Below are 288358 nucleotides of genomic sequence, written 5' to 3' on the forward strand. Positions count from 1 at the left end.
AAGATAGATAAACCCTTAGCCAGACTAACTAGAGGGCACAGGGAAAGTATTCTAATTAACAAAATCAGAAATGAAAAAGGAGACATAACAACAGATCCTGAAGACATCCAAAACACCATCAGATCCTTCTACCAAAGGCTATACTCAACAAAACTGGAGAACCTGGATGAAATGGAGAAGTTCCTAGACAGATACCAGGTACCAAAGTTGAACCAAGATCAGGTTAATGATCTAAACAACCCTATATCCCCCAAAGAAATAGAAGCAGTCATTAATAGTCTCCCAACCAAAAAAAGCCCAGGACCAGATGGGTTTAGTGCAGAGTTCTATCAGACCTTCAAAGAAGATCTAATCCCAGTTCTTCACAAACTATTCCACAAAATAGAAACAGAAGGTACTCTACCCAACTCATTCTATGAAGCCACAATTACTCTGATACCTAAACCACAAAAAGACCCAACAAAGATAGAAAACTTCAGACCAATATCCCTTATGAATATTGATGCAAAAATCCTCAATAAAGTTCTTGCTAACCGAATCCAAGAACACATCAAAACAATCATCCATCCTGACCAAGTAGGTTTCATCCCAGGGATGCAGGGATGGTTCAATATATGGAAATCCATCAACGTAATCCAGTATATAAACAAACTCAAAGACAAAAACCACATGGTCATCTCGTTAGATGCAGAAAAAGCATTTGACAAGATCCAACACCCATTCATGATAAAAGTCTTGGAAAGATCAGGAATTCAAGGTCCATACCTAAACATGATAAAAGCAATCTACAGCAAACCAGTAGCCAACATCAAAGTAAATGGTGAGAAGCTTGAAGCAATCCCTCTAAAATCAGGGACTAGACAAGGCTGTCCACTTTCTCCATACCTATTCAACATTGTACTTGAAGTCCTAGCCAGAGCAATTCGACAACAAAAGGAGATCAAAGGGATACAAATTGGAAAAGATGAATTCAAAATATCACTCTTTGCAGATGATATGATAGTATATATAAGTGACCCTAAAAATTCCACCAGAGAACTCCTAAGCCTGATAAACAGCTTCGGTGAAGTAGCTGGATATAAAATTAACTCAAACAAATCAATGGCCTTTCTCTACACAAAGAATAAACAGGCTGAGAAAGAAATTATGGAAACAACACCCTTCTCAATAGTCACAAATAATATTAAATATCTTGGCGTGACTCTAACTAAGGAAGTGAAAGATCTGTATAATAAAAACTTCAAGTCTCTGAAGAAAGAAATTATAGAAGATCTCAGAAGATGGAAAGATCTCCCATGCTCATGGATTGGCAGGATCAACATTGTAAAAATGGCTATCTTGCCAAAAGCAATCTACAGATTCAATGCAATCCCCATCAAATTCCAAATCAGTTCTTCAACGAATTAGAAAGTGCAATCTGCAAATTCATCTGGAATAACAAAAAACCTAGGATAGCAAAAACTCTTCTCAAGGATAAAAGAACCTCTGGTGGAATCACCATGCCGGACCTAAAGCTCTACTACAGAGCAATTGTGATAAAAAAAAACTGCATGGTACTGGTATAGTGACAGACAAATAGACCAATGGAATAGAATTGAAGACCCAGAAATGAACCCACACACCTACGGTCACTTGATCTTCGACAAGGGAGCTAAAAACATCCAGTGGAAGAAAGACAGCATTTTCAACAAATGGTGCTGGCACAACTGGTTGTTAACATGTAGAAGAATGCGAATCGATCCATTCCTATCTCCTTGTACTAAGGTCAAGTCTAAGTGGATCAAGGAACTTCACATAAAACCAGAGACACTGAAACTTATAGAGGAGAAAGTGGGGAAAAGCCTTGAAGATATGGGCACAGGGGAAAAATTCCTGAATAGAACAGTAATGGCTTGTGCTGTAAGATCGAGAATTGACAAGTGGGACCTCATGAAACTGCAAAGCTTCTGCAAGGCTAAAGACACCATCAATAAGACAAAAAACCACCAACAGATTGGGAAAGGATCTTCACCTATCCTAAATCAGACAAGGGACTAATATCCAATATATATAAAGAACTCAAGAAGGTGGACTCCAGAAAGTCAAATAACCCCATTAAAAAATGGGGCTCAGAACTGAACAAAGAATTCTCACCTGAGGAATACCGAATGGCAGAGAAGCACCTGAAAAAATGTTCAACATCCTTAATCATCAGGGAAATGCAAATCAAAACAACCCTGAGATTCCACCTCACACCAGTCAGAATGGCTAAGATCAAAAATTCAGGTGACAGCAGATGCTGGCGGGGATGTGGAGAAAGAGGAACACTCCTCCATTGTTGGTGGGATTGCAAGCTTGTACAACCCTCTGGAAATCAGTCTGGCGGTTCCTCAGAAAATTGGACATAGTACTACCGGAGGATCCAGCAATACCTCTTCTGGGCATATATCCAGAAGATGTCCCAACCGGTAAGAAGGACACATGCTCCACTATGTTCATAGCAGCCCTATTTATAATAGCCAGAAGCTGGAAAGAACCCAGATGTCCCTCAACAGAGGAATGGATACAGAAAATGTGGTACATTTACACAATGGAGTACTACTCAGCTATTAAAAAGAATGAATTTATGAAATTCCTAGCCAAATGGATGGACCTGGAGGGCATCATCTTGAGTGAGGTAACACAATCACAAAGGAACTCACACAATATGTATTCACTGATAAGTGGATATTAGCCCAAAACTTAGGATACCCAAGATATAAGATACAATTTGCTAAACGCATGAAACTCAAGAAGAATGAAGACCAAAATGTGGACACTGTGCCCCTTCTTAGAATTGGGAACAAAACACCCAGGGAAGGAGTTACAGAGACAAAGTTCGGAGCTGTGATGAAAGGATGGACCATCTAGAGACTGCCGTATCCAGGGATCCATCCCATAATCAGCTTCTAAACGCTGACACCATTGCATACACTAGCAAGATTTTGCTGAAAGGACCCAAAGATAGCTGTCTCTTGTGAGACTATGCAGGGGCCTAGCAAACACATAAGTGGATGCTCATAGTCAGCTATTGGATGGATCACAGGGCTCCCAATGGAGAAGCTAGAGAAAGTACCCAAGGAGCTAAAGGGATCTGCAACCCTATAGTTGGAACAACATGATGAACTAACCAGTACCCCGGAGCTCTTGTCTCTAGCTGCATATGTATCGAAAGATGGCCTAGTCGGCCATCAATGGAAAGAGAGGCCCATTGGACTTGCAAACTTTATATGCCCCAATATAGGGGAATGCCAGGGCCAAAAGAATGGGAATGGGTGGGTAGGGAAGTGGGGGGCGCTATGGGGGACTTTTGGGATAGCATTGGAAATGTAATTGAGGAAAATATGTAATAAAAAAAAACAGTGAAAAAAAAAAAGAAATAAAAAGCATTTTTTGCACAGTCTGAAGTAGTCTACTGTAGGTATATATGTGGCAAGAACTTGAGGTACCAGGCACACTGCATTCACAGGGAGCTGTCTGCTTGTTCTCTCCCTTTTATTTAGTCTAGGACCCTGGGGGGTTCGGTCCGCACTCTCATGGAGTGTCCTTTCTCCTCAGTCAAACATCTCTGAAAATGCTTTCACAGACACTCCCAGAGGTGTCTCCTAGGTGATTCTAAAACCCAGGTAAGATGAAATGAAGATCAACCATCATGCTATCGATGTTATATCACTTTTGCTTTGGTGAATAACACAATTACAAAGCTGGGAAATCCAAAGGCTCTCATTAACTGTCCTCAAACACTGTCTCACTATTTGGTATTCTCCAATATAAAATGTTAATCACTTTTATTTTTTATTTTGTGTGATAAGAAATCAACATGACAGATGGAAATAACTAAGGTGCCCGCTCTCCAGAGTTTAACTGAAAAAAAAAAAAAATGAAGCAGTCAAAGAACACGGAATTTTTGTGATTGGTAAACTGAAACTCTGAGCGAAATTTTAGGGAAATATTATTTTAAAAAAAACTTAGGGAAAAAATTAAGCAACAAAATAAATGAAACCTAGTGAGAGGGAGAAAGGTGTTGGAAAAAAGAAGAAAGGGGGTGCCCAGACAACTGAAGGAGGAATTCCTGGGAAAAGTCCTTGAAATGAAAGCGCTATTGGCACAGTCCTGGGAAAGCAAATGCTATGCAACAGATTCTCCTGCTAAAATTATCTTGTAGCATAAAGTATCCTAACTTGAGATGAGTGAGAATTTTCCAGGTTCCATCCACACCACCACAGGAAAGAGGCTAGGTGGTATATCATAGGCTCCATGAAATCCTGTCTCAGATAGATAGGTAGATAGATAGATAGATAGATAGATAGATAGATAGATAGATAGATAGATACATACATACATACATACATACATACATACATACATAGATACATAGATAGATACATAGATAGATACATAGATAGATACATAGATAGATACATAGATACATAGATAGATAGATAGATAGATAGATAGATAGATAGATAGATAGATAATAGATAGACACACAGACAGATAGATAAAACAATAATAGAACCTATTGATGATACTTTGCTATGCCTGCAGACAGGAGCCTAGCCTAACTGTCTCCTGAGAGGCTTCATCCATCCAAGGATAGAGGCAGGTGCAGGGACTCAGTCAAACATCAGGCTGAGCTCAGAGAATCTTGTGGAAGAATAGGGGATAGTACTGAGCAAGCTGGAGGAACCAAGAACACCACAAGAAGACCTGCAGGGTCAGAGTCAACTAACCTGGGCCTGTGGGGGCTCATAACATTGGACCACTAACCAGGGAGCAAGCAGGGCTGAACCTAGGCCCCCCTACACATATTTAGCAAATATGCAGCTAGGTCTCCATGTGAATCACCTAACAAGAGGAGCAGAAGCTATCTTGGTCTTCGTTCTCTACCACTGGATCCCCTTTCACTACCACCCCCACCACCCCCACTTGGACTGCCTGGTTGGGCATCAGTAGGAGAGAATGTGGTAGACCTACTGGGACTAAATGCCACAGGGTAGGATGGTACTCAAGGGGGTTTTCCCTTCTTCTCAGAGAAGGGGAGGTGGTAATAGGGAGAGGGATTTCTAAAGGTAGGACTGGAAGAGAAGAGGGAGGGAGGCTGTGATCAGGATATAAAGTGAATAAAAAAAAAAAAACTATTAAAAAAATGGAACCAGAGAGATATCTCAGTGGTTAGGAGTGCTTGCTGCTCCTCCAGAGGACCAGAGGTCAGTTCCAGCACCTACATCTAGCAGCTTACAATCACTTGTAACTCCAGCTCCATGGAATTTTGACATCTGTCTCTTCTGGCTTACACATGCACTGAGAGAGAGAGAGAGAGAGAGAGAGACAGAGACAGAGACAGAGACAGAGACAGAGACAGAGACAGAGACAGAGACAGAGACAGAGACAGAGACAGACAGAGACAGAGACACAGAGACAGACAGAGACAGACAGAGACAGAGATCATTTCTAAAACTGAAGAGATTATAAAGTGCTAAGTCTTTCCTACAGAAATTAAAATAACTAAAGTCTACTAACACACACACATATGTCTAGAAGGTTAACAGCTGTAATGAATTCCTAAGAATAAAAAGATTTCTCTTGAATTTGTTATTCACTCTTAAAGGTTCCACTTTAAGACAGCCTCTCTGATTTGCAAGAGCTTAGTATTAAGGGAGTTCCACTAACGACAGATGCTCTGATCTCTCATTCTTATCCTAATAAGTATTACCAACAATAGTACAAATCTTTCCTTGAGGGAGGGAGAAACAAGCTTTGTTTGTAGTGCAGGCCTTAAGGATGTATAGGCTGAAACGTTAAATACGGCACTCATATGTACTGGTAGCCACCTACCTTCAAAAGATGGCTGCTATTCTCGTTCTTTTCTGTCCAATTTGAAGAATGCTGGAGGAAACCATCCTGTGTGGTCTTGAGCAATTTGCTGCACCTCTGAGGCTTGTTTTCTCAACTATAAAATGTGAATTAAATACCTACATCATTAAATGGTTGTGAGAAATTAATGAGATGTTTACAACACACTTAACAAAATGCCTACAACCGAGACCTGGCTTCAGCAAATGGGTAATAATAGCAATAACAACTGAGTTCTGTTTTGTGGAAGCTGTTGCCTGAGAACCCTTTTGGGGTGGAGGCATGATATAAGCTAGGAAGAGAATTTCAGAAAGCAGAGCCAAGGTGGCTGAGGATGATCTGAGTGGAGGAAGGGATCAGAAAGCTTCTGACAGAGCAATAAAAAAAAGGGAGGAAAGCGGCAAGAATAATCTCAGAGCTCAGAGCTACTTTCTGCTAAGGGTGGCTAGGAATGTCTTTAGGGACCTATCCAGCCTCACTTTATACACAGCAAACAAAGGTCTGTAGATATTACATTTATTTCCCTTAGTTACATGAATTCTTCATGCCAAGAAAGAACAGAATGGCTCTTTCTTTTCTCCTTCCTTCCTTCCTTCCTTCCTTCCTTCCTTCCTTCCTTCCTTCCTTCCTTCCTTCCTTTTTTTTTTTAATTGATTTTTCAAGACAGGGTTTCTCTGTGTAGCCCTGGCTGTCCTGGAACTTGCTCTGTAGACCAGGCTGGCCTTGAACTCAGAGATCCACCTGCCTTGGCCTCAGCAGTGTTGGGATTAGAGGTGTGCGCCACCACTGCCCAGCTCAGAATTGCTCTTTTGATGGTTATCTTTTAGGTTTTTTTTTTTCTATGAATTCACAGCCCTTTTCTACCTTTGTCAGGTAGAAAAACTCTACCTGAAATGTTTAGAAATGTCCAAAGGAAGGTTTTTGGTAGGGGGAAGGATTGTGAGCCCTGAAGGGGATAATAGACACTCCACAGGAAGACCAACAGAGTCAACTAACCTGGACCCTTGAGGCTCTCAGAGTCTGAAACACCAACTAGAGAACATACATGAGCTGGATCTAGGCTTCCTTGCTCAATTGTAGCAGATGTTCAGTTTGATCTTCAAGTGTGACCTAAACAACTGGAGCAGGGGTTATCCCAAAAGCTGTTGCCTATAAGTGAGATTTGTTCCTCTAGCCTTGTCTGGCCTCAGTGGGAGAGGAAGTGCCTAGCCTAGCTGAGTTGTGCTAAGGTTGGGGGCGGAGGGGGGGGCGGTAACACCAGCTCAGAGGAGAAGAGGAGATGAGGAGAGGGGAGGAAAGAAGGACTGTGGTTGTGGGAAGGAGTGGTTGGGAGCGGGGCAATGAGTAGGATGTAAAGTGAATAAGAAAAAAAAGAAAATAGAAACAGGAGGGGCTGAAAAGGACTCAAGGTTAAGAGTGCTACTCCTGCAGGGCTCAGCACTCAGACCCTCCTGATACATGCATCTGCCTCTAACTCCAGCTCCATTGCATTTGCCACCTTTTCCTGATCGCTCCATGTACCCACACTCACTTCTACATATCTATACACAGACAGGCATAATTGTAAAATAAGACTTTCTTATAAAAAGAACAAGGAAGGCTGAGCAGAAGAGTCCGTGTTGCTCTCAGTTCATTTCTTTAGTTTTCTCTTATGTTTACTGAAAGTCAAGACCATGGCAAAAATATTTCCAGGGACTCAGAGTACTATCAGATTTATAGAGAGTGCATAATTGGTATATGTGGTGGAATTAAAGGGATAATAGTGGTAATCTTAATGAATTTCCATTGGGCATAAATTATGATAATCTGAGAAAGCTTTTGGTACACAGAATACTTCAGGAAAGCTAGATTCAGCCCTTGACTTGCTAGATAAACCGGGGTAGCTTAGAAAATACTAAACAAGAAGTACTTTGTCATAATTTAAAAATTGTTAAATAAGCAATTTCAAGGGGAAAAAACTAATAAATCTACAATTCTCTGATCCTTGAAGTAAACTTTGTTAATACACAGCATTCATTTACAATTCTTATCTTAGTACAATATTTAATGATTTTTTGCTTAGTCTTTTCCATGTGTTGATTTTCATGAATCAGTCTTAGTGATTGTAGTAGCCATTATATTATCAGATCTTTTTTTAATTAATTTATTTATTTTTTAATTAGGTACTTTCCTCATTCACATCTCCAGTGCTATCCCAAAAGTCCCCCCACCCTCCCCCCACCACATACTCCCCCACCCACCCACTCCCACTTCCCGGTCCAGGCGTTCCCCTGCACTGAGGACCTGCACGACCAATGGGCCTCTCTTTCCACTGATGGCCGACCAGGCCATCCTCAGATACATATGCAGCTAGAGACACGAGGGGGGGGGGGCACTGGTTAGTTCATATTGTTGTTCCACCTATAGGGTTGCAGATCCCCTCAGCTCCTTGGGTACTCTCTCTAGCTCCTCTATTGGGGGCCCTGTGATCCATCCAATAACTGACTGTGAGCATCCACTTCTGTGTTTGCCAGGCCCCAGCATAGTCTCACAAGAGACAGCTATATCAGGGTCCTTTCAGCAAAATCCCGCTAGTGTATGCAATGGTGTCAGCGTTTAGAGGTTGATTATGGGATGGGTCCCCGGATATGGCAGTCTCTAGAGGGTTCACCCCTTCTTCTCAGCTCCAAACTTCGTCTCTGCATCTCCCTCCATGGGCATTCCGCTCCCAATTCTAAGAAGGGGCAAAGCGTCCACACCCTGGTCTTCCTTCCTCCTGAGTCTCATGTGCTTCGCAAATTGTATCCTATATCTTGGGTATTCTAAGTTTCTGGGCTAATATCCACTTATCAGTGAGTACCCGAGATGCCCCTCAACAGAGGAATAGATACAGAAAATGTGGTACATTTACACAATGAAGTACTACTCAGCTATTAAAAAGAATGAATTTATGAAATTCCTAGGCAAATGGATGGACCTGGAGGGCATCATTCTGAGTGAGGTAACCCAATCACATATTATCATATCTTAATTAATATATTTATCTTATCTCTTGTTTTCTGTCTTCTACTACCACTTGGAAAACAAATACAAACACTTTATTTTAAATGTCTCTTACCACAGGGACAATTTTGAAGGTTTTCTAAAGTCTGTTCTCCACTATAGAGTTTCTAGGTCAAATAATATTAAAAACAGTAGTTTTGTTTTGCTAATTATGTCACAATGTGAAGAATGATAATTTTTACTAATGCGTTTCCTCTATATGCTTGATGATGTATTGACTGCCCCAGATAATATCACTGTTGTCTCAATGAGGTAGTTATTACTTCAACCTATTTTTCTATAGGCAGACTAGAACTAGGAGATGTTGAATGATGATGTCAAAAACAGCTGTTATAACTAGCCTCAAAAGCTAGTTCTGCCTGATTCAAATGTCTGTGCTCATCAGAAATGCTAGTAGTTCTTAAATACTGAAATCCCATTACTTCTTTCATATTTAAAAATTATTGAAAGGGGGATTGGAGAGATGCCTCAGTGGTTTAAGGCACATACTGCTCTTGCAGCAGACCTGAATTCAATTTCCCAGGAGCCCGTTGGGAGCTCAGAACTGTCTGTAACTCGAGCCCCTGGGAATTAGGTTACATCTTTCCTCTAGGAGCAGCTGTATTCATTTTCTCATACACCCACATACATGTAATTAAATATATATATATATATATATATGTATTTATATATATATACACACACACACATATATATATATATATGTAGAGAGAGAGAGAAGGGGGAAAGAATGAAAAGTTAAACATAAAAACATTCAATTACTAGTAACAAACAATTAGAATTTGAACAAAAGCCGGGCGTGGTGGCGCACGCCTTTAATCCCAGCACTCGGGAGGCAGAGGCAGGCGGATTTCTGAGTTCGAGGCCAGCCTGGTTTACAAAGTGAGTTCCAGGACAGCCAGGGCTATACAGAGAAACCCTGTCTCGAAAAAAAAAAAAAAAAAAAAAAAAAAAAAAAGAATTTGAACAAATAATGAAACAGCTTTGTATAAATGTGACACAATATGTACAAAATTTATATGGGGAAAATTATAAAATCTTAACAAGACATCCAAGAGGAGCCAAACAAATAGATGGATGATCTCCATACATGAATAGGAAGATTCAGTATTGCCACAATACCAATCCTTCTAACGTGCTCAGTAGCTTTAGTAGGAAAGCTCATAAAAGTTGTGGACATGCCAACAGCTAATTCCTGCTTGATACGAGAAGACAAGACGGTGTTAAAGAACAGAGTTGGAGAACTGATGCTATCAATTCAGGATGTACTGCAAAGCTATACTAGTTAAGACAGTGGAGTTGGTCAAAGATGAGATGGACTATGGAACAGAATAGAGAGCCTTGAAATAGACCCATATAAAATAGACAAAAAAAAAAAAAAAAAGCTGTGGAGAAAAGATAGCTTTTTCAACAAACAATTCTAGCACTGTTCATCCACATGCAAAAATATGAATCTAACCTGAATTTTATATAATTCACAAAGATGAGCATAGATCTGGTATAAATGCATAACTATAAAGCTCCTAGAAGCCACAAGGGAGAAAACATCAGTGACCTTCAGTAGTGACTTTTTAGATACAATGCCAATAACATGATACATGATATATAAAAGAAGAGTTGGTAAGCTGATTTCATTATAATTCAAAACTATTCTGTATTCACAGAGACCGCGGCAACATGCACAGGGCCTACACAGGTCCAAGTCAGGTAGTGGTTCCAGCACCGAGAGGGGATGTAGACATGCTGTAGAAGCTACCTCTAATCGACAACTGCTCACAGCAAATAAATAAATAAATAAACAAATAAATAAAGTTTTCTCCAAGGGAGTGTCACTGGATATGTAAATTATACCCACATGTAAGGGCAATAGATATGGCCAGCACAAAACTAAGCAAATGGAATTTTTGGAGGATTTTTGTCCCATAATACTTTGGCTACTATTTTTGATGGACAGTCAGCAGTTCTCTTGGGGAAATGGAGCTTATGCAGAGATATTCAGGTCACTGAGACATGCTTTTGAAGGACATTGTGGGAAATTTCCCTAGGTCTGTCTTTGTCTCTGTCTGTCTCTCTACCTGTCTCTGTCTGTCTGTCTCCTCTCTCTCTCTCTCTCTCTCTCTCTCTCTCTCTCTCTCTCTCTCTCTCTCTCTCTCTCTCTCTTGCCCTGAGGTAAACATTTTGCTCTCCTAACTTTACTTTTGCTCTCTATTGCTGGTGCAGCATACTAGAATGGCTAGTTTTTCTCATTCTCCTGTTGGCTAATCTAGACCTGCCCTCCACTCATTTGCTCATCTGGACATGGTCTTGACCTTCACTTCACACTGTCCCTGCAACTTAGCTCTGACCCTGCAGCCTATAGCAGCAGCTCCAGACCTCTCCAGAGACATCCAGCTGGATTAATTAGTGATTAAGATGGGCTTGATGGTTGGCTCAAGGAAACTCTATGTCATTATTTGCACTGAGAACTGATGAAACTGTGCTCTGCATGAAATGCCACCTTCCTGGAAAGAATGACTAGCATTAAGACAATAGTTATTAGGTCTTCAGTATTTGATAGATTTTGTTCAGAATAAACTCAATGAGCCTGTCGCTTTAAGGTAATCACATGACAATATTTGTTGTCTGCCACACTCAACTTTAAATTAGACTTTTGAAAAATGAGATCTGCCACCATAAGCTTAATCTTTATGGATGACTGATAGAGCAGAGGAATTAATTATCCCACTGTGGACACACTGTAAGAATCAAACTGTCCTCTATTGTCAAATATTAGAGATTTGCAAATGTGTAAAACAATACGAATTTCCACCACTTTGATGAAATGTCACCTGTTTAACCTGTCAGACTTACTATAATTATTTTAAAGTATTTTTAAAATACCAGTTTCTTATATCACAGGAACAAAAATATCTTAGAGGTTCACATTAACTTTTATTATTTAATAAAATCTATCTTTCTAAAACTAACAGGCATTTTACCCTAATAATTTTATGTGTGCAATTTAATTGAGGAAAGCCTTGGCAGTGCCTCATGCCCGTAGTCCTAGCACTGTGGAGGTTAAGGGAAGGGGAATGGGTTGAGATAAACAGCAAAACCCTATCTCAGAAATAAGCAAAAAGGACAGTACAGAGCATTCTCACAGTTCTGCTCTCCTTTCCTCACCAGCACAAACAACCCAATAGGAACCCTCCAGAGTCCACAGCCCAGTGTGAGCCAGCCAGAGCACACAGCCCAGTGTGAGCCCACCAAAGCCCACAGCCCAGTGTGAGCCAGCCAGAGCACACAGCCCAGTGTAAGTCTGCCAGAGCACACAGCCCAGTGTGAGCCCGCACAGTGAGCACACAACACAATGTGAGCACTATCACAGCTTTCTGGGCATCATCCTGTTGCCTCACTACAGTGCATTTGTTACAGTGAACCAGAAAGGACACAGTATGATAACCACAGCTCTTGATGGCCTGGTTAACTCTGTGGTTACACATTTTAGTTTGGGTTTTGGTTTGAGACAGAGCTTACTTTTATGTATGTGAATATTTGCCTGCATGTATGGATATATACTACGTGTATGCCTGGTGCTGACACAAGCCAGAGGAGGTCATTGAATCCCTTAGAAGTGGAGTCAACAGATGACTGTGAGACACCATGTGGTTGCTGGGAATCAAACTCTGAACCTCTGCAAGAGCAGCAAATAATCTTAACCACTAAGTTATTTCTCCTCTAGCCCCTGTTTTGATTTTTTTTTTAAGGAAAGCTTTCTATAGCCCCAATGATTTCAAATATCTTTCCTCATGCTTCAGACTCCTGGGATTTCCAGGAGGAAAATAGAGATGTGCTCCCACACCTGACTTTAAGTTCTCATCTTGTTTCAGGAAACACCATGAGCAGCATTGGTGGATTATATGCTAAGAGTACACTTAATTTTGTCAGAAATGGCTGTGTTCATTAATGCTCCTGTTGCTATGATCAAACACCAGACAAGAGCAATCAAATGGAATAAGGGTTTATTTTCAGTTTACAGTTTGTGGATACAATCCATCACTGAAAGAAAAGCATTGTGGCAGGTGGCTCCACGGTAGCAGGAGTACAGCTGGGACACCCAGGTCCATATCTTGGTAGAAGAGGAAGCCAAGAACAGGCAGGAAGCGCTGATGCAGTGGATATACTTTGCATTATAGATGGACATGAACCTCCAGGTGCCAAGAATGGAATTCTGTAGCTTGGCTAGTGACTACCCCTCTGTGGGCCACGTGTTAAGTCTTTGTTCTCAACATTGTGCTAAGGAGGGGTAGGGGTGGGAGTGAAACTTTTCATAGGCTGGACCTAGACATTGAGATGTGTCCTTGAAGAGGTATACAGGACCTTGGTCCCTTTCTCCTTCTTTGTTTCTTGACCATGAAGTCAACAGATTCTGTTTCTCTGCCATTCACTCCTGCTAGGATGTGATGGTTCACAATAGGCCCAAACCAACAGGGCCAAGCAATCATGTACTATAACCCTCAACACTTTGAGTCTAACCCTTTCCTCTTTAAATGTTGATTTACTTCAGGGATGCTATGATAGCAACAAAGCTGACTGATACGCAAGCATAAGATATTGTGGCTTCTTGGCTTCAAAAAGATGTTATCTATTCTCTTCTTTCATAACTAATTATGAAACACAAAAAGAATATACCAGGCTTTTAAAAACTCTGAACAATTTGAGGTAGGGTGGAATAGTTTAAACTAGAAACTTTCAAACAAGGTAGATATGATGACATAATTTAATAAGAGCTCTCTCTCAATTATGAGAAATACAAAGTGCTGTCTAGGAACTGCCATGAAAACAAGAATGAGTCAAAGACAAGTTCAGCTCCATGGAACTTAAGAGTGTCAGAGGCCCTGAGACATGGCTGGCTAGTACACAAGTCTTCTTGTACATGATATCCCATTGAGGATTTCTGGAGAGTCAGATTCTTATCATGCACTGTGAAAGTGAAGAGTCAAACAGTCCATGTCCTTGAGCCTGTCACTCTGACTCTAGGCTAACCTAGGCTTAGGCAAATATACTCATTTTTGAACCCTAAACAAGTGACTACAAAGGAAGGATGGTGAGATACTGTGCCATCTGTATTACACATATGTAATGCACATGAATCAATCCATAGACATATTCCTGAACATATTCATAAATATACAAGCCCACATATACACACAGAAAAGTATGTGAGGTTGCAATGTGGAGCCATCTTTGGGTCATACCTGTTTGCTACTTTGAAACCCCAAGTCCCTGTATTTCATTCATTAGAAGTCACAGTGTTACCACGCTGTCCCGCCACCATATCCTGTGGCCCAGAAGAGCATCACTGAAGCACACTCACTGACAGGTATAGGAAGTGTAGTTGGATGCGAGACAGGGGAAAGCGCCCTCTCTTTTCCTGGTAGGTTTTGCAGCTGAAGACAGTTAAGGAGATGGAGTAAGCCCTTCTAATGGTGTGCAAGAACTGAGTCTCAGAGGCCAGACGATTCTGCCTATGATTAAAATCATAAGACTACCTTTCCATCCAGTAGAGCTTGTTGCCCCACCCTTCACATGAGCACCAAGGGGCATGTAAAACCCAAATGTGTATCAGAGCCCAGTGGCAGTCTTGCTCTGGAGAAAGTGGAACTAAACTGGCTAGAAAACTGTCAGAGGAGGCATTTTTGAATTCATGATACTTTGTACTAGTGAACAGAGAAACTGAAAACAATCACAACCAGACTTGAACCTAAGTCACTCCCATTGACCAGCTGGTTCATAACAAACAACAGAAGAGAAGTGCTAGGGTGGCACAGGCCTTTAATCTCACTCAGGGCTCAGAGGAAGGCAAAACTTTGTGAGTTCCAGACATGCCTGATCTACACAGTTCCAGAGCAAGGATAGCTACATAGTGAGAACATGTCTCAAAACAACACAAAGCCAGACAGAGGTACCTGAGTATCTTCCAGCCTTTGCTGTTCCTGTGGGGCACACACAGAGATTGCCTATGGACAGAGGCAGGGAATGTGCACTTTTGTCTGCACAGTCTCCCTGGTGAAGAAAACCAATTTTGTTTTTAATTAAGACAAATCCTTCTCTCTCCCTTTCCCTTCCTTCTCTTCTTTCCTCCTCCTTCCCTTCTTCCTCCTCCTCCTCTTCCTCTTCCTCCCCTTCCTCCTCCTTTTAACCTTGCTGATTGGCTGGCTATTTGAGCATATGCACTTTAAAAATTCTTCTTATGTATGTGCATTCTTTTTTTAATGTACTACATTTTATTTATTTGTGTGAGTGCATGCATGCCTTAGTGCTTATGTGGAGGTCAGAGAACAGCATCCAGGAATCAGTTCTTTCCTTCTATCATTTGAGTCCCAGAAATCAAACTCAGGTCCTAAAGCTTTGGCTGTTGCCTTTGCCTGCAGAGCCTTCTCACTGGCCCTTGTGGTCCATATATTATTAACACATTATTTGGAGGTTCTAGTAGGGAATCATGGATACTCTGAACACATGACTGAAGAATAGTCTTCCCTTCTCCGTGAAGGGCCATTCTCTTCCACCAAGTGAACAACTTGGGAAGGGATTGCGTGGAGCAGCTAGGAAGGAAGTGGATACCCTAGTCAGGCATCTCAATGGAATCAACCATGGTGGCCAATAGGATGGCATGAGCCACACCCTGCTTGCCGTCACATCTAGATACACTCTCCACTGTCCATTTGGTCTTCTCCTTCTGTGAGAACCATTACTTTGCTCCTTTTCTACCTTTCTCCTTCTTTGTCCCTTTTTATGTTTATTTTTCATTTCTTATTTTTCTTCTTTATTGGTTTTCCCCTTTTTTATCGTGTTTTAAACTTTTTTCAAATTGTATTATCTCTGCACCCACCATTCTTATTGTTTTTGTCAGTAGAATTGTATGTCTTGGTGAAAATTTGGTTTTTATTTCTATCCATGGTTCACTGTTCTGTGTTATTGTTAGTGTTTCTCCATTGCTCACAGAACTAGCGATCAAGGATGACATTTCAAGTATACTCTATAGCTGCTCTGCTTCTGGGCTGCATTCCCAGGCCAGGTAAGAGTCAGGATATGGTACTGGACACACGGTCCAATCCCACTCAAAAACTTAAGCAAATTCTTTCATACACACACACACACACACACACACACGGAGAGAGAGAGAGACAGAGAGAGAGAGAGGGAGGAATAAAAGCCCTGAAGCCAACACTAGGTAACAAGTAAGAGCTATGAGGAGATCCTGAAGACCCCCACCTAGACATCCATCCCTACAGAGTGGAACAGCAAAGACTGTGAACACTGTTCTGGCAATGAACTGCAGCATAACTTACACACCCCTTGCACACTTTTGACATGTCTAGAGCAGTAACTACAGAAAGTACAGCCCTATACTTTGTTGTCAACAACACATCTAGCCAATCTGTTATAAGGACCACACATTGCTGAAACCTAAAGCAATGCAGGGCACTCAGGCTCTAATACATTTCACACAACATCTAGACATACTAATCACGTCAAAGAAATAATAGGAAAAGTATACTATAAAATGCAGTTGGAAATAGACTCAAAACTTCCAAAACCAATATCCCTATATTGTCAAGAAAATGGTATTCCCTAAAATGTTTACAGGTCAAAGTAGTGGAGATGTAGTGAAACAGATAAGCTAATATGAAAACACTGATAGAAACATATGATAAGCAGGCAATATGACTATTTCAGCCAGTGTTCTTTTGCTGTGAAGAGACACCATGACCAAAGCAACTCATATAAAGGAATGCATTTAATTGGGGGTTATGTGCAGATTCAGAGGTCAGTCCATTGTCGTCATGGTGGGGAGCATAGAAGCATACAGGTAGATATGGTGCTGGAGAAATAGCTGAGAGTTCTTCATTTGGATCTACAGGCAGCCAGAGCAACATGGGCCTGACTCGGGCTTTGGAAACCTCAAAGCTCATACCCAATACAAGACTACAAGACCACACCTACTCCAACAAGGCCACACCTCCTAATCCTTTAGTAGTGCCACTCCATGGTGACTAAGCATTCAAATATAAGAGCCTATAAGGACCATTCCACTCAAACCACTACAATGACTCCACTAAACGTTCATATTTCCTTAGTTAGAAACTGCAAAGATGCCAGGCAGTGGTGGTACATGCCTTTAATCCCAGCACTTGGAAGGCAGAGGCAGGCAGATTTCTGAGTTTGAGGCCAGCCTGGTCTACAGAGTGAGTTCCAGGACAGCCAGGGCTACACAAAGAAACCCTGTCTGGAAAAAAAAAAAAACTATATATATATATGTATATATATAAATATATACACACACATTCCAAAGATACTGAGATATTTGACGAATTCAAACAAGTAATTTTTATTTTTTAATTTAATTTTATTTGTAATTCATTTTTTTACACTCAACACTCCATTTCCCACCTCTCCCCATCCATCCTCCAACTGCTCCACATCCCACACCTCCTTCCCACCCCACCCCATCTTCATGTGGATGCCTCCACCCCTTACCCCACCTGACCTCTAAACTCCCTGGAGCCTCCAGTCTCTTGAGGGTTAGGTGCATCATCTCTGAATGAACACAGACCTGGAAGTCCTCTACTGTATGTGTAGCTGGTGTATGCTGACTGTTTGGTGGTCCAGTGTTTAAAAGATCTCAGGGGTCCAGACTAATGAAGACTGCTGGTCCTCCTACAGAATGGCCCTTCTTCTCAGCTTCTTTCAGCCTTCCCTAATTCAACGACAGGGGTCATGTGCTTCTGTCCATTGGTTGGGTGCAAATAACTGCATCTGACTCTTTCAGCTGCTTCAAACAAATGATTTTTAAATGGTTGTTTTATTCCTAAAGAATACAGGAAAGCGGCTGGAGAGATGGCTCAGCAGTTAAGAGCATTGACTGCTTTTTCCTGAGTTCAATTTCTGACAACCACATGGTGGCTCACAAGCATCTGTAATGGGCATCTGATACTGTCTTCTGCTGTGTCTGAAGACAGTGACAGTGTACCCACATATATAAAATAAATACGGCTGGAGCGGGGGCCAGAGAGAGCAGAGTGGAGCAGAATAACAACATGAAATAAACAAAAGAAACAAAACAAAACAGAAAGAAAAACAACAACAAAACACAAAGGATAGTGAGCTGGAGAGTAGCTCAGTGGTTAAAAACACTTGTTGCTCTTGCAGAGACTAACTAGGGTTCAGTTTCCAGCACCTATATGGTAGCCTATAACTCCAGCTAGAGGGAGATTCCAGGCCTTCTTCTGGCCTCCTTGGGCATGTATGTACATGATACATGTACAGGCAAACACACACATACACAAAGACACAAAAAATGGACAAAAGGGGATTATAGAATGTGTTTTCCTCTTCCAGAGGCTCCTTCATTCTGGTCCTAGCATCCACAGGATGGTTCACAACTGCCTGTAGCCCCAGTTCTGAGAGATACAATGCCCTCTTTGGTCTCTTTGACCAAATACAAGTCATATACACACATGCAAAACCCTCATATACATAAAAAAATACAGGAAAGCAAAACCTCTGAATAAATTAAGGAAGATTGAGACAAGATATGAATGGAAAACTCAATAAAATACAGACAATTTTAGAAGATTTACAGAACCAGAAATCTTTGAGATACAAAGCCCAGAAAGTTAAATAGCTCAGTTTAAATTCATAACAATAGACAAATTAAGTGGAACGCCAAACTTTAGGGCTTAGATCCAAGATTGATTGATGAACATTCAGCCAGTAGTAAAGAAAAAAATATGAACAAAAAATGCAAGCCCTCTGCAATACAATTAAATCAAATCCAAGTATTTGTGGTGTAGAAGAAGGTCTTGGAATTGTTTCAAGCTCTGAAATAAAATATCCACAATCCTGGATTACTCTATTGAGGAAAGCTATTGAAGAATAAATAAAGAACTTACAAGATAAGCATTAAACCCAAGAATTCACGATCATGAAGCCAGGATTGCTAACAATATCTAAAAGACTCCTACACAAAAGAAGAACACAGCCATAGAGCACAAGAAAAAATAAATTCTAGTAAAAGAGTATATAAGAAATGAGAAACAGGAAAAAAACTGGACAAACAACAAAATGTCAGGAATTAGTATATACCTTCATGTTATAAACAGGAATGTAAATAACTTTAATGTGCTAATTAAAATATATTAGCTGGCTAACTGGGTAAAAGTAAGAATAAACTGTTTGCTACCTGTAAGAAATACACATTTATGTACTTATACAGAGAAATTGAAAGTGAAAGGAAGGAAATGATATTCTAACTAGAGTTTAGAAGCAAGCACAGGGAGCTATAGACATACCTGACAAAGCAGATGCCATTCCAAAATAGGGAGAAAAAAATGAAGGTCACCATATATTGGTAAGGAAAAATCAAGTAGCTATAGTGAATCATAAGTGCAAGTATATATATACTGATTATCAATGTACCAGATGCCATAAAACAAGCATTAGTGAACACAGGTTGATTGATATTTCTAGTACTCAATAAAAATGGTGATTCCAGTCTACATTCTCAAAATACAGTTACAAAAGTCAACCAAGGAACTTCAGAATTTCAATTAAACTAATCTAAACCAGAAATCAAATGGACTTTATACACACAGACACACAAACATATTTATCGGGCAGTATGTATATATATATATATATATATATATATATATATATATATATACACATACATATACATATATATATATAGAGAGAGAGAGAGAAAGAGAGAATAATCTGTTTAACAACTGCAAAATATAGCTTTTTTCCCAGCATGTAACATTCTCCAAAGCACATTATATTTTTAAGGCATAAAGAAAGTCTTTTTTAAAAATGATTAATTTATTATTATATCTAAGTACACTGTAGCTGTCTTCAGATACTCCAAAAGAAGAAGTCAGCTCTCGTGTTGGATGCTTGTGAGCCACCATGTGGCTATTAGGATTTGAACTCAGGACCTTGGGAAGAACAGTTGATACTCTTAACCAATGAGCCATCTCTCCAGCCTATACAGGAAGTCTTAATGAACTTAAAATATTGAAATGATTTCTTGCAACTTTCTAGATCATAATGAAATAAAACTAGAAATTAGAAGCAAGATAAACAGTAAATGTAATATGAATACATAGAGAGTGTACAACACAGTTGAAAGTGGTTGATATGTCATGAAGTGATTGGGAGGAAATTTAAAAATTCTTAGAATCAGATGAAATAGAAGAACAACATATTAGAATTTGTATACACATAAAGAACAATTCTATGAGGAAAATGTATGGCCATGAGTAGCTACATTAAAAAAACAAGAGAGGTCTCAATAAATTACCTAATGATTCATCTCAAGGTGTTAGAAAACAATAAACCAAACCAAACTCAAATCTAACAGAAGAAAAGAAGTAATGAGAATTAAGGAAAAAGTTAATGAAATAGAGGCTAAAAGAATAAGATAAAAAATCATTGAAACAAAGAGTTCGTTCCTTGAACAAGTTAATAAGATTGAGAATCCCATAGGCAAACTAAGCCAAAGGGAAGGGGGGAACCCAACGTAATAGAATCAGAGACAGAAAATGAGCTTTCCCAATCGGTACCATCTGAATCTTAAAAAAAAATTTTTTTTACATTTTTATTTATTTATATCTGAGTGCACACCAGAAGAGACCATCAGATCCCATTACGATGGTTGTGAGCCACCATGTAGTTGCAGAGAATTGAACTCAGGACCTCTGGAAGAATACCCACTGCTCTTAACCGCTGAGCTATCTCTCCAGCCCCCACCATCTGAATCTTCTTATTCAGAGGATCATAGGCAATTATTTTGAAAATATATGTTCCAATAAATAGATAACTTAGAAGTGAATACATTGCTAGCCACATATGATGTACCAAAACTGAACCAAGAGACTCATAAGCAACTTAGACAGATACATAATGAGCAATGAGATTAAAAGAGTAATGGTTCCCCAAAAAGGGAAAGGTGTAGAACCAAGGACTCACTGTTGAAATTCATAAGATGTTTAAAAAGAACTAAGGTCAGAGTTCCTCAGATTAGTCTATAAAATGTAAAGGGAAGAAATGCTTCCATTTTTACCTTGAAACCAAAACCAGAGAACACAAACAAAAATCATACACAAATATCTTTGATGAACATAAATCCTCAACAAAACACTTGCAAACAGAAGTCAGTAATACATTAAGAAGATAATCTCAGCTGACCGTGGTGGCGCACGCCTTTAATCCCAGCACTTGGGAGGCAGAGGCAGTCGGATTTCTGAGTTCAAAGCCAGCCTGGTCTACAAAAAAAAGAAAGAAAGAAAAGAAAGAAAGGATGGGGCTTCTGACCATTCTGAAGAAGATGAAGCAGAAAGAGCGAGAGCTGCGGCTGCTCATGCTTGGCTTGGACAACGCTGGCAAAACAACCATCCTCAAGAAGTTCAATGGAGAAGACGTGGACACCATCTCCCCGACACTGGGCTTCAACATCAAGACCCTGGAGCACCGCGGATTCAAGCTGAACATCTGGGATGTGGGTGGCCAGAAGTCTCTGCGCTCCTACTGGAGGAACTACTTTGAGAGCACAGATGCCCTCATCTGGGTGGTGGACAGCGCCGACCTCCAGCGCATGCAGGACTGTCAGCGAGAGCTGCAGAGCCTACTGGTGGAGGAGCGCCTGGCTGGAGCAACCCTCCTCATCTTTGCCAACAAGCAGGACCTGCCTGGAGCACTGTCCTGTAATGCTATTCAGGAGGCCCTGGAGCTGGACTCCATCCGCAGCCACCACTGGCGCATCCAGGGCTGCAGTGCCGTCACAGGGGAAGACCTGCTGCCTGGCATCGACTGGCTCCTTGATGACATTTCCAGTCGTGTCTTTACTGCCGACTGAGCTTCTTCAGTGTCCCCAGGTCCCTGTCCTCATCAGACACCAGCCAGAGGGATGAGCACTAGCTGGCCAGACTAACACTCCCAACCCCACCATAACCTGCTGCTGCTACTACTGCCCATTGCTGCTCCCCCGGGTGAGGGCTGTCACCCTGTCTCCCAAAGTGGCCTGCAGCTGCCATGCCAAAAGGAAAGGCTGGGCTGGGAGGGACTATCTGCTGCTGCCAGGGTCCTGGGTGTCACCTCGCCTCGGTCCAGCAGTGAAAATAAAGCACTCTTCACCCAGTTTTTAAAAAAAAGAAAAAAGAAAAGAAAGAAAGAAAAGAAAAGAAAAGAAGAGAAGAGAAGAGAAGAGAAGAGAAGAGAAGAGAAGAGAAGAGAAGAGAAGAGAAGAGAAGAGAAGAGAAGAGAAGAGAAGAGAAGAGAAGAGAAAAGAAAAAAGATAATCTCACACACCAAGCATCCTGGCTATTGTGTGTTGGCTTTTGTTCTCTTGATGATGATAGCTATGCTGACTAGGGTGAACTAGAATCTTAATGTAATTTTTTTATTTGTAGCTCTTGTATAGCTAAAAGTGTATGTGCTTATTCAACATTTATATGTCTTATTTTGAAAATCATTCAGGCCAGGCAGTGGTGGCACACGCCTTCAGTCCCAGCACTCCAGAGGCAGAGGCAGGCAGATTTCTTAATTCAAAGCCAGCCTGGTCTACAGAGTGAGTTCCAGGACAGCCAGGGTTATACAGAGAAACCCTGTCTGAAAAAAAAAAAAAAAAAGAGGAAACTCATTCAGTTCATTTGCCCATATTTTGGTTGGATTACTTGTTCTTTTGGTGACTTTCTTGTTTTCAGTTTTTCATATTCTAGATATTATCCCTGTAAGGTGAATAACTAGCACAGATTTCCTTTTGTTCTGTAGACTGTCTCTTAACTCTGATTTTCCCTTTGTTATACAGAAGTCTTTCAATTTTATACAATTCCATTTGTCATTTCCTTCTCTTATTTCTTGAGCTATTGTACTACTACACAGAGCATCATTGCCTATGTCTCTATCTTGAAGTATTTTTACTATGCTTTCCTGTATAGTTTGAAGTTGCAGGTAGTCTAACTACTATGAAAATCAGTATGAAAGCTCTTCAAAGACTAGAAATATGATCAAAGACTAGTACCATATGATCCTACTATCCAACCTCTGAATATATATACCTAAAGAAATAAAAGGCAGCCAAAACAAATATCCTTGCACACCCTAGGTTATTGAGAAATTGTTCATTATAGGTAATTTATAGAATCAGCCTTAACGTCAATCAACAGGTGAATGGGTTAAGAACATGTGGTGTTTAGCCAACAAAATTAATGAAATTATGTCATTTGCAACAAAATGGATAGAAGTGGAGATGATTTTATTAAGTAAAATAATTCTACTCAGAAAGACAGCTCTTGGATGTTTCTCTCATATGTAAGATGAGAGAGTAGAGGTTGGCTATTAGGAAAAAGGATGTGAACAATGGAATTATTTTGAATAGTTAATAAACACTAATAAGAATTTTAAGTGCCAAAGTTGGCTAATGTAGCTTGCAGCAAGAACCCAGACTGTTTGAGAAATATGCAATTTGCCCTCACAGGTGCAGAGAGAGCATATTCCGACTGTACCTCAGTAAACAGTGCAAATGAACAGGTGGCACAGGAGCAAGAATAAGAAGGAGTAAGACAAGTGGTAGTACAGTACATCGGCTGGGAAATTCATTCATGTTCTCATCCACTCTTGGTCTTTACTTCTGGGGTTTTCTCACTGTAAACACAGTACCATTTTTGCTATAGTGGATATATATGGACAAGATACAATAGCAGTTAAAAGTTTGGGTTGGATTGGAAGAAGGTTAGAAGCAAGGTTTGAAAGTGTAATAATTTAGAAATAAAATCAGCAAGCGTTGTAACAGGTGTGGGCAGTGAGACGGTTGAGATTTATAGTCACTGATCACAAGGGCAGTGGTGTCAAGAAATACAAGAAAAGTTGGGTAGGGAAGAGCATCATTTCCATTGTAGACTTAAGTACTAGTTTTAAAGAAGCCACACATAGCAGAATCTAAACCACAGTCAGAAACAAGGGAGGACCAGGGAAAAACAGGAGCGAATTGGGAGTCATTTTCATAGAGATAGGAGGTTGTGAAGCAGTGGGGAGTGGTCTAGTGGTGTGTGCAGAAAAAGGATGTAATGGAGACCAGGAAAAGAAGCGAAACCATGGCCAGCTGGTGGGAAATATGTATTCAGAGTCCATAAAGACCATGAGTGTTAATAAAGGCAAATACTACTATATATGAGTGCATTAAAAACAAACAAACAAAAAACAACACACAATCTTACAAAATATAGTAAGAGAGTGCTTCCTGCTGCAGGAGTCTGAGAGGGGCTCACTGTAAGCCAAGTCATCTGACTAGAGTTGCTCTTGGGGAGTCTCCATGGGTTGTTCCATTTAGAGGAAGCACCAAGAACAAAAACACACAGACAAGAGGAAGGGGCACCTAAAGGACTAGACTCACATGTCAGGTAACTGTGAAGAGCACAGCCTATGGGCTGTGAGGCATTTGAGATTTTTGTTTTGAATATTCTCAGTTTATGCATGCAAACATTCCTAATCTTGTGCTAGTATAAAAGTTAAATAGACATCTTACCAAGCAGGGAATAGCTATTTGGGCAAAAATGCTGCTACTAGGTTGCATAGGAGAATCTTCCCTGGTAAAGATGCTTTGGAAGTCTGCAGGTTTGACCTATGTCCACCGGGAAGTCCTTTAACTGTGGCAGGTAGGGAGGAAGGCACTGACGGAGGTCCAGGAAGTCTTTGCAGGCACAGTCCAGCAGCCACTGCTGACAAGCAGGCATGTGTGAGCCCAGTTGAACTGCAAATGCTTGAAGTACAACAGTTGACTAGGCCAGGGCCGTGCACATCCCCAAGTGCTCTTGTAGATGAGTGTTAGCACAGACGCTAGGAAAGCCCCATCTCCAGAGCACATCAGTGAGAGCCTAGAGATCATTCTGAAAACCCCGACTTTCCTGTCATTTCATCAGATGGTACTTTTGGACTAGCAGGGCTCACACTTGCAGCAGGTTCACTAGCAGACCCACCTGCCACATCATTCATTCGCATATCTAGGAGGCCTACCTCTGATCAGCTCTGCCTATTAGCAAGCACAGCCATCTATCATTCCTAGCCACAGAAAATGGATTTTTACGTTACACAAAATGGTGTCATCTATGTCCCTAGTAGTAACTTACCTGAGTGAGGGAAATGCCTGCCTCTTCCACCGATCATTTATTTTTGCAGAAAGATTGGCATCACTTTTCCCACTGGTAACTTTCCCTGTGTTCAAGGTGTTCCTATTTCTCAGTGAACTGTTATTACAGGAATGAACAGTTCTGGAACTGCACCTAAACAATATGGAGTGAAATATGTTGATCTGGGGATATTTTAGCAAATAAAACTCCACAGGTAACCGGGCATGGTGGCGCACACCTTTAATCCCAGCACTTGGGAGGCAGAGGCAGGTGGATTTTTGAGTTCGAGGCCAGCCTGGTCTACAGAGTGAGTTCCAGGACAGCCAGGGTTATACAGAGAAACCCTGTCTCGAAAAAACAAACAAACAAAACAGAAACAAACAAACAAAAACCTCCACAGGTAATATTTCTTCCAGTTATCTCTTTGATACAATGAAATTTATCAGGTATACAAATTTTTCATGTAGTTTGTTCCATTTTTTTTTTCTTAATGGTATCTGATTGTTTTGTGTTTAAAAGAAAATAACACAAACAAGCAAGCAAACAAATTTTGCTGCTTGGTTTTGTTCTGCTCTTGTAAAAGACTACTACATTTTCCAGAACTTACGTTGGGCAGTTGTCAAGTATCTGTAATACCAGCTCTAGGGGATCCTACACGATCTTTTGACCCCTGTGGTACCTGTACTCGTGTACACACACACACACACACACACACACACACTCATGTGTACACAAACACACACACAGTAATAATTAAAACTCAAATCTAAGAAAGAACCTACCCTGATCTAGCTATAGGTATGCTTTATTAGTATTTTGTTTGCTTCATGGCTCATTTTTTTCTCAGTCCATTCTCATGTGAACTGCAGTTTCAGTGGCTCTTCCCAGTTGAGTCCACATGGCTTATAATGTGTCAGCAAGTCACTGTCAGTTATATCACTTTGCCTGCTCAGACTTGATAAACTGTTCAAACTAAAGAGACATACACAAGAGCTAAGATATTAAGGCATATTGTTTCCAACAACATGTGTGGTGCTGCAAACAAAATCTGTGCCACCTGTCATAGGCCCAGTCTGAAATGGAGAAGCAACAGAAAAAGTATTGAGGGAAATCATACTTGTACGGAGTTCAACACAGCAGACAACTTCACTATTTTTGGTCGATTCAGACTATTTGAAATGAAAGAAAAATTATCACATCACGGATCTTATGGAAAACATTTTCAAAGTTGTCTGGAAAACAGAAAAAGAAAAAGAAAAAACAGAAGCTCTAAGGAGCTATATCACAGAATAATGGCCACTGTAGAGAACTGGAACTATTGTCATGTTCTGAGAAAGCAATTGTGGTGAACATATAAGCATGGTCACCTGCCCCCACCAGTGTCGTTCTAGTACTCCAGAGAGAGTGGCTAAGGAAATGAACTCTTACAGGACATCATCCGGGTGAGAGGACTTTTGTTGGGAGGAGGGAAGCCTAGATTAGAGTGACCATTTCAATGAATCGTAAATGTATAATTTAGTGGTGCTCAGTACAATTGCAATGCTGTACAACTGTGTCTACTATCTGTTCTCAGGTGCTTTTTATGTTGGTCCAAACGGAAACTCTGTGTTCCCAGTGGGTACTAACTCCCCATTCCTCCCTGCCCTGGGTTAGATGTGGTCATTCTCAGAAAAACTCATGTTGAAAGATAACTATTAAGCAACTGTACTAAGAGGTGACAACACCTCCAAGTGGTGATTATGTCTTTATGAGTGATGGCTGCTCTTCTCAGGGGAAGTACTTGTGCTGCTGGGACTGGTTTGACTCTCAAGGGACGGTACACAGCAAGGTCACCTTCATTCCTCTCTGGGTAGATGTAGCTCTCTTCTTTGTACATACTTGCTCCTACATCTTTGTCTGTGATACAGCATGATGGCCCCACCAGAAGTTGAGTGTAAGTTGGCATTTTGTCCTTGGAATTAAGAAGTGGGAGTTAGCCAGGCATGGTGGCGCATGCCTGTAATCCCAGCACTCGGGAGGCAGAGGCAGGTGGATTTCTGAGTTCGAGGCCTGCCTGGTCTACAAAGTGAGTTCCAGGACTGCCAGGGCTATACAGAGAAACCCTGTCTCGAAAAACCAAAAAAAAAAAAAAAAGAAGTGGGAATTAGATAAACTTCTAATCTTTATAAGGCTCCTACACTATTATTTTGTTATAGCAGCAGAAAATGGACTAGACATATTCTCTTTCCCCAACCACTGGTAAACTCCATCTTACTTTTGGTTTCTATGAATTGAACTTTTTTAGTTATATCATATAAATGGAATCATAAATTATTTTTCTTTGTGTCTGTGGCTTGTTTAACTTAGAAAAATGTCCCTATTGGATCATCTACTGTATAGAATACATCAGAATTTCTTTCTAAGGTGGAATAATATTCCATTGTACATAGAGGCAACGTTTGGCTACATTTGTTCATCTGCTGATAATGTTTGGGTTGTATCCACTTTCTGAGCACTGTGAACAATGGCAAACAAGTATCTGATTAAATGCTTGTTTCTGTATCTTTGGGGATTACAGAGTGGAATTACTTCATCATATGTGATCTGTAATATTTTGAAAAACCATTAAACTGTTATCCATTGTAGCAAAACCATTTTAAATGTTTTCCAGCAGTGTCAAAGGTCTCTGGTACTTTCACATCCTTATCAACATCTGTTATTTCCTGTTGTATAGATAATTAGACTTTAAAATATCTGATAACCACCCTACTGTAGAGGAAGTGACACCTCGCTGTGGGCTGTGGTTGGCATTTGCATCAGCCTAACTGCAAACTGCATTCAGCGCCTTCCTATGTACTCAGTGATACCCTCCTGAAATGTTTGCTTAGTTCTTCTTTATGTTGTAATTGTTCACTGACTTGCTTGTTTCTTTGAGAATTCTTGCTATATGTCCCAGGCTGGCTCACTCTCACAATTCTGTTGCCTCTGCTTCCCCAGTGCTAGGATCACAGGTATGCCCTACCACATCCATTCCTTTGCCTGTTTTTAATTAAACTATTGGTCGTGGGAAAATTCATTAAAGCCTTTGTGTATTGTTTTAGACAAGAGAAAGTGTCTTGCTATGTAGCTCTAGGTTGGCCTCAAACTCATGATCACCTGCCTCACTCTACACAGTATTGGACTGTAAGCATGTAGTGCCATACCTGCCTGTTAATAAGCTTTCACCTTCAACATCATTTCATTTTTTGAAAGCAATAACCAGAATTACTAATTCTCACTTATTCTCAAGTGAAAAATTTACCATAAAATTGGCTAAATTTTGTATATCATGTCTATTCTAAGAATTGTAAATATTAGTAATTCTTGCATTAGTTGATTTCTAAATTTTGTAAGAGTTGTTTTAATTGCATTTAACCAAATTCTTATCCTTGTGATTAAGATCAATTTTAATGTATGTTTCAACAGTTAAAAATAAATTTTATTCTGCTAACAAATAATTTATTTCATGGTCTTATAAAATGTTTATATTTAAGTTGTTTCCCTAGAAATAGAATTATTTTGAAATTTTAAAAGAGGTATTTCATTTTTATTCATCAATTTGATTGGTTTTAATTTTTTGAGCTAAGAATAAGATGCTGGAATGGATATAAACAGGTTATTTAGAAACTCTTACAGGTTTCTAACTTGAATAACTCTGGACATTAAAGAACTCTGTGGCAGTTATGATTTAAACTTGAAAGGAGGACGGCATTTGGACGGTTAGATCTTTATCTGTGCATATACACTATATAAATTTGCATAATGCAGCCTGAAAAACTTGGAGGCACCATCATCTCTCCTTCAGGATATTTAAAACTATTAGCATGATATCCTTGCTTCAGATTTCCATTTTGAAACCACTGTCTATAAAGCTATAGCCAGAGACATTTTAAAACATATATAAATTAGATATGAATGCCAGTTTGTTGCAACGCACAGCTATAAATATTGCAGTGGCTTTCCATCATAGTTCAGAAGAAAACGCAAGTCCTCCAACAGGGCAACAAAGGCCTTCAGTGGTCTGAGCTTGCCTGCCTGCCCTGCTTCTGGATACAAGGCTCTCCCTATCTTGGAGCTACTTATGCACTAGACATCTGTACTGGGTCTCTCGTTCAGGAAAGGCCTCTTCCCAACCCTCAGGTCTTGTCCAACTCACTTCCTCATTCATAGAGGTCTGTGATAATGTGTCACCATTTAAGGAAAGCTTCCTTGGCCCCTGGGTCCTGCTTTCTGGTATACTTTTTTCAGTCATGTTACCAGCTGTGGTTTGGATAAGTACCTTCCAAAAGCCAAGAGGGTTTTCAGCCTATGGTGCCATTGAGATGAGGCAGACCACTTAGGAGGTCATTCTGAAACATGCCCTAGGAGGTTGGTCTGTGTCCTTTTCAAATTTTTAACCCAAATGGGGAGAGCAGCTTCATATCATAGGATCTGAACCTCCTTTGCCACTGGCCCAACAATAGTCTAAACAACCATGGAGTGAAAACACCAAAACTGTAATCCAAACAGATCCTTCCATTGTTCTCCTTGTGAGCTTCTTTGTCATAGGCATGTGTTAGTGCCAAAAAGCTGAGTAATAAAGCCCCTAGTAACACCATGTCAAGTTATACGATTCCACACTTACTTACTTACTTACACATGCCCCCATTACTATGTGATGTCATTCAGGCAGGGACCACTCTCTGGCTTATTTTAGATACCTAGGAGAATATCCAAAAACTTGTGGCTATTTGGTAAATATCCATGGAAAATACAAATATATAGAGAATCTGGGTATTGAAAAGGCACTTGAAGGTATTTTCTCCCCTCTCTCGCTGCTGTAATTGTGCTATAATTTTAAAAGGAAATCTCATACCTGCTTGAGAGCAAATATCACAGTACATATGTAGAGGTCAGAGGACAACTTGTGGGAGTAGGTTGTTCTCTCTTCCACCATGTGTGTCCTGGGATTGAAATTAGGTCGTCAGGCTTGCTAGCAAGTGTCTTTACCTCTTGAGACATCTCTTTAGCCCCAAATGTCACCATTTTATATACAAGTGACCATTCAATTCAAAGATACTTATGATGAAAACTGTGTAATAATCAGAGGACGTACTTTCCAGTACCCATGTCATCAGGGGCTTTTGGTCATGTGTATGAACACACACACACACATGTACATATAATTTAAAAATGAAACAGTTGATAAGAACTGCTTAGTAATCAATTTTTAGGTGCACTATAAAAGATCGGTTGTTCCAAGATTCATTCTTTTCAACATTTACATGGCCATTCATGGACAGTGAAGGAAAGGGCCCTCTGCTCTTCATGACTATTCTCCCAGAGATAGCAAGAGAGGAGCCTGTTTTTAGAAACAGAATGTAAATATCACACAGTCGTTTCAATATTTATAACTAGAGAATAAAATTTGTGATCTCTTTCTGTCAAGTCTCCCAAATCCTTTAATTATGCAGATGTGTTTTCTGCAGTGCCCTAAACAACAAAACAAAACAACTTTCCCATTTTAAAATCTTCCTATATTTTTAAAGGTTTTTTGCCTATTCCTTGAGAATTTCATATAAGTCCCCAGTGTAATTTGATCTAATCAACTCCCCACTGTGTAAGCATTGCAGCTCTAACAGGAAAGGCTACTCCTACAGAAGTGTTACAGTTCTCTAGGGCTGCAGGGAAAGAGAAGGTTTCTCCACCTCAAGTGTTATGGCTCTGCTCTGGAAGGGACAGGTTTCCCCAGGAAAAGCTCTGCTCTGGTGAAAAAGTTACAGCTTTGTACAAAGAAGTGTCCTGGCAAGCAAGAGCCAAGGAATGCTACAAAGTCACACTGCACAACCAGAGATCTATTGGAAGGGGAAAACCAAGGAGGGTGCTGTTTCTTGGCCCTAGTCTTGGGGTCAAGTGAGAATCTTTTGGCCCTTTTACCCTACACACCGTCCCCTCTCCAACTTCTTCTAGATCCCCCCATATTTTCCTCCCACCCCTTTTTTCTTTTTTCTCTTTACAAACCTGAGTCCAATTAGTAATGCCCAAATGCACATGAATGTAGGGCCAGGCCACAGAGCATAGATAACCTTTAAGAGGAAAACTGACTCTCCTTCTTCAAGCAGCCATTATCTACCAATAACTATGAGCTAGCAGTGGGGCCTCATGAGCATCCCCTACCTCAGACGCACACAGATGTAGGAATGTGGATTGGCTTGATTATGTGCTGGTCTTGGACAGGTAGCCTCAGATGCTATGGGTTCATGTGTAGCAGTTCTGTCATGAGTAGGGGACAATTTTATATTTGGCACAGAGAAATGAATCTAGAAGAAGCTTAAAACCTGTTCTGACCCAGGAATCAGAACTGAGTATCATTCCTGTATGTTTCCCAGATCTGCTATAACAAATGGCTAGAACCTGGTTGCCAAAATAGCAGGTGTTTAATTCTTCATTGTTATGAAAAGTATAAATCCAAAATTGAGTTGTTGCTCCCTCTTATAGTACGAGTTCAGTTATATTGAAAGCTGAGGCTGCCACTTGGCCATTCTGGACTCCTAGTTAACTCTCAGAGCCAGGAGGAGATGATTATATCATCTACATAGCTACACAACCAAAGGAGAAATGCAGGAGACTTTAGGACTGTGCTTGGTACTTAGTGTTCAGACTCTGTGGGTAAACTATAATACTTCCTATGAATAGACTGCTCAGGAGAGGTTTGGTCAGTTCATAAGGCAAGGAACCTTACCAGCTAAGACATTTCCTGAAGGCAAACTGAGGACAGAAAGGTCATGATCGAGAGAGATGGCATTTATGAATGATAGGTCATCTGAATGCTGGCACATGCAGATATAAGGACAGACGACAAGAGGTATGAGTATTTTGACATAGGTCTGTACATTTTAATCAGGTATTTTCTACTTGTCTCTATCTCATTCTTCCAATACTGGTTAATGCTAGGTAGCCTTATATGTTAGTTTTTAAGTTTCAGAATATTAGGAAGGTTCTGTCATTTGCTACATGTAGGAATGAATGTAACTCAAAGACCTTATAATCTCTTTTGGATAGGGAATGATCTGGCTAGGGTTGTGCAAGAGAAAGCTACATATTCCAGGAAGAAGTATGAAATGCTTAAGTGATTGTGGATGTCAGGGTGACACGTATAGATCTGGAGTAATTCTGCCCTGATAATCAATTTTGCTAACTAGGTCTGCATTTCCCAGACATTGCCTTCTTCCTCATCCCCCATTTTATGGCTCTGGTTTCAGCTACCCATAGCAAAGACTTGCAAGATTTTAAGGGTGGATATGAAGTCATTATATGTGGAAGGTCTATAGAACATTGTAGGCATTGTGCAAATGTCTTATTCTGTCAACTTGCCTCATGTTAAGGAGTAGTATACTGCCCACAGGCCTGAAGCATCTCTATTCTCTGTGTCCAGGGCTAGCTCCTTAGCTAATGGCACGAGCATCTTTTGGGTCACTGGGGTGAGACACAGTGAGGAAAAAACAAGGGTTCTAATTTTCTTCTCATAGATCACAACTTGTCCAAGCCTCTGACTTCTTTGCAGCTGACTAGTGACTTCACACTCACTACCTGACATTGAAGCTGAAGGCTTTCATAAACCTCTTTACTAGGCCCTCCCTGTTGCCACTTTAGTGGCTTTTCTATAAGCCTGTAATCATTCCTTCCTAACCTTACCACACCAGCTTCTCCATCAGAAAGTCTGTTATAGTAACAGATCTCTACAATAAATCCTTTTTGCACCACTTTTAGTGATTCTGCTTCTTTGATCCATATTCATACTTTGCTATTTCATCTCCTAAGAGCATTGTACTAAGAAACCATCTTCTTTGGGCAGTTTTAGAATCATCTTGTTTAAAATACACTGGACTATGTTATGTTCCATGACCATGTTAAAGTGCTGTAAGTCTGCATATTCAGAGGACATTCTTGATAAACATCCAAGTCTTGTGTATTCCACTACATTATAGAGTAGTATAGTATAAAATATACTAGCATATAAAAGTATAAAAGCATCCTTTGTATGGACCTTGATTTTCTTTTTTCTTTTTCTTTCTTTATTTTCTGTTGCTTTAGGTAATGGGCTTTCATTACTTAAGTTTAAAGTTTCTCTCTGTGGTGGTTCATTTTGCGCCATGTTGGTTAGGCTGCAGCATCCAGTTGTTTGGCCCAACATAGGTCAAGATGCTGGCAACACTTAATCTCTAGATGTTATGCAGATTACCCTCTTCAAAGTGGCTGGGCCTTGTCTATTCTGTTAAAGGGTTTAAGAGTGAAGATTTGGACTTTCTTTCTGAAGACTCCAGCATAGAAATCCTGCCTATCTTTTCAGCCTGGCAGTTTTCTCTTACCATTTCAGATCCCAGAATGCAAAGTCCACTATTACTGTCTGTCTGACCATCTAGTCTCTAGACAGTTCCCCCGATGAACCCTAATGTCTTCTCAACAATGCGGAAAACATAATTTTCTCCCCTTGATGTACTGCATGCTATGGTGGAAGACACATGGCTCTGAAGTCAGACCATCGTTTACTATGGAAGTGACTTAGTTTTGGAAAGGGACTGCTCATTTGTATAAATAAGATCAAATTACTATGTGTTGGGTAAAAATACTGTATATAAAATACCTGCCAGGGCTCTTGGCTCAAACAAGGACACTGAAATAGACCTTACTGGAAATGTACTGTTTAGTTGCCTATTTAGTAGTGAGTCTTATTATTTAATTAACCAAATATTTGGATATTATTAAATGTGGCATATTTTACTCAAGAAAACTTTATCAGTATATACTTTGTGTAGAGGTACTCAAATTTGTTGTTGTTGTTTGAGATAGAATCTCACTATGTAGTCTGCCTGGTTTTGAACTCACTATGATACTTGAGCTTATCTTGAACTCTCAACTCCATCCTGTTGCCCTTAGCTTTCCAAAGGCAGCGATTACAGGTTTGTACCATGTCCGTACATATCACTTGAGGTTAGTTCTTGAGATTTATCTGTCCTAGGTGTAGGGCAAGTTTGTTTCTAGGAATCTACCTCCAATTTAGTCAGCTGATAAACGACTTTCTGAAGACTAAGTGGCCCACAGTGCTCGGTGTAATCCCAAGTGAGATGCTTAACACATCTACTACAGGGACTAATTAGGATTTCAAAAGCAGTGAGATCAGTTGCTGCACTAAAAGAATCTCATTAGTGCTTCATCATCCAGTGAAGGCAAATTCCACGACACAGAACGGATCGTAAAACATGATGAAGACCTGGCATGTAGAAAATACACAGGGGCACGAGGTTTAAATAATAAAATAATACACCTTCCACCTTTGTCCGTTTATCTGATCATGCACACTCGGTACTCGATTTATAGCATCATTAAGCCCAGGCTCAACACTGTACTTCTTCTAAAGACCTGCCACCTTGCCAATCTTAAATAACTGGGAGACTAGATGCCCTAAGAAATGATCCAAATCTATTTTGCCGGGGGGTGGGGGTGGGGAGCTCATTCATGCTAAAAGTATCTGATGCTCAAAGCATCAGAAACAGTCGGCTCCTGCAGAAAAGCTTTGGCAGTTTGGGGCAGAAACTTAAAAGAACAAGCAAATTATATCCTCACCTTACCAAAACAGGTGGAAAGCTCTTCCTACATCCTAGCCAGCAAACACTAACAAAGAAGGGCGATGGTTGGCTAGGGGAACTTTTGGTCTCTTTGTCATCCCAATATCGTCATTTCTCATATTCTTGGTTGCAGAATTTCACTTTTCTCCATCCAAAGACCCTCCTTCTCACGCGGGAGTTTTTGGTCTTTTTCTGCTCTACAGGCTGGGGCCTCACTTGCCACGGGAAGCCACTGGAGCCTTGCCTAGGTAGGGCACGGACGGTGACATAGCGGGAGCACTGAGCCCCCGAGATCTGCTGGCGTCACCGCCGCAGCGGTCTCCCGCGACGGCCTAGTACGGGAATTCCAGAGGGGACGCGCGCGGTGCCCCGCCGGGCGGAGCACGGAGAGGGCGCCCGGTGCTCTGGGCATTTTGGATCTGTCGGACGAAACAGCGCCGATCAGGTAGGCCGAACAAACTCCGGGTCGGTGCGCCCGAGGATGCCCCACGTAACTCTCCTGCGCACGCGCCGCGGGTTGCGGGGAGGGAGCTGCGGGGAGGCGGGAGGGGCCGCGCGGGCGCGGGGCTCAGCGCGGCGCCTAGCGCAGCGGTCGCGAGCAGCCCTGTCCGGACAGCCGGCGGGCTCCCGGGCGCGGCGGCGGCGGCGGCGGCGCGGGGCGCGGGGCATGCGGCGCGGCGTCGTGACGTCACGGTGGCGGCGGCCGTGGTTGGCGCAGGGTCCGCTGCTGCAAAGTGTGAATTACGCCGGGCTCGCGCCGGCGGCGGAGCGGAGTGAGGCTCGGGGGAGGGGAGGGGCAGGGCTCCGGCGGCCGAACTGCTCTACGCTCCGCGCCCGTGCTCGCGGCCCGGGCCAGCTCTCGCGCCGCCGAGCGCCTGGGCGGCGGGTTCCCCTTTAACGCCGCCCGCCCGGCTCCCCGAGCCCGCTGCAGCCCTTCCCGCCGCCAGCCGCGCGGAGGGCCGGGAGGCGTCGGCGGCCACTAGCGCCGCCCGCCCCGCGCGCGCCTCGGCCCCGGGTCCCCGCGGCGCGGCGCGGCCCCCTCGTAGCGCAGGGGCGGGCGACCGCGGACTGGCGGGCGCCGCGCGGATCCAAGGCGGACGTGTTCAATGGAAGTATGCTACCAGCTGCCGGTGCTGCCCCTGGACAGGCCGGTCCCCCAGCACGTCCTCAGCCGCCGAGGAGCCATCAGCTTCAGCTCCAGCTCCGCGCTCTTCGGCTGCCCGCATCCCCGGCAGCTCTCGCAGGTAACCGCCGCCCCGGGGCCCGCAGCTCGGTGCTTTTGTCTTCTGGAGGGACTCGGGCCATTGTTCCCGCCTCGGTAGCCTGGTCTCCCCTTCCCGGAGCCTTTCGCCCTCGGCTGTGCTCGGTGCCCCTGGCCTCTGCGACCCTCGCCGCGACTAACCCGTCACGCCCGCTGCTAGCCCCAAGCCATGACTTTGTCCTCCCCTCCTTTCTCCGCGTCTCCTACCAGTTGGGCCTCTTGTCCCTTTGTCATGACCCTGAGCTCACCTTTTCGCCCCCCATCCCCTAGCCCTCCCCCACACCTGTGCAGGTTCTCGAGCCTTGCTGCGCTGCGCTGGTGCTGAGTTTCTCAGAACAATAGGCCTAGTGGTCCCATTGTGGTCCTCACCCGAACTGCGAACTGCTTCTTTGTAGCGAATGGGCCTAGGTGTCAGGAACTAGTGCGCAAAGTTGATGGTTTCCAATCAGTTTTCACGCTTGATAAAGGCGGCTTTAGTTCAGAAACCACTGATGAGCATTCACAAAGGACTTTGTTTCCGATGGCCCAACACCAGTTGCTGTTGAACATTAAAAAAAAAAATTTTTTTCTGTGACGTCCTTGGCTCAGCTCTTTAGTTGGGTTAAATTTGGTTGCCAGATTTAGAATAAAGAGAAAGAATTTTACTTTGTTTACATATGAACCTGGTGCCCTCATTGCCTGCTGCCAGAAAGAAGTTCTGTCTATGAGATTACTTTTGGGATGGGTACTGGAGGAGTGTGCTTACATTTGCTGGTCTAGACTCCAATCAGTGAGCCTCAGCCATTCATCCATCCAGCCATTCATTCGTTTGTTTGTGTGCTTGTTTATGGCAGAGCCTTTCTAAATTGTTCAGTCTTGCCTTTAACTCATGATCTTCCTGCTTCAGACTTTCAAGTACCAGGCCTGAGCCATTGCCCTGGGTCCCATATTCAAATAAAGTATTCTTATTTTTTTCTGTTGCTTAATATTTCTTTACCCTTTATAGCACACTGTTTGTTTCTCCCTTCAATTATATTGTATTGTAAGAAAGGAATTTTTAAAAACAGGAAGAATGGACAGCATCTTTTAGAGATTTTTGCTTATAGTAGATCTCCAGTAAATTCTATTTGTCATTTGCCTTTTTTCCTTTTTCTTTTTTGGCCTGCAAGATAGAGCAGGAGGTTCTATGTGAGTTTCTTTTCAAGAGTTCTTCTTTATTTAAGGTCAGACTCTTCTGATACAAGGTAGTATGCTAAAGAATTCAGTGTAAAATACTAAGTGGAATTTCAAATAATACTTCTGTTACTTTGAAGTGTAGTTTGTGAACTGTATTTTTTATTATTGCTTAACACGTTTTAAAGTTCCAGAATAATATCAAAATATATTAAAGCACTCAGGAGAAGGTTTTCGATAATAGTAATTAAAGGTCTTTAATGGAAGTAACTTTCATTTCTAAATACTGTTTTCTTCCTGAGATCAGCAGACATGACAAACACCCACTTTCACTTACATATAAATAGTAAAGGCACACTTTATCTAAAGTTATGAAATATGTGTTACATGTCCCTGCTTCCTGAGAGGGAAGATCAAGGGATTGAAAACAAAACTGACCCCAAGAGTTTGACCTAGTGTCTTAATTACCACACAAAGACCAATTTAAGCTTCAGTTTTCTTTGCCCATCCCTAGACTAAGATTAAATGGGTAGTGGAATTTTAAAACTGTGACTGTGGCAACAAACCACAAATTCTGTAGAGTTACACCTATTCTACTAGCTTTTAAAACTTATAGACAACTTCCAGATCTCCAAGAGAGTGAGTATGTGGGGACTCCTTAGGCTGAGACTGAACATTCTTAGTGAATACATACCTTTTTCCTGGTGAACCTCACTCGCTGTTACAGGGCTTAGCAGCTCACTCAAGCTGAGATGGGTGGGTTACCATCACTTAGTATCACTGAGCAGTAAATCGTGTATTGGAACTGAATACTTTGGGGATAGATGGCAATATGTCACGTGGAAAACGAGGTAGGTAATCTTAGCATCTTACTCAGCGCTCTTTAAAACAAGCATTTGGTTGACTCACAAGCTGCCATACCCTTGAATCCTTGGTTCCTAAGCTAAAGGTTACAGAATTTGGAAGAAGTTTAGGTGGTTTTGTGATTTTTATTTAAGAGACTTAAAAAAATGTATTTAAGTTTTTTCTTTAGTTTCTAAGTAGAATTTATTTACAAATTTTCTATTTGAAAATATATTCAAAACTAGTTATCATTTCAGTTCTTCATTTTCACTTCAGTATTAGAGTGCAGTTCATAGTAGGAAATTAATAAATATTTAAGTGAATGAATAAATGAGAGTACCTCAGACTAAGTTGAGTATCAATTTTAAACATGAAACAGTGGTACAATATGTACAGTAATGGCTCATTTATCCAAAATTTGGTTTCAAACATGTTATTGTAGACTAAAAATGACCCAGACAATGTGCAGAAAAATACTGCGCAGATAGCAGAGGCACATGATACCAGGTCCCAGAAGCCTGGCCACCCAAGTCCAGTCCTCAGACACCATATAAAAGCAGTACAACTACTTCCGTGGTTCTCCTCCAGCCTCCACATGTTAGCTGTAGAATCAAGTCTCTCTCTCTCTCTCTCTCTCTCTCTCTCTCTCTCTCTCACACACACACACACACACACACACACACACACACACACACACACACATCATAATAAAACTTAAAACAAGACTCTAAGCAACCAACATAGATCTGGGCATCATCTCAGAGCCAACGAGGCTGAGCAAACTTTTCTAAGTAGCAGGTAATCTGAAATGGAATTACAAGCAGCTATAGGTCATTCACCCTGTAGAAGTGCTAGTTGACAGCCGACATACCACAAGGGAGGGATGGGAAACAAATTCTCACAAGCTAGCATGATTTTTAAAGGTACTGTAGTGTAGCTAAGGGACTTGAGTATTGTGTAGCAAAGTGACTATTTGTCCAAAAATGCTGCATAGAGTCAGATTTTCCAAGTTAAAAGATTTATTCTGTTAAAAAAAAAAAATCTGTGTGCCAGTTAATGTTTTTGTTCAAATGGTTAAGCGTACCTGGTGAAAACCTCTGCAACACTTTTTTAGACATTGACATTGGATCTTAAACCAGATTTATGATACTTTTCAAAGAGCTGTTATGAGATTCTGAATTACTTGACCAATGAGGATAATAAATGAAACCTATTTGTTGCCATTTTAGATGCCTGTTGCATAGAGGAGTTTAAACATTAGTCTTTCATTACAAAGTTCATATTTTAAAAAAAAAGGGTATAACTTGTACTGTCTTCACCGTTGTTTCACATATTTATGATCCAGTAAATGTGAAAATTGAGGTAGTGTGTTAGATTTGGAGGAAGTTGGGAGAAGAGAACCTCCTTTGAGAGAGTACCCCCCCTCCCCCTCCCCCGCCCCCCCCCGCCCCCCCCGCCAGATTAACCTGTGGGCAGTCTGTGGTGCACTCTTTTTGATTGGTGATAAGTGAGGAAGGGCCCTGCTCAGTCTAGGTGGTGCCACTCTTGGACTGATGGTTCTGAGTACTGTTAGGAAGCAGGCTGAGCAAGCCATGAGAATAAGCCAGTAAGCAGCACTCCTCCATGGCCTGTGCATGTATTCCCGCCTCCGTGCTCTGGCCCAGCCTCCCTGGATGGAGAACTACAAATCAGGTTGCTCTGATCATGTGTTTTATCATAGCAATAGAAAAGATAGAGGCATAGAAACACATTTCATTTGGGTTAGTAATTTGAGGTTTAATTTTTACATTATAAAAGTTTGTGTTTTTACTGAACAAAACATTATTTTAGTGAATAAAGTATTAGGATAGAGAATATGGATGCAAGCTATTACATATAGTCTCATTTTGTTGTCCCAGCTGGTCTAGAGCTTATAGTGTGCTTGAAACTGTCTTCACACATGTAAGCTTTCTGGCTTTGTTGTGAGAACCCCAGGGTTAATACCACAACTCTTGTGCAGTGTCGTTCCTCCTCCCCACCCCGGGTTTGGTTGTTTGGGACAAGGTCTCAGATAGCCAGCCTAATCTTGAACTTACTGTATAGCTGAGGATTTTGAACTTATGTTTCTCCTACTTTTATTTCTGAAGTTCTGGAATTGCAGTAATGCAACACTGTGTGAGAATGAGTTTTTCAAATATACTATTTCATACAAGGAAAAACCCACATAAACTCTTGTAAATACAGAACCCTAAGACTCCTTGTATGCTAAGGAAATTTTGTAGAAAATTTAAAGGATTCACAATTTAAAAGAAAAAACAAACTACTTTGATCTTGGTGCCCTAACTTTTTTTCTCTCTCTTATTTTACCCTCATACCGATTGAGGGAAGAAAAATATCTGTGGGTTAGTTACTGAACTGGAGTTACTAAGTGTGATGACACACCTAGGATCCTGGAATAAACTGGGGTGACCCAGGGTAGCTGTTGACCTTTAACCCAAGGACTAAAGATTAAGTAGATGTTTCTAGACAAATTAGTAAATGTGGGGGAGAGGGGAGAATGGGTGCATTGTGTAGCGAGATCTGTACTCTGAACTCTCCAGTGTGATCACTGTGATAGCCACTAACTTTGTAGGTAGTGGTGGTCAGTTGAAATGTGGGTATGACTCAAGCCATGAAATTATAGTTGAGTTTGAGTAAAACAACTGCAAAGCAAGTGCAAAGCAAAGCAACAGCAAACCATTGTTTACTGATCGTTAGCGAGAGCCAGGTTGATGGATCAGCAGCGCGTTCTTCACATGTTGCACATTTGCTGTCAAGCTTTTGTTGGTGTACATAAGACTCCATTTAATGGATGCCTTCGCGCCTGATAGATAAAGTCTTTGCAATCAATCACTAGCTCATGTCAAACAGTAAGAACATTGTTTTGGCTTTCTGTCCAATTTCTGTCCTGTCATTGTACCAAGACAAATAGTCTCAGTGCTTTAATCTCTATTCATATGTCACCAGACCTTATAAGTATTTGTTCCTGTAGTAGATGGGCTGCGCCTGGGTTTGTTGATTACAGTAAGCAAGAGTGTGTGCTTTCTCAAGTGGTGTTCAAGCTATTTGCATTTTTATAGTGAAATTTCTTTTGCATATTTTGCAATCCTTTTTAACTACTCCTAATCCTGTATCACTTTGTAAGTGTGCATTATGCAAAATTTTTGTTAACATTCACTCTTCACAAAGCTACCCATGAATTGTGATAGGGACAGTAGGCACTCAGTTTGTAAGGGACTTGTTCTGCCGATTTTGTAGTTGACAAAGGGTTCAGCTGCTCCATGGCCCCACCTACTGGTAGAAATCTACCTTAGTTTTTTAGAAGATAACGGCTAACTTGGTAACTTGAGTTTCAGCAAATTCTCAAAGGTTTGAATGGTTTGAACCATTAAAGGTACTTGGCAAATGGTTTTTAATAAAGAAGCATTGCCCTTGCTTCAATAATAAAAATAATAATTACTGTTCATTTCGGAGTGACACCTACATGTTTGTTTGTTTGTTTTTTTTATTTTAGCTGATGCTTTTAATCTTTATAAATAGTCTCTGTAAAATAAGTGGCATTGCTCCTATTTGTGCCCAGTAGTAATAGAGCTCTGGGCCGTTAAGTACCTTGATGGGGCTTCTTTGTTCCAACTGCCTTTTACTAATTGACCTGCTTCACATGAAGGTAAGGACTGTAGTTGGAAGTTCAGGTTCATGGATTATGTATGAATTTAGATGGCCTATGAGAATGAATAAAGAAAATGAATGTAACACATTGGATCACTCTGGGCTTTTTTGTTTTGTTTTGTTTTTGTTTTTTATTGTTTTTCGAGAGAGGGTTTCTCTGTGTAGCCCCGGCTGTCCTGGAACTCACTTTGTAGACCAGGCTGGCCTCGAACGCTTCCACCTGCTTCTGCCTCCCGAGTGCTGGAGTTGAAGGGGTGCGCCACCACGCCCGGCACTCTGGGCTTTTCAGAGCACATGGGAAATATGTCATTCTTGAGGCTGTATTTTTTGTTTTTTATTTTTTGAGGCCTTAGGGAAAGATCATCAAACAACTTTATTGTAAAACATCCACTATTTATTAGCAGTTCTTTTTTTTCAAAAAACACAAACATGAGAATTGAGCATGGCACCCAGAGTGACTTGTCCCTGCAGGACAGTAGAAGCTGTGGGGCTTTTTGTGCACCCCAAGTAAGTCTCAGCTTCCTCCTCACTCACTCCAGGGCTCCAGCACTACGTCTGACAAGGAAAGAAAACCACTAAGATCCCCAAGCATGAGAAAGTCACAACAACCTTAAGGCCACTGGTGGTAACTGCTACACGTTCCAGTCTGTAACTCTAGCATATCAGAATCCACCGTCAAACAGCTGCTCCTGCTGACCCTCGCTGTCCTGACCAGCTAGCCTCCAGCCCAGCCTCTGCACACCACAGAGCCCCAGCACTAACATCCACACGCAGTGTCTGTGCTCAAGTGTAAAGGTTTGTTCAGGGCAGCCCACATCACTGTAGTGTCTACTGGGAGTCACACCCTTCAACAGGCTGGTCAAAGCTGACACTGTTACTCTTAATATGGCTGGTTTTAACTCCAGATTTACAATTTTCTTTTTTATAAATAGAGGGTTGTATTTATGGAATAGTATCTGAGTTATAATCTATTGTGTGTCTCTTCAGGATGCCACTAAATTAAATCAATGCTTATAAAGTTAATGCCTTTACTTTCGAATTTACTTTCAGGACTCTAACCTGAGTTATTAGAATTAGAAATGTTGATAAAGATAAACTGTTAAGGATAGGTAGCCCATTATTTGTCATTATGAAAAATTAGGAATAACAATTTCTCATGGCTAAGTTCAATTTTATTGTTATAGAATATAAATCATTTTTATTTTATACAGCTATTTAAACACTTTGAAGAACTGAAGGTATAATAGCACACAGCAAAATACATTTAGTATTTTTAGTATATTTAGTATTTTTTCCTAATTTTCTAATGTTGTAGCTACTAAATGCATTAAAGAACATTTAATTGTATGGGTAAAATGCTTAAAACATAATTAAGTGGAAAAAATCTGAGATATCCTAGAATTTTCCAATTAACCTAAAAGTTAAAAAAGAAAACACCTCATGATGTGTAAAACTGTCACTCACACAAACACACGGCTTGCAAAGAGACAAAGCTAGGCTTCGCTCCAGATGTTAGCGCTGTCTCAGGATGATGAACTTTTAAGTAATCTCTATTTTTTATTTAGAAGTTTACATATTCAGTTTATGTTATCAGTTTGCCAGTTCTTCTTTTCACCAGCTGTATTCGGGTGAGATTGCTGGCACTCAGTCAGCTGCATTACGGGATTGTAAATTCTTTGCTACGGTGATGATGGAGACAGTGGCTTGAAAGACCCTGGAGCATCACTGTTGTCGAGGAACTGACCCCTCTGCTTCCTTCTGGAGTCACCATTTAATTATCCTCTGGGTAACTCAAGTCCACCAGGTCAGGTCGCTGTACAGCTGTTTTACCCTGCGAGGGAGAGGCTGGGAAATAGCATGGATATATTGTTGGGAATAAGAGCTATGTCATCAGAGCTGGTGGGATGGCCTTTAAAATGGCACCAGTAGAGGGGGAGGACTGCATGGCTAGGAGTCAGGCTTTGTGAGGCTGCTGCCTCTGGGAGAGTCCAATCGTCCTACTTTTTAAATTTGGGAGAACTTGTAGATCACAAAGCGAGTAACAGATCCTGGTGGGAAGAAGTCGCCTTCCCTTCCCTGTCTTCCTGCCTACTCACTTTGCTGTTCTGGTGCTTGAAGCCAGGGCCTCCCACAGAGCAGACAAGCTCCCTCCACTGAGCTGCATCCCCAGGCCCTCTGCTCCACTGTGCTCTGACATTTGGGAATCGGTCCAGTGTATAGCAGTGAGGAGGCAGGTCAGGCCTCCAGGCCTCGTGTTAGACTGAGACCCTTACAGCTGCAAGACCTTTACACTCCAAGCAGTGTCATCCAGACCTCAGTATTTGTAATTATAAACTGCTTGGTTTGTCACTTATTTCATAACTTAAGATGGGTCTTGTTAAAATTCTCCATCCATTAAAAACACAGGACCAGTTCATGACTGTATCAGCTTTCTGTTTTCTCTTTTGAATTCATACTTTCTTTACATGTTATTATCCCAATATATCCTTTTAGACTTGAAAACATTTTTATTAATCATCTATTATATTTTTTCCTATAAATAAAGTGAGCTTGAAAGTTGAAAGTCTCTTATGAACTGAGTAAATGGTGATGAGAAATGCTTGAGTTTCCCCAGTTACCAAGTTCTGAATTCTAGGACATAATTATAACATCAAAATATGGTGAGACACAACTATAATCCCTGTACTGTGAGGCAGAGGCAGGAGGATCGGAGTTTACGGTCGGTCAGCTGCATGATGAGTCTGAGGCTAGTCTGGGTCAAGACTCTGTCTTGAAGTCAAAAACATGTAAATACAACCTAAACTCCCTGAGTCCACAGGGCTGTGTCAACTTCAGATTTATTTTGGTCTGAGTTATTGCAGCACTCATGACTACTAGTAGAAAGTGAATAGTAGTAGAAAAATTTAAAAACATGAATCATAACATTTTTAATAAATATTAAAATAAAAATTTACCAGAGATGGATTTTCAGTGATATAGATAGGTGACTTCATTCAATTCTTTCTTCTGTCCATTGTATTCAGCACTAGAAAATATGGCATCTTGAGGTCCCAGGGAACGGGGAGGCCTGGCAGGGGTATGGGTGGTGGGACATCCTCTTGGAGAGGGGGGGAGGAGGAATAGAATGAGGAACTGTGGGAGGGTGGACCGAGACGGGGATAAGGACTGGACTGTAAAAAAATTAAAAGTAATAAAAAAGAAAGAGAAAACATGGTGTCTTGCATTGATTTGACACCTTTTTACCATAATGAAAGTTTATTAGCTTTTCACTACTATAACAAAATACCAGAGACAAGCAGCTTACAAAGAGAAAAGACTTATTTTGGTTCACATTTTATACATTTCAGTTCTCAAACAGTTGGTTCTGTTGCCTTTGAGCCTGTGGTGAGGGCAGGTGTTACAATAATCCTCCCCTCTTGGCCAGGAAGTTAGTAGGGAAAGAAGCTAGGGTCCCACTGTCCCCCTTAGAGGGCACACTGCTACTGACCTGAACACCTCCTGTGAACAGAGGTCCTGTTGTCTGCTAAGAGTGCCTTGCTGGGATAGCACCACACTGGGAACTGATCCTGTACTAACTAGAACTTGGAAAACACATCAGATCCCATGGTGGCAGAGTATTTCCTTCCTCGCTCACTTATTTAGAGACAAGGTTTCTGTGTAGTCCTGGCTATCCTGGAATCAGACTGAGAGTTCCAGCTGCCTCTGTCTTTCCCCTTCCCCTTTCCACCTTCCAAGCGCTGGGATTAAAGGCATGTGCCACCATGCCCAGCTCAGAAACCTATTTTTTAAATTTAGTAATTTGGGGCTAGGCAGATGGCTCAGTGGTTAAGAGCACTTGCTGATCTTTCAAGTACCCCAGTTTCAGTTCCCAGCACCCATATGGCAGCCCTCAATTGTCATAACTACAGTTTCAGGAACTCTGATGTCCTCTCTGGCCTTCATGGACACCAGTCATGCACAGTGCACATATAGGGGTGTGCGTATGCATGCATATACTTGTGTCAAAATACTCATGCATCTGTGGTGGTTTGAATAGGTTTGGCCCTCAGAGATTCATGTGTTTGAATGCTTGGCCCAGGAGGAGTAGCAGTATTAACAGGTGTGACCTTGTCAGAGCAAGTTTGTCACTGGGGTGGGGGTGCATTTTGAAGTTGTATATACTCAAGCTATGCCCATTGTGGCACATAGGCCCCTTCTGTTGCCTGCAGATCAGGATGTAGAGCTCTCAGCTCCTCCAGCACCATGCCTGCATGATGCCGTGCTTCCCACCATAATGATTATAGACTAAACCATAAGCCAGCCCCAACTAAATGTTCCCTTTATAAGAGTTGCCTTGATCATGGTACTCTTCACAGCAATGAAACCCTAACTAAGACAACAGTTTTTTTTAATTGGTAGATCATAAAAATGCTGTATTTTAGTAATGCTACTTACTGTTCTGAGTGATATATAGCAGTGTCCCTTATCCAAATTTGAATTCTTTGTCAGCTTGCAACTAGATCTTCATGGAATTAGTGACTTAGAAAAAAGATTTGATGTCTTTTGTTTCGTTCTGTTGTGTTTTTTTCTGCCATGTATATTTTGAAATATTTGAAATAGTCTTCTGACTCCCCAGATGTTGTTAGACAAGCTCCAAACAGTACTTACTCTATAGTGAGTTTCAGAAGCAGTCCGTGCTAAGGTTTCTATCTTTGAAGGAGCTCAGTAGTTAGGAGCAGTTGCTGTGTATAGTCATGAGGCCTGGGGACTGGATCCAAGCACTCAGAGGTCAGAACACCTTTTAACCTCAGCTCCAGGTGACCACAGATCCTCCTCTGACCTGTGGGTACCTGCACACACACATATAAATGACCTTTAAAATAACTGCATGAAGAGCCTAAAAAGAGGAAGCAGCGAAAGGGGACTGGAAGTGCAAGCAAAGGCAAAGCAATGTGCTGAAAATTGTGTAGGTATGACTGGCAAGGTGGTCTGGAGGGTACCGGCACTAGCTACCAAACCTGACAACCTGGGTATGATCCTCAGAATACACATGGTGGAAAGAGAGCAGGTTGGTGCAAGCTATCCCTTTACCTTCACACATGCAAGTATGCATACTCACAAACACACATAAAATAAATGTAAGGATGGACCATCCAGAGACTGCCCCACCCGGGGTCCATCCCATAATCAGCCACCAAACGCAGACACTATTGCACATGCCAGCAAGATTTTGCTGAAAGGACCCTGATACAACTGTCTCGTGTGTTGGTCTTGCAAACTTTATATGCCCCAGTACAGGGGAATTGTGGGACGCCTGACTCGCCAGCAAGAAAGACACCACAATAGGATCCTTCTGCACACGTTTATTAGGAGAGCATTGACTGTGTAGGTGAAAGACCCCAAGCCCTGGGCCTCTCACTCTTATATACTGTCAGTTCCCATCCACTCACAGCAGGCCACATCACCTCACCAGGTATGCAGCTTCAGCTAATCAGGGCAGCAGGGGCATATCTCCACCAAAATGGCTTCGCCAGTAACCTGGTACACCTGCGCAGCTCTCACGATGTTTGTGGCTAGATGTATGAGGAAGTCAGGTGCAAGTCATATGACTTAGCTGCAATCCCTGGCGCCTTCTTGGGACTGCTGCCACACCTGCTCCCCACCATTTCCCCCTTTTTTTTTTGGCAGAGAGAATGTCTGTTTTAGATTGCCCCCTGCAGCAATGTCCCTTACCCGTCCTTGGGAGACAAACAGCATTGGTTTGATCCCTGTCTTAGGTTGGTGACATGCCCAGGGAGTCTTATCCGTCACTGACTACTCTGTCATGCCAAGCCACACTTGGGGAGATTGTCCTCTTTGCATGCGGCAGGTGCATCAAAAGGCCAGGATGTTGATGAATCTATGGCCAGATATTAATTGCTGCAAGCAAGCCTCATGGGTGAAGGTAGAGGTCTGATCCCTAGTGTGCAAGCATAGGGGCCTTACACAAAACCATCCCTTGGGCTCATCACCCAGAGAGGTCTTGGCCAGCTCCCATGTCGTTTTTCCTGGGGGAAGGGAACTAGGACACTGAACCTTCATGCAATCAGACGTGCCTTCCAGAGGATGCCAACAGCAAGCTATCCTCTGTGCAGTGCTTAGCCTCGCACCCCACGGCATAACGCAGCATAATTTCTTTTAGAGCGGCAAACCAAATCTGAGGAGATTGTCCCGCCTCCACTGCAGCAAAAGCCTACGCTACCATGGCGAAAGTGCAGGCCTGCACACGCTGCACCTAACACATGTGCCAAACACACAACACACACACTATTACAAGCATACATCCCAGGGCTCCCATCCCCGCTCATCAGCCCTGAAGCAAGGGATAGACAGTTTGTAAACAAAGTAACTTGAACAGGCAAAGGTACAAAGCAAGGCATCCTAGTCACAACAGCCAAATGATATAACGAATATCACTACTACAATTAACATTATTCTTATAAACAATAAACACAAAAGGAGATCACATACAAACAGGCATAGCCAGAAAAGAAACATTCCTTCCTCCAGCAAATTGAAATACAGAAGTTTCAAACACATTAGAACCATTCCAATAAAATTTGCATTACCCCAGACCCCTCCCGCCACCATGCTTAGGGGGGAAAGATCAGTGCAACTACAATTCACCCCACATAACAACCATACATATAAGGGGCACTGCCCAAGGTGGAAGGGAATCAGGAACACTCCTACAAAAAGGAAAGGGGGGCCCATCTAGGTTGGGAGGGTATAGTGCCATTGCCCTTGGATATTCTGGCAGGCCACACCCCTCAAATCCAGGTAGCATTAGTTTTAGTAGATACAGCTGATCACTCATCTGTGAAATATTTTGAATCATCTGAAAACAACAATCCCTTTAGCTGAAGCAGCATAGAAAAAAGGCAATTGTAGTGAAGCATTAGATGTAAAGAACTGAGGAAACACTTGAATGCGTCAACGGCACGGGTTTCAGGAACACAGCCCCAATGTAGCTCTTCAGTTCTCACTAGCGGGAGCATTCCCAGCCACAGGAACATCCATGTCCTCATAGCTCTGCTTGTTTTGAATTGCTCTGGTCAGCCATTCTGGAACCCACAGCTGTTGTCGATGATCCTGAGGAAACACAAACACACCCTCTCTCCCAAACCAATTGAGAGGCTCCTCTCTTACCTGATTCAGCGCCTCATTAACTCTCTGGAGTTCTACAAGACCTTCAACACCAGTGGGCAATGATTTCCACACCCTTATGGCAATCTGATTTACCTGCTCAAACACCTGCACTGGATATCCTGTCTGTTGTGCAAAGCGACCTTGTCCAAGCAGCATATCCCTATCCCATGCTGGATTTCCTGCAGCAATGTTAGCCACTGCCTGTTCTATTGTAAATTCAATAAGGAAGGCTTTCCAATCTAAATACTGCCCAGGTGAAAGGATGCCTTTACCAAGCCTGCCCAATCGGATGGCGTCATGCAGTGTCTATTCAAGGCCTCTACTTGAGCCACAGTATAGGAGGCAGCTAAGCCATACGTCCGCACAGACTCAGCCAAATTCCTGATTACTTTGAAATCTAGAGGCTCATGATATCTCTACCCTGCTTGGTCGGTGAAAATAGGACATCCCAGTAAGGAGAGTCTAACCTCTCTCCAAACCTCTGAACAGAAGGTCAGCCTATAGGTGGCTGCCGAGGAGGCATAGGGAGGGGGCACAGAAGCCAATTCGCCTTCCTCCTCTGCCTTGGCTCTTTTGTTTTGTCCTTTCTGTCCACCTGATAACACTGTGTCTCCTTTCTTTTTCTTTTTTCTTTTTAAGCCCTTCTCCTCTTCCGACATACTCTCTTGTTGCTCCGTAAGGATTTTCTGACCTGTCTTGACTGCCTGACAATTCAAACAGTAACAGAGTCCATATATCAGAACAAACAAGACCAAAATTATCAGACCTACCCACAAAAGGTCAATGGGAGAAAAAAGCATAACTACACAGCGAGGATCTATTGATCACTACACTGAGGTTATCATAGTTCTTAACTTGTCCCCAAACCATGAATCTTATCGTTACTGCCAGAGAGGAAACAGGACGTCTCCCGTTTTCCTTCTGTCCCTAGGAGAGCTCTGAAATAGCTTATTTTCATTTTTCTCTTCTTATATTTCTTATTTTACTTATATGTCTGCGCATGCCTTCTTTTTCATTTCTCTCTGTTTCTGATATGCTTCCCTGGTGCTCCTGCAAAAGTTGCTACCCTTATCAAGGCAAGCGACAATTACCGGACCTACTGCGTAAGAAAGCATACCTCTCAGAGACTCACATTCTTTTTCTTTTTACTTACCGGTACCACTGTTCCCCAGCTGAAGAGTTCTGAATCCACGCAGTTGAATCCTTCTCAACAGTCTGTGTTGCGGGAACACTTCATTAACCGCTCCTTCCCCGTGATGCAGTTCTGAATCCTCCCTGTAACAGGGGGTCTTCGCTCATTCGCTCATGCCTGAAGATGTTACTTTTCTGTAACATCCCTGTTACTTCTCCCGGGTTTCAGCACCATTTGTGGGACGCCTGACTCGCCAGCAAGAAAGACACCACAATAGGATCCTTCTGCACACGTTTATTGGGCTGCACATTGACTGTGTAGGCGAAAGACCCCGAGCCCTGGGCCTCTCACTCTTATATACTATCAGTTCCCATCCACTCACAGCAGGCCACATCACCTCACCAGGTACGCAGCTTCAGCTAATCAGGGCAGCAGGGGCATATCTCCACCAAAATGGCTTCGCCAGTAACCTGGTACACCTGCGCAGCTCTCACGATGTTTGTGGCTAGATGTATGAGGAAGTCAGGTGCAAGTCATATGACTTAGCTGCAGTCCCTGGTGCCTTCTTGGGACTGCTGCCACACCTGCTCCCCACAGGGAATGCCAGGGTCAAGGAGTGGGAGTGGGTATGTAGGGGAGCAGGGTGGGAGGAGGGTATAGGGGACTTTTGGGATAGCATTTGAAATGTAAATGAAGAAAATATCTAATAAAAAATTGAAGAGAAAACAAAAAATAAAAAAATTAAATAAATGTAAATGTTCAAAAAAAGCAAAAGAAACTTAAAAATGGAAGTTGAGGTCCTGGTGAGTGTCCTGCTTCCTGTGCTGCTCTGTCTCATCTCCTTCCTGTTGTTTTATTCTCTGTAGCCACACAGGCAAGCGTCTTACATTTATCCTGTTTCCCCCTTTCCAGAGGTGTATGAGGACTCATTGCACAGCCTGGGCTGTGAGTTGGGAGTCTTCCTTCCTCCATCTCCCAAATGCTGGGATTACAGCGGTGTGCCACCACGCCTAACCCTTTCCACAGTTTTGATTATTGTTAGTCTCAACTGTTTTCATGAATGTTTGAAAGAACAGTTTGAATAATTCCATTCCCAACATTTTAAAAGCATACAGAGTGTGTCATTTACACAGCTGGAAAGCAGAGACGTTAGGAGTCAAACTCAGTTCAGTCAGTATTTACTGTTCTAAATAGTCTTCCATCTCTTTTTTGTGTCAGTTCATTATAAATTTTCATTTTAAGAAAAACAATAAAAAGATGAAAAGGTCAATTTTAACAAGAGCAGTATCATCTGATTCTTAAAAAACAAGAATACTTGTTACTAATTTTCAGAAGATTTGAGCATTTCTTAGAAGCACATAAAAATATGTGCACAGCTTCTAATAGCAAAGGGAATAAAATGATTGTTGAGGGAGGGCAGGAGAATACTCTTATATTATTGGTAAGAATGTGATAAAATGATTATTCTTTGTAGACTCTGTGTGTGTGTGTGTGTGTGTGTGTGTGTGTGTATGTGTGTGGTGTGTATGTGTGTGTATGTGTGTGTGTGTATGTGTGTGTGTGTATGTGTGTGTGTGTGTGTGTGTAGAGGGGCAAGGGAATAGGAATGGAGCTGGAGATTAGAGATGGTTGTGAGCCATTGCTTGGTTGCTAGGAATCAAACCTGGTTCCTCTGGAAGAGCAGTCTTTGCTCATAATTGCTTAGCCATTTATCTCTGCAGCCTAGCAAATGAAAAATTTTAATGTGAGTCTAATAACTTTTGACTCCTGAAATTTGTCAATGGAGCATTTAATATAGATTAAGATTTATGTCCTTTTTTTTTTTTTTTTTTTTTTTTTTTTTTTTGGTTTTTCGAGACAGGGTTTCTCTGTATATCCCTGGCAGACCTGGAATTTACTTTGTAGACCAGGCTGGCCTCGAACTCAGAAATCCACCTGCCTCTGCCTCCCGAGTGCTGGGATTAAAAGTGTGCGCCTCGTGTGTGTGTGTGTGTGTGTGTGTGTGTGCGCGCGTGTGCGCGCGTGCCTGTGCGCGCGAGTACATGTGCATTTACCTGTGCCAGCAGTACACCCAGCAGTGTGTATGGAAGTCAGAGGATGACATGAGTCGGTTCTTTCCTTCTGTTACATGGGTCCTGAGGAATGGCAAGCACCTTTACCTGCCAAACCATTTTGTCAGCCCTGTATCTAGATTTTTTTTTTAACAACACCTTGTATGAAATGACAGGTATTTCATTGTTTACCAGTAGAGGATTGGTTAAATTCATTGTATTTTTTCTTTCCAGTGGTAAAGATCAAAACCAAGGCTTTAGATGTGCTAGGTAGACACTCAACCAGCTAGCTACATCCCAAATCAATTGATGGCATTTTAACTTAACAGAAAACAATATTCAATTAAGTGATACCATCCAGCCAGAGTTATCATGGGGAAATTATACCATTTGAGTGAGGGAGTAAATTAGTTGAAAATGGTAAATGTTGCCTGCTTGCCCTTTCTCCCTCCTTCCCTTCCTTTCAGGGAGTGAAGGCACATTTGAGATTTCTTAATGTGCAGCCTTAAACTGTCCTCTACCTTCTAAGTGTTGGGATGCTAGGCATGTGTTACCATGCCTAGCTAATTAATGTAGCTTCCTAGGTCGCATCTGTACTTACAGGTAAAAACCATGATGATGTGGTAGATACCAGTGTATCACTATGCAAACATTGTAAGTGCAGTGGAATATTAATGCAGCCGTCCTTGGGCAGTGAAAATTGTGGCAGTTTTTACTATCCTTATACTTTGGTGATTTCTTGGTACATGAGAACTTTTTTTGTAATCTAAAATCAACAAAGATATTCATTGAAACCTTCCCATTTTAAAATGATTTGCATTTATTAGTTCAGTTTGAACACTGTTCAAGCAGAGTTTTAAAATTATGAAAAGACCAGGCTCTAGGGAATTTAGTGAATAGTAATGTATTCACAACTGTGTTCCTGAGCCTGGTGTTAACTGTAAAGATAAATACATTTTTTCCAAGTAGACAAGTGTTGTACAACCTTTTCACATTTAGAAGTCTGTAGTTTTAAGCTACTGCCTTTGCTCTGGGAGATGACCGAGCTCCCAGACCTTTCCCATCTTCCCTGAGTCCACAGATAGAAGACACACACAGTCTGTTCCTTTAAAACTTGCCTTCTTGGTACAATTGCTGGGTGCTGATATCTCCTGCCTGAAAAAGTGTGTCCTTACCAATTTATGATCTCCATCTTTCCACCTGCCCTGGATTTGAGTGGCTAGTCCCACCTGGTCCCTACCAACATCCATGGCCACCCATCTGTAGTGGTGCCACAGGCCACTGCTCTCCTGGACCCCTCACAGGGTTGCTGCATTCTTCTTCCTCCAAAGCATGGCAGAAAAACTCCTTCCTTTCATCTGCCCTCTCCTCCTGAGATCTAGAAATCCCACCTATACCTTCCACCCAGTAATTGGCTCCCAGCTTTCTTTACTGACAAATCAAGAACCAATGGGGGAACAGGACCTTAGCATCAGCACCGCCCTCTTCAGAAGTTTTCCCATAATTAACTTTTCACATGGTTTTTATTCTTAGGGAATTCCGTGTCGTGCCGTGTATCTTGATCATACGTATTCACCTTCACCCCCTGCCGTGTTCTTTGTAGGTTTGGGTGGTGGTGATGGTGGTGGTGGTGGTTGTTGTTGTTTTAAGAGAAAACTACCCGATAGCAAATTTCTTCATCCTCTGACCTATTAAATCTTTCTTCCCCAACTTGTTCCCTAAGCCTTAAGTGTAGGAGTTGTGCTGTAAATGTAGTAATTGGGTCCGCACAGTCAGTAGTTTTCTGCATTGTGACCAGCTGTGGCTTTCTGTAATGATCTCTGTCTTCTCCCAATAGAAATTCTTTGGTGAGGAGTGAGAGCTACACATACCTGTGGGTATATGGGAAAGTTCTTAGAACACAGTTAACTGTTCTAGAGACTCATTATAACAGGTTCTCCTGTGTTTCATGACCTAACCAACCACTGGTAGCTAAATTGACATGCCAGGCATGAATTTCCTCCTGTGGAGCAGGCCTTCAGTCTGGCTGGATTTAAGTGCCTCTACTGCACCTTTTGGAGCCTTCCACACTGGGCGTCCTGGTTTGCTGATACTGCAGGGTAGTGCCATTGATTACTTTTCTCCCTTGTATGTTGTGTGGCTCCTTCAATACTGTGTGAGCTGGTCCTCAGTGTGATCCAGGTGGAGTCCTCCAGATCTAGTGGCCAAAGTGTACAGTGTCTTCAGCAAAAGGCCATTTTCCAGAAAGTACCAAGGGCAGCAGCTAGATCTACATTGTTTTGAGGTTTCTTGGACTCCCTTGAGCAACAACTCCAAAGGTTTCCTGTGCCTGGCACTGGGGTATCTGCTAGTTTATGGAGTTTGGGGGAGCATTGTCAACCTTACTTGGAGTATCTTTAATTAAACAACAAAATGCATAGGAGTACATGTGCGTATGCTTGAGTGAGTGGGGGGTGGGCAGTTTTAAGCAAGCATAAAATAATTCCCTGTGGCCTTTTCAGTCATCTTGTGTTGCTTATCTTTCTCCTTTCCTCTCTCGCAGTCTTGCCATTTCTCTTCCCTCCACAGGTAAGTCTCCCATGTCTTCTTTTCCCATGTCCCTCTTTCCTAGCAACTGCATCCTGTTACCCCCTCTAGTGTTCTTCATGGGCCCTTTTTTTTTAATTAGGTATTTTCCTCATTTACATTTCCAACGCTATCCCAAAAGTCCCCCATACCCTCCTCCCCACTTCCCTACCCACCCACTCCCACTTTTTGGCCCTAGCGTTCCCCTGTACTGGGGCATATAAAGTTTGCATGTCCAATGGGCCTCTCTTTCCAGTGATGGCCAACTAGGCCATCTTTTGATACATATGCAGCTAGAGTCAAGAGCTCCGGGGTACTGGTTAGTTCATATTGTTGTTCCACCTATAGGGTTGCAGATCCCTTTAGCTCCTTGGGTACTTTCTCTAGCTCCTCCATTGGGGGCCATGTGATCCATCCAATAGATGACTGTGAGCATCCACTTCTGTGTTTGCTAGACCCCGGCATAGTCTCACAAGAGACAGCTATATCTGGGTTTCATGGGCCCTTTTAAGTTTCCTGATATCTATGGTTACTCCACGTTGTATATTGGTGTCTAAATAGTCTGAGTTAGCATCCACAAATAAAAGGTCTATATTACTTCACTCAGTATAATAATGTGTAGTTTCAGTTACATGCAAATTCAGATATAAAGAAAACTGATGCCACCAAGCATAGTGTTTAAAGTGTAGTATGCAAGAGAACACTGCAGTCTGTCTTTCTTTTCTTTCTTTCTTTCCTTCCTTCTTTCTTTCTTTCTTTTTTTTTTTAGACAGGGTTTCTCTGTGTAGCCCTGGCTGTCCTGGAACTCACTCTGTAACTCAGGCTGGCCTCGAACTCAGAAATCTGCCTGCCTCTGCCTCCCAAGTGCTGGGATTAAAGGCGTGCGCCACCACTGCCTGGCTGAGAACACTGCAGTCTTAATGGAATACAAAGGAGAGGTATGATGGGGGCTAGCTCACACACACATGAGAAACTTCATTGCCTACCTCAGAGCTTGCACCAGAAGTATTTCAGTAAGGTATGTGGGATACAAAATATAAAAGTAGACCAGAGAGCTCAGTCCACCAGTGCGTGAACTGCAGAACTGCAGGGCACATGAAGATGCTGCAGGAATGTTTCCTGTGGAGCAGACCTGGCTTTGAGTGTTGAGTCTTCACCATTTTTAAGGCAGGGTAACCACTTTAAAGACAGTGAAACTGAGCAGGGAATGGACACAACCAGAAATCATTATGGGGAGCAAAATATGCAAGGTCAGATAAGTAGTGCATGCCTTCTTTCTTGTGGAACCCAGGTTTAAGAGAGAGAGAACATGAGAGAGAGCAAGAGCGAGCTCGTGCATACGTGTTAACATGTATGTTTATGTTTGGAGGAGGGCCACAGGACTTGAGGTAGGAAAGAGAGTAACACATTCCATGTGAAAGGAGAGCATGAGAGCCAGGCAGAGGGGGACAAAGGACAATGTATGAATGAAACACATGAATGAAAAGTATATGAAGCAACCCAAGATGTTGTGTATTAGCTTAAAGGAATAAGTGCAATGAAAGCAGCCCACTGTGGTGTTGATTGATGTACAGTGGCTGAAATCTGTGTATCAAAAATACTGGCAGGAACCTCACAGTGTGACCTGACTTAGAGTAAAAATCTTTATAATTATATTAGAGGAGATTATTTGTTATTGGGAAAGGACCTAAATCAACCGTGGGTGTCTTTATGGATGCATAGAGACCAAGACGCACTTGAAAAAAGCTAAGTGGATCTGCTTGCTGAGAGCTGGCATGAGGCAGCAACACAGCAGCAGCAGAGCCAAGGCTTACTGGATCCAGCAGGAACTGGGAAGGGCAAGCCTCAGATCACACAGCTCTCCGTGCTTTGGGTTTGACCATCATTCTCACACACTCGGAACAGTAAATGTCTCTTGTTTTCGTTTGTCCTAGTTGTAGTACTGCGTTATAGCAGCCATAGGAAATGAACACAAATGGCTTTGTTTCAAGGTTTGTTTGTCTGTTTGTTTTTAATTGTGTGTATATTATGTGTGTGTGTATGGAGACCAGAGGACAGCTGTGTGGTATTTTCTCTTATAGATCTGGGCTTGAACTGAAGTATCCAGATTTTCACATGAACACATAATTGCAATGTATTTTTATGTATGTGTTCATTTGGCTAGTTTATGAACTTAAGTGGTAGCCTTTGGATTTAGGAAGCAGAAAACCTTTTACAGTGTGAGACCCAGGTGCTTGGTTCTGAAGACAGACAGAAATCAGCCTACAAGGTCCCTTCTACACCTCTGGTGTCCATAGCACTTTTCCTGTACTTGAAGTCTGTTTTCATAGGTGGTTGAATTTTTTTTTCTTTTGAGACAGGCTCTCTTAGTAGCTCTGGATATCCTGAAACTTACTATGTAGATTGGTCTCTAACTCACAGAGATCCACCTGCCTTTGCCTCCCGAAGTGCTAGGATTAAAAGTGCGCACCACTATGCCTGGCTAAGGTTGAAACAGTTTTTAAAACGCAGGTTAAATCATGTCAACCGGCTCAAAATGGCATGTTTTTGTGCATGTAAAGTCCAGGTTCCCCTTCTTGGTGTGGCTGACATGATGAGACCCCACTCCTTCCTCTCTGTCTCTCACAGAGGTCGGTCTCTTCTGTTGGAATGTGCCAGCATTAAGCCTCAGGACTCTCAGGGCTCTTGGCCATCAGTCCCAGCCAATGTGGCCTCCTTGTGTTAAGATTACGTGTAAAATAACTTCCGTCGTCTTCTCATCTTTGTTTTGTTTGATGTTTGGCACACGCCTCATACTTGTCTGTCTCTACGTGCTGTTGGCTCCGTTTGCCCTGCCACTTCTGCCACCATAAAACACATGCTTAGCGCATCCACTTTGGTGTCTCTAATGTGTAACAGATTAAGATTCTGGACAGAGAAAAAGGAAAACTTCTCATCTCATTCTTTGATCAGAACTTAGGCCATCGTTAGCTTCCCTTAAGATCAATCCCCAAATTACTTAATAATTTCATATTGTAACACCATCTTCGAAGATATTTGTCCTGTTTCTAACTTGTCTTTAGTTTTATTGGCAGTCCCATATTCTCTAAATATATATAAATCTCACATAAGAATGTCCTGGAAATTAGGGGCTGAAGTGATGGCGCAGTGTTTAAGAGCATCAACTGCTCTTGCAGAGTACCTGAGTTTGATGCCCAGCGCCCATATCATCTAACTCCAGCTTCAGGGGATTCAGCACCTTGTGAAGTCTATGGGTACAGTAGATGGTACACAGATATATAGACAAAACACACATGCATAAAATAAAATACCAGATGTACCAAAATAAGAAATTAAAATTTAAAATTCATTAGACTTAAACCAAAAATAATAAAAAGAGAAAAAATGCAGTATGATTTAGAAGTCCGTTGTCAGTAGTGGCACAACTGTGACTAGAACTTAGGATTTAAACTGAGTTCCTTCCAGCTAAGGCTTCTGCAGTGCTGCTGTGGTGAGGGGCCATGGGGCTGCAGGGAGGGGTTGTGATGGGGGGCACAGGGCTTCAGTGGCTGCGGGGGGAGGGGAGCTGTAGGGGGGAGGCCACAGGACTTTGAGGGTGGGGGCTGGGGACTCTGCTTCTCTGGGTGAGTAGGAGGTGTAAACCTGGAGTTAAGATAGGAAGCTGCCCTCTGAGATGTAAATAGCAAACACTTGGGTTTTGCTTCTATAAGAAGAATTAGGTGATAGATATGTAAATAGAACTTTATAAAGTAACTCAGATTTGGAGGTGGAACTAGAATTAGTATATGCTTGTTATAAAATACAAGGCTATAAAAAAATTTGAAAAAGAAGAAACAACACTCACGGTGCTACCACTCAGATATAACCACTGTTAGGTCCTAAGCTGCTAAAATCATACCCATCTGTTTCCACAAGCAGTGTGTGAGTGCCTTTTTAAGCTTTGCCAATATTCTCAGTTTCTGTTTCTTAGATTTGTTGATATTAAGCTTGTAATATGTGCTTTATATCAATTCCTATGTGTGTTACGTGTTTATTGTCTGCATTTCTTGTCACTGTAGCATGGCCGTTAAACCAAACTTCTGATGCTTTTATGTAACGAAGGACCATTTTGTCATGTTTGTAATAAACTTCAGCCTTAGAATTATAATTTCCTAAAGGGACATTTGGCTTATACAGACAAGATTCCTTACTAAGTCTTAACTCTCTTTACTGATGCAACAGTAGAAGTAAGTTTATTATTAAGACAAATTTCAGGATTGAAGTCTTCCAGATGTAGACTTGGCTTCATCATGTTTGATGATTCTGTTCATTTTAGTAGCTACAGTGAACACTGAACTTATTATCTGTATTTTCAATAATAAAAAAGAAGCTGACATTTTATTTGTTTGACTAAGAATGTGTAATTATAGGGGAAATTTATGCTTGAAAAAAGAGAGCCTTGAATACTAGGTGTCCTGTTAGTGGCTGTCACAGGGCTGCCTGCCAGTAGGCTCTAATATTGTAATATCTTCACTTCTATAGGTCTGAGATATTGAACTTAGGATCCATTTTAGACACTGTTCTAAAATCTCTCAATTCCTAAAGTGAATTTCCATCTCCAGACATTAGAGAGATTTTAGCAGCGTACGATGTTGAAGCGGGACTTGTGTAAAGACAGAGCATGGACCTTCCATGTGAGCAGATGCTTTCCGCTTGCTTCTTTCCCTGTGTGTCCCAATGACAGTATCCCCGTGCCATTTCAGAGAACCTTCTGGGAGAGACTCTTAGGATCTCCAGCCACAGTACACAGCTGGGGAGCGTCTAGGACCGAGTGGTTTTGGATCCTGGGCTTACCTCAGTCCGTCCCTGTCCTTTCATCTGCACGACAGACAGGCCCAGTAACTGCTGTCTCTTGGGGTTTCCATGAGAATTACAGTGGATGCGACCCACCAAGCCTGCAGTGGCTGTACACTGACTACCCAGGTCCTTGTGGGCTAGAGGTGCTGCAGGGAACTTCCACTTCATAGACGAATGCTACAGCTTTGAATTTCCACTTCAGTTTTCAACAGTTCTACTTTGGAATTGCCGATTTGCAGAAAAGACACCAAACCAGCAGAGGGTTTCTACAGTTTCCTGACATTGATATTACTTACCCTAGCATGTTTTATGTTAAGATCCGCATGTGGGTATAGCCACTCATAAACATACACACACCTGCTAAGTGCATGCTCTGCCTAAGAGCTCCATCCCCATCGTAACCTTTTCTTCATAGTCTTTTACAGTTTGGCTGCTTTTATGCGTTTATACCATTTGCTTTGTTTTTTGAGACGGGGTCTCATGTATCCCAGCCTGATCTTGCATTTGCTTTGTAGCCTAAATGACTTTGAACTTTTGATCCTCTTGACTCCACCTGCATGCTGGGATTGCAGGTGTGTCACCATGCCTAGTTTATGTGGTGCTGGGGATCCAACCCAGAGCTTTATGCATATGACACAAACACTACTGCTGAGAGATATTCCCAAGCCATGAGTTATACATTTTAAAGGATTTTTTTTTTTTTGCCATTAGAAAAGCCTACCTACCTACCTTTCTTTCTTTCTTCCTTTTTCTCTTTTCTTTTCTTTTCTTTTCTTTTCTTTTCTTTTCTTTTCTTTTCTTTTCTTTCTTTCTGTTTTGGAGTCAGTGAATTTTTCTTGTTTTGTAGCTCTGGCAGTCCTGGAACTCACTTATATAGAGAGATCTGTCTACCTCTGCCTCCCAAGTGATGGGATTAGAGGTGTGCACTACAATGCCCAGCTAACTCTTGATTTTTATAGATTACTTTTATAAAACAGCTATAAATTAAACATCATTTCTAATAGCTCTCTGTGCTTTTGCTTATTTAGTTAATAATTTCTTACAAATAATTTTAACCCTTTTCTTCACTTCATTAGAAATATTTATCTAGAAATAGATATTTATTTTATCTTAATGTATTTGGGGGCATATGTTGGTGTTCAACATTTTAATTCATATGCAAATAACTTACACTATTTATAAGATTGTTCTCATTAGGTAAGGATGCTGCTATTCCTTTAATGATCCTATGTGCAGATATTTCATTTAGGACTACTGGCGTTGGAACTGGTAGATAGCTTTACTTTCTCTTTCCTCCCTGTGTTTTGGAAGAAACACTGTTGACGTCATCTTTGATTTTGTTGTTGTTGTTTAGGTTAAACCTAAAACAGTAAAGATATTTCACACACATATACACTCACACACACAGATACATACATACACTTTTGATAGGAAGGTCTTGGCAGCAGTGACCAAGTTAGCTTGTTACTAGGGAACTGGTACCCTGCTTCACTGACTATAAAGCTGCCTTGTATCAAAGTGGAACAAAGTACAACTGTTAAAGGTGTCGCTAATAAAGTAGTGGCATATGATGCCATTGCTCACCTCTCAACTGCTTTTTCTCCTTGAGGGAGTGGCATAGTATTCTTGGTATCCATAACAAGTGAGATCAAGGGCGAGAGATTGTTGCCTGCCAGAAATGACGTGACGAAATACTGTGTAGTTTGATTGATAAAGTGAGCCTTTGTCTGAAGCTCCTCTGCTTGAACACGCTGTCTTTAGGAACATATGGCAGCAGGTGAGTAAGTTAGTGTGTGCACGCTTTTAGGTGGAAGAGTAGCAAATTCAGTATTTTTTTTTTCTTGTAAATATTATAGCTCATGTTTCTGCCTACAACACCAAGAGACTGTCAGAGAACAGGTTTATAACTTTATACTAGAGGCAACAATCCAGAACTACCGAGGTAGAGTCCTTCCTGCTAGAAAAGACTACATAAGCCCTTCCTCAACAGATAGAGTGGAAGAACAGTATCATGCTTGAGTAATAAATACTAAATTTATTATTTAAAAAATGGTGGTTTTCTTATTACCAAATTAATGTCACAGTGTGAACTTAAAAGAACAAGTTTTTTTATACACACACACAAACACATTATTTGCAGCCTTATATATAGCCAGACATAACGAGGTAACATTATGAGTGTGCTGGTGTTCATTTCAGTAATCCTAATGTGTCCAACATATACTCTCTTCTCTTAGTGTGCATGTTTTATGCTCAGGGTTTTTATTTAATATAGCACAGCAATTTTGCATTATTATGAAATACTCTGAGCACTGAATACTAAATACCTTTTTTCTAAAGTCACTAGTAACCCATGAACTATTTTATTGGTACAATTTTAATTTTTAATTACCATATTACGAATTTTAAAAGATATTTAAAGAAAATAGAAATCTGAATTAGAGATGTTTGACAGCTGTATTTCTGAAACAAAGTAACCGTGATTTGTACTGACAGGTTTTGTAAGGCACATATTCTTGCTGTAGTTGGTTTAGGTAGTGTTGCAATGTTGCTGAAGAGATTTGGGGAGAGAGGTGCAGAGCTGGTTTCCCTGACCTGGCATGAGCAAGTTCTAGCACACCGTGCTATATCAACAAGAAGGGTATTAGTTACAACTAGCAGAAAACATTCAGTACAAGAAAACATACTCAGTGTTCCTTAGACAATAATATAGAGAGGGCCAATAGGTGACTCAGTGAGTACGAGTGCTAGCTGCCAGTCTTGGGGATCTGAGTTCTATCCCCAGTAACTCCATAGATAGATAGATAGATAGATAGATAGATAGATAGATAGGTAAATAGATAGATAATACATCAATTCCCAGTAACCTCATAGATGGATGGATGGACAGATGGATGGATGATAAATGAATGGATTAATGAATAAACAAACAAACAAAAATAAGCAAAAACCCAAAACAGACTGACTCCATGTTAGGCAATGCGACAGTTAGTTCAGCACCAGTGTTCTTTTCTTTCTGTTTTGCTGTTTTCAGTGTATTAATATTGTCCTCATGCCAGATGCATTATGATTGCAAGAAGGCTTTGGCAATTCTACTACATAAACATGACAACTTGAGAAGAAGGAAAAGTCCCCATCTTGCTTTCTGTAGAGAAACCTGTTCAGGAGATCTGTGGGAAGCCACATACACCATTACAAGATGGCGCTGGCTACCGCTGGCCACCACCCATGAATATGGGTAAACAACCATTGTGCGCATGTGCTAAAGAGTTTTTTGCTGAGTCACTGCCTGGCCCGAGGTATGTTAATGAGGTACTGAAAGCATAACCAATCAGGTGTAGACATGCTTCTCCTAGGCCTATATAAGCAGCACCAGTTCTGGGGCTCGGGGTCTTTCACATTCGCAGTAAGAAGGATCCTGTTGTGGCGTCTTTCTTGCTGGTGAGTCAGGCGTCTACAGAGATCCTGAACATCCTGGCTGTCACAGGCTTTTTCTAAGCTGGTCTTGTGGGAGCCCAGGGTGATTGCAGATGATAAAAGTATTCACATATTCACCCTGACCGCCACCCCCACAAAAAAAAAAAAAAAAAAAAACTGAAACAAAATACCAGCAAATTGAATGCAGGGGCTGAAGAGATGGCTGGCAGTTATTAACCACCAGTTGCTCTACCAGAGAACTTGGGTTTGATTCTAAGCACTGACGTGGTGGCTAACAATTGTCTATAACTTCAGTTTCAGGGGATCTGACACAGTTTTCTGGTCTCTATGGGTACCAGGCATACACAGACATACATTCAGGCAAAACACCCATACACATAAAAGCAAATTAATTGATTAAACTGAATCTAGCAATATAGCATTTTAAAGAGTTTTTATCCCAGGAATATAAGGTTATTCAACATTCAAAAAACCAACCAATGTAATACCCCATGTCAGTAACCAAGAAACTTAAGCCACATGGTCATTTCAATGGCTGCAGAAGAAGCATTTAGCAAAATTCAGCTTTCTTAAAGAAAAATACACAGGTGCCTTAGTTATTTTCATATTGCTGTGATAAGACAACTTACAGAATAGTTTATTTGGAGCTTACAGTTTCAGGGCGTTAATGTCCATGACCATCATAGTGGAGAACATGGTAGCAGGTATTGCCCGCGCTTTTGTGTGTCCCCCTGGTAAGAACACGCTCAGGGCAACCGGAATCTTCTGCAGTACAAACTTTATTGCTTACCCCATCAGGAGCCAGTGGAGAAAGGAGCCAGAGAGAGAGAGAGATGGCGGAGCCCCCTCCCTTTTATGGAGGACTGTCCTCCGCCTCGGACGTGTCACTCCCTGATTGGCTGCAGCCCATCAGCCAGAGTTGTCGTCACGGGAAAGGCAGAGCACATGGCGTGGAAAGCTACCCCGGCACATGCGCAGCTTGCTTGTTTACTACTTAGAACACGGGTGTCAGTGCCATCAGCGCCATCTTGTAATGGCAAATGTGAAGGCGGCTCCTTACATCTCCCCCTTTTCTTTTATATAAGAGCAATAGGCCACCCATATTAATGAGAGTGGAGATAGAGGTCAAATCCCCAGTGTGTAAAATAGGGGCTTTACACAAAACCTCCTCCCAGGCTCATCACCCAAAGGGGTCTTGGTCCGCTCCCGTGTCGTTTTTCCTGGGGGAAGGACACTTGGACACTCAACCTTCTTGAAAGATGACATGTCTCCCTAGAATAGGCTCATATATGCCACAGAGCCCTTCTACTGCAGTGCTTAGCCATGCAACTCTCTCGGGCTGCTGAAGCACACTCACTCTATCCCGTGCAATGAGACTAGCCTCGTGGGGTGCAAGAGCTGAGTGGCCAGCGACCTATTGCTTAAGCATAGATAACCATATATCAGGGGAAGCACCATGTTCTAGTGCTGCAAGCGCCTGGGAAATAACCACCATGTTTGTTTCTCCTAGTTTGGGCCTTAAGCTTACAGACCAATCAAAGAAGCAACACTAATCCACAGCAAAGAACAGCTCCAAATAATTCCACCCCCACCCATTCTTTAAAGAAGGAAAATGTTGAAAAGATAGTCCTTAGGTCAGGGACAGGTCCAAGTGCGTGGGGCAAGTCTCAATTTTCAAAGGGTCTGTTCAAATTTAGCCGTCCAATTCTGTATCTCCCAATGCTGCTTTCCCTTTGTTGTTGTCGCACTGGACATCACCAAGACGAGGGACATCAGTATTCCCTTGGTCAGTCTGGATTTTTCGGGTGAGTCTTTCTGGTATCCAAAATGGGTTGTCTTCATTCTGTGGAAAAACACAAACAGCTCCCCTGGATCTTATCAAAATAGGATCCGGGCCTTTCCATTTGTTATTTAAAACATCTTTCCATTTAACCATCTCTTTGGGCCTATCTGGCTCTGAACAATGTCGTTCAGCCGCGGTATGGCCATGAGAATCAAGATTTAAAAAATTGAGTGTAAAGAGTGCCATAGACACAGACACTCTTGGTACTCGGGGTAGAGCCTCCTCGACTCCCCCTTTCTGTTTTATTAGATGGAAGTCCAGTCAGGTGGGTCACGTCCATCTGACGGCAGAACTGTTGGAATTTTTGAGATGTATAAGCTGGTCCATTATCAGTCTTAAGTAGTTTGGGTTTTCCCCAAGCACTCCATGCCTTAAGGCAATGTTGAATCACATGTGAGGCCTTTTCTCCAGTTAAAGGAGAGGCAAACATGATGCCAGAGTATGTGGCAATGGACACATGGAGATATTGAAGTTTTCCAAAGGAAGAAACATGTGTAACATCCATTTGCCAGACCTGTAGAGGTCGAATACCGCGTGGGTTAATTCCCACCTGAGGAACTGGCAAGAACTCACAGCAGCTTTGACATTGATTAACAATGTCACGGGCTTCTTTTCTCGTCAAGGAGAAACGGCGGCGTAATGTTTCAGCCGTCACATGAAAATTGTTATGAAAATTTCTTGCAGCCTCTTTCGGGGATGTTAGGGCAGCAGCCACCACTTTAGTGGCTTTATCTGCCAAATCATTCCCCAGAGCCATGGGGCCAGGTAGGCCTGAATGGGCTCTAACATGAGTAATATAAACAGGAAATCTTCTAGATAACAAAACTAATTGTATCTGCTGAAAAATATTGGCAACTTTACTGGAAGGCTTAATCACTCCAGCCACTTCTAAAAAATTGAGGGGTTCTAAAAAGGTTTTTAAAACTTCTAAAACCACTAAACATTTTACCACTTGAGGTGAATTTTTATTATATTGTTTGGATACTACTTTACCATTAGCCACATAGACACCTATGCCAGTTTTTGATCCATCAGTATATACCACAACCCCATTTTTAAGTGGGTTTCTTACTGTTATTTGTGGAAACACAACAGATTGATTTTGGGCGAACTGTAAAATTGGATGTTTTGGATAATGGTTATCTATTTGTCCTGAAAAGGAGGTAACTAAAACTGTCCAATCATTAGATGTGGCTGCCAAGGTCTGAACCTGTGCAGCGGTATAAGGTACAATTAAAAGATAGAGATTTCGTCCAAAATGGGTGATCGCTGCTTTTAGGCCTTTAAGGGCGAGCTGTGCAATTGCATCAGGATACCAATTTATTATTTTAGTTGGAGATACATTTGGATGGATCCACAACAATGGCCCATTCTGCCACAAAACTGCGGTTGGCAATTGTGCTGTCTTAAAGACACATAAACTAAAAGGCTGCGAATCCTCAATACGTTGTAATTGTGCATTCTGTAAGGCATCTTCCACCTTTTGTAAGGCCTGGCTAGCAGCTAGAGTAAGAGCCCTAGGGGAGGAGATATGAGAATCTCCTTCTAAAATATCAAACAAAGGCTTTAACTCAGCGGAAGGAATCTTCAAAAAAGGTCTGAGCCAGTTAATATCCCCTAACAGCTTCTGAAAATCATTTAAGGTATGGAGGTGATCTCTTCTTATCTCTACCTTTTGGGGCACAATTTTATTTGGGGACACCACAGAGCCCAAAAATTGTCCTGTATCAGAAATTTGGACCTTTTCTGTGGCTATCTGTAAACCCCACTGACTTAAAGTCTTAAGTAGAAAAGGATATGCCTTTTGTAGTATGGTAAGGTTTTTATGGCATAGAAGGATGTCATCCATGTAAAGAAGCAAAATTAAAGAGGGGAATTGTTCCCTCACTGGCAAAAGAGCTTCTTGCACATAAAGTTGGCACATTGTAGGACTATTGGAGATTCCCTGTGGTAAGACCTTCCATTGATACCTCTTATCAGGTTCCATGTGATTAATAGAGGGGATGGTAAAGGCAAATCTGGGCCTATCCCTTGGACACAAAGGTATAGAAAAGAAACAATCTTTAATATCTATAATAATTAAATTCCAGCCACGTGGTAAGGCGGAAAGTACAGGGAGACCTCTCTGTACGGGGCCAAATAAGTTCATTTGCTCATTAATGGCTCTGAGGTCATGGAGCAGTCTCCACTTTCCTGACTTTTTCTTAATTACAAAAATTGGAGTATTCCAAGGTGAGGTAGATGGTTCAATATGGCCCAGTTTTAATTGTTCATTTCCTAACCCTTTTCCCTCTTTATAACCCATCTTTGCCATGATATTTCTTACTTTAACCGAACACCCTCCCGACGGGGCATTCTCATTGGACAAAACAAGGCCCAAATGCTGCATAATATCCCTCCCCCAGGGGTTAACCGGGAGTGGGAGCACATAAGGTATGAATTTTCCTCGCTGCCCCTCGGAGGATTCCCATGTCAAGGCAACAGAGCTTATAGTGGGACATGATTGATATCCTAGGCCCTGTAATGAATGAGATGACTCTGTGGTGGGCCATGCTTTGGGCCACCAATGTGTAGAGATTATACTTTTATCTGCTCCGGTATCAAGGATGCCTTCAAACTCTTTTCCGCTGATCTTAAGGCGGAGCTTAGGTCTATCATTCAAAGATACAACCAAATAGGCAGAATCATTTCCAGAGGAGCCCATTTTCTTTGTCTCAGGTCCTGCAGATTTCTCCCTGGTATTATCAGGGAGGAGCAGTAGCTGAGCTATCCTATCTCCTTTACTAATAGAAAAAACGCCCTTAGGGCTTGAATACAGGACCTGTATTTCAGGGGAATGTTGACAATCCATAACTCCAGGGTGGACTACTAAGCCCTGCAAGGTGAGTGAACCCCGGCCGAGAATAAGGCCCATGGTTCCAGGGGGCAAAGATGGTATAGGCTCCACCGGCACCGGCTGAATACTCATTTGAGGCATTAGTAGGAAGTCGGAGGTGGCGCGCAGGTCCACCCTTGTGGGTCTTCCTGGGTCGCCTCTCTGACTGCTTCCTGGGTCCTGACAAACCGGTTCCCATATCTTTGAGGGCCCTGGGACCGAGGGCCCGATAGCCCGTTTTTTTGACACATCAGCTGATTGGTTATCAGGTGGGGGAAGGAATCTGCCCTTTATATCCCTCACAGAGCAACACTGGTCGGCTCTATGATAGCCCTTGCCACACTTAGAGCAAAGAGTGAGGGTCCCCCCCTTTTTGTCTGGAGCTCTACAATCTTTCTTAAAATGCCCAGGCCTCCCACAGTTAAAACATGTCCTCCAATCATTTCTGCCTATGAAGCGTTTTTGGGATTGGAGGATGGCAGCCGCTAAGCCTGCATTGGTGAGAGGTCCCCCGAACTCTCGACAAACCCTGAGCCAATCCTGTAAGCCTTTATTCTTTCTTGGGGCTATGGCCGTTCGACACTCCTGTGTGGCTTGCTCATAAATGAGCTGTTCTATCAGAGGTGCGGCTTGCTCTGAATCTCCAAAAATACGCTCTGCTGCCTCTGTCATTCTGGCCACAAAGTCTGAGAAGGACTCCTGGGGTCCCTGGATGATCTTTGTTAATTGTCCAGTGGCTTCACCTGTTCGGGAGAGCGCCTTCCAGGCCTTAATAGCCGCGGAGGAAATTTAGGCATAAGCTCCCCAGTGATAATTTGTTTGATCAGCGGTATAAGCTCCCTGACCCGTTAACAGGTCAAAGGTCCAATCTCTCTGCTCTGGAGTCAAAGCGGCAGCATTTGCTCGGGCCTGAGTTTGTGCAGCCTCTTGCCATAGTGCTCTCCATTCCATATATTTGCCCATACTGGGGAGAGCGGCTTTTGCAATCATTTGCCAGTCGGCAGGAGTTAGTGCCATGCCAGCAAGCCTGTCTAACTGCACCAAGGTAAAATTAGCATTGGTTCCATATTTACGGACCGATTCAGCAAGCTCTTTAATCTGTGTATAATCTACCGGAGCGTGAACACGCCCACCCTCGGCTCCTTCAAAGACCGGAAATGCCTGTTGCATCTTCCTTTGTTCCTCTCTTGGAATGAACGAGTCTGCGCACTGCCTCTCTGCGCAGGGCTGACGCACTACGCAGGGCGGGGGCTCCGCATAGGGCGGAGGTGCACTATGACCCTGAAGCCGACTGCCCTGAGGCCAAGCAGCAAGCTGGCCTTTGCCAGTCGCTTTTGGCTTTTTTCTTGACCTATAAGCTCGCATTTCTCTCTCATAACAAGCTGCTTCCTCCTCCAAGTCTGTTTCCTCAGAAGGGCTAATTTCTTCATCTGATTCACAGCTATTAAGAACTGGCTCCTTAAACTCATCTTTTTTCTCCTCTTTCCTTCCAATCTCTCCCCAGGTATTCTTCCCTGACATTAACTTTTCCTTGGGTTCAAGACCCGTGGAAAGGCCTGTATACTTATTTGGCGCACCATGTTTCCTCTTTTTGTCTGCTCTCTCTCCCCGCTTTACTTCTGATAGACTGTCTTGAATTTCGTTCAGAATTCTCCACCCCATCTTAACTGCTTGTTGACATATGAAAAGAAACAAAAAGGCTTTTAACACTAGAGAAAGTTCAAGACCAGACATACCTTGTAAAGCTGTAACGCGCCGTCCGTTCCCCAGCTGAAGAGTTCTGAATCTACGTCGGATCCTTCTCAACAGTCTGTTTCCGGGAACACTTCATTAACCACAGTTCCCCAGCTGATGAGTTCTGAACCTACACCGGGTCCTTCTCAACAGTCTGTTTCCGGGAACACCTCATTAACCGCTCCTTCTCCGTGATGCAGTAGCTCGCGGGTTCCGGCACCATTTATTGCCCGCGCTTTTGTGTGTCCCCCTGGTAAGAACACGCTCAGGGCAACCGGAATCTTCTGCAGTACAAACTTTATTGCTTACCCCATCAGGAGCCAGTGGAGAAAGGAGCCAGAGAGAGAGAGAGATGGCGGAGCCCCCTCCCTTTTATGGAGGACTGTCCTCCGCCTCGGACGTGTCACTCCCTGATTGGCTGCAGCCCATCAGCCAGAGTTGTCGTCACGGGAAAGGCAGAGCACATGGCGTGGAAAGCTACCCCGGCACATGCGCAGCTTGCTTGTTTACTACTTAGAACACGGGTGTCAGTGCCATCAGCGCCATCTTGTAATGGCAAATGTGAAGGCGGCTCCTTACAAGCAGGCAGGCAGTTACAGTGCTGGATCAGTAGCTGTGAGCTCACATCTAATCAACCAGCACAAAGCAGACAGAGACAGGCAGACACTAGGAATGCCATGGGTGTTAAGCCCTCCCCCAGTGATACACTTCCTCCAACAAGCCCCATCTCTTCATCCTTTGCAAACAGTTCCATCAACTGGGAACCACGTATTCAAATATATGAGCTTGTAAGGGCCATTCTCATCCAAACCATCACATTAGAAAACTAAAAATAGAAGAGAGCTTGCTCCATCTCACAAACCAACCAACCACCTGACTCCGGTTGAATTTAATGATGGAAGACTGGATGCTTTCCTTGTTAGATCAGGAATGGGATAAAGAGGTCTGCTTGTGCTGATTCTGTTCAGTCATGTATTAGAGATTCTACCAAGGTAAATTAGACAAATTAAAAACGAACAGAGATTCCTATACACTGCAAAGGAAGTAGAACTAGCCACAATTAAATGAGAATCTGTGTCAAAAATAGAAAAGAATCTTCTGAAAAGTTGTTAGAACTAATAACAGAGTCCAGCAAAGTCACAGTGTGCAAGATCAGCACACAGAATTGCTGTATGTTGAAACCAACACTGTCAACCAACAACCTGCACATGAAATCCAAACAGGAAACCTGGAATACGTAGTGAGTTCCAGGCCAGCGTGTGCCATTGCAATGAGGAAAACGAAAGTAAGCACAGGAGACACAGAATGATCTCTGATCTGTGTGGATGGAAAGATGCTATTGCTAATGTGCCAGCAGGCCCTCTCCAACGTCTGTAAAGATTCCGTGTAACCCTTTCAGAACTCTAGCTGGTGTCACTGTAGAAATTGACCAGCTAAAATTTAGAAGATAAATGGAAATGTAAGAGCCCACAAATAGGAAATAAACAGAAAACAAAATCCTCATCTTAAAGAGAAGAAAAAAAGAAAAGGACAGCATAGAGCCAATATTTCCTGACTTTAAAATTTAGTGAAATCAGAACATGATAACTTCATTAGGCCTAACCACAGACACAGACTGAGGAGATAGAGTTGAGAATCCAGAAATAAACTGATGTCTATAGCCAGATAATTTTAAACAAGGGTGTCAAGACCTTTCAGTGAGAAAAAGAATGCCCATTGAATAGATTGTTGTAAAGCAACTGGACAGTCATGTGTAATATCTGAATATCCTTCTGGGAAGAAGGCCAATTCAAACCCCAAGCTCTGTTAATCAATAACACATGCATAAAACCTTCAGGACATGTGTAAAGGCACCAAGAGACAGCCTGTTTTAAGGTTTGTATAGGCACGTTAATCTGGCACAATGTTAGTATTTTGGTAGATGTTTTCAGAGTTAAAAAATTTAAATGTTTAAATAAACACATTTAAAGGACATAATTTACATACAGCTAGATTTATCCTTTTAAGCTGTGCAACTAAGTAGTTGTTAGGAAATTTATAAAGTAGTACATTTTTCACTGATGTCTAATCCAGAGTATTTTAATAAGTACAAAAAAATCCCAAATTACTAATTTTTTTTTTTAAGTGATGGACCTGAGAAGGTGACTCAGTGGTTAAATGCTTGCTGGTCTTGTAGAGAACCCTTAGTTCAGTTCCCAACACAACACTGGGTAGCTCACAGCACTGTGTGTAACTCCAACCCCAAGAAATCTCTTAACACTCTATTCTGGCCCTGTCATGTATATGTACATATACTCATATAGACATACACCCATATACATAAATAGAAGCCAACAAGACTCTTTTAAGTGAGAACACTAAAAAACAAAGCCATGCCCAGTGACTGCCACCGCCACTCCTCCTTCCTCTACCAGTGATAATAAGGCAATCTAGTTGTATGTATTTGTACACTGACTGCATCTATTTTTTACTACAACTTTACAGTAGTTTAAATTGCCTCAGGATTAATTTGTTACTTAGGAAGTGGTTTGAACATTTGTTTTATAGTATTAACTGTCGATGATTTTAAGCCTTCCATATTTTCTTCAGTGTATATTTTATACATACACATATGCGTGCTTTTACTGAAGACATCACATGCTCTGGTTACAGGACATAGAGAAGTCAAGCTGGAACTGAGTTAGACATCCCCTCCCCACTGGCTAGGCCTCACAGTGCTTGCCTGACAGTGCTGCTGACAGTGAGTTGTCATCACCTGTCTTACTCAGCCTGAACCTGTGTTCTCTAACAGCAGTAGCAGGCAAGAGCTGCTCACTTGCACTACTGGCTAGTCTGTTATGACGGGTGAAGTGTGGGTAACTACTCTCTGGCTGAAATCCAGGCCTGCTCCACGGGAGGGATTGATTGCATGTCTGATACGGTAAACCTGGTTGGAAGCCCATGACTGAGGCCCTAGTAGGGAAGCTACAGCTGTCTTCCTAAGTGGATGTGCCTGTCAAGTGGTCTTTCAAGCATTATACTTAACCTCATAGATTAGTGTTGCTGTACAAATTGGTCAGAGGCGCTTCTTTGTGGTGGACATTGGTTAGTGATGGATTCATAATTGGTTCAAATGTTGAGAATAAATGATTGTTGAATGTCAAGCTGTAAATTTGACAGCCGTATCACCTCCTCCAAGACTCTAAGGCTCAGTAATACACCACAGAAGAGTGAGCAGAAAGGGTAAGACTGAGTGGATTGTTGTGGGCCATTGTTCTCCAGACTCTGGAGTGATGTGTTCATGACACTCTTGAACTTTTAGCAGCCTGAGATTAGGCCTATCACCCTCCTGTCATGGAGCAAGGAGGGATTCATAAGGACCCACCCTTTCCTGGGGATTTAAGGTGGTTTATGGTTCTTAGGGGAGGTGGACATCTTTAGTGGTGTAGCCATTGGCAAGGTGCTATGTTCCTGTAAATTACCTTTCACCCATGCTCCAGTAAGCCCCTGTGAAACTCATTGGGATTCATGTGCACACACTCACAAAAGCAGGAGTTGAAAAGACGGTGAGAATGAATATAATCATATTTTATACATGTGCACAAACGTGTCATGAAACCCACTATTAAAGGTAATTAATATATGCTAAAAGCAACCCTGGTGGCTTGGGGTCATATTGAGGTCCTCTATTCAGTGCACTAATCAACATGCCCATGCTGGGTAGCATGCCGGTTTGTTCTATGGTTCTATAGTGTGACTTGAAGTCAGGTGACATCTCCATCATTCTGTTTGATCTGGATTGATTTGGGTCTTTGGAGTGTTTTGTCTTTGCATATAAATTTTATGTGGTCCCCCCCGCCCCCCGGGATTTCTGTGAAGACTGGCACTGAGATTTCCATTGGGGTTACATAAACACTGGATTTCTTTGGTAGCATGGCCATTTTCACAGTATTAATTCTCGCAATCCGTGAACATAAGAGGTCTTCCCATCTGACATCTTCCTCTAGTGAGAAAGTTTTCATTGTAAAGGTCTTTCATTTCACTTTCTTAGGTTTATTTCAAGGGGAAATAGGTTAAGGCAATTTTGAATGGGAGTTGGTAGGTAAGAGAGTTTCTATGTTAATTTTATGACCTGCCACTTGCTAAAATGTCTATCAGATCTAACAATTTTCTGGTGGAGCTTTTAGGGTCTTTTGTGTTTAGAGTCAGATCATCAGCAAATTCCTCTCCCATTGTTACCCCTTTGAGTTCCTTCTCTTACTGTACCTTGTCAGATAAGTGTGGAGGGTGTGTGCAACCATGCTCGTTACTTGATTTTATTTCAGTGGAGGTGCTTTGCAGTTTCACCATATCGATTGGTTTGGGTGACAACTTTGCCCTATATGGTCTTTATTATGTTGAGATATGGTTCCCCTATTTCCCTTTTATCAGGCTTTTTGTAATGAAGAATGCTGGATTTTATCACAGTCTGATTTTGTACCTGTTGAGATGTCCTTACGATCATTTGTATGATTTATTACATTTATTGATTTGTATATATTTAACTACCCCTTCATTGAATGATCTTCCCATGTGTTCTTGAACTAGATTTTTGAGTATATTACTGAAAATATTTACTATGTCCATCAGGGAAGATTGGTTTTATGATTTTTTTTCTTTTTTTCTTGTCTTTATCTAGATATGGTATTAGTAATACTGGCTTATTTAAAAGGATATTGAAGAATTCCTTCATTTTCTACTTCATGGAATAGTCTCAGATCCACTGATGTCAATTCTTTAATGCTCTAGTAGAATTCACTATCATCCATCTGGGCCTAGACTTTTCTTAGTTGGAAAATATATTATTATTTCAATCTTGTAGATCTGTATACACTGTTTATCTCAAGTTAATCCTGGTAGGCAATATGTGTCTACAAATTTATCTGTTTTTTTGTAGATTTTAGGTATGTCTTAATTTTCTGAGTTACATTGGTATCTGTTGTGATGTCTCCATTTTCACTCCCTAATTTTATTAATTTGGTCATTCCCATCATTACTTTTTTGGTAGATTAGCTAAAAATCTGTTGATCTTGAAAGAGAAACTTTCTTTCACTGATTCTTAGTGGTTTTTTAGCTTCACTTTTGGAGGGTCTCTGCAAACACCAGAGCTGGCAGTGTCAGTCCATACGAGGCAAGAAGGAAATGTACTTCAGCAGGACTCAGTAACAGGTATTGTTCAGACTTGTAGAGTCTGACCCTGGACAGTTGTTTTAGGCATCTGTAAACACAGCCAAGTCTGCTGATAGTTTCTCAGCTCCACATAACGAAGCTGAAGGCATGATGACTACGTCGGAGCTCTTCATAATACACGGGACCTCTTCCACAAGGATGGGTTTTATACATTGACTACATGTGCGTTTGGAGGAAGATCAAATGTGGTTTGGGTCACACAAGCAGTGCAAAGATCACCAGACTATTAACCGCCTCTGCTCCCATGTGTAAAATACACGTGACATCTCCTGTAAGGATGGTAGATTGACTGAGAAACAGTGTTCAAGAATGACTGAGATAACTGCAAGAACCAGGAGCCAGGTGTGGCCTGGCTCTACAGATAGTGCTATTAACTACATCCATGGCCAGCCTTGTGTGTAGAAAACAGGTTATACATCTATTCCTTTGACCAGATAACCCTGTGTGCTTAATTAACATTTCTGTATCCCTGTGCTTGTCTGTGAGCATAAGGACCCATGCCCTCCATGCTATCTCATCACTCTGCCCCAAGCCCAGGCATGTGCATCTGCTGGCTTTGCTCTGGTTTGTAATTGTTTCTCAAAGCCCTAAGGTGCATTATGAACCTGGTGTGGTTAGTGCAGGTACTTAGGCCCTTCCACTTCCGGACTGCTCTCATCACCCACAGACTTTGCTGTATTGTGTTTTTATTTTCGTTCAACTCTGGGCATTCATAAGTTTGTTTTTATTTCTTCAAGAAGACATTCATCATCGATAGTGCTTGGTCAGTCCCATGAGTCTCTCTGTACCACAGCTTCTCTTGAGGTTGATTTCTGGTTGTTCACCTTTGGTCAGGTAGAATTATTTTATATTCATATTCTGATTTGGACTTACTTTGTGTCCAGTATATGGTCTGTTTCAGAAAGTGATCCATGGGCTGCTGAGAAGCAAGTGTGTTCTGTGGAGTTTGAATGGACTGTCCCACATGTGCTTGTCAGTGCATTTGCTCTAAGATGTCACTTACTCCAGATGTTTTATCCAGATTTTTTTTATTGGGGTGAACTCTTTATATATATGTGTGTGTATGTGTATGTGTTTGTGTGTGTGTGTGTGTGTATGTACTGAATATATAATGGGTTCTTTATTGTCCATAAAATGAATCTAAGCTTTTAGTTTTATCAAACTACCTATTTCAGGTTTTTTTAGTAAGCATCTTTGGTTAAGTTATGAATAGTCTCATAGTCAAAAGTAATAGAATTTTACTTTTTTCATATACATATGTTAGAGTTTTTAAAAATGATAAGCCTTTTAAATAAGGGTACATATCTATTCTAAATTGAAACTAAATTGGAAGAAAGATAGGCAGTAATAATGTTCAGGCTGTGTCCAGCTGTGAGTAATTATTTGGGGGCAGTAGGGTATTCAGGATAAAACAAGACAATAGGGTTACATTTGTGCCACGAGAGACAATTGAAAATTGGTATCCTCTATCTTCTTTGTAATAAGAAGGAGAAGGATATATACTGACGTGTTAACTGTGCAGTCTCGTGGGAGGGCTTGTTATTTAGCTCTCTTTGGGTTCTTTTTTTCCCTCTCTTCTCTGTACAGACTTGTCTCCATCAGATAGGACATCTTTTTATTTAGAGATATTTTGTTGTATTGAATAGGACATATCTCTAGGTGTGTGTCTCATGGTGTACACACACCTAGAGCACACATACAGAGATGCATACGTGCACGATAGAAGGCAAGGACTGACCCCTAGATTCCAAAGATTGCTCTCTGACCTCCACACATTTACTGTCGCATGCGTGTACTCTCACACACAAAAGTACAAACATAGGTACATTGAACATACACTTGATACATACATATGTACAAAAATATTTTAAAGATATTGTTTTAAAGTTATAAGAAGCTAAATGTCTAAGAAGAGTGAGCCTTGCATTGAAATCAGTGATCAGATAGCCTATAAATGATGCTTCTTGCTCCTGCTTTAAGAGCATATTGTTTGCACAAATTTCAGACTTGAAAAGGAAAATTCCAAACTTTTTGTTTTGTTTTGTTTTTTGGCTTTTTGTTTTGTTTTGTTTTTTCGAGACAGGGTTTCTCTGTGTAGCCCTGGCGGTCCTGGAACTCACTCTGTAGACCAGGCTGGCCTCAAACTCAGAAATCTACCTGCCTCTGCCTCCCAAGTGCTGGGATTAAAGGCGTGCACCACCACACCCGGCCTTGAAAATTCCAAACTTTAAAGAACATAAAAGAATACACTACATTTCTTAAACTTTTTTATCATTCCAAACAGAAAGTGTATGCCATAAACAGAGACTTAAATCCCTCTCATCCACTAGAAAAGGCTTCCCATTCTCCTACTTGTCTCTAGGATGAATGGTTTCAGCATAGGCAAACCCACACTCTGTGAGTGCAAGACCTGCGCTCTCACTGAGTCCCCAGCCCAAGACAAGAACTTATTCACTTTTCATCCCGCTCACTGCCCCCTTCCCAGCCACCCCCTCCCACAATCCTTTCCCCATCACCCTCCCCACTTCTCCTCTGAGCCAATGCCCCCCCACCAGGTACCCCCTATCCTAGCTCATCAAGCCTCTGCAAAGCCCAACTAGGAGAACATACCCTATGTACAGGCAACAACTTTTGAGGTGGCCCATGTGATGGTCTGTATATGCTCAGTCCAGGGAGTGGCATTATTAGAAGATGTGGCCCTGTTGGAGTAGGTATGGCCTTGTTGGAATGGGTGTGTCTCTGTGGGTGTGGGCTTTCAGATCCTCATCCTAACTGCCTGAAAGCCAGTAGGCTCATAGCAGCCTTCAGATGAAGATGTAGAACGCTCAGCATCTCCTGTACCAAGCCTGCCTAGATGTTCCCACCTTCATGATAACCTCATGAGAACCTCTGAACCTGTAAGACAGCCCCAATTAAATGCTGTCCTTTATAAGACTTGCCTTGGTCATGGTGTCTGCTCACAGCAGTAAAGCCCTAACTAAGACATCCTGCTCCAGTTGATTGTGCCCCACATGAAGACCAAGCTGCACATCTGTTATATATGTGGAGGGAAGCCTAGGTCTAACGCATGTATGTTTTTTGGTTGGTGGCTCAGACTCTGAGAGCCCCAAGAGTCCAGGTTAGTTGATTCCTTTGGTCTTCCTGTGAAGTTCCTATACCCTTCAGGACCCACAAATCCTTCCTCTTATTTTTCCTTAAGAGTCCACAAGTTCCATCCACTGTTGGATGCTGGTGGCTGCATCTATCTGTCTGAGTCAACTCCTGGGTGAAGCCTCTCAAAAGACAACATGTTCTTGTCTGCAATGCACAGATTGTTATTAACGCTGTCAGGGATTGGTGCTTGCCCATGGGACAGCTCTCAAGTTGGGCCATTTATTAGTTGGTCATTCCCCCAGACTCTGCCCTATCCCTCCTATGTGTATTTCTTGTTGACAGGATAAATTTTGGGTTAGAAGTTTCATGGGTGGATTGGTGTCTCTATTCTGCCACTGGGGTTCCTGCCTAGCTATAGGAGGTGGCCTCTTCAGGTTCTGTATCTCCAATGCTGTGAGTCACAGCTAAGGTTACCCCCATTGATTCATTACCTCCCTTATCCCAGGTCTCTGTCACATCCTGGAGATGCCCCCCTCCTCCTCACCCCATCAATTGCAGATTTCCACTTATATTCATTACCATCTGGCCATCTCTCCTGTCCTTCCCCACACCTGATCCTGACCCCTACCATTCCCCTTCAAGTTCCCCCTTCCTCCCAGTTCCTCTACCTGTCCCTTATCACAGTTTTATTGATAAATGGGACCTCATGAAACTGCAAAGCTTTTTGTAAGGCAAAGGACACTGTTAATAGGACAAAATGGCAGCCTACAGATTGGGAAAGGATCTTCACCAACCCTACATCTGACAGAGGGCTAATATCCAAAATGTACTACAAAGAACTCAAGAAGTTAGACATCAACAACCCAAATAATCCAATTAGAAAATGGGGTACAGGGCTAAACAGAATTTTCAACAAAGAAACCTCGAATGGCCAAGAAGCACTTAAAGAAATGTTCAAAGAAAGTCCTTAGTCATCAGGGAAATGCAAATCAAAATAACTCTGAGGTCCATCTTATACCCATCAGAGTGGCTAAGATCAAAACCTCAAGAGATAGCACATGCTGGTGTGGATGTGGAGAGAAAGGAACACTCCTCCATTGCTGGTGGGAGTGCAAACTTGTACAAACACTTTGGAAATCAGTTTGGTCGCTTCTCAGAAAACTGGAAATAGTTCTACCTCAAGACCCAGCTATACCTCTCCTTGGCATATACCCCCCCCCAAAAAAAATGCTCCAACATCCCACAAAAGCACTTGCTTATATGGGATGTTACTATGTTCATAGCAGCTTTATTCATAGTAGTCAGAAACTGAAAACAACCTAGATGCCTCTCAAGAATAGATAAAGAAAATGCAGAGCATCTATACAATGAAAATATTATTTATTCAGTTATGAAAAACAGACATCATGAGCTTTACAGGCATGAACCTGAGACTATCATCCTGAGTGAGGTAACCTGGTCCCAAAAGGACATGCATGCTATGCACTCACTTATAAGTGGATATTAGCCATAATATACAGGATACCCATGCTGCATTCCACAGACCCAAAGAAGCACAAGCAAGGATGCTTGAATCTCACTTAGAATTTGTTAATGAGAAAATTTTGTTGCTATTAGATAACACAGATTGTCTTACTGTTCTGTTGCTGTGCAGAGACACCATGACCAAGGCACCTTTTTTTTTCTTCTTTTTTTATGTTTTAAGTTGTATTATTCCATGTGTAGTTGTTTTGCCTATGTGCATGTTTGTATACCATTTGCATGTCTGGTGCCTCTAGAGGCCACAAGAGGATATTGGATCCCATCTATAAAAGTTTGTGAGCCACAATGTGGGTGCTGGGAATTGAATTCAGCTCCTCTGAAAGAGCAGCCCTTAACCACTCTCTTAATCACTGAGCTATCTCTCCAAAGCAGCTCTTATAAGAGAAGGAATTTCACTGTGGCTGGCTTATAGTTCAGAGGTTTAGCCCATTATTGTCATGGGGGGGAACATGCTTGAGAAGTAGCTTAGAGTTCTACATATTGATCCACAGGCAGCAGAAAGATAGAGACACTGGGTCTGGTTTGGGCTTCTGAAACCTTAAAGCCCACCCCCAGTGACAAACTTCCTCTAACAAGGCCACACCTACCCTAACAAGGCCACACTCTCTAATCCTTCAGTTGTGCTACTCCCTATGACTAAGCATTCAAACCTATGAGCCTATGGTGGCCATTGTTATTCAAACCACCACATGATTTAACTTTTAAATTTCTTTACAGAATATTAATTATAAGTACCTTTTAAAAAATGCAAAGCACAGTGTACCTCAGTGCAAATCACATTATATTTGCCTTCTAAATTCTTTGTGTATTTCAAATTAAACTATTATAATTATATGCTTCCTGTTCTAATATAAACATATAGTGTTGAGAAAATAGTTCTAGATTTGAATGGGTTTTCATGAATTGTTCTAGTTAGACTTCGTTAACTTGATTTACTGATTGTCTGAATTGCCTTTGAAATCAATTTCTCTAAAGTGTACTGATTTGGTGTTTGTGTGTTTGATTGCCAGTTTTCATGATTTTGTGCCATTTTCCCTACATGATGGTTTTCAAAGTGCACATGATTTAATTGCAGCTCTCTACATGAGTGTGGAGTGTGGTAACAAGTGTTCATTGTCTTCCACAGTACTAGTTACTGGAGTTGATCTGTGGTGACTAGTGTTCACTGTCCTCCATCAGTACTTGTTTTACCAGGTTGCTCTGAGCATTAGCCAGATCCTGGACTTGGTTGGTTTATTATCTGACCTGAGAGATTTGGAAAACAGAAGATGTTGGATCACACTGTGCTAACCTGAGGAAAAGCTGGTGTCTGTGCTCTTCTTGCACTCCAGCCTGCACTTCGCTTTTGTTGAGTGTTCTCAGTTTTCATAGAGTTCATGGAGCCATTTTAGATGTCTCTGCAGCTCCCAGCGATTTGCAGTTCATCTGTGGAGCCAGTTCTTTGAACTTCTTCGGTGTTGGGATATTTTCAGAATTTTTGTTAAGTAGATCCATTCACCCTTCTTAGTAAATAACAAAATGATAAGGACACAAATTTTGTCTTAGTTAGGCAATACGCAAATCAGTGCCCATGTCAGAACTGAAGAGGTTTTAACATTAGCTGGGATGCTTTGCTTTCATCTCCAGAAAGAGAAGCAAAGAGTATTGGAACCAGATTTTTGTCTGTGCTGGATCTAAATGGGGGCTTCAGTTTTCTGGATGGGCATTGTGCTTGTTTTTAGGGATAGGGTCTCATACATTCCAGGCTGTTGTGTAACTCACTGTGGAGCTGAGAATGACTTTAGTTTCATGTCTTGATCCTTCTGCTTCCAGCTCCAGGGAGCTGGGGTTATAGGCTACCTTGCCTGGTTTATGTGGTACTAGCGATCTAGCCAGGTCATGCTCAGTGAGCATTTAGCTCACTGTGCCACATCCCTAGTCCTCAGTTTGATATTTGTTGAACCTTCTTGTCACTTGCTGTGATGACTCTTCTTGTTCGTCAACTTGACTATATCTGAAATGAACTACAGTCCAGAAATGGAGGGCACACCTGTGATCTAGATCTTGAGGCATAGTGGCTATGCTTATAAAGGTCTTGTGAAAAGGAAGTAAAGTTTAGCTCCAAGTGTGTTGGTACACATCTTTAATCCCAGCACTCAAGAGACAGAGGCATGCAGAGCTCTGAGTTCAAAGTCAGTAAAGCAAGCTGGTAAGCAGCATCCTCCATGGCCTCTGCATCAGCTCCTGCTTCCAAGTTCCTGCTCTGCCTGAGTTCCTGTTAACTTCCGCCAGTGATGGATTGTGATCTGGAAGTATAAGCCAAATAAATCTTTTCCTCCCCAACTTGCTTTTGGTAGTAGTGTTTTTGTCGCAGCAGTAGAAGCCCTAACTAAGGCACTTGCCTTGTGAATTGTTTCAAGTTTCTTTTCTGGCCTTAGAACTATTGAGGTATGAGAGTACCAGGAGTATTATCTACAAATATGTCTATGAGAGAAGGTGGGTGATGGAGGGAGCGGGTTGCTGTTTAATTTGAATAATTAACCATTTGTAAGTTTTAGACTGACATCTATCCCCTATCCTCTTCTGTTCCTGAGGCTAAAGGTTTTGATTTGGCCTTCTTTACTGTGATTATCCTAGTCTCCATGCAGCTCTGGGTAGTGTCTTCCTTTCTAGCTCTTCCAAGGCCTTTGGACCTAAGTGACCAGCACAGAATGGATGGATGTTTCCACTTAGCTGTCCTTAGATACACAAGTAAATCAGCTTCTTACTGTCCCACTGTCTGCCCTTAGGGCATCATCTCTTCTTGGTTGGGCTTTCTTACAGACAACTTTGCAGACTGAAGCCTTCTTCCCATATAGTAGATCCTATTTTTTCAAAAATTTAATTTATTCATGACTCTGTCTTTGCAAACAATTCAGATTTCATAACATGATTGACAGAAAAGTTTTACTACTTTTCTAGACTCAGTTTCTTCACCACTTCAGATTTAACTTTACACAGTAATTGTGTTAAACTACCTATGGACATAATGTACACAGAGGTCTGAGGATTTTAACAAGTGTGTCCACCCATACAACCAACCTCCTAGTCAAGACACTATATTCCTCTGTAGATGTCACCTGTTCCCCCAAACCACCCCTGATGAGGTTTGTGTCATTGCTGCTCAGTTGTGATTCCTGGAATCTGGTTGAACTGTTTCCTGCTGACTGTGTTCTTCCTGGCTTTTCATGATGCTTTTGAGACTCCTTCTGCAGGTAAACATGCTCATTTTCATCGGATATTGGGTTACAGTGTGCCAGACAGTGTAACTCAGAGTGCTGAATGGTCTTAATTCGCTGCTGAAGCTCCCACGCTACTACATTTACACATTGCTACTGTTGTCCTGTAGAAGCTTAGCTTTTTATTTCTCAGCTTTGTAGCTTTTTTCAATTAATTAGAAGTCTGTAACTGCATTTTTCTTGTCTGTTTGCTCATCGTATGTATATGGGCTCTGTTGCTTGCATTTGTGCTCTCCTCCATTGTATTTCTGGATAACATGCCTTTGCTGTATACCATAATGTATTTGTTCATTAGTGGAAGGGTAGCCGAGTTGTCACAAGTCTTGATTGTGATGAACAAAACAGTTATGAATATTTGTGTTCAAGCCATCTCTTGCCAACACAAGATATTGTGGATCTTTTTATTTTTATTTTAACCATTTGTGGATATATTATTAGTAGTAATCGCACCTGGTGGTTTCAGGCAGCATTTTTCTGACTGTTAAGTATACTGACTCTATCCTACCTTCTTTTTTTTGCATTTTTGGTTTTGTTTTGCTATTTAATTGGATATTTTATTTATTTACATTTCACATGTTATCCCCTTTCCCAACCCCCCCCCCAGAATCCTACTATCTCACCCCTTCCTCCTGCTTCTATGAGGGTGTTCCCCTTCCCACCCACTCCTGCCTTCCTGCCCTCGAATTCCACTACACTGGAGCATCGAGCCTTCAAAGGACCAAGGGCCTTTCCTCCCATTGATGACCGACAAGGCCATCCTCTGTTACATATATGGCTGGAGCCTTGGGTCCCTGCATGTGAACTCCTTGGTTGGTGGTTTAGACCCTGGGAGCTCTGGTTGGTTGATACTGTTCTTGCTATGGGGTTGCAAATCCCTTCATCTTCTTCAGTCCTTTCTCTACTCCATTGGGGACCCTGTGCTCAGTCCAGTGGTTGACTGCAAGCATCAGCCTCTGTATATGTCAGGCACTGGCAGAGCCTCTCTGGAGAAGCTATATCGGGCTCCTTTCAGTATGCACTTCTTGGCATCCACAGTAGTGTCTGCGTTTGGTGACTGTATGGGATGGATCCCCAGGTGGAACAGTTGCTGATAGCCTTTCCTTCAGTCTCTGCCCCACACTTTGTCTCTGTATTTGCTTCTGTGAGTATTTTCTTCCCCTTTGTATGAAGGACCGAAGCACCCACACTTAGGTCTTCCTTCTTCCTGAGCTTCATGTGGTCTGTGAATTGTATCTTGGGTATTCCGAGCTTCTAGGCTAATATCCACTTACCAGTGAGTGTATACCACGGGTGTTCTTTTTTGATTGGGTTACCTCACTCAGGATGATAGCTTCCAGCTCTATCTATTTGCCTAAGAATTTCATGAAGTTAATTGTTTTTAATAGCTGGGCAGTACTCCATTGTGTAAATGGATACAGAAAACACATTTTCTGTATCAATTCCTCTGTTGAAGGACATCTGGGTTGTTTCTAACTTCTGGCTATTATAAAGAAGGCTGCTATGAACATAGTGGAGCATGTGTCATTGTTATATGTTGGAGCAACTATCCCACCTTCTTTTTTCTTATCCTTTTTACCTGAAAAACTAACAGTGTCACATTATCCTGGTATCTTTCTTCAGGGTACAAAATCTTGAATTAGACATCACATGTGTCATACGGATATCACAGCATCATACTGACATCACATCTGTCATAGTGACATCACATCTGTCTTAGTGACATATCAGTCATACTGACATGGCATCTGTCATATGTTCATTCTCAGTTATACAGTTTGACACATTGTAACCCAATATTCCATGGAAATGAACATGTAAGTCCTCCTCGTATGAAGAGTAAACACGTCAGAATTTTTACAAGTAGCTAAGTCTTCAGTGTAGCAGAAAGAATATTGTTCTATGACACCAAGATAGCCTATAAGTTTGCTTATTGGACTCATGCTTATAATCACTTTAAATTTATGGAAAAGTCAAAAGTTGTCACCCAAAACTGCCAAAATCTTGAAAGGATAAGAATGGTAGTTTACAATTTCAGAGCATGGACACCGAAAGGAACCACACACAGAGCATATGCTGTCAGCCTCAGGCTGTGGTACAGTAGACCAAGAGAATGCCAGTTATTAGTGCACCCGAATTCACTGAGGTGCTTGCTACAGTCTCTGATGGCATCAATAAAAGCAGACTGAGTGCAGTGTGGGTCCTGTACCCCTGTTAGCACGAGTGCTTGCCCAGCAGGTAGGCACTCCCCAAGAGGAAGCACTCCATGTCCATGTGGGAGAGCCTTCTTGTCTTGTTCCATAGTTTGTGTTCAGGAATGGAAATCAGAAAAAAGGTTGCATATTGCTTATTTAGTAAGCTGAATTTAAAATGTTTGAGCATTTATTTGTATTTTGACATAAAGTTGTTAATATATGCAGAACAGCAAGTCTTGACCATCAAAAATCACATATTCCTGATGGTCTTGAGAATTGAGACACTGCTTAGTAGCAAAATTACAGCTGTGAAGTAGCAGTAAAAATAAATTTGTGCTTGGGGTTCCTAAGACCACAGGATGGATGTACACATGGGGAGGGCACATGTGTCATGGAACATCTGTGGAGGCTAGAGGACAATTCTGGGGTTTGTTCCATCTTTATGTGGGTTATAGCAATTGAACTCAGGTGGCAAGCCCCTTAGTACTGCACTATCTCAGTCCACCACCTTTTGTTTTGTTTTGTTTTTGTGAAATTCATACTATTGAAAAATGTTAACTTGTGGCTTTTAGTGAAAGAGGCAGAAAAAGCCTGCTCTTATTTACTTGTTATTGTTCTGGGCTGCAAAGTGGCAAAGCACAACTGGAGTTTCACTCTAATGGTGTCTGCATTTGTCTATCGTAAATTTAGTTGTTGTTTTTTAAAGACACTACACCACATTTATATAAAGAACTCTGATAAGCTATTTCCGTCTTCAAGATTCCAAAATTATAGGCACTGCTGTCAATGCAGATGAGGTTAGCCTAACTTGGTCAAGAGAGGGACATGCAGAGTCTCTTTATGGCTAATGCCTGTTGCCAAGATAGACAGGTGTTGTCAGGGTGACAGGGAGCCCTTGGATACATTCTGCTCTTGGATTACTCTTCTAGGAGAAAGGGATCAAAGTCATACTTTGGTTTTTATTGATCATACTCACAAAAGAATAAGGTCTGCTTGTAACTGAGTTTTTCAGATACCAATCTTATAAACGCCAGAAAGATTTTTAGAAGAGTCACACTTTCTGCTTATATTCTAAGATTGTTTTTTATGGTTTAGCTGTTTTAATGCCCTGATTTTTCTGCAATTATCAACCAGTCTTTTGTTACAATGCTATGTTTCACTAAGGATTTGACATGGCTAAGGGAGGAAGGTACTGTGAAAGAATGTGTCTGGCATTAGTGAAACAGGGAACTAATTTGTCAAGACTTTTGGGTTTTGGTCTTATCAGAAGTAATTTCTTTATGACAGGTAGCCTTGCAGTTTACCAAGATATGTTAGTACTAAGTAAATGTGTCTCAAAATAATAAAGTTAGGATGCCATTGTGTTCCTGACATTGAGATAGTTTAGGATATTTTACAGAGAACTCAGGTAATATAGCCTGAGATTTGGGCAAATTTTTGAAATTGTAAAGATATTATCAGCATTGAAGCCTTTTGATTTTAGTTGTAAAGCCAATAGCTATTGCAGTAGTCACAGAGGCAATTTTTTGAGAGAAAGGATTGTATCTTGAATGTCTCTGCATTCACAGTGTCAGACATACAGTAGACATAAGAAGTCGGTGCTAGAATGGAGGGCCATTGTAGAGAGCCAAACTCTTAGCCTGTTAGAATTGAAAGCCTAGTTCCTGGTCCTGTTTCATGGCAAAGATTTTTGCCACTTGACTAATATAGTTCAGGCTGCCCCTGTGGACACTGGAATTGAGATCCAGAATCAGGTTGGAGCCATTGAGGTTAGGGCATAGCACTGATAACCCACTATGAATTGAATTTTGTTATGGTGGCATAAAACCCATGTGCATGCCAAAAAGGCACCCTACCACCAACCTACTTGTCTCAGGCTCAGGGCTTTGTGGTTGTTTCATGCAGACTCTGGTATCCCATAGGCTAGCCTGGACTCCTCCTGAGAATTAGGATTCCAAGTGTGTGCTACCACATATGGCTAGCTGTTGTATGGGGTGAGGGATGGGGAATTAAGGCTGCTCTCATGTCCAAGCCCAGTAGAGTTTTGCGATGGTAGAAACAATCCCAACAGAAGTTCATTTAAATAAGAGAACTTTGACCTTACTTTTCTTATTGTTCTTTTTTACTGTGTTTCTGAATCCTGGTTCTTTCTCTTCTGTCAGCTCTTCTCTTCTAGTTTGAAAGAAAATGCAAATTGATATGTTCACCATACACAAAGATACATTAATCATTAAATAGTATATGAAGAATAGCAATTTTATATTTGGCTTCTTAAAATAAGCCATATTAGCAGCTGATTGGCAAGAAGTGTAAAGGTGCTAAGAGATGAATTCCTGGGCATCACAGAGGTGCCAGGCTCTGCATGGATAAGTAGGGTACTACGAGTACTAAGATGCTCTCTGCTCAACCTCTGCCCTGTGATCTTGGTTGTTGGAGCCTTACTGGAGCAGAGCATCAGAGACCCTAATAGTCCAGCCTAGTTTCATGACATAATCCTCACACAACTCAAGGTAAGAATTTGCACGTTACATCTTGTTATTGTGTCTTGATATAGCAGGGTGTGTGAAGTTTATGGTTCTGTGTTAGGAATAATTTCAATTTAGGAAAACCATAATTTAGATGAGTGCATTCATGTGTATTTCACTTTCGATAGGTATAGAATTAAGTTCTTTTAAACACTAATGAGATGACTCTGTGTATAGAGGCACTTATGTGAAGGCCTCTAATGTCCTGAGTTTAATCTCAATCTTGTAAGTTAGAAGATACCTGGATACTTGAGTGATGTCCTCTGACCTACATTCATTCATATTCCTTCTTTCCTCTCTTCTCCTCTCTTCTCCTCTCTTCTCCTCTCCTCTCCTCTCCTCTCCTCTCCTCTCCTCTCCTCTCCTCTCCTCTCCTCTCCTCTCCTCTCCTCTCCTCTCCCCTCCCCTCCCCTCCCCTCCCCTCCCCTCCCCTCCCCTCCCCTCCCCTCCCCTCCCTTCTCTCCCCTCCCCTCCCTCCTCCCCTCCCCTCCCCTCTCTCCTCTTCCCCCCCCCCCCCCCGCCCTGCCCTTCTCTAAACCAAATAAGTCCCTTGTACTGAGGAATGAATGGATAACAAACATTACATTAATTACAATTTGAATTCTGTTCAGATATGTTAACTATAATCTGTAAGGTGGGTATATGCAGATGATCTTGTCTCCTTGCGTACTGAAGCCCACGGCACGGTCTGTTACCTCCTGAGTGTTTATTTCTGTCTGTCCAGCTGTCATCAGCTCTTTCTAGAGCCTCTGCAATGATATCCCAACTGCCTGACCAGCCCCTAACCCCTGGGAACTCTACTGGCTAAAGTGTAAACTCTTTAGCACAGGTTCCCAACAGTTCTGCATGGACTGGCCTGTGTTCCTCCTGCAGCCTCGTCTGACCCATCTCTGCACTAGAGTTATTCTGTTTTGTTTTGTTTCTTTTTCCGTTTCTAGCAATTTGGTATTTGTTTGCAGCCATTTGGTTAATATGAACTATAATTGTCTGAAGGGCAGGAGCCAGGTTTTTGGGATCACTATGATTTTTAGACATTCTTGTCATTAACATGGAGCCTGCTATGTAACTTAGAGTTTAATAAATATTTGCTAAATTCTTGATTGAGAGTTTCATGAGAGGCTCTTTATCAGAAGTAACTTGCTGGATGCTATGGGAGGTGGAGAGGTTGGATGAAGAGAGACTTTGTTTCTGGACAGCTCATTCGTTCACAGTCACAAGAACAAGACATGGACCCTAATATTACAGGAACTAGACTTTCTTAGGACTTGAGAACAAATATCTTTTATTTTGTGAAAATATATGACCTTGTCAGTAAACCTAAAATGAATTACCTATGAATTTAAATGGCACAGATCACATTTATAGTGCCACGGTTGTCATAAAGTAATCCCATATTGGAAGAAAACAAAAGTTTAAAGAAATTCAATACTTAGAGGTAAAGTGCAAAATGTTCAAATATTTTCGAGTGCGATGGTATTATGCTTGCAAAACTGGCCTCCATGAGCAGGATGAGGAAATGTTTAGCCTTGCCAAGCATTTTTGAAAATTGCTTTAAAATACTCTGTAGAACAAAGATTATAAGCATGTTTGGGCTAGCCTGAGACCTTTTGTGAGATTATTAGACCAGCTAGATTTCTCTTGTCTTCCAGTACTATTTCTCCTGCTTTGCACTAGTGGTGAGGTCGTGGCATTAAGCATGCGCTGGGCAGAAAGGCTAGCCAGGCAGTGCATTCCCAGAAGAGTCAGGTGATCACTGTCTGAAGGCAGCTGCTTGAGGTTCAAGGCAGTCAGTGTCCCCCTCTCTTCTGCCCTGGGACAGCTGTTATTCACCGGACTCCTTCAGGAGAGAGTATGTGCTGGACCTCTGGTTGATCCAATGGGAATCACATTGATCTGGTGTCTGGCTTTGGTTCTGATCAAGTGGATCACCTCTAAGGTAGAGTATCTTTGCTCTCAGCATTGTGACATTCATATTTGATTGGTGTGGAATATTTACTCTTTTTGTATTGATTTTGATCTTTCTGACTTCAAGGAGCTGTGGGATATAGGTTTTATTTTATTTTTCCTTTACCTCGTGTTATTGCTCTTACAGGCTTTTTATTCTTTAGAAGCAAAGCAGGTTCCCTTTAAAGAAGCTGACTTTGAAGATTTTATAGAATTAAACAAGCCAGACTTTTGAGTATTTGTGTCTTAGATATTTTCTTTTAGAGAAAAAGGGTGACATTTGTATGTGTAAAGTATAATTATTGAGGGTATTCTAAACAGTGCCAAGCTTTATAAAACAAAACCCATCCTGTTGTATGTCCCCTGTTTTTCTCGTGGACTATAGCTAAAATACATTCACAAAAATATACTTATAAGCTGTTGTTTTGAAGTTAAATTCAGTTGAGAAATTCTTGATAGTGTGTGAGCCTGAACCTGAAGCCAAAGACACTTAAGTTGACACTATTTGAAATTATTTTCTATACGTTCATAGAAATGGTTCTATCTTTCATTTACCATGCAGCTCCTTTTGTCTCTCTGTTAAGAAGGCATATAGTAGTTAAGACTTCTAACACTGCTGTTTGCTGAGCAACAGAAAGTGCCTGTAAAGTTAATGTTCTCCTTCAAGCAGCATTGTAAGCCTGCTGTCTAATTGTTCACAATTGAGTGTTTTAGGCAGTCAAAAGCTTGTCTTTTTAGTACATATTAAGAGGCATGTATTCTAAAAAAACTTGTTTTGCTATATATTTGGGAAAAAATAGTTTTGGAATTTTGGCCATGTTCCATCTGTTGCGTATGTGATATAATTTTCCAGTGTTGATTCCAGAAGTTTTACTTAGACCCCTGTAAATTCATTAAATTCATTAGCTGAGTTTACCAGTGTGCACAGTGGGGAATAAAGGTTACCTTACAGAGTTCTTGTGGGTTAAATGAGATTTTGTATGAAGACATCTAGAACATTATCTAGTGTTGCTTTTATCATGCCTGTCTTTAAAAGTTATGTGTTAACTAATATTGGGGACAATGTCTACCTTTTGTTACTTACCTGCAGTGAAGTCTTTATAGAAGAATGACTCAACCTGTTCCAGAGCGCACGGCCCTGAACAGCCATGGTTCTTTGGAGCCTAAGGTTTAACTTGTTTATGCTGTGGCCGCTGGTTGCTGATTAGCTTGGCCTCGCCCATGTTTTGACCTATACTAGTTTGCTTTACAAGCTGTTCCCAGGATGGCTAAATTAGAAGAGTCACGAGTAGGCGCCTTGGTTATTTCTATTCTCTAGAGAAATGTAATGGGAATGTGGACAGCAGCCCACAGGACATCAGGACTGATGTAGACACAGGATTTTGATAAAATTTGTTTCTCTAGTTTTACTAAAGATAAAATTCTACCAGTATGTGGCCTTAAAATTTTTGATCTTTTAAGAAACATTTGTTAAGCTTGTGTCTTGGTGTATAAAGCACATTTTTTTAAGTGACACTCTTAAGTGGAATAAAACTTGATTTTAATTCATAATGTAATTCACTTTTTAAAACTGAGTTACTTTAAATTAACTAGATTGCTTAGAGAACTTCATGATACTAAATGTAAGTTATAAGGAAGTTGATGTGGGATTTTGTATTCATTTGTGGGTTCAGATACTTATTTTAAAAGTTGATTCTTTGTTTAAAAAAATTTAATTTCGTTTGGATTTATTTGGTAGGTATCTTGGGATTCAGGCTAGTTCTTGGGCTATTTATATTAAGTACTTCAACAGAACAAATTGAGTATTTTATTAAGGAATTATCAAAATATACTAAATTCAGCTATATTAAATTTTACCTTTTTTGCCCAAATTTTAACAAATATTTGATGGTAGAGATGACATCTTTACCATCAGGTGATAGCAGTGGCTTTTGAGTCCAGAGTGACTAGCTCACTGTGAGACAGCAGCAGGTGTGCACACTTTGACTGGGGGCCAGGGATGCATTCCTTATGAATCAGTTCCTTGCTATTTGAGATCATACTTTCTTTGCAGATTTTTTAGATGATTTGCACTTCTTATTTACTTAGTGAATTATAATAACTATACATGCTATAAAGTTGAAAAGGCACAAAGTTCCACATTAAAAATCTTCATTCTGCCTCTTTCCTTTGATGTCCTTAGAGACAATGAGTATTGATAAAATTTAGTTTTGGTTGAAAGGTTTGTTCTACACTTCATGAACTTTTTAAAAGATTAAGTCATACAAAGTTTCAGCCTGTTTTTTCTTGGGTGACAAGTAAGCGTTAAGAATATACCTTGGGACTGGAGTAGCAAATGCTGTGCAAGCATTGAGGCCCTGAGTTCATTCAGTCCTCAGGCGTGTTGATGCCTGCTTGGAATTTCAGCTCTGAGGACTCGGGTAGATCCTTAGGGCTCCAGCCAGTCAGGCTAGCCTACTTGGTGAGTTAGTTCTAGGCCAAGTGCAAGACAGTTCACAAAACAAGATGAATGGTGCCTGAGGTGTAGGTCCTGGAGATTGACCCCCAGCCTACACACACACACACACACACACACACACACTGGGTTGCATACCAATTCATTGTAATTTCTTAAAGTAAACTTTTTTCATACTGATTTTTAGGTCAGTGTTCTTCCCTTCCTGGAGATTTGTAGATATATGTATGCTAAGTGCCTATAAATCTCAGCCAGGGTTGTGTGCGGCAGAAGCTCATTAATCTTATGAGTGGAACTTTGATCACATGGCTTCAGTGTGCTCATTTTTGCTGATGAGACTGTGAACCCTCCGTCTATCCTTCCCTTTCTTCCTTCCTTTCTTTTTTTGGTGTATGTATTAAATAGTATTGTCCCAGAAACCCCTGCTCAATTGTCTCCTCGGGTCTTTATGGTGTCATATCACTGTACAGATAAGTACATCGTGGCACTATGCTATAGCATGCCTACAGAGGTCAGAGAACACCTTAAAGGAATCAGTCCTCTCTTCCTACACTGTGAGTCTAGGGGATTGAACTCGGGCCATCAGTCTTGGCAGCAAGCTTTTACCTACTGAACCATTTCACCAGCTTCTCTATTTTTGGTGTGTCAGGTGCTGCTCTGAATGTTGGGATTTGGTCTGGGTCTGGAGTAGCCAGCAATGATTTAGGCATTTGCTGGTGCAGAACTTAGATACCAATCAGAGGATTAGTCAGTTTTATCATCCAGATTTTGAAGTGTATTCATGTGTATCAATTCTGGCAGTAACTGACCATTTATTCCTTAGTTCATACGTTTTATTTGCAACAAGTGCATTTGTTAACAAAATATTTATTTAGAGCTTATTAAGTAATGGGTCATATTTCAGAGGCCTCACCACTGTGGTCAATGAGACAGATAAAGTTCTAGCTCCTGTGGAACTCCTATTTTAATACAAAGCAAATAAGATAATACTAGCCAAGTGCAACAAGGAGACAGAGTGCCTCTGATTCCCAAGTGCTGGGATTAGAGGTGTATGTGGCCGGCCATGCCTGGCTGGTGTTTTGTGTTGTGTTGTATTGGGTTGGGTTTTTTTCTTACACAGTTAGTAAAATTGGTTGCTTTAAAGGCAGTAGCCTGGAGGCACTGCAGTAATGTTCAGGTGGCTAAGGCTTTATTTAGTAATCAGGATATGTCTAACAATGCTTCATTCTGGCCTAAGAGATGGGAGCAGTAACTGAAGGCAGACACTAGGCATGGTGGTAAAGTTAGGAGGTTACATCATGATGGTAAGGGGCGTGGTAGGACACAAGCATCCCATGAGAGGCTGTGGATCTGAGAGCATGGGTTTGGGACTCACTTCCCAGTACAGTGGGGACCACTGGAGGACTTGTGAGTGGGACCTGAAATAGTCCTCTAAGGCCTGGGGCTTGGGGAAGATGCACCTGAACCATCAACAGATTGGCCTTTCCCCTCTCCTTCCCTTTGAGTAACTCTTGTGATTGTTTTAGAAACCAACTTCTGTGGGGCTGGGGATACAGGTCAGTGGCCAAGTGCTTGCCTAGTGTGCCAAAGACTCTAGTTCCATCCTCAGCACCCCACTCCACAGAAGAGATCAGCTTGTGTGTCCATCTCAGACCTTTCACTCCTGTGTCCTTTTCTTAGGAGGTCTTAGCTAGGTTGTATCTGTTTGTCTCATAGCTAGAGATTTCTAGAGCAGATGCATTTTGTATATTCAACATTGTTTGGTGCAATATGCTGTAATTACATGTAATAATTCAAGCGTGTTCACTGAATTAAATTTTAGATCACATTTCATTATCATGTAATAAATATATGCCTTTTTTTTTCAGAGACGTGGAGCTATTTCCTATGACAGTTCTGATCAGACTGCGTTATATATTCGTATGCTAGGTAAGTACAACTTTATTTTTTTTATTAAATTTATTTTATGTATATGAGTACATAGATGGTTGTGAGCCTTCATGTGGTTGTTGGGAATTGAATTTAGGACCTCTGCTCACTCCAGTCAACTCTGCTCGCTCAGTCCTTACTCGCTCAGGCCCAAAGATTTATTTATTATTATAAATAAGTACACTCCTGCTGTCTTCAGACGCTCCAGGGTGTCAGATCTCATTATGGGTGGTTATGAACCACCATGTGGTTGCTAGGATTTGAACTCAGGACCTTCAGAAGAGCAGTCAGTGAGTGCTCTTACCTGCTGAGCCATCTCACCAGCCCCTAAGTAAAACTTTATACCAGTACCAGTTAGTCTTGTTGTTGTGTTATCTGAGATGAGATATCTTGCACTAGGTAACCTTTCATTACTTTTTGAAGCAGAAATTGAAGTTTAGCATCTGAAAACTAATACTGAGTGTGATGAATAAAGAGAGGTATTTTAGAGTTAGGACAATTTAAAAGTCTGGTTTAATAGGACAGTACTTTTAGAGGACAGCTTAGCTGTTTTAGAGAATTCTTTATGGAACATAGGTTAAATAGGTTTCTAACACTGCTAAAGGCCAACCAACTGCTAGTTAGCTGTGCATACCACCGTGTGTAAAATGAATTATTTTTAATATAAATGTAAGTAATAAAATTAATCCAGCAGCTGTATTCCTTTACCTTTGCTAGTCCCCAGTAATCACACAGAGAATCCAAGACTTATTTCAAGCTATACCTCAATAGCTGAGCAGTTAAATAACCTACCTTATTCTCCTCAGCTAATCTGGCTGCTCCCCAACCCCATCCCATGATGCTTGCATAGTATTGATCTGGCTCTTTGGTGGTTTTCTTGTAGTGTCTTCTTGGACCCTCTCCTCCTTGTGTTGCTCTGCATCTCCCTCACTCCACCCCCACACCGCAGTTGGCAGAAGTTTCTGCCCAACCGTTGTGTGATCAGCGTTTATTGACAAGGCAGAGAATAAACGGTTAAAATTGTTTACACAGACGACACAGGAGATTCTTGATATAAGCTTTACTGTGTCAGGCCAGATATGAGGGCAGAGAAATCAGCACTTGAATAGCACAGGGATAGCACAATGGCGAGTCCATGAATACAAGATCATGTTGTCCTCATTTTGTGCTGAGGTAGCTTACTGAGAGAACTTGATACTTATGCACCTTATACATTTCCTAATTCCACAAATCAGTACAACTAGCTATGTATGGATGGATATATGTATATATATGTTTTTCTTCTCCCTGACTTTGTTGGTATTATTTTTCATTCAAACACATCTCTTGCTCTTTACTTCATAGTATTAAACATGCAATTAGATCTCACTAGGCATATTTGCTCCTAACTTTTCTCTTTGTGGTTAGAATTCTTCCTTCAGCTCTGAGAACCTGAGCGAGTCCTTACAGTTATCTACCGCAGTTGCTTCCTGTGGTTCTGATTTTGTTCTTGTTCCTTCCTCGTTGGTGCACTCTATGTCTTGTGTGTTACCCACTTCCGTTCTGCTCTAGGACAGCAAGTGTTTGTTCTGCATTTCCTCTCCCCATGTCTTAAAACAAAGCTGCAGACATATTTACTGTGTTTCTGTGGGTGTGTTTTGGTGGGTATAGTATAGATACCTCACACTTTTAATAGGCCTGAGAAGATTTGTTTTCCACATCTTGCCATCTAAGTAGGTATAAATCCCAAAGTGCAGTAATTCTTGACTCTATATACTCTAGTTCATTGGCAAATCTTGTGTGGGGGTACCTTCAAAAACTAGCATCTCACCATCCTGATCACATTATAACCCAATACAAACCCTGGTTTTTGCCGTGCATCTTGCACTTGATCTTCATGAAATGTGGTTGATGGAACCCAGGTGAAGTGTTTTTTTAGTACATAATAAAGCCATCTTAACTCAGAGGACTCTGACGACTTTCAGCGTTAAAGAAACAGCCAGATCTGTCAGAGAAGATATCAAGGTCCAGTGTGATCCAGCCCTCATGCCTTTCTGACCCCCCACTCTTCCCAAATTCCCTTTCCTGGGACCCCTGCCATGCTGGCCTTTCACTTGTGTGTGAATACGCTAGGTGTGCTGCTGGATGGGTATTCATGCTTGCTCTTCCTAGTATTTGGACTTTCTCCTGATAGCCATTCAGCTCACCGTGTCACCCATTGCAAGTACCTGCTTAGTCACCTCTTCAGTGAGGCCTCCCCCGATAACACTGTCCCATCCCATCTCTCCATTCCCCATTCCTCTTAACTTACTCTATAGCTTCTAACCCTCCTCTGTAGAAAGGAGTTCTGTGTTTGCTGTATTTGTATTTGGGAAGATAAACTTTGTGCACTGGCATGTCCTGGGTCTAACGTGTTCAGCAAACCTTGATCACAATGAAGAATAACCATGTAAAAGAGGCCTTGGTAGATATAAATGGAGTCACAGTGCATGAAGCGAGTCTTCCTTAAGGACGTAGAGCAAGGAGATCCTTCAAGGAGGTCAGAGTTTCAGGAGGACAAGAAAGGGCGGGCTGGGAGACTCTGAGGATGAGGGATGCGACAGCTTTAACAGGAAAAGACTGCTTTTGGATCCCGTGGGTTTAAGGACTGGCTTGTCAGCTGAAGCAACACAGGCTTGGAAATGTGATTTAATCTACCAGAACCCAATTTCTGCATCCACAGAATGGATGCTAGAACTCTTCTTATTCATGTTTGATTTCAGAATTCAGAATTGCGTGTGATACAGAGTGCCTGGTAATTGAGTGCTAGATCATCATGTGGAATGTAAATCATGTGGGGCTATGTAAAAACAGTCTCAAACAGATAAAAACCAAAGTTTAAGAACTTGCTAAAAGCTTTGGTGAGTGCAGAGTGACTTTACTGCATTATACTGTGTTTCCTGTGTCTTGTTTGCTGGCACCCCAGGCAGAGCAGATGCTGGTAAATGCCTGCTTCTCACTGTGGCTTTTTCCTCTGGGAAACAGATTTCATTTCCCATTGACTTTTTATGGTTGCTGTTTTAGCCACATCAGAGTAATAAAATGATCTTTAGAATACAGATAATTATTAAGGAATATAATCTTTAGGCTTCTTAACCCAGCCTTACAACTCAATACTGAAATTTTATTACATCCTCCAAATAAGCCAGTTCTTAGCCATACCATTCATTTGTTTGCTTTTATCTTTTAACACAGAGTCAGGGGTTCCTTATGGCGTGGCACTCTCGTATATGTCACGTATATGTCGCTGTCCTGGCACTTCCCTTCCTCACTGGCTTCCCTGGGCTGGCCTGTACCCAAGGAGCAGGATCCCACATGGGCCTGCTAGTGCATGGGACCTCCTTACTAGTAACAGCTTCCTAACCTTACATTTACTCCTGATTCTGTCCAGGAGATGTCCGCGTGAGGAGCCGAGCAGGATTTGAAACAGAAAGAAGAGGGTCCCATCCGTACATTGACTTCCGTATTTTTCACTGTATGTATTTCATTCATATTTTCAAAATTAAATTTTTTAAAGTTTTCATGACTTAGATGCTATGGTCTTTCTAGCATTTAGTTTTCTCAGAAAGAAAAAAATACAAGGAAGGAAAAAATACTGTGTTATCTTTTGACATTTTTAAAACATTAGGTCATAAATTATGCTGTCTTTCTAGATAATGTTGATTAATAGAGATAAGTAGAAGAGAATAATTGGAACTTCGCTTTTGGCTCAAGGTCTCATGGAGGAGAGGCTAGCCTCCTACTCACTGTGTAGGCCAGGATGACCTTGGACTTTGGATCTTTCTACCTCTGTGTCCCTCCTGAGTACTGTATAACAGGTGTGGGCTCTATCCCTGGTCTTTGAGTCCTGGAGCCCAAAGTTAAGGCTACATGTGTTCCAGGCATGCACTTCTCCAGCGGAGCCACATTCCCAGCTGAATTAGGTTTTAGGTGTTTCTTTTAGTATCTTCCTTCATTACTTCAGACAACACCAGCATATTCAATGCAGGTAATATGATAATAGGTTTTCAGAAGTTGAATGAAGTGTCATCCTTTTGGTTTATTCTAAAATATTGATAGAATGAGTAATTTAAAAACAAACATTTCATGTGTGTCTAGATCATAGTGAAGAGAAAGGGAAAAACAAGTTTTAAGAATTTTAAACGCTGAATATATTAAATCTGGTTTGACACTCATTTTGCTTTTGGTAAGGTTTGGTAATGTACATTAACACTACAAACTGAGTCCAAACTTGACAAACTATAAGAGACATCCTAAACAATTCAGGATGTAAATGAGATGGGAAGGTAAGTCTGGCATTGTGCGTCACTTTCCCCTGTGGGTCATGTGCTGATTCTTAGGAAGGGAATGCAGAGGTGAGCAGAGAGCTGCCACCGCCACTCAACACTCAAGGAGCAGAAAGAGGGCTTTACACAGTGTGTGAGGGTGAGGGAGGGTGAGGCACTGCTGAGGAACATTCATGTTTGGGTGAAGCCCAAAACGCTTCCTAAGTTAGAAATGAATCCTCACTTTGAAATATCTCAGGCACTGGTTGTGTCCTGGTGGTTGCAGGCTATAAAGATCATCCCTGGAACAGGAGCTAGAGAAAGGGCAGTTGGGGCTTTCCAGTCTTGGCACAACCAGTAGGATTGTACAGGGACACTGGGGCTGTCTTGAAGGATCACTTCTTTCCACAGTAAAAAAATGACACAAAACTACTTGTCATAGATAAGCCATCTTTTAAAGTGCACATCAGGAAGGTTTTTTTTAAGCATTGAGCAGAGTAACATTTAAGGAAAAGCATGCTTAGGAAGTTCACAATACAACTGTGAAAACCAGCCAAAGAGGAAAGAGCAAAAACAGTGAGAGGAGAAACACTCACCTGCAAAAGGGCATCGCCCTTTGCCAGTGAGAAGACTTTTCTTTCTGTGTCTGCCCTCTCCAACTGGGGCTGCAGCTTTGTGGGGCCGCTTGCTTCCAAGGCAGCCTCACTGGCTTCTGAGCCCCCCATGCTAGGGCAGCTAGGCGGTTCTGAGGAGAGGCTGACAGGAGGAGCCATGAGGAGGAGGACCAGCTGAACAAAAACACCACATTTTCACTTGAAGGAGAAACTAGAAGACGGGATGATAGCGATGGAAAGAAAGTCGAAGCAGAAGAACCAGGACATACTTACACTTGTTCTTGAGGCCAGTGTGGTCTCGACTGCGTAGATATGAAAGAACAGTTACAATCATATCACACCGGAGTAAGACATCATCCCAAAGAGCTTGTCGGATTAAATCTGTATATTATTCTAGGAATGTACGGTAGCTTTAAGCTGAAGAAAACCAGTGTAACTTATTACATTAATAAGAATAGGGGAGAAAAGTTATGGTTAGTCAATTTAAAGAATAAACTGTAGAGATCTATAAGAAAAGGTTTCCCTCCTGACTGAGCAGTGTGGTGAGTTTCTGCAGAAAGCACCTTGCTGTAGGCGTTTCATTGACCGCAGTCTTGTTTGTTGGTGGTATTTGTTACAAGATCTTATTGCTGACTGGCATTCCAGTAAGAATGTGTGTGCTTCTTAAAGGTTGTTTTGTTTTGTTTTGCTTTGCTTTATAAAATTGCATTGTTTGTTTCCATTTTATGATCTGGAAGTTTAAGCAGCTTTAAAACTACCAGTCTTTTAAAGTTGTGGGGGATCTGCTATAAAATCCTCAGACTGTTGAAGACATCTGTCTCTGATACATTGGTTTAGGGTGGTTTTTTTACTCTCTCATATGCCCCTTGAATTTCAGTAAACTTAGTAAATGAGAGAATCTGGGAAATAAGACTGCTATAAAGGATGTTGGAAGTTTTAAGTAGGGGACAAATGGTAAATTTTGGTGGGGCAGAGTAGGTTTGAACCTTCAGGGATACCCAAACCTTTTAAAAGTCTGTGATATGTATTTTCTCTTACATTTTTAATTTAAAATATTATTACTTCTATAATGACATAAAATTAGCTTAATATTTTTTTAAATTCTGGATATTGGTTTGTTATATTCCTTACAGCTATAATTTTCTTATAAGGACAGCATTTAATTGTGACTTACAGGTTTAGAAGTTCAGTCCATTATCATCAAGGCGGGAGCATGGCAGCATCCAGGCAGGTACAAGAGGAGCTAAGAGTTCTTACATCTTGTTCTGAAGGCGAACAGAAAACTGACTTCCAGGTAGCTAGGACAAAGGTCTTAAAGCCCATACCCACCCACAGTGACACACTTCCTCCAACAAGGCCACATGTCCAAATAGTGCCGCTCCCTGGGCCAAGCATATTCAAACCAGCATAGTTGTTATTGCCCCTTCTTAAATTCAGCCCGTTACTAAGTCCTGTGTGTTTTGTATTCTTAAGTAGCAGTCATGTTTTTCTGACCTCTGCCATTGAACTGTCTGTAGTTCTGGTATTTTTCGTATTTCTCCTGTTAGGATTTCTGTCTCTTGCGTTCACTACTTAGCATCCAAGAGCAGGTCTTCTCAACGTGTGCAAGTAAGATACAGGAAAGCATCAGGAACAGGTTAGCAGAGCACACAGGCTGCGGCTAGTCTAGTCTGTAGTGGTGTACTCTGTACTGTACCTCCATCTGCTGAGTATGTTTCAGGTGCTGCTGTGATTTTTAACTTACAGATTATATATATTTTTTCTCTATTTTGAAGAAATAGTCTTTACAAAATTTTCCTAAAAATGAGGCATCCAGACACTATTGTGCTAATAAGCTTTTCTTCTTTGTGTAACTGATTATACACTCTGCTTGGGCTCACATACTGAACATTAATTTTCTAGTCAGCCAGTTTCAAACAGATAGCTACCAATTGGGGGAGCATTTATAGGCTCCGAAGTTTTTGAAGGTTTTTTTTATTGTTGTTTTTGTTTTCTTTTGTTTATCTGATGAAGAGACTTTGGGAGTGTAGTTTAGTGTTTAGCATTTGTTTACTATGTGTCAAAAAGTATATTTTGATGTAGCACAAAGGAACAGAAATAAACTCAAAGCAGTCTGGCAAGAAATTGTCCTATGGCAGAAAGGGTGTGCTGCTCCTGAGTCGGGGGAGCAGGCACACCGGGATGGGAGGCCACTTGGCTTTTCATTTTTGTTTTTTTTCAGAGTTTGAAAGAAAGACCTCAATGTTAATCTCTCCTACACCCAGGAGTTTTTGTCTTAGCTGACCTTTTCTAACAGTCCTTACTCTCCAAGGCCTATAAATAAACCTTCATTTGGTATCCACAGGCTTTTCCTTTGAAGAGCTTGAGCTGGGTATGGTGGCTTATGCCTGTGATCCCAGCTCTCCAGAATCAAGGCAAAGGATCACCAGTCTGAGGCCAGCTTGGGTTACTGAACTCAAAATAAATAAATCAATCCTACTAAAGGTGTAGGCTTGGGTATGAAAAAGAAGAAAATCAGTTAATGATATACACCTATAATCCTAGCAACTGGGAGGTAGAGGGTTCGGGGGTTCAAGGCCAGCTTCAGGTACATGCTGAACGAGGACACCCTGGGGTATATGAAACTTTGTCTCAGGCTCCCTCTATCTCCAGTAAAGGAAAGAAAAATCAGTTGAGCACAGAAACTTACTAACTATAATAAATTATCAGCCTTACTAAACAAACAGATTCCTGTAACTTAGGGAAGTTCAACAGATAATTAACTAAGATGGGGCTGGAGAGATGGCTCAGCTGTTAAGTGCACTGACTGCTCTTCTAGAGGTCCTGAGTTCAGTTCTCCAGCAACCACATGGCTCACAACCATCTGTAACGAGAACTGATGCCTTCTTCTGGTGTGTCTGAAGATAGCTACAATGTACTAATATACATAAAATAAATAAATCTTTAAAAATAACTAAGATGCAGGGATGAAAATTAAAGTTGTTTCAGACTCAGAGGACAATGCAGAAATGTGCATCAAGAACCCTGAACATCTTCTCCTGTCAGGAGTTCACCACCAGAACTAGAAATATATACAAGGGGATAATCGGGTATTAAATGTGTGAGTTCATGCAGAGAAATTTACATTTTCCTTGCTCGTGGTCATAATGTCTTTTTTTGTATTTTATGAACTTTTTCTTTTGCCTTGTCTTGTGGAGCTCAAAAGATATCTGTTCTGTATTTGCATAGTTTACAAGCTTTAAAAATGGCTTCTTTCATATAAGAGCACCACTGTGTATTAGTGAGAGAAGGAGCCAGTGAGTAAGTGCTGGGCCGTAGGGTGGCCTGGGGCTTGTGCTCTCTAGCACGGCCTGCTCCTCAGCACGCTCACTCTGTGGTGACAGCTTCTGCCGCTCTAGGTGTTTTCTGATTTTTGATTCCAAAATACCCAGAGAGATAAGGAAAAGGAAAGCCAGCTCCTTGCTGTTCCTTCCTTTCCATCAGTGAGCTGAAGCCTAAGTCCCAAGGAACCTATAGAGCTGGTGTGTTCCGTGCTCTACTGGCCATATAGAGTTCCTCTCTTAGTTGGAGATGATGATAGGAATTCCATGTCGATTTGTGTTTGTGTCTCAAGGAGATGTCTCAGTAAAGTGCTTGCCGTGTGAGTTTAGATCCTTAGCACCCCCTATGGAGCAAGGTATGGGAGGACAAGCCTCGGATCCCAGGACACAGGGAGTGGAGGCAGGAGGACCTGACCTTGCTGCTCAGCCAGTCGAGTAAATTGATGATCTCCACGTTCCACTAGAGACCTTAGCTCAAAGTGTGGGAGTGCTAGGGCTATGTTGTAATGGTACAGTGTACCTCACATATAAGAGGCCCCATGTGCAGTACCATCACTACCAAAAATAAAACAAGCAAAAAGAGTGGAGAGCTATTGAGGATGTCATTTGACATCCTCCTCTGGCCTACACGCACACACACACACACACATGCAGGCACACATCAACTAACCCTTTCTTTGCTTAAAATTCAGCCAGTTAGAACCCCTAAAATCTACTTTTCTAACTTCTAGCTTGGTTACATTTCCAGAGGGGTTCCGCAAACATTTGCCGTCTCTCCTGGCCATGTGCTCTTGGTACATCTGCCCTCATGGCATCTTGTCTTCCTCATGCTCTTCTGCTGGGTGAGCACGGCCTTGGTAAGGGTGGGATGACATGGTTGCTGCCTCGGGAACAGGGCCAGCAGGCCTGGGCCTCCACAAGCGTTGATGGTTGCTGTGGGTGTAGGCTTGTTTGTATATTTGTACATATTTTCACATTTCTCCGAAGGAATGTCCTCCCTGTTAATGGTAATGACTCCATGATAATCAGAGACAGCATGAGTCCTGGAGTCGAAGGTGTGGCTAATGTCTCAGCAAAATTGTAAATGCTAGGACCTTGGAACAGAACTCAAAAAACATGAATTTAAAAATATAACTTATCAACCATGCAAGATATAAAGATGCAATATGAATCATATGAGTAGCGTCAGGAATCGAAAGGAACAGGAGCAGGTGAGCAGCAAGCCAACTTGTCAGATTCTAAGGAAAGAGAAAGGGATTGTCCAAGGCGACCCAACCAGCAGAGTGTTCTGTTTATGCTTACACCGGCAGGCAGACTCCTGGGTTTAGGATCAGCCTGGGACATAGCAAGGTTAGGTCCAGGTGTGGTAGAAATGGTCATTTCAGAGTAAGGTTCCAACCAGCTACCTCATCGTCTGTGCTTAACAGAGGCAGGCAGATCTCTGAATTCCTTTGCAATGTTTAAAAAAAAAAAAGCGTGCTTGCCTTCCCAAGGAGCTGGGGTCCTGGAATGCTGCATCACAGGATAATTAAAAGGGAACCTGAAGTAAATGACTGGATTAATATGTAGAAGAAAAGACTGGGCTTATGGTCTGTAAAAGTTGAGCTATCCAGAGAAATTTTAGAATAACAAAAATGAACTGCTTGCAGAACTGTCTCAAACAGAGAAATAGAGAAAAGACCTGTCTGGAGATCTCCCGAGAAAGCAGAACATAGAGCAGTTTGGAAGCTGTCTCGAGCAGAATACAGGCGACCAGCTTGGACCCATGATTCAACTTCGAGTCATTTACTTCTCCATTCTCAAACACCCCTCCAAGCTGAGGCTGGCCCTTGGCACTCTTTCCTCTCTTTGTGGTCTCTTCTGACAGCATTCCCGGGGAATCAAGAAACCCTGCCCAGCTATAGGCTGTCAGCATCTTTATTTACCAATCAGGAATAACTTGGGGAAAGGCTACATAGTGCCACTTGGGTCTATATGTGGCCTCTCTTGACCTTGGGGTCCAGTATCTAGCATTACAATACATACCAGAGGCCAAACCTCAACAGTTACAGAGTCTTACTTGCAGTTCCCCAAGATAATCTTTATTAACTGTCACTCAGGTTCGGGCTTCTTGTTGCTTTTCTCTTGAGCCTAGCCTTTTATGTTGTCTTCATTACAGCAACTGACTGCTGAAACCTACAAAACTCTTCATAGATTTCCCATAGTGCTCAGGTGTATTGGCTTGTAGTTGTTTCATTTCATTATGGCAAAGCTGTATGAAGCTTAGATTGTTTGCTTCATAGTTATATGGTATGAAAAACATCTGTGTCTATGTATGCTTGAGCTGTCTAGTGTGGGTCAGGCTGGTCTCATTGTCTTGGGTTGACTGACTTCAGAGTATACAACCTATACAAGGGCATCTGCTGTACCTGGAGTTTACTGGTACTTTCTGACTCTGAAGCATTGGTGTTTGCTTGGCACTTTCCGACCTGTATGTCTGTCTTTGCTTTCTTCTTCAGTTTCCCATGGCCTGTCCCTACCTTCTTATTCACAAGCTGCTTTGTTTTGGTGATTGATTGGTCTGCAAAAGTGTTTCTTGTTTCCTGTATTAGATTCTTACATAAACATCTAGTGTGCACTTGTAGTTGTGCCATTATAGACCAAGGCCATTACTTTGTCTAAAGTTTCAGATAAATTAGTTGACTCCCACATACTTGTCTTGAAATCACACCTATTTCAAAGACAGCATTCCTTGAATTCATGGAGCTATCACTAGAAACAGCTGACAAGATGGCAGTTGGTAAAGGTACTTGTCACCAAGGTGAGTTCAGTATCCAGGACCCACATAGTGGAAGGAGAGAGCCAACTTGTGCAAGTGTGGTGCATGGAAGCATGGCACAGTGAAAATAAAGAGTCGTGTCTTATATGAAATACTGTCTGCCTTTGTTCACAAAGCATTTCACTAAAAGAAAAGTGGGCCAGGGTCATGGATCAGTAGGTAAAGGTGATTGTGGCCAAGCATGAAGACTTAGGTTCAATTGCCAGTATCCACATGGTGGAAGGAGGGAATCAACTCCTGCAAGCTGTAGTCCGACACGATCATGTACGTACGTGTACACACACACACAAAACATCATTTTCCCCTGCCAGTGACCTGAGTTCCTACTCCTATGGTGGCAGTTCCCTTGCCAACTGGCTCTTGTGGAGATGCCATGTTGATGCATTGGGAAATGCTAGTTTCCAGCCTGTTCTCAGATTCCTGCATTTAAGAACTGTTGGCTTTCAGTGCTTTGTCCCAGACTTGGAAGAAGCCAATATTCTAGATGTCTTTGATAACTTTGTTGCATAAACTATGCAGGCTGGTATGAATTGGACCTTAATCTTAATCCAATTTAAAGGTCATTGCTCTTTTGGACTATACAGAGCTGGTGGAGTTGAACTTGGCCCTGATGTGATTTTGCAGCTGCTGAAGCCTGCGCTTCCTTCCCATCCTCTCCCAGCTGGCTAATAGGGAGCTGCACTTGGGAGGCAGAGCCAGGTTAAGCTCTGTGACTTTTAGACCAGCCTGCGTCAGAGAGAGTTCTAGGATAGCCAGTGCTATACAAAGAAACCCTGTCTTGAAATTTTAAAAAGAAAAGAAAAGGAAAAAGAAAAGAAAAGAGAAGGGAAGAGTTTTAAAGAGTTTTGAATCTCTTACTTAATCATCAAATCATCAGACTGAACAGTAATTCTGTGAACCAGGATTATACGAATTGCTTAAGGGGAAGCACTGATGATACACTTCATCCTTATTACAGTGAGTCACTTACTATTCATAATGAAGCTCTTACTACATACATTTAAACTTCTGTCAAACTATTTTGAAATCGTGTCAATATACAGTTAGTTCTAAAGTACTTACATATACAGTGGTTTTCAGTATTAAATATGTAACCAAAAAATGAAATCTAGTCTTAAAAGTTAAAAGTATAAGGTTATGTTTTTAAAATATTTAAAGTTTATAATTACCATTTATATTATATTATACACATATAATATATACTTTATAAATGTATTGAGTGTTTGCTTCTTTCCCCCAAACTGTACAGAGATGGTATGCTGTCTCATTTGCTCTCTGTCTTCAGTCCTCAGAAGCCAGTTTTACAGATAAAGAACTGAGGATCGTTCAGTAATCTGCTTTATGTTACAAAGCTGGTGACAGAGCAGCAGTTCCACCCAGCATTTACCCACTCTGCCATTCTGTATCCATTCTTGACACAGGCAGCTATAACATTGCTCACAGAAGCCTGGAACAGTGCTTCTCTATGTGTCAGTATATTCTGAGATATGCTAAGACTAAAAATTCTTCTTAAAAAAAAAAAACAAAAAACAAAAAGACTTGTCCCGTAGATGTATGATAATTAGAATTACTCTTTTTTAAATGACTTTTAGGTATGATAATTAGAATTACTCTTTTTTAAATGACTTTTAGATATGGCTTTCACTCTTTTGTTTGTTTGTTTGTTTGTTTGTTTGTTTGTAAGAAAACTAGGGACAAAAAAGAAAAATTAGGAGCAGGTGTGGTGGCACATGCCTTTAATCCCAGCACTCGGGAGGCAGAGGCAGGCGGATTTCTGAGTTCGAGGCCAGCCTGGTCTACAAAGTGAGTTCCAGGACAGCCAGGGCTACACAGAGAAACCCTGTCTCTAAAAACCAAAAAAAAAGAAGAAGAAGAAGAAGAAAAATTGGAATACAGAAACTATTTAGAATTTTTTTATTCAGTCTTTGTTCAGCATTGAATTGAATAAGCTAGAACTAAAACCTTAAAGTACTTAATTATAAAAATGAAGATCTGAGCAGTAATTTTCCATACTAATTATTTGTGTACAGAGGCAGTGACTGCAGGGTGCCCCCTTGTGGTTTCCTGCGGCGGGTGACTGTCTCCTTCAGGACCTTTCTGGTGGAGCAGCTGTGCCCAACTGGGTGTGGCTTGGGTAGCAGGGAAGCACCTTCGGGAGAGATGGGAGCCTGCTGTTCACTGTAGCCCTCTCCAGCCTCTTTCTTCTCTTGGCTTGTATTTCTTCTTTATTTTCTACTTTGATGAGGAAAAAGTACATATATTTTTAAAAATCACCAACTCTTCTCCACTTTCTTCTCTGGCCCAGAAATACGGAAAAAGGATACCTGGACACAGTACCCTTGCTCTTTAGCTTTGGTGATGCTGGTTGGTCTATGGCTATGCCATGGGGCCGTGGTACTCTGTGATAATAACATGAGCTTTTGTATGCCTTCAGCTTTCTAAGCTGTATCAGCAAGTAAATAGTCCAAGCTTGATGAAGGCTGACAAGTCTAGTCTGTTGTCTGTCATGCTGTGACATGAGTAATGACTCCCTTTATGTCACAGGATGAGCTCATGTGAGTACTGGTAACAGGGTTGGGTTTTTGTGTAATTTGGCCAGAAGATGAGCTTTTTAGTAATTATCTAAATGAAGGGTACTGGCTTCTTTGCCATTTCCAAATGCCTCTGCTTTCATATATTCCTAAATGCTATTATTCATTCAGCCTGATGTCTCCCTGTACAGTGGCATAGGCTTAACTAGGTTGAAAGAAAGGCTGTGTGCAACCTTCCAAACTTAACCCTTAGTTTTTGCCCCTGAAGATGTCTCTATTGGAGTTTTCAGTGTAAGGACTTTGCTTCTACAGAGACAGTGTTTGTGTGTGTGAGAGAGAGACAGACAGACAGACAGACAGACAGAGACAAGGGACAGAGGGTTATCAGGTGTGAAGAAAATACACATTTCCAACACTGTCACAGCAGTGGATGTTTGATTGTTGTTCCCAAGCCCTTTATTAGATTGTATTTTGGAAGCTCTTCCAGGACAATTCTGAAAAACCTTTTTCTCCAGCAAGGCCTGTGTCAGATACTATTTTTCACGTGCCCTATTTCTGAGGAGTGAGGGAGTCAGGCTGTGAAGAAGGATTTACACATAAAACTTATTATTGCAGGAATCTTTATGAGAAAAATAGGAATTAGAAAAAGTTGAGTAGCTACCACCTTCTGTGCACATGAAGGATCGCTGTCACACACACTACAAAGTTTATAGTCTTCCTGCTTCTTCCTCCAGCAGATGGGAACAAATACAGAGACCCACAGCCAGGCAGTGTGCAGAGAGTGAGGGACCTTGAAACACTGTCTGGAAAGAAAACATGACGATTGAAAGGACACACACCTAAGCACAGGTCTGCTCAAGTGTCCACACACATTACTGTGTAACTTCAGACAGAGAAGGACAGTTTCCTCATAGAGACTTTTCTTGTCAAATCTCAGTAATACGCGCATGTTACTGATTGCTGAAGGTCATTGTCTGATTGTGGTACTGAACACAGTGCTTTGGAATGAAAGGAAGGAAAGAGGGAAGGGAGAAGGAAGGAATGGAAAGAAAAAAAAAAAGGCAGGAGGGAGGCAGGTCGGCCCACCGGCCGGCCGAAAGATAAATAAGAAAGTAGAGGAATTGAAAAGTTCAACCAGCAGGACCCAGGCTCACAGGGACAAGTGCTGCTCAGGAGGGCGTTCAGAAGGCCTGAAGCTGAGTAACTTAGGAACTGTCAAGCAGTGGAAGGAATGGATCATGGAGCTGATGTCCAGAGCTGAATAACCAAAATCTTTTGTGTCCTTTGATGCTTAAAGGAGCTGGATTATTCTAATAGAGGGAAAAAACAGTTGTTAGGCTCATTGAAGTACACACTGTTTCCAGTAAAGAGCCATAGTGCCCAGAGTTTTCCTCTTTAGACAAATATGTGTTTATAGCCTTTAGAACCCTTTATGTATATGTGTGTGTATATGTGTATGTGTATATATATATATATGTATAATTAAAATTATCTTTAAAATACTTTAAACTATCTCATTAGAATTTAAGATACGTTGTTACTGTAGTTGTTAATATCATCTGTGTGACTGGGATTTGGCTTCTCAGTCATTTGAAACTAGAATTTGTGTGTGTGTGTGTGTGTGTGTGTGTGTGTGTGTGTGTGCTTGCTTGCTTGCTTGCTTCCGATTTTTATATAGTGTGTTGAAACAGCCGAATGAGTAGTACTAGTTAATGGAAATTAAACTTTAAAGCTGAGTCTAAGTCCAGATGCTCTCATGGCTTTCTAGCACCTGTCAAAACTGACCTTTACTCTTTTTTAATTCTTTAGTTCAAAATAGAAATAAGCCACCTCCCCATGGAAAGAATTGCTCATGGTAATTAATGAATTTTAAAACAATGCCTCAGAGGTTAAAAGCACTGGCTGCCCTTCAAGAAGACTTGGGTTTGATTCCCAGCATCTGCATGACGGCTCACAACCATCCTTAACTCCAGTCCTAGGAAATCCAGTGCTCTTCTGGCCTCTCCCATCACTGCACATACTAGGTGCACACATGCAGACAAGGACCCATACACAGAAAATGAAGGAAAAATTTCAAGTGCTTGTATACACCTTAAGTGCTTGCATGGAACTTGGGGGTGTTTCAGAGGCAGCCTTCTTGGGGTTTGCCAGGTTTTCATGGTTACTCCCTTTCTTTCAGCTCAATCTGAAATTGAAGCATCAGTCTCCGCCAGGAACATCAGAAGGTTACTAAGTTTCCAGCGCTATCTCAGATCCTCACGATTTTTTCGGGGTGCCACAGTTTGTAGTTCTCTAGACATTTTAGATGAGGATTACAATGGACAAGCCAAGGTTTGTACAACTTCTTCAAAAATGAGTTGCTTGATAAGTTTACTGGGGCCGCCTCTAAAACACTGATTTAGATGCCCTGTCTGAATTGAGCCATTTTTGAGAGTTTAGAGCTGTTTGTTTCTAAGTAGGTCTAACAGAGCAAGGGAAACTTCTGAGATAAAGTAGTAAATGCCTTTGTTTTCTTAACTTTCTATATTAGTGACTTAATAGAACATTAAGTAATGAGTGGATCAGCAGGACAATCAACTTTAAGCTAGCACAGAGTTGGGTGCTGGGAAGAATGTGAGCCAGGGCTGATCTGATGCTTTAGTGCAGTTGATAGGACACTGGGGTCTGTATATCACTACAGATGTGCTTGCCCCATAGTTCCATACAGACAGCTCAGGGAGGTGGGTCCGTCTTTTTCAGTCAGATGGTATTGAAGGTTTAGCTAATCTTAACCGAAATGGTATTAGTAAGAATTATTTACTTTATTCTTACAGACTTTTCAGGAAATGTCTTAAGTAAGATAGAAGTGAAATGGGTTTGGTTTTGATCAAATGGATTTCATATAATCTTGAATTTTAATGTACCTGAAATTATTTGTTCCTTAAATTTTACAGGCCAGATTTCTAAAGTTATGTAGATTGGCTCCAGGGTATCTTCTTGGAAGTCATTACAATATAAAGAAAAGAATCTTTCCCTGCTTAATAGATCAGTCAGTGGGAACTGTTGACCTGCTGTCGTGGTTAGAGTGTTAACCTGTGTGTTATTGCTGGTTCCTGGCACTGTGCTTTCAACCTCCACAAGTGTCACTCTGATAGTACTTGTGGTGTTTAATTCTTCATCTTATACCACAGCAAACTTAGGGATACAAAATAAAAGCTTTTACTTTAAAAGCCCACACTTGTATGATGTGGTGGACTTTGGATGTGTTTGTTGCCTACAGTGCATATCATCCTCAGAGCTAATTCATTGACTTTACTGCTTGTGTTGAATGATATTTAAAGATCGTCAATAAATACCCCATAATTCAAAGAAATGGTTAGCAAGCCATGCATGCCTTTAATCTCCCAGCACCCAGGAGGTAGAGGGAGGCAGATCTCTGTGAGTTTGAGGACAGCCAGAGCTATGTAGAAAGACCCTGTCCCAAAATAACAGAACAAACAAGCAAACAACCCTGAGCAGCAAATACTTGAGTTACAGTGTGGTGTGGGTTTACTGTGGTCTCCAAGTCCCTGACCTTGGATTCTTAAGTCACCATGACAGCTTTCTGCTACAGCTGAGCATGGTACTTATTGCCTGTTCCCACGAGTCAGTGAGGCTTGAGCGCCAGACTTTTAAAATCTGGTTTAAGACAGACTGCTGCACATGGACTATATGATGGTGAATTGTTTCAGAATTCTCCTAAGTTTGTAGGCCCTAGGAACAGGGTGGAAGACTGACCTGACCTCTCTATGATTAACTGAAAAACAAAATAATGTGTTCTCAAGTGGAATTTATTTCTGTAGAGAATATTTGAGCCAGTGGAAAGAGTCATAACTAAGAGGAGGCTGAGAGCAAAGTGTGGCGGCACACTCTGGTACTCCCCGTTCTTGGGAGGCCGAAGCAAGAGAATTGCTGTGAGCTGTAGACTAGCCTGGGCTGTATAGTGCAATCCTGCCCACAAACCTAGAACAGAAAGTGAACGAAGGTGAATGATCTCGGCGTCTCTCAAAGCCAGTCAGCCACTTGTCGTTTCCATGAACGTTGCTATGGGCTATCTGCCGAAAGTGGGTCTTACTGAGATTAAATTACAGTAGAAATGTTTGGTTTTCATTTCAGTGTATGCTGGAAAAAGTTGGAAATTGGAATTTTGATATCTTTCTGTTTGATAGACTAACAAATGGTAAGTGAAGCATTTGACATACTCAAGTTTCTGTGGTCGTTAGCCTATGTTGAAGCTTTAGTGTGCTCTGTCCTTGCTGTCATTCACTTGGACTGTGACCCCAGTGCCAGCATTTTGTCTTTGTTAGTCACTTTTCAAAAAAACAACAAAATCATTTCCCAATTTTTATTTTTACTATTAGTCTTGACAGTAATCACTTCATCATGACTGGACCAGTCAGCAGTTATTACTGCCTTTTTTAATAACTCAGCCCGAGTCTCACTGCAGTCTTCATTTTTCTCTTCTCAGTTTCTTCAGTGTGTGACTGTTTACAGTGGCATCTTCTGACGCAGTTTTCCATGTAGTTAGATTTTTCCCAAAGGCATGCTCCCTGAAGCTGCTTGCTTTCTTGAGTGTGCTGGCCCCGTGCCTTTTTTCTTACCTGCTGCAGAGGATTAGCGTGGTTCCACAGCCTGCCTTTGGCACTGCCTCCCCATGCTGGAGAAGAGCGTATCGTCAGACGCTGTGACAGTTAAGAGAGGTTTGGAGAAATGTTACATAGGTCATCTAAGCTCTCCTGCCCCAGCTGAGCCCAGCTTTATGTGGGGTTGGTATTGCTTTTTTTTTTTTTTAATTCTCTTTGTAAATCACAACTGGGTTCTATTTGGAAACGTTTTTAAGGATAACGTATTTGGCAGATTCTTGGTGATACTTACCTGTCTTTGCCCCTCTGCCAAAGTAGGTTTTTAATAGAATTACACAAAGAAGTCAGTTTTCCTGTTGCTGGGGATGGAGGAATGTGTCCCCTGCTTGACTTTAAAGACACCTGCTTTTCTTTTCTTCTAGAAATGTGTTTGTTTATTTATGGAGGTGTGTATGCGCATGCCCACAATACTCATGTGGAAGCCAGAGGATAGCATGCTGTTGCAGGCTCTCTTTCCTGTCTAGGGTTCCAACTCAGTTTGTTGAGCTTGTAGGTACAAGTACCTTACCCAGTGGCCACTGCCACCTCCCCTGAGCACTGCTGTGGTTGTTTGGGTGTCACTGTTACTTTCTTTAAGCACTAGGAACAGAGAGCAGGGTTCTACCTGCCCTGCTTATCTCTGCACTCCAAACAGGAAGTAGATGAGCCTGATGGGCAGGGTGGTGGGGACCATAAGGTTTGCTGTTGGAACAGCGCCAGGCATCACCGAGTCTTTGCTCTTCCCCTGTCGCTATCTCTTTTACCCTTGGGTGCTTTGTGTCCTGTTGCTTTCTCTGCCTCAAGCTGGCTGCATCCAGCCATGGTGCCCTAACGAAAAGGCAATTGACCTTCCTCTAGGCCCTGTGGGGATTGTTCTTTTTCTTTTTCTTTCTTTTTTTTTTAATACAAGCAATGAATTATTAGATGCCCACCTCCTTCAAGATTTGTGAAATTTTTCTTTTCTAACTCAACACAAACATAACTTCAGTTGTTATCATAAGATAAATATAGATGAAGCAGCACCAGCCATAACATTTTTAAAGACTAGCCTTATATAAACTGATAGCTCATAGTCTATTCTTAGGCTGCTAGGATGCCTGCCATTCCTTAATATAGTTGCTCTTTTCTAAATTTGATTTTTAGAAAGTGCACAACCTGCTAGTCAGGGTCTTAAGATGAAAGCTAGTGAGCGCATCTGTGTTCTGTGTCAGCCACAGTTGCTTTCCGTAGACCACCCTGTTTGAACTGACTTTGTGGAGAAGGTGGCTCAATTACTTGGTCCTAGTTAAAAACCACCTATTGTTAGCTACCCACCTTTGCTTTTATAGGAAGCTAACTATAGCCCCTGGAAACCACAGAGATTCTCTACTTGAAGAAATGTAATTGAACAAATGAGCAGGAAAAAACTGTCCAACTTGAATTATGTAGTTGGAATGGTTTCCTTTTAGAACTAAAATTATACATGATTTGTGTTTACCATATCCAAGTTCATAGTTGCCCCTTCTTGGTTATTGACTCAGTGGTGTTTTATATTTTTACTCTGGTACTCTCTTGGGAGTATAGGGGAGAAAACAGGCAGGAGGGGACAGAGCTGAGTTGGTTTGCCCCAGAACAGGTATACATCATCTTATCTGCTCCCAGGAGGAGAACAGTTGCTGTCTGACATTCCTGTTAGAGGGATGTGAACAGGATTGTGCCTGTTGCTCCTGACCACCTCTGGTTCATGGAGAGGAGAGTGGCCAGCCTGTGTTTCCACTCAAGCTCTCATGGAGAGTCAGTTTCTAAAAACTAGGAAAGGTCACTACATCCATCTTAGCTGGTCTGTCTTTTTTTTTTTTTTTTTTTTTTTTTTTTTTTTGGTATGGTTCATTGTGGCAGTTTTACTCTAAATACTGTTTCTTCTTTTCTTCCCTTCTTTTTTTTCCTTCTCCTTCTCCTCCTCCCTCCTCTCTCTTCCCTCCTCCCGTCCTTTCCCCTTCTCCCTTCCCCCTCCCCCCTTCTTCCTTCTTCCTTTCTCCTCCTCCTCCTCTTTTTCCTCCTCCTGTTCCCCCTTCTCTTCTTCTCCTTCCTCCTCCTGTTCTTCCTCACTGTCCTATTCCTCCTCATCTTCCTCCTTCTTTTCCTCTTCTTCCTCCTCATCCTCCTCTTCAGTCTTCTCATCATCATCCTCTTCTTCGTCCTCCCCCTCTTTCTCTTCTTTCTGTTCCTCTTTTTTTTTTTTTTTTTTTTTTCCGACCTTGAGAGAATGTCTTTATGTCCTGATGATCCTGGCACTCAGTATGTAGCCTAGGCTGGCCTCAAACTCACAGAGCTCTTCCTGCCTCTCCCTCCCAGATACTGAGATTAAAGATCTGTGCCACTGTGCCTGGCTCCCTGGCATCCAATTTAAGGTTATACTTCCTACTTTCCATATGGAGATGATATGCCAAATCACCTTTTAGAAGAATCTTGGGGCTGGCAAGATGCCTTTGCAACCAAAGCAGCACACATTGAGTTTGCTGTTCTGGACTACATGCTAGGAAGCAAGAATGGCTGTCCTCCAACTTCCATCATGTGTACCATGGCATGCATACCTACATATATACGTGTGTGTCTTTGTCTGTAAAAGAATCCTTATGGTCCAGCGAGATAGGTCATGAGGCTTTTACAGGAAGTGTCTTCATTTGCTGAACTAAGTTCAGTCCCCAAGAAAGGTGGGAGAACTGATTCCCCAAGGTTGTCCTTTGACTTTATACACACCACACACACACACACACACACCATGGCATATGTGCTCCCATCATGCATGTTTGTTTCAATACACAATAATAAACAGTATTATATTTAAAAATCTTGTTTGTGGCGTTCCCCTGCCTTGATGACGTTCTCTGCAAGTTGTTACATGCATCCGTCGATAGGTTCTGTTGACAGTGGTTTGATGAGTCGTTAGTTCATTCTTTATTAGCCCTTCTAAATATTATAAATTCTTACTGTGAGATTAGTTGTTTCTTTTTCATATTTTACCAAGTATCATAGAGTTCAGAGGATAACTAGAATCACATGCATGTTAGTGTTATCTGTGATGCAGTAAATTATGAGATTAAATCCCTTTAAAATAGTCAATTTAACTGTTAATATAGCATATTTGTCCTATATTGAGTCTACAAATCCTGAGACATAGAATAAGGTATATATACTGGAGCATTTTTGTCAGGGATGGGTAAATAAGCATAATAAAGATGGGGATTCAGACAGCAGGGATAAACACTGGCTGCATGTGTGGGGATGGAGAGCCATAGACAATGAATGTTCAGCATGTCTCAAGGCTTGGGATGCTTGGAAAATTGTAGGAGAAAGAGACAAGACAACATGGCTTGTTGTGGTGAAATGTATCCAGGGGATGGGGATCTGTCTTTGAGGAAATACGGGTAAATTAGTGTTTAAGGAAAAAGAAACTAAAGGCTTAGGGAGATTTTTTTCCCTGTGACCTATGAGGCTGTGGTCCATGAAGAAAATGGGAAAGAAGCACGTTAAAATGTTTGTGAAGAGTGACAGAGTCTTACAACAGGTGCTTTGCAGAGTGAAAGAGGCCTGTCCCTGACAGCAGTGAGGCCACTTGGCTTGTGCGTCAGCTGCACAGTTAGGAGGTGTGTGGTGCTGCCTGCCCTCCACCAGCTCTCAGGTCTCTGCTCAATACAGAAAAGAGGAGAGCTTTTGTCAGAGCTTCAGTCTTGGGGACTGTGAAGAAGAGACTGTCCTCTCCAAGTTCGGTTCCAGTAAAAATAAACATAATTTTCGGAAGGTTGTAGCCAAAAATTTCTGCTGTGGTTCTATTCATTTTTATGAAGTGTTTGTAAAGTTAGATGGCTTGTTCACTCTAGGTCAGTTTTCCCATATTCTACTATTGAGTATTAGTTTGTTGTCCAACCTGTTTAACCTGAAAATCCGTAAAAGTTTTTATCTTTCAGTTCTTTGTAGAAAGCTGAAACATTTTTTCCTTAGTGTAGAATGGAGATGTTAACATTTAAAGTGTATACTATCAAAGTACAGAGCTACAGGCATTGGCAGAGCTTCCAAGTCCATGCTCGGAGTCTCCATCTGAGGACAGCAGTCTTCTGGCCTTGCATGTCTTACTAATATGGCCTCTCCTCTTTCTTTTCTAGGAAATAGTCTAGTAAGCTTAACCTTTCATTTATTTAGTCTTCATGGATTGATTGAGTACTTCCATTTAGATATGGTGAAACTCCGTCGGTTTTTAGGTAAGTGATTCTAATACATTTAACAAGGCTGTATAAGGCGTAACTGTCAGTCAGCTATAACAAACCATCAGGATCATAGCTTAAAGCACATGCTTGTAGCTCTTCAAGACATGGCAACATTTTCGTCAGTGACAGGCACCATGTGTGATAGGCCATGTATCAGCTGGCTTTGCAGTCATAATCTTTTTCTCATGGTCTCTGCTGTGGCATGATACTGAAATACCTGGTGATTGGCTGAACTGAAGTGACTGTTTTAAAATGTGAACTCTTTAAGTTGATAACCACAAGGAAAATATACGTGGATCACTAATGATTACCACTTTCAATATTCGGATGTCCCTCATGTATACTAAAATTTGAGTTTTTTTTTTTTTTTTTTAAAATGCAGTTATGATTCAAGAAGATTACCACAGTCAAAATCCTTACCACAATGCAGTCCATGCTGCAGACGTTACTCAGGCCATGCACTGTTACTTAAAGGAACCTAAGGTAGGTGGTTGAAAGTCGCCAATTTCTGTGGACACAGATTTCCATAAGTTAGTACCTGAGCTCAGAGTCCGAAGCTTCTGCTATGAGAGTGAGATCAAACCGGAGTGTGTTTCCAGATGTGGTTATAAGTAGAAGAACTAGAGAACGGGACCCAGAGCTCTCAAAGCCTTGGGCTCTGTGTTCGTACAGATGCAACTTTGTTTTCAAGTGTCCCACATGTGAGATTGCTGGGTGTGTTGGTGCAGAGCCTGCGGCCATAAGACATAAAACGCTGTACTTTCTCCTGTCCCTGAGACATGTAAGCCCACTTGAAAGGAGAACACTTAAATATTGTTCTTCTTGTCCCTGGAAGTTCATATAAGAGCCTCACTTTAGGCAGACAAGGAGGTTCACACCTGTAAATCCCAGCACTTAAGAGGCTGAGATAGCAGGATTGCTAGGAGTTTGAAGTCAGACTAAATAAATAGTAACTTCTTCTCTCCCTTGCCTGTCAGAAATTGGTAATCGCCGAGTTGTTTTTCTTACTAGTGTACATTTATTGATGTCCTAAGCAACATGCTGGCTAGGGAGGGAAGGAGGGAGGGGAAGGAAACAGAAAGGGAAGGGAAGAGAAGGAAAGGGAAAGGGTCCCTTTGTCTGCTTGGACAGGTCTCTGGGTGTAGATGGGCAAGGAGTCAGTGGGAATGACAGACAGATGCACACAGGAGATTGTGTAGAATCTGAATGTATTTTGTCAAGTCGAGCATCAAGCTTTTTATACAGAAGAATAACAAGATACAATCCACCAAGTTACAGTGACACAAAACAAAAGGAATGTATACATCAAAAGAAGGACCAGGCCACTGCCACTAAGAAGGGAGCCAGGTACAAAGCTAGTCTATTGTTGAGCCCACCACCAGGGGTTCTGCTCTAGCAGACCTTCTCATGGATACTGCAATACTGCAACCCCCTATTTCCTGGGCCCTGATAATTTCTTGTATGAGTGTAACTTTTAAGTGTCTGTGGAGAATCTCCATTTGTCAGGAGAATTAACCAACTTGCTTCTAATATGCAATGTTGCCTGTACTGAAGATTTCTATCTCAGTGGGATTCCCTAGCTCTTTCTTGGTATTCATTTGTTTGGGTGAGACTGGCTACTGTCCTTAGTAAACGCTCTGCAGACCAGCCCTGAGCTGCTCCAGCTTTTGTAATGCTTAGTTAGTTACTGAATAGGTAACTTCCTTACTGCATTGCTACCGGATTCCAAGCTCCTTGGCTTCTGGAACATTGGAACACTGGTGGGAGGCTTTATCTATGTCAGAATTCAATCTTAAAAGACACTTACAATAAAATAATACTAAAAGAGAGCACGTGGATCCATACACTAGACTAGCGTGGGGATAGGGTATGAATATACAGGTTATGAGAATGCCAAAGCTCCAGGAGGTGAGTTCCTTTTGAAACTCTATGCCTCGTGAGTGCTCCCAGGCTTCTCAGCCTGTCAAACAGACTTCACTGGAGTGTGCGTGGCAGGGGAAAGGGGAAAAGGGGAAGGAAGGGAGTTTTGACCTGAAATTTTAGTTGTGAATGTATTGTTACTGAATGTGGAAAATGAATAAAAATATCAGCCTGCTGGAGCAGGGTACTGAAGTCTTATATTTAAAATGATGTTGGCCTTCATGATAACCAGAAGAAAATCAGCATACTACCAGCAAACAGCAAAACAGCAGAATTACACTGAAGGAATGTCACCTCTTAATAGTTTTCTTTTCATGTAAAGGACCCTGAAGATAGTTTTTTAGATAAGTGAAATCTGACTTTCCTGTACTTTAAAAGCTTCTTATTCACAGAACCCAGATATTACTAGCATCAATAGCCATTTAATAGCAATATTTTTCTTTCTAAAAATCCATTCTAAGCCGGGCGTGGTGGTGCATGCCTTTAATCCCAGCACTCGGGAGGCAGAGGCAGGCGGATTTCTGAGTTCGAGGCCAGCCTGGTCTACAAAGTGAGTTCCAGGACAGCCAGGGCTACACAGAGAAACCCTGTCTCGAAAAACAACAACAACAAAAAAATCCATTCTAGCCAGGTGTGGCTGTGTGGTTCATGGCTTTAAGTACTTGGCAGGATAGAAATCAAAAGGATAGAAAGTTCAAGGGCTTCGTACAAATACTCCAAGGTTGTGTGAAGGGCTGGAGTCATAGGTAGCTTCAGCTGTCAGCCTGACACAAACCTCGAATCACCTGGGATGAGGGACCTCAACTGAAGAACTGACCAAATCAGATTTGTCCGTGAGGCATTTTCTTAATTATTAACTGATATAGGAGGATCTTGTTTGGGGTAGGTGGTGCCATCCCTAGGCAGGTAGGCCTGAGTGAACCATTAACAGCATCCTTCCATGGTTTCTGCTACAAGCTCCTCCCCCATGTTCCTGCTTTGGCTTCCCTTGCTGGTGTATTGTAACCTGGATATATAAGATGAAATAAACCTTGCTCTCCAGGTGGCTTGTGGTTAGTATTTTAGCACAGATCCATTAGGAGATGAAAGGAGATTTGAAGAGAGAGTCCACTGTGTGAAAGTGCTTTCCTCACAAGTATGAGGATGAGTTTGAGTCCCTAGAACCTACCTAAGAGTTGGATATGCAGCATCTGTGTCCTACAGTGTCTGTAGCTGCTGCACTCCTTCAGAGATGGCAGGCAGGAGAGTCCCTCGAGCCTGACGTGGCAGCTGTCCTGGCATGTGCTCTGGGAAAAGCAGTATAGACTTGTGTCTCAAATGAAGTTAGGTGAGAGAAGTTGTCCCCAGACTTCCACAGCCATAGCCATTACACACCACATTCACACACAAGAATGTGCGTGTGCATTGTACACACACTAAATAAGTCTTAATACCACTGAATTGCTTATACTTGTTATAAAGTCCTCCTTCTACTAAAAGTTTTAAGAAGAAATGTTAGATTGTTAATCAGTTTTCTGCTTTAAGTATGTGACTTGCTTTTATATTTTCCCCACAGACGTCATGACTAGTACTGTGCATTCATGTGCGGGTGGCGTGGGATGTGACCATGCCACAGTTGGAGTATAGAGGTGAAAGGGCACTGTTTAGGAACCAGTGTTTCCTTCTGCAGATTTCTAGGGATAAGACTCAGTTGTCAGGCTTGAGACAAGCGCTCTTACCCACTGGGCTATCTTCAACCGCCCCACAGGATTTTTAAAAATCCACTTGCTTCTATTTTTGTTTCATTTTTTGACCTGAGGTATAAAGTTATGTGTAGCCATGTATTAATTTTGCACATATTAATCACATTAATTTTCTATTCAGAAACTTGTCTGTTAACTTGTCTGTTATTTAGCGTTATATTCTTGTCACAAGAATATAATAAGTAGGACATTCATTTGGTGGAATTTGGTCTTTAAAGAGAGCATGAAGTTTGTAGAGGAAATGAGAAATGGGCTGGGGAGGCAGTAAGGGAGTAGTCAGGTGAATGTGATCAACACACTCTATACAGGCATGGCCTTCTCAAAGGGTTAACCAAAAGACTATACTCAATATCTAGTCAAAAAGTCTGATTTTTAAAAAACATTTTACATATTCTGAAGAGGAATTCATTTTCTTCACTTTTTTATTAAGCTCTTTCACATCCTAATTTGTATAATGCAGAAAGAAACCATATATCTTCTGTCCCCTAAGATGCCTTACAGAGCTTTCAAGATGCTCAGTGGATAAAGTGCTGAGTCACGGACCAGCCTTCAGCCAGCAGGAGAAAGCCAACTTCTGCAGGTCTTCCTCTGGCCTTCATCCCCATATCATGACCTGCGTCCTGTCCCCCTCATAATGAATAAAAATGTTAAGGACACTTTGTAGCTTCCTAGATATAAGCATCCAGACTTGTGACTGAGCTCAACTTTTAACAAGTGAGGTAGAAAAGATTTATTCTGGCATGGAAAGGAAATCGCCAAATTCTGATCTGAATTTGTTCATTATCTCATTGACATTTTTGTTGTGCTCTCATCTCCTTCTATGTTAGCATTATCAGTGATTTATGCTCATCAGTTTTTACTGTTAGGTTATTTTACGGGGCTGTAGAAGGAACTAATTATCATAAAGTAACCCTAAATAAAGACAGGCAGATGAGTGCAGCTCTGGCAGGAATGTAAAGGGCTGTAGACACTGATGAGGCCTTAGCCAGGGTGAAAGGGCAGAACAAGGAGATGGGAGAATGTTGGTCCCTGGAGTTGGGCCTTACAGAATGTGTCAGTTTTCCAGGAGGGGAGCCTCGTGATAGCTGGTAATAGACTGAAGGTGGCCATTTTTATTGCTGAAACCTATAGTCAGCTAATAAACTTTGATAATGGTTATTTTCTTAAGTTTGGTGACACTAAGAGTAAAGTTACGGGGCTGGTGAGATGGCTCAGTGGGTAAGAGCACCCGACTGCTCTTCCGAAGGTCCAGAGTTCAAATCCCAGCAACCACATGGTGGCTCACAACCACCCACAACGAGATCTGGCACCCTCTTCTGGAGAGTCTGAAGACAGCTACAGTGTACTTACATGTAATAAATAAATAAATCTTAAAAAAAAAAAAAAAAAGAGTAAAGTTACATTGCTGCTATTAATGAAATTCCCTTTCTGGCATGAATGCATTGTGAAAACGGTCCTGAATGTGGCCATCTATTGGTAGAATGAAAATACTCAGCCCCGTATATCAGTTTAGAGTCCTTGTTTCTGAGACTGTTTCTTACCTTAGCTGTTTTTAGTTGATGAAAGTGAAGCCCTGTCCCTCAGGTGGCAGCACCGTGCATCAGAACACAGCCTGCACTGCACTGTCCCAGCGAAGCACCACAAGGCTTCTGCTTCATGACCTAGCAGTTGTCCCGCTGAGAAATTAACAGGCAGAGCAGGAGAGCCGCTGTCCCCGCTGGCTCCTGTGGTGGAGAGCGAGCGTATCTCAGGTACGTGCGTGACTAACTCTTCTTCTGTTCCACTTCAGCTTGCCAGTTCTGTCACGCCTTGGGATGTCTTGCTGAGTTTAATTGCAGCCGCCACTCACGACCTGGATCACCCAGGTGTTAATCAGCCGTTTCTTATTAAAACCAACCATTACCTAGCAACTTTATACAAGGTCAGTGCCGATTCATTGGACATTAATTTGGTTTGCTTTGTTGTTGTTTGTTTTTTAGTATATGCTTAAAATCTCAGCACTAAGGAGAAAGACGAGGATCCCGTGAGCTCACTAGCTGACCTGCCTCGTCTAATCCATGAGGCTCAAGCCAGTGAGAGAGAGACCCTCTCAAAAACACAGTGTGGATGACTCCTGAGGAACGAATCCAAGGTTGACCTTTGGCCTCTACACACATGCATGGGTGCACGTTGCTCACTCCACAAATGCACTCACCCACCCACAAATAAACAGACGCACAAATAAATTAACAATACTTTAATGGTCTGTATTCTACACTACTTAATATTGCCTTTGAGGAGATGAAAGTAGCCAAAGTAAATTTCCAACGAATGTTAATGCTTTAACCAAGTTAATATTACTGACAAATGGCTCTTCGTGTGCAGAAATGACTGTTAGGTAACAGAGAAACCCTTTCTTATAGAATACCTCAGTCCTGGAGAATCACCACTGGAGATCTGCAGTGGGCTTGCTAAGAGAATCTGGTTTGTTCTCACACTTGCCACTGGAAAGCAGGTAAGGGGGATTAAAACAAATGCATTGCCTATGGGAATACAGTTACTAATTAAGCTAAAAATATGTTATTCAGCTGCTCCATAGCTTCCAGTTTCATTAAACTAAATGTATCTTTTTAAAAATTATCAAGATTAGCTGGGCATGGTGGCGCACACCTTTAATCTTAGTACTTGGGAGGCAGAGGCAGGCGGATTTCTGAGTTCGAGGCCAGCCTGGTCTACAGAGTGAGTTCCAGGACAGCCAGGGTTACACAGAGAAACCCTGTCTCAAAAAACAAAACAAACAAACAAACAAAATTATCAAAATTGTGGTGCTGGAGAAAGGGCTCAGCAGTTTATAATTTTTGCTGTTCTTGGAGAAGATCTGGGTTCAGTTCCCAGCTCCCACATGATAGCTCACATGGCACACATACATAAATGTGAGCCAAACATACATACACTGGAAATCCAAAGAAAGTTATATCCAAATTCTTAAGCCTGCTACGTAGTTGTCGCTTGTACATTGGCTATTTATTTTTATGAAAGATGCCCCTTTTTGAGTACTGTAAAAGTCACTTCACACATAGTGGCCCAGTGGCTGTACGTACCTTTTCTAATAAAGGTTTCAGGTGCGTACCTGAAAGATTACACAGGAAGTGACAGTACTTAACAAGATATATTCAAACCACAACATATGCAAAGCCAGTAAAACAAGGATAATAAGGCCCTGTGCCCTCATGTACGCTTTGGAGCTGTCTTGAAGGATAATGAATAAAACAACAGAAAATAGCATAGAAAATAATTTAAGGAGGCCATTTTGGTGGCATAAGAAGAAACACTAAAGTTAAATAAGTCCAATATGATGGTGTTGGCAAAACATCTCAAACCTTGCCGGCATGGTCTTTTAAACTTTGTGTTAAATATTCAGTATTGTGTTTGTTTGAACCTGTTTGGTTTTTTCTGAATGTTAAATGTGTGTGTGTGTGCTCAGCACAGGTGTGCTCTGGCACACACGCGCAGGTCTGAGGATTGCCTTCAGCAGTCCTTTGTCTGCTTCCTCTGGGGTCCCAAGGATGACCTCAGGTCATCAGGCTCAGGAGGCAAGGACTCCTGTGAGCCATCTCAATGGCCTTATTGAAGGCTCTCTGTCATCAGTAATACAAAGATAATCTTATTGTGACTCTGTTGAGGTATTTTTTTTTAATCTCATATGAGGCCATTTTTAAAAAGATGCAGTATATGTGCTGTCTGTAGTAACATGTGACATTTTTCCTCCAGATAATTTGAATATTCTTACACAGATAACTGACTCGATTATTTTAGGTGCATGTGTATTTTGCTTATATGTCTATCCATGCACCACATCCATGATGGGTAGCACAGAGCCAGGAGAGAGTGAGGAACTCTCTGAAAATGGAATTACTTTATGGGTAGACTGCCAGGAGGGAGTTGGGAACCAACCTCTAGAAAAAGAGCCTGTACCATTAATTGCTGAACCCATCTCTGGCCCCTTGATCAAACTGCTGAGTAGAATTTTATTAAGATGCTTATTTCATTAAACATTAAGCATCTTTCTCAGATGTCTCACTAGACAATTGTATTTTCTCTGCCTGAATCCTTTTTTAGGTCCTAGGCACCAAAAAATACAAAGTTGTTTGTTATACATACAAGAATATCTCAGAAAATTCTTAAGAATTTTCTCAAATAGCATAATGGTATTAGGTTGGTTGTTCCCTCCTTTTAAGCAAATAATTTGACTTTGGCTGACAGCATAAAGACACTTCCTTTGGCATCTTTGCATTGTAGTATTTCCCTGAAAACTCTTAGTTTTACTTTAGTTATTTTAATATTTTTAAATGCACTCTTCATAATACTTTCTTATATATCAAGTTCAAAGCAACTTTCAGAGTATCTTAGGGTTTTGTAAAGCTTTCTGAATACTTAAGCTTAAGAGAGAAAATAAATTGAAAGTACTAAATGTCTCATTATTTCTGTAATTCCAGGCAAGAGATGGAGGCTCAGATAGGTGCTTTGATATTAGCCACGGATATCAGTCGCCAGAACGAGTACCTGTCATTGTTTAGATCTCACTTGGATAAAGGTGACTTACACCTTGACGATGGCAGACATAGGCATTTGGTTCTACAGGTAAAGTTCTGCACTTGCAGAGATTGTTTCCAGGTAAATCATGTGACAGGCAGAGCAAGGATGAAATAGAGCAGATATTTTTTTCAGGGTAAGTTGGGAGGAAAGAAGTTCCTCAGACAGCATGTTCCCTTCCAGAGCACACAGGACAGGCATCTGGCTTTGCGACTTTTCCTACTCAGGGTTTCTGAGAAGGCCGTCAGTCAACAGTGACTACTCTGATGAGTTTCCTCATGAAAAGAGGGGCAAGGAGTAGATGGTGTCTCTGGATTTGTTTGTATTTTCTGACTGATCCGTCATTGTGTCTCCTTGGGATTGTCAAGGGTAACTCTACAGGGTTAGCTCCCTGTCAGCCTTCTGCACAGATAGTTGGTAGATCAGTAGCAGCATGAAGTTAATGTCACAGTGGTTTTTCTTGCACAGTATTTTCCTCTTCTTTGCTGGCTTTTAATTTTATTTGGTTCTGGATGCCATGCACACTAAACACATGTCCTCCCCAGCTACATGTCCAGGGGCTCCTTTCTCTCTTCAGTGCTCTTCCCCATTGCTGGAGTCTATTTAAACGTGGTACAATGAGATCTTTTCTTCCTTAACACCCTTTTAATATTTTGTTTGCTAGATGGCCTTGAAATGTGCTGATATTTGTAACCCATGTCGGAACTGGGAGTTAAGCAAGCAGTGGAGTGAAAAAGTAACGGAGGAATTCTTCCACCAAGGCAGGTTATAGACACATGTGGATAAATTCAGACCCGGCCATGTATAAGAGCCTCACAGTACATGCATTAAATTTTAACAATATTCATACTTCATGTATGTATAACCAGTAACACACGAAACGTGATTTGAAACTTGAGTGACCTTGGGTATTCATGATGGCACAGAAAGTAGGCTGGAAACTTCTCTGCAGAAAGATTGCTCTGAAACTACCCCATCACTTCACCTGTGTAGAGGGCAGGATCATAGGAGCATGTGAAGCATGTCTGAAAGAACTGACAGAATTAGTCTTGGGAGGAACACCTAGCAAAAACTGTTGTGTTTGGTCCAATTTAGCAAGCTTTCTATGTGTCACTAAGTTAACATTTAATCCTTTCATGAGGATTCTGTAATGCTCCTCCAGTAAATTCATAGATAACAGCAAAGGTATTCATTATAGATTTAACCAGCAGATGTGTTGCATCTTAACAGTTCTCTTTCTTAAATTTACAGGAGATATAGAAAAAAAGTACCATTTGGGTGTGAGTCCACTTTGTGATCGTCAGACTGAGTCTATTGCCAACATCCAGATTGGTAACTATGCACATTTAGTTGCATCTGGTTAAAAAAAAAAAAATCACTCATTTTGATTTTCTTAAGACTAGACTTGAAAATTATTCAAAACAAAAGTATCAAATTATGTTCACTGTAATTTGTAGGACAGTTGAGGACATCTTAACCATAACCATTGTCACAATATGTACCCTTTCTTTGCTCTGCCAGCCCCTCCTGTCTGCTTCAGGGACTTTTCTTGAAGGCTCAAATGTGACTTCCAAAATCCACCTTCCACTGTCTGAAAGCAGTCAGTCCCCACTGCCAGGTTTCCAGAGCTCTTAACATTCACACAAGCTTTATTTGCTTTTGGCTACGCTGTCCCAAGGCCAATAACCACTGTACCTATGTATGAATGGTGGGAAGCACATTGGAACTGTTGAGGGAGTTGACCATGTACTGGGAAGCACAGGGACATAGTCTGTGACTAGTACAGAAGCTTGCAGAGAACACGGGAAGGACTGCCTAAGGCTGAGTGTATCATATTGGGCTTTGAAAGCAGAGAAAGATGTCAGGGTGAAGCTCTAGAGTTTGGGCTGAATATATTTTGGGGACCTGGGATTGGGAAGGGCCTTACAATTTATGCTGAACATCGTGAAGGTTGTTGATAAATATCATGATGGTCAAGTTTCTAAAAGTTCAGGACTAGCATAGTCATAATGCAGTTAGGAGGGGATACAACAGCAACACTGACACCTTTGCTGTGCTTACAAAGAACAGTAGGGACTGATGTGACTGCAGTCAGACAGAGATGTAGAAAATGGGCAGAGGCTGTATGGTGCTGCGCCTGTGGGAATCAGTACTGACGCCTGTGGCAAAGCAGGATAGTTGTTTTTCTGTTGGGGAGTTAACAAGACAATAGAAACGCTGTTTCGATTCTCAAGGAGAGCTACTCAAGTTCAAAGATTAAGTGAACTAACTGTAGGCAAAGGGAGAGAAAGCTAGGTGAGTGGGTGGGACGTGCAGCTCCCTTAAATGCCTTGTAGCCTGAGGAAATTACTCTAGTTTAAAGAAAGAACTTTGAAGTGATTTTTGAAAATGTTGTAGTTTGTGCTGGAGAGATGGCTCAGTGGTTAAGAACTTGCTGCTCTTTTGAGGTTTGTTAGCAGCACCCACTTCACTTTGCTGCTACATAACTCCAGCCCTTAGGGCTATGACCTCCTCTTGTAGCCTCTGCCCGAGAACACTCAAATATATATAAAATACACGTAAATAAAAATATGTGTTTTTTTTTAAGTTGTGATTTTAGTCGAGCATGACAATAAATGCCTAAAATCTCACCAGTTTTGGAGGAGAGAAGATCTGAAGTTCAAGGTCATCCTTAGGGACCAAGAGGGACATGTGAGACTCTCTCAAAGAAGAAAATGAGGGGTGGTGAGATGGCTCACTCGGTAAATGTACCCTGCCATCAAGCCTGACCCTGGGGACCCAAATGGTGGAGAGAGCAAGTGCCCACAAGCTGTCCTCTGACCCCTACATCTTCTCAGACAGTCTCACTTTAGTAGGGAAAATATTAAACTATTTTTTTATTATTTTAATATTATTTCTTAGAAATTTTGACATTGTACATTCTGAGTTAAATAAGTCATGCCAGGTGTAATATTCCATCCCTGAGGAAGTGGAGCCAAAACCAGTGACCCCTCTTGGCCAGCAGTTGTCTCCCTGAGAGTTTCCCTGGATTGTGTTCTAGTGCCCATAGAGTTGATATGGACATCACATGTGTTAGCTTAAGTAAGATGTGCTTGTTCAGCTGAGAGAAATAGATTAGACCAGAGCGCCACTGAATACTTCAAAAATCCCGATTTGTAAATCACATGTACACACAGACCTTTTAAAAGCTAATATGTTGGCTTACACTTGAGTGGAACTGAAGAACATTAAAACTCTAGATGTTTTAAAGATTAATTCAAGACATATTTTAACAGCCTTTTCCTCTGTCTCTCAAGGTTTTATGACTTACCTAGTGGAGCCTTTATTTACAGAGTGGGCCAGGTTTTCAGACACACGGCTGTCACAGACGATGCTGGGACATGTGGGGCTGAATAAAGCCAGCTGGAAGGGACTGCAGAGACAACAGCCCAGCAGCGAGGATGCCAGTGCTGCATTGGAGTTGAACTCACAGTCACTAACTCAGGAAAATCGGTTATCATAACCCTGAACCAGTGGGACGACTCCCTCCTGCAACATTGTGCAAATGTGAAATGGTCTTGAGTGGAAGAACTGGTTCTGACTGCTGAGGTTTCCAAGGGAATGATGCCAGCATTATTTATCAAGATGTCTTCTGTTAGATCATACGAGCCCATGTTTTAATGGTAAGACATGAATATACAGCAATATGCATCTTGCTTTTGTATGTAACCTTAAGTATGTAAAGCTCAGCAGAACCAGAAATGGTTGTTAACAAAGGAAGATGTTTTAGGTGTGCCATGTGCTTTCAGAGTGTGTATCCTTCAAGCCCTGAAACTTGAACTCAACCTCAGCAGCAATCCTGATGCAACCAGTCCAATACAATAGCGCATCTGTCCCTTCCACTACATTCTCTCTGAGAAAACAGAAATGTGAAGTGCCCAGCCTCTGCTGCCTCTGGCAAGAATCAATCAAATGTTTACAAATCAAATCTGAAATATTGGTTCTAAATTGCCTCGGAGCATCATTGTGAAGGAACCACTGACCGTTCTCAGCTGAGCTGGAGACTGCAGCTCTTCGCAGCGTTTGCCTTTTCTTCTTCGGATGTCAATATCATCAGCGCCTCCCACTTGCTGTTCTGTTCTGCGCACTGGAGACTGAGCATTTATTTACCAGACACCACACGAAGCTTTTCACTCCAGCGCTGTTTGGCAATGCAGATTCCTTTTTTAACTGTTAGTTTTTAATGTGGGGTGGGCGGGAAGGAACACCACTGTCCTAGCTGTGTTCTGACTCTGCAGTGAAGACACTGCATGTTGTTTTCACTACTGTACACTTGACCTACACATGCAAGCAAAAGGTGGAATGTTTAACATACCATAATCAGCTCAGGGGATTTGCCAATCTGAAATAAAGTGGGATAGGGAAGTGTGTCCTTCAAATCAAGGGTACTAAAGTCCCTTTCGCTGCAGTGTGTGAGAGGTATGTTGTGTATGGCTGTATGGATGTGTGTTTGCGTGCATGTTTGTGCATGTATGGCTGTGCATGTTCTGTCCATCCATGTGGGAAAGGATTAGAAATGTAAGTTTTTATTTATTGTTCTAGAATGTGACATAGTGAGCAGCCACACGTGGGGGAGGGGAAGGTAGGTGAAGCTGTAAGATTGCTCCAGATGCCTTAAACTATGCACAAAGCTAAGTGACCAAACTTCTCATTTTGATTTGAAAAGTGCATTGTTTTCTTGTCCCCCTCCCCCACTTTGATGAAACATTACCCTTTGGCGGACCTTTTGATGTGAGTAGATGTTTTCTAGGATAAAATTTAAGGACTAATTTTAGACTTAAAACATTCCACTTTTGTAATTTGTTTTCAGTGGTCTTATGTAGAGCAAGCACAACTGTAATCTAGTTTCAGAGAAACGGTGCTTTCTTTTAGTTACCTTGTATTTCCCTTGTTACTGTTAAAGACTGTTTATTATGTTTACAGTTTGTTGCAACAGCCATCTTCTTGGGAGAAAACTTGAGTGTAAAGCCATTTGTAAAGGCTTTGGCACACTCATTTAAACATGTGCCTGTTGCTGTTACCTTCCGATTTCATGAATAAAAACTGGTCTTTTCTCTTTTTTTTTAATCTTTGCACTTTACCTTTACCACTCAATCCTTTGGAAGTCACATGCTGAATTCTTAGGTGACCAGTTAGCTGCTGCCTCTCCCATTCAGTTATGGGTATTTTGAAGTCTAAGTTGTATGCAGACTTTGTCTTCTGGGAGTATATGAGCCTCACTCTGCACCGTATGCGTGTGGCTCTGGTTCAGTTTGGTCAGTCTTGTATAGGATTTGTTGGAAATTGCCTAAGAAATCACACCCTTGAAAGGGATAAAAATAGCAGGTGTGTTTGTATTCCTGGCCTTTTACAGCAGTAAGTAATAGCCACTTAATTCTTTCTTTGAGACAGGGTCTTCTTAGGCTTAGATAGCCTGATAACAATGTAGACAGACTGGCCTCAACTCAGATAGCTCCCTGCTTCTGGGTCCTAGTATTTAAGGTGTATGCCACCATCCACAGTGCCAATAGAGTGGCCTTACTACCCTCCCAGACCTAACTCATTAGAACGGATACCGTTCATATTTTAAGATCAGACATATTTGCTCCTACTTCCTAGAAGAAAGTACAAGTGTTGGTGAACCCACTTGAATGATTTCCCAGTTTTCTAGAAAAGCTGAAACTTTAGTAATTCTAATATATCCAAAATATTTTCTTTTAGTATAATTAAAGTGGGTTGTTAAGTCTCTGAAATCTAGTGTGTTTTAAACTTACAGTACATCTCAATTTATACTAGCCTCATTTCAAGTGGTCACCCACTCCCACATTCGGCTCTCCTATTAGCATGGGTACAGGACAATAGTCATTACCCTAAGACAGCCACTGGCCCCTCCTAAAGTGACTGCGGATCTGACCGTCCGGGCTCTGATGAAGTCTCCTGCAAGCTAACATTACCTTAAACAAGTTCACACAGTATCTGATAACTGCAAAGAAAAGTCTTGGTATTTTAATTTGCAATGAGAAACATAACTACCAATCTTTCTCCCTTTAGGTAAATCTTCAGAAGCCAAGTTAGGATCAGCTGGTTTACTCAGCAAGCATTCTGAGCAAGGGACACAAGTTTCTAAAGCATCCATCTCCCTGAGGAGATAGCTGCTACTATCATAGCTGTGAACTGGGTACCTCCTCCCCTGGATGCTAGAGATTCTCTGCCGCTAGCGGCTTCTATACATCGGCTTGATTGGCAGCTCCACTGTTTAATAACAGGAAGGTTTAGCTTTCCTGTCTCCGCGTCTCCAAGTGTTACCTTGGTGGTGCTCGCAAACGTTTGTTTCTGCAGCTGTGGGAATTACCTGTCTCAACCTATTTTCCTTGATCAGTTGGGTTTTCTACAAGAATTTAAGGAACCCCATTTAGGTCACTTTTTAAAAAGCAAATTCAGAGTAGCACAAAATTCATGGTATTTCAAGATATATTGGACATTTCAAAGAATTTTTGAGTATGTAGCAGCCATTTGGGAATCTGGGCCCACTGCTGAAGGGGAGCTGGGGTAGGTTAGGGAGTCTCTGCTCTAGAGGTAAGAAAAAATTTTAACAAGTCCTGTCCTAACATGGTCATCAACACTGTACTCTAAACATATTAGTTTGTAATGAATCTGTATTAAAAGAAAAATGCAAAAATTACATTTTTTTGTCCTTTGCAAACTTGGAGAAAATATCCTGTATCTGAGATATAGGTTAGAGGTGCTACTAATCCCTTCCCAGCTCTGAAAGTGAATGCCTTTTCTACATCTATTTATTTATTTTGTGTTTTGGTTTTTGGTTTTTCAAGACAGGGTTTCTCTGTATGTCCCTGGCTGTCCCGGAACTCTGTAGACCAGGCTGGCCTTGAACTCAGAAATCCACTGCCTCTGCCTCCCGAGTGCTGGGATAAAAGGTGTGTGCCACCACTGCCGGCCTCAAGCTTATGTCTTAAGGTCAGTAACTTAAATGTGCAAACTAGTTGCCACACCTCTGCCATGTTTTTGAAACATAACTTTGAAATTGCACTCATTGTGTTCTAAAAACCTGCATTGCATCGAGAGGACCCCCCAAGGGTCTTCAGGAGAGATAGCCACCACTGAGGAGCAACATGGGGGTGAACTGACAGGAACATAAAAGGTCTCTTCCGTTCTTCAGTGTGCAGGGTAGAGGGCAGATGAAAATTGGGCCATCAGTAAACAAATTACTGTGGAGTTCTATGTCCCCTTTATCACATTATTGCTAAGACATTTATTTACTGGCAGTGGTTCAGTAATGTAATGCTGAAGTTGTATAGTAAATGTATGCAGAACATGGAACTAGGTGTTCAATTTTTAGAAAGCATTAAAAGTTATAAGCCAGGGTCTCTGTTCAAATTGTCTTGGTAAAAGAAAAATGTGTACAAAGTGCTTATAATTAGTTTTCAGAGCTGACTAGGAGGGGTAATGCTGGGATATTGTTTGAGAGACTAGCTTAATAAGGAAACTTATACCATTTGTGTCTTTTGATGCCTAAGTCACTTAGCATTCAAATTTAATATACAGTTTCAAGTATTGAAAATGAAACTTTGAGTAAAATACTAACTTTATCAATTACATTTTAAACTTTATGTCTAAGTTTTGTAAGTTATCCTGGAATCCATCTTTAGAACCTGGTAGGATGGACAGGGAAAGACAAACACTGTTCTTTTCCATATTTAGCTTCTTATTGGCTGTTGACTTAAAATTGAAACCGGTTGACTTAGTCATTTGTGGCTTTCACTTGATTCAGTAGTATCTGTTAAAAAAAAAGCTATCTTTTCCTTGTCTTTAAGAGTGGGTGTGTGTGCGTGTGTAGCAAATTTGAAGTATTCGTTCTTTGGACATGTCTTGTAAAAAATTTCAGGAAACTGTAATAGTATCAAAGTTTTTTATCTTATCTAAAATTTATAAAATATATAAAGTTTGAAGGAAATATCAAAGTCTACCTGTCAGCTTCCTTTAGGTGCTGCAGCACGAGACTCAGTGTCTGACAAGGTGCCAGGTTGGTGGGGTTCCTTCCCAGTTTACAGACATGCTAATTTCTAGTTATCCTCATGTGACCAATAGAAGAAAAAGCCAATTTTCTTACTAATCCTATCATGGGATCTCCATCATTGGACATAATCACTACCCAAAGGATCTACTCCTCTAATGAGTTAGGGCCTTACACAAGCACGCATTTTTTAAGTGCTGAAAGTTCCTGGGTGTAGGGATATAGCTCAGCGGTAGAGCTCTTGTCTGCCATAAAAAAAAGTCCCTGGGTTCTATCACACAAAGTCGAAGATTAACAGAAAACTGGGTTCTCCATTTAAGAATCATTTTAAGAATAGGAAGGGGTTAAGTTTTCGAAGGTACACAGGTAACTGGGGCTCAATACACAGGATTCAGCTTCATACTGGAGGCCAGGTTTACAAAGCTGAACTTCAGAAAGCATGAAGTGGAGTTCAGCCATTCTGTGAGCTTCCCCTTGCTTGTTTCTTGTTTCCTTTCCTCTACCTCACAGTTTCTCCTTGGGAAGCAGGAGTGTGGTTTTTTTTCAAGCATTGTGTCTACACATGGCAGACATGGTTTTAAAGCCTTCACCAAGGTACCAAATCTTTTGAGTGGCTTTCTGACCTCTAAAATATTTACCAAATAAAGACAAATGGATAGTAAGAGCTAACTGAATGGCTGCTGTGAGCATTCTTTGGTAATTCATTTCATCATGACACCCTTCCCTTACAGTGCTAGGTGTCGATTCCTGGAAGGAGTAACATGATCCTTGTTGTGTTCTGAACGTATCAGTTAGGCTGTGTTGCCAATAGCAGTATTTCAGGATGTCTTCCCAACTGTTCTTGCTCCTTTTTCCCCCACCCTTAAGATACTGCTTTTCTGATACATAAAGTTCCCTGAGATGTGAATCTTTCACTCTAACAAAAAAGCATCTGGTTAAACAGGGAAATCATTGGAAAACAAGGACAGAAATAGTAGCTAAAAGCTTTCTGATGAAAAGTAGCCTTTGTCCTTAAATTGTGGCTTTTCATCACCAAGTAATCAGAATCTACTTGGCGTTACTTGGGTCGCCTTACCCTTTGCCCCAAGAACATTAAAACTATGCCTGCGCTATGCCCTGACTGTAAAGGGCCATTGAAAAGGACTTTTGTAAGACAGATTTTGAGAACTTCAGCTAGAGAAACAGCTTTTGGTCCTGCCTGAAGTGAACAGCGACATGCTGGGTCCTTCCTTACTAGGCTTTTCTATTTGTTGTACCGCTGAGAGAGTGAAGTGCTGGCCTACTTACAGGATTTCCAGGAAAAAGGCTCAAGAGAGGAAATGGAGAAAACAGGAAAAAAACAGAGCCATGAAGCCCTAGTAATGGATAAAGGTGCATGACAAATCCCATAATCACCTTTCAGCGTTTTTGGCCTTGTGGCTAAGTGTAGAAATGCTGGAATAGCCTTACGTGAACTACTAAAAGTTTAAGCCTTGTTTTTGAGACCGATCTCAATGGCCCTAGAATAAACTCACTTGCCCAAGATCATGTGTGGCTCCAAGTCTAATGCTCTGACTCACATTCTCTATCTCTGAAAGTGTCACTACAACACTGTTCCGCTCACAGCTCTATGTTGTATAGGCGGTCTCCTGGGTCCAAACCAGTCTAAGAGGAAAAGGGAGTGACAGAGAACACAGCCCTTTAAGGAATGTATCTCTGCTTTAAAATGCATTACAAGGAGGCTGGAGGAGAGGTAGCTCAGTGGTTAAGAGCACTGACTGCTCTTCCACAGGTCCTGAGTTCAATTCCCAGCAACCACATGGTGGTTCACAACCATCCTTAATGGAATCCAATGCCCTCTTCTGGTGAAACAGCTAGCTACAGTATACTTATATATATATAAAATACTCATATATATAAAATAAATTTTAAAAAGTGCACTACGGGCTGGTGAAATGGCTTAGTGGTTAAGAGCACTGACTGCTCTTCCAAAGGTCCTGAGTTCAAATCCCAGCAACCACATGGTGGCTCACAACCATCCGTAATGAGATCTGACGCCCTCTTCTGGTGAGTCTGAAATCAGCTACAGTGTACTTACATATAATAAATTAATTAAAAAAAAACTCATAAAAAAATTGCACTACAAGCTATCCTACAGCAACATATCAGCACAAAGAATTTAGCTACAAAGGAAAGACAGGGAGATAAATATACAAATAGATAATAGTATTGTTAAAAGAAAATTCAACAGCTTACTTTATTTTAAAATATTAACTTTTATATAGTAGACTGCTAGCCAAATTCAATACTGATATAAATATAAACTCTTAGGTCAAAATATGTGGTCACACAAATTTTCTGAATTTCATAAAAGACAGTTTTCAAACCATATAAAATATTTAGAAACAATATACAGCAAAAACATACCACAATTTAAACTAAATATGCTATGAAAAATAGCCCAATGTTTGTTATGATTTAGAACACCTATTTTCAATAACTTAAAATATTATCTACACTTCCCATCTCTAAATTCTGGGAAGAACCACTAGTCTAGATTTAAATAATCCAAATATTTACTCATGGTAAGAGATTCTGACATTAAAGAGTCTTATCAGAAACACAAAAATCATGGAAAACTACTAAGTACTTTAGATAAGTCCTTCCAAGCCCTAGATAACTTTCTAATAACACCGAAGGTTTATCTGCATAATATAATTCATTGGCTGACCAATAATAAATAGCTTAAAGGGAATTTATTCACCTATTCAGTAATGTTTCATTATAAAGGATATTTTGACCAGTATATTAAAATTATAAATTCAATTACGCTGACATTTCTAGAAGTATTGTGCTGGCTAGTTTGTCAGCTTGACACAGCTAGAGTCATTAAAAAGGAAGTGAACCTCAATTGAGAGAATGCCTCCATAAGATCTGGCTGCAAGGCCTTCTCTTAATTAGTGATTGATGGGGAAGGTCGCCAACCCTGGGTTGGTGGTCCTGGGTTCTGTAAGAAAGCAGGCTGAGCAAAGCCATAGGAAGCAAGCCAGTAAAAGCAGCACCCTCCATGGCCTCTGCATCAGCTCCTGGCTCCAGGATCCTGCCCTGCTTAGTTCCTGCCCTCACTGCTTGTGATGAAGAACTGCTATATGGCACTGTGAGTGAAATAAACCATTTCCTCCCCCAAGGTGCTTTTGGCCATGGTGTTTCATCACAGTGATGGTAACCTCAACTAAGACAATTGCTAACTTAGCAACAAATCATCTTTATAGGGCCACATTAAACTGATGGGAAAGATGATACATTCTGGCTTCTATTTAAGGAATGATTTAATTCAGTAGTTTGATTTGTTACTACGTGAGAAGTACATTTGCTTCCCAGTATTGTGGTATTGAGGTGTAAACAGCCTTCCTGGTCCTCACTTCCCTCTAACAGAAAGCAACACACACTCAGCAGTAAACATCTTCTGCTGTTTATGTAAACTCAGCTCCAGAAAACAGAAAGTGAGAACATACTCAAGTCCTGTCCGAGGCGTTCCCAGCTCCAATAGTGTGCTATAACAACAGTGTACCAGCCCTCCATCGCTGACTAGTGAACTCTCAGTGAAGAGGAAGGTAACAGTGAGCTCTCGGATGCCATTCCTGGTGGAATGTGTGCATATAAACCTTTGGCACAGACTTTAGTGTTAAGAACTGGAAATGCACACAGTACGTGTGTGTTCAGGAGAGCTGCAGAGCTGAGCGTCTCAGAAGCCAGACCTCCTCCTGGTGCTTTCACTGCTTCTTACTCCTCTAATTAGGCTCAGAAGGAAGGAGACCAATGAACACTACCGTCAGGAATTTACTAAATACTGGTGATTTCTCCTAGACAAACTCAGGTGAACCAGGAGTCTTTCTGAATTCATTGTCCATTAGGAGTCGGGAACATTTTCAATTAAAGCCTTCATTTTCCCTGTAGACTTCAATATATGCGGGCCAAACTGGAAAAGAAAAAACCCAAAGCATGGAATAAGTCAGCAAGTATCTCCATGCAAACAACAGGCAGAAAGGAGTTAGTATTCGTGTGGTCTACTCAGTCTCTGAGTGATGCAGCACATACCTCACAAGCCTATGTCCGATCTCACTGGGAAAACTCACCAGGCACCCCTAGGACTAGGAAAATGATCCTGTCTAATTTTGAGTAAATCTTTTAAAATCTGAATACAAACACTAATACTTTATCATAATGAAAATTTTTATTAGATTGAGTTTCACTTCATTATGCCTAATAATAAAACCCTGCAGGGAGCCGGGCGTGGTGGCGCACGCCTTTAATCCCAGCACTTGGGAGGCAGAGGCAGGTGGATTTCTGAGTTCGAGGCCAGCCTGGTCTACAGAGTGAGTTCCAGGACAGCCAGGGCTATACAGAGAAACCCTGTCTCAAAAAACCTAAAAAAAAAAAAAAAAAAAACCCTGCAGGGAAAATTTAACATTGGAAAGTGAGACCCAGGATTAAACTCTGCTTTTTTTCACTTAGGTTTCTCTGTAAGTTTTGGATTTCCAAACAAACATGTCATCCTTGCTGGTCACAATGGCACAACTACTTTAATCCCAGCATCAGAGGTGGAGGTAGCAAGATCAGGATTTAAGCCAACCCTGCTACACACCAAGTTTAAATCCAGTCTGGATTTCCTAAGTCCCAGTTTCAAACGAAAGATCAATGATCCTTACCCGCCCAGCTAGCTACAATCTCCATATTGGTACAGAATCCAGCAGCATCCAGCAGGAGACACAAGTCGATGGCTTAGATATGGATCTCCACCTAACATGCTACTACTCACCAGGACTGGCTCCGAGGTGGCCTCTGACTCTGGCTTTGGAATTCCTCTTTCAGTTTCTCCTTGGCTATTGTGTCGATATGCAAACTTCTTTTTCAGAGCCTCAGCTATGAAGGCAGCATGGTCAGTATCCGCTGGCCTGGGTTTTACATCTTTCTCTGACCTTTGAGAAAGGAGTAGAAACCAAGGGGACTGGTCAATATGTGGATGTCCTTCAGAGGTTCTCTGTGGACAACAAACGGTGACTATGCCACTGCTAGTAGTAGGAGGGAGACTTGGACTTTAGAGCTCAACATGAGAGTGCAGAGTCAGATAAAGAGCCACTTAGGACAAGTCAGGGCTGCATCTTCCGGAAGTACCCAATAATTCCAGGAGAGGGGGCATGCATCCTCATGAGATAGCTCAACAAGCGAGGGTGCCAGGCACCAAGACGGATGACCTCAGTTCAATCCCCAGGACTCACTGAAGGCAAGGATTCAATCACAAGTCATCATCTGACCTCCCCACACATACTGAACCTTTTCTTAAAAGAGGTAACCTTTTTAAGAAATGAGTTGGGCATTGGTGGTCCATGCCTTGAATCCCAGCACTCTGGAAGCAGAGGCAGGTGGATCTCTGACTGTGAGGCAAGCCTGGTCTACAGAGTGAGTTTCCAGGACAGGCAGGGGCTATACAGAAAAAAACTGGGGGGAAAAAAAACAAACAAACAAATGAGTCCACACAAGAGGATGACACTTGGTGGAACTGAGGAGCCATTCCCTGCCCTTGGCTATTCTGTGTAGAGGAGCTCTTAGAGCTGCAGACATTTCTTGAAGGGAAAATGGTTCAGCACTCATGTTATAAACCTGAGACTCCTAGTATTTGACGTGGGAGCCTCACCTCTTGACTGACCGTAGCTTCACACTGTTCATGTCTTTAAGGATCTCAAGCATATTTGGCATGTCAGGCTTCTTTGGGTGGCCCGTAGCCAAAGTCTTTCCAGCACTGAGTCTCTGCTCTCTTCTTTCTTTAATCAGATCAAGAGCAGACGTACTTTGGTGGAGCACCAACGGAGGGGGAGGGGGTGGGGGGGGAGGAGGTGGTGGTGGTGCTACAGTAACAGATGTGGAAGAATCTAAGCAACCTACAAAAGAAGCAAACAAGTTAATCTTTCTGGTAAGAGGCAAGAAAACATCTCTTTCTAAAGGCAAAACTATGTGACAGGCTTCTGTATCCCTAAAAGCAATATCCTTAAAAAGAATCTAGAAGGAAAATGCAATTCAATTACTAAGAAAGGTCTGATTCTGAACCCAAACTCATCCCATGGAAAAGTCCCATGCAAATGAATCAGATGTCTTAAGGTTTAGACACACCTGTTTGTGGAGAGCAGAAATATAAAGCAGTCTATACTCATACACATCTGTCCTCAATACATACTACTAGGCAGTTCAGCACTGTCACAGTATCACAAACACTTGATCATACCAGCTGTTTATATGCCTATAATCCCTGCACTTGGGAGAACAAAGCAGGAGGATCACCAAATTCAAGGCCAACCTGATCTGCATAAGGAATTTCAGGTCACTCAGATAAAGAGAAAAACCTTGTCCCACAAAACAGTATCACACTTAATTTTCAAAGAAAAAAGTAAGTGTTAAAGAAATAAAAGCCCTAATATTTACCCTTTTTGCCTAATCAAAGTTGGCTGTCTCTACTGCAGAACTATACAAATGAGAGCTTGGGTTTGAAATCATAACGTCACAAGAGTTTTCCTGGGAGTACTCAGACCATAAGACAACGAAACAAACTGCAAAGTTATCTCCTATTTATGGTAGTTTCCCTAGTCTACCAGCAGAGGGAAGTAAAGAAAACAGTTCCAAGTTAATAGACAACAAGCCAGAACTTGCTATGCAAAGCACATGTCTATGCAAATCACTGAGATCACCCCTCCCCTTCTAGTGCCCAGTGCCCAAAGCACCATAAGCAACATGATTCAGACACTGGGCACCTAAGTGTCTCTCCAGGACCGTGAAATAACAGGAAAAAAAGCCACTACTTTCCAACAGACTACCAGGCTAGGATTTCAAGGCCATGGTTTCTTCTCCATGGGAAAAAATGTGCCACACAAATTAAACCAAGAGGATTAGATGAATTCCTGACTTTGGTTTCTACTCTACAAGAGAAAGACAAGGGTCATTAGGTACCTGCTGTTTATTTATTACTTTCTATATATAATGCCACAGGGACTTGGAAATACAAGTACCGTTATACCCAATTTGGAGCAGGAAAGGAAAGTGGAGCATCAGATGTTTACCTAGGGCCCTGCATGTGTAAATAGTACTTCTCACAAGTCCTACCCAGAAACCGTTCCTTTCACCAGACAGAAAGTCACATTACGTCCTCGTGTCTCAGAGGAATGGTTATCAGGTGGGGGAATCTAAACTTCCCATAAAGCAGCCATTCACAACAGCCCACTTCAAATGCAGGCATTTCAGAGTTTGCCAAGCAGATTTTTTTTCCCTACTCTTCTCAAATTAAAGTCACACAGACATCATCAGGCTTTGTGCTGTCTTAGCCAAGACTGGAGAAGACATAGCTTGCACTGTCCAGTCACAACAAGCCACTTCAGGGGCCACATACCTGCACTTGGACTCTGTTGCTCCTGCAGGATCACAATCTTGGCAATCTGAGCTCTAAGGGCAGCAAGCTCATTCTCAAGTGCAGAGATCTTCTGCAAGGCCTCCTCACTGGCCAGCGGCATCTTTGGAGAAGGCTTGTCTTGAGACAAGTTTGGTAAGGAAGTGTGCCTGCTTGGGGGCTTCTCAAAGCAAGGAGGGTCATCCTCATGAGGAGGCTTGGAACTGACTTCTGCCCTGCAAGGAAAGCATAAAGGTGGCCATCACAGGCTGTGAAGGAGACCTGAATAGACAGACACCTACACACTGCTCATCAGAGTATCATACAAGTCAGTATTCCCCAGCTATGTGCCAGCACTGCCCCACTCCTTTCCTGTCTACAGAGCCTGTTGCTCCTCCACCACTGTCAAGAGGAAAGGCTGCCGATTGGTTTGATTTTGTTTTGGTTTTGTCTTCACCTAAAAAATTTCATCTTCCAAATGGCAATCTAATCATAACCACCGGGAAGCTCAAACCAAGGGCTCAATGTATGAGCCCTTCTGTAGGGTCCTGGCTTTGCCTTCTAGTACCAGCAATTCCTGTATTTGACTAAGCACATCAAACAAGAAATATGGGAACCATATAATCCAACCACATCCCAGAAGCTGAAAGGAAAGGGGAATCGTTAATGTCATTTCTCTCAAACCCACACTGTCAAAGTCTGAACAGTGGAAACACTGCTCCCTGAAGTCTGACATGCCAGTCGCTGGGAACACTTCAAAATGGAAGAATTCTTCATGAGTACAGGAAGTAATCATAATTCCTAGTATGAAGATCACTAACTCAAAGTAGCCTGGACTACACAGTATGCTGGACGCTAACCTAAGCTACTTTAAAAAGCAGAAACAACTGCACTGTGCCTGGAATAAGGACTTTAGTTTCCAGTTTCTTTTGCAGCTTAGGGAACATGTGGCTGACCAGGTTAATAAAGCTTCAGACCTATTAGTCAGCAGCTGAAGCCAGTTAAGCCTCAGCCTTCTGTGTGCTGAGTGATGCCTGTGCAGTGCACTGTGGTATTTCAGTGAAAGCAGGTAAAGTGGCAGCACACAGTGAGGACACTCAGGCTGGGTATCAATTCCAGCTACACTTACAAGTTTCTGAGAAAACAAAGAATTGGCAAGAAAAGTGGACATCCACATTTTAATCATTGTCCTCATAGCTTCTCTGTCACATGCAATCAGACTTTTTTGTTTCTGTTTTTGAGGAATGGCTTCACTCACTCTGCAGCTCTGGCAGAACTCTCTAGGCAGTACCTAGGTTTCTACCCACAACCCAAGTTCTGGGATTGCATGCAGAGCAACCACACTGTTCCACCCAAGCAAATGTTATTAATCACAGTATCAATTAAGCCCTGTAACAACTCAACTTTCACTTAACTTGACACTGCTGTTTACTTTGCTTGAGAGCTGTATAAATGACTTGGCTTTTGACTAGGGAACTGAATCTAGGTGTTTTGTTCAAACCTCTTTATACTTTAAGTTGTTAGAATGTTCGCAAGTTGCCTTTTCACCTGTAAGACTGGGAATGGAAAAACTTCAATAATAAATGTTGTGGGTTGCTCTGATGCTGTTTGTATTCTGATATTAATTCTGCTTCCTCAAGAGAGGTTGCCCCCAAGGAACAGTCAAACACAGGTATTCCAGTGATCTCATATCAAGTCCCCATTCTAACTAGTCAAGAAAGCTAGAGCCTGTGATTGGGCAGTGGAAGGGAAAGGTGGGACGAGAGGTTTTTGGGGAGTGAGGGAGAAGAGGAGGAGGAGGCCATGATGGGGCAGAACCACACGTAGCAAAGGGTCCTATAGCTGGGGAATCAGTTAGTATAGTGGTAGATCTGCCCAATCTAGGCATATAGCTTATAACTATAATAACTGAATTCTGTGTTTTTTTAATATGGGCTTATTGGGGTTGGAAAAAACAGCAATAAATAAACGCCTGTTCTTCCCTAGTCCTTAGCACACCTAACATCATAATAGTACCTTTTTAAATTTGGAATGTGTGTAGGGTAGGGAAGTGTTTGGATTCCAAAGCTCCGATTACTGTTTCCTTTTTTATCCTAATACTAAGAAAGCCAGAGAAGGAAATCTGTTTAAAACGTAGAGTGAAAAATAAATTCATAAAAACTTCCAAAAGGCTAGCCATGGTAAAACCTGCCTCCATCCCAGAACTTGAAGCAATAGGGTCATGAGTACGCAGCTAGCCTGGACTATACAGAGAAAGCTTACCTGAGGGATGGGGATATAATGTAGTCCAGTCAGTTAAGTGATGGTTTGGCATGCACAAAACCCTGGCTTCAAACCAATACTCCATAAAATTGGGTGTAGTACATAATGCCTACAGCCCCAGGAGTCTGCTTGTACAGGCTGGAGGTAGGGGTAGGAGTTCAACATTGTCCTTTATTACACAGTAAGTTCAAGAGCAAATTGGTCCACATGATGTCTCAAAAAAACAGGAGGGCCGGGAGGTAATTTAGTTGGCATGCCATGTGGAGCTAAGTTTGATCCCTGGAAGCCATGTGAAAAGCTAGATATAGATGTGCATGCTTATAACTTCAGTACTGTGGAGGCAGAGAAAGGTGGGTCCCTGGGGCTCGCTCACCAGGCACCCTCACCTGATCTGCACGCCTCAATCCCAAGGAGACTTTGTCACAAAACAAGATATACTAGAAGAATACCTGAGCCTGACCTCTGGCCTCCACATGTTTGCATATGTGCATATATGTCCACAAACATGAATAAGCACTCACCACACAGCACATACATACACAAAATAAGGCTTACATTTCTATATGCCTACAGATAAGTAGCATCCTTTTCCTTTCCATTGAAATCTTAAATATAAAAACAATAAAAAGTATCTAGAACAGATGTTCAAAAAGCAGAAAACAGCTACCTGTCATATGTTTCTTTAAAAGCATTCCAGCACCCCAGCTCTGTCTGCTAGTGAGATGTATTACCACCCCACCTCTGTCTGCTAGTGAGATGTCTTACCATCCCAGCTCTGTCTGCTAGTGAGAGGTCTTACCACCCCAGCTCTGTCTGCTAGTGAGAGGTCTTACCATCCCAGCTCTGTCTGCTAGTGAGAGGTCTTACCACCCCAGCTCTGTCTGCTAGTGAGAGGTCTTACCACCCCAGCTCTGTCTGCTAGTGAGATGTCTTACCATCCCAGCTCTGTCTGCTAGTGAGAGGTCTTACCATCCCAGCTCTGTCTGCTAGTGAGAGGTCTTACCATCCCAGCTCTGTCTGCTAGTGAGAGGTCTTACCATCCCAGCTCTGTCTGCTAGTGAGATGTCTTACCACACCAGCTCTGTCTGCTAGTGAGATGTCTTACCACACCAGCTCTGTCTGCTAGTGAGAGGTCTTACCACCCCAGCTCTGTCTGCTAGTGAGAGGTCTTACCACCCCAGCTCTGTCTGCTAGTGAGATGTCTTACCATCCCAGCTCTGTCTGCTAGTGAGAGGTCTTACCATCCCAGCTCTGTCTGCTAGTGAGAGGTCTTACCATCCCAGCTCTGTCTGCTAGTGAGATGTATTACCACCCCACCTCTGTCTGCTAGTGAGATGTCTTACCACACCAGCTCTGTCTGCTAGTGAGATGTCTTACCACACCAGCTCTGTCTGCTAGTGAGAGGTCTTACCACCCCAGCTCTGTCTGCTAGTGAGATGTCTTACCATCCCAGCTCTGTCTGCTAGTGAGAGGTCTTACCATCCCAGCTCTGTCTGCTAGTGAGAGGTCTTACCATCCCAGCTCTGTCTGCTAGTGAGAGGTCTTACCATCCCAGCTCTGTCTGCTAGTGAGAGGTCTTACCACACAAGCTCTGTCTGCTAGTGAGATGTCTTACCACACCAGCTCTGTCTGCTAGTGAGATGTCTTCATGTTTTCCCTGCTTCACTTGGCTCCCAGATACTCTATGGTAGAAGAGCACAGACTCCTGGGTAAAGTACAATGTGCTGAAATTCCTAAATTTATTACTGTGCTGATTTATGTCAACTTGATGCAGCAGGAGTCATCTGAGAGGAGGGAACATAATTGATAAAATGCCTCCAGCACAGTGGTTCTAAACCTTCCAAATGCTGCGACCCTTTAATACAGTTCCTCGTGTTATAGTGACCCTCAACCATAAAATTATTTTTGTTGCTACATCATAACTGTAATTTTGTTACTGTTATGAATTGTAATATAAATCTCTGGGTTTTCCAATGGTATTAGACAGCCCCTGTTGAAAGAATCCTTCAACCTTCAAAAGGGTCTTGAGACCCTTTTGAGAACCAATATCCCAGAAGATCAAGCTATAAGCAGACAGGCATAACAGGCATTTTCTTAGTGATTGAGATTGACTAGGGCGGGCCCAGCCTATTATGGGTTGTGCTATTCCTAGGCTGGTGGTCCCAGGTTCTATAAGAAAACAAACCACACAGAATAAGCTATTAAGCAGCACCCTCCATAGACTCTGCATCAGCTCCTGCCTCCAGGTTTCTGCCCTGCTTGAGTTCCTGTCCTGACTTCCTTTGGTGATGAACAGCAATGTGAACATAACTTTCTTAGACTGACTACGTAGTAAATATTCTTTGTAAGCTTTCAAATGAATGAAAACATCTCTAATACTCATTGTTCTTTCATGTGAACCCCCCAACTCATCTTGATATAATTTTTAAGAACATTCTTCAAGTATACAAATTCTCTATGATCTGATGGAAACTATTATAATAATTATAATAATAGTGAAATAATTATAATAATAGTGAAACTATTATTTACCTAACCTATCTCTGACAGTTCTTTCTGGCCACTTATACTAGAACATAACATGAATGGCAGGGAATTCAAAAGGACTTAGGCTGAATGTTCCTGGTAACTTTACTAATGTTAGCTGATTCTGAAAAATAAATCCAAAAGAAGAGTGCTTAAAAAAAAAAAAAAAAAAAAAAAAGCAAGGCAAGCTGTCATCAAATCAGGCTCTAAAGTATTCCAATGCATCCTTGAAAGCAGCAGACACTGAATCTCAGCCCCATAGCCTTCCAAACTAACCTGAGTCTTATTGAGCACTCTCCTTCTTCAGTGGCTACCAATCCAACATCAGCAAAAGATGCCACCACATCCTCTCCTGAGTGTGTGGGACTCCATTCTGTTGCATGGCTGGTAAGCTGGAAGTTACAAAGAGAGAAAGTCCTTTATCTGTAAAATTCAACATAAAATTAAAAACCAAAGAGATAGCATCAGGCTGGTGCTAACACCTCATGAGTGGTGCAGTAGCTCTATGGCAGGCCTCCATATGCTACTGAGGCCTGGTTCACAACCTCAGGATTTTAACTTAATGTTAACCCATTTCTACATCATGATTCTTATATTTTTTTCATCTAAAATCATAACAAAAAAATAGATTCTAAGTATTAAAAACCACTGACTTGGGGCTAGGAATGTAGCTTAGTGATAAGATACTTGGCTAGCATGCTTAAGGCACTGTGCTCTCTAACACCCAAAACAAACAAACAAGATACCACTTTTTCCTGAAATAAATGTGGAGGACACCAAGTCAACAAAGTCACCACTCAATGTGATAAATGACTATAAGACTGTAGTAATGCTGATAGTTAATACTGTCAAGTCCCGCTGTGGCAAACGACTGTAAGGCACTATCGATGGTGACTGCTAATACTCTTGAGGTAACGACTATGAAGCTCCAATGACAGTGGTGATGCATATTCTTATCAACCAGACTGCTTTTAAGATCACCCAGAACACTCAGGGGGCAGAAGCAGGTGAACCTCAGTGAATTCAGGGTCAACCTCAAGTGCAAAGTCAGTTTCAGGCCATCTAGGAATACAGTATGGTCCTGTCTTAAACGAAAGCCAGAAGACATGCTTCCTGGTCTGAGGAGGAAAGACCTAACCTGCATGTGATAAGAAGGAAGTTGACTGAGTACCAGCAAGTTTTTCTCTGCTTCTGACTGCAGACAGGGGCCAGTCACTTGACCTCCCACCATTATGCCTTCCCCAACAGGACCAACTGCCCCCTCTGTGTACAAAAACGCACCCTTTCTTCCTTAAGTTACTTGGTTAGGAATGAAGAAAGCAACTTGTGTTATACTGTATGCATATGTTGTTACAATATGATAAGGTTGAAAGAATTTTTTAAATGCCTTAAATCTCAACTTTTACTTGAATATTAAATAGCAAAGTATTAAAAGTTTTAGCACTATTAAAAAACAGTTAAGGGGGCTGGTGAGATGGCTCAGTGGGTAAGAGCACCCAACTGTTCTTTCGAAGGTCCAGAGTTCAAATCCCAGCAACCACATGGTGGCTCACAACCATCCGTAACGAGATCTGACTCCCTCTTCTGGAGTGTCTGAAGACAGCTACAGTGTACTTACATATAATAAATAAATAAATCTTAAAAACAACAACAACAAAAAAAAAAAAAAAAACAGTTAAGAAGCAAAATTCTCTAGCTAAACTTAAACATATGAAGGAAAATTATCTTGAAAGAAATACTAAAGAGTATACTAAAATGTACCTGAGAGAGAAAACAATTTAACTGTATTAGTTTAGGCTACATGTCAGGTGTCAGAGTCAGAAGGTCGATGACTAACAATCTGCATATAAAGTTTACAAATGAACTTCCTAAACGTGAAGTCTGGAGGGGTTGCAGAGCTAGCTCAGTTGTAGAGTATTTGCCAAGCATGCAAAACACCTAAGTTCAGTCCCCAGTTCATGAAAAGGAAGAGAGGAAATAATTAAAGAAACAAACACAACAACTCACTTTTGAATTGAATAAAAAGAAGCAAAAAAGACCAGAGAGACTGACTCCCTGACCCACTCATCAGACATGCTACGCTGGGGAACTCGTCCAGCATTCAGACCAGCTGCCTGTAAACTCAGGACTCCACACATTAGACTGTGGAAGTCTGTCCTTAGCAGCACTTTATTTTGGAGGAAACCTAAAACTTCTGTAATTTTTATGGAAGAGTATAATGTCTTAATTTGAAAAGTTGATTTCATCTGATATCTGCTTAACTTCTGCCCAGGTTGTACCTGCCTAGCAGTAGCAGCAGGAAACCCAGAGCATGGCAGAGAGGTGGAGGTAAGAGGGTCAGAAAGTCAGAGTCCACTCAATTACATACAGCATCAGAGTCTGAGAAATGGGACATTACCTCAAAAACGAAAAGGAAAAAGGGCAGTAAAGCAGACCCAATTCAGGGCATGGTGGTACATGCCTGTTCTGACACTGCAACCCAGCAGTAGGAGATCAGGAGGCCTCAAGTCCAGTCTTGGCTATACAGTCAGACCTTGTTTCAGAGAATGGGGTGGGGGTGGGGGACTGTCCACACTTAATTTTCCAGATTTTATAAATGACAATAATTACGGATCAAACACTGTTTTTAATTTTACATCTCAGTTTAAACCCTGGGATTCACTCGTATTGTGGAAAGGACTCCTGAACGTTGTCCTCTGACCTCCACACGTTTTCTAGGGAACATGCACGGTGTGTGCACACAAACAAATAAATAGAATTTTCAAGTACAAAAGTGGCTGGAGCTACAGCTCAGAGGTAAAGAGCACTGGATGTTCTCCCCAGGACATGGTTTCCGTTCCCAGCATTCTCATGGTAGTTCATAACCATCCCTCTAGCTCTGCTTCCAGGGGACTGGATGCCTAGCCTAGCCTCTGTGGTACACAGAGCAGGCAAAACACCCACACACATATAATAAAAATATGTAAGTCTTTTGCTAGGTGATGGTGGTTGTACACTCCTTTAATCCCAGCATATGAGCAGCCGAGTCTGCAGAATGAGTTCCAAGATAGCCAGGGCTGTTACACAGAGAAACCCTGTCTCAAAAAGCAGAGCAAAATAAAAGTGTAGAAGCAGAAAACTAAAAATATAATACCTTCTGGGTGTTAGTTTACAGTCTTACCTAAATATTAATTATGCTCCAAAACTATACCATGTATACGAATACATGACATAAGACCAGAGAAGAAATGGCAACACAGCTGTCAAGATCTGTCTCTACCACACAAGCTCTTCCCCTACTTAAGCCTAATTCAGTTAAGAGACAAAGGAAAATGGAACCCAAAGGAACTTTTTAAAAGGCCGATTCATCTACGACTTGAAAAGAGCATGCCCTGAGTGATGTAAGCCAGGAATGGGAAAGGCAGACTCCAAGACAACTCAAAGTACAAGTCAAGGTGAAGTGCATGCTGGCAGGGTAGCGAGGCCAAGTTCTTCAAGCATGATGAAGACTTCACTGCCATGGGCATGCACGGATGACCATGAGCATGCACGGCTGAGACATGATGTCTGAAAACAAAGGACTTACTGTTAATTTGTAGGAAGGTCCTGCCCTGTTAAAGCTACTGTTAGCAGAAAAGATTAGAGTGAAAACACAAAAAATGGAGAGTAAGCACTATAGTTTTAAGTCTTTAAGAAATTAAAAACCAGTAACCCAAAACTCAGTAATATATTAGAATCTTACCACAACACTCTTGACTAATTTATAATATTCTGATAAACTACCCTGAGAAAATGGACTTCAACAAAAGGCTTAATAGCCATATAAATACCAAAAAACACATCAAGCTTGGGTCACTTGCTCTAAACTGGCTTATGCATTTACATATAACATGTCCACACCCACCATATGCTTCACCCAGTCATCTCTAGATTACTTACACACTGAAAATCTGCGTATGCTCCATATACATCTTCCCCCAGACATTTCTGATGGTAACCCTAACCCTAACCCTGTGCTCATTAACATATTTGCTTCTTTACAATCTCTCTAGGAAAATACCAGCACCTAGCAAAAAGCATAAACCTCAAGTTTATTTGTTAAGGAAAAATGGGCCATTTTAAGTGGGCATTTTGCTACCAGATGTGTGGGTTCCTGTAGTAGAAACATAAACTCATTACTTGCATTGCCATATAACTATTCCAATTCCAAAAACCACCCTGAAAATTCAAGAAAGCAGTCTGGTACAAAATTACCACAAAGAATTGTCAAGATTGAGTTACCCACAGGCCTATGAGTTGCACAAGGTAGAATTCACTGTACTAACCACCCTGCCATCAACTCCTATCCAAGCTATTGTAAATTATGTTAGTATCTGTGATCACCTGTATGTATATGCTCTTCAATTTAAGACATAAAAATGCCCACTTGCATTGCAGGGTGTTTATTTCCTTTTTAGTTATGGAAACAATGTATCATTCATTATGTAGCCTGAGCTAGCTTGAAAGTCCGGATCCTGCCTCAGACTCTAAGGTGCTGGGATACAGTGTGTAGATTCCCAGCTCTTCCTGTTTTCATTTCAAACAACTAAGAAAACCCTAACAACAAAACCTTCAAAGTTCTTTCCCTAGCCCTTCCTTCTCAGTGATGAACTGGCAGGATTACTGCCGGAAGGAAATGCTTACTTTCTCTTCACAATTATTTAATTACTTATTTACTCTGTGTGTGTGTGTGTGTGTGTGTGTGTGTGTGTGCGCGCCCATGTCACTTGAGTGGGCAAATTGGAGGACAACTAAAAAAGCCACTTTTCTCCTTTCACCATGTGGGTCCCAGGGATCAAAGTCCTCATGCTTTGCATCTTGCTCTCCCCAAGAAACATTTTTTAAGTACAAAAGGTACAGCTAAATGTTAGAATATTTGCCTAGTATACATAAGAACCTCAGGTCAACCCTAACCACCACAAAACCAAAGCAATAACAAAAAAAGGGCTTCTTTAGGATCAGAAGAGCTAAACGAGGCATATTAAATAACAATCCAAAGGCCAAGCAGGTTCAAGGTCACCTGGGAATTAACCACTGTCTCATCCTAGGCTTCCCAAGCTTGCTCTAGGCGTTTTCAGGGAGGATCAATGTTGAGGATCTGGAATAATCACTTCAGAGCAATTAAAATTAGAAAGACCTTGCTTGCCTGCTAATCTGCTCTATTTCAGTGTTATTAATAGGAGAAAGCCTCAAAAACAATTCAGTATTTCTAAAAACGCCATGCCTAGTCACATTTCTAAGGCACATATTACCGTTTAAATATGAAAAACAAAAAACCCAATACCTGAAATTGAACTCTTGGACACTGAATCAGAGATAAGTTGGTACCAATTTTCCTTACGATACTTCGAGATGAACCATATGGTTTTCCAGACCATAGTACCTAAGGAAACAGGGAAAAACCAAACGATTACAAATTTCTTAAATTGTTAATAAAATACATGAGCCTACTAAGTGAATGCTAACACAGTAATCACAGTTTTGTAATGATCTAAATATTCTAGTAAATAAGCTAGTATTTCTCAATTCAGAAATGAAAGGATGGACAGACAGACAGTCGGTTGGTATTACAGTGAAAAACCTTCATATAAGATATTATGTAAAAATTTAGACTAGTATCTAGCATATTTTTATTTTGTGTGTGTGTGTGTGTGTGTATGTACATGTGTGTGTGCATACACACACACAAACACACACACACATACACACATGCTGGCTTATATATAAAGGTCAAAGAACACCTCTGTGAAGTCTATTTTCTTCTGCCATATTCCCTGAGTTCTGGGGATCAAGCTCAGGTTGCCCACCTTGTGCAGCAAGCCATCTCGGCAGCACCAATATCCTCTAGTATTTAAATAATACTGTTTGGGGAATACAAATATTTTCTTACAATTCTACACAAGAAATGCTCTGTACCTATTCTACTATATTTTCAGTTTTAGAATTTTAAAAACGTAAGAATTTGGAAATATGAGCCACTTTGGCTATGGTAATTTTTCAAATTAAATCCAAAATCTATATGAAGCTTGAGGAGTGGTTTTGTGTCATGAATATTATTTTTTACTACACAAAGGTGACTTCTCCTGCTTTTGTGAGATAAATCCAGTCCTACTTGTCCTGCTTAAAGGGCCTTGTCTTTAAATCTTATAAACTGCTATGTGTATTAGTAGCTGCCACACTGAGACTCCCCGCCACCCCCAGTGAGATCATACACAGTGCACTAGACGATTTCTAAAAGCTCACGACATAACTCCAGCCATAAAAGTTAAGTTACTGGAGATTTCAGCTGGAATCTTACCCTTCTAACCCAGAAAACTCTACCCATGTTGAGTACTACATCTGAAAGCCTAGCCAGAGAGATAAAGAACAGTTTTAAAAGAAAAAAATCGTAATTCAAATTTTCATATTTAATTATCTCTTAGTACTAAATAAACACCAATCAGATAAAAATGGACATAGTTCCCTGCTTAAGGTCAGCCAAATTCTAACTTAAAGAATGAAATTATGCTACTGTATTAATGTAATTATGAATACTAATTAACCTAATGGAAACTTTATGACCAACAGTTAGTTCCCATTTCTTGTGGTAGATATAACACTTACCAAAACTAGACCATATACCATTCTCAAAGCATACAGTATATGAAACACTCATAGAAATAGCTTTAATTCTCAAATTTAGTAACTAAATCCAATTTAGAATACTATTATATATGTAGTCAGAGGGAAGTTTGTGGGGGTACATATGGTACCCACCCCCACCTCAGGCCACCTCAACCTTTTAAAAGTTTTTCTATCATCTATGGTCCTGGTTTTACTGACTTTATCTGGAAGAATTCCAGAAAATTCTATGACAGCCAACAAAACCCTTTGTTGTTGTTTTCTTCTTACAAAGAAAAAAAAAATCTTTGTAAGTAAATAAACTGACAGCACAATTTTGGAAAGTTGGAACAGAAGACAGATTAAATATTAAAAAGTGAATGAAGTTATACAAAGAATTTATAAGGCAAAGTTACCCTAGTTTACAGAAAACATGAATAGCACCAACAATGATACAGAGGACGATCAGCAGTCCTCATTACATGAGGACGAGGGGGAACTTCCAACGGAAAAGTGGTTCTCACAGTTCAGAGCAACAAAAAAGAATCACCAGCCAAGAAAGAATATGGGAAAGTCATTATAGAACACAATCTTTAAGCTTTTTACCTTATACATTTTAATATAAGGTCTTGATCTTTAAAATAAAACCCATACGGCAATCGTAACTACAGCACTCGGTCATTTCTTTTCCAATCTCCCATTTAGTCACAAGCCAAAGCTCTACTGTGATGTAGGAAACTCGGAATGCTATGTGTACCAATTACCTAGTCTGCAGTGAACCTCCACCTCTCTAGGAAACAAAGTCCTGCCCAAGGAGGAAGAAAGATCATAAAGAAAACCTCGAAAAGGACCAGCCCAGATCAGGGCCAATGCTTCTGCCGGCTTCCAGCGACCCTCACTAGTCTTCCCATCTGTTAACATCAGCAGGAAAAAAGGCCAGGTGCCTTCAGGGAGGGAAGTGGCCAGTGATTCAGCTTCTAATTATAAGGAATAAGTAAACTGTTTAGGCCTTGCCTACAAAGTTAGAACCGACTGCTTTCTTTGTGTCATTACATTTTTAAACATACACAGTAAACTAACATAATGTTGCTCTTCAGATCCCTGTGAACTAACTGCCCAGTACTTAGTATGAAACCAAGAATACAAAGCAAGGGACCATGTAATAACGACTGGACTATTTAAAAAGAAGCGTCACAGCCTCCATTAAATGGTAAGGAATAAGAGGAAACAACAGCTAGCTTCCAGGAAGTCTAATGTGAGGTCCGGATACTTGATTCTGTCTCCCCACCACCACCCCCTTTTAAATACAGCACTCACAGTGGGAAGAAATTGTAAATGGCTCAGAAGAAACAGTGAACAGATGGTACTGAAAAGTCACCGTCTGTGCCCTGGGAGGCTGCGTGACCTGAGTGTGCCTCCGACCCTGACTTATGGCTGAACTGTGCTTCCCAGTATACTAGTCTAGAGAAGGGCAGACTCTCTAAAGAGAAACTGCCATCCAATTTTTCTCGGATGAAAGGGTAGGCAGAAAGAAAACTGTCATTACTAAAACATTTGATCTAATTAATAAGACAATTCCCTTCTGAAAGAAGTGAATACATTGCTTTATCTACAAAAACTGCTTATAAATAATCAACAATGTCTGTGTATTTGTGCATGCCTGTGTTTAGGAATGACAGTCTACAACATTTAGTAACAGGGTTTGAAAGTGATGACAGCAAGGAAAGACAAGAGAAAAGCAATTTGTTCTCTTTCGTGTTGTGAAATGCTATTGTAGAAGTGTTGACGTGTGAAGCTGTCATCTGTCCCTGCTCAATATAGGAACCCACTAGAAACTATATTATTTGAAAAAAAATAGTCAAACAATAAGCTTCATTCTAATATTTTCTTCAATCTACATGATAAAGTTTCATATCCCTGAAATTATTTGTAAATTAACATGTGCATGTAACATTGGGGGAGATGGTAAAATACAAACCATTAATCAGAGGTTTTAAGGAGAGTGAACAAATACAAATTCCTAATTCCAAAGGAGCCAAGAAAAATTTAAAAACATGCTGGTATGCAACCACCCAGATACACACACCAAATACAATAGTAGAATCCCTAACCAAAGAGTAATTTCTCTCGTTTATACGCTTCCTCCAAAGCACAAACTGGTAACATAGGAATATTTGAGGTGTATGAATAGATTGCTAATACAATTCCCATATTGCCTGTAACTTTTCAAATATAAATTGCTGGGACCAGTTGCAGTCATGTTCTAACACCGTCACTCTGGAAACTGAGACGGGGGAATCTTGAGTTCATGTCCAGTGTGGGCTACATATAAGACTGTCTCCAAAAAAGTCTAATGATAAACATAAATTTTGAAATTTTTCCTTAAGGATAAACATATAGGATAGAGAAAGAATTCAAACATCATAAAGATGTTTTAAGTACAAACAAATGTTGCAAGTGTGGCTGGTGAGATGGCTCAGTCTGTGACCTGAGTTCAATACCAGAGACCACCCTATGGACGAAGAGAGCCGACTGGGTGTGTCTTTTCCTCTAAGTTAAGTGTACTTGTTGAGGGAGTAAGTAGAAAGATGGTTCAGCAGTTAACAGTACTAGCTATTCTTCCAGGGGACCTAGGTTTAATTCCCATCCCTCCCATGCAGCCCCACAAACAATGGTCTCTAACTCCAGTTCCAAGGGATCTGGTTCCCTCTTCTGGTCTCCTTGGCACCAAGCACAAAGTGATACATATACAGACACATATATTCAGGGAAAAAATCCATACACACAAAATATTACCAAAAAAAAAAAAAAAAAAAAGTTGAGCCAGGCACTATGGCACACACCTCTTAATCCCAGTCAAGAGGTAGATCTCCGTAAACTGTAGGCTAGTCTGGTCTACACAGATCCAAGATCTCCGTAAACTGTAGGCTAGTCTGGTCTACACAGATCCAAGATCTCCGTAAACTGTAGGCTAGTCTGGTCTACATAGATCCAAGATCTCCGTAAACTGTAGGCTAGTCTGGTCTACATAGATCCAAGATCTCCGTAAACTGTAGGCTAGTCTGGTCTACACAGATCCAAGATCTCCGTAAACTGTAGGCTAGTCTGGTCTACATAGATCCAAGATCTCCGTAAACTGTAGGCTAGTCTGGTCTACATAGTTCCAAGATCTCCGTAAACTGTAGGCTAGTCTGGTCTACATAGATCCAAGATCTCCGTAAACTGTAGGCTAGTCTGGTCTACATAGATCCAAGATCTCCGTAAACTGTAGGCTAGTCTGGTCTACATAGATCCAAGATCTCCGTAAACTGTAGGCTAGTCTGGTCTACATAGATCCAAGATCTCCGTAAACTGTAGGCTAGTCTGGTCTACACAGATCCAAGATCTCCGTAAACTGTAGGCTAGTCTGGTCTACATAGATCCAAGATCTCCGTAAACTGTAGGCTAGTCTGGTCTACATAGATCCAAGATCTCCGTAAACTGTAGGCTAGTCTGGTCTACATAGTTCCAAGATCTCCGTAAACTGTAGGCTAGTCTGGTCTACATAGATCCAAGATCTCCGTAAACTGTAGGCTAGTCTGGTCTACATAGTTCCAAGATCTCCGTAAACTGTAGGCTAGTCTGGTCTACATAGATCCAAGATCTCCGTAAACTGTAGGCTAGTCTGGTCTACATAGATCCAAGATCTCCGTAAACTGTAGGCTAGTCTGGTCTACATAGATCCAAGATCTCCGTAAACTGTAGGCTAGTCTGGTCTACATAGATCCAAGATCTCCGTAAACTGTAGGCTAGTCTGGTCTACATAGATCCAAGATCTCCGTAAACTGTAGGCTAGTCTGGTCTACATAGATCCAAGATCTCCGTAAACTGTAGGCTAGTCTGGTCTACATAGATCCAAGATCTCCGTAAACTGTAGGCTAGTCTGGTCTACATAGATCCAAGATCTCCGTAAACTGTAGGCTAGTCTGGTCTACATAGTTCCAAGATCTCCGTAAACTGTAGGCTAGTCTGGTCTACATAGATCCAAGATCTCCGTAAACTGTAGGCTAGTCTGGTCTACATAGTTCCAAGATCTCCGTAAACTGTAGGCTAGTCTGGTCTACATAGATCCAAGATCTCCGTAAACTGTAGGCTAGTCTGGTCTACATAGATCCAAGATCTCCGTAAACTGTAGGCTAGTCTGGTCTACATAGATCCAAGATCTCCGTAAACTGTAGGCTAGTCTGGTCTACATAGATCCAAGATCTCCGTAAACTGTAGGCTAGTCTGGTCTACATAGATCCAAGATCTCCGTAAACTGTAGGCTAGTCTGGTCTACATAGATCCAAGATCTCCGTAAACTGTAGGCTAGTCTGGTCTACATAGATCCAAGACATCGGGACTTATATAGAGTGAGGCATTGTTTAAAGAAAAAAAGGAATCGAGGTGGAAGGCAGTGAGAAGACAGATACAGCAGAGCCTACAGCAGCATGAAGCCTTGGCTTTAAAAGCAGGATCTGCCAATTTATTATCTATAAACAAATCATATCCCTTACACTCCTACTTTCTCATTATAAAAGGCACTCTTATTTCATGAGTCTATGAGTATCAAGTGAGGTAAGGTATTCATAAGGGTTTCTTCCCTTTCTTTTAGAAGTACCAAAATACTCTAGGAAGAGGCAGGGCCGTCGACGCAGGCCTGCTCTCTGCCTCAGGTAACCAGACAAGGCCGCCGCCGAGCTAGGGAGCTCACTTTCTCCTCGGTGAGGGGTGCTCTGAATGTAAAAGCCCGTGCACAGCATGTTTAATCAATGTTACAGCACTGCTAATGTCTACTGTAAAACACACAGGTAAACCGCCTGGAACCCCCATTACTCGGGAGCTGCATGTTCAAAACCGGACTGAGCAACTTTGTGAGACAGTATTTTGTAACACCGGTTTTTTGTTTGTTTGTTTGTTTGTTTGTTTGTTTGTTTTAAAGGGATGGGGAGTGCTGGTGCAGTGACTCAACAATGGCTTGCCCAAGATTGTCGACTTGAGTTTGACCCCTGAAACCCACAAAAACAAAAAACAAAAAAAAAAACAGAAGGAGAGACCAGACCCACTAAGTTACCCTTTAACCTCTAACATGTGCCGTAGTATTCATCCACATACACATCATACACATGCACAACATGTTTTTTAAAAAGGAGCTGGGAGATGGAGATGTAGGTCAAAGGTTGAGCCATGCCTAGCATGTAGCAGGCCCTAGGTCCAATGTCCAATGTAGCAAATGAATACACAAACACACAACAGTCTACAGCCAGACACATGCACAGTGAATGTTTTAAAAAGCTGTCTGTTTTTTACAAATGGGGACGCAGATAAAAAAAGGTAAAGAGAAGAGTTTGGGCTTCTAGGACACTTTAAGCATATTATCAAGTTCATTTTCAGAATTTTCTCAAGTCCTTGAGAAAACACACAATGCATGGTAACCACCTGATCCCAGTTTCACTGTATGTGTGTCTGTCCCTTTTTTATCCCCTTGATGCCCCTAGCCATGTAGTCCACGGTTAACTATACTGGCAAGTATTCCTGTTCCTAGTCTAGGAATGAAAATATCTTGAGTTTGAAACCAGCCTGGCCTATACATTGACTTACAAGACAGCCTGCGATATACTGGGATCTTGAATATATTTTTAAAATTAATAAAATCATAATCTTCAAAATAAAATAAAAACACCAGGTGGTGGAGGCACACACCTTTAATGTCAGCACTTGAGAGGCAGAGACAGGTGGATCTCAGAGTTCGAGGATAGCCTGGTCTATGGAGAGAGTTCCAGGACATTCAGGGTTACAGAGAAATACTGTCTCAAAAAAACAAAAAATAAAAAGTAAGTAAAAACCTATGGCATAGAATTATATAATAGGCTAAATTTTCTCTGTAACTATTGTTACATTTTAGAAAATGTTTTAACATTTATTTATAATATTTAATATTAATTTTAAAACACTCAAAGTTACAAATTGTGAACAGTGATTTCTCTCTCTAGTGAAGCTTTTCTTCACTAAGGAATACACTGTTCTTCAGATCATCTAACTACAGTTTTAAGTTTTAAACATAACCTAAGAAGTCACTGTCTTGCTGTACTGGGAACAGACCCACTTGTGATTTAAACAGGAATCAAACCAGAGCATACAAACAATACACTGCAATGTTGTTAAAAGCTCTATCATTTCCTCAGAAACGCCCCAGCCATCTGCATTTGTGGAGTTTAGGATGGGCTGCTGAGACTCACCGACTGCATGCTGACCCCAACTCGCTGAAACCACATCCTCATCAGGCACTTAATCCAGCCCAGCATGGAGATGGCTGCGTCTTCCCAACCTGCAGGTCAAGAACTTCAGGCATCCATAGCAGCACATGGTCCATAGAGCACACTGAAAATGTCAATGCAAATAAACAATTCACAACTGGGCACTAAGATGAGATCATTTTTATTTAGAATCTCTATGTTTACATGTCTCACAAGTAAGTTTAAAATACCTTAAAACTTGGAGTGCAAATTAGAACAAACTACACATTCTCAGCTTGTTTATAAAGCAGCACACACCTATCACCCCAGCACTCAGAAGTCACAGGCAGGCAAACTCTTATGAGTTTCAGGCAGCCTTGTCCACATAGCTCCAGAATGGCCAGGGCTACAAAGAGACTATGTCTAAAATAAAATAAAAATGAATAAACAATAACAACATAGCCATGATACAAGCATATGTTGTAATGTGAAATCATGCAGCATGTCCAACACTAACCAGAACATACATGTCTTCATTACTTTATAAAAATGTCCGTGACTAGAGCTTAGATCAGATGCATTGTAGTATCATTGTAGTAGTATATCAATGCAGGTTATATGAACAAATCTTCTTAACTCAATAGGAATCTCAAATCAAAGACTCAAACTGTCAAAACAGCAGGGCAATGGTGGCTCATGTCTTTAATCCCAGCACTTGGGAGGCTGAGGCAGGCAGATTTCTGAGTTCGAGGCCAGCCTGGTCTACAGAATTCCAGGACAGCCCAGGCTACACAGAGAAACCCTGTCTCAAAAAACCGAAAAAACAAAACAAAACAAAAACCAAAAACTCTCAAAGGAGAGATGAGTGATTTTTTTTTTAATATATAAAGCAGTCAGTTGTGGTGAATCTCACATGCAATCCCAGCATTTGGACAGTCAGTTGTTCAAAACCACTCTAAACTACAAGAAATCTTGTCATGAAAACAAAACAAAACATTCATGAGTGTGGTAGCACTGAGGAGGCTGAGGCAGAGGGATCAGTTTATGTGGCAACCAAGGCCTACATAAGAATATACTGTCAGCAAATAAGACAAGTAACAGAATCCTACCACCATTTTTTAAAAAAATGATTAACTTCATAAAGTTATGTACAAAGTCACTCCTGTAAATGCTAACACTTCTGAGGCACAGGAAGAACTAAGAGCTTGCCGCTTAAACTACACAGCAAGATACCGTCTCTCAGTACAAATTGGCACATATCTTTTCCCCCCTCCGGTTTTTCAAGATAATGTTTCTTCCCTGTGTAGCCCTAGCTGTTCTGTCCTGGAACTCACTCTGTAGGCCAGGCTGGCCTTTAACTCATAAATCTGTCCCCTTACCTCCTACCCTCTACCTCTCCCAAGCCCCCAACTCCCCCATTCCCTACTCCCCAACCCCAGCTAATTTAATCCTTTTCCTTACAGGTTTGTCTCACAGTCTCAGGAATCCTACAATATGCAGGTTTTCTGCCTGGCTTCTTTCACCCTGTGTGACACTTAAGCTTCGTCCACACAAATCTTCTCAGGGTTAAAAGCTAAATTTTTTGTGGTGAATATTCTATTCTCTACAAGTATCATGATTTATTATTTATTCATCTAAGAAAGACATCTCGATTGCTTCTAAGCGTTAATTATAACAAATAGAAAACCCTATTTACGTATATATGTGACCACCTACTTATGGGGTGTCACAGGACAGTTTCAGGAGCCAACCCCTAAATGTTATCTATCCCCTTAATACACACGTTTCTTTCAATACAAGGTCAGCCCTTGGCCTGGAACTTAGCTGAGCTGGCTAGCAAGCCCCAGGGATCTATCTGCCTATCCCTCCTCAGGGTGCTCAGATAACAAGCATTCATTATCCACACTCAGTTTTTCAGTTGGGTTCTGGGGATTAAATTCAGGTCCCTGTGTTTATCAACTGACCTACCTCCCTAGCCCTGGGTTTTCTTGTTATGTGTTGTTGTTGTTGTTGTTGTTGTTGTTGTTTTTATTGCTTGCATTTGTTTTCAGACAGGGTATATTGTAATCCAAGCTAGCTTAACTCACTGCATAGACTTAAGTGACTTTGTATTTCTGATCCTGCCTGCCTCTGCATCTTGAGTTCAGTTTATAGGTATGTGCCACCAAACCCAGCCAGATTTCTTTATTCTTAATACTACATTGGTCAGGATTCTCAAGAAAATCAGAACCAATAGGTTATACTGGGATATAAAGAATTTTATGAAATACTGATTCATTCAACTATAGAGACTGAAAATGTCATGCCAAGTCAAAATGGGCAGTATAGGTGACATAATGACTGCCACTGTGCTCCAGGGAATATCCCAACTCCACACACTCAATTACTCACCATGGCGTTTTCCTAGGCCATGCTCACTGTTTAATGGAAAATTGGCAAGCCACTGCAATACTGCTGTTTCTACAGACTTCTCTAAACCAGTTCAGCTCACTATTACTTTAAATGTGTCAATGTTGTTCCCGCCAATTTCTCCCTTAAAACAAAACAAAGCCCTTGGGCTGGAGAGATGGCTCAGCAGGTTAGGAGCACTGTCTGCTCTTCCTGGAGGTCCAGAGTTCAATTCCCAGCAACCACATGGTGGCTCACAATCATCTGTAATGGGATCTGATGCCCTCTTCAGGTGTGTTTGAAGACAGCTACAGTGTACTCATCTCATATATATATATATATTCCCCCTTTTAAAAAGTCCTCAAACAGATAATGAAGCAAAGGAATGACCCCTTGGCTTTTTTATTTTTTATGCTTTGTATACAAGTCTTCCAGATGCATGTGGGAGCCTGAAGAAGGCCTGAAGATGGCACCAAACTCTCTGGAGCTATATTTGTATAGGAGTTTTTTAGCCTCCTACCATGGGTGCAGGAAACTGAAGTCAGGCCTCTGAAAAGCAGCAAGGGCACCTCCCAGCTGAGCTCTCTCCAACTCTGGCTCTGAACTTGTGATTCTCTTCTGCTACCTCACCAGCTGCTCCACACTCTTGATCACTTAGGACATGTAAGTCACTGCTGCTATTCAGCTGTGACCTTCACTGTTTCTACTCCAAGCCATTCCCTAAAAGTAATTCTGCACAGCATCAATGATGACGTTCAATACTTGAACGATTCTAACTTTCTCACAGATGCTGCCATTCTCAGAAAGACATAAACAGGTAAGACAAGCAAAAGGCACATGCTTGTCATCCCTAAATACAGAGGAGGGCAGAAGATCAGTTCAAGGTTTCCCTTGGCAGCACAGTGAGTCTAAGGTCAGCCTGTACTACATGAGACGTGGGCAGGTTAGCCTTGGTGTTTTGTCTCAAGAATGAGTCAGTGGCCAAGAGGGACCAGACCTTGGGTCTACTGCTTTAGCAACGTAATCTAACAGCTTTTGACAAAGGAGAAGGAAAGGGGGAAAGGGCAAAACCTATCACCATGTTTACCAAGCTTGAGCCTGCTAGAGCAGGCTTCATTGACTCTCTACAAAACCAGGCTGGCCTCCCAACTCAAGAGATCCACCTGCCTCAGCCTCCCAAGTGCTGGGATTAAAGGCGTCATAGTCACTCTGTGGCCAGCCTGGGCTACATGAGACCCTGCCTCAGAAAAAAGGGCAAAACTACACCACACCCAGCTAAAATACAGCCTCAGAACAAGTTACAAAACAGGATTTTTTTTTTTTTTTTTTTTTTTGCTGTATATACTCTGTACATACTCTGTAGTGCTTTTAAAGGTTATCCCGAGACCACAAACTATTACAAAATATTACGTGTATATAGTTTATATACTGACTTGAAGGTCCATTTACATTATTACAAACAACACTCTCTAAATATTATCATCTCATTTTTATGAAATTTCTCAACTTTTTATTTTTCTTATATACAGAAAGATATATATCAAACTATTAAAGCTGACAAGAGTGGACAGAGGCAATTTTCTTCCTTCTATAGTCTTTACTATTTAGTCGACGTTTGAAAGTATGTTTACTTTCTCACTTAAAACCAAAATTTAGGCAGAGACAGATCTCCATCTCTTCAAGTATGAGGCCAGCCTGTTCTAGAGATTGAGCTCCAGGCCAGCCAGGAGTACATAGCAAGAAATAATCTCAAATTGAAAACAACAAAAACACACAAAGCTTGGATCTGGTGGTGAACTCCCATAACAGCCCAGTTCTTACAAGATGAAGCTTGATAGATCAGGGATTCAGAGCTACCGTCAGCACTGAGGGCTGTGATAGTCACAAAACCCCAGAGTCAGTCCTTAGTGTCATCAGGAAGAAATCTAAAACCGCAGCAGAAGGGTAAATGTACCCAGGCTAGCTTTCACTCACATAATCCTGTCACCTTCTATCTACACATAGTTCTTTTTTTTTTTTAAACTAGTTTTCTTTTTTTTTTTTTTTAGTTTATTTATTTTATTTATGTAAGTACACTGTAGCTATCTTCAGACACACCAGAAGAGGGTCTCAGGTCTTATTACAGATGGTTGTGAGCCATCATGTGGTTGCTGGGAATTGAACTCAGGACCTGTGGAAGAGCAGTCAGTGCTCTCTGAGCCATCTCTCCAGCCCTAGACATAGTTCTTTTCTCCTCACAGTATGAAAGGTTTCACAACACAAGATGATCCTCTACCATGTAGCTGCATCCCTGGCGTACTCAGCAATCTTCTAACCAGTCTTCACCCTCATCCTTCTACCAAAGGCATCCAAGGGGCACGGGACTAACAGATGTCCTACTAATTTCAGTTATTTCTTCTTTGAACCTTTAGAATTTTATAAACCCAACTTCCAAGAATTTAATAAGCTTTTTATTTTACACAATTGTATGTATCCTTCTAACTGCCCCCTCTACACTCTCCAGACCAGCTGTTTCAAATTTACCTATGCTCTCTGCTACAGTTTGACTATGCCCTCCAATATTTTTGTATTTTGTTTTGCTTGATTCAAGCCTTTCTAATACAAGGTGTCTTGTAGCCCAGTTTGGCCTCATTCTCATTATGCTAGCAAAGATGGCTTTGACTTCCCTCTACTTCCTAAACAATAGAATTACAAGAGTCCTTGCTGCTCTTGCAAAGGACTCAAGTTCTTGAGTTCAGTTCTCAGTACCTACATGGCAGCTCTAAGAACCCTACCTATAACTCCAGTTCCACAGAGGACTGAGGCTTTTTTGGCCTCCGAAGGTACTGCATGAATGTGGTGTACATACAGGCACTCACGCACATAAAACAAGTATTTACGAACTTAAACAACTGTGATCCACTAGGCCTGGCTCCCCACAACAATGGGGCTTCTGAAAGAAACCTAATCCCCAAATAGTAATAATTCTAGGCTGGACAGAAAGACCGCCTTGAGTTCAATGCCACAATTGGCCCTACTGAGTTTATAAATAGTGTAGGCTACACACCAAGACCCAGTCTCAAACAAAACAAAGCAAAACAAAACAAGAGGTGATCTGAAGGTGCTGTCAGGTGGGCGAAGAGGGTGTGTTAGTGCAGTTAGCTTCTGACTAGGAGAACCAGTTCAACATCTTGTATGCATGCCATCTCCCCAGCTTCCCTCTCTCGCTTTTCCTTTCCCCAGCATGACTGTCCCAGGAGCAGGTGCCAAGGTGCTGCACTTCTTTCTCCAAAACAGCCACATAAATCTTTCCTGGATGTTCTGCTAAAACAGCAGAAAACGGACTATCTCTTGAATCCATCTTCCTCCTCCATTTCTCAGTAAATAAAGCAACACACTGATACCATCAGCTGAGTAAAAATCTCACAGTGCCCTGCCACATAATTATTTGTATTTGTGCAGCATTTACTATACCCTTGGTCTCTCCTGTCCCTCATTCCAAACAAATGGTCAGTCTCCTCTACCCTGTCACTTCTTACAACACCCTGCATCGCAAAGATCCTCTCTTCACCCTTATTACCTCTATCACTACGTCCTAGTTTCTCTTTCTCCCACCTGCATTTAAGACAAAATCTAAACTGAGCTTGAAAACTTTCCTCCCAAATCTGTTGTCCATATGTTCTTACTTGATAAAGTCACATCTCTATTACCAGTTATCCCATTGTTTTTCTTTTATTTTCTATAATCAAGTTGTCTTCACCAGAAACCTTATTCTTAGAAACCTTCAAAATCATAAATAGACAGGTATTCCCTTCTCCCATGACTGTTACCCTAATTTTTTTGATCTGGTCAGTTCTTTGTCATCCTCCACATACTTCACAATCTACATGTTGACACAGTCATTAAGGTAACTCCAAAGGTTCAATATACTCTTCATCTTCCAACCTGTAGTCAATATTCTACTTACCAACTATCTCCTATACTAATGTATTGTTTCAGCTTAGCTATGCCTCTTCTAAGAAGTCTTTCTTGATCAACCAGAATTAAGACCCTCCTGTGCTGCTGGGCAGTGATGGTGCTTGCCTTTAGTCCCAGCACATCAAGACAGCCAGGCCTACACTAAAAAACCCAGTCTTGAAAAACAAACAAAACACACACACACACACACACACACACACACAAAACAAAAACACCCTCCTGTGCATTTATTTCTCTGTACATTAGCATATTAAAATCACATGCCCAAATTGTTTTTGTTGTTCATTTGACTTAATCAATTTGGATAGACTTAATCAATTTGGATAGATACTATAGCTCAGCTTTTAGGACAGTGTGTAGTAGTTGCTCAACTGTTAAGTGGCTATCAAAACATATGTACTGGCCTACGTTTAATCCCAATGAGTGGGGGGTGGGAGGGTGAGACAGGGGAATCAAGAGTTCAAGGAAATGGAAACAAGATGGCTGAGGGGTAAAGGTGCCTGTTGTCATGCCTAAAGCCCCACACTGGACTCCCAAGACCCACACATGGAAGGGAAACATGTAATAAAAAAAGTTTTAAAAAGAATTCAAGACCAGCTTGGATTAGACAGGGAGACCTACACTCAAATACATACATACAAACATAAATACATATACACACATATACATATGTATACATATATATCTATATGACTTTTGCTTTTATGAGTTAAGTAATATTCAAACAAACTCTCCTCTCACTTAGAACAAGTAAATTAGGTGGAAAAAAAGAAAAAAGAAAACTGCCAAGCAGTGGTAACACACGCCTTTAATCCCAGCACTTGGGAGGCAGAGGCAAGCGGATTTCTGAGTTCAAGGCCAGCCTTGTCTACAGAGTGAGTTTCAGGACAGCCAGGGTTACACAGAGAAACCCTGTCTCAAAAACAAACAAACAAACAAAAAAAAAAAACAGAAAAATAAAACTGCTGACTCTGAAACCATCAAAGCCGATTAAGAACAGGAAGGATAACCAAGTCAAGAGCTGGTTTAGCCAAGCATAGAAGTAAATTCCTTTAATTTCTGCACCTCAGAGGTAGAAGCAGGAGGACTATGAGTTCATGGCCAACTTGGGCAATATATAAAAACATTTATATATATAAAATTTAAAAAAGGAAATAATAAATGAAAACGTTGGTTCTTTGAAGAGTCTATTAATTGTAAAAAAAAAAATATATATATATATAGTGCTCTGATGAAATTCATTAAGAAAAAAATAGAGAAACATATTCGCTCTATCAGGAATAATAAAAAAAGATACCAGTACATTTCCTACAGATAACAAGAGAACCATATAAAGAAGACAACTTTGGATGCAATAAATTTCTGTGAAACGTTTATAAATAAATAAATAAATAAATAAGAAGCCAAAACACTGAAACACTGAAAGCAGTTATAGTGGCTACCTTTGATTCAATCTGGGTAATTAATTGGGTGTTTTCTGATATGCAAACTTTCTTTTTTTTTTTTTTTTTTGAAGGTAAAAGATCCACTTTTGATCTAGATTTTGAGTCAGAAAGACACACTTTTTTTTTTTTTGGTTTTTTCGAGACAGGGTTTCTCTTTATAGCTCTGGCTGTCCTGGAGCTCACTTTGTAGACCAGGCTGGCCTCGAACTCAGAAATCCGCCTGCCTCTGCCTCCCGAGTGCTGGGATTAAAGGCGTGCGCCACCACGCCCGGCTCAAACTTTCTTTTCTTAACGTGGATGTCTATAACATGAATGTATGCTTTGTGATAGATTTATATATGTATGACTTATCAATGTATGTTATAATTCATGTGATGGCTAATTCCCATCCAGCTTGATTTTTCCCCATAGCATTGATACATACATACACATATTTGTCCATGTATGTAAATTTAAGTGTTCATGTATGATAGCTAATCTTGTCAACCTGAATATAACTGGAATCAACTAGAACCCAGGCAGCTGGGTACACCTGTGAAGGATTTTCTTGGTTGGTCATTTGAGGTGGACACCCACCCTGTCATGGTTTGAATATGCTTGGCCCAATGAGTGGAGTTATGGTCTTGTTCGAGTAAGTGTGTCCTAAGTCCCTCATCCTAGCTTCCTGGAAGTCAGCCTTCAGATGAAGATGTAGAACTCTCAGCTCCTCCTATACCATGTCTGCCTGGATGCTGCCATGTTCCTGCCTTGATGATAGTGGACTGAACCTCTGAACCTGTAAGCCAGCCTCAATTAAATGTTGTCCTTATAAAAGGTGCCTTGGTCATGGTGTCTGTTCACAGCAGTAAAACCCTAACTAAGACACACCCTAAATAGGCCACACCTTCTAGTGGCAGCCTACATAAAGGTAGAGAAAGAACTTTTTGCCTGTCTGCACTCACTCCTACTGTTCAGTTGCTGTTGCATTCCTTCATTGATGTTCTTTGGAATTCCAATGTAAACCAAAAGACTGTCACCTCTCTAGGGGCTGCTGGGAGACATCTAGTCTCATGGACTGAACAGTTCCTTGATGCTTCTATAAGGAGATATTGATTGTTGGACTAATGGGATCACAGCCACTCCAATTAACCCACATATATGCACTATCTATCAGTCTGTTCCTCTAGAGAACCCTGCATGACTAATACAATATATATATATATACACCTAAATATATAAATACAACCTGCTAGCCAGGCAGTGGTGGCACACATTTAATCCCAGCACTGAGGAGGCAGAGGCAAGCAGATCTCTGAGTTCAAAGACAGCCTGGTCTACAGAGTGAATTCTTGTCTTGAGAAAAAAAAAAAAAAACCACAGAAAAAAACAAAACCTGTTTCAATCTGCATGTTACTTGTATGTCTATAGTTTTAGGGCTGACTGTCTAGTCTTAGATAACCAATTATTGTGCTCTTCCCTGGCTGGATCTGACCTGAAAGCCTCCTTCCCTCAGGACTAGCATTCCCGGCACCAAACATGCCACACTAGCTTCCTAAGGAGAGAAGCAACCAAACACCTTACCCAGCTATGAACCACAACACTGACCAGTGTGGCAAGCTAACCTTATGATACAATAGTGATTCCCTTAGCAGTCACCAATAGCTCTCTTACTGGACACAAGATCTACTCAACAAGAGAAATCTTGAATGGTATGAGAAACCTAGCCAACTACCCAGGGCTGGTGAAATCATACAACCATTTTATTAAGCCAGCACAATCCTACAGCATAAACTACACTCTAAGTTATTTATGCTCATGCCTACAGATAAGTATAATTCTCATCCCTCACTAGCTCTGTTATTTAAGGCAGGGTTTCTCATAGGCCTGGGCTAATCAACGACCTAGGATAGGTGGCCTGTGAGCCCCCAGAATCCTCCTGTCTATCTCCTAGGAACTCAGATTTTAAGTGCAGGGCACCATGCCCCCCTTTTTACAAGGTTATAGGGATCATAGAAATAGCATTAAAATCGGCTGCAGATTGTTTCCAATGTGGTTGTTGAGGTTTGCTCTGTTGCTGTGTATTGCAATGTTACATTCTATACGAGGTCTCCGGTTTACAAGCTTTTGTTGTGCAAACCTTGTTCCTTGATTTATAACGATTGGTTAAATAAAATTGGGATTAGAGGTAGGTGGGTTTAGAGCGACCTGGCTGTAGGAGAGAAAAGAGGAGGAGGAAGAACAAGGGAAAACAGAAGCAGCCATGAGGGGAGAGGCACCATGAGCACATGGCCAGGAGAAACAGCAAGTATCTGGGGTCCACCACTGGGGAGGTAGCCGGCAGGCCTGCAGTTATAAGAGTAGATTAGGGGTCATGCCCCAGTAATTGTCAAAGCCAAATAAAAGAACTGTAGTCTGAATCCCATTTATTTACTGTAAGCTAGTCGGGGATAACCTTAAATTGGTTGTCCAACATTTATGTATGGATACATATGTAGAGCTAAGCATACTTTTTCCTGGAAACTTTGTGATGATGGTATACAGGCTAATTAACTAGGCTACTCTAACATATAAGAAACAAACTACTTTTATGGGAAGGGGTATAGCAAGCAGTTAGAGAGAGAACCAAGAGTAAATGAGAATAGAAATTAGAACCTATTTTAGAACACAATACATACTAACTCCTTGCATCAAAAAAGACAATCCACATTCCAGTGTCAAACACTGATGTAAAATCAAGAATAATCAAAGTAACAACTGATTAGCTGAAAGTTTCCTGTTTTTTGAGAATGAGTCTTCCTCTGCTTATGTTCCAAGTTTGCTGATCTTTTCCTCAACAGAGTGACCTTTTTTCTTTTGTTTGTTATTTAATTTTTATGTATAACTATTTTGCTTGCATATATATATATGTATATATATACATATATATATACTACATACTTGCCCAGAAGCCAGAAGACACTGGATCCCCTGGAATTGGCATTATAGACAGTTGTAAGCCATCATGTCAGTTCTAGGAACAGAAATGAGCTCTTACACAAGAAAGAGCAACAAGGGCTCTTAACTGCTAAGCCATGTCTCCAGACCCTGTTGTTTGAATGGCCTTAGAAGGCTGAGGTTGATGCTGCACACCTAGTATTTGGTGTCTGAGGAAGATCCCATAAGCTACGGAATTATTAGCTAGTTTGGCTACATGACCAGCTTAGCTATTTGTTAAGACTTATTTTATTTAGCCAATATATTTGTATTTGCCAATATACAGTATATTGACTGAGCACGCCAGTAATCTCAGCACTTGGGAGAGGAAGGTAGACCCCTCTGAATTCCACGCAAGCCTTTTCTACACAGCAAGGTCCATGAAAACTAGGGCTATACAATAGATCTTGTCTTAAAAGCTAAAAACAGGGGCTGGTGAGATGGCTCAGTGGGTAAGAGCACCCGACTGCTCTTCTGAAGGTCCAGAGTTCAAATCCCAGCAACCACATGGTGGCTCACAACCATCCGCAACGAGATCTGGCGCCCTCTTCTGGAGTGTCTGAAGTGTGACATATAATAAATAAAATCTTAAAAAAAAAAAAAAAAAGCTAAAAACAACAAAAAGGATGTACAGTTAGAGACCAGAAGAGAGCTTCCTGCCACTTAGAGCTGGAGTTATAGATGTGTGCCACAAGAGGGTACCCACAAACATTGCATACCCAGCTCTATAAGCAAGCCTAGCTCATCCTCCTCCACTGTCCATCAAATCCTATTTATACCCTCCAAACATCACGTGCCCTCTACAGGTCTTGAGCATGTGTGTCCATCTCAGCTGACATCACTCTGCCAATCAGCCCTACATCTGTGGATGCAGCAAGAAACTGCAACACACCACCACTATGGAGCATTTCTCTCTCTAGAGTCTGACAAATGCAGCTCAACTACAAAGATCAATACATGCATGTCATTAGCAAATAAATCTTTATCCCATGTCCTTTCACGTGCTTGCTTTAGTAGAACATCCTTTCGCCTATGTCCACTTCAGCTACATGTTCCTTCAGGTGTTTAGCCCAGCAAAACACCGTTCAACAGAGTTTCTAAAGAACCCTTAAGTTTCCACTTCAGTTACTAGACTTGCATTTCAATTCAAAGATTAGGGTATTGATAGAGAGTTAACTGCACATTTATAGTCAAACTTGGTTTTATATAATCGCAAACCCATTTCTATTACCTTCTTTTTAAAAATAATTTTTAACTTTTAAATGATTTTTGTGTATGTATAATATGTGATCAATATATGTGGACACAACTTACTTTCATGTAACAAGATAGTCAGTAAGTGTCACAACTTCCTTGACTAAGTCATTATAATGTAAAACAGCTACATACACTAGGAAAAGGTGACTGGAATTGGGTGTGGTGACTGAGGCAGGAGGTTTTAGGCAGCTCAACCTAATCTACATAGTGCATTCCACCCCAGCCTAGAATAAGGAAGACATAACTCTGTCTCAAAACCAAACCAAACAGAAAAGTGAACGCTAAATTCCCAAGTATCATGAAATACTCCTTAATTATTTTTTTCTGGATGTGGTGAAGCAAGCTTTAAATCCTGTAGTTGGGAGGTGGAGGGGGGGAGGATCCGAACTTCTATTGACCATCCTCAAGCACAAAACCAGGTTTAAGCCAGAAGAGGTTACATCAGACCATTCACAAAACAAACCATCAGGGGGAAAGAAAGGTTTGGTTAAGTTTGACTTCAGATCTCAAAGTTTCTGTAGTCTGGCTACACGCAAACTACGCACGCCTAGAAAGTTCAGAGCTGCCAGCCGAAAATGACAGAAAAGTAGGTCCAGGTAGAACAGGCTGAACGCCGTGGGCCGCCCCGTTCAGCCCGGATCCAGCGAGGGCACAACGCCGACTGCGGGGGATGGGAGCCAGGCCGGCGGCCCGCGGAGCTCAGCAGGCCAGGCGCGGGCGAGCCGGAGGGCTGCTCTCCGCTCCGGGCTTCCGCGGCCTCCCTCCCGCTCGCCGGCCTCCCGCGCCGCGCCCCGTCCACTCCCTTGTCCACAACACGGCCTCCCGCCACCGTTCCGCTCCGGGTGGTAGCCATTCCCCACCCCGCCAACCGCTTTTCTGTCCCGGGCCCCACTCACCTCGGCTGCGCAGCAGCCCTCACCTTCGTAGCTGCTCAGCCTTCCAGATTGGCTGTCCCAGGACCTTATGCCAATCAGCCAATCCCCGCCCCTGGCCCGGCCCAGGCTGACCAGTGAGCGGCTCGCTGCGGCCCGGGGGCGGGCTCAGCAGAGGCCGGCGGAAGGCGTGTCTGCTCCCCGGCCACGCCGGCTACCTGTCCCGGTCTCTGTGCGCACGCGCGGTGCCAGTAAGGGGCGTGTGCTTTCTAGAGTGCCGCGCTTTGTCTTGGGTGCTTCTGCCCCTGTTATTTTTGTTGGTAAACTTCGCCCCTTTTGGGTGTAGGAATACCCACATTCCGAGTGAAGTCTCAAGTGTGTGCCCGCTGAAAGGAGCTGGGTCCTTAGCCTAGCCTAGCCTATGTCGAAGCCCTTCTCATCCCACGCTCTGTGGGGACTTTGTCTGCCAGGGCGATCTGTTTCGGGCCTCACATCCCGGACCTATATTCTGGAGGAGTGAAAGGCGCTGCTCAGAGGGAGTGAAGACTTATCCTGCCATCAGTTCCCCCGCCTCAAAGTCTCCCTAATTGGTGTGCGTACTTTTTAATGAAGATTTCAGATAACCTAGTCATGAAAATACGATCAGTCTGTGTCAAGTTAGCTATAAACAGCACGGTGGTGTGTGTGGGTGCGATAAAACGTGAATATGGAGGGAAAGCCTATCAGTAATTCAAGAGGCCGCTCCTACCTGGGCGTGGCGGCTCCTGCTATGTAAAACGAGTAGTTTGAAGTTGGAGGCTGGAGGAGCCAGAGTTAAAGGCCAGCCTTGTCCAAAACAACCTGGAAGAGGGTGGGAGAGTTGAGGTGGGAAGTGGGCAGCAGCTGTTGCTACTTCCCTTCTCTCTTACCCTCTCATTGGAGCGCTGGTGTTCTTGCCCTGGATGGCCTAAATTCCTCCTGGCTACTGCTTTGGATTTCATCTAGAGCTTCAATTCAGTTACTCAGCAACGGCTCGTTGGGAGCCCATTATGACAGTACAAAGTTGGTGGGTTGGGTTTTTTGTTTTGTTTTTGGTTTTTTGTTGTTGTTGGGTTGGTTGGTTTGTTTGTTTGTTTTTTAAGCCTTGAACCACACCCCGAGTAAGCCTACCAAAAGGCAGGGAGATCAAAACAAGGTTAATTAATATGTGTGATCAAGTGTTATAATGTTTTAAGTGCAAAAGGGCCTGACAGGCTGTGACCAAGGCTGGGAGAGAGAAGCCTGAGAGAGCAGTTCAGGGAGGAGTGCTTGGTCTGAAGCCTGATGAAAAGACAAAAGCTGCTGACGACAGACCAGGGCGACCATTCCAATGATACTTGTAGGATTTACTGCTAAGCTATTAGTTGCTTCAGGATCCCTGGTCACCAGCTGTGTGACCCACAGGTGACTCTCAGCTGCCTGCCACCACATATGTGATTGTCTGTGTTTAAGAAGAAGGGTGTCTGATAGCACCTATCAGTTGGAGATGGCTTAAAACCTGTTTTTTGTTTTGTTTTGATTTTATTTTTTTCTTTACAACTTCCCACCTTGCTTTACCCTCAAGTGCCCTGGAGTGGCCCTGAACTTTTTGACAATCTATATGAAGATGCAGTGACTTAAACCTGAGTAATTTTATCACAAATTATTGTTCTCCCAGTAATGGAGTCATTTCTAAGAATTCTGACCAAGCTGTGTGCCATCTCATTCAATACTATAACACAAAGAGCCTATCAACATGGTGCCTGGTACCAAACCCTGGTGAAGGAAAAAGAGAGTTTGAAATACATCAGCCAGGATCTAATCGATGAAAGACCTGCAGTCACTATGCTTTTGAACTTTTAAGCTTTGCTTTTGTTTTGTTTTGTTTTGTTTTGTTTTGTTTTGTTTTGTTTTTCGAGACAGGGTTTTTCTGTGTAGCCCTGGCTGTCCTGGAACTCACTCTGTAGACCAGGCTGGCCTTGAACTCAGAAATCCACCTGACTCTGCCTCCCAAGTGCTGGGATTAAAGGTGTGCGCCACCACTGCCCAGCAAGATTTGCTTTTTGAAAGAAAAAAAACTATTTTAGTTTTACAGAAAAGTGCCAAGGGGTGGGAAAAATTCTGATGTTACCTCACCCAGTGTTCCCTAATCTTACATTACTGTGATACATTTACAAACTAGAAACCCAACACTCATACTTTACTACCATACTGGCTGATTTTATATCAACTTGAAATGAAATTATCAGACCAAAGTTATCAGAGCCAAAGGAGCCTCAGTTGAGAAAACAACTATACAATCCAGCTGTAAGACATTTTTCTCACTTAGTGACCAGTGAGGGAGAGCGCAGCCCTTGATGAATGGTAACATTCCAGGGCTGGTAATCCTGTGTTTCATAAGAAACCATCCAGAGCAAGCCATGAGAACCAAGCCAGTAAGTAGCACCCTCCATGGCTTCTGTATCAGTTCCTGCCTTCCTCCCCCTGTTCTTGCCCTGCTTGAGTTCCTGTCCTGACTTCCTTTGAACATCAACATGAAAATGTAAGCTGAATAAACTTTTCCTTCCCAACTTGCTTTATGGTCCTGGTGTTTTATTGAAGCAATAGAAACCCTAACTAAGACAATTACTGACAAAAAAACTCCAGACTTTATTCAGATCTTGTTAATGCAAGGACTGCACCACACGTGGCCCTTAGTCATCAAATCACCTTGGTCTACACTCCTCTTTTTTTTACATCTTATTCTTCATGAGTTTGACATGTTACAGTTTTGAGACATATAGTCAGATATTTTTGTATAGTGGACCTAGATTTGAAATTGTCTGGGGTTTTTTATATAATTAACCTATGATTATAAGAAGGAAAATGCTACATATGGAGATATTTGACTCATAATATCCACAAGAACATGTTGTCCTCGTGTGTGTGTGTGTGTGTGTGTGTGTGTGTAGGTTCTGCATATGTTTAAGACAAGTCCTAAACCCTGCCCACATTTATGAGGACAGGACTATAGGATGAAGTCTCAACTCTGGAAAAGAGTAACCAGAGTAACCCAGGTACATTCCCACACACAGTTTGGGAATTTCATTATCAGGAAAATTTTTCCTCTTTTATTTATAGTTACTCATTAATGTAGACTTACACTCACACACACACACAACTATGTGTTGTTTTAAATTTATCCTGTGATTTTTATTTCTTTGCACAAGGCACTCATGTAGCTGTTTTGGGTTGGCTTATGTGGCCCTTTTATTTTGGGTTAAGTCCATACTCCTGACTCATTTTGTGTATTTCTTGCTCCAGAATGGCTAATCAACCCTTTCTTGAAGGAGCCCTAGAATGGTGTTTACAAAGACTTAGATACCAAGTATTCTGGTGGCTGCTGGCGTAGCTTTGAATTTACACTGCGAGCTGACAAAACTGATATATGCTCACCATGTTGTTTGTTTTTAGGAATTACTTGATGAGCTGGAGAGGTGGCTCTGTAGTTAGGAACACTGCCTGTTCTTCCAGAGGTCCTGAGTTCAATTCCCAGCAACTACATGATGGCTCATTACTGTCTATAATGGGATCTATAATGGGATCTGATGCCATCTTCTGGCATGTAAACTTGTATGCAGATAGAGCACTCATATACATAAATATGTGAATAAAAACTCTGAAAAGAATTGTTTGTATATATCTGTGAGAGTATATGGCCTGAGCATGTGTATAGAGGCCAGGAAAGGACCTCAGCTTTCCTCCTCTAATCCTGTTCACCTATTCCTTGGAGACGAGATCTCTCCCTGAATCTGTGGCTTTCAATTTCTTAGCGAGGCTTTGTCTTCCTCAAAGCTGAAGTTTTATTTGTCTCACAAAGTAGGGCCTGGGATCTGAATGTTCTACTCATGATTGCACACAAGTGCTCTTAGACACTGACCCATCTCTCCAGGCCCTTATCATATTTATTAACTATTTGTTTATAGCCCTGAGATAGCTACTTCATTAAGGTCCGCCTCCTAGTATAATTCCTCCTTGAACAGGGATGGGAGTTAGTAACATAGTTCTTTTTTTTTTTTATGTTTATTTTTCTTTTTTTTTAATATTTTTATTACATATTTTCCTCAATTACATTTCCAATACTATCCCAAAAGTCCCCCATAGCGCCCCCCACTTCCCTACCCACCCATTCCATTCTTTTGGCCCTGGCATTCCCCTATATTGGGGCATATAAAGTTTGCAAGTCCAATGGGCCTCTCTTTCCATTGATGGCCGACTAGGCCATCTTTCGATACATATGCAGCTAGAGACAAGAGCTCCAGGGTTCTGGTTAGTACATCATGTTGTTCCAACAATAGGGTTGCAGATCCCTTTAGCTCCTTGCGTACTTTCTCTAGCTTCTCCATTGGGAGCCCTGTGATACATCCAATAGCTGACTGTGAACATCCACTCCTGTGTTTGCTAGGCCCCGGCATCGTCTCACAAGAGACAGCTATATTTGGGTCCTTTCAGCAAGATCTTGCTAGTGTATGCAATGGTGTCAGCGTTTAGAAGCTGATTATGAGACGGATCCCTGGATACAGCAGTCTCTAAATGGTCCATCCTTTCATCATAGCTACGAATTTTGTCTCTGTAACTCCTTCCCTGGGTGTTTTGTTCCCAATTCTAAGAAGGTGCACAGTGTCCACACTTTGGTCTTCATTCTTCTTGAGTTTCATGCGTTTAGCAAATTGTATCTTATATCTTGGGTTTCCTAAGTTTTGGGCTAATATCCACTTATCAGTGAATACATATTGTGTGAGTTCTTTTGTGATTGTGTTACTTCACTCAAGATGATGCCCTCCAGGTCCATCCATTTGGCTAGGAATTTCATAAATTCATTCTTTTTAATAGCTGAGTAGTACTCCATTGTGTAAATGTACCATAATTTCTGTATCCATTCCTCTGTTGAGGGACATCTGGGTTCTTTCCAGCTTCTGGCTATTATAAATAGGGCTGCTATGAACATAGTGGAGCATGTGTCCTTTTTACCGGTTGGGACATCTTCTGGATATATGCCCAGGAGAGGTATTGCTGGATCCTCCGGTAGTACTATGTCCAATTTTCTGAGGAACCGCCAGACTGATTTCCAGAGTGGTTGTACAAGCTTGCAATCCCACCAACAATGGAGGAGTGTTCCTCTTTCTCCACATCCTCGCCAGCATCTGCTGTCACCTGAATTTTTGATCTTAGCCATTCTGACTGGTGTGAGGTGGAATCTCAGGGTTGTTTTGATTTGCATTTCCCTGATGATTAAGGATGTTGAACATTTTTTCAGGTGCTTCTCTGCCATTCGGTATTCCTCAGGTGAGAATTCTTTGTTCAGTTCTGAGCCCCATTTTTTAATGGGGTTATTTGACTTTCTGGAGTCCACCTTCTTGAGTTCTTTATATATATTGGATATTAGTCCCTTATCTGATTTAGGATAGGTGAAGATCCTTTCCCAATCTGTTGGTGGTTTTTTTGTCTTATTGATGGTGTCTTTAGCCTTGCAGAAGCTTTGTAGTTTCATGAGGTCCCACTTGTCAATTCTCGATCTTACAGCACAAGCCATTACTGTTCTATTCAGGAATTTTTCCCCTGTGCTCATATCTTCAAGGCTTTTCCCCACTTTCTCCTCTATAAGTTTCAGTGTCTCTGGTTTTATGTGAAGTTCCTTGATCCACTTAGACTTGACCTTAGTACAAGGAGATAGGAATGGATCGATTTGCATTCTTCTACATGTTAACAACCAGTTGTGCCAGCACCATTTGTTGAAAATGCTGTCTTTCTTCCACTGGATGTTTTTAGCTCCCTTGTCGAAGATCAAGTGACCATAGGTGTGTGGGTTCATTTCTGGGTCTTCAATTCTATTCCATTGGTCTATTTGTCTGTCACTATACCAGTACCATGCAGTTTTTATCACAATAGCTCTGTAGTAGAGCTTTAGGTCCGGCATGGTGATTCCACCAGAGGTTCTTTTATCCTTGAGAAGAGTTTTTGCTATCCTAGGTTTTTTGTTATTCCAGATGAATTTGCAGATTGCACTTTCTAATTCGTTGAAGAATTGATTTGGAATTTTGATGGGGATTGCATTGAATCTGTAGATTGCTTTTGGCAAGATAGCCATTTTTACAATGTTGATCCTGCCAATCCATGAGCATGGGAGATCTTTCCATCTTCTGAGATCTTCTAGAATTTCTTTCTTCAGAGACTTGAAGTTTTTATTATACAGATCTTTCACTTCCTTAGTTAGAGTCACGCCAAGATATTTTATATTATTTGTGACTATTGAGAAGGGTGTTGTTTCCCTAATTTCTTTCTCAGCCTGTTTATTCTTTGTGTAGAGAAAGGCCATTGATTTGTTTGAGTTAATTTTATATCCAGCTACTTCACCGAAGCTGTTTATCAGGCTTAGGAGTTCTCTGGTGGAATTTTTAGGGTCACTTATATATACTATCATATCATCTGCAAAAAGTGATATTTTGACTTCATCTTTTCCAATTTGTATCCCTTTGATCTCCTTTTGTTGTCGAATTGCTCTGGCTAGGACTTCAAGTACAATGTTGAATAGGTATGGAGAAAGTGGACAGCCTTGTCTAGTCCCTGATTTTAGAGGGATTGCTTCAAGCTTCTCACCATTTACTTTGATGTTGGCTACTGGTTTGCTGTAGATTGCTTTTATCATGTTTAGGTATGGGTCTTGAATTCCTGATCTTTCCAAGACTTTTATCATGAATGGGTGTTGGATCTTGTCAAATGCTTTTTCCGCATCTAAGGAGATGACCATGTGATTTTTGTCTTTGAGTTTGTTTATATACTGGATTACGTTGATGGATTTCCGTATATTGAACCATCCCTGCATCCCTGGGATGAAACCTACTTGGTCAGGATGGATGATTGTTTTGATGTGTTCTTGGATTCGGTTAGCAAGAACTTTATTGAGGATTTTTGCATCAATATTCATAAGGGATATTGGTCTGAAGTTTTCTATCTTTGTTGGGTCTTTTTGTGGTTTAGGTATCAGAGTAATTGTGGCTTCATAGAAGGAGTTGGGTAGAGTACCTTCTGTTTCTATTTTGTGGAATAGTTTGTGAAGAACTGGGATTAGATCTTCTTTGAAGGTCTGATAGAACTCTGCACTAAACCCATCTGGTCCTGGGCTTTTTTTAGTTGGGAGACTATTAATGACTGCTTCTATTTCTTTGGGGGATATAGGGCTGTTTAGATCATTAACCTGATCTTGATTCAACTTTGGTACCTGGTATCTGTCTAGGAACTTCTCCATTTCATCCAGGTTCTCCAGTTTTGTTGAGTATAGCCTTTGGTAGAAGGATCTGATGGTGTTTTGGATGTCTTCAGGATCTGTTGTTATGTCTCCTTTTTCATTTCTGATTTTGTTAAGTAGGATGCTTTCCCTGTGCCCTCTAGTGAGTCTGGCTAAGGGTTTATCTATCTTGTTGATTTTCTCAAAGAACCAGCTCCTTGATTGGTTGATTCTTTGAATAGTTTTTCTTGTTTCCACTTGGTTGATTTCACCCCTGAGTTTGATTATTTCCTGCCATCTACTCCTCTTGGGTGAATTTGCTTCCTTTTGTTCTAGTGCTTTTAGGTGTGTTGTCAAGCTGCTAATGTGTGCTCTCTCTAGTTTCCTTTTGGAGGCACTCAGAGCTATGAGTTTTCCTCTTAAAAATGCTTTCATTGCGTCCCATAAGTTTGGGTATGTTGTGGCTTCATTTTCATTGAACTCTAAAAAGTCCTTAATTTCTTTCTTTATTCCTTCCTTGACCAAGGTATCATTGAGAAGAGTGTTGTTCAGTTTCCACGTGAAGGTTGGCTTTCTATTATTTATTTTGTTATTGAAGATCAGCCTTAGTCCATGGTGATCTGATAGGATGCATGGGACAATTTCAATATTTTTATATCTGTTGAGGCCTGTTTTGTGACCAATTATGTGGTCAATTTTGGAGAAGGTACCATGAGGTGCTGAGAAGAAGGTATATCCTTTTGTTTTAGGATAGAATGTTCTGTAGATATCTGCCAGATCCATTTGATTCATAATTTCTCTTAGTTTCACTGTGTCCCTGTTTAGTTTCTGTTTCCATGATCTGTCCATTGGTGAAAGTGGTGTGTTGAAGTCTCCCACTATTATTGTATGAGGTGCAATGTGTGCTTTGAGCTTTACTAAAGTTTCTTTAATGAATGTGGCTGCCTTTGTATTTGGAGCATAGATATTCAGGATTGATAGTTCCTCTTGGAGGATTTTACCTTTGATGAGTATGAAGTGTCCCTCCCTGTCTTTTTTAATGACTTTGGGTTGGAAGTCAATCTTATCAGATATTAGAATGGCTACTCCAGCTTGTTTCTTCATGCCATTTGCTTGGAAAATTGTTTTCCAGCCTTTCATTCTGAGGTAGTGTCTATCCTTTTCTCTGAGATGAGTTTCCTGTAAGCAGCAAAATGTTGGGTCTTGTTTGTGTAGCCAGTTTGTTAGTCTATGTCTTTTTATCGGGGAGTTGAGTCCATTGATATTAAGAGATATTAAGGAAAAGTAATTGTTGTTTCCTGTTATTTTTGATGTTAAAGTTGGCATTCTGTTCTTGTGGCTGTCTTCTTTTAGGTTTGTTGAGGGATTACCTTCTTGTTGTTTCTAGGGCGTGGTTCCTGTCCTTGTATTGGTTTTTTTCTGTTATTATCCTTTGAAGGGCTGGATTCGTGGAGAGATAATGTGTGAATTTGGTTTTGTCGTGGAATACTTTGGTTTCTCCATCTATGTTAATTGAGAGTTTGGCTGGGTATAGTAGCCTGGGCTGGAATTTGTGTTCTTTTAGTGTCTGTATAACATCTGTCCAGGATCTTCTGGCTTTCATAGTCTCTGGTGAAAAGTCTGGTGTAATTCTGATAGGCTTGCCTTTATATGTTACTTGGCCTTTTTCTCTTACTGCTTTTAGTATTCTATCTTTATTTAGAGCATTTGTTGTTCTGATTATTATGTGTCGGGAGGTATTTCTTTTCTGGTCCAGTCTAGTAACATAGTTCTTATGAGAATATAGCAAGTGCCTGCGGATGCTGATTTTAAGATCAGGTTGCAAAAAGATCTCAGCCTTGACCTTGGCTTGCCTACTCTTGTCTCTCTTTCCCTCACTCTGAGGGAAGCCAATGGCAAGGGGTTCTCTGGTCAACAGGCAGCAATAAAAGTCCAGTGTTCAGTCTGTGGCAGCCTACATCCTACTAAAAGCCATGTGGCTTCAGCATGAGAAAGATCCTCTTGCCGAAGCCTTGAAATGACTGCAGCCACAGCTAGCACCTCTGTGGTACCTTTGTGAAATACCAAGACAGAAGCACTCAGTTAATCTCCGGTAAGCTGCCTGTATTAGGCTTGATACAATCTGTAGTACGCTGATAGGAAGTAAGAGATGATGAGTCCAGCTTCTCTCCCACAAGCTCATTGGTTCCTACATTTCAGTTTGGAGCTACTAATATATATGCACAAACTCCCACTAAGGTGGTTTGGAACAAATTGGTAATCAAATGGCAGATATTACAGGGCAATCCACTTGGGGATATTAGAAGAACATGGAGTTTTTTTTTTTTTTTTTTTTTTTTTTAGTATATTTGATCCTGGAGGGTCCCCCCCCTCCCCAAATGGATAGTTCAGCTTTTTCTGAAAGAATCTTGAATAACTGAACTGTCTGCCATTTGAATGAAGAGAGGGAAATGAATCAGCAGTTGTCTTGAAAAGGCCCTTTGACTTACAGAGGCCAGGGTGATGCCTCACTAAATGAAGGCTGTTGCCACCAAATTTCACAGCCTGTATTTGATACTGGGACCCCGTGGTGGTTTGAATATGCTTGGCCCAGGGAGTGGCACAATAAGGAGGCGTGGCCTTGTTGGAAGAAGTGTGTCACTGTAGGGGAAACTTTGAGAACCTTTGCTAGCTCCCTGGAAGCTAGCCTTCTGACTGCTTTTGGATCAAGGTATAGAACTCTCCACTACTCCAGAACCATGTCTGCCTGGATGCTATCATGCTTTCTGTCATGATGATAATGGTCCAAACTTCTGAAATTGTAAACCAGTCCCAATTAGTTGTCTTTAATAAGAGTTGCCTTGGTCATGGTCACCACAATGGGAATACTAAGACACATTCCCATACACAAAATAAATAAATGTAGCAAAGAAATTTTTCTTTTGACTTTGTGTGCCTCTGGTCCCAACAGGACAACTCAGAGAATCCTTGAGAACTACTGCATAGCATCTGCCATTCTAAGGTCAATTTCATTTTATCACAGAGACCCCCCCCCCCAAAAAAAGGACAAAAACAGAAATTCCTGCGCTTATGATCCAGTGTTTAGTAAGACAGGAGACGGAATAATGACCTCGTTAGCCCATCCCATGTCAGGCTGAGTGACAGTCACATTTGGTAACACAGATTAAGTTATTTACATGGGGTCTCTTCCAGCAGTCAAGATTCATTTCTTCTTGTGCTGCTTTTACCTTAGCTTAGCAGCCTTGGTGTAGGAAACGAATCGCACAGGCTTCCTGGTTAGAATCAACTGTAATCTAAATATGACAAAGCATCACATACACTGAAGAAAAAATGTGATAGAAATCCTACAGTATGTGTCAATGAAGAAGGGCAGAGTCATATTCCAATCTGACATCTGCAGCAGGCTGAGGAATTCAAGGATTCATGATGTTAAATGCAGAAATAATTTGAAGCCTAGTCACTGTCCAGCAGTGTTGGAGGCTTTATTAAAGCCATGTTTAGGCTTGGGGGATGACTCAGTGGATAAAGCACTTCCTGTGCACGCTGAGACCTGAGTTTAGATCCTTCTAACCCACTTAACCAGGTATGCTAGCTTTTACCCCAGTCCTTACACCTGCGGGGCAGGAGGCAGACACGGGAGAATCTCCCTGTGCCAACTAGCCTGGGTTATGCACTGACACACAATAAAAAACCTTGTAACAAGGTGGAAAGTAAGAAGAAACACACCTAAGTGGCCCTCTGATCTCCACATGCATGCTGTGACACCTGGACACACACACACAGAATTTGTGTTTAAGATCTATTTTTATTTCTGTATATATGTTTCTGTGTGAGTATATGACACACATAATTTTAAAAGACTTTTTTTTTTTCCTTTCTTTGTGTTGTTTTTAAGACAGACCCTGTCTGTCCTGGAACTCGATCTGTAGACCAGCCTGGTCTCAAGCTCACAGAGATCTGCCTTCCTCTGTCTCCCAGATTCTGGGATTAAAGGTGTGGGCCACCACCACCTGGTTAAAGGCACTTTGATAGACCAGCACAGTCAAGAGCATTGATGTGTGCTTCTCAAAGAGGAGTCACAGAATTGTTATAGGTTCTTCAAGAGAGTTGCAATGGTCTCAGAGTTCACCATATATCTCTCCGCTTACATCCCATCATCCTCTGAGGTTATACTGTGGCTCCTGAGACAATTTGGATAGAATTATGATCTGATAAAGTTAAGCTATGAGTCACTAGAGTTGCACAAGGAGTTTAGTACATTTTTTTCCCCTATGGTGAGATTTCTAGAAAATTACAGATTGACATCTGGAAGGAAGAGAGGCCCTAAGCAGGTGTTAATTGTTCTGGAATTCTTGCTTTGTTGGTAGCGAGAGGCTTTAGCCAGATTCCATGGTGAAGAGGATCCTTTGTTATCTCTGTCCAGTTTTCATAAAAGCCACCTTCAGCAATCAATAGTCTACAGTACTGCTACCTCTATAGGCTCGTCCTTCCTCTGATTCATTAAATTTTTTTTAAAAAAATTATGCCTGTGTGTCTGTGTGTGTGTGTGTGCCTTCATAGGCATAAAAATACCATGGAACCTGTGGTATTGAGATCAGGGAACAAATCTTTTTTTTTTTAATCTTTATTAAACTATTTTATTTATTTACATTCCAAAAGTTGCCCCCCGTTTTGGTCTCCCCTTCCCAAGTTCTTCACCCCCTCTGAGAGGGTGCTCCCACTCCTGCCCACTCCTCTCACCCCCACCAGCACCCCTCTTCCCTGGGGTATCAAGTTTCCACAGGATTAAGTGCATCCTTTCCCACTGAGGCTAGACAAGGATGCCCTCTGCTGCACATATGTCCGGGCCAGGAGCCAGACTATGTATGCTCTTTGGTTTTTGGCTTAGTCTCTGGGAGCTCTGAGGTGTCCGGGTTAGTTGACATTGTTGTTCTTCCTGTAGGGTTGCTATCCACTTCAGCTCCTTCAGTCCTTCCTCTAACTCCAACTCCATATTGGCCCCCGACCTCAATCCAATGATTGGCTGTAAGTATCTGCATTTGTCTGTCAGTTGCTGGTAAAGCCTCTCTGAGGACAGCCATGCCAGGTTCTTGTCTGCATGCACAATATGGTCCTCGTAATAGTGTCAGGATTTGGTGTTAATGTGGGGTAGATCCCAAGTTGGGCTGGTCACTGGGTGGCCTTTCTTTCAGTCTCTGCTCAAATTTTGTTCCTGCATTTCCTTTAGACAGAAACAATTCTGGGTTAAAAATTTTGAAGATGAGCCAGTGGCCCCCTGCCTCAACTGAGGGCCATGTCTATCTACTGGAGGTGGTCTCTTTCAGTTCTACCTCTCAACTGTTGGACATTTTGGCTAATGTCATCCCCATTGAGTTCTGGTAGCCTTTCACATCCCAGGTCTCTGGGACTTTCTAGAATTTCCCCTCTGCCTCCCAACCCCCACTACTGCATATTTTGATTCATTTTCCTGATCTTCTGGTCGTCCCTCCTGTCTCTCCCCATACCTGATCCTGCCCCTCCTTTTCTCCTCCCTCTCCCCTCTCCCACCCAGTTTCTTCCCTCCCTCTGCCTCCCATGATTATTTTGTTCCCCTTCTAAGTGGGTTTCAGGTATCCACAGTTGGGCCTTCCTTCTTGTTAAGCTTCCTATGGTCTGTGAGTTGTAGCATGGGTATTCTGAACTTCTTGGCTACTGTCCACTTATCAGTGAGTGCATACCATGCATGTCCTTTTGGGTCTGGGTTACCTCACTCAGGATGGTATTTTCCAGTTGCATCCACTCACCTGCAAAACTCATGATGCAGAGGATAACTCTTAGGAGTCACTCTCTTCTGCCACCTTGCAGTACCTGGGACTCAAGCACAAGTCATCAGGTCTTTGAACAAGTGCCTCTGCTCACTGAACCATCTCACTGGCCTGATGATTCCTTCATTTTTTATTTGCCCTGAGTTCGTGTAGCCTTTTGGCTGACACTCGTCTTTGTTTGTTTTCTTTGGTTGTTTGCCCCGTGCTTTGCGTTTTGCCGGGTTTTGTTTTCTCTTGAATTGGAGTCTCATTTATGTAGTCCACTCTGGCTTTGCTCTGCAACTGAGGATGAGCTTGAGCTGCTCATCCTGCCTTTACCTCTCCAGTTCTGGGATTCTGGCCATTTGCCACAGTGCTTGATATACGTTGTACCTGCTAAGTGAGTGTTCTACCACTTCCCTGAACTACATCCCATTCTGATTCTTCTGAAACTAACCTCAGATAAGTCATTCCATTGAGAAGTGTTTCAATGTATACAATTAAAGGACAAGAAGTCATTTTAAAATATAGCTGTAATACATAATCAGAACTAAAATGCTTACTTCGTTTTATTGTCTTTGCCGTTGTTTTATTTTTGAGACAGGGTCTTAGGTGGCCCTGGCTTGCTTTGTATTCTTGGTCCTTTTGCCTTCACTTCCCAGACACTTTGGTTATGTGTAATCAACCCAAGATCAATTTACTTATTAATATCAGATGATAATCCAGCTTACCATGCTTGGTTTGGTTTTGTTTCTTCATTTGTTCAGATGAGTCTTGAAGCTTTTGATTCTCCTGTTTATTTGTGATAAACCTTTGAGATAGCTTTTATTTACTTAGTTTAACTGGATAGGTCTCCCAAGAAAGCCACACCTTGCATTTGTGGCTATTTCTTTATGATCTATTGTAACATACAGATATTTCAGTTTTCCCTTTTATTTGTTTCTGTTAAGAAACTTACTTTTGTTCTTTAGAATTTCTCACATTCTGGCTATTGCTAGCTGCAGTGACATTTAACAGAGATCTCTGTTTCCTTTCACTGTCTATAAGCTGGTGCTCATGTGTAAAATGTGGATCTGATTCAGATTGGCTGGATTCTATCATAAGTGGCAGGGTGCCATTCCATCAGAAAGCACATAATGATTTGCCAATTGTTTCTTAAGGCATGGTTTCTTGTTATACAGCTCAGACACTGGCTTTGTCCTCATTCTACCACCCAGAATGACCTTGAACCTGAGGTTCTCTTGCCTGGGTGCTAGGTTCATAGGCACCACCACGCCTGGTTTGGTTTCTTTGTTTGTTTTAGGTTTTGTTTTGTAATATTAATATTGATTATTGGTGATCATTAAAGGTTCCCGAAGAGTGCTATTTAGTTATTCCTTTATTTGTTACCTAAATAGTTAAAAAGAGACACAGCTAGAAGAAAACCAGGTTGAATTACTTCTTTCTTTCATTCTTCTTTTTTGTTTTATTTCATAACACTGGAGATGGAGCTCGGATCTCTGCATGATACAGAAGTGATCTACTACTGTTTTTGTTACCTTTACATATAACTCTTACTGAAAATGCAAGTTTTATGGTTGATTTGATTCTCTTTCTTTGTTTTTTTAACCAACTATTGTTAAAAAGATGACTTGCTTACTTAGATTCTCTGATGGTTCATTTTGTTGAGAAGAACAACTGGACTGAGACAAGCCCTGGGCAGTGGTACAGCAAATCTTTGGAAGTGTTTACGGCTCCTCCAGAGATGATTAACTCGTGAAGGTTTAGGCCTAGAGTGGACTCACCACTCACTGCTGACCAGACTCCTCTGTTATTTTTGTCCTTGCTGTAAATAAACTTGAGAGAGTAAAGACTTAGGGCTAGTGAGATAGCTCATTAGTTATGAGCAATAGGTTTTCTTCCAGAGGACCTGGGTTTAAGTGCCAGCACCCATGTGATAGCTCACAACTGCCTGTAACCCCAGTTTCAGGGCATCTAATGCCCTCTTCTGACCTCAGTGCACACCAGACATACATATATGCAGGTACACAGACATACACATGCAGACAAAACAACCATGTACACAATATAATAAAATAAAGGAATAAAAAATAAAATAAATGTTTATTTGGGCTATGCTTTGTGGATGTAGTCCATTGTGGTGGTGTGAATGGCAGCCAGGGCAGCTTATAGCTGTGCAATGGAGCATGAGGCTGTGCATCTGTATCTCTCTGTCAGGAAGCAGAGATGGACAGGAAGCCTGCTGAGCCCTATATGTGACACCTCTCCCTTTTCAGAGCTATTTCCTACAGCTTGCCCCGCATCCTAAGGCTTTATACCCTTCCCTAACAACACTGACAGCTGGGAGCCAAGTGCTCAAGAATAGTAGCGGGGGCGGGGGGAGGGCATTTTAGATCCAAAAGCAAAGATTCTTAATATGGCAGCATTATTGAAAGTGGTGTGTTAATCTGGAACTTTGTGAGAGAAAAACCAATTCCACAATTTTGAGTCGAATTTGAAGCAAGATTTAATTAAGTACTGATTAGGATAGACTTACCAGAGTAAGGCCCATTCTCTGGAACCACAGCACGTGACGGCAAGCCACGAGTCATACGGGCTTTTAAAGGACAAAACCATATGGCCATCGAATTTCCAGTGTGGCTTTGCTATTTTCCAAGACGTATAACTTGCAAGATTCCAGGGAGTTACCTGGTCCTTGGGCAGGTAGGGTGTACAGGCTGCTTAGGCTCTTAGAGGTGGAGGGTGGAGGTAGACATGAAATGGTTGTTAGGGGTGTGCTCTTGGGATCTATACCATACCTTGACCCCTTAGACTCACTTTTTCTTCTCCATGGCCACCATGCTCCTAGCTGTTCTACTCTGCCTTCCTGGCCATGCTGGGCTGAACTGCCCAAATAGACCAAAATGTTACCTGTGGTCAAGATCTGGGCTAGATGTGTACAGGTCCCTGCCTCTAAATGAAAGGACTGAATCAGGGCTCCCACAGATTCATAGAAGTAGTAAGGTAACCTTGTTTAAAAGCAAAGCAACTGCACAGATCTGATGAAACAAATACTGGTAGTATTGACACATGATGCATGAGTGATGGTTTTCAAGGTAGGGGGTATAGTTGGGGTGGTTCTCTATTTCAATTGATAAGTAATATATTCATTTTTCTACTGCACATATCTCTTCATAATGCAGCTGGGTTTAATCATGTGCACACCCAGATTGGCATTAGAGATAAATAAGGGAGTCTCCTACAGATCCATTGAAGACCCAGTTTGCTTTACTGCACCATCATCCAAAACCAGTTAAGGCCAAATCAGTCTTTCCAATCTGTGGTCCAAACACTGGAAATATATTTGAATAGAAACTGTCTAAATCTCATTGTTATTATTGGCAGAGGAAGTTAGTTCAGAGAGGAGTGTATATATGGTCATAAATGTGTAGGCTCATGGTAGAGCCTTTTCCTAAGCATGAAGAAGACCTGCATTAGAAGCATCCACACTCATACGCAGGCACATACACTCCCCAACACACAGAGAAAATAGAGTCAGAGGGACAGAGTCAGACAAAAGGGAAGGGAGAAGGAGACAGAGAGAGCATGAGAAAGAGAGATAGAGCGACAGAGAAAGAGACAGAGAGAGAACTTACAGGAAGACAGACAGGAGAGAGAGAGAGAGTAAGACTTGCATAAATGATTTCACTTAATGCAAACTAGTCACATACAAAAAAGTATTTTATATCCCATTTCCAAGTAATATTATCCTTGCTTTTTAACTTTTCTTTATTTTGTGGACTCCTGTAATGATTACGGTGTTCTGTTTTGTTTTGTTCAACTTGACACAAGCTAGAGTTATCTGGGAAAAGAAAACTCAACTGAGAAAATGTCTTTATCAAGTTGGCCTTTAGGCAAGTGGGGACATTTTCTTAATGAGTGATTGATGAGGGAGGGCCTAGCCTCTGTTGGCAGTGCCATCACCGAGCAGGTAGTTCTGAGAGGTATAAGAAACTGTGTGTCTGGTGAGCAAGCAGCATGGCTCCACCTTCCCTGTTTAAGTTCCTGCCTCCACGTTTCTGCTCTGCTTGAGTTTCTGCCCTGACCTCTCATGTGATAGACGGCAACTGTGAGCTGAAACAAACCCCTTTATCCCCGAGCTGCTGTCAGTCATGGTGTTTATCACAGCAATAGAAGCCCAAGACGGCTCACATCCTGTCCCACTCATTTCAACTGAGAAAGCTAAGTATACCTTTCTGTATTTTTAGTAATCTCATCAGACATGGCTTGTGTACTCATGTATGAGATGGGTGGGGTGAGAGGGATGGTTAAGAGCAGCAACTGAAGAGAAATTAAGAGGACTTTTTGTTCTTGCAGAGGACCTTTTCCAGCACCCACATGCAGCCTGCAACTCCAGTTCCTTGGGGATCCAGTGCCTTCTTCTGACCTTGGTGGGCATCAGCCATGCACATGATGCCTGCACATATATGCAGGCAAAAATCCCATACACAAAATAATATTTAAATATTTCTGCTATCATTTTTTATATATGCTTTTTTATATATGCTTATATATGCTTTTCTGGTACTACTTAAGACTGTAATCTTACAATGCTGTTTATACACCTCTAGACTTCATTTGTTTTTAGTTAAATTACATTTCATTATTTTAATTTTTAATTGATTTATTTAATGTGTACGGATATTTTACCTGTGTATCATGTACGTGACTGGTGCTTACAGAGGTCAGAAGATGGCAATGGAACTAAATGGGACTAGTCTCCTGGAACTTAAGTACAGACAGTTGTGAGTCGAACCTGAATCTTCTGAAATAGCAGCAACTGCTTCTCAATCACTGAGCCATATCCCATCTCCTTGAGTTTTTCAGGCAAGATCTCACTTTGTAGCTCAGACTATCCTCAAACTCAGTTTTCCTACCTGTTTCCCTTGTCCTGTGCTATATGTCTACACCACTATCAGAGTTCTGACCTGTTTTTATTTGTGGTTATACAATGGCCCAAAGCCTTTAGAACTATCATGATTTACTCAAACGGTCCACTAATTCTTTCTTTTTACCTTATTGTTCTTATTAATTTTTGTGGTCCTCAGAATGAGCCCCCACCTCACCTCTACCACTGAACCATGACCTCCGAACATTCCATTCATCCTTGCTGAGGCAGCTCTTGCTTGTTTTTTCAACTTTCTGCAGAGCCCAGGCTGACTTGGAACTCACAATCCTTCTGCCTAGCCTTTCATATTAAATGGGGTTCCTTAAAGGAACAGAACTGATAGAATGTATACATCAAAGGGGGATCTATTAGACTGATTTGCTGAATATGGTCTGAGGAGTCTAACAATTGCTGTCTCAGGATGGAAAGTCTGAGAATCCAGTAGTTGTCCAGCCCACAAGGCTGGACGACTCCGTCCCAAGTTGGTGCTAGAGGCCTGAAGGGCTGCTGGAGAGCCAGTATAGCTTTTGTTATGATGGCAGTTTGAATGAGAATGCCTCCAGTAGGCTCATATATTTGAATGGTTGATCCATAGTTGGTGGAACTGTTTTGGGGAAGGATTGGAAGTGTCCTTGAAGGAAGTGTATTACTGGGGATGGGTTTTAAGAGTTTCGGGAGCCCACTACAGATCCAATCTCATGCCCCCTGCTTGTGGATCAAAACTGTAAACTCTCAGGTACTGCTCCCACCTTGCCTACCTGCTGCCATGCCCGCCAATATGATTGTTATGAACTGACCCTCCGAAGCTAAGCAAAACCCCAGTAAATGCTTTCTTTTATATTTCTGTCTTAGTTAGAGTTTTACAACTGTGAACAGATACCATGACCAAGGCAACTCTTATAAGGACAACATTTAATTGGGACTGGCTTAAAGGTTCAGAGGTTCAGTCCATTATCATCAAGGCAGGAACATGGCAGCATTCAGGCAGGCATGGTGCAGGAGGAGCTGAGAGTTCTACATCTTCATATGAAGGCTGTTAGCAGAATGTTGACTTCCAGGCAGCCAGGATGAGGTCTTAAAGCACACACCCACAGTGACACATTTTCTCCAACAAGGCCACACCTACTACTCTAATAGGGCCATTTCATCCAATAGTGCCACTCCCAGGGCCGAGCATATACAAACCATCACAGTTGCCTTGGTTGTGGTATCTCTTCACAGAAATATAAAAGTTGGGGAGGGCACACGGTCTTTGTGCTCAAAGATAAGCATGAGGGAAACCAGCAATGTTAAGCAGATAGGTTCTCCTCTTCAATGGAAGAAATGTGTGAAGTGGTGGGCTATAAGAGCCATTAAAGCATTTAAGAACCCTTATTAAAAATAGGTTTTGAAAAATCTAAGCATACAAATTTATATAGCTGTTTTCCATTGGGAATGGATACTGTTAATAGCCTAGTGAGCTATGCTGTCTTTGAGGCCAGGCCCCTCCTGAATCCCCCAGACTATTAAGTTAATCCCAGACTCTTCCAGCTTACACCTTTATCTTTACCTCTCAGTCAATAGAAACCAACCATAGGGGAGATGTCACATATTCTTTATAGGCTGGTGACCTCTTTCCTATCTGTGTGATGGAGACCACACTAGATCCTAGGCCCTTATGCTATAAAACCTATCATTATGGAAGAGGTTACATATACTAGGCAAAATATTGTTATAATTGTCACGAGAAAACCTTTGCTCAGCGTTGTACTGTACTTAAATATGTCTAAAATAAATGGCTCAATGTCAGTCTCTAGAAGTTTGAAGCAGCGGAGGCTAACTCAGTTGTGTTGAACGGGATTTCCTTCTTGCCTCACATAGATGTCGCTCTGCTCGCATCTGCAGGAACCCTTACAAAAGTAACTAAGATAGTCATCTATTATGAACAGTGTTGCAGTAAACATCATTCTTCTCATAAATTTATATGCATTTTTTTTGTTTCTATGGTTTAGATCAGTGGTTCTCAAACTGACCCCCTGAGGGAGGGGGTGAACTACACTTTCATGGGGTCACATTTCAGACATCCTGCATATCAGACATTTACATTATGATTCATCACAGTTTTGAATAGCACTGAAATAACTTTATGGTTGGGGGTCACTACATTGGAGAGAGCTGTATTAAAGGACACATTAAGAAGATTAAGACCCACCATTGTGATGGTTTGTATATGCTTGGCCCAGGGAGTGGCACTATTTGGAGGTGTGGCCTTGTTGGAGTGAGTGTGGCCTTGTTGGGGTAGGTGTGTCACTGTGGATGTGAGCTTTAGACCGTCATCTAGCTGCCTGGAAGTCAGTATTCTGCTAGCAGCCTTCAAATGGAGATGGAGAACTCTCAGCTCTACCTGCACCATGTCTGCCTGGATGCTGCCATGCTCCCACCTTGATGATAATGGACTGAACCTGTAAGCCAGCCCCAATTAAATGTTATCCTTATAAGAGTTGTCTTGGTCATGGTGTCTGTTCACAGCAGTAAAACCCTAACTAAGATTCCCATCTAATTTAATTAGGGTGGCTTATGTGAGCATAGGTTGTGTGTGTGTGTGTGTGTGTGCGTGTGTGTGTGTTGGGGGGGGGGTTACAAGAGCATTTAACAATGGCTATGCCTCTGAAGAAAATGACTCTCCCTTCCACAGCAACCATGAGTCATCAATAGCTCCTCAAGAGTGAGTAGGATTTTTGAGTTTCCCTTCATCCAAGATGGAATATTGGCATGTTCCCTCTCATGAAGGTCTTGTGACAGTAACCAAAGCCACTATAATTTCATGAGTGTAATGGTCAGCTCACGTCAAGAAGACAGCAACTCGCAGTAATCTTCTGTATTCTCTGGCTTTTACAATCCTATTCCTCTTCTAAAATCCTCAGAAGAAGGTGGAGAGGGTGACAGTGATGTCTCATTTAGAGCTCAGCACTCAATGGTCACATATCCTCAGAACTTTGTCTAGATACAAGACTCTGCATTAACCACTGCCTACTGCAAAGAGAAGCTAACACCAGGTCCATTTACAAAAACAACATCAACAAGTTCTCTGCTCCCTGCAGATTATGAGCTCCCAGCCATGAGATTTTTGATCATGTTTATGGTACTAGGCATAGATCCCTTCTTGTGGAACAGACCTCAAATCCAGTCAGACAGTAACTGGTTACTCCTATGCCAGGGTTACAACAGGCATATCTTGCCTCAAAGGTTTTGAAGGATTCACAGCTGGGTAAAATTGCTGATTTTTTTGCCCCCCAGGAATCTGCATAATATGTTCTAGTATTACGAACACTGTTCAATAGGGAGGCGACTGCTAGCTTTGTTCCAGCTTAATTTCTCTTTGCAAGCAAAATATGTGGTGTCTTCAGCACCAAAGTTTTACTATTCAGTTCCAGTGCGTAACAAAGAACAGTGGAAATAGCATGTACTCTTGTGGAGGTCACTGGGACCTTAGAATCTTCAGATTCATTCTTTTTTTTTTTTTTTTTCAGTCAGGGTTTCTCTATGACTCTATTGGCCAGGCTGTCTCGGAACTGTCTATGTAAAGCAGACTGACCTCAAACCCAGAGCTAGATCTCCCTCTGCCTTCTGATAGCAGGAATTAAAGACGGGCATCACCATGCTTAAATAGATTTTTAAAAAGATTTACTTTTATTTTATGTGTATTCCATGATTTTGTCACATTTGTACAGGTGTGGTTTGAAGCCAGAAGAAGGTGTCCGATTTGGAGCTGAACTTACAGGTATTATAAGCTGCTTGATGTAGGTACCACAAATTAAACTTAGTTTTTCTGTAAGAGCAGTATGTACTCTTAAATGCTGAGCTATCTTTAAATATATACTATTCTCTCTCTCTCTCTCTCTCTCTCTCTCTCTCTGTCTTTTCTTTTTTTTCTTTTCTTCTCTTCTTTTCTTTTCTTTTCTTTTCTTTTCTTTTCTTTTCTTTTCTTTTCTTTCTTTTTTTCTTCTTGAGACAGAGTCTCACTATATAGCCCTGGCTGCCCTAGAACTCACTGTGTAGATCAGGCTGCCTGTGAATTCACAGAGATCTATCTGCCTCTGCCTCTGAAGTGCTGTGGTATAATGTATATACCACCACACCTGGCTAAAGATTCCTTATGATGATGGTGGTGATGGTTGCTGCTGCTGCTGATTTTTATAATAATAATGATAATAATAATAATAATTAAAGTTATGCTTATGCCTGTGAATATCTGCAGAAGCAAGAGGAGGCTTGTTGAATTCCCCTGGAGCTGGAGTTACAGGCTGTTGTGAGCCACCTAACATAAGTGCTCTTAATTACTGATCCATCTCTCCAGCCCCAGAATCTTTAGAGTCTTCGGGCCACAATTGCTGGGTCAAAGTGTAGCATTTTCTGGAATAGATTTTGATTCACTGCTCTTTACAGTGCTGTGCAAATTTACATCTTCACAGAACTGAATGGGAGTCCTTGCCCTGCTCACTGTCCCTGCTGTCATCATGGTGGGATCTAGACTTGGCCATCAGATCCAAGGGATTGCTCTTACTTTTACATTAAATTGTATTTCCCAATAGACATGAGTTTGCCTACCTTTTCAGGTATTCTGGCAACATTTTTCATTTTATGGCAAATACTATAGGGTTTTATTCTGGTTTTGTCTCTATCAGTAATATTCCAGATTATGTTGTCTACTGACACCTTTTATGCATTTTAAAGCACATATTAATTATATGCAGAATGGATTGCACTATATTTTCATCATGTATATAGAGTATTTGACATATTCATCCTTCATCATCCTCCCTTGCTTGCCCTCCTCCTGTTTCTGATGATCTCCTTCCTCCCTCCCTCCCTTCCTTCCTTCCTCCCTTCTTCCTGCCTTTCTCTTCTTTCTTTCCTTCCTTCCTTCCTTCCTTCTTTCCTTCCTCCCTCCCTTCCTTCCTTCCTTCCTTCCTTCCTTCCTTCCTTCCTTCCTTGTGAACCAATGAATTTAGTTGGGTTAAGCAAATTATCATGGACAACTTGCAGTTTTCTGAAAAACATGTATTTCCCTCCCCCAGCAATGATTAACTGCCTACGAATCCTCCAAAAGGAGAGAACTAACTCCCATAGACATGCTGTGACATGTTACCTGCTCATATTTGAGGGTTTTTGATGTTGTATTGGTGAGAAAGGAAGGGCCTTGCATATGCTAGGGAAGTCCTTTACCACAGAGCTGCACCATACCACCTAAATTTGCTTTAAATATGTATTTATTGTGTAAAAGAGGACTTCATATACTAAGGCATGTGTGTGGATATCAAAAAACAACTTCCAGGAGTCTGTACTCTCCCTCTACCATGTGGATCTTGGACTAAACTCAGACCATCAGTGTCTTTATACACTGCTCTCCCTCCAGCCCTGGTTGAAACCCTTATCTTCCTGCTTCCATCTCCCTACTTGTGTGACTACAGGTGTGTTACCACACAAGGCAAAATACAGTGTGTGTGAGAGAGAGAGAGCGAGAGAGAGAGAGAGCGAGAGCGAGCGAGAGAGAGTGTTTGATGATGGAGAGACCGTTTGAAGGGCAGACATACCCACCACAGTGTGTGTGCACTGTATGTCAGAGGACAAGGCTGGGGAATCAGTTCTCTCCTTCCTTTATGTGGTGCAGTGTTTTGAATGTGAAATGTCCACATTAAGAGACAGTTCTAGGAAAAGACTTTTGATGTTTTATAGTCTGCCCTTCCCACCCCAGCATTCTGTCCTGGTTTGTTTGGTGATTTTTGTCAACTTGCCACAAGCTTGAGTCATTTGGGAAGGACTCTTAATTGAGAAAATGCTTTCATAAGAGTAGCCTGTATGCAAGTCTGCTGGGCATTTTCTTGATTAATGATTGATATGGGAGGGCCCAGCCCATTATGGGCAGTGCCAGCTTTGAGCAGGTGGTCCTGGGTTATGTAAGAAAGCAGGCTGAGGAAGCCAGTAAGCGGAGTGCCCCCGTGACCTCTGCTTCTGTTCCTGCTTCCTGTGATGATGGAATGTGCATGGAACTAATGCTGGAGTAATCCTTTTCCTCCTCAAGTTGCTTTTCCTCATTTTTCCCCCTCTAGAAACCACAACAAAGGATATCTAACTAACACAAAAATTGGTGCCAGGAGGGAAACGTTGCTGACAAACCTGAGCATGTGTTTTCAGGAGGGATGTTTGAAGGACTTTGTACCTTTGCGCTAGAAAAGCCACGGAGTGTTCAGAGCTTAATAAGCTGTGGCTGTGTGAACTTGGAAGATAATGCTGAGAGTAATCTTGCCGATGGAGGCCCGGCTGGTGAAGTTTAAAGAGAAGCAAGGCCATTATCAGGGCCATTTATTTGTTATTTTGAATTAAGAACAGTAGTTCTAGTCACTGGGAAAGGAAATTTTGGCTGTGATTAACAAGAGACCAAAATCGTGAAAACAAAACTTTGCTTTCCTAGGTCAGCTGATACTGGTCATGTAGGACTAAAGAATCAGCTGCAATTAAAAAGACATCAGCATCATTTTGGCAAAAACCTCGGAGAAGTGCTTCCTTAGGGCTGGCACACAGAAGCTGGGATACCGAGGGGGCCAAAGCTGCATCTCATCCTGGCAACCAAACTTGGTAATGTGTAAGAGCTACCCAAGTGGTACTGGTTTTGAAGGCCTGAAAGGAGTCATGCAGAAAAGCTGAGGTTTTGACACTGTGGCAAGTCTGGAATCCTGAAGAGAGTCTAGAAGAGGACGTTAGTGAAGGTGCAGCCTCAGTTGCAGTAAAAGCCTCAGTATTGACCGGATCATGGAGTGGAGTTGAGGTGTGAAGCAAGGTCATAGTCCCCAAACAGAGCCCAGGAGAAGCTAGTGATAAATGTGCATCCCATTTGCAGTGCAGACAGCAGACTTTTGGAGAGGTCAGTATAATGTGACAGCCATTAGAGTGGAGCAAGCCTGAGCCTATGAGACAAACTGTGTGTACAGTATGTAGCAGACCTGGAGACATGGAACTCCCTAAGCCCTTTGGAGGCCAGAGGATCCTCAGTGGGTTCCAGAAGTTTCTCACGGAGCTTTTATACTGATGGACTTTGGCTTTGTTTAGGTTTGATTGTGACTGTGCCCTGGTCATCCCCTCTTGGATTAGGAACTCAGTTAACTTATTTTGACTTTACAGGAACCTAGTTAAGAACCTTTAGATATTTTAGAGAAACGTTGGAGTTTTGGAAATATTGGATTTTTAGAGAGATATTGAACATTTCAAAAAGAGTCCATATGTTTAGTGTTTGACTTTTTAAAGACTGTGGTGATTTTGAAGTTGTGATGTTTTATATATGATGTTAATATCAATATATGAGATCCTGGGGATAAGCAAGAAAGGGTAGGATACTGTTAATAGTGTTGTATTGGCGTGTAAAGTTAACAAGGGGTTGATGGTCCTGTTTTTTTATTTTATTTTTCAGTGTGATATAAGCTAGAGTCACTTGGGATGGACCCTCAATTGAGAAAATACCTCCATAAAATTGGCCTGTAGGAAAAATCTGTTAGGCATTTTCTTGATTAATGATTGATGTAGGAGGATCCAGCTACTACATGGGCAGTGCCTCCTCTGGGTTGGTGGTCCTGGACTTTACATCCAAGTAGGCTAAGCAAACCAGGATGAGGAAGCCAATAAGCAGTGTTCCTGCTTTGAGTTCCTTTGTTGATGGACTGTAGTGTAGCTTTGTAAACGGAAATAAACTTTTCCAAGTCAATTTTTGTCATGGTGTTTTATCACTGCAATAGAAACCCTAATTTAAATACTATGAGTAGGCAAAATGTGATCTCTCTGCCCCTGACTTCCAGGTGAGCCCTAGGCAACTGTTGTTGTGTCTAACCTATCTGAATACCTAACTGTATTCTCCTCTAAGTTGCTTGTGCTCCTAAAATTTCCTCACAGCAGGAGGAAAGTAACTACACATTCCAGGGATCAGGTGCAGGACAGGCTTGCATCATCGGTGGCAAGCTGCCGAGCAATCTTCCTGGTCGAGCTGTTGGTTATTTGTCTCATAGTCTGATAGTCTTAGCCCACATTGGTGTAGAACTCACTAATAGTCAAGGAAATCATCTAATTCCCAATACTTCTGTCTCTGGCCCAGCAATAAGTAAGTAAGTAAGTAAGTAAATAAATAAATAAAAACAGATATTGTGATGGTTTGTATATGCTCTGCCCAGGGGGTGGCCCTACTAGAAGGTGTGGCCCTGGTGGAGTAGGCATGTCACTGTGGGTGTGGGCTTTAAGACCCTCATCTTAACTACCTAGAAGCCAGTATTCTACTAGCAGCCTTCAGATGAAGATGTAGAACTCTTAGCTCCGCCTCCACCATGCCTGCTGGGATGCTGCCATGCTTCTGCCTTGATGATAATGGGCTAATCCTCTGAACCTATAAGCTAGTCCCAATTAAATGCTGTCCTTATAAGAGCTGCTTTGGTCATGGTATCTGTTCACAGCAGCAAAACCCTAACTAAGATAGATATACACATATAAAAGCATGAAACTAGATACTTACCTTTCACACTGCATAAAAATCTACTCTGAACAGATCAAAGACATTAATGCAAGATCCAAGACTTTGAAACTGTAAGAAGAAAAGGTAAGCAAAAGATATCCAGACATAAGCATAGACAAGGGTTTTCTAATAGGATTACAGTTGCTTAGGAAATAATTTCAATAACTGACAAATGGGACCTCATGAAATTGAAAGGCTCCTATGATGCAAAGAAAATACTTAATAAAGAACATCCTGGATTAATATCCAGACAATACAAGGACTAAAAAACTGAACAAGAATAACTCACAATTACTTACTAAATGGGCTAATTGAAGTCAGCAGTCTACAGAAATTGTATACAGGAGAGACCTGAACAATATGTGAGAAATGTAAATCAAAACAAATTTGAGATTCTATTGTACTCCAATCAGAAGGTCAGAGAACTAATCCTGGCAACGATGTGAATGAAAGGGAACTCTTTTTTTTTTTTTTTTTTTGCATTGACTTACTACCATCTTTATGAAAATCAAATGTACACACAACAATTATGAAAGTGTCTCCATTAAACTTTGATAAGACAACAAAAGAGAACTAACAAATAGCTAAGATGTTGCTGTTTGAGTTAAAAGCATTTCCATTAACGTTTTAATCTGAAAAGGTCCATATTTACACAGTATGATAATGCTTTTCCATCTCATTTTAAATGCATGATACACAAAGAACAGAGATAATGGTTGCAGCAGATCTTCCACCGTCTGACTTTGAAAGGGAACTCTTATTCACAGATGTTGTCCTGTAAACTAGTCTGGCATCCATGGAAATTGGTATGGAAGTTTCCAATAAACTATAAATCAATCAAAGAGACATTTGCACATTACTGTTTAATACAGCACTATTCATGATTGTTAAATGATGGCACCAAATCACCTGGATGAAGAAACTGTGGCATGTACATAGAATGGGATCTTTTTTGCCACAAAGGATTAAGTTATATTGTTTGTAGGGAAATACACATACCTGGAGACAATCATATTACTTTAATTAAGCCAGTCTCAGGAAGATAAATCTCACATTTTCTTTCATTTGTAGTTCCTATGGCTGCTGACTAGTCTTGTGTCAATTTGTTTCACACACTAACAGAGTCATCTGAAAGTAGGAAACCTTAATTGAGAAACATGCCTCCTTTAAGACTCAGTGAGTGATTGATGGGGGCGGGCCCAGCCCACTGAGAGTAGCTCCACCGTTGGGCTGGTGGTCCTGGGTTCTATAAGAAGGCCGAGTGAGCAGCACCCCTTGTGGTCTCTGCATCAGCTCCTGCCTCCAGCATCTTCCCTGTTTGAGTTCTTGTCCTGTTTTCCTACAGTAATGAAAATCCTTTCCTCCCAAAGTTGCTTTTTGGTCCTGGTGTTTCACTGCAGCAATAGAAACCCTAACTAAGACACTAGATTTTTTTTTTTTTTTTAAAGATTTATTTATTTATTTATTATATGTAAATACACTGTAGCTGTCTTCAGACACTCCAGAAGAGGGCGACAGATCTCGTTACGGATGGTTGTGAGCCACCATGTGGTTGCTGGGAATTGAACTCAGGATCTTTGGAAGAGCAGTCAGTGCTCTTAACCGCTGAGCCATCTCTCCAGCCCCAAGACACTAGATTTTATATAATCACATAAAATCATGAACGTATACAGAACATGAAAGAGAACATTAAAGTAGAAGTGAAATTGTTTGGGAAGGGTAACTAAATGGGAGATAGAAGAAATGGGTGGGAAGATAATATAATCTGTACCTGTAAGAAAATTACAGAGGCAGGCGGATTTCTGAGTTCGAGGCCAGCCTGGTCTACAAAGTGAGTGCCAGGACAGCCAGGGCTACACAGAGAAACCCTGTCTTGAAAAACCAAAAAAAAAAAAAAAAAAAAAAACCAAACACACACACACACACACACACACACACACACACACACACACACATACTACACACACACACACAAAGAAAATTAAAAACAAGATTAAAATTTCAAAAATGAAAAAGGATTATCTGATCTCAAAATGCAAGAAGGACAGTGGGTTTTTGTTTTTTTTTTTCACTTTGAACCATAGCTAAGACTGTCTCTGGTACAGTGTGTGTATTCAAAAGATGAATGTTAAATAAAACTACAGGGATCTGAATACTGTCTTAAGCAACAGTGGTTGAGAAACTTTACATACCAGTCTGTCCTGTGGCTAGACCCAAGCAACGAGTCATAATGGTAGGTAGCACAACATCACAGGTGTCAAGTTCAGACACTTTTAAACTAGAAATGTGAATTCATAAAGACTTAAAAGACTTCCCTGAGGCTTGTAATCCATTCACAGGAGTTTAGGAAGCACTAATTAATATTTTGTTAAGGCTTCCTTTGCTTTTTAGTTTCAGCCATCTTCTCTTGGTAATGGGATTTTGCACAAAGTTTAGACTTTGCAGAGCTTTAATGGCATCAGTGTGAATACATTAAATTTCAGATGGTGAACTTTCAATAGCTAAAGACATATTTTCACTGACTGGCTCAAAATAACCTGTCATTACTTATTAATTCTGAAAATACTTTATGTCTTTTCTTAATAGGCAGATTAACATTAGCAAAAACAGCGAATTTCCCTTTCTGGATTACTGAGTCACCTTTTATTAGAATATTGGGCAATTCTTCACTTACTCAGCCAGATAGGTTGTGCTGTACTGGGTATGCCCCTTGGACTTAGTATATTTACTTTATTTTTTATTTTTCCTGCTTTCTACATTCACTGTTTTTAATTTAGGCTCAATGTTCTCTTACCACTAATCCCTGTCTTGGCTTTGTGAATAAAGTACACAGACTGGTTTTTGCCTGTAGGTGAGATGGTATTTAGAGACTTGTTCTTGTTTTCTACCAAGCTTTACTTTGGTCTTGTTTTCATTTTGGGTTTTAATAAGATAATCAAGAGCACGGGATCATTAAGAAACTCAAAAGATGGACTCTTTTGTTCTTCTTCTTTTTTTTCTTTTTAAGTCAAGGTTTCTGTGAAGCTCTAGTTAGCCTAAACTGGGCTTGAACTTGAAATGGTCTGCCTTCAGCCTTTACCTACTTAGTGCTCAGATTCCGCCGTGGCGGTCTGGTTTATAAATTCACTTACAAAATATTGGAGATAATAGCGTAGAGTACAGTCCGGTGTAGTGTCTTCCACACCCTTTCCAAATTAAAGCCCTTTCAAATTCCTTGTAACAACAAGAATAACAACAAAGTTCCTGTAACTTTAATGTATGAGCAACACGTCAGAATAAGATTGTAGAAACGAAGATCAAAAAGAAGTATGGATGGATGTATTATTTTCAGATTAGCCTGCGACACTTGGGTTACAATTTCAGAAATACTTTGGAAAATAAAACATACCTAAAGCAACTCCTCGGTAACTAGTATCGATAAAACAAGTATGTCTTTACTTTGATAAATAGAAAACAGCATTAACAAAACTTCATGATGAACTGGAGAACTCTCTTAACAGAAGTCTCTAACAAGAAAAAAGACAAAATTCTTTTCTATGTCAAATCACTTAGGCCAACCCAACAAAAGCACTTCGCATCCCTAGCTTTGCTAGAAAGCGGCACTGGAAAGAAACGAACAAAATCCAGAGAGGCCAGACAGTGTCGACGTTCATAGTAAAAACTACAAGAAAACGTCCGAAGATTCTGGGTAAAGACTCAGACGTGGATGAAGGGTTACAGGTTGTTTTATCAGACCTGGAACACTTGCTGAAGATAAACTATTCTGTTCGCGTGTCTGCACACAGAAGCAGAAGCCCTTCCTGCCGCGGGAACCCTGGGAATTGTAGTCGCGGAGCCGCGATGGCTGTAAATTTGTTTAGCACTCTGTGGACGGCGAGCCCTTGGGGCCAATTCAGTGTTCTGGGTCCTCATAGGTCCGGTCTAGTTCACCAATGAGCTACTAGGTTTGAGAACATCCCGTCTCTGGTTGGGTGTCCTTCCTCACGTTGCTTCATTTTCAGCCAATGGGATAATAAAGCCAGCAGAGGTGACAGGGTCACCGCGGAGCCTGCAGCTCCACGGCCGCCAGCGACTCAGCCCTGTGGTTCTTTGAGTCAGGCCGCGGCTCGGGGTCTCCGCCGCCCGTTGTCCGCCGTGGTGGGTGCGGCTCTGATGCTGCGGCAGGCTCCGGACGCCCGGAGCTCTGGAGGGTACGTAGCCGGGGCCGAGGTGGGGCCGAGGGGCCGCTGCTGCGCGGGCCGGCCGCTGCGCCCGCCTCCTGCCGGCATCCCGCGGGCTGCCTCGGACGGCTCCGGACGTGCTCTTCTCTCCGCTTCCTTCTGACCAGCCAGCCCGCCCTACGAGTAGCGGGTGTCCATGTCTCGGCGTTCTTTCTGTAAATCTGCGAGCCTCTGCGCGCAGGCCTTCATTCAAGAGAAACTCGTGTACACAGGTGGTGGGCATTGGTGCACTTAGCTGCTCCTTTGGTGATACTCAGCGCTTGCAGTAGAAGTTTCCCACTGGGTTAGTTCTGTGCTTGCATGGTACTTGCCAGACATTTTACTGCCTTGCATTTTTTTTTTTTCACCCTGTTACCCGCTCAAAACTGTTACCTGAAGAAACTGAGGCTTGGAGACGGTAATTCAATTCCAGAAGAGTTACAGTTAATTGCAAGGAGAAGCCAGATCGGGTCTCGGTGTTTGATAGTGGTAGTTGCTTTTCAACCCCGCTTAATCATTAAGGATTTAGGATAAGTGTGTGCCCGCAGCAGCACGTGAGGGCTAAATAGTTCTATTAACTAAGTGGTGATTCTTAGCTAAAAGAAAAGGAATACCTTTCCGACATCTGCCCATACACTGATGTCTCGCGTGTCTCTAACTCCGTGCTTCAAGACTTCTTGCCTGACGGCGGCATCCTCCTCATCTGGAAGTTGGTTGGACATCTCAGATTCCCAGACCCACTTACACCCACTGAGCTTGAACTTACTTTTGACAAGGTCCCTTAGGTGATCGCAGTGTCCTTAAAGTTTGAGAAGGGTTCTGTTTGTCAACATAGAACCAAGGAAGAGAAAACAAGTTTGGGTCGTGATGGTGTGCCTGTAATCCCTGCTTTGGGAGGTATTGGCAGGCAGACCCCTCTTAGTTTCAGGCTCATCTCAGCTACATAGGTCAGCCAGAGCTCAGTAAGGAGAAGAAAAAGTAAAGGCATACATCCTATGCACTGTGACCTCTACTCAGACTGAGATACAGAAAAATGAGAACAAAGCTTTTGTCACAGTTTTGTCATTTGCACGATGTTTCTCTTGTCAGAAAATGAATGTGTCTCTTGAGAGTTTTAACTTAGCCGTCCCAACTCTTAAAGTAGACATCAGTATTAACTGTTTCATAATTGTCTTGTAATCATGTAATTGACAGCAGGTGCGGGCTTTGGAAGTAAAAGAGCAAATTAAGACAGAGGGGGTGCTGATTTACTGTTGATGGCTAGTTAGAGTAAAAGAACCTTGTGTTCTTTGTATTCAGTTTGGTGAGGTCTGTGTAAGCCCCACCCCCAGTTTCTTCCATTTGTCGTGAAGATCTTCCCGTTAGTTTTTTGCTGCTGCTACTCCCAGTTTTCCCAGTTTATCCATTTGGTTACTTGATAATAAAGCTGAAACAAACTGCCAGACTCACTTATCCTAATTCCCAGTAGTTAAAGATAGTGTTTCAGAGAGTTTTAGTTTTTAGTGTTTTAATAATAATAAAAATATTATCTATGACTGTTTTGACTGCATATATGTCTGTGCACATGCCTGGTGCCAGAAGAGGGGCATCAGATCCCCTGGAACTGGAGGTAGAGTTGTAAGCTGCTTTCTGGGTGCTGGGACTTGAAGCCCGGTCTTCTGGAAGGTCAGCCAGTATTCCTAACTGCCCAGCCATCTCTGGCCCCACTTTCAGTGCTGTGTTCAAAGGCATTCATTTGTACACCAGTGTAAAGTTTCAGGCTCTTGTTTGCACCAGCAATTATTCGATGTGCATAGGTCTTGGGTCTTGCCTTCAGAAACACCTACTGATTTGGACAGGCCCAAGGAAATTGTATTGTTTGACGTTGTCAGGTCCACGCTTCTTGACATGAGTGCTTTTGATGGAAAATACAACTAGCAAACAGATGAACAAGCACACTTGTGTTTGTGCTAATGTGGTGTTTGTTTGTTTTAACCGTTTATTTGTTTGTGGTTCATTAGCTACTATAAATGTGCTCAGGACAGCATTTCAGGTTATTTAATATTGCCCCTCTTTGTTGTGTGTATGTGTGTTGTGTGTGTGCACACACTGGTGTATGTGTCTGTATGAATGCCCGTGGAGGCTTGAGATCAACTTTGAGTATATTCCTCCATCTCTTACTCAGCCTTCCTTTTTGAGGCAGAACCTGGCGGAGCTAAGCTGGCTCACCTGTGCTCTACCTTCTACCTGCCTCTGTAGCTCCAGCACCAGGATCACCAGATGTGTAAAACCAAGTGCTTGCTTTCGTTGTTTTATACTGGGGCTTAGGATTCAAGTGCAGGCCCTTGTGCTTGTTCAGTCAGCACTACCCACTCAGTCATCTCCACAAGGGTCAGTATATGCATGTGTGCACATAGGGTGCACGTCTGTGCATGTCTGTGGAGGCCAAGGGTCTTCCTCAGGCTCCCTCCAGATTACTCTTTGAGATGGGGTCTGTCAGTGAGCCTCCAGAGATCCACCTGGGTGTTTCTCTCCAGCTAGGATCGCATGCAGCACTGCATCCAGTCTCACATTAGTGTGGGAAATGCGAACTCAGTTTTCATTGCATAGCAGGTACTTTATCAAGAGAACTATCTTTTCAGCCCTAAAATTATTGTTTTAGTTTGATACAGAATAAATAAATTTTTTACATTAGCATACAAAGTAATAAATTCCATGATGACATCTTCATACATATTGTATGTTGCTCTCATTAATTCCTTTCCTACATTTATTTTGATTTCTGCTAAATTTGGAATAGAGAAGTGTGGAGAAAATTCCTGCAGTAATCACATATAACTAGTTTTCCAGCCTGTGAAGGAAAATATTTCTCTTAATCAATTTGATAGTTAATTTAAGTTGATAGTTAACAAAGAATATTTAGTATATAAATTGGGCTTCAGGTTCTATTTTAAAAAAGATTAACTTTTAATTATATGTATTTACATATGTGCCCATGGAGGCCAAAAGAGGGTATCAGATACCCTGGAGATGGAGTTACAGATGGTTGTGAGCAACAAACATGGAAGTTTAGAGCTGAACTTGGGTCCTCTGCAAGAGCAGTTTGTGCTTTTAACCACTCACCATCTCTTCATCTCCAAGTTCTACCTTTTAGTGGTAACCCCCTGATATCCTGTCACTCCAGAAGCAGGTAGAGAATGTTGGGTGTCTTTGTCCCAGCGTCCTGCCTTGCGCCCCTCCCTCCTGTTTTTCTTTTATTGTATGCATTTATGGCACTAGGGAATGAAGTTAGGGTCTCATCCCCAGGCCAGTTGCTGTCTTCCTGCTTTGACAGGCATGGTCATGCACTCATGCAATCTCAGCGCTCAGGGAGCTTTAGCAGAGTGGGAGGTTGGCTCGGGCTGTGCACTGAGACCTTGTATCACAAATCAAAGTAAGGTAAAATAAAAATTGGTTATGTGAGCTCAGCAATCTGCAGCTAAAACATTGATTATTTGAAAAGGTTCAGGCCGCATAGTCAAAAAGGGGCGTCTGTAACCTGATGCCATCCAGATACTAAAATAAAATGAACTTCTGACATTGAATAGCCTTGCTTTGAAGTTTTACGTTAAATCTGTAATTTGGAGAGCAAATCCGAGCACTCCTGCCTGCTTTTCTTACGTTGTTTAAAAGTTGTCATTGCTGTGCCATTTGACCTACAACTCTCCTTGTTTTGGTGTTGAGTTTCTGACTCTTCCCTAGGTAGACCCCAGTTTGAGGCCTTATCAGTAGGGTTTGAGGATTGGAAGCTTTAAGATATTTTGACTGCACGTCATTCTAAAGGAAGGAGAAGATTATATATAGCATTTAAGGGGTGATCTCCATTGAGTAGTTATTGAAGGATGACAGATAAAAACAGAGTGTTACAGTGTCAAAGCCTGGAAGGACACTGTGAAAAAGCCACTGTTTGCTGCGTTTGCTTTTGTTGTAGTGAGTGTGTGTGTGTGTGTGTGTGTGTGTGAGTGTGTGTTAGCATGCATTCATTTACTGTATCTAGGTTTATGTACATATTGGTGCGCATATGCCACCATGTGCCGAGGGTGGAGGTCAGAGACAAGTTGTGGGGTAGGTTCTCTTGTTCTTCTGTTTTGGTTCCTCTGTTTGGGACTTAGTTGTCAGCTTTGGCAGCAAGTGCCTGTACCATGGTCTCCCAGATTGCTTGGTTGAGGCACAGATTAGAGAGAAGCCCTTTTTCATTGTTTCTTTCTTTCTCTCTCTTGCTTTCCTTCCCCGTCTTTGGAATTGAACTCGGAAACTAAGTAAGATGTGCTAGGCAGTGCTCTACCACTTAGCTTGTTCCTTGAACAAAATTTTCATTTTTTTGTCAGGGTCTTAGTAAGTCATCCAGGTAGCCTTGAACTTGAGCCCTTCCTGCCTCAGTGTCTGAGGTAGCTTGCATTGCAGGTAGGCCACAGTGCTTGGCAAGGGTCTCCTTTGCTTTAGGAGATTTCAGTTTGCTGTGCGTCTCTCCCCACCCCCTTCCCACAGATGAGTAAGAAAACCCAAGCTGTCAGCTCACTACTTTGCCTTGAGGCATTTTTTTTTTTTTAGGCCTAGAAAGGTCCTAGGAGGGAAAAGTCCTGGCAGTGTTACAGTTTGAAAAGGGGAGCAAAGGTTACAAGCTTGTACGTAAAGACCGTGTTTATTGGAACCTTAGTGTTAAAATATATATTGCTAAAATGGGATTTAGTGGAATATTGAGGATGGCATATGTGCTTTTGCATATATAAATAACTTGATTGCTTCCTTCAGCTTATGTTCATTTTATTTTTCACAAGCTTTAGAATTGCCAGTCCTTATTTTTGTGTGTGTGATTTAGATTCATCTGCTTCTTTCTAAAGATATTATAATGTAGTTACTTAAAGGTACCAGAGCTAGACACAGAGGGTGCTTGCTTGTAATCCAAGCTTTTGAGAATCAGAGGCAGGGGGATGAGGAATACATGGACAGCATCAGCAGCATAGTGAGTCTGAGGCCAGTCTGCACTGTGTAAGTAAATAGACAAATGGAATCCTCGTTTACCTTGGCAGACGAGAACTGATTTGTCAACCTGACTTCTACTCTTTTTTTTTTTTTACAGAATTTAAGAAGCTTTTATTCATGTGCATGTCATAGAAGATGAATTCATCCTCTTCTACTATGAATGAAGAACCTGATGCTTTATCAGTAGTTAACCAGCTACGGGATTTAGCAGCAGATCCATTAAATAGACGAGCCATCGTCCAGGATCAGGGATGTTTGCCTGGCCTTATTTTATTTATGGACCATCCAAACCCTCCTGTCGTTCACTCAGCTTTGCTTGTAAGTTGCTTTTAATACTTTGTGTTGTGGTTTTAATAATGCAAATACAAATTTTCCAAGATCTTTGATAACATGGTAAAAGACTAAAACATTAGATCATACAGTCTGTATTCTGGCATGTAAAAAACATGGAAACCATGGCATATATGTAGTTCTTCCACACAAATAGCAACATGTTGATTTTGTTCTTTAATGTAAATGGTAACCATGACACATATAGTAATAACATGTTCTGACCCTTGGTATTTCCAGTTAACATGGTGATCTGTTGTTTGTTTGGTTTTCTTTTTTGTGGGGCGGGGGTGATTTGAGACAGGGTTTCTCTGTGTAGCCCTGGCTGTCCTGGAACTCACTCTGTAGCCCAAGCTGGCTTCAAACTCAAAAATCCACCTGCCTCTGCCGCCCAAGTGCTGGGATTAAAGGCGTGCGCCACCACTGCCCGGCTTGTTTGGTTTTCTTTTTGACATGGGATGTGTTGTTGTGTTGGTTGGGCTGTTCTTTCAGCTCTTGGGCACAAGTCATCTTTTGACTGCAGGTATACATTCATCGTCACACCCAGCCTATTACTATTTTCATCCCGAAACCCCCCTGTGTATGTTGAATGTGTAGTGTGTGTAGCTGGGGCTCAAACCCAGGACTTTATGCATATTTGGCAAACCTTCTAATGTTCTCTAGGTCATCAATTAAGAGAATTCTTGAGTTCTGAAGATTACTCTTTAGTACAAGAGGTTAAAAATCAGGTGTCATGGATGTTAAGCACATGTTATACTGAGCTCACCCAAAAGATACATATATTTTTTAAATTTCATAATAGCTTTCTTTGTTGGGGAGGAGAATAAGACATCTTACTTTGTATCACCTGCTCACCTAGAACTCACTATGTAGTCCCAGACTAGACTTGTAGTAGTCATCATGGCCCAGCCTCCCAAGTACTGGGGTTACAGATGTACACTGCCTCATCTGACTTATAACAGCTTTTTCAGATTTAACTTTTATGCCATCGTAAAGGTCATGCATTTAAAATATACTCTGGAGTGGCTTTATTCACAGAGAGTGGTATAGCCATCATTGTAGTCAATTTTAGAACATTTTTTATTTTGTTATATTGTTTGAGACATAGTCTTTTTATGTAATCTACCTGGAACTTGAGATCCTGTTGGTTTAACCTCTGAAGTGTTGGGATTATAATGCTCTAGGAGGGCATTACCACATCTTTCTTTAGAAGTTTTTATCACCCAGATATCACCAGACTGTATTGGTCACCTCTTACTCCTCAGTGCCATCCCCATTATGTAGGCAACACCGATCGGTGCATTTGCTAGTCTGCAAAAATGCCTAAAGAGTTTTTATGTAGATACGGTCATATAATGTGTGACTTGGTGGCATTTCTTTTGTTTATATTGTGTTGGAACAGATACCTATATTCAACAAGTCTCAGCGCTATGTTCCTTTCATGTCTGAGAACAATGGAATCATTGCGTAGACATACACTGTTTCGTTTTTGTTTATCCATTTACTAGTTGATGGGCACGACACTTTAAGGTAAGGAGGACAGATAAGGAAAGAGAAAATATGCAGATAAAAGCTGACAATTCAAAAGGAATTACAGGAAACATGGAGGCTAGGGAAACATGTTAAAGAGCAACAAGACAGACAGATCCAGAATGGAGGAGTTTCTGAGTGACATAAAACGTGGTGCCTTCGGTGGTAAGTAATACAAAGAGGACAGGCAGCTGGGAAGAGGGTGATGATAGTTCTGTGTGCTTTTAAAAACCTATCGCCTTTGCCGGGGTTGCCCGAGCTACTAGCCCCTCCTGGCTTCCCTTTTGTACTACCCGCCTGTGGTTTCAGGAGGCGACCGCACTACCAACCCACTCCTGAGACTCTTGAATCCTCTCTTCGGATAAAACACACACACACACACACACACACACACACAGTTAATTCCTTTAAAATTACCTTCTTGACATAATTGGTGGGCGCAGATATTTCCTGCCTGGATAAGTGTGCCCTTACCAATTTATTATCTCCATCTTTCCAAACCTGCCCTAAACTTAGTGGCTAGTCCCACCTGGCCCTGCCAGATATCCTTGGCCACCTGCCTGCAGCAGAGGCTGCAGACCCTAGCTCTCCTTGAGGCCTTACATAATTGTTGTGTTCTTCTTCCTCCAAAGCATGGCAGAAAAACTCCTCTTCCTTGCATCTTTTCCTCCTGGAACCTAGAAGTCCTACCTGTACTTTCCACCCAGTAATTGGCCCCTGGCCTTCTTTACTGACAAATCAAGAACCAATTGGAGATCAGGACTTTAACCTCAGAGCCTCCCGTTACAGATAGTTACCTTATACATTTTATTTAAGAGATGAATCAGTCAAATGTTATTTGTAGACCTGACTTATATCCTGGTTTAAATGAATTCATCATAAACAACTTTTAAGTGACTGGAAGAGAATGTGCAGCATATGGTAAATGACATTAAAAAGTCATTATGAAGGCTAGTTAGATTCAGCAGTTAAGAGCTCAGACTATTCTTACAGAGTACCTTAGTTTATAGTACACAGGTATACATATAAGCAAAATACCCTTGTATGTAAGAGAAAACAGTTTTTAAAAATGTAAAGTTTTTGCAGCTAATAAGATATCTCAGTGGCTGGTAAAAGTGCTTGTGACCGACCGAGCCTGATGTCCTGAATTGATGTCTAGAACCTACATGTTGGAAGGAGAGAGCAAACCTCTGCTAGTTGTCTCATGACTTCCAGGCAGTCTGTTCTGGTGCAGGGGCATGCACACAAATTGAATAATGTAAAAGTCAAATTAAAAAAATTAATGTTTTAATGTGTGGTGTTAATGTTCTCATGTGTAGTGGCACAGACCTTTAATCCTGACTCCTAAAAAAGGCAGAGTTGGGCATCTCTTGAGTTTGAGACCAGCATGGTCTCCATAGTGAGTTCTAGGCCAGTTAGAGATATATAGTGAGACTCAGTCAAAGCAAAACAAAACACCTTGCTATTGTGGCATTAGTAACTAGGCAATAAAAATGTGTTGAGACTTGAAGAAAAGGTTGTTACTTTTTAAAAAAGTCATTTGTAGGATTTTCTTAAGATAATTAAAAGCTAATTTCTTCCTGAGCATGGTGTCACACACCTTTAATCCCAGCATGTGGGAGGCAGGGGCAGGTTAGTTCCAAGCTGGCCAGGTATATAACATGAGAACATCTCAAGACCCAAAACAACAACAAAAAAACTAAATTTCTTAGAGATGTAGTGAAGTAGATCAGTTATGACAGGAGAGAGGTGAAACCAGATTGTCCAGTGCCTGATGCTGAATGATGGGTACACGGGGTCACCACACGTTGTCTTTATACAGAGGTATGCTCCATATGTCTATAAGAGATGGGTCTGTGTTGGTAAACTTTGCACATCAAAGGTGGAGGCAGGAGAGTTGGGAATTAAAGGCCGGCCTGGGTCACATGAGATAAGTTGTTTTGATCAAATAACAGACAGAAACAACGTAAGGGAGGAAAGGTTTCTTTTGAGTAGTTCATGGGGAAGGCATACCAAGAGCAGCTTAGTTCATGAGTTCAGGAGATGAGAACATGTGGTGAAGCAACTGAACAGAGGCCTAGGGATGGGTCTACTCTCCCCACAATTAGTTTAGGCAGACTTTCCTGAAAGAGCACCGACTTCAGAATGGGGGTACAAGCTGGCTCAACCCCTCCTGCTCTATGAAACCCGTCTGTCTCACCTTTCTTAGTTTGGGATTACAGGTGTGATGCCGTCACAGCTGGCTGGAGTAGGTAATTTTTTTGAGGAGAATTTCCTAAGTATAGAAATTAGAATAAGCTGTTTACTGTGGGGGAGGGTAAAATTGCTCATCAATGTTGAGAGCTGCTTAGTGCAGTAGTACTGGATTAGTATGGTCCTGTGGCTGGATTATTAAACTACTTTTCTTCCCACTTCAGGCCTGCTATAGGCTCTGATAGCCTAATAGCTGGATTTATCCAGGGTTGGTACTTGGCCAGGTAAGTTGGGCAGAATGGCTGTAAGGTACTTAGAATAGGATCATGGCAGGAGTTGATAAATGGTGGGATGATAGGCCTGAGTAGAAAGGGAGTTGGAAGAGAAGGCTGGAACCAGTGAAGCTTAGAGGCCAGTGGGCCAAAGGTCTAACCAGGGTGGCAAGCACGTGCACATTTTAGTAGTTGCCCTTTCATAGCATAACTTCAGAACTTTATTTAGTTCAGTGGTCACTCCCAGTTTTATAATATGCATTTTCAATTTACTTGTCCATGTTTAACCTGATCATATGCCTTATTTATATATGATGTGAGAATCACACAACAATGTGCTACATCTTAATGGACCATATAGACATCATTCGTCTTCACCTTAGGCATTGATATTAAATAGGAAAACTGGTTCATGGCTTCCTTGTCAGCATTAGCTTCTACCTGTGTGTCTTGTATTCCCTTTTCTCCCATCATTGTGTTATTTTCATCATATATCATACTTCGTCTTTGTTTCTAAGGCATACATGCTACATACTGCTTTAAACAATGTGTTCTTTCAGTCTGTGTGTGTGATACTCAGGATTGAACTAGAACCCCATACATTCTAAGCAAGCACCTAGCTAAAGCATTTAGTTAGCTCTAAAATATATTTAAAAATGTAAAATATGGTTGTTTTTTCAGTTTGTTTCTGTCTACGCTGACCCTCACTTGAGACCTGCCTGCCTCTGTCTTTCTGATGCTGGGATTACAGGCTTGTGTTACCACACCCAGTTTCAGTTATTATGCCTCTTGAAAGTTTGGAGGATTTGCGGTGAGGGAGGAATAGGAATTGGAGTGCTGTTGCCCTGTAGTCCAAGCTTGTCTCCAACTTTGGTTTTGTTTGGAGACAGGGTCTCATTTATCCCTGGCTGGCCTGGACCGTAACCTTGTAGACCAGGCTGGCCTTGAGCTCACAAAGATCTGCCTTCCTTTGCCTTCAAGGCATGTGCCACTGTGCCAGGCCTTGCCTTCAACTAGTAACCTCCCTTGTTCACTTTTCCCAGAGCTAAGAGTTGGAGGTATGAGCCACCATATTCAAGTTCAGCTGTCGTTTATATTTATTGTTATCTTTCCCCTTTCTAGTATTCTTTATTCTTAAACATAGACTGAGATTTGTACCAACATCTTTTTTATTTTCCTGCCTGAGGAACTTTCTTTTAATTAACATTTGCAGTATAGGTTTGTTATTGTTTCCCTATACTTAAAAAATATTGCTGCTGTTTGTCTAGTGGCTTATGGCTTTTGTTGTTTTTTGTTTGTTTTGTTTTTTCAGATAAGGTCTCACTCTTATAGTCCAGGCTGGCTTAGAAATTACTATGTAAATCATGCTTGCCTGGGCAATCTGTCTATCTCAGCCTCAGTGTGCTGGGGATACAGGAGTAAGCTACCATATCAGGCTGCCAACTTAGGTGATTTCTAATAAAGTGGTGGACTTGTTTTGAGCATTTTTTATGCTTCTGTACGTGTGTGTGTGTGTGTGTGTGTGTGTGTGTGTGTGCGCGCACACTCTTGTGTGTGAGACAGAGACAGAGACAGAGAGGGTTCATTTGTGGAGGTCAGAGGACAGCTTTCAAGATTGGGTTTTCTCCTTCTCCCATATATTCTGGAGACTGACTTCAGGCTATCAGGTTTCCATGGCAACCCCTTTTACACACTGATAATGAGTAAATGCCATCCTGATAATGTTTTTTGTGACTTTATCTATGATGTTTTCCAGGAAATGATTGATCTATGTATTACAGATTTTGATGTATTTTCATTATTTTACTTGGGATTTTTAATTTCTCGGATCTGTGGGTTTAAATCTCCATGTTTTTCTCCGTGTTGAAATTGTCATCCGTTGTTGTTTTGAAGGTTTTTATTTTTAATTTTTAGTGAAAGTCTTTCCCCTTTCCAGTGTCTCTGTCCACCACTTATGTTTGAGTATGCTGTCCTGTAGGCACTAATCCCTTATGCCCGCTATATCATCCCAAACCACCGGCACTCTACCCTGAGCTCAGGGTCTGTTTTTTTGAGTTTCTGGTGGGATTATTCCCTCACCTTGTGGTCTTTTATGCTTTGAATATACAGATTAATACTTAAACAGTACTCCCTTCCTCTCTGGAAAGCTCTGGAAAGCTCTGGAAATCTCTGGAAGCTGCAGTGTATCGCAGTGTACCCTTTCATCCCAACATCTTTACTTGCAAAAGTTCATTGTAATGATTCACTGGTCTGGTTTGAGGCTTCTGGTTTCTGATACCCTGTCAGCACTAGAACCTCACTGGGACTCCTCTTGGATATTCAGTTGTTGCCCTCTGCCATGGAGGTTCTGTATCTTTGGATCTCTGCCTTTATGCACTGCAGTTCATAGACAAGTAGATGTAGTTGGAGTAGGCCTGGGTGGTAGCTCAGTTGGTCAGCAACTCTTCCCCATGCACCCACTCCACCAGATCAGCTATCCAGCAGTGTCCTGGCTAGCTCACCCAAGGGCCAAGGCCATTTCCCCTCTCATGCCCTCAGGGCCAGCTCACTTGATCCCCTGCTAATAGGATCAGCTCTACTGTACTCCCAGGGAGAGGTGCAGGGCACTGATGGAGAGGGCAAGGAGCCAGCTCTCCTGTCCTCATACCCTTAGGGCCAACTCTACTGTGCTGCGAGAGGTGGGGGACCAGCTCTCCTGAGTGCCGCAGCCAGTGAGAGACTAGGCCAGTTCTGCTCAGCCCTTGGACATCAGCCTGGTCCCCGGGAGCAGCCCAGACCAGGGATATCCATGGACATCAACACAGACTGTTGCTGCTGCAGGGCCACAGACCCAGATATAATCCTCAGTGGCAGCAGGGCCAGGACTTCACCATGGCCCCGGGTGGGGGTACAAGCTACTCTCCCATCATGCTGCTTCTCACCACCCATCTCTCTCTGCAGTGCTCAAAGCATTCCACTTCTCTTTCTCTCATCTCTCCACCACACACTTGGACATCATAGTGGCACCTCAGCGGGTGGGCCACGTATCATTTTTTTACCTGAAAGGCAAAGGCTCAGTGGAAATATGAATGCTAACTAGGCCGAGATAGCTGTGAATGATGGTGATGAAGGCTGGGAATGATAGCAATATTTAGGTGTGAAGGGAAACAGCCAAACCTCAAAAAAGCAGCACGTGAGGGAAACAGAGACAAAAACGTGCTCACTGTGAGAGAAAAAGAACCTGAAAACTTGAAAAAGTTAGCCTAACTCAGCATGTGGCCACTAGTTCATCTCGTAATTTTCTTTTTACTTACTCCGATGTTTTGAGATAGGGTCTCCTGTAGCCCAGGGTGTCCAGAGACTTACTATGCAGTAAAGGCCAGCCTTTGACTCACAGCAAACTCTCCTACCTTAGCCTCCTTCATGCTGAGATTGCAGGCACTGCCACTTTGCCTGTGTTGTTGTTTTGTTTGTTTTCTATTTAAAATACATTTGAAAGGTGTCATATAGTAAAAACAGGACTCAGTTCATTTTATAAAGTTCACTGTATGCTTTGTCCCCAGCAATTTATTTTAAGTAATGAGCAAAAGCACCTGGGCCAGTGATGGCTATTGGAACTACTTTTTGAGATTACTTAATGGAATATAGCTCCTTGTGGCCTTGTCAGGATGAAATGATAAAGTGGGGCAGCCTAGTTTTGACCTTGCAGAGAAGGTCAGGATGTTCGTTTCATACAGCACGTTTAGTTTTCACAGCCCCTAGGAGGTTACTTTGAACGACACAGTTAAAGGAGAATTAAAAATCAGTTGATGCTGAAAATAAAAACATTTATTTTCTTCTTGGTCTTGCAGTAAGTTATAGGTGACATTAATTTTGAGCAGTTCGGATGTATGAACCAACTCTTGTTTTATTTGCAGGCGCTACGATACTTGGCTGAATGCCGTGCAAATAGAGAAAAGATGAAGGGAGAACTGGGGATGATGCTGAGCTTGCAGAATGTCATCCAGAAGTAAGTCCAGCAGGCAGACAGTATGTTAGTAGCATCCTCTGAGGTCCCTGAACGATGCTCTGTGCAAACTGAACCAAGACTCAAATTTTATTTTCTTTTTTAAGCGTCAGGTATTATTTAGAAAATTTAACTCTAATAGAAGATAGGCTTCTGTAGGTTTTATATCCAAAAATTGTTTGCTAATGAATATTAGTTTTCTGTGTAACCCTAGCTGTCCTGGAACTAGCTCTGCAGACCATGCTGGCCTTGAACTCAGACATCTGCTGCCCCTGCCTTCTGAGAGCTAGTATGTGCCACCATGCCTATCTGTTTTTTGTCTTTACTGATAAATGGTAGGTATTTACAGTCCTTATAAATGTTTATATTGTATTTAAGATATTGACATGGTATGCATCCTGTCATTTGGGAATATTAATAAATATTTCAAAATTGATTTGCTTTTCTCTACTAAGTTTTAGAGTTAATACTAGGGTATTTGCAGCTAATGTGACAGAAACAGGGAAACAGGTTTTTGTTCAAATTTGACGACAGCTGAGTATTCATGGCCTTTATTTAGTATCTCAAATATTCCTTCCCATCGAACTATCTAGTTCATTAATTGCTGTTTGTGAGTTTATGGTTTAAGGATTTAAAATCCATATATTTCCTATTGGCTAAAAAAGGATATCAAGAAATTACTCACTCATAGGCCACTGTCTAAAAATTAAAATACACAGTGTGTGTGTGTGTGTGTGTGTGTGTGTATGTTTTATTTTGAACTGCTAATCTTCCTGCCTTTACTTCCAGAGGGCTGGTATGCTATGTGTGTGCCACAGTACCTAGATTCTGTGGTGCACGAGTAGGAACTCAGGAATTCATTCATGCTCGTCAATCACTTTATTAATGGAGCCGAGTGTTGGTGTGCGTGTGTGCATGTGTGTGTGTAAGAGAGTTGTGTGCTGAGTGAAGCTCTATAATAAAGTCCATGAGCTGCTTTGGTAACAGACATCCAGACAACTAGTTATAGCCGAGGATCTGCGTGAGGAAAGCGTGGTGCCCTGTCCTTGTCACTACAGCATCCTGGCTTTACTCAAAGAGCCGTCATCAAGGTCATGGAAACGGAAAGGTTCTTTTGGTGAGGTTATCATGAATCTGATTGATAGAGCCATTTAACTTGATAGATATAATTCTATATATCTGTATATTTTAAATTAGTGGCATGTGTATTCCTTAAACAGGCATAGTTATTGAAGTTCAAAGTAAGTGGTACAAAAAAAGATGTGGAAAATTAGATTTAAAACCAGTGTTGAAGCTAGGTGGTGGCGGCACACACCTTTACTCCCAGCCCTCCAGAGGCAGAGAGCCAGGTGTGATTACCATTCATACCAGAAACTTCAGCACGGGAGAGGCTGAACCAGGATTGCCAGGAGTTAGAAGTCAGCCTGATCTATAGAGACTGCTTCTAAAACCAAGAGAAGGCTCAGTCGTTCACAACACCTGGCTGCTTGTCCTGAGGACCCGGGCTTGCTTCCCCCACCCACGTGGTCACTCACAAGTATCCAAAATGCCAGTTTTAAGGGACCTGAACCTCTCTTTTGGCTTCTGTAGGTACTGCATGCATGTAGTGCACATGCATACATACATACAAAATACCCATACACATAAACATAATAAAACACATTTAAAAACCAAAATAATGTTGAAAAAATTAAAATATATATTTGAATTTTAAAAATTTAAAGTAAGTTTAGGTTATGTACATTTAACCTGTAAAGGTAATTTTTTACCCTGTTGGCTCAAGGATGTAATAAAAGAGTGTGTGTGTGTGTGTATATATATATATATATATATATATATATATATATACACACATACATACATATATATATGGAAAAGATAAATTGGTCGAGTGACTGACCACTGTGAGTTTACTCAGAGAAATTGAAGACATTATCTTGGTAGGTCATCAAGGAAGAAGATCTGAGATAAAGTTAGAAATGTTATATGTTATTGTCTTAAGCATAAAGAAGGGTGGAACTGGGTTGGGCATACTCCAGATTACAGTACACATTCAACAAGAAAGGATGCAGTTTCTGGTTACAGTATAGACCCAACAGCCATCCCAGTGGGCAGCTGCAAACCAAAGTGTTTTACAGTAGTCCTGCACTAAGCAGAAATGACAGATCTTACTAGGGGCTGCTTGGCAACAGCATCCCCTGCCCCTCAGATTTATGGTGGTTCTAAAGCTGCTATACTTGCTATATTGACTGTAGAAGAACAACAAGTTCTTTATTTATTTATCTTGTTTTCCTCTGTCCATCTACCTACCCATCCACCCACCCATCCACCCATTCATCCATCCACCCATTCATCCATCCACCCACTCACCCACCCATCTATCCACCCACCCACCCATCCATCCATCCACCCACCCACCCACCCATCCATCCACCCACCCATCCACCCATTCATCTACCCATCTACCCACCCACCCATCCACCCATTCATCTACCCATCTACCCACCCATCCACCCATCCATCCATTCATCCACCCATCTACCCACCCATCCACCCATCCACCCATTCATCCACCCATCTACCCACCCATCCACCCACACACCCACCCATCCATCCATCCATCCATCCACCCATCCATTTTATATGAGTATGTGCTTGGTTGTAGAAGTGAGAGGATAGCTTGAGTTAAGCACCTTTAACTGCTGAATTACCTCACTGTATGGTGATTCTTTGCTCTACTACTAGTAAAATATTTATTACCCATTTTAATTTGGTCCCACAATCCTTTTAATAGTAGAAATAAGGATTGATAACTAGAAGAGGCAGAAAGACATTGCAGTTCCTTTGGCTTCTGTAGATCTTAGTATTTGAAGGTTTCCTTTCATGTTTTGTTTGTTTTTCTGCCCTTCAAGCTTGGGAAAAGTTACCTCTGTTCACTAAAGTAAGCCTTTGAAGCATTTGTGTTTGAATGGTGTGTTAATATAGGTAGTCTAGTTAGCCTAGTTAGTCTGCCTGCGTAGTGTTAGGATTACAGGCAGACCATCACAGGTGAACTCTGCTGCTACCTGAAATCTCTTTGGGCATGGGGCATCCAAACTCCTTTTCTTACTCTCGCATGGCACATACTTTTCCTACTGAGCTCTCTTCCTGACCCTGCTAATATTTCTTGAAATGGCATTGTTAATGTGCTTGCCAGCAGTTTCCATCTCTTTGGACCTTTTTCAAACATTGAAAATTATTTGTACTTCAGCTCTCTGCCTCTACAGTTCAACTTTAAAAATAGCTTAAGCTACCTGAACCAATAAACGAAAGATGATTTGAACAAGAATTGTGGTAGTAGTGGTCCAAAGAAATTTGGTAACTTGATCTTGTTACTTGGTTTCCTAGTTAATGATTTCAATTAAATGTAGTTTTGTGCCGCGCTAGGATCGATTATGAATCTCAGTCATGTTTTTAATGAAACTAGGAGATTGTGCTGGAGAGGTAGCTAAGAGTTCTAAATGAGGATCAGGAGGAAGAGAGAGTGACACTGGGTCTGCCTTGAGCATTCCATACCTCAAAACCCACCCACCAGTGAAATACTTTCTCTAACAAGGCCACACTCCTAATTGTGCCACTCTTTATGAGTCTGTGGGGGCCATTTTAATCACAACCATCAGAATGAGGGAGAGAAAGTTAGCCTGGACTGTGTAAAAAGTTGAAGGGAGTGGCTGGAGAGATGGCTCAGCAGTTAAGAGCACTGACTGCTCTTCCAGAGGTTCTGAGTTCAATTCCCAGTAATCACATGGTGGCTCACAACCATCTGTAATGGGATCTGATGCGCTCTTTTGGTGTGTCTGAAGACAGCTACAGTGTACTCATTAAATAAATAAATAAACCTTTAAAAAAAGTTGAGGGCTGGTGAGATGGCTCAGTGGGTAAGAGCACCCGACTGCTCTTCTGAAGGTCCAGAGTTCAAATCCCAGCAACCACATGGTGGCTCACAACCATCCGTAACGAGATCTGGCACCCTCTTCTGGAGTGTCTGGAGACAGCTACAGTGTACTTACATATAATAAATAAATAACTCTTAAAAAAAAAAAAGTTGAAGGGAGATCTTATAGGCTAAATGCTTTTTCTACATTTATTGATGATTCTTATTCTTTCCTTTTCATTTGTTGAATCAGAATCTTGTATTATAGATTGGTATCAAACTTGTGTAGCCAAGGAAGACCTTGAACTTGCTTCCTCCTTCTCCTGCACGTGGTTACTGTAGCAGGAGTCAGGTGTACGCTGTTAATGTGATGCTGCTAGAAACTGAATACAGAGCTCTATACGTGTTAGCCCCGCACTCTGACATCTGAACTGTATCACCAGTTCCCATTATTGGTGATTCTAAGACTCATTGGTGTTTCTTTTTAATTGAACAAGGTATCAGGCTGAATGAAGTAAAACTCATCAAAATTAAGAAGTACAATTATAAAACCAGTAAAAGTAACTTTATGCTTTTTTTTTTTTTTTTCAAGGACTACAACTCCAGGAGAAACAAAACTTCTGGCCTCAGAAATCTATGACATCCTTCAATCCTCCAATCTGGCTGATGGTGATAGTTTTAATGAAATGAATTCCCGTAGAAGGAAAGCTCAGTTTTTTTTGGGAACTACAAATAAACGGGCCAAAACAGTAGTTTTGCACATAGATGGTCTCGATGATACGGTAAGACTTGTAGATGTGGTTCATAGGACAACAATGAGAAATGGCATCACCAAACATGTTCTTTGCAGTCACTTGCTAACACGTTCTAAGAAAAATTTGCAATATTAATAGTTTATACTTAAGACAAAAAAGGTCATCTTATGCTAAAGATATTGGTTAATCAGCATATATAGCAGTTTTAACTGTAATAGTAGGACTTAAAGAATGTGTAATGAAACATCTGAACTGACAGAAATGTAAGACTTGTAAATAGGTCTAATTAGAGCTGTGCATGATTTATGTAGATGAGGTATAACTTAGGAAAGTCAGAAAGGAGATAGGGTCCTGTAGGTGTTAAAAGGCTCTGTGGTTAGCATGACTTTTCAGGGCTCATCAGTATCATGGATGTGAGCATCACTTCATATGTATTCCATCGAGTGGTCTGCAGTACTACTTTGCTGTGTTTCTACATATTGGCTCTTAGAGACCTGAAAAGAGCCTGTCTGTTATAACTTCTTTTAAAGCACGGTGTCAGCGTCTTCTTGGGTGTATACCTAGTGGCATTGCTCAGACATGGTAATTGTATGTAAGCTTAACTTTTTTCATGAACCATCGGATTGTTCACAGTGGCCGCACAGTATTATATTTCAACCAGCATTGTGCGAGGGCCTAGTGTTTCCACATCCTCTAGTAGATTTGAGGTTTAATGGTTTTGATCTATAGTCTCCTGATAACTAGTGGTGTGGAGCAACATTTTAGACGTGTATTGGTCATTGCTTTAGTGGTTAAATTGGGGTTGATTTATATCTTTCACTTCAGATTTATATTTGAGGGAAATACTCATTTCCTCCTTGTTCTTTGTCCAGTTTTAAGTGGTCTTTTATTGTGCAACGTTGACTGTGTATACTGTTAACCGTTGAGCCATCTATGCTCCAGCCCCATATTTGTACATTTTATTGAAATCATTTGGCTCTGGACTTTGCTTTGTGGACAGTTTTTTTGACCATTAATTGAATCTCTTTACATGCTTTATTAGATCTATTTATCTTACCCTCCCCCCCCCTTTTTTTAGTAAGTTTTGATTGTTTATGTCTTTGTAATAATGTTTACATTTTGTTGAGGTTGTTAATATTGACAAACAGTTATTCACATTGCTTGTAAGGCTAAATGCCCTTGAACTAAAAATTCAAGTTTTGAACTGCTTCAATGTCCAAATTTTTTTTCATTTTTTTTTTTATTAGATGATTTCTTTATTTACATTTCAAATGCTATCCCCTTTCCTGGTTTCCCCTCTAAAAACCTCCTATCCTCTCCCCGCTGCCCCTGCTCACCAACCCACCCACTCCTGCTTCCTAGCCCTGGCATTCCCCTATACTGGGGCATAGAACCTTCACAGGACCAAGGGCCTCTCCTCCCATTGATGACCAACTAGGCCATCCTCTGCTAAATATGCAGCTGGAGCCATGGGTCCCTCCATGTGTACTCTTCGGTTGGTGGTTTAGTCCCTGGGACTACTGGGTGTACTGGGTCCTCTGGGTATACTGGTTGGTTCATATTGTTGTTCCTCCTATGGGGCTGCAAACCCATTCAGTTCCTTGGGTTCTTTCTCTAGTTCCTCATTGGGGACCCTCAGTCCAATGGTTGGCTCAGAGCATCAACCTCTGTATTTGTCAGGCACTGGTAGAACCCCTCAGGAGACAGCTATATCAAACTCCTATCAGCAAGGACTTGTTGGTATCCATAGTAGTGTCTGGGTTTGGTGACTGTATATGGAATGGATCCCCAAGTGGGGCAGTCTCTGGATGGCCTTTCCTTCATTCTCTGCTCCACACTTTGTTTCTGTAACTCCTCTCATGGGTATTTTGTTCCCCCTTCTAAGGAGGACTGAAGAGTCCATACTTTGATCTTCCTTCTTGAGCTTCATGTGGTCTATGAATTGCATCTTGGGTATTTTGAGCTTCTGGGCTAATGTCCACTTATCAGTGAGTGCATACCATGTGTGCTCTTTTGTGATTGGGTTACCTCACTCAGGATGGTATTTTCTAGTTCCATCCATTTGTCTAAGAATTTCATGAAGTCATTGTTTCTAATAGCTGAACAGTACTCCATTGTGTAAATGTACCACATTTTCTGTATCCATTCCTCTGTTGAGGGACATCTGGGTTCTTTCCAGCTTCTGGCTATTATAAATATGGCTGCTATGAACATGGTGGAGCATGTGTCCTTCTTACCGGTTGGGACATCTTCTGGATATATGTCCAGGAGAGGTATTGCGGGATCCTCTGGTAGTACTATGTCCAAACTCATTTCCAGAGTGGTTGTACCAGCCTGCAATCCCACCAACAATGGAGGTGTGTGCCTCTTAATCCACATCCTAGCCAGCATCTGTTGTCACCTGAGTTTTTTTATCTTAGCCTTTCTGACTGGTGTGAGGTGGAATCTCAGGGTTATTTTGATTTGCATTTCCTTGATGACTAAGGATGTTGAACATTTCTTTACAGACCTTATTTTTTAAATATCAATGTGATGCTCAAAAAGGTTTGGAGTTGGAAAGTAAAATTTTATTTTTGATTAATAAGTTTTCTCTTATGAGATAAGAGAATTTCATGAAATAAGCCAATTCAGGCCAAATTACAGATATAAAAGCAGCTCTTGACAGGTTCACTGAAAATGGGGCCAGGAAAAATCACTATGTAGACAGGGAGACAGAGAGGGATGGAGAGGGATGGGGGTGGGGGAGGGGTGGGGGAGAGAGAGAGGGAGCTAGAGAGAACTCAAAAGGAAGAGGAACCTAGGGAGGGATGGAGGGAGGGAGTGGGAAATGGAAACGGAGATGGAGAGATGGGTCTGGGGTGACTGGAGGGCCCTTTTTGTACACAGCACACACCTGGTACAGGCAGGTGATGATGCAAGCAGTTGCTAGGTCCTTGAGAACAGGCCAGTGGACTAGCCTGTGTGTTAACGGGGTAAGTGTTAGGGGTCCCTGGTTTGAAGCCCAACACAGATTTGTAAACCTTATTTTATACGAATGGATCCCAAGACCAGGCAAAAGATACTTAACCTTTCATAACGTTTTATTTTTATAAGGTTGGCAGTAATATTTCCTTCTTTATTCCTGAGTTGAGTCGTTGGCTTTTTCTTGGAAGTTAAAGGTTTACCAGTCTCATTGACCTTTTCAAAGACCCAAATGTTCTATTACATTTATTACATTTTAAATTGGGGGTGGGCGGGCAGGGGTGCACATGTGACAGTGAGCGGAGGCTGCTTCTCGCCTGTCCTAGGATCAAGCCTTGGTCCTCAGACCTGGTAGCAGGCACTCTTGAGCTCATCCTGTTATCATTAGTTCTGTGGTTTTGGACTTTTTGGTTTGTTTTTTGATTTTATTTGTTTGTTTTGCTTGTTTTGAGATCTGGTCTCACTTTGTATCCAGGTTGATCTTGAACTCAGGCAGTTCTGCCTCAGCCTCAGGAATGCTGTATGCTCTAATTATAGGATTATGTTGCTGTGCTGGGACTGAGAACCAACTTTTTTAAAGGACACCAAGGTTTTATTGAGAAATAAAGTTAACAGTTCTTAGCAGCAGGGAGTAGTCCCCAAAATGTGCCAAGAACCGCCTTTTGATAAAGATTTTTCTCATTTAAGAATTTTTTTCATGCTCTCAATCTGTTATTCCGTCTAGCTGCTTCAGAGCAACTATTTATTTTCTTCTCTTCCCTTTCCTCCCATCCCCTTCCCCCTCCACTTATCCACCTCCTCCCTCCCTCTTCCTCCTCCAGTTCCTCCCTCCCCCTTCCCCCCATCACCTTCTTTGTTCACTTTCTTCCAGCCCCTTCTTTCCCCCTCTTTTCCCTCCTCTCCCCCCTCTACTTTTCCCTCCCCTTGCCTCCCTGCCTACCCACTTTCTCCCATCCCCCTTCTCCTCTACTTTCTTGCCTGACTTTTACCTCTCTTCCCCTCCCCCCTCCCAACAGTTCTATAGCCTTCATTATTGCAACTTAAACAGTCAACTTTTCAACTTGATTTTCATATGTTCCAAAGCCCTCCTTTTACTTTTGCTTAAAATGGTTTTATTTTTGATGGATATGGACTCCATGTTGACTTTCTTCTACTGCACTTTGAAATAGCCACACACCATGTTGTGTTCAGAATCCTGCTGTCATTTGTCTTTCTCCCTCCTCTTGCTCCTGCACTGCCTGCTCCTCGGTCCTTACTGGCTTGACTGATGTGGATGTCCCTTTCCTGGGCCAAGGCAGAGCAGCCTTGCCCAGCCAGCTTTAGGGCGCACAGCATCTGGATGATAGGGTTGTGCTCTGGAATCTGAGTTTGAAGCTCTCCGGCTAGCAGGAGCCCAGTCTTCTCTTTGTGTGTTTTTCTGTTTCCATTTTATCTAACTTCTTGGCTTTGTGAATTTAAATTTGTGGCAAATTTGTATGGATTTTCCCATCATATCTTCAAAACAAAATTTTCTCCCTTTTTCCTGGATCTGTCAGGGATTCTTAATTACGTGCTGTCCGAGTTCACTGGGGTCCTGTCTACTTCATCCCTTCTCTTACACTTAGCATCGGTTCTGTTTCTGTGTTCCTAATATCTTCTCTGAGTGCTGAGTTTGTTATTCTTCTTCCCCAGTGTGTCTTATAAACATTGTTTTTACAGTGTATTTTCACGTTTTAACTTAGATATTTTATGATGCCACCATTGCACATTTACACTCTCTCTTCTTGAACGTAGAAAACATTTTAGGAAAATTGTTAATGCCCCTGTGCACTAACTCCACCACCTGTATTGTTTCTGAATATATTGGCTTTTCTAGTTTAGTGTAGTGTTTGTTTGCTTCTTTTGAATGTCTGGTGGCAGATATTTTGTGCTTTGTGGAACACAGAATTCATTTGTATGCACAGCCTGTAACTGCTCCTCAGCTGTATTCTGTTTTGTTTGGTTTTTCAGGACAGAGTCTCTCTGTAAATCCCTGTCTGTCCTGGAACTCCCTCTGTAGACCAGGCTGCTACCCTGCCTTCTGAGAACTGGAACTAAAGCTGTGCCCCACTATCCCTGCTCAGCTTTATTGTGAACCGACTGTTGCTTGTTAGTGGTTGGGTCTTGAGCTCTGTTTTAAAGTTTTATTATGTAGGACCATGCTTTTCAACCTAGGGATACGTTTGGTACACTACTGAGGCAATGTTCTTCCTACCCTGTGGACTTACAGTTATTGTCTAGTGTAGTCCATGAGGATATGATGCATTCCTAACCTAGTGTGAGCCCATAGAGTTGTTCTTTCTGCTCCTCCCCAGCAGAGTTTTGCTCAGTCTCGGGTTGCCTCCTAGCATCCATGTACTGACCATCAGTCAGCTCGCAGTGACCACTGCACACTTGACTCTGGAGACAGTGGCTGTCTCTCTGTGTGGCTCCTTCCTCTTTTGTCCTCCTCTCATTATTAATTTGCTTTGCCCTGAGAATTATAGTTGCTTTATTTTACGTCCCTTAACTTGGTCCTGAACTCAGGGAGGCTTCTGAGTTCTGGTTGGTTTTTGTTAGATTTTTTTGTTGCTATGTCAAACTACTTAACAGAAATAACTCAAGAGAGGAGTTGCTTATTTTGGCTTATAGCTTTTAGTTCATGATTCCTGAGCCTTGAGGCTTTGGGCCTGAAATATGCTGTGCCAATGTCTGTGGATAGGGCTAGGGCAGTAGAGGTGGCTGGCTACCCTAGAAGCGGGAGTATCTGCAGGGGCTTTCTTCTTTTCTATTTTTATTCTGTCTGGGGCTGCAGCGTAAGGGATGCCCTCACAGACAACATACTACATACTAGAGATGTTCCTTTTGTGTACATGTGTACAGAGTTCATGGAGGCTGGAAGAGAGTGTTGGATCCTCCACAGATGGTTGTGAGCTGCCATGTGGATTCTGGGACTTGAACCTACTTATTTTGGAAGAGCAGCCAGGGCTCTTATTTAACCCTTAAGCTGTTTCTCTGGCCACAAGCTGTGCTCTCCTAATCTCCTGCTCATTTCTCAGTTCTGTCCAGTTGACAGCCAAGATTAGCATCAATTTCATTTTGCTCACCTCAGTTTCTTCTTTCAGAGATGTTACTTTTCCAATATCTAAGCATCAGGAGGTTGTTTTTTCAATAGCATTTTGTCTGTATTTTAAATTGCTTAATTGTTTTTATAAAGACAATTCATAACCTTTCGCTTTATTTAGGGACTCAAACATAAGGTTTTAAGATTTAGTAAATACGTATGTGTGTATTAGGGGGTGCTTCTACAGTCTTTATTTTCTGTGACAGGACCAAATATGTTAACAAATAACTTACTGAAACTGAGCTACAAAAGCCCAAAACATTTCTAGAAAATTCTAGAAATTTTCTGATAAATGAAAATTGATTAAGTGGAATGCATTAATATACATAAAATATCTCCAGTGTATCCTGTTGATTATGTTGAGAATGAGAAACAGTCACTTTCCAAAGTTAACACAAAATCCCAAAGGGGTGAGGTTCAGCACATAAGAATATTTGGTGTGCAATCATGAGGACCTGAGTTGTATCCTCTGTGCATACATGAGTGTACATATGCAAATACATACATGCCTCCCACCCTCCTCTCTCATATATACCACACACTCAAACGTAACTGCTCACAAATATAGGCCAATATACAGTCATTGTGACCGTGCTTGCCAAAATCTGAAATATAGCTGAATTGATGAGGATACTCTCCTGAAGGTCAAAGAAAAAGGCAGTTTCTTAATTACAGGCACTGGATAGTGATAATGAGAAAAGACAAATCGAATAAGATGTGGTGAAGTGGGATAATTAGCACCCTGCTTTAGAGTATAAAGGTCATGTGTAAAGGTATCTATTACCCTCCTGTTGTAATTGTTGTCTTGAAGCTTACTGTCTCTGTCAGTCCTAGAACTGAGAGCTTCTAGCCTCTGTACAATCTGATCTAGGCCTAGAATATTTTCAGCTTCTGAGACTTACTGCGGAACTGTCGCACTCTTGCTTATTCTTTCAGTACTCTGGCTAGCTGGATCAACTCAGCTGTTCTGTCTTAAATTCCTCTCCTAACTGACTGATTCAGTCTGGCTCTCTCAGCCTCTCCACCTTTGCTTGGCCTCAAACTAACTCTGGCAATCTGTTCTAATCTTCTGGCTTCTAATCTTCTGTTCTTCTCTGACTCATCCTGCTTTCACCTGTGTCTACCTTGTTCTCTCTTCAACCTGTCTCTATAAAACTCTTGTGGTAAAACTTCCTCCTTTTCCTGTCTGTCTGTCATCCGTCCATTTGTCTGCATTGCTTTCTTAAGTAGTTTCCCTTTCCTCCCTCTCCTCATGAGAGTTAGATATATCCTATTCTGTCAAATCTTTCTCGGATTGGTCACTTTGTCTGCCACTCAATTAGACATAACTTTCAAATGGATACTTCCTTCTACAAACTAACTTTACTTTCATTGTTTGAGATTAAATGTGTGTACTAAGGGCAATTCTGTATTCCAGCCAGAGGGATTAAAGATGTGTGCTTGGGGTGAGGCACCACAGCTAGAAACAGGTTTTTCCAGTAAACAACATAGTCTCGGTGTGCTCAAATATCTTCCAATAGCCATGTGTTACAGTGTCAATACTAACAGAGGAAAATAAAAACCAAAAAGATAATATTGATAATACTTGGTATTGCCATGAATGATGAACTATTTATAAGGGACAATGACTCAAATTCCAGATGCTTTTAATTCTAACATAACCCTAAAGATTTTTTTCCAATATATTTTTGTTTGTTTTTTTGTTTTTTGTTTTTTGTTTTTTTTCGAGACAGGGTTTCTCTGTGTAGCGCTGGCTTTCCTGGAATTCACTCTGCAGACCACGATGGCCTTGAATTCAGAAATCCACCTGCCTGTGCCTCCTGAGTGCAGGAATTAAGGCATGCACCACCACTGCTCGGCTCCAACATATTTTTATTGACCATTTGGGAATTTCACATCATATACCCCAATCACAGTCACTTTCCCGTTCTTTCAGGTCTACCCCCTCTTCAAACCCCTCCTGCTGCATGCCCAAAATAAGAGAAAACCAAATCCAGCTAGAGATTCTTAAACTAGAATAGACTGTTTCAGGCATGCCCTATGCTCTCTGTTGCACTTGTCGACTCTGTCTCATCATTAAGCTGCGGTCAGGTGATATGTAGGTAAAGGAGTGTGGCTGTCTCAGGAGATCGGCACAGAAATGGGAAGGACTGCAGTTTGATCACCTTTAAGCTTCAGGAACCTCTGCTTCTGTTTTTGAGCACTTTGTCCTGTTATTCATTTGTTCTTTCTATGATATTAATTAGCATTGGGTGATGTCTTTCTGGTATTAGAAATTATTAAACCTCATATTAATATTGAAGTTTGAGCTAGGTGGTGATAGTATAAAGTTTTTAGCACTCGGGGGGGCAGAGGAAGGCTGATCTCTTGAGTTTGAGGCCAGCCTGGTTTCAAGACAGCCAGGACTACCCCCAGCTCCCCCCAAAAATGGAGTTTGAAATATGCTAGGAATTACTGATAAGTTGGAATCCAGACCTAGTTCAGTTAACACATAGCAATGTTTCATGTCATGACATGTTGTTAATAGTGGACCACATATTTCTCTGTGGCACCGTAAGATTATAATGCTGCTGCTGTTACTGTGTTAGATATGCTTATGCAGACAAGCATGTACCTTCATTACTCAATTCCTTGCAATTTCCAGCATAGGAATTAGCTGTTGTGGAGGCTTAATGTAGTAGGCTACACCTTACAGCTTATGTGTGCAGTAGGCCTTGACATGTGGGTTTGTATAAGTCTGTTCCTTAGTGTTTTAAAAGGGACAGAGTCAGCACTGATGAGTAGGGTATGTGGTTTGAGCTGTTTTCTTTCCTCTGCCTGTTTTAGTAACTGTTTGCCTTCACTTTTTCAGTCTCGACGAAATCTATGTGAAGAGGCTTTGTTAAAAATTAAAGGTGTTATTAGCTTTACTTTTCAAATGGCTGTTCAAAGATGCGTGGTGCGGATCCGTTCAGATTTGAAAGCAGAGGTTAGTACTTTCAACAACTGAATGATGTTATGCATGAAGTTGTAACTTAGCACATCACCATTTAGAATTGCTCCTTTTTCCCGGCCCAGGCTCTGGCGTCAGCAATAGCATCAACCAAGGTCATGAAAGCTCAGCAAGTTGTGAAGAGCGAGAGTGGGGAAGAGGTAAACTTGTACTTTACTCTAGTCCTACCAAACTGGGGCTCGTGGTTATTTTTATGATTAGAAAATTATAACATTTGTAGAGGAATAGTTATGAAATTCATGTCTATATTAATAAACAGTTAATTACTGTCTTAGTAGTATAGAAAATTTGTTCTGAAGTTCAGAGTGCTCTTGTAAGGCGAACTTGAGCGCAGTGGAGCTGTGATGCACATGTATGGGTAAAGGACACCATTTCCTTATGCTCTTTCAGTACTTTCTTTCTAACTTGAACTAGTTTTGCCAATCCAAGAAAATAAAAGTACACCTTTTGAACAAGTAAATATGGTGAGTACTAGCTTCTGTGATGAGGAGGAATGCATCTGTCAGCTGTGAGCTCCTTTGGCTTCCCACAGATGTGTTCAAAGCGCCCCCGCCCCTGTTTAACCCATTTCTACATTGATAGGTTACTCCTATCCTAGAACCCAGACAGACTGACTTCATGAAAGGAGAAAGCATTAGACTCGGAGCCCTTGCGACTCTTGGGAATGAAGATGGTGCTTAGAATGAGGATGTGACTTGGGGGATGTATGTGTCGTGTTAGGCTGGTTTGTAATGGCTCTTCCGGCTTCTCCGTGTCAGATGCTGGTCCCTTTTCAGGATGCCCCTGTGGAAGTGGAAGAGAACACAGAGCTACCTGACTACCTGCCTGAGGATGAGAGTCCCTCAAAGGAGCAGGACAAGGCAGTGTCCCGGGTTGGATCACACCCTGAAGGTGGAGCCAGCTGGTTGAGCACAGCTGCAAACTTTTTATCCAGATCATTTTACTGGTGACTTCAACTTCAGTTTGGGCTCAAGGACTGTGCAAACCAACAGGGGGCCAGCTTTCCATTGTTGTGGTGAACTGTCAAGTGCAATTTGCAATAAATTATCATGGAAAGTTTCTAGATTACATGACTATGTATGCTGCATTTTACATCTTATTGGACATTTTCCGCACAAGACAGAGGCTACAGGTCAAGTTTGTTTATGAAGGTATTTTGGTATTGTTTTCCTTTGCTTAATTGCCTCACATTTTGTTCTGAAAAACATGGGTCCACTGTTAAAACCAAATGTATGTGTAGCTTTATATTCTGTTTCACAGAAGCATGTGATTGGAAAACTCATTTTCTCCTCAAGCCTCAGGAGACTTCTAAAAAGTTTTGCGTAGCTCAAGTTGTGCATGAATTACCGAATATATTATTTTTCAGCTTTTCTTCATGAACGATATTTGACATGTGCTTTGGTACCCTTCTCTGAAAGGTGAAAACATACCTACTTAGTCCCTTCTGTGCCTTTTTTATTTTGCCAACCATGTTTTATGGAAAAGACATTAGCAATTACATTTTGCAAATGGAATTGTGTTCATTTGAACATAGAAGTACCTAAAAAGAAAAAAAAAAACCTCTACAAAAAGCTGTACAGTCATACTTGCTGTAATTTTAATAAGATTACTGTAGACCAGTTAAAACACAGGGACATTTGCTGTAAAGTGCTTTTGGGAGGATTTGAATGTGGCCAAGCCTGGCTCTGTTGACTCCTGCTCACCGGTTAGAGTGGCTTTTAAGAATTAAGTCCACTGTGATGTTTGAGCAGCAGATGGTCTCTTGGCCTTACTCTGTGGTGACACTGTATCCTGCTAGAGAAAATTAATAGTTTAAACAACTGACAAACTTGAAAAGGAAATTGGATGCCTAGAATGCCACAGTGCCACCTTGGTTGGTCTGATGTCAGACATCAACACATACCCATCCCAGAGATGCTGGGCTTATTGCCTTTTTGTGGTTATTAAGAAAGGACTGCAGTCAGTTTGACTAAAACAGGATCCACATTATTGCTTAGAGAGAAAGAAAGCCAGCACTGATCACTTATTCTTATTTTTCATATCTATCCAGAAAACTGACTTCAATGAAGGTAAGATGTATACATAGAGACATACACTTGTGTTTTTCTTTAAGACTGAAGTACAAGTATGCGATGCTTTCTTAAAATTCTAACATATTTGACAACTAATATTTCTTTTTAGAAGTCAGCTAAATCTATTTAAAGGCAACATCATTAAAACTAACAGGAAGAAACTGAAATGCATCTTTACCAGGTAGAGCTGCTGTTTTGCTACTTGGAGAAAGTGAAGGGAAGTTAGACCCTGGAGGGTTTCCTTACGTCTTTGTTGTCTCTCTCTTAGAGATCATTGAAGCCATCCAGTGTTGCTGAGGAGAAATAACCGTACAATTCTATGGCCCATGAGACCATTAAGTTCATTAACATTTGGCTTTCTGGAAGGGGGGTGTTGAAGGCATTTAGAGCATTTTCCCCACGTCTGGTCTCTGATTCAAGTGCTATGTACAAGCAGAAAGCAGACATTTTCAGGGCACATCGCTAAGCTGTATAACTGCTTGCTGCCAGAACCAGACGTGTTGAAGACAAAACAACAAATCACCTCCTTTCTATATCCATTAAAGCAAAGTTTACTTTCTGTTTCAACAGGTTTTTATTTTATTTTGCATTGTCACACATTTATTTAAAAACTATAGCCCTTTTGGTAGTGATGGTCCAGGTCGGTTGGTATTTCGGACTGAAGTTTGTGTGTGTCTAGGTGTTCAAGGACTCTCAGAGAACTCAAGGCAACTATAATGGCATTTTTGAAATATATTGTAAGATAATAAAAGATAACAATGAAAATCAAGCAGTTATTGTATTTTTAAATTTTTATTTATCAACTTGACTTCCTGCCAATCCATCCATCCATCCATCCATCCATCCATCCATCCATCCATCCATCCATCCATCCATCATCCATGTCTCTGTGTGTACATGCCTGGGGGAGTCAGGAGACTATTAGGTCACTGGAGCTGGAGTTACAGGCAGTTGTGAACTGTCTGATATGGTTGCTGGGAGTGAGCTCAGTGCTCTGCAAGAATAATACATGTTCTTAACCACTGAGTTATTTCTCTAACCCTGGGATATTGTAGTATAAAGATTGATACGCGCGTGCGTGCGTGCGTGCGTGCGTGCGTGCGTGCGTGCGTGCGTGCGTGTGTGTGTGTGTGTGTGATGCTGGGTATCCAGCCAGTGACTCAGAATTCTTTTTAAGCTTGTTTGAAATTATCTATTTATACATTTAGAGACAAGGTCTTACTATCTAGTCCAAGCTGGCCTGAACCTTTTATGTGGCCCACCTTAACCTTGAACTCTAGATTCTCTTGCATCCTGAATGGCAGGATTATAGGCATGTATCATCATGCCAAGCTCTTTGGCAGTTTGCACACATAATGTATGGTACATAGTCTTAGTTCTATAGTTGCAAGAGTCAGGGGAAGTACCTCACCTGTTACTGTGTAACTATGTGTGGACCCCTGAGCTGGACAAACCAGACCTGCACTCTTGTCATGTTTTTGGGTTTGGTTTTCCAGAGCCTCCTGTAGAAGTTTGTGTTCCAACCTCAGATCTACCCATATTCTGATTTTAAAGAATTGTTACAGGAGAATAAAAATTGCTTCTTATAACTTGCAACCTGTGTAATTACTAGACCGTAATCCCTGAACTATATAGCAAACTGAAGGTAAATTTCACACAGGATCATTTACAGGGTTCAATGAGATCATGGTGTTTTACAAGAAATACTTACTGGTATCTGGTGGAATTGTTACTACTGGTCATGTGGCACGATTGTCACAATGTTAACATTGATTCATTCCCTCTCTCCTGCCCTCTGTACATGTGCACATATGCCAAGGTACACATGAAGAGACAGCTTCTGGAAGTTAGCTCTCTCCTTCCATCATGTCAGTTCCCAGTATTGAACTGAGGTTGTCAGGTGTAGCTTGGCCAGTAGTCATCTGTCCCTGATGAGCCATCTTATCAGCCTCTGGAATCTCAAGAGATAACCCACTATTAGCCTTCAACTCATCTACTCAAGACTCATCAAGAGCTTGTGGTTGTTTCTGAGGCTTAGTTATCTGCAGTTTTTATCTAAAATTACCCCTTGAATCCATTTATCCATTGTCAAATTTTTTTCCCTCTCAGATGCTGAAATTCATATTTATCTGGAAAGTACAGACATGATGAAACGTAAGAAAGTGTTAACATTTAAGACTAGTATGCAAGAGCTTTTGTACTGTTCATATACGTTTTCTGTAAGTCTCAAAGTGGCATGACACGGATACATTATAACCACTAATAGAAAAGTCACAATACACACAGAATAAATGTAAGTTTGATGGAAAAGTTACTCCACCAGATACTAAGTACAGTGAAAGGATGACAGAAGAGTCATACAGTCACTGTTGTGATTACTTTTTTTAAATTTATTTTTTTAATTAGGTATTTTCTTCATTTACATTTCAAATGCTATCCCAAAAGTCCCCCAGACCCCCCCCCCCACTCCCCTACCCACCCACTCCCACTTCTTGGCCCTGGCGTTCCCCCGTACTGCGGCATATAAAGTTTGCAAGACCAATGGGCCTCTCTTCCCAATGATGGCCGACTAGGCCATCTTCTGCTACATATGCAGCTAGAGACACTAGCTCTGGGGGTACTGGTTAGCTCATATTGTTGTTCCACCTATAGGGTTGCAGACCCCTTTAGCTCCTTGGGTACTTTCTCTAGCTCCTCCATTGGGGCCCTGTGTTCCATGCAATAGCTGACTGTGAGCATCCACTTCTGTGTTTGCCAGGCCCCGGCATACCCTCACAAAAACAGCTTCAGTGAAGTAGCTGGATATAAAATTAACTCAAACAAGTCAATGGCCTTTCTCTACACAAAGGATAAACAGGCTGAGAAAGAAATTAGGGAAACAACACCCTTCACAATAGTCACAAATAATATAAAATACCTTGGTGTGACTCTAAGGAAGTGAAAGATCTGTGTGATTACTTTTTAAATTAATTTTATTTACTGCCCAGATGTTGCCTCCCCATCCTCCCTGCATCCCCTCTCCAATCTAGAGTTCTTCCCCTCATCACCCCTCCCCTTTGCCTCTGAGAGGATGCCCCACCTCTCTGCATCCCCTTCCCTGGGGCATCAAGTCTACATGATTAGGTTCATCCTCTTCTCTGAGGCTAGTCCTCTGCTACATATGTGCTGGGGGTTCAGACAACCTATGTATGCTCTTTGGTTGGTGGTAGGGTCCTGTATAGATCCTTAGGGTTTAGGTTAGTTGATACTGTTGGTCTTCCTGTGGGGTTACCATTCCCTTCAGTTCCTTTAATCCTTCCCCTAACTCTTCTGTAGGGGTCCCCAACTTGAGTCCAATGCTTGGCTGTGAGTATCTGCATCTGTTTCAGTTGCTGGTAGACCCTCTCAGAGGACAGCCATGCTAGGCTCCTGTCTGCAAGCACAACATAGCATTAGTAATAGTGTCAGGGTTTGGTGCCTGCTCATGGAATGGTTTCCAAGTTGGGACAGTCACAGGCCAGTCATTCCTTCAATCTGTTCCATTTTTGATCCTGCATTTCTTTTACTCGGGACCAATTTTGGGTTGCGAGTTTTGTAGATAGGTTGATGTCCCCATCCATCTACCCAGGGTCCTGTCTGACTCCTGGAGGTGGTCTCAGGTTCCATATCCTTTCTTTGGGGCATTTTGGCTAAGCTCACCCACATTGAGTCCTGGGAGCCTCCTCATCCCAGGTCTTTGGATTTTCTAGACGTTCCTCCCACCCCACACCCCTGACAGCTGCATATTTCCATTCATTCTCCTGGCCCTCTCAGCTTCTGTCTTTCTCCATACCTGATCCTGTTTGGTCTATTGTTTTTATGTGTATATATGCTTGGGTAAGAAGAATACACTACACTTCTGACATGTTAAAAATATCTGTTTATCCAGAATAAAGTCATTGTACTCTCTCTCCTTTGCAACCTTTACTCTCTGGTTCTCACTGATGATATTTCGAATGTCTTATCAACAAACATAAACTTAACCGACCTTTTCATAACACCCCTGCACTTCACAAATGACTGTATCATGTCCCATATCTTACCCTTTGTCTCAAATTGTTACTCTATACTTTCTACATTGATTTTTTTATCTGAATTATGCATATGAGAAAAAATGTATTTGTCTAAGTCTTACTTGTATGCTTCATATTTTGGTTCTACTCAATTTATTTGAAACTCAAATCTCTTATTTGTATCTATAGGCGTGTGAACTTTCATGGGTTTACGTGCAGCACTACATGCATGAGTCCACAGAGGGTACAAGAGAGCATTGCTTCCCCTGGAACTGGAGTTGGAGGTGATTATGAGTAAGATGGTTGCAAGGAAACAAACTTGGGTCCTCTGCAAGAGTAGTAACAATGGTAACCACTAAGCCACATCTCTAAGCCCATTCTCTAATTTCATTCTTAATAGATGACTAGTAGTCCACTGTGTGTGTATGTGTGTGTGTGTATGACACTATTCTGCCTTTATTCATTCACTTATGGCACTCAGATTGGTTTCATATATTAGCATTTATTAAGAGTGCAAAAAGAAGTAATGCATGGCATGATGGCAAGTATTAATTATCAACTTGACAAAAATCTAGACTCCCCTGGGAGACAGGCTTCTGAGCATGCCTGTTGGGGTTATTCTGACTGTAGTAATTGAAGTGAAGGCCCATCCTTTGTAGTGACATCATTCCCTGCATGAAAACCTAAACTGTAAGTAGAGAAGAGTAGCTGTTACTTAGTAGGAGAATCCTACTATTAAGGTTGAAGTCCACCATGTCTGGATAGCTCTCTGAGCTTGGCACAGAATGGAGGACTCCCTTTCTTAGTGGGGCTTCTCTTTCTTTGTCTAACCTTACATGGAGAGTGTCTCTGAGTACAGATGTGTGACCTTATCTAAGGAATGTGCACAGTTCTCTATAAGGGACACTCAGCACACAAATCCTGCTCTAGCTCCCCAGCTATATGATAACTAAGTACTGTGTTATAGCTAATCAACCCTTCCTGCCTTTATGATAATTAAGTACTGTACTTTGACCAATCAGTCCTTTCCATCCATACCCCTAAGAACCCTTATATTGTTACCCTCCCCCTGAAACAATAAAGGAGAGCTGTGTTACAGAAGCTGACTCCTGGGAATCCTTCTGTCATACACATAGCTATCCAAACCTTGTTTGTCAGTTCTGCTCCCTCTATTCCCATGGCCAATGACCCCCAAGGAAAGGGAGAGCCTCAGGTAACTGAGCAGTAACAAACACTTCTCAGTCCTGGTTCCTGATTGATAATGTGATGTGACCAGCTGCTTCAAGTTCCTCTGCCCTGACTCATCATGATGGACCATACCCTCGAACTGTGATCCAGAATAAACCTGTTCTCCTTCAAGTTACTTTTGTCAGATGTATTCCTACAGCAACAGCAGACATCTCTTGAGTACTGATGAGGTTCATGGCAAACTCTGTGTGTGTGTGTGTGAATGGTATAGCTGGGTCACATTGTTAGGTTTTTGAGGAACATACTGATTTCAAAAATAGTTGCACTAATTTGTATTCAAAAAAAGAATGTGTTCTTTTCCCCCTATGTGCTTACCAGCATTTGATGGAATCTCAATATGGATTTTGTTTTCACTGCTATAATGAGTAATGTATGTATCATTTTTGTTTCCTTAAACTTACTGGGTATTTGTATTTCTCTGGACTGCTTAATGAGGGTCAAGCAAAAGGAATCTAGAATAAAGTGGGGAGACTTGTGTGTGGTAGGTCTGGATCCTTTGATAGAGTTTACAACTCCCTGTAACTGGCTCCAGGGAGATCTAATATTCTCTTCTGGCCTCTGGGGCACCAACACGCAACACACACACACACACACACACACACACACACACACACACACACACACACACACACACACAAACACACACACACACTCGCGTATACCAAAGTTTAAAATATGATAGAGTGTTAAAAGAATTCCTTGAAGAATCTGCAGACTCCTAGATTGCTACCTGCTTCCTATAATCATCTCATTTGATCCTTGTTTGATTTTTTAATACTTTTTAATATATGTTTGAAATCATAATTACATCATATCCCCTCTTCCCTTTCCTCCCTCTACCCCATGCCTTCTGCTCCTTTGCTCTCATTTCAAATTCATAGCCTCTTATTCTTTAATTATTGGTGTGTGTGTTCCTAAATAACTAAGTCCAACCTGCTCAGACTAAATGTCTAGTGTCACTTAGGGTTTGGGTTGCTATGTGTATGTATGTTTTCAGGGTTTGGGTTGGTATGTGTATGTGTGTTTTCAGGGTTTGGGTTGGTATGTGTATGTGTGTTTTCAGGGTTTGGGTTGGTATGTGTATGTATGTTTTCAGGGTTTGGGTTGGTATGTGTATGTGTGTTTTCAGGGTTTGGGTTGGTATGTATATGTATGTTTTCAGGGTTTGGGTTGGTATGTGTATGTGTGTTTTCAGGGTTTGGGTTGGTATGTGTATGTGTGTTTTCAGGGTTTGGTTTGGTATGTGTATGTATGTTTTCAGGGTTTGGGTTGGTATGTGTATGTATGTTTTCAGGGTTTGGGTTGATATATGTATGTATGTTTTCAGGGATAACCATTTGGAGAAGATAATTTCTCCTGCTCTCACTGTTCCTTAGTTGCTTGTAATTCTTTGTGTAGATTTGAGGCCTCCTGAGTTTCCCCCTTCCATGTTAGTGTGGCTGTTGTCATCCTTCTTCAGGTCATGTTTGTGCAGCCAGGTTGCTGCCCCATCTTCACATTGGAATGATCTGTAGGCTTTTAACAAATAGTACAGTCTGTGTCCTACCCCAGGCAGTTGAACTACAACTCCCCTGGGGGAGGTGGTAGTGGTGGAGCAGTGCATGGGATACATTATAATAGCATTGAAATGATGTTGATTTGCAGTGACGTTGAGCTCTGGGATTGACACCTTAAGGTTTCACTCTGCTAAGTAGAGTTCTTGTTTCAACTAGCTATTTCATAAGCAATGCAAATCTTAGAAGAAGCTTGTATACGGGATCATGGATTTTAGTAGTTGACTCCTTGTTCCTCATCTCAGCCTTTGTGTGTTTTTGTATGTGGATTTTGCCCTTGTGCTTATGTCTGGTGTATTGTCAGTGCAGTGTTTCTTTATGCCATCCAGCACAATGATTCGTCTCTGTTTTGTAGCAAATTGTGACAAATGGTGATTTGGTGTTTCTTCACATAGGGAATCTTCTTTATTATAACCTTATTAGCACTACCTATTTGAAAATAAATGATACTGTGAAACATGTTGCAGGACATTTGGTCACTCTGAGGTTGTGTTATTTACTGAAAAAAAAAAAAACTTTTTAGTTGTGGTGTGGCTCAGTCTTAGCAGACACCTTTAAGAGCTTTCTTCCTGAATATTGCAAACAAGATTAAATTAAGTCAATTATAGGTCAAGAGGTGGAACAAGCAACGAGTTTACAGGAAGTGAACACAGGCTTATTAAGAGTAAGAGGGAGTGAGGACAGACACAGAGGAAGTAGCAGGGAGGGACATTGAGATTGCATGAGGTTGGTTGAGACCTCATGAGAGAGAGGGATGCCTGAGGAGGAATGTCAGCTGGGTGCTTTCTCTGCCTTTCTGAGCTAGTGGCTTTCACCCCAACATCTAGCCCCCGAGACTCCATTGACAAATTGAGTGATTGAGATTTTGTTAAAAAACATTTGGTTGAAATGTAAATGAAGAAAATATCTAATAAAAATTGTTAAAAAATTCTGGTTTTTGGTGAATAGCTTCTTGAGTTCTTTATATATTTTGGATATATATTTATATATTTGGATATATATTTATATATTTGGATATTAGTGAAGATTTTTTTTCCCAATCTGTAGGTTGTCAGATTTATTGACTATGTCCTTTGCCTCTGGAAAGAAGCTTTCCAGTTTCATGAAGTCCCCTTCTTGATCTTAAGAGCTTGAGCCATTGGAGTTCAGTTTAGGAAATTTCCCCCTGTGCTAATGAGTTCAAGGTTCTTTCCCACTTTCTCTTCTATTAGATGCAGTGTACCTGGTTTTATGTTGAGGTTCCCCCATCCATTTGAACTTGAGCTTTGTGCAAGGTGACAAATATGGGGCTATTTTCATTTTTCTACATACAGATAGCTAGTTAGATCAGCACCATTTATTGAAGATACTTTCTTTTTTCCATTCTATATGTTTAGCTTCTTTGTCAAAGATCAAGTGTGTGTTAAGTGTGTGGTTTTATTTCTGGATCTTCAATTCTGTTCCATTGATCAACGTGTCTGTCTCTGTACCAATACCATGCAGTTTGTTTTGTTTTGTTTTGTTTAATCACTGTTGCTCTGTAGTAAAGCTTGAGGTCAGGGATGGTGATTCCTGAGCTGTTCTTTTATTGTTAAGAATTGTTTTCGCTGACAGGAGTGTGATATAGCTGTCTCCTGTAAGGCTCTGCCAGTGCCTGGAAAATACAGAAGTGGATGCTCACAGTCATCCATTAGACAGAGCACAAGGTCCCCAATGAAGGAGCTAGAGAAAGCATCCAAGGAGTTGAAGGAGTCTGAAGCCCCATAGGAGGAACATCAATATGAACTAACTAGAGCTCCTTGGAACTATACCACCAATCAAAGAAAACACATGGTGGAACTTGTATTTCATATGGCTCTAGCTATATATATAGCAGAGGATGGGTGTGATTTGGCTATTGTCCTAAGTAATTACTATGTAGACTAGCCCTGAGCTTTCTAGCTCTAGTCAAGTAAATTGTAATGCCTGATTATTTTCACTGTCTCTACTAGAAGTAAATTTGAGTGTTACTGAATAGGAAACATTCTTACTGAATTCCAAGCTCAGGATTAACTTCAACAACTTTCTTTCTTTTTTTTTTTAATTTATTTTTTTATTAGGTATTTTCCTCGTTTACATTTTCAATGCTATCCCAAAAGTCCCCCATACCCACCCCCCAATCCCCTACCCACACACTCCCCCTTTTTGGCCCTGGGGTTCCCCTGTACTGGGGCATATAAAGTTTGCAAGTCCAATGGGCCTCTCTTTCCAGTGATGGCCGACTAGGCCATCTTTTGATACATATGCAGCTAGAGACAAGAGCTCCGGGGTACTGGTTAGTTCATATTGTTGTTCCACCTATAGGGTTGCAGTTCCCTTTAGCTCCTTGGGTAATTTCTCTAGCTTCTCCATTGGGGGCCGTGTGATCCATCCAATAGCTGACTGTGAGCATCCACTTCTGTGTTTGCTAGGCCCCGGCATAGTCTGACAAGAGACAGCTATATCTGGGTCCTTTCAGCAAAATCTTGCTAGTGTATGCAATGGTGTCAGAGTTTGGAAGCTGATTATGGGATGGATCTCTGCATATGGCAATCACTAGATGGTCCATCCTTTCGTCACAGCTCCAAATTTTGTCTCTGTAACTCCTTCCATGGGTGTTTTGTTCCCCTTTCTATGAAGGGGCAAAGTGTCCACACTTTGGTCTTCATTCTTCTTGAATTTCATGTGTTTAGCAAATTGTATCTTATATCTTGGGTATCCTAAGTTTCTGGGCTAATATCCACTTATCAGTGAGTACATATTGTGCGAGTTCCTTTGTGATTGGGTTACCTCACTCAGGATGATGCCCTCCAGGTCCATCCATTTGCCTAGGAATTTCATAAATTCATTTTTTAAATAGCTGAGTAGTACTCCATTGTAAAAATGTACCACATTTTCTGTATCCATTCCTCTGTTGAGGGGCATCTGGGTTCTTTCCAGCTTCTGGCTATTATAAATAAAGCTGCTATGAACATAGTGGAGCATGTGTCCTTCTTACCGGTTGGGACATCTTCTGGATATATGCCCAAGAGAGGTATTGCGGGATCTTCTGGTAGTACTATGTCCAATTTTCTGAGGAACCGCCAGACTGATTTCCAGAGTCCCCATTAAAAAATGGGGCTCAGAGCTGAACAAAGAATTCTCACCTGAGGAATACCGAATGGCTGAGAAGCACCTGAAAAAATGTTCAACATCCTTAATCATCAGGGAAATGCAAATCAAAACAACCCTGAGATTCCACCTCACTCCAGTCAGAATGGCTAAGATCAAAAATTCAGGTGACAGCAGATGCTGGCGAGGATGTGGAGAAAGAGGAACACTCCTCCATTGTTGGTGGGACTTCAACAACTTTCTAGGAACCACTGGAACACTGGTGGAGGCTTAGCTATATGTCAAATATCAATCCTTAAAGGCACTTATAATAAAACAATTCTGAAAGAGAGCACATGGATCCATACACCAGACTAACTCGGGGACAGGTTTTGAGTATACATGCTATCAGAATGCCAAGGTTCCAGGAGGCTAAGTTTCTGTGAAACTCTTTGCCTCAGGACTGCTTTCAGGTTTCTAAATCTGTAATGGGAGTCACTACTGGAGAGGATGTAGCATTAGAGAAAAGTGACAAACTCTAACTCACCAGTAGAATTGGTAACAGATTCAAGGCCTCTCTTAATAATAAGCTTAGAGCTCCCTGAAAAACTGTTTTTTTAATAATAACAAAGTAAAACTGAGATAGTTAACCTGATTTTGATGTAGAAATAACCCAAGGGAAAGACAGTCTACCTAGGGAAGTAATTTGAACACCTTTGTTGTCCTACTTTTGTGATCTAAGTATGGAGGACTGTCTTACTTTTCACTATGTTACTCTAGTCACCAAGTTTATATTTCCCAAGATGCAACTGTTTTTCATAGATTATTTGACTCCTTCCTACATGGGATTTAATAAATTTAGCAAAGTAATTCTATAATAACTATTTTGTTATATTTGTATTTTAATGTCCCCATGAAGTTCACACCAAAGTTAATGCTTCATTCAGTTATTAAGAAAATAGTAGTTGAGAAGATGGCCTGGCTGCAGAGCTTGCTTCTCTTGCAGAAGATCAGAGTTTGGTTTCCAACATTCCTGTGGGACAGTTACAACCTCTTCTAATTCCAGCTCCTGGAGGTCCAATGCCTTCTTCTGTACTTTGTGGCCAACTGCACTCACATATACATACTCCTTCACACAGGCACATTTGCATACTCATAATTTAAAAATATAAATAAATTATTTTGAGACAGTCTCACTATGTAGCCCCAGTTGGTCTGGAACTCTCTATGTAGAGGCTGGCCTTGCACTCACAGAACTCCACATGCCTCTACCTCCTCAGTGCTAGGATTACAGGTATATGATACAACACCTGTCTTTTTTCTTCTTTAATGAGCAAAAACTATTAATTTGGTTTTTTAAAATCAGGATACCTATCTTGTGCTTACCAATTTCTCATATCTATAAAATACAAGTAATAGTCATCGTTCTGACTTGTATATCACCTAATTAGACAACATTTAAAATGTTTATAATAAAGGTCAATTTTAACTTAAAATTTGTTTGTTTTCTTGAAACAGAGTCTTATGTAGCCTAGCCTTATCCTTACTACACATTAAATACTTTATGGAGCTGAGAGATGACCTTGAACTGCTGATTCTGCTTTATCCTCTGAGTTCTGGGTTTACAGGCATGCACCATCATGCCTAGTTTATATGATGCCTGGGACTGAAGTGGAAACTTAAGGGTTCGTTGGAAAGTCAGCTGTGTCAAATGATGTTTTGCTGGGGCACAGAGGTGAAAGAATGTCATGTAGTAGACATGGGAAGAATGTTTTCCCGAAACAGAAGCAGGTAAGAGGAAGTTTTGCTATAGGAGATATGTAAAAGGATATACGAGGAAGGAGAATAACTATGACACCACAGACAGTGGGAGACCGGTTTGGTTTGCTCCACCTCACTATTCTTTGCTAATGGCACACATGTATTGCTTCGCCTTACAGAGAGTTGTTGAGCTCAGCTTGTGATAATGCTGTTATTGGAAGTGCTTGTGAAGTTCCTGTGGCAGGTTGCTGCTTCTGCGGTCTTTCCTCAGGCTGGTTGGTGAGACTGGTGGTTTCTCCGGGGTTGAACTACAGCTTCTGGTTCATGTGGTGTCTGCCTGCTGAAAGTACTGAGCTATAGCTTCCAGTTCATGTGTGGTGTCTGCCTTCCAAGAGGACTGGGCTGAAGCTGCTGATTCATATTTGGTGTTTGCTACAGTCAGAACTTCTGAGAAAGAAGATCGAACTTGCCCCCAAATAACTATTGCTAAATAGGTCCACTTCTCCCATATGCTCCTTTTTCTCTTCCACTACCTCTGGTGGGTGGTGGGCAAGAGGAGAGCTTGAATGTTTTTTAAAATAGGCTGCAAAAAATTTATGCCTAGTGGTGACTATGTCCAGGGTTTCACTCATGCTAGACAACTCCATCAACCAAGGTAAATTATCAGTCCTACATAAAAACAATTCTTAATAATTTAGCCATATATTACCTTTCATGAATGTAGTTTTATTGAAAATTTACTGTGAAGAATAAGCACGATTCAAAAGAAGGTTTGTTATCATTTGGAAGTGCTGCTTATTTATTACTTATATAAGTGAACATAAAGTTTATGAAGTTGCCTTTGTCAAAGTAAAGTTAACAAAAGGCAGACTTTCTGTTTTTTTTTTTTATTTGTTTGTTTGGTTTTGTCTATGTTGATGATTACAGTGAGGACCACAACCCTTCAGAGATGAGAGATGGTAGCAGGTGCTTGTGACCTGTTAGAAGCTTCAGCATAGATTGTGTAGAGCCAAACATCTCCAATGTAGACATACAAAGTTAAACAATTAGGATTGATTAATGATGCTGATATTTCTTTTAAAATATTCTTTTGCTTATATACTTACGCAGCATTTTCTCTTCTAATCTGAGCATTGTAATAATAGAAACTGGTGCCAGAAGTAGGATCTGAACTATTTGAAGATCTTCATTTGGTTATTGCCATTTTTGTGATAGTAGCTGAGCCCTATTTAAGATTTTATATTTTAACTCTATGTGCTGGACCAGAGAAAGGAGGTTGAGAATGTAAGTCATGCCACCTCTGCCTGCCCAGTTATTTCCTAGAGTAGTCACTAAGTAAAAAGATGCATTGATCGGCTACTCCTCTGACTGGTAATTATTTCCTTATGCTATGCACTGAGAGCTTCTTTTTGAAGAGTGTGACTCCAGTGTTTAAAGATAAGTAGTTTTGGTACAAGATGGCCTTAAATGCAAGCCAACTACTTCATCTGGTACTCAACTAAAAAATGGCTGTCTGTTTGGATGGTGAAAGAAAAACTGGCTGTGTTGGACATATTGCAGCTCTGCCACTAACATAGTCTGCAAACTTTCTGATTGTATTTTAAAGGTAACTTATATTTCTAAGCATAGTTTGAGTTCCATGAAAAATTTCCTTAAGTATCTAACTATGAAGTGCAACTCCATAAGAAGTGCTCAAGACTTTTCAGTTTCCCTTGCTATAGACAACTGCAGCATCTTTTTTTTTTTTTAAAAAGATCTCCTGAGGTTATAGATGCTTTTTAAAAAATTAACCTTTCCATTACAGAGGTTAAAAATGATATGAGTAAAAATTGGTATTTTGCACAAATAATTTTACAATTTACAAACGGCTGGAAATGATGGAAAAAGTCGAGGTTATTAGACAAGCCACAGTTGCATCTTATAATGCTACACTCCATAACCATCCTTTTCATACGCTTACCAGGTGGCCAGTGGGTAGAGGTGCTTTGTGGTAGGGATCAACAAGTACTTGTGTGTATGATCCCCAAAGATTGTGTAGACTATAAACTACTCAATTCTGTCATGGCATTGTGAAAGCAGCCATGGACACTCTGCATAAGACAGTGGCTGTGTGTGTAGAATAGAACTATAGGACTGAGAAGAAGCATAGACTATGTATCTCATGGGACTGAGCAGAGTATGTATGTAGACACTACAGCTGTTAGCATCTAGGGGTCTCGGCATGAGACATGGCTAAGTGGAGCCTAGATCCACAGAGCTTGAAAAGACTGTGTTATGTCATTCAAAGTTTCCATTGTCCTCATAGACCCCTGAGAACAGGAACTGTACAATTAGGTCAATATGGAGTTGAGACCATTTCTTGCCAGAGTCCAGGCTGCTCCTCCATGAAACACTCCTCAGTGACCAAAGGAGCTGGGCTGAAGTAACCCAAGAACACACACACACACACACACACACACACACACACACACACCATGGCCATTATCACCACCACCTCCAGCATCCTCCACCACCACCTTTAGAACTGCCAGTTCCACCAGCATATGAATTTTTAGATTTAAACAGAAGAATTGGAGCAGGGAACAAGAGATATGGAAAGGGTCCTGGTCCTGGTATGATCATGTTTCTCAATTTGGGTTCTGTAAGTGGTCTAAGAAGTCATTGCTTGGGGTTAGGGTGTGAATGTGGGTGGAGGGGTAACCTGGTTCTCAAGAGGTGATGACTTCTGTTTGAAGGTGCAGCCTCACCTTTATGGATACTGCTATTAGCTGGTGTTCTGTCCTGTGATTGCTGTTTCTGGTGCCCAAGGCACCCTCAATTTATGTGGCTTTTGAGTACTCAGTTAAGTGTCAGTGCTCATTCACAAAAACAGTGTCAAGGTGCATGTTTTAGCCTGTGTTGTCCACATCATCTAGTCCATTCTCCTGTTTTATTCCAAATCAATGGACTGAATGGGGGATCCTAGACCAGAAACTCATATTCTGTGTAGCAGTTTCCAACACTATTGGATATAGGACATTTTTTGCAATGTTGTGAGGTTTCCACCAGAGAAGACCACTCAGACACAGGTTCAACCCAATATGAAGTGTTCATTTGCTAGCTGGTGACTATGCTGGTGTTCTCAAGGTAATCTTTCAAGCACAAAACCATCTCCTGGTTTAACACACATCAGTTATCAAGAAGAGTTAGCCAGATGTAGAACTACAGAAGCCAAAAATCAAGCAAGGTTAGTGTATTTTGGGACTTTCTCAGAACTATGAACTTTGATCGACTAGGTCTTTGTTCTCATTTTTGGCAAGTGTTGCTGCCTGTGTGCTGGATTTCAAGATCTTAATGACATTTCTTTATGGCGTCTTTTGTGTTAAGGTGTACAGTGCTCAGTCTTATGTCTGCATTAATCAACAGGTGGATTCTCTCCGCTCCTTTTGCACTCTGAATATTGCTGTGCATTGCCTTGGTTGAAGTATGTAGAAAGAGAAGCCAGAGGTCCTACAGAGATCCATTGTGGAGAAACTACACTCAGCCTCAATGCCATAGGCTCCTCTGAAGAAATAATGCCTGCTTTACTTTAGTGTCTTTAGTGACCACTTTTAACAGTTCTAATTTCCTGTTTCTTAAGTCACATATTCAGGGTGTTTCATGTCCATTTCTGGTGGGGGTCCTAGATTCCTATAATGCTGCCATTGAACATCCACTTTTGATAGCGCCCTGGGCAAGTGATTCACTAGCCCCTACCTCTAGCTGAGTGAGCAACTTTTCTTAGCTGTTAGAGAGAAAGGGTCAGCAGAATATGGAGTGAAGTGTTCTCGTTTGTTCAAAATCCAGCTCTGACCTGATAGACACAAGGATGTAAATTTAGGCAGAGAGGTGGGCAATAAATGGCTATTAAGGAGCTAAACATAGCCTAATGTAATTCGAGTTTGGGTCTGCAAAATTCTAACACCAAAACCAGGGTGTTGGATTCAGACAATCAGCTGCACAGAATCTTTAACGCAGGCAAGGCTTTTTCCTGGGATCTTCAGGTCATAGTCCTTCCTTTTGAGCAAGGAGCACATTCTATGCACACATTCTTTTCCAGACACAGTTAAGTAGGCAGGAGGAAAGTCTTAGAGACTCTTCCATCCAGGCTGAAGGAAGCCTCTCTCACTCTCTTTGTGTGCCTGTGTACGCCTATGTCTCTCTGTGTGTCTGCGTATGTGTGTCTGTATCTGTGTGTGTCTATGTGTCTTTGTGTGTGTCTGAATGTCTGTGTATGTGTCTGAGTGTATGCATGTGACTCTGTGTGTCTGTGTCTCTCTCTTTTTTGTCTCTGTCTCTCTGTGTGTGTCTATGTCTTTGTGTGTATCTGAGTGTCTATGTCTTTGTGTGTGTGTATCTGAGTGTCTGTGTCTGAGTATATGCATGTTACTGTATGTATGCCTGTCTGTATCAATGTTTGTTTCTCTCTGTGTGTCTTCGTGTTTCTGTGTCTCTATGTGTGTCTCTGTCTATCTCTCTGTCTTTGTCTCTGTTTCTCTGTCTCTCTCTCTGTCTCTGTCTCTCTCTCTCTCTTTGTGTGTGTGTGTGTTTGTGTGAAGATGCCTTCCTTAGTCACTTGACAACTCATTTTTAAGACAGTCACTAATCCCAGAGCTCTGGCTGAGCAGCAAGTTCTGCAGCTCTGCCCATCCTTCTCCCAACACTGGTTACAGACATAGATAGCTCTTTGGCTTTGATGTGGGTCCTGATGCTCTGAACTCAGGACCTCATACTTACATAGCAGTCAACTTACCCACTGAGATATGTCATCTGCTCCTGAAGTGTCTTTTCAATTGTTGGAATCACCTGGTTTTAGTTCTTATTGATTTACTTCATCTCCTGGGAACTTACTCAAAGGGAATAAGAGACAGTATGTTTTTGAGCCAAATATGAGTGACTATAGCCTGGGAACAGATTCAAATTGCCCCAAATACCACATTCCAACCAATACATGCCTGCTATAAGCCTGGAGTGCTGCTGGATATAGCAGTAGGAATCATTGTGGGGGGTGCTGCAAGTATGCGAATCAAAGAGTGTGAAGGTCTGGTTTTTACCCTTCTTGCTTTAATAGTCTGACATATTAGCCTGTTGTTACATCATATGCATCTCTGCTGACAGAGATGTCAGACTCTTGGGTTATTAGTCATGGGACAATAAAACTCGGAGCCTCAGCACATTTGTGATGGTTTTCTTCTCTCACATCCCATGGGGGTGATTTCATGGGCTGAGATAACACAAACACAGGCAGTGGGTTTTTCTCCAGGAGGGGAAGTCAAGGCCAAGAGCCCAGTGCTTTCTGAGCAAGCAGCAGACACTGTGCAAACAGCAAACAGGCCAGGTCCCTTCCTCCAGAGAGGAAAGCCCTTAGACAGTGGTATAGTGCGCTAGGGTGAAAGTGAGGTGAGGGCCAGTGCTGGGTGTAGAATAGAGAATAAAGAGGCACTCAAGCATAGGTTTGTGGAAATACAGCTTTGGTGCCTGACATGAGTGAAGGCTTTATGGAATCTTGATGCTATAGTTGACTCTGTAACTAGCTATAGAGTATTCTCAATATCAGAAGACTTGGCATCCTAGCAGTATTCATTGAGCACCCAGCAGGAAGATAACCCTCCACCCTCAACAAGTGTTCTAATTCATTGGCCAGATTCAGCGCCAGCTCATGGTGTTGACATTGTTAAGGGACTGTAAATAAAATGATATGCTATAGATATCATATGTAACCCACAAAGACTGAAATTGTTACTATGTGGAACCTTACAGAAAAAGATTGCTGATCTCTGTAATAAAAAAAACCATTTAATTTGGTTATCTTTTTCTTAAAAACTGAAAGTGAAAGGCGTATGTACCTCTAATACAGGTGAAGACAGCATTTAAAGAAGTAGAAGAGGGATTATTTACATGTATTCCTCTCAAGAGGTATGTATGTTTATTAATATTGCTACACGCATGCTATGACATTAGGCTTCTTTCATGCAACTTTCTAGACAGGAAGAATGTGGTGACACATGTAGGTCCTGCAGAACCTGCCCAGGGTAGGCTGGGCCTGAGACCTTAACGCCAGGAAACTTATAGACATTGTGCCTTCATTTCTGCCTCTGAACACTCAGTGTAGTGTAAGGGATTTCTTAAAAAGTGAGGACCAGGCTTGGGAGATGGCTCAGTAGTTAAAGGGACTTATTACACAAGCCTCAGGACCCAGACTTTATCCACAGAACTCACAGAGAAGTGGATGTAGCGAACTGACCACAAAGTTGTTCTCCACATGTGTTCTAGTGCATGAAATCCCCTTCCCTCATTGTCGGGTCCAACTCGACCAGCAAGCAACCACCGGTTCTTCTTAAAGCAGTTTTACTCAGGCAGCTTCTTTCTTAAAAGCCCCCAGCCTCTCTGTTTACAAGTGTTTTTCTCCACTCCAGCCACAACCATGCCCCCACCAATCACCACAGGTCACATCACCTCACCAGGCAGGCTTGCTCAGCCAATCAGGGATTAAGGGCGGGGCATCCACCAAACATGGGCTTGTTTACATCCTGGAGCAGATTTCCATCCGGCTGGCCTGTTTACAGCCTGGAATGGCTTCCCACACCTCATATCTTACATGTACACAGCTACACATAAAACATAAACACAAATGATAAATTAAAAAACAAAGAAGTCTGAAGCCCAAAGCTCAGGCTCCTCCAGGACTGCTCTTTCAGGGCTGAAGTCTTTAAGCAAACAAGGAGTTGATTTGCTAGATACAGGTATGGTCAACCCTCACCTCTTACTCATGGTCCAGAACTATGGCTGCGGTAAGATGCACCCAATTACTAACCTAACTCTTGTGTCTGCTGAGGAGAGACAATGACTTCTTCTCCCCAACCCTCCCTCTCCTCTTATTTTTTTTCTTTCTCCTCCTCCTTCTTCAGATTTATTTATTTATTTATTTATTAATTATTTGTGTATGAATGTTTTGTCTTGATATATTTATGTGTGCCTGGTTCCTGTGAAAGCCAGAAGAGCATATCAGATCCCTTGGAACTAGAGTTTCCAACAGTTGTGAGCTGCCCTGTGGGTGTCAAGAACCAAACCCAGGGTTCTTTTTTTTTTAATATTTTTTATTAGGTATTTTCCTCAGTTACATTTCCAATGCTATCCCAAAAGTCTCCCATACCCTACCCCCCACTCCTCTACCCACCCATTCCCACTTTTTGGCCCTGGCGTTCCCCTGTACTGGGGCATATACAGTTTGCATGTCCAATGGTCCTCTCTTTCCAGTGATGGCCGACTAGGCCATCTTTTGATACATATGCAGCTAGAGACAAGAGCTCCAGGGTACTGGTTAGTTCATAATGTTGTTCCACCTACAGGGTTGCAGATCTCTTTAGCTCCTTGGATACTTTCTCTAGCTCCTCCATTGGGGGCCCTGTGATCCATTCAATATCTGACTGTGAGCATCCACTTATGTGTTTGCTAGGCCCCAGCATAGTCTCACAAGAGACAGCTATATCAGGGTCCTTTCAGCAAACTCTTGCTAGTATATGCAATGGTGTCATCGTTTGGAGGCTGATTATGGGATGGATGCCTGGATATGGCAGTTTCTAGATGGTCCATCCTTTTGTCTCAGCTCCAAACTTTGTCTCTGTAACTCCTTCCATGGGTGTTTTGTTCCCAATTCTAAGAAGGGACAAAGTGTCCACACGTTGGCCTTCGTTCTTCTTCAGTTTCATGTGTTTTGCAAATTGTATCTTATATCTTAGGTATACTAAGATTCTGGGTTAATATCAAATTATCAGTGAGTACATATCATTTCAATTCTTTTGTGATTGTGTTACCTCACTCAGATTGATGCCCTCCAGGTCCAACCATTTGCCTAGGAGTTTCATAAATTCATTCTTTTTAATAGCTTAGTAGTACTACATTGTGTAAATGTACCACATTTTTTGTATTCATTCCTCTGTTGAGGGGCATCTGGGTTCTTTCTAGCTTCTGGCTATTATAAATAAGGCTGCTATGAACATAGTGAAGCATGTGTCCTTCTTACTGGTTGGGACATCTTCTGGATATATGCCCAGGAGAGGTATTGCTGGATCCTCCGGTAGTACTATGTCCAATTTTCTGAGAAACAGCCAGACTGATTTCCAGAGTGGTTGTACAAGCTTGCAATCCCACCAACAATGGAGGAGTGTTCCTCTTTCTCCACATCCTCGCCAGCATCTGCTGTCACCTGAATTTTTGATCTTAGCCATTCTGACTGGTGTGAGATGGAATCTCAGGGTTGTTTTGATTTGCATTTCTCTGATGATTAAGGAAGCTGAGCATTTTTTTCAGGTGCTTCTCAGCCATTCGGTATTCCTCAGGTGAGAATTCTTTGTTCAGTTCTGAGCCCCATTTTTTAATGGGGTTATTTGATTTTCTGGAGTCCACCTTCTTGAGTTCTTTATATATATTGGATATTAGTCCCCTATCTGATTTAGGATAGGTAAAGATCCTTTCCCAATCTGTTAGTGGCCTTTTTGTCTTATTGACGGTGTCTTTTGCCTTGCAGAAGCTTTGCAAGTTTATGAGGTCCCATTTGTCTATTCTCAATCTTAAAGCACAAGGCATTGCTGTTCTATTCAGGAATTTTCCCCCTCTACCCATATCTTCGAGGCTTTTCCCTACTTTCTCCTCTATAAGTTTCAGTGTCTCTGGTTTTATGTGGAGTTCCTTAATCCACTTAGATTTGACCTTAGTACAAGGAGATAGGAATGGATCAATTCGCATTCTTCTACATGATAACCACCAGTTTTGTCAGCACCATTTGTTGAAAATGCTATCTTTCTTCCACTGGATGGTTTTAGCTCCCCTGTTGAAGATCAAGTGACCATAGGTGTGTGGGTTCATTTCTGGGTCTTCAATTCTATTCCATTGGTCTACTTGTCTGTTACTATACCAGTACCATGCAGTTTTGTTTTGTTTTTTATCACAATTGCTCTGTAGTAAAGCTTTAGGTCAGGCATGGTGATTCCATCAGAGGTTCTATTATCCTTGAGAAGAGTTTTTGCTATCCTAGCAAACCCAGGATTCTTAACCATTGCTCTGATCTATCTCTAGCTCAAGTTTTCTTTTTAAAAGAGTTTTCCCCAAATATCAATGAAGCAGGAAAGGACTCTAGAGACCACTGGAAGCTTTGTGTCTGCCACAGGTGTCCTTTAGTTGGGACTTTTAAAGCACCTTTCGATTTCTATAGCTGAGAGTTGTTGTCTGTGTAATTTCCCCACATCTGGAACCTGCTGCTTGATGGTTCTGCTCGACGGCTCAGCCTCTATCCTCATTTCTGAAGCTGTTACATTACTTGTGATGTGCTTTGCTTGCCTATGTCTTTCAGGGCTTGTACTCTTTCTGGCCTCAGGAGAGCTGCAACTTGGATCATCCTGTCTGAGTTGCTCACCTAGTGCTATGGCAGACAATATCTTCCAGATTCTAGAGTCTGTCCTATACTTGCAGTGATGATCGAGCTGTCTTTGGCTACTTTGTGGGTTCTTCTTTCTTCTACCAATCTCTTCCACCCCCTTTCTCCCTCCTTTCAACCCCCTAACGCTAGATAAGAAAAAAGGAAATATGAGAGAAAAAAGGATAGAAAAGAAAGAGACCCCTGAATAAAGTCAGAGGTCAAAAAGGGGATGATATTATCTTTAGACTACTTCTTGCTTTTTAGAAGCATCGAGTTCCTTGGATCAAGTTAGAACTTTGCATCAGGATATCTAATTTCTTCTCATTGTTCCTTCTTTGTGCATGTCTACTTAACAAACTGTAACCAACAACCACTATAAAGCAGTCAACCACAACACCCCTATATTGAGGATTCTGCATTTTCCATACTCACTGAAAAGTCCCCAGAATTCCAAACATCACACATTGCATAAATTATCTACAGCTGGCAAAATTATGCCCCCGCCAGAGCACAAGGCAGATCATAGTCAGTTGCTGTGGACAAACTAAAGCAGCCCCATACCCCACACGTGTGATTAAAAACAAAAACATATTTATAATATTTCTGTGGCTTTTAAAGAAACCAAAATTCCAAAATTGTTACTACAATGATCTTCTTTGCTAGTTAAATTTTTGTGTAGCCTTTTGATGACACCCATAAAACAGGGCACTGTGACAGACTCACAGTTCAGAGAGGTCTGGTGAAAGTGTCCAGTCCCTATATAGGTAACTGTATTTGAGACATAGGATGATAGTGAGCCTAGAGCACTAAAAGACTTGCTAAGTTAATTTATTTCATTTGTTTTTCTGTTTTGTTTAGCAGCCATCCATGGTGGGTCAATATTGCATTAGAAATATTTCCCAAGTGTCTAGTTTCACTGCATACATTTTAGACCCAAAATATACTCTGTGAGGCATCCTGTGTGTAAAAATTTCAGAGCTGAAAGGATTGGGAGTCATTCATTTCTATTTTGATAATTTAAAAAACACTCCTTGGATTCCTTCTTTCCAGGCAGCTTTTTGATTGTCAGATACCTCTAACCATTAGTTTTTCTTACTAAGCTGATATCTGCTTCCCATACCATTGTGGGCATTTCTCTCTGGAACAGGAAGAATGGGTGTTCTTTTTACCATTTGGCTCCCACTCAATGTCACCTTACAGCCTGAGTCACATTCCTAAAAGCATGCTTGGGAAGGAAATGCCAGTTGGATACAATATCGCAGCAAAATTTACAGATTTTTCTGCACTAAGTTAGTTTGCTTTCCTTGTTTCTTTAGAGTTCTGAAATGGTTAGTATTTTTGAACATCACAAATTAAAGAACTTAATCTTTACCTAAAAGTTTTCATTTTCAGTAGTATTTTGTGATTTTGTGAGATATTAATAAGAGTAATTGTTTTTATTTTAATACTTTTTATTAAAACATAATTGCATTATATCTCATTTCCTTTCCTCTCTCCAATTCCTCCCGTGCCTCCTCTTATTTCCTTTCAGATTCATGGGCTTTTTCTTTACTATTATCTCTCTCTCTCTCTCTCTCTCTCTCTCTCTCTCTCTCTCTCTCTCTCCTCTCTCTCTCTCTCTCTCTCTCACACACACACACACACAGACAAATATATAAATGTATAAATCTATGCATTTATATATTTATATAAGTACAACCTTCTGAGTTCATTTAGTGATTCTTGTATGTACTTGATTTCAGGGGTTGGGGAGTCATCTCTGGAGAAGACTAATTTTCCCTCTCTCAAGAGTCCTTAGTTACCTATAGCCCTATGTCTGGGTGTGGAACCCCTTGAGATTTCCCTTTCATGTTAGTATGTCCCTTCGTGTTGGCATTGTTTAGCTCTGTTTAGGCAGCCATATTATTGAGGTTTCATGACTAAATCTTCCTGATCTATTCTAGAGAATACAATCTCATACCAGATGCTCCAGTCCTCTGGCTTTTACAACAATCTTTCCACCCCTGCTTCCACAATGAGCTGCAGGTGCAGGCGTTGTGTAACAGATGTATTGGATGGGCACTACCTCACAGTCATTTCCCCTCTGGATTTTCATCAGTGTGTGTGTGTGTGTGTTTTGCAAAGAAAAGCTTCTTTGCTGAGGCGCTAAAGTTATACGTATTTATGGGTACATAGATAAGTGATTAGATTCTCTTCTAAGATCCATGACCTCACTATCCCTGAGTGATGATTGTCTGTGTTTCCAGTACCTGGCGTGCTTTCTTTCCGTTGTCCAGAAGTCCAACTAGAAAGCTATCAGTTTTCTTGCTCCTTCTTTGGAGCTCTGCCCAAGCTCTCTCAACTTCTTGCGGCTAGTTCCACCAAGCCGCAAATGACCACCCTGTCTCACTCAGCTCCATGCTGTTCTGACGCCTGCCTGCTAGATAACCCTTATCAGAGATTGCGGCTACAATCTGAGAAGAGCTGCCACCTTGTGTTGGCTGGCTCCAATTCCATCCAACCCCCCCACCCCCATCCCTTCCCCCTTTATCTGGTTGGCTTTGCTAAGCTGCCAACATCCATACCTCCTGAGAATGTCTGGAGCTACCGCAGCTTTCTGTCAACCATCTACGTCGGAGCCTGAGGCTGCCCCACCACTGCGCCCTCTCTCTTGCCCATCTGAATCATTGTGAATGGAAACACCAGACAATCTTTATTTTTTATTAGATATTTTCTTCATTTATATTTCAAATGCTATCCCGAAAGTCCCCTATACCCTCCCCCGCCCTCCTCCCCAACCCACCCATTCCCGCTTCCTGGCCCTGGCATTCCCCTGAATTGGGGCATATAATCTTCACAAGACCAAGGGCCTCTCCTCCCAGTGATGGCAGTCTAGGCCATCTTCTGCTACATATGCAGCTAGAAACATGAGCTCTGGGGGTACTGGTTAGTTCATAATGTTTTTCCTCCTATGGGTTGCAGACCCCTTCAGCTCCTTGGGTACTTTCTCTAGCTCCTCTATTGGGGGCCCTGTGTTCCATCCAATAGATGACTATGAGCATCCACATCTGTATTTGCCAGGCACTGGCATAGCCTCACAAAAGACAGTTATACCAGGGTCCTGTCAGCAAAATTTTGCTGGCGTATGCAATGGTGTCTGCGTTTGGTGGCTGTTTATGGGGTGGAACAGTCTCTGGATGGTCCTTCCTTCTGTCTCAGCTCTGAACTTTGTCTCTGTAACTCCCTCCATGGGTTTTTTGTTCCCCATTCTAATAAGGAACGAAGTATCCACACTTTAGTCTTCCTTCTTCTTGAGTTTCATGTGTTTTGCAAATTGTATCTTGGATATTCTAAGTTTCTGGGCTAATATCCACTTATCAGTGAGTGCATATCATGTGAGTTCTTTTGTGATTGTGTTACCTCACTCAGGATGATATCCTCCAGATCCATCCATTTGCCCAAGAATTTCATAAATTCATTGTTTTTAATAGCTGAGTAGTACTCCATTGTGAAATGTACCACCTTTTCTGTATCCATTCCTCTGTTGAGGGACATCTGGGTTCTTTCCAGCTTCTGGCTATTATAAATAAGGCTGCTATGAACATAGTGGAGCATGTGTCTTTATTACAAGTTGGAACATCTTCTGCATATATGGCCAGGAGAGGTATTGCTGAATCCTCCGGTAGTACTATGTCCAATTTTCTGAGAAACAGCCAGACTGATTTCCAGAGTGGTTGTATCAGCTTGATATCCCACCAGCAATGGAGAATTGTTCCTCTTTCTCCATATCCTTGCCAGCATCTGCTGTCACCTGAGTTTTTGATCTTAGCCATTCTGACTGGTGTGAGGTAGAATCTCAGGGTTGTTTTGATTTGCATTTCTCTGATGATTAAGGATGCTGAACATTTTTTCAGATGCTTCTCAGCCATTTGGTATTCCTCAGTTGAGAATTCTTTGTTTAGGTCTGTACCCCATTTTTTAATGGGGTTATTTGAATTTCTGGAGTCCAGCTTCTTGAGCCCTTTGTATATATTGGATATTAGTCCCAATAGGATTTAGGATTGGTAAAAATCCTTTCCCAATATGTTGTTGGCCTTTTTGTCTTATTGACAGTATCTTTTGCCTTACAGAAGTTTTGCAATTTTATGAGGTCCCATTTGTTGATTCTTGATCTTACAGCACAAGCCTGCTGTTCTGTTCAGGAATTTTCCCCCTATCTTTGAGACTTTTCCCCACTGTTTCCTCTATAAGTTTTAGTGTCTATGGTTTTATGTGGCATTCCTCGATCCACTTAGACTCGAGCTTTGTACAAGGAGATAAGAATGGATCAATTCGCATTCTTCTACATGATAACCGCCAGTTGAGCCAGCACTATTTGTTGAAAAGGCTATCTTTTTTTCCACTGGATGGTTTTAGCTCCTTTGTCAAAGATCAAGTGACCATAGGTGTGTGAGTTCATTTCTGGGTCTTCAATTCTATTTCATTGATCTACTTGTCTGTCGCTGTACCAGTACCATGACGTTTTTATCACAATTGTAGTACATACAGTTTGAGGTCAGGCATGGAGATTCCACCAGAGGTTCTTTTATTGTTGAGAATATTTTTTGCTATCTTAGGTTTTTTGTTATTCCAGATGAATTTGCAAATTTCCCTTTCTAACTCGGTTAAGAATTGAGTTGGAATTTTGATGGGGATTGCATTGACTCTAGATTGCTTTTGTCAAGATAGCCATTTTGACTATATTAATCCTGCCAATCCATGAGCATGGGAGATCTTTCCATCTTCTGAGATCTTTGATTTCTGTCTTCAGAGACCTGAAGTTCTTATCATACAGATCTTTCACTTCCTTAGTTAGAGTCACACCAACACCAATCTTACTATTTAAAATCAGTCTGTGATTTGTCTATGCTCGACCAAGGGGGTGGCACTATTGGAAGGTGTGGCCCTGTTGGAGTAGGTGTGTTACTGTGGGTTTTAAAACCCTCATCCTAGTTGCCTGGAAGCTAGTATTCTGCTAGCAGTCTTCAGATGAAGATGTAGAACTCTCAGTTCCTCCTGTACCATGCCTGCCTGGAATCTGCCATGCTTCCATTTTGAACATGTATAGCAAGTTTAGAAAGGAAAAATATAAAATATATGATATTAAAGGGGCACCAGGAAGTGAAATGAAGCTGAACCCTGTGTTCAAGGATATTAAATTGAGTTAAGGGAGTAGTGACTTTGGGGCAAGATCCCACCCAGCTAAGTTTAGGTCCAGGCAAGGTAGTACAAGCTTTTAATCCCAGGAAGCAAAGACTATCAGATTTCTGAGTTGAAGGCCAGTCTACAATACAGCAAATTCTAGGAGTAGAAAAGCTTAAATTCAGCTTGGTGGTTCTTCTCAGAGCATAGCCGCAATCTCTGATACCTTTAATCCCAGTGCATTGGAGATAGGCATGCAGAGTTCAAAGTCTACAAAACAAGTTCCAGGACAGCCAAGCTTAAGCAGTGAAGAAGTTGGAAAACAGAAAGCTGGGGATAATGTAATAGAACAAGGGGGGGGGGGATGTTCCAGCCCCAGCAAGCAGCAGAACTCTGCAGATTTGGCCACATGGCATTGGCTTTAGAGTCCAGAATAGAAGGGACAACTGGGACAATTGTTGCTGGTTAGTTGGAGTTAACAAATTAGTGATGATTAAAAAGAGACCAGCATCACTGAGGTGAAATCTTCTGGAAAGCATTTTTTGAGCGCACAAAGAAGCTGAGTTCCAGAGAAAGCCAAGGTTGTGCCTCATGCTGCAGCTGTACTTGATAAAGTATAAGATTCACTCAGGTGGTACTGGTTTTGAAGGCATGAAAGGGCCATGAAGAGCAATTGAGGCTTTGCACTGTGAGAGGCCATGGAAGGCCATTGATGAAAATGCAGCCTCAGTTGTAGTTGATGGCCCAGGACTGAAGGAGTCATGCAAAGGAGATGAGGCTTGGCACTATGAAGAGAGCCTATGAGAGGCAATTGGTGAAACCTAGTTGCAGCAGAAGACCCCAGTTAATTGGAGACACCAGTACCATGGGATAATCACCAAGAACAGCAGCTACAGTGGAATGGATCAACCTGAGCTTAGAGTGCTACAGAGGGCAAAGCTAGAGAAGTGATGCCAGCCCTTCGGAGGATCATGTGTGGTTCCTATATGTTGAAACAAGAAGCTGTAACATTGAAGTTGCCTTGGAGATCCCAAGATATTCGAGATGCCAGAGCCATGGGATATCAACTGAGGAAAGTTGCTAATGGGGAGTGGGACCAGCCCAGGAGAAAGAAGTTTGTTGTAGTCAACAAGATGAAAAAGGAATTGGAGATCTGAAGACTGCCTTGAAATCAGACATGGAGATGCAGAGTTTGGACTTTGTCCAGCTTGTTTCCTGTCTTGCTTTGGGAATTATAGTTAAGTGATTGGATAAATCTCAGAAGAGACTTTGAAGTTTGGACTTTTAACATTGTTGGGACTGCTATAGACTATGGGACCTTTGAAGTTGGACTAAATGTAGTTTTTATTATGGTATATTTAGGTATGATCCCATAAACTCATGTTTAACAAGCCTATGGGGGACATGGAGTGAAATGTAATGGTTTGTCTATGCTTGTCCCAGAGAGTGGCAGTATTAGAAGGTGTGGCCCTTTTGGAGTATGTGTGTCATTGTGGCTGTGGGCTTTAAGACACTCATCCTAGTTGCCTGGAAGCCAGTATTCTGCTATCAACCTTCAGATGAAGATGTAGAACTCTCAGCTCCTCCTGTGCCATGCTTGTCTGGATGCTGCCATGTTCTTCCCTGATGATAATGGACTGAACCTCTGAACCTGTACGTCAGCCCCAACTAAATGTTATCCATATAAGAGTTGTCTTGGTTATGGTATTTGTTCACAGCAATAAAACCCTAACTGAGACATTGTCAGATGACACAACACTGGGCTTGGAATCAATTGTCCTAAATTCATCAGCTATTTTACGTTGGAATTCTTTTGGCAGTGGAGGCCACCACTGGGTCTATCCTGAACTATATTGTGTCTGTCTCCTCTCTCCTCCCACCTCGCTGAAAGCCTGTGCCTTACTCGTGTTCTCCTTTTCCTCTCTGGGATCTGAAAAATCCACCTCCATATCTTCACCCATCCATTAGCTTCTGTCGCTAAATAAAGATTTATTTAGCCAATCAAACAATTAGGGAAACTCTCCCTATAGATCCCTTTAGGAGTATCTTGACATAATGGTCTTAGTTGTGGTTTATAGGCTTTACAGCTAGGTAGGACTGTTGATTGACAACCTCCTTGGTACTCTAAAAGCTGGTAATCAGGGATGATGTTTTCAGGACAGATCCAGCTTGAGTTTTCTGAGTCCTGTGTCTGTTGTAACTACAGCCGTGGGGAGTCAACCAATGGCAACAGACATGGCCCATACTGTTCTGTGAGGTCACTGGATTTCCCTGATCAGCAAAACTCGGTTCCTCATCCTTGGTGCTGGGACTATTGTTAGATGGTCTGTGTCCCTTGAAGAGAACATTGTCAGCCCAAATATCTTAATTTAATTTAAATGCTACATAGAAATTACTGTATTGAAAAGGAGAGGAGATAGTGGACAGAATAGCTTTGAGTTCATGGTTAGTAAGAGAATTCTTAACTTTTGAAATAAATCCTTGGAAGGACTGCACTGTGCCAGAAACCAAAACCAAAACCAAAACCAAACAAAACAAAGCAAAAAACGAACAAAAAACCCAGAAAAATTTACTGTTTAAAAGATGGTTTGTTGCCTAGCAAACACAGGAGTGGATGTTCACAGTCAGCTATTGGATGTATCACAGGGCTCCCAATGGAGAAGCTAGAGAAAGTACCCAAGGAGCTAAAGGGATCTGCAACCCTATTGTTGGAACAACATGATGTACTAACCAGAACCCCGGAGCTCTTGTCTCTAGCTGCATATGTATCGAAAGATGGCCTAGTCGGCCATCAATGGAAAGAGAGGCCCATTGGACTTGCAAACTTTATATGCCCCAATATAGGGGAATGCCAGGGCCAAAAGAATGGGAATGGGTGGGTAGGGAAGTGGGGGGCGCTATGGGGGACTTTTGGGATAGCATTGGAAATGTAATTGAGGAAAATATGTAATAAAAATATTAAAAATCAAAAAAAAAAAAGATGGTTTGTTTAAACTACTATGACTGTTTCCAGCATGTGAATGGTGGTAGGCAACCATTTAGTTACGTCATAGTAAGGCCATATTAGTAAGCTTTTGTTTTCAAACTAATACCAACATTACTTTATTATTTTTAATTATGTTTATGTGAATGCCAGTCCTAACATTAATATATGTTTTATTGTTTTGTTTTTGAGAGAGGGTCTTGAACCTATGATCTAAGTGGTTAATTCTCTACCAGCAACTATTTTGATTATAAGAATGAGCTACTCCTCCTGGCTCCATGTTAAAAGTCTCTCTCTCTCTCTCTCTCTCTCTCTCTCTCTCTCTCTCTCTCTCTCTCTCTGTGTGTGTTATAGCACTAATGCTATAGATACCTTGCTTTTTATGTGGGTGTTGGAGACCCAAATTCAGGTCCTCTTGGTTATGCAACAAACACTTTCTCCATTGAGCCATCCCCTCCTCGCCATAATAACAGTGTTTTGAAGTTCAGAATTTTGCTTTGGAGTTATGATCAGTATATACAATATAAAGAGGCATGCTTGCATTCTAAAGAAAAACTCTACATCTAAAGTTATTATCAAAATCATACATACACAAAATCATGTACAGTTAAAGATAATTGATGCCATGTGGTTTTTGACTAGAAAATAAAAGCATTCTTCTCTATCCTTAGTACCACAAAATTACATCACCACTTCACTGTTCTATTTTTAGTCCTAAATGTGGCCACCACCCACTAAAGAGTATTTTTGCTTCCCTATGTCTGGAGGAATCTGTTTTAGATTATTCCAGTCAGTTTCCTGTATGAAAGATGGCTTCCTCTTTATTTCATGCCTCCTTCCTGAACTGTATTCCTTACACTGTTATGTCCCATGGGAGCAGAGGAAGCCCCAAGTGTACAAAGTCCTGAGTGAATGCGTGTGATTGACACAAGCCAGCCATGTTAAAGGCTGAAACCTCATGGGAAATTTTGACAAAGTCTCTTTGTCAAGTGAAGCTCAGAGAGATGGCAAAGCTTTCCTCTGATCCACATTCCAGTGTTGACAGTTTGTGAATGAAATGCCCACTGTAGCTTTTTCTTCCCAGGTATGTATGGCTTCAAGACTGCTTCCCTCAGAGACTGTGATTAGCTAAACCTTCCTCCTTGACTTAGCTGTAATATCATAAAACTCACCTCTCTGCATCTGCACTTAACAAACATGCTAGGCTTCTGAGGAGCTGGGTTTCTTCATTCCAGAGCCCAGGTCATCTGTCCCTAGCTTATCTCTCTGTGTTTCTGTCATTTCTTCTGTGTCTATACTTAATTCAGTGTCTGCCTTTTTTTTCCCTCACCATCTCTACCCAGGTTTCCAGGATCCAAGCTATGCAAGGACACAGCAATATCCTATTTTATTGGAAGTTGAGTTTCAGAACTTTGAATAGTGTACTTAAATATCTACTCTTTCCTATTAACTTTAGTCCGGAAGTACTTATTAACACCTCCTGGGGCCAGCCTCCTCTCATTCCCACCCCACCCCAACCCACTGCTCACCCTGGATATTGTCCTTTGCCCAGCACTTCCCTCAATAACCAGCAAGATGTTGTAAAATTGTTTCTGATTCCTAAAGTTAGGTAAGAAAAGATGTTGTGTGTTTCTGTCTAGTTGTCTAGCTGTCTAGACAGCTGCCTGCCATGAGTATACTTGAACAGGCTTGAGGGGAGGTCTGTGAGGCAAACATCTAAAACTTTCTGCCAGTACCTAGCAACAAAGTTGTCAGCCATGTTAGTGAGCCATGTGGGCTTGCAAGCAAGCCCCTCAGTGTTAGTAAGGCTAGAAGCTGATTTCTTGACAGCAAGCTCATGTGAAACCCTGAAAGCCTGAGTCATATTTTCTTTACTTACATTTCAAATGTTATCCCCTTTCCTGGTTTCCCTTCCACAAATACCCTTTCCCTACCACCCACTACCACCTCCCTGCCCTCACATTCCCATACACTGGGGCATCAAGACTTCACAGGACCAAGGGTCTCTCCTCCCTACCATGCCCTGGATGATTTTAGCTCCTTTGTGATCAAGTGACTGCAGGTGTGTGAGTTCATTTCTGGGTTCAGTTCTACTCCAATGATCTACCTGCCTGTCTCTGTACCAACACCATACTTTTTTTTTTTTTTTTTAATCTCTATTGCTCTGTAATATAGCTTGAGGTCAGGGATGGTGATAACACCTGGAAGTTCTTTTATTGTTGAGAATAGTTTTCACAATGCTGTGTTTTTTGTTATTCCAAATGCATTGAGAATTATTCTTTCTAACTCTATGAAGAATTGAGTTTAAATTTTTGTGGGGATTGCATTGAATCTGTAGATAGCTTTCAGCAAGATGGCCATTTTTACGATATTAATCCTGCCAATCCTGAACATGGGTGATCTTTCCATTTTCTGAAGTCTTCTTTGATTTCTTTCTTCAGGGACTTGAAGTTCTTTTCATACAGATCTTTCACTTGCTTAGTTAGAGTCACACCAAGGTATTTTATATTATTTGTGACTATTGTGATGGGTGTCATTTCCCTAATTTCTTTCTCAGCCTGTTTATCCTTTTAGATAGGAAGGCTACTGATTGGTTTGAATTAACTTTATCTCCAGCCTCTTTGCAGAGGATGTTTATCAGGCTTAGGAGTTCTCTGGTGAAATTTTTGGGGTCACTTAAGTATACTATCATATCACCTGCAAATAGTGATATTTTGACTTCTTCCTTTCCAAATTGATTTCCTTTCAATCTCCTTTTGTTGTCCAATTGCTCTGGCTAGGACTTTGAGTACTATATTGAACAGATAGGGAGAAAGTGGGCAGCTTTGTCTAGTCCCTGATTTTAGTGGGATTGCTTCAAGTTTCTCTCCATTTAGTTTGATTTTGGCTACTGGTTTGCTATATATTGCTTTTATTATGTATAGGTATGAACCTTCAATTCCTGATCTTTACAAGAAGGAGTGCTGAATTTGTCTAATGCTTTTTCAGCATCTAATGAGATTATCATGTGGGTTTTTTTTCTTTGAGATTTTTAATGTAGTGGATTATATCGATATATTTCTGTATATTGAATCATTCCTGCAACTCTGGGATGAAGCCTACTTGATCATGATGCATGATTGTTTTGATGTGTTCTTGGATTCGGTTTGTGAGAATTTTAGTGAGTATTTTTGTATCAATATTCATAAGGGAAATTGGTCTGAAGTTCTCTTTCTTTGTTGGGTCTTTGTGTGCTTGGTATAAGCATAATTGTGGCTTCATAGAACGAATTGGGTAGAGTACCTTCTGTTTCTATTTTGTGGACTAGTTTTAAGAGTATTGGTATTAGGTCTTTGAAGGTCTGATTGAATTCTACAGTCAACCTATCTGGTCCTCGACTTTTTTTGGTTGGGAGACTTTTAATGACTGTTTCTATTTTTTAGGTGTTATGGGACTATTTAGATGGTTTATCTGCTCCTGATTTAACTTTGATGCCAGGTATCTGTCTAGAAAATTGCCCATTTCATCCAGATTTTCCAGTTTGGTAGGTTGAGTATAGGCTTTTGTAGTAGGATCTGATGATTTTTTTTTTTGAATTTTTTCAGTTTCTGTTGTTATATCTCTTTTCATTACTGATTTTGTTAATTTTGATACTGTCTCTCTGCCTTCTGGTTAGTCTAGTTAAGAGTTTATCTATCTTGTTGATTTTTTCAAAGAACAAGCTCCTGTTTCTGGTTTTTTATTTTTTTGTATAGTTCTTTTTTTTTTTTTTTTCCTACTTGGTTGATTTCAGCCCTGAGTATGCCTTCTCCTATCGTCTGTGGGTACCAAGCACACTAGTGGTGCACATACAAACATGCAAAACACTCATACACATAAAATAAATAAATCTAAAAAATTAATTAAATACATCTTTAAAAGGAATAATTTTTTTCAATTTTTTATTAGGTAGTTTCTTCATTTACATTTCAAATGCTATCCCAAAAGTCCCCTATACCCTCCCCCTGCCCTGCTCCCCTACCCACCCACTCCCACTTCTTGGCCCTGACATTCCCCTGTACTGGGGCATATAAAGTTTGCAAGACCAATGGGCCTCTCTTCCCAATGATGGCTGACTAGGCCATCTTCTGCTACATATGCAGCTAGAGACACGAGCTCTGGGGGTACTGGGTAGTTCATATTATTGTTCCACCTATAGGGTTGCAGACCCCTTATGCTCCTCCATTGGGGACCCTGTGTTCCATCCAATAGATGATTATGAGCATCCACTTCTGTATTTGCCAGGCACTGGCATAGCCTAACAAGAGACAGGGTCCTTTCAGCAAAATCTTGCTGGCATGTGCAATAGTGTTTTCGTTTGGTGGCTGATTATGGGATGGATCACTGGATAGGGTATTCTCTGGATAGTCCATCCTTTCATCTTAGCTCCAAACTTTGTCTCTGTAACTCCTTCCATGGGTATTTTGTTCCCTATTCTAAGGAGGAATGAAGTATCCACACGTTGGTCTTCCTTCTTCTTGATTTTCTTACGTTTTGCAAATTGTATCTTGGGTATTCTAAGTTTCTGGGCTAATATCCATTCATCAGTGAATGCATATCAAATGACTTCTTTTGTGATTGGGTTACCTCACTCAGGATAATATGCTCTAGATACATCCATTTGCCTAAGAATTTCATAAATTCATTGTTTTTAATAGGTGAGTAGTACTCCATTGTGTAAATGTACCACATTTTCTGTATCCATTCCTCTGTTGAGCAAAATCTGGGTTCTTTCCAGCTTCTGGCTATTATAAATAAGGCTGCTATGAACATAGTGGAGCATGTGTTCTTCTTACCAGTTGGAACATCTTCTGGGTATATGCCCAAGAGAGGTATTGTTGGATCTTCCCGTAGTACTATGTCCATTTTTCTGAGGAACAGCCAGACTGATTTCCAGAGTGGTTGTACCAGCTTGATATCCCACCAGCAATGGAGGAGTGTTCCTCTTTCTCCACATTCTCACCAGCATCTGCTGTCACCTGAATTTTTGATCTTAGCCATTCTGACTGGTGTGAGGTAGAACTCAGGTTTGTTTTGATTTGCATTTCCCTGATGATTAAGCATGTTGAACATTTTTTGAAGTGCTTCTCAGCCCTTCGGTATTCCTCAGTTGAGAATTCTTTGTTTAGCTTTGAACCCCATTTTTAATGGGGTTATTTGGTTTTCTGGAGTCCAGCTTCTTGAGCCCTTTGTATATATTGGATATTAGTCCCAATAGGATTTAGGATTGGTAAAAATCTTTCCCAATCTGTTGGTGGCCTTTTTGTCTTATTGACAGTATCTTTTGCCTTACAGAAGTTTTGCAATTTTATGAGGTCCTATTCCTTGATCTTACAGTACAAGCCGTTGCTGTTCTGTTCAGGAATTTTTCCCTTGTGCCCATATCTTTTAGGCTTTTCCCCACGTTCTCCTCTATAAATTTCAGTGTCTCTGGTTTTATGTGGAGGTCTTTGATCCACTTAGACTTGAGCTTTGTACAAGGAGATAAGAATGGATCAATTCGCATTCTTCTACATGATAACCACCAGTTCTGCCAGCACCATTTGTTGAAAATGCTGTCTTTTTTTTCCTACTAGATGGTTTTAGCATCCTTGTCAAAGATCATGTGACCATAGGTGTGTGTGGGTTCATTTGTGGGTCTTCAATTCTAATCCGTTGATCTACCTGTCTGTTGCTGTACCAGTACCATGCAGTTTTTAATCACAATTGCTCTGTAGTACAGCTTTAGGTCGGGCATGGTGATTCCACCAGAAGTTCTTTTATTTTTGAGAATAGTTTTTGCTATTCTAGGTTTTTTGTTATTCCAAATAAATGTGCAAATTGCCCTTTCTAACTCAGTGAAGAATTGAGTTGGAATTTTGATGGGGATTGCATTGAATCTGTAGATTGCTTTCGGCAGGATAGCCATTTTGACTATATTAATCCTGCCAATCCATGAGCATTGGAGATCTTTCCATCTTCTGAGATCTTCTTCAATTTCTTTCTTCAGTGACTTGAAGTTCTTGTCATACAGATCTTTCCCTTCTTTAATTAGAGTCACATCAAGATATTCATATTTTTTGCTACTATTGTGAAGGGTGTTGTTTTCCTAATTTCTTTCTCATCCTGTTTATCCTTTGTATGGATAAAGGCTACTGATTTTTTTGAGTTAATTTTATATCCAGCTAGTGCACTGAAGCTGTTTATCAGGTTTAGGAGTTCTCTGGTGGAATTTTTAGGGTCACTTATACTATCATATCATCTGCAAATAGTGATATTTTGACTTCTTCCTTTCCAATTTGTATCCCCTTGATCTCCTTCTATTGTCGAATTGCTCTGGCTAGGACTTCAAGTACTATATTGAATAGGTAGGGAGAAAGTGGGCATCCTTGTCTAGTCCCTGATTTTAGTGGGATTTCTTTGAGTTTTTCTCCATTTAGTTTGATGTTGGTTACTGGTTTGCTGTACATTGCTTTTATTATGTTTAGGTATGGACCTTGGATTCCTGATCTTTCCGTGACTTTTATCATGAAGGGGTGCTGGATTTTGTCCAATGCTTTCTCAGCATCTAATGAGATGATCATGTGATTTTTGTCTTTGAGTTTGTTTATATAGTGGATTACATTGATAGATTTCCATATATGAAACCATCCCTGCATCCCTGGGATGAATCCTACTTGATCATGATGGATTATCGTTTCGATGTGTTCTTGGATTCAGTTTGTAAGGATTTTATTGAGTATTTTTGCATCGATATTCATAAGGGAAATTGGTCTGGAATTCTCTTTCTTTGTTGGATCTTTGTGTGGTTTAGGTATCAGAGTAATTGTGGCTTCATAGAATGAATAGGGTAGAGTACCTTCAGTTTCTATTTTGTGGAATAGTTTGAGGAGAGTTAGAATTAGGTCTTCTTCGAAAGTCTGATAGAACTCTGCACTAAACCCATCTGGTCCTGGGCTTTTTTTGGTTGGGAGACTATTAATGACTGCTTCTATTTCTTTAGGGGTGATGGGACTGTTAAGATAGTTAATCTGATCCTGATTTAACTTTGGTACCTGGTATCTGTCTAGGAAGTTATCCATTTCATCTAGGTTTTCCAGTTTTGTTGAGTATAGCCTTTTGTAGTAGGGTCTGATGATGTTTTGGATTTCCTCAGGTTCTGTTGTTATGTCTCCTTTTTCATTTCTGATTTTGTTAATTAGAATACTGTCCCTGTGCCCTCTAGTTAGTCTGGCTAAGGGTTTATCTATCTTGTTGATTTTCTCAAAGAACTAGTTCCTCGTTTGGTTGATTCTTTGAATAGTTCTTCTTGTTTCCACTTGGTTGATTCCCGCCCTATGTTTGATTATTTCCTGCCATCTACTCCTCTTGGGTGAATTTTCTTCCTTTTGTTCTAGAGCTTCTAGGTGTGCTGTCAGGCTGCTAGTATATGCTCTCTCTATTTTCTTTTTGGAGGAACTCAGGGCTATGAGTTTTCCTCTTAGGACTGCTTTCATTGTGTCCCATAAGTTTGAGTATGTTGTGGCTTCATTTTAATTAAACTCTAAAAAGTCTTTAATTTCTTTCTTTATTTCTTCCTTGACCAATGTATCATTGAGTGTTGTTCAGTTTCCACGCGAATGTTGGCTTTCTATTATTTATGCTGTTATTGAAGATCAGCCTTATTCCTTGGTGATCTGATAGGATGCATGGGCTAATTTCAAAATTTTTGTATCCATTGAGGCCTGTTTTGTGATCGATTATATGGTCAATTTTGGAGGAGGTACCATGTGCTGCTAAGTAGAAGGTATATCCTTTTGTTTTAGGATAAAATGTTTTGTAGATGTCTATTAAATCCATTTGTTTCATAACTTCTGTTAGTGTCCATGTGTCTCTGTTTACTTTCTGTTTCCAGGATCTGTCCTTTGGTGAGAGTGGGGTATTGAAGTCTCTCACTATTATTGTGTGAGGTGTAATGTTTCGTTTGAGCTTTGCTAAAGTTTCTTTAATGAATGTGGCTGCCCTTGTATTTGGAGCATAGATATTCAGAATTGAGAGTTCATCTTGGTAGATTTTACCTTTGATGAGTATGAAGTGTCCCTCCTTGTCTTTTTTGATAACTTTGGGTTGGAAGTCAATTTTATTCGATATTAGAATGACTACTCCAGCTTGTTTCTTCAGACCATTTGCTTGGAAAATTGTTTTCCAGCCTTTCACTCTGAGGTAGTGTCTGTCCTTTTCGCTGAGGTGGGTTTCCTCTAAGCAACAAAATGTTGGGTCCTGTTTGTGTAGCCAGTCTATTACTCTATGTCTTTTTATTGGGGAATTGAGTCCATCGATGTTAAGAGATATTAAGGAAAAGTAATTGTTGCTTCCTGTTAGTTTTGTTGTTAAAGTTGTGATTCTGTTCTTGAGGCTGTCTTCTTTTAGGTTTGTTGAAGGATTACTTTCTTGCTTTTTCTAGGGTATAGTTTTCGTCCTTGTGTTGGTGTTTTCCCTTTATTATCCCTTGAAGGGCTGGATTCATGGAAAGATATTGTGTGAATTTGGTTTTATCATGGAATGCTTTGGTTTCTCCATTTATGGTAATTGAGAGTTTGGCTGGGTCTAGTAGCCTGGGCTAGCATTTGTTTTCTCTTAGGGTCTGCATAACATCTGACAAGGATCTTCTGGCTTTCATAGTCTCTGGTGAGTAGTCTGGTGTAATTATAATAGGCCTGCCTTTATATGTTACTTGACCTTTTTCCCTTACTGCTTTTAATATTCTATCTTTATTTAGTGCATTTGTTTTTTTGATTATTATATACTGGGAGGAATTTCTTTTCTGGTCCAGTCTATTTGGAGTTCTGTAGGCTTCTTGTATGTTCATGGGCATCTCTTTCTTTAGGTTTGGGAAGTTTTCTTCTATAATTTTGTTGAAGATATTTGCTGGCCCTTTAAGTTGAAAATCTTCATTCTCATTTATACCTATTATCTGTAGGTTTGGTCTTCTCATTGTGTCCTGGATTTCCTAGATGTTTTGAATTAGGATCTTTTTGCATTTTGCATTTTCTTTGATTGTTGTGCTGATGTTCTCTATGGAATCTTCTGCACCTGAGAGTCTCTCTTCCATCTCTTGTATTCTGTTGCTGATGCTCGCATCTATGGTTCCAGATTTCTTTCCTAGGGTTTCTATCTCCAGCATTGTCTCACGTTGGGTTTTCTTCATTGTTTCTAGTTCCATTTTTAGATCTTGGATGGTTTTCTTCAATTTCATCACCTGTTTGGTTGTGTCATCCTGTAATTCTTTAAGGGATTTTTGCATTTCTTCTTTCAGGACTTCTACCTGTTTAGCAGTGTTTGCTGGTAGTTCTTTAAGGGATTTTTGTGTTTCTTCTTTCAGGTCTTCTATCTATTTAGCAGTGTTTTCCTGTAATACCTTGAGGGATTTTTGTGTTTCCTGTTTAAGGGCTTCTACCTGTTTATCAGTGTTCTCCTGTATTTCTTTAAGTGAGTTTTTCATGCCCTTCTTAAAATTTTCTACCACCATCATGAGATATGATTTCAAATCTGAGTCTTGCTTTTTGGGTGTGTTGGGGTATCCAGAACTCACTGTGGTTGGCCTACTGGGTTCTGATGATGCCCAGTGTTCTTGGTTTCAGTTAGTAAGATTCTTACGTTTGCCTTTCGCCATCTGGTAATCTCTGGTTTTAACATTCAAGCTGTCTCTGGCTGGAGCTTGATCCTCCTGTGATTCTCTTAGCCTCTGTCAGCACTCTTGGGAGTCCAACTCTCACCTGAGTCCCAGGGGTCAGAGCACTCTCTGCAGGCAAGCTCTCTTCTTGCAGGGCAGGTGTCCAGAAGTCTGGAGCTCTGATCTACCTTCTGAGTCCTGGGGTCAAAGCCCTCCCTGTAAGCTGACTCTCCTCTTGCAAGGAAGGTGCCCAGGGGTCTGGGTCACAGCTCTGCCTCCTGGCTGAGGATGAAGGCCTGATGGGACCCTTTCCAAGGAGCTCTGTTGCTTCTGTCACCTATGTGCTCTCCTGTGATCCATGGTTCCTGAGTGTGCTAGGTGTCCTGCAGCATGGAGTGTCCTCTGGGGCCCTCAACACCCTCTGCCTGGTTCATGTGGAAGATGGCAGGGCTGGCCCCGACCTGAATGGATCCCAGCCTCTGGTCGGGTGGGGTTCCTTCATCCCTGTTCCTGCTGGCACAAGACCCTCCATGATTGTTTGGAGTTGATGTTGTGTTCCACTCACCCGTGATCCCGTAGTGATCCCGAGGTCCTGTGGTGTGGAGAGTACTCTAGGGCCCTTGGCGTCCTCTGGTGGAATCAGGCAGACGATGGCGGAAGATGGAGGGGCTGGCCCCAACTGGAATGGTTCCCAGCCTCTGGTGTGGCGGGGTTCCTTTGTCCCTGTTCTTGCTGGCACAAGACCCTCCTCAATTCTTTGGAGCTGATGTTGCGTTCCACTCACCTGTGATCCCGAGGTCCCAGGTGTGCTAGGCCCCAACTCTGAAGTACAATGTGTCTTCAACAATAGGGATTCACCTTCCCCTTCTAGCAATAACCAAATGCAACAGCAACAGGCTGTGTGTTTAGGAGTCTCTTGGACAACCCTGGACAACAGCTCGAAAGAGGGCTGCCGCAGACCCTCTGGGTCCCGTGTCTGTGTAAAACGGTTCTCTAGAGTAGGTGGGCAAAGATTAGGATGGAGTGACAGACAGAGACACACACACACACAAGAGAGGTGTTGAATCTGAATGTAATTTTCTGGTCGAGCTTAGACTAATTATATTACAACGAATATCATAAATTGTAAAACATAGCAGATAGGGTACATAGAAGTTTTCCAGGTGCAACAGGAGTGGCTACAAAAAGAATTTGCAGGAACCAGATAAATGTTTATGCTAGACATTAGTATCCCTCCAGATGCAAGAGGAGTGACTTCAAAAGGACTATGTTTACATTAGAGATTAGCACCTGCTTCTGATCAGCCCTGAGCCAGGCAAGAGTTTCACACTTTAGCGTTAATTGGGCTAGGGGGTATCAACTCTTGCCTGGCTTCAGGAATAAAGTAGTGTCATGAACCTTGGAATTCTTAGGCCTTGTTAATTCTTATCTATGTCTGGAGAATTTCCATTTATCAGTATAGTATATTAATTTAATTTGTTGTTGGCATGGAATGTAGTCTGTAATAAGAATTTCTATCTCAGTGAGAATTCCAGTCTCTTTCTGCAGATAACTGAGTTAATGGCTAGTGCTTAATTGATTACTGAATAGGTTAAACTCCTTGCTGCTATCTGGGATCTTAGAACCACTGGGAAAAAGCTTTAGCTATGTTAGAATTCAATCTTAAAAGGCATTACATTAAGGTAATACTAAATAGAGCGCACGTGAATCCATACACTAGGCTAATGCGGGGAGTGGAGAATTGATATTATGGTTTATAAGGATTAGGGGAGAAAGTGCCAGACTCCAGGAAGAGAGTTTCCTTGAAACTCATTGCTTCATTGGTCAGCTTCCCAGCTTTCGCTATGTCAACCTGACTCAACCAAAGTACGTGGCAGAGGGCTTCTCATGACCGGTACTTTTTAATTTTTAGGTGGCATTTGATTCTTGGAAGCATTGTCAGCCCAGATGAGAAAAGTTTGTTAAAACTATGTATGTATATTTATACACAGGATTATGTATATTATAGTTTTTTCCCTTGTTAGTAAATAGTTAATAGCATGATTCTTTATGGGATTTTTCAGACATCCTTATTGTTATTTTACCTTCTTCCTTCCTTCTGTATTTCTGTGTCTCCCCTACTTTAGAAGCCCTTGCCCTTCTCATTTTCCCTGTCAGCTCACTGTTTCCATGTTTATAGGGTATAGTATGATCATTAAAATCATGAATACAATGCATAATGTTTAAGTCAAAACTATGACTAAGATAAGTTTATTGGTGTTTTCACCTCCTCAAACACTATTAAATTTTGTATTAGGTTTATTTGAACTCTTTCAGCTGGTGTGTGTGTGTGTGTGTGTGTGTGTGTGTGTAGAAACCTTAGTGGGTATACCAAAATGTGTCAATATCAAGTTAAGGGATGAAAACAGAAACTTCTTCCCAAGTGTAAGTTGACCAAGAGTGAACCCAAATTTGAATTCTTCACTTCTCTTCCCCTATCTTCTGTCTGCCTATAGTTCATGGTTACTAGCTATGTATCTGTAATGTGTATCTAATGTTTATTGTACTTGTCTGATCTACTGATCATGGCATTGTTTCTGTCTCCTTGTGCTTGTCTGACCTGTATCTGTCCTTAACAAAAACTTTTGTTTTGTACTTATTGAGCAGCACAAAAAACATGGCATGAGAAAGGAATGAAGGATACTTTTAGCAAAACTCTTTTAACAAAGTTTCATAAGGAAACAAGTTACTTCACTGACCTCAACTGACCCAGAATAGCACTCAAAAGGACAAAGGTGTTATCAACCTATATCCACATGTTACTTCCAATATTTATGCTATATTTGTTTTGTTTAAGGTTGTTTTCAACCTAGTGGCTTGTGTCGGCAGGAGGAGGAAGACTTCCACAATTTGTTCTTGCTCAGGCACACACCAGGCATAGTAAGATTGATTATGTTGTTTTCCCAACGGTAGGCTAAAATTAAGCAGGCTTTGCACAGTAGGGTAGCAGGGTGAGTCCATGGTCTTAAATGGTCTTAAATGAACTCAAGGTATATTATTAACTTGGCTGCAAAGTGGCAAAAGTTCATTCTTTTCGAAGGTGAGACATTTTCAGAAGAATTTCTCACCATACAATTCCGGCTTTCTGAATGCTGGGGTTACAGAGGTCTTCTACGAAAACCAGCAACTCCTTTAGTTCTTGATAAAATAAATAATGAACTATAGTTACTGTTTGAAGACTGTGAGAGTTTGCATTTTGGTGCCCATTTATTGGATGTTTTACTGACATGGAAGGTAGTAAGCTAGGCCCAGCAAGTAGGTATCATATAAATGGCCTTTTTACAGGTCTGTTTATCCTGTGTTGGGGGTGGGGCAGGGGCAGGGAGGTGGATGTCACCCAGAGAAGCAATGATGGAAAAGTATCCTCTGTGACCCTGGGAAAGCCAGAGTCTAGTACAGAGTCTACATTTCACAGAAGTGTCCTGCTGGCTTTCCTGTTTGAAGAGGCCAGCTTACTCCTTTACATAACAGCATGGACTATTATGAGGACCTGGGAGCCAAGACTTTCCCAACGTGACATTAAGAGCTTCTGAGAGTCTAGGGCAAGGAGGGATCAGAGCCAATGCAGACTTGGGTACATTCCCCTGCCTCCACGTTCCATGTCATTAGCCTGCTCTGTGATAGACTAGGCTTCATCTCAGGTTTTCTTTCATTTTTATACCCTCCCTCCCCCCCCCGTTTGTTCTTTACAAGCTTTGGAATGTGTGAGCAGCATCAGAATTTATCAGTTTTCCCTGCTCTTTGCTTCTGTGAACCACTTGTCAAGACAGTGTGACCTTTTCCAATCAATTTCTTATGAAGCCCAGAGACTAACTAGCCTTCAGACCTGCTACAAGAGGTCAAAGAGTAGGTTTTACTTGATGACAAGCTGGAAACATCAGCTGCTGTTAATAATTTTCACTGTGTTTACCTAAGTGCATGTGTACTTTGATCTGTGTTACAATTGAGGAATCAGTCTCTATTCTTAAAAATTCTCACTGCTTTAACAGCATAGGTTCATGGACACAGGAATTTGTCTATCATGTACAAACTAGGTTATAAATTAGAACATTTTTGAGCAGGACCCAGGCACCCAGGAACTCTACCCAACCAGTGGCACCCTTTCCTTCCTGTCTGGGCCAGTGCCCTGAGCAGACCTTGGGCACAAACTCTGCAGCCAGTCTCAGAACAGCCAGAAGAAGCTCAACTCCCAGGTGTTCTAATAAAGTCAGGATCCCAGGATCCAAGAATCCCAGGAGCTTGGTCATACCAGGATCTCAGGGTCCCAGAGGCAGCTTGAATCCCAGGAGCTTTGACACACCCAGGATCTCAGGATCACAGAATCATGGAACCACAGAGACAGCTGAACTCTGAGGAATTCTGACACAACCAGGATCAGAGGAAGAACAGGCTCCAGTCAGATATATTGAGGGAAGGTAACACTAGAGATAATCAGATGGAGGGAGGCAAGCATAATAACATAAGCAACAGAAACCAAGGGTACTTGGCATCACCAGAACCCAATTCTCCCACCAGAGCAAGTCCTGGATACATCATCACACTGGAAAAGCAAGATTCAGATCTAAAATCACTTCTTATGATGGTGATAGAGGACTCTACGAAGGCCATAAATAACTCCCTTAAAGAAATACAGGAGAACACAGGTAAACAGGTTGAAGCCCTTAAAGAGGAAACACAAAAATCCCTTAAAGGATAATAGGAAAACACAACCAAAAAGGTAAAGAAACTGAACAAAACCATCCAGGATCTAAAAATGGAAATAGAAACAATAAAGAAATCACAAAGGGAGAAAACCCTGGAGATAAAAAACCCAGGAAAGAGATCAGGAGTCATAGATGCAAGCATCGCCAACAGAATACAAGAAATAGAAGAGAGAATCTCAGGTGCAGAAGATACCATAGAAAACATTGATACAACAGTCAAAGAAAATACAGAATGCAAAAAGCTCCTAACCCAAAACAATCAGGAAATCCAGGACACAATGAGGAGACCAAACCTAAGGATAATAGGTATAGAAGAGAGTGAAGATTCCCAACTTAAAGGGCCAGTAAATATCTTCAACACAATTATAGAAGAAAACTTCCCTAACCTAAAGAAAGAGATGCCCATGAACTTACAAGAAGCCTACAGGACTCCAAATAGATTGGAAAAAAAGAAATTCCTCCCGACATATAATAATCAAAACACCAAGAAAGATTATTAAAAGCAGCAAGGGAAAAAGGTCAAGTAACATATAAAGGCAGACCTATTAGAATTATACCAGACTTCTCACCAGAGACTATAAAAGCCAGACGATTCTGGGCAGATGTCATACAGACCCTAAGAGAACACAGGCTACTATACCCAGCTCTCAATTACCATAAATGGAGAAAACAAGATATTCCACGGCAAAACCAAATTTACACAATATCTTTCCATAAATCCAGCCCTACAAAGGATAATAGATGGAAAATACCAATACAAGGAAGGAAACTACATCCTAGAAAAAGCAAGAAAGTAATCTTTCAACAAACCCCAAAGAAGATAGCCACACAAACATAATTCTATCTCTAACAAGAAAAACAGGAAGTAGCAATCACTTTTTCTCAATATCTCTTAAAATCAATGGACTCAATACCCCAATAAAAAGACATAGACTAACAGACTGGATATGTAAACAGGGCCCAGCATTGTGCTGAACACAGGAAATGCACCTCAGTGACAAAGACAGACACTACCTCAGAGTAAAAGGTTGGAAAACAATTTTCCAAGCAAATGGTCCCAAGAAACAAGCTGGAGTAGCCATTCTAATATCAAATAAAACCGATTTTTCTACCAAAGGTTATCAAAAAGGATAAGGAAGGACACTTCATACTGGTCAAAGGAAAAAAAAATCTACCAAGATGAACTCTCAATTCTGAACATCTATGCTCCAAATGCAAGGGCACCAACATTCATAAAAGAAACTTTACTAAAGCACAAAGCACACATCACACCCCACACAATAATAGTGGTAGACTTCAACACCCCACTTTCAGCAATGGACAGATCATGCAAACAGAAACTAAACAGAGATACAGTGAAACTAACAGAAGCTATGAACCAAATGGATCTAACAGATATTTATTAAACATTTTATTCTTAAACAAAAGGGTATACCTTTTTCTCAGCACCTCATGGTACCTTCTCCAAAACTGACCATTTAATTGGTCATAAAACAGGCCTCAACAGATACAAGAAGTTGGAAATAATCCCATGCATTTTATCAGATTATCACAGACTTAAATTCCAACAAAAACTATGGAAAGCACATATATACATGGAAGTTGAACAATGTTCCACTCAATGATAACTTGGACAAGTGAGAAATAAAGAAAGAGATTAAAGACTTTTTAGAGTTTAATGAAAATGAAGCCACAACATACCCAAACGTATGGGACACAATGAAAGCAGTCCTAAGAGGAAAACTCATAGCTCTCAGCACTGCCAAAAAGAAACTAGACAGAGCACACACTAGCAGCTTGACAGCACACCTGAAAGCTCTAGAACAAAAAGAAGCAAATATACCCAAGAGGAGTAGATAGCAGGAAATATTCAAACTCAGGGCTGAAACAAAATATCAACCAAATATAAACAAAAAGAACTACTCAAAGAATCAACCAAACCAGGAGCTGGTTCTTTGAGAAAATCAACAAGTTAGACAAACCCTTAGCCGGCTTAACCAGAGGGCACAGAGACAGTATCCAAATTAATAAAATCAAAAATAAAAAGGGAGACATAATAATGAAATATATCTTAAAATATTCTGTTTGTTGAATGCTAACAGTTGAAAATATTAAAATCATGTTCTACAAAAGCAAAAATAAATAAGTAAATAAAAAATGGTGTGTCACTCCCTCACATGAAGTAAGGAAATAGTCGCTCAGAGTTGATCTGATGGCATCTTCCACTTTCCCTAGAAAGTGGCACAAACATTCGTGATCCAAATGGTTTCCAGGAACCCACATATCAGATGTGTGCTCCACAGAAGGATAGGCGAAGGAGCAAGGAAGTGAGTGCATACCCCATTAAGGACATTTTCTGAAGCCATGTTCAAGCGTGCTTAGTCATTGCTGATGTTTAGTAATGCCACTTCACGGAGCCGAAAATAAATCTATACCAAGAATATAAAAAAAAAATAGTCCATTTCATGGTCAGACCTCACCTAAGGAGGTAGCATCCAGAAAAATCCCTAGATGGGGTGTAGACCAGGACTGGCTACTGGCTCTGGGGCTGTGGCCTCTGTTTCATAAAGCGAAACTCTTGGACAAGCTTCCTCTGATTGCTTTCAGTTTGACATACTGTTCTGCAGGTAACAAATAGAGGTTTGTTTGTTTACCAAGGTCTGGATGTTTATCAGTGCATGAGCTGGGGTGGAGCTCAGTGGTAAATTGTGTGCTTAGCACATGTAAGGTCCTGGGTTCGATTCCCAGCCAGTACCACTACTGACATAAAATGATTTCTGAAAGGTTGCATGTCATGTTAAAAGAGTGGCTTCCAGGGGTGGAGTGGTGATGGGTACCCAGCCATGAGCAAGGGCTATGGGAAAGAATTCTTTTTTAACCCTTTCTTCACTTGCTTCCCAGATGCTGGCATAAACAGTTTGCTTTACCAAGTGCTCCCAAAGCAGTGTCTTGCTGTTGATTTGGGCAATTTGATTTAGGTTGGGAACATCACTGTATTAGTGAATTTCCTCATGTGTTTTATTGTAGAGAGAAAACTGAATCATACCTTGTCTAACTATTGCCCCCCGATAGCCAGGGCTTGCAGACTGTACAAAGGCTGAGAAACAGACTCTGCCTGACATCCCTTTTCTCTATTGTTGCTTATACCACCGGCTTTAGCTTCACTCGGCTTCTTTGTTCTGTTTGGAGCAGGGCTCCATCTTGTTCTTCTACTCAAGTTTAGTGTGGTGTTGTCTGTGGAGACACCAGAAATCTGCATGGCCGAACTGTCCTTCAGTTATACCATTCTATCATTCCTTATTCTTTTCATAATATATGGTAGGTATTCTTATTCAATTTTATTTTAGTTACTAATGCATCATAGGTTTATGTTAGAAAGAACAACCAGGTCAGCGAGATGGCTCAGTGAGTGAGAACACTTGCTGCCACGCCCCAGGACCTGAGTTCACTCCTGAGACTCACATGATGGATGGAGAGAATGGAACTCCTCCAAGTTGTCATCCGACCTCCATATACGTGTGTAAATTCATGCATACATGCATGTGCACGCAGGCTATAAATAAATGTAATGAAAAGTTTAAAAAAAAAAAAAAGAACAACCAATTTGTTTATTTTCATGTGAATGAGATATTTTTTTCTACTGGCAATAGGTAAGAAAAGGCGAGGGTTTCAGATAAAGTATAAGACATTTGCTAGAAATTTAAATTTTCAATAAATAACACAAGGATATTTTTTCATATAAACATATTCAATTGTTGTTTATCTGAAATTTTAATTAAACTAAGTGCCTTTCCCCCTCTCATGTGTGATGCAACCCTCTCTCAGGTCTAGCCAATAGTCTATATACCTATCATATGGAGCCTAACAGAATAGAGTTTCCGAGTGTCAGCAGGCATGATCCCTCCTCTCCTCCTCCTCCATGGAGCCATGTGAATTATAAACATAGGCGTATGTTTATCCACTCTTCCACGTTTCTTGATGCTGTGCCCGAGGAGTGAAAGGTATGCGCACTGTGCGAATGAATGGACACTGAGCCTTAGGTCCCACTCATGGGATTCTGAAGAGCTCGCAGAGCTTCCCTTGGAGATTCTGCTGCGTTCCTCCCCACGGGAAACCGGCATGCTTTCCAGATTTGCTGTGAAGGAGACGTGAGGAGGTAAAGCAGAACTGTAGTGTCTTCAGCATCTCCTTAGTTCTCCAGTGGATGCATTCTTTACTTTTAGTGTGTGTGTATGTGCATGTGTATGTGCATGCACGTGTATGTGAGTGCACATGTCCCTGGGTGTGCGTGCGCGTATATGTGAATTTATGCCACAGTGTGCATTGGGAGGTCAGAGAACAACTTGTGTGAGTCCATCTCTTACCATCTCAGGCCTTGGCAGCAATGCTTGCTATTACTAAGCCATTTCACTGGCAGGCATAAACATTTCTCTTGGGAGGTTTATATATTATAAATGGTTTGCTACATAGATTAACTTATGCTTTGTTTTATCAAATAAATGACTTTAAGTAATCAAAAAGACCTTTTCTTTCTTGTTTTGTTTATTTGCAAGGTTGAGGTCAACCAGGCTTTTGGTGCTTTTCCTAGACAAACCACAAGATGGCAGCAGAGAAATGCTCATTTAAATTTCTCCTCTACAGGATTGCTACAAGTGCAGTAGGAAAAAAAAAAAAAAAAGATGAACCCTAGTGATTTAGTTCTTTCTCAGCAGAGTGGCCAGTCAGAGCTCGCAAGTGATTTCTGTCAGAAACAAAGAGTGTTTTATTTTCTTTATTAAAGTTAGTTTCCTTGTAGGCTGTGTTTAGAACAGTCAGATGTGGCGGTGTAGCAGTGTGCAGCCCTCCACGGGGTGGTGGTGGTGGTGGTGGTGGTGGTGGGCATCTCACTGAGCATTTCCCAGGTGATCGGCTGAGGATCAATACACCTGGGCACTGTACATCTTCCATCCCTCGCTCCTCCCCTTCCAGCAGATTCCATAATTTACAACCAGCTGGCCCCACCACACAGAACAAGAAAGAAAGGCCGCTCAGCGCACAGAAGCACTGGGCCACAGCACTGAATCCAGGAATCCAGAGAGTTGAAAACGAGCTCTGTAAGTTCTGAGCCTTGACATCTTGGATCTGAATTTCCGCGGGTGTGCTGAAAGGCTCTCTGAAAGGTTTGTGCCAGTAGCCTCCCGGAGTGGCTGGGATGAGAACGGCCAGGAGCACTGCTAAAGGGGAAAGAAGGGGGAAAGAAGTGATTTGTAGGTATCAGGACCAGCCTTGAGGAGAGAGTGGGAGGACCAGAGGAGACTGGGCTGTGGAGGACGTGTCCCTCTGCAGTTCTCACTTGGACTCACTTTACACCCCATGTTGTGGGCTCTGCTCTCAAGTTTCCCCAGTGAGGACTTAACAACAGACTGTGGCAGGGTTGATTTTTTTTTTTCCACTGAAGCAAAGAGGCTGCATTTCTGTTAATGACCTGGATTTTCTAATTTTAGGGTCATGAACTTCTTATGAAGTGACAATAGTATGTTCTATAGATACTATAGTAACAATTAGGACATGGTTATCCACTACTTGTTACATTAGAGTTCTTTGTTCCCCAGCTTAGGGAACTAACACACACACACACACACACACACACACACAAACACAAACACACACACACACACACACACACACACACACACACACACACACACACATGTACACACCCCTCTGAACATGGATTTTTGTTTGTATAAATATAGGATGCTTGTTGAAAGTTTTTTTGTTTTTGTTTTTTGTTTTGTTTTTTATACAGAAGTGAACAAAACAGGAAATAAACTTCCCACAATCTCCCCTGGGAAGCTTGTAGCTATCCTTCTGGAGATTATTCCAAAACCAAGCTAAAGGTGCATATCTTTAAACAAACGGAGACCTCACCGCTACTGCTCTGCAGTTCCTGTTTAAGTTTCTCTCAGCCATAGGCATCTTCCGCAAGGGCACAGAGTTCCCTGCTGGTGATGCAGAGTTCTCCAGCGGTGCTGCTGATAGGTGGCAGGTTTTTGTTTTTGTTTTGCTATGGTAAACACGCCGAAGGAAACGATTTTGTGTGTTTAGTTATGTACTTAAAATCTAACCCCCTTTTACTTTTTCTTTCTTTTTCAAAATGTGGAAGCACCAGTGAAATAACTAATGAAATCATGCGATTATGTTGTAGACAGAGAATATCAAACACGAACATGTTTATGGAACTCTCCTTTCTTTCTTACATTGTCAGGTGACTTTGACCCCGCTGGTAGAGGTTCAGCTTCTCCACAGCAGGGATAATTTGAGAACTCCCTCCATCCTTGAAAGGGCTGTCCATCCTTACAGGGAAGTCTCTAGGAGTTTGGGCAGGCGCTGGTGCAGGTACTCCCAGCCAGCAGGACTGAAATGTAGGCTCTCCGGAGAGCCCCTGCTTTCCTTAGCTTTCTCCATGGTGTGGGAGTTTTAAGGAGCTGAGGGTTTGAAGTAGGGGAAGCAGTGCTTTGTGCAGGGGAAGTGGGCCTCTGAGATTGCATGTCTGCCGGTCCAGCGGAGCCTGTCTGTTTGCCTAGGGGCACTCAGGCCTCATGCAGCTGGTGACTGTGGCAGGCGCCTTTAGCAGTGCTCCTGGCCGTTCTCATCCCAGCCACTCCGGGAGGCCACTGGCACAAACCTTTCAGAGAGCCTTTCAGCACACCCGCGGAAATTCAGATCCAAGATGTCAAGGCTCAGAACTTACAGAGCTCGTTTTCAACTCTCTGGATTCCTGGATTCAGTGCTGTGGCCCAGTGCTTCTGTGTGCTGAACGGCCTTTTGTTGTTATTTATCACGCCGACTTAGAAAAAGCTCTCTTTACACTCCAATGTTCACACAAAAGCATCTGTTAGTGTTCTGGCTTTAATTGCTGGAATGTTGTAGAGTAGACTGTACTCCCATTGTGTGTTTGGTGTCTAAGGCAACATTAAGGTTCCAAGTGCCTTGTGACTCTACAAACAGCAATGTTATGGTCTTGTGAGTAGCATGCACATGAAGGGGACCTACACACTTTCTGTCTGCTATAGCTGTAGTGTTTTAGGTATTGTGTCTTGGTGAAGTTTAAGTAGTAAGGGCAGAAGGAAGAACTCTGCAGTCAGTAATGTTGACAAGTGAGGCAGGTGAGTGAACTGTTTTTGTGGCTGAGCAAAATTGACAATGAGTACCATCAGGGAAAGATCTTCAGTGTGTAGAGAAGGCTGATAGGTCAAGGAATGAACCTGGGCCCCAAAGAAGAGTGGAAAGTAGAGGCCATGGGGAGTTTTGTGTTCTAGTGAGAGTCCAAGTAAGGCCTTCTCATGAGATGGGGAGATGGTGTTTGATCAGGGTCAGCCTGGAGCAGATGGAGAAAGCACACAACGACAGCGATTCTGTATGCTTATTGAAAGCGACCTTGGCTCTTCCGGTCAGAAAAGCACCTGAGCAGCTGGGGCGCAGGGTCTGCTGACACTCGCCAACTGCCCACAACACCCGCCACAGGATCTTAAGACTTCTGGTGAGGGGAGCACAGCTTCTGCTCCAATCCAATTGCGCGGGACCTGAGACTGCATTAGTTAGGGAAGCAGAAACCAGCCTGAGTAGGGCCACAGGCCTCACCCGGCCGGATCAGCGCCAGGGTAGCGGGAGCGCAGGGTTGCCTGACACCCGCCAGCTACCCACGACCCCCGCCGCAGGATTTTGGGACTGCTGGTGAGTGGAACACAGCTTCTGCTCCAGTCCAATCACGCGGGACCTGAGACTGCTCTGGTTGGGGAGAGAGAAATCCGGCCCACACAGGGCCACAAGCCTCTTCCGGTCAGAAAAGCACCTGAGCAGCTGGGGCGCAGGGTCTGCTGACACTCGCCAACTGCCCACAACACCCGCCACAGGATCTTAAGACTTCTGGTGAGGGGAGCACAGCTTCTGCTCCAATCCAATTGCGCGGGACCTGAGACTGCATTAGTTAGGGAAGCAGAAACCGGCCTGAGTAGGGCCACAGGCCTCACCCGGCCGGATCAGCGCCAGGGTAGCGGGAGCGCAGGGTTGCCTGACACCCGCCAGCTACCCACGACCCCCGCCGCAGGATTTTGGGACTGCTGGTGAGTGGAACACAGCTTCTGCTCCAGTCCAATCACGCGGGACCTGAGACTGCTCTGGTTGGGGAGAGAGAAATCCGGCCCACACAGGGCCACAAGCCTTTTCCGGTCAGAAAAGCACCTGAGCAGCTGGGGCGCAGGGTCTGCTGACACTCGCCAACTGCCCACAACACCCGCCACAGGATCTTAAGACTTCTGGTGAGGGGAGCACAGCTTCTGCTCCAATCCAATTGCGCGGGACCTGAGACTGCATTAGTTAGGGAAGCAGAAACCAGCCTGAGTAGGGCCACAGGCCTCACCCGGCCGGATCAGCGCCAGGGTAGCGGGAGCGCAGGGTTGCCTGACACCCGCCAGCTACCCACGACCCCCGCCGCAGGATTTTGGGACTGCTGGTGAGTGGAACACAGCTTCTGCTCCAGTCCAATCACGCGGGACCTGAGACTGCTCTGGTTGGGGAGAGAGAAATCCGGCCCACACAGGGCCACAAGCCTCTTCCGGTCAGAAAAGCACCTGAGCAGCTGGGGCGCAGGGTCTGCTGACACTCACCAACTGCCCACAACACCCGCCACAGGATCTTAAGACTTCTGGTGAGGGGAGCACAGCTTCTGCTCCAATCCAATTGCACGGGACCTGAGACTGCATTAGTTAGGGAAGCAGAAACCAGCCTGAGTAGGGCCACAGGCCTCACCCGGCCGGATCAGCGCCAGGGTAGCGGGAGCGCAGGGTTGCCTGACACCCGCCAGCTACCCACGACCCCCGCCGCAGGATTTTGGGACTGCTGGTGAGTGGAACAAAGCTTCTGCTCCAATCTTTAAATAGTGACAACGATAACAACTAACCCCAGAGATTACCAGATGGCGAAAGGTAAACGTAATAATCTTACTAACAGAAACCAAGACCAGTCACCATCATCAGAACCCAGCACCCCCACTTCACCCAGTCCAGGGCACCCCAACACACCGGAAAAGCTAGACACGGATTTAAAAGCATATCTCCTGATGATGATAGAGGACTTCAAGAAGGACGTTAATAACACACTTAAAGAAATGCAGGAGAACACTGCTAAAAAGGAAGAAGACAATAAAGAGGAAGCACAAAAATCCCTTAAAGAATTGCAGGAGAACACTGCTAAAGAGTTACAAATCCTTAAAGAAAAACATGATAACATAATCAAACAGGTAGAAGTCCTTACAGAAAAACAGGAAAACACATCCAAACAGATGATGGAAATGAACAAAACCATACTAGACCTAAAAAGGGAAGTAGACACAATAAAGAAAACCCAAAATGAGGCAACACTGGAGATAGAAACCCTAGGAAAGAAATCTGGAACCATAGATGCAAGCATCAGCAACAGAATACAAGAGATGGAAGAGAGAATCTCAGGTGCAGAAGATTCCATAGAGAACATCGGCACAACAATCAAGGAAAATGGAAAATGCAAAAAGATCCTAACTCAAAACATCCAAGAAATACAGGACATAATGAGAAGACCAAACCTACGGATAATAGGAGTGGATGAGAATGAAGATTTTCAACTCAAAGGACCAGCAAACATCTTCAACAAAATTATAGAAGAAAACTTCCCAAATCTAAAGAAAGAGATGCCCATGAACATACAAGAAGCCTACAGAACTCCAAATAGACTGGATCAGAAAAGAAATACCTCCCGACACATAATAATCAGAGCAACAAATGCTCTAAATAAAGATAGAATACTAAAAGCAGTAAGAGAAAAAGGCCAAGTAACATATAAAGGCAAGCCTATCAGAATTACACCAGATTTTTCACCAGAGACTATGAAAGCCAGAAGATCCTGGACAGATGTTATACAGACACTAAAAGAACACAAATTCCAGCCCAGGCTACTATACCCAGCCAAACTCTCAATTAACATAGATGGAGAAACCAAAGTATTCCACGACAAAACCAAATTCACACATTATCTCTCCACGAATCCAGCCCTTCAAAGGATAATAACAGAAAAAAACCAATACAAGGACAGGAACCACGCCCTAGAATCAACAAGAAGGTAATCCCTCAACAAACCTAAAAGAAGACAGCCACAAGAACAAAATGCCAACTTTAACATCAAAAATAACAGGAAACACCAATTTCTTTTCCTTAATATCTCTTAATATCAATGGACTCAACTCCCCGATAAAAAGACATAGACTAACAAACTGGCTACACAAACAAGACCCAACATTTTGCTGCTTACAGGAAACTCATCTCAGAGAAAAGGATAGACACTACCTCAGAATGAAAGGCTGGAAAACAATTCTCCAAGCAAATGGCATGAAGAAACAAGCTGGAGTAGCCATTCTAATATCTGATAAGATTGACTTCCAACCCAAAGTCATTAAAAAAGACAGGGAGGGACACTTCATACTCATCAAAGGTAAAATCCTCCAAGAGGAACTATCAATCCTGAATATCTATGCTCCAAATACAAAGGCAGCCACATTCATTAAAGAAACTTTAGTAAATCTCAAAGCACACATTGCACCTCATACAATAATAGTGGGAGACTTCAACACACCACTTTCACCAATGGACAGATCATGGAAACAGAAACTAAACAGGGACACAGTGAAACTAAGAGAAATTATGAATCAAATGGATCTGGCAGATATCTACAGAACATTCTATCCTAAAACAAAAGGATATACCTTCTTCTCAGCACCTCATGGTACCTTCTCCAAAATTGACCACATAATTGGTCACAAAACAGGCCTCAACAGATATAAAAATATTGAAATTGTCCCATGCATCCTATCAGATCACCATGGACTAAGGCTGATCTTCAATAACAAAATAAATAATAGAAAGCCAACCTTCACGTGGAAACTGAACAACACTCTTCTCAATGATACCTTGGTCAAGGAAGGAATAAAGAAAGAAATTAAGGACTTTTTAGAGTTCAATGAAAATGAAGCCACAACATACCCAAACTTATGGGACGCAATGAAAGCATTTTTAAGAGGAAAACTCATAGCTCTGAGTGCCTCCAAAAGGAAACTAGAGAGAGCACACATTAGCAGCTTGACAACACACCTAAAAGCACTAGAACAAAAGGAAGCAAATTCACCCAAGAGGAGTAGACGGCAGGAAATAATCAAACTCAGGGGTGAAATCAACCAAGTGGAAACAAGAAAAACTATTCAAAGAATCAACCAATCAAGGAGCTGGTTCTTTGAGAAAATCAACAAGATAGATAAACCCTTAGCCAGACTCACTAGAGGGCACAGGGAAAGCATCCTAATTAACAAAATCAGAAATGAAAAAGGAGACATAACAACAGATCCTGAAGACATCCAAAACACCATCAGATCCTTCTACCAAAGGCTATACTCAACTAAACTGGAGAACCTGGATGAAATGGACAAGTTCCTAGACAGATACCAGGTACCAAAGTTGAATCAAGATCAGGTTAATGATCTAAACAGCCCTATATCCCCCAAAGAAATAGAAGCAGTCATTAACAGTCTCCCAACTAAAAAAAGCCCAGGACCAGATGGGTTTAGTGCAGAGTTCTATCAGACCTTCAAAGAAGATCTAATCCCAGTTCTTCACAAACTATTCCACAAAATAGAAACAGAAGGTACTCTACCCAACTCATTCTATGAAGCCACAATTACTCTGATACCTAAACCACAAAAAGACCCAACAAAGATAGAAAACTTCAGACCAATATCCCTTATGAATATTGATGCAAAAATCCTCAATAAAGTTCTTGCTAACCGAATCCAAGAACACATCAAAACAATCATCCATCCTGACCAAGTAGGTTTCATCCCAGGGATGCAGGGATGGTTCAATATACGGAAATCCATCAACGTAATCCAGTATATAAACAAACTCAAAGATAAAAACCACATGGTCATCTCCTTAGATGCGGAAAAAGCATTTGACAAGATCCAACACCCATTCATGATAAAAGTCTTGGAAAGATCAGGAATTCAAGGCCCATACCTAAACATGATAAAAGCAATCTACAGCAAACCAGTAGCCAACATCAAAGTAAATGGTGAGAAGCTTGAAGCAATCCCTCTAAAATCAGGGACTAGACAAGGCTGTCCACTTTCTCCATACCTATTCAACATTGTACTTGAAGTCCTAGCCAGAGCAATTCGACAACAAAAGGAGATCAAAGGGATACAAATTGGAAAAGATGAAGTCAAAATATCACTTTTTGCAGATGATATGATAGTATATATAAGTGACCCTAAAAATTCCACCAGAGAACTCCTAAGCCTGATAAACAGCTTCGGTGAAGTAGCTGGATATAAAATTAACTCAAACAAATCAATGGCCTTTCTCTACACAAAAAATAAACAGGCTGAGAAAGAAATTAGGGAAACAACACCCTTCTCAATAGTCACAAATAATATAAAATATCTTGGCGTGACTCTAACTAAGGAAGTGAAAGATCTGTATAATAAAAACTTCAAGTCTCTGAAGAAAGAAATTATAGAAGATCTCAGAAGATGGAAAGATCTCCCATGCTCATGGATTGGCAGGATCAACATTGTAAAAATGGCTATCTTGCCAAAAGCAATCTACAGATTCAATGCAATCCCCATCAAAATTCCAAATCAATTCTTCAACGAATTAGAAAGTGCAATCTGCAAATTCATCTGGAATAACAAAAAACCTAGGATAGCAAAAACTCTTCTCAAGGATAAAAGAACCTCTGGTGGAATCACCATGCCGGACCTAAAGCTCTACTACAGAGCAATTGTGATAAAAACTGCATGGTACTGGTATAGTGACAGACAAATAGACCAATGGAATAGAATTGAAGACCCAGAAATGAACCCACACACCTATGGTCACTTGATCTTCGACAAGGGAGCTAAAAACATCCAGTGGAAGAAAGACAGCATTTTCAACAAATGGTGCTGGCACAACTGGTTGTTAACATGTAGAAGAATGCGAATCGATCCATTCCTATCTCCTTGTACTAAGGTCAAGTCTAAGTGGATCAAGGAACTTCACATAAAACCAGAGACACTGAAACTTATAGAGGAGAAAGTGGGGAAAAGCCTTGAAGATATGGGCACAGGGGAAAAATTCCTGAATAGAACAGTAATGGCTTGTGCTGTAAGATCGAGAATTGACAAGTGGGACCTCATGAAACTACAAAGCTTCTGCAAGGCTAAAGACACCATCAATAAGACAAAAAAACCACCAACAGATTGGGAAAGGATCTTCACCTATCCTAAATCAGATAAGGGACTAATATCCAATATATATAAAGAACTCAAGAAGGTGGACTCCAGAAAGTCAAATAACCCCATTAAAAAATGGGGCTCAGAACTGAACAAAGAATTCTCACCTGAGGAATACCGAATGGCAGAGAAGCACCTGAAAAAATGTTCAACATCCTTAATCATCAGGGAAATGCAAATCAAAACAACCCTGAGATTCCACCTCACACCAGTCAGAATGGCTAAGATCAAAAATTCAGGTGACAGCAGATGCTGGCGAGGATGTGGAGAAAGAGGAACACTCCTCCATTGTTGGTGGGATTGCAAGCTTGTACAACCACTCTGGAAATCAGTCTGGCGGTTCCTCAGAAAATTGGACATAGTACTACCGGAGGATCCAGCAATACCTCTCCTGGGCATATATCCAGAAGATGTCCCAACTGGTAAAAAGGACACATGCTCCACTATGTTCATAGCAGCCCTATTTATAATAGCCAGAAGCTGGAAAGAACCCAGATGTCCCTCAACAGAGGAATGGATACAGAAATTATGGTACATTTACACAATGGAGTACTACTCAGCTATTAAAAAGAATGAATTTATGAAATTCCTAGCCAAATGGATGGACCTGGAGGGCATCATCTTGAGTGAAGTAACACAATCACAAAAGAACTCACACAATATGTATTCATTGATAAGTGGATATTAGCCCAAAACTTAGGATACCCAAGATATAAGATACAATTTGCTAAACGCATGAAACTCAAGAAGAATGAAGACCAAAGTGTGGACACTGTGCACCTTCTTAGAATTGGGAACAAAACACCCAGGGAAGGAGCTACAGAGACAAAGTTCGTAGCTGTGATGAAAGGATGGACCATTTAGAGACTGCTGTATCCAGGGATCCGTCCCATAATCAGCTTCTAAACGCTGACACCATTGCATACACTAGCAAGATCTTGCTGAAAGGACCCAAATATAGCTGTCTCTTGTGAGACGATGCCGGGGCCTAGCAAACACAGGAGTGGATGTTCACAGTCAGCTATTGGATGTATCACAGGGCTCCCAATGGAGAAGCTAGAGAAAGTACCCAAGGAGCTAAAGGGATCTGCAACCCTATTGTTGGAACAACATGATGTACTAACCGGAACCCTGGAGCTCTTGTCTCTAGCTGCATATGTATCGAAATATGGTCTAGTCGGCCATCAATGGAAAGAGAGGCCCATTGGACTTGCAAACTTTATATGCCCCAATATAGGGGAATGCCAGGGCCAAAAGAATGGGAATGGGTGGGTAGGGAAGTGGGGGGCGCTATGGGGGACTTTTGGGATAGTATTGGAAATGTAATTGAGGAAATTATGTAATAAAAATATTAAAAAAAAAAAAAAAAAAAAAAAAAAAAAAAAAAAAAAAGAAAGCGACCTTGGCAGTGTTTCCTGATAGTACATCTCCCTAGTA

At 41.6% G+C, this 288358-nt stretch overlaps 3 protein-coding genes, 1 long non-coding RNA gene and 1 pseudogene across 10 annotated transcripts; 3 read left to right on the forward strand and 2 right to left on the reverse strand.

Annotated features, from left to right (window-relative positions):
• Positions 1-21262: 21262 nt before the first annotated feature.
• Positions 21263-22038, forward strand: LOC110291643 (ADP-ribosylation factor-like protein 2 pseudogene; annotated as a pseudogene).
• Positions 22039-23292: 1254 nt separating this feature from the next.
• On the reverse strand, positions 23293-30440 carry LOC147005673 (uncharacterized). Its single transcript, XR_015046790.1, has 3 exons — positions 29959-30440; positions 25868-26317; positions 23293-25238 (listed from the first exon to the last, which is right to left on the reverse strand). It is a non-coding gene; the product is annotated as an uncharacterized LOC147005673 (long non-coding RNA).
• A 5033-nt stretch (positions 30441-35473) lies between these two features.
• Positions 35474-129227, forward strand: Pde7a (phosphodiesterase 7A). Of its 3 annotated transcripts, none has more exons than XM_021157520.3 (13): positions 35474-35952; positions 93377-93437; positions 96847-96930; positions 109183-109334; positions 111138-111201; positions 115786-115881; positions 116270-116370; positions 121339-121470; positions 121952-122043; positions 124025-124169; positions 124786-124882; positions 125373-125453; positions 127454-129227. In XM_021157520.3, the coding sequence occupies exons 1-13, from the start codon at positions 35815-35817 to the stop codon at positions 127621-127623; spliced, it is 1413 nt and encodes a 470-aa protein (XP_021013179.1). In that variant the 5' UTR covers positions 35474-35814; the 3' UTR covers positions 127624-129227. The 3 variants fall into 3 exon arrangements, with proteins under 3 accessions (XP_021013179.1, XP_021013178.1, XP_021013180.1); XM_021157519.2 differs by having other exon boundaries at positions 35477-35952; positions 127418-129227; XM_021157521.3 differs by lacking the exon at positions 35474-35952 and adding an exon at positions 88918-89045 and having other exon boundaries at positions 127418-129227.
• Positions 129228-135606: 6379 nt separating this feature from the next.
• On the reverse strand, positions 135607-171093 carry Mtfr1 (mitochondrial fission regulator 1). Of its 3 annotated transcripts, none has more exons than XM_021158652.3 (8): positions 171022-171093; positions 157246-157387; positions 149673-149771; positions 144647-144762; positions 139586-139818; positions 137846-138089; positions 136970-137129; positions 135607-136129 (listed from the first exon to the last, which is right to left on the reverse strand). In XM_021158652.3, the coding sequence occupies exons 2-8, from the start codon at positions 157309-157311 to the stop codon at positions 136061-136063; spliced, it is 987 nt and encodes a 328-aa protein (XP_021014311.1). In that variant the 5' UTR covers positions 157312-157387; positions 171022-171093; the 3' UTR covers positions 135607-136060. The 3 variants fall into 3 exon arrangements, with proteins under 3 accessions (XP_021014311.1, XP_021014312.1, XP_021014310.1); XM_021158653.3 differs by lacking the exon at positions 171022-171093 and adding an exon at positions 170862-170984; XM_021158651.2 differs by lacking the exon at positions 171022-171093 and adding an exon at positions 170138-170231.
• A 29535-nt stretch (positions 171094-200628) lies between these two features.
• Armc1 (armadillo repeat containing 1) lies at positions 200629-230707 on the forward strand. 3 transcript variants are annotated; one of them, XM_021157671.2, is made up of 7 exons: positions 200629-200804; positions 205912-206132; positions 214036-214127; positions 218630-218819; positions 227726-227842; positions 227932-228006; positions 228625-230707. In XM_021157671.2, exons 2-7 carry the CDS (start codon positions 205950-205952, stop codon positions 228814-228816), a joined length of 849 nt encoding a protein of 282 aa, XP_021013330.1. In that variant the 5' UTR covers positions 200629-200804; positions 205912-205949; the 3' UTR covers positions 228817-230707. The 3 variants fall into 3 exon arrangements, with proteins under 3 accessions (XP_021013330.1, XP_085692137.1, XP_029331137.1); XM_085836011.1 differs by having other exon boundaries at positions 228643-230707; XM_029475277.2 differs by lacking the exon at positions 200629-200804 and adding an exon at positions 200837-201117.
• Positions 230708-288358: the final 57651 nt, after the last annotated feature.

This window comes from Mus caroli, unplaced genomic scaffold (assembly GCF_978045245.1).
Source record: "Mus caroli unplaced genomic scaffold, Mus_caroli_1 scaffold_3, whole genome shotgun sequence".
Lineage (NCBI taxonomy): Eukaryota > Metazoa > Chordata > Mammalia > Rodentia > Muridae > Mus > Mus caroli.

What these genes read in the sequence shown, in the direction of transcription:
- Pde7a (XM_021157519.2), top strand. Translation starts at nt 35,815, where the DNA reads ATGGAAGTATGCTACCAGCTGCCGGTGCTGCCCCTGGACAGGCCGGTC. An exon ending in TGACTTCCGTATTTTTCACT is followed by an intron (nt 96,931 to 109,182) that starts GTATGTATTTCA and finishes CCTTTCTTTCAG; the next exon opens with CTCAATCTGAAATTGAAGCA. An exon ending in ATTACAATGGACAAGCCAAG is followed by an intron (nt 109,335 to 111,137) that starts GTTTGTACAACT and finishes TTTTCATTTCAG; the next exon opens with TGTATGCTGGAAAAAGTTGG.
- Mtfr1 (XM_021158652.3), bottom strand. Translation starts at nt 157,311, where the DNA reads ATGCTGGGCTGGATTAAGTGCCTGATGAGGATGTGGTTTCAGCGAGTT. An exon ending in TTGGGGTCAGCATGCAGTCG is followed by an intron (nt 149,772 to 157,245) that starts GTGAGTCTCAGC and finishes CTGTTTCCTTAG; the next exon opens with GTACTATGGTCTGGAAAACC. An exon ending in AAGCTACGGTCAGTCAAGAG is followed by an intron (nt 137,130 to 137,845) that starts GTGAGGCTCCCA and finishes CCTTTCTCAAAG; the next exon opens with GTCAGAGAAAGATGTAAAAC.
- Armc1 (XM_021157671.2), top strand. Translation starts at nt 205,950, where the DNA reads ATGAATTCATCCTCTTCTACTATGAATGAAGAACCTGATGCTTTATCA. An exon ending in TTGCAGAATGTCATCCAGAA is followed by an intron (nt 214,128 to 218,629) that starts GTAAGTCCAGCA and finishes TTTTTTTTCAAG; the next exon opens with GACTACAACTCCAGGAGAAA. An exon ending in TAGATGGTCTCGATGATACG is followed by an intron (nt 218,820 to 227,725) that starts GTAAGACTTGTA and finishes TCACTTTTTCAG; the next exon opens with TCTCGACGAAATCTATGTGA.